Source organism: Xiphophorus couchianus, chromosome 8 (genome assembly GCF_001444195.1).
Source record: "Xiphophorus couchianus chromosome 8, X_couchianus-1.0, whole genome shotgun sequence".
NCBI classification, from domain to species: Eukaryota; Metazoa; Chordata; class Actinopteri; order Cyprinodontiformes; family Poeciliidae; genus Xiphophorus; species Xiphophorus couchianus.
The window spans coordinates 12,296,577-12,532,662 of NC_040235.1; the positions used below are offsets into that span (position 1 = coordinate 12,296,577).

The following is a 236,086-nucleotide window of genomic DNA, read 5'->3' on the forward strand; positions in this document are numbered from 1 at the left end:
CTGCAGGGAAAGTATTTGAAATGAGAAAAACTTTACAAATACCAATAGGCATGTAAACAATCAGCTAGCTTTAGTTCAGAGCAGTGATGCAGTGATATTTATAAAGACAAACAGTTGCTGGAGGAAAGGCCTAAGGCTCCTTTATGTATCTAGGGTGCACCGGTCTGTCACTGAAGGTGCTCTCCAGTTCAGCAACAGCTTCATGCATGGGGCCGGAGACAATGGAGACATTGTCCAACATTAGTGTTATTCTGTCTTCCACCACCTGCACTTGAGGGGGCATCCCATGACAAAGTTGGCCTTTATTTACTATTATTTACCTAGCCTACTACTGACAGCTTCATTTTAGTAGTTATTGTGATGTCACCTACTTTAAGAAAATATATAATAGTTCTAACTTTTCTCAGATTTTAGACTGAAGCAGTAAGTAGCAAAGTGGACAGAAAATTATGCGGTCCCCTTTTATACATAGCTGCAAACATTGCGGCGGCAGAGTCCCCTTAATAGGAATCGCAGTAGTAAGTTGAGCAACAGGAAGGCTCGAGTCTCCGTTTCTGCGTGAACCAACTACCGCGAAGGCGTATTTATTAAATCAGAAGAGGCAGCTGCGCGAGGTTACGTGTTTTTTTGTTTTGTTTTCTGGTTTTCCGCTAGTTTTTGAGCTAAAATGATGACTGACGCTGCTAAAGTTAGAATTGAATCGTCCAATTACAGGAAGTACACATGCCATTTGTTTTATCCACTTGTTGAGGTTTTGTATCACCGGCTAGAAAAGGTAAGTATAAAATAGCACATTATTTTTTAATGTTCTAATTTCAAACGCATCCTATTTTACACACAGTTTATTCAAACTAATCTATCAGTGCTGACATTTAGGATATAATTTGTTTTTTGTTGTTTTTCAGTCTTACAAGTTTTTCCCCCAAAGCCTGAAATTGTCGGAAGAGGGCGCCAGAAGCACACTAATAATTCTGAAGAATCGAATGTAAGTCTGAAATTCCTGATACTCATTTAGATCGTCTGCATAAACACTGTGGTTCTAACACGCTCAGAATAGCTGAGGTTTGCAAGGTTTTGCTCATTTTGCTACATTGTTTCCTTTTTCCTTAATTGTATAACTTTATTCAGAAGCACATGCACTCCCAACCCTGAAGCAGAATGTAGCATGAAATCAAATCTGAAATATTTATTATGTTGTGATCAATGAGAATTATTATTAGTTGCAGCAATTCTAGTTTCCATTTGTAAAGCATTTCTACTAAAGTGGATTTGCAAAACAATTTGAGCATCAAACACGTCTGGACTGTCAGAAGTATTTCAGTCTGTCTTTTTGCTGTTGCAAAAGTTCTAGCAATTGCTAAAACATAAATGTTCTAACTGTATTAAGAGGATGATTATTTCTTGCTTTTATTCTGTTTACATATGTATGGTTTTGTACATACATAGCCAGGAATTTATGCATTTATTTATTTTTAATGCGCCAGAGTGAATAGTTCAACTTGACCCACTCCATTACCAGAGTATCATCAGGCATTAGTTGATCCTCAGCCTCCTTCCATATGGTTTGGCCTTGGATTCTCTCCATTCTCGTGAGTCCTATTGCCATGTAGAGAGCAGTGAGGATTTCCCAAACAAATTAATACAGATCCTGAGTGTACCTAAACTTTCTGGAAGAGTAATATAGACTGGTAATGGGAGAGGCCATTTTTCTGTGGTGGTGGTTGTTGTTGTTGCTGCTGATGTCTTAGAACTGATTTCAAATAGATTCTTTGTAAACATGATCCAGTTAATGCTTGTAATTTTAGCAGCCTCTTAATGGACTAAAATTTTTCCAGATGCACAATTAGCATGAGCTTTCATACAGCGGCTGCAGATGCTAAATTGTTCCTCAAAACTTTCAGTTATTTAGTTATTGAGGTTGATGAATTACAGTAAACACCTCACTCAGTGTAAGTGCGAAGTTAGAACTTACAGGTATTTATGCTGCTTATTGTCTCATTCTGTCATGTTATATTTAAGTACTAGAACCCACACTTATTTGTGGAAACCTTTTTACATTTACAACAAAGAGACTGAGGTTTTCTCTTGGTTTGCTATCTGTTACTTCCTGTTGACACTGCAAGGCAGGACAGTGTGTGCTGAACCCATACTGTCATCTATCTTTAATATGACTTTTGTTTCTGACTTCTTTTGCTGGCTTTTAGTTGGCTTCTTTACATTTTTACAAACTTGACCACATAGTTTTAAACCTTAAACCAGTAGAAGAATATGAAAATGTGTATTTGTTGTCATCAGTGCATTGTGCCATGTAGATGTGTATTTAGAGTTTGCCTTTATATCCCAAAGAAATATTTATGGCCATAAGAACTGCAGAAGCATATAAGTTATGTAAACTAATTAAGACTGGTTCCTAACCTATTGCTGACCCCAGTGGTATAACAATGCACCATGTAAAAGCTTTTGTACTTCAGGCCTCTTGATCACACTAGAGTGTTGGATGTCCTGTGTGTGTGTTTTGGCTGACTGGTGGTGCAGGGCTGCCTTGATCCAGTAATTGGAGCACAAGGAGACAAGAAACGAGAGAGCAAAGAGAAAAGGGCAGCGAGAAAGCAAAGGAGAATAGAGAAGGGGTGTAAGAAAGAAAGTGGCTCTTCTGTGAAAGAAAGTAAGAGAAGTAGAAGCCTGGCCCATGTAATTAGGTTTAAATGAGTTTTCCACTGACTCAGTGGGTCATGGTAGCACTGGGACAAAGACGTGCTGAAGGTCAGGCAGTCATCGAGTCGAATCGAGCATGACTCGGTTAAAGAAAGTCACAGGCCTCGTGGCAAATGTTTCCAGCGAGCAGAGCACTGTAAATGTATAAAAAGTTTTTATATCACTAAGACTTTCTTTGAAACTCTGTTATCCATTGGGTTAAAATTTGTTAACTGGAATTGGTACAACAGCTTCAAAATGTGGGTTATGTGGGGAAGCCATGGCTACATAAGTAGATGGAACACTGTTTTCCATTGGCAAAAAGAAGGGATGGTCCATATGAGAGCAGTGTTAAGTGAAAATCCAATAATTTATTTTTTTTTTATATTGAATTTAAATTAAGGCAGCTCTTTCGGAAACTGAAACAATATATTGCTACATATGTTGCTAGGTGTTTAAACTACCGGTACACAATGGAAAGCAAAAGGATGACTAAACTTCTTTAGCTAACTGTTAAAAAATATCTATATTTTGCTACTCATAATGGTTGCTGCAAAATGTACATATTTTCTGTGTGCTGTCTCTAAGAGCAGCAGCTGTGGTTGAAGTTGATCATGTTATTTTTATGCTAGTTATGTGGACCATTTAATCTTAAAAAAAAAAAAAAGAAAAAAAAAACAGCTAAGCCCATTGTCCTCATACACACAAGACCAATTGCAAAGCTATCTTGGTTTTGTGCCCAAATAATTTAAAACTTTTTACTCCTATTGGTCATCTGTGACCTTTTGAACTGAGCTTAATTGCAGTCACAAGTATGTGGCAGTGATGTAATTTCAACCACAACATGTCTTGCTCGTTCATTTTTATGATCAATTGTTTGCTGAATCATTGATGTTATGTACAACTCACTGCAGAAATTCACAGCACACGTAAGAAAATCTGATGGAAGTAAAAAATCTGCTGACAATTCTTTGCTATCTTTAACAAAAATGGCAAGAAAAATTGCTAAAGGCATTCTATATAAGGTTTACTGCATGGCATGTAGGACATGCAGAAAACATGTTATATATATGTGTGACATGAAATAAAACACTGCATAAACATGAATGACAAACAATTGATCATAAAAATGAACGAGCAAGACATGTTGTGGTTGAAATTCCACTTGTGGATCAAAAAATTCACTCCAGCATCACCACGACATCTGGACTACTTCTTTACTTCTTTGATTGCTTTTTCTTTCTTAGCTTGCCAGTTTAGTTGAACAGACATCTTTTAGTAGGGTTGCAGTTGTGTCAGTCTTTGCAAGATCAGATGATGAATTGGATAAATGAAACAATTGTCAGTGAGTTGTTCAAAGCATAGAACACTTTTTATTAACCAAGCTGTGATTTTATAACAAACCTCTGAGGCCTTCACAGGACAGCAGTATTCATACAGAGGTTAAATTACACAAAGGTAGGCTATTATGATTTGCTATTTTTAGGACTTCTGAGGGGAATAATATTTTGCTCTTGATTGCACTGTAAGTAACTGTAGGTAAAATGAACTGAATAGTATTTGTCTTTCTTTTGAAATGCTTGCTTTGCAAAAATTGTTGAAAATCATGTTTATACCTTATGCTTTACAGTTATACACTGCTGTAACGTGATGACATACAGTAATATTCAAAGGGTGTGGATATTGTTTTATGGTACTTCAAGTTAATCCTTAATTATTTTCTAGTATATAATACTTTGATTTTTTGTTTTGCTTTAGTTTATCTATTGTTTTTTTCTTCTCAGTATTTCCATTGTGCTTTTTGATTGCATAGCGACTACCCACACCTTGTTTTCATCGTATCACATTACACTATAGCAGCGAGATGTGTTCAGACCTTTCATTTCTTATCACCCCTAACATCCCTCTTCTCCCTCCCCTACATGTGCTACATGCTGGGGTGTGTGTGGGGTTATGAAAACAGTTAGGCTTAATAATTGATGTTCTGCATTTCAATCAATTTCAACACAGTGTTAGGCTAATTAAGGTTAGCGCCATCCTCCCAGGGGCTGTCCATGTAAGAGAGTGTGAATAAAACTGTGTGTGTGCAGTAGCTGGTGTGTGTTCGTTTCCCTGCTCCTGGGGCTCCACGTTCCATTTTATATCCCAAAATACTTGGGAATTCTCTATTTCAGGAACAAGAGATGAGAGAGGATCTCTCACTGACTGTTTCTCTTCTTCCCTTTCCCTCATTCTCTCTTTCTTGCTCTCGTCCTCGCTCTCCCCCATCTTTCTCTCCCCAGGCAGGATACTAAATGCAATTAACACAGCTGCTTTACTGCCTGCTAATTATTAACACACACACACTCAAAACACTTCCTGCACTTTCCTGCACACACACAAAACGGAAGTGATTATTTTATGCTGGACTAATTTAAAGTTCATTGACAGTTGGTTTAATTAATTAAATGCAAAAAGTACCCTTAAAGAACTCCCAGACAGACACAACTTGCTCATACATTTAAAGTAAATATTTGTTTATTGTGTGCCTTCGCTCACTAACATTTTTTTATACTTCAATCCCTGTAGTGTGTCGTTCACCCAGATACCTCAAGGTGTGTGTAAGTGTGATTGTGTGTTCGTTAATGAGTCTTTAAACCCTCTGTGACAGTATTTAACATTAACAGGAATAACTAAAAAGTCCAATTAAGAAGCAAAGACAGCTTTATGTGCTGTGAAGTAGTTGCTCTCATTACATAAGCAACAGTGGGCCACACATTAGAAAGCTGGCTACTGAAAACCAGTTAGATGAATAGTATTTAATTATTTAAAATGTTTTTTTCTTCTCTATTTCCACATAATCTATAAACTTTTGCTTCTTATATTTTTTCAGCCATTTTAATTTCTTTGTGTTTTGATCCTTTCCTTTTCTTTTGACATTATTTCATAAACCTTTAATCCAGAACACTTAAATAATCACAGAATGAGAGCTGCTGATTATATTAAATACATATTTAAATTCAACAATCTACAACATTAAAATAAATCCATGCTGTTCAAGAACATTGTATTTACCCTGATTAATTCAAAACAGCTGCTCTTGTCAACTTTTTCAGGTGAAAAACGGCTGCTCTCTGCTGTTGGTTTGTGGCAAGTCATACCTAAAACAAAAGAGCTCAGTGAGGACCTGTGGCTGCTACCAACTCAGGAAAAAGAGTACAAAGCCAAAACTAAAGGTGTTCTAGTTGCAGAACCCACAGAATAATGACTTGAAAACTCGAGATGTTCCACACTGTGATAAATCTTGGAAGATGTGCTAAGAAGTGAAACGTTAGACCTGCATTGCTGGTTTTGTAAGAAGTGTAAACAATCTCTAGCTGACCACAAAGGCCATACTTAAAAATGATGCCTGTGGCAGTATTAAAAGGCAGAGTCTGCTAGACTCTGCTCTGGATTCCAGTGGTACAGACCAAGGAGGAAGTCACTTCTCAAAGAAAGCAGACTAAAAACCGCTCGCCCCTTTGCAAAAGCCCATCTGCCCAAGAAAGATTTCTGGTCTTCTATTTTGTAGTTTGATTAAACAAAAATTGACATTTTTGGCCACAATTATTGAGCCTTCTTGTGACATCTGCACCTACGCCCCCAAAAAGCATTCAACCTGGTTTGGGAGTGATGTTGTTTTTAGCCAGCGGGAAGGAAACATGATCAAAGTAATTTGCAAAGTGAAAAAAGAAAACATTAAGTTTTTCCAGAAAGATATTAGTCCTGGGGCAGCTTTGTGTGTAGCAGTTAAATTTGTTTTATTCATTTTAAATATTGCTCTGACTATAAAACTGGGGAGATTTAAAAGAATAAATATTTTCTTGTAGTCATTTCCTGACTAGTGAAAACCACATCTGCCTACTGGAATGAAAGATTTTCATACTTTCAAATGTTGAAGATTCAGTTAGTCATGTCATATTTATACTTGAGGAAAAGTTTAATCTATTGATTAAGTTTATAGAGACTGACGAAATACAACATATTTATATTTACTTTATAAAATTGTAGAATTTACATTTAATAAATTTATAATGTTTTAGTTTCATCGATGATGGTTTAAAAACAGTTTTCTCCTTTTCAAAAAATGAATGTACTTGAGCCAAAATTTGGATTTCTCATATATTTTAGTGTGAAATTACAATAAAAACTAATTTTTCAGTTCTTTGCACATTTTCAGCATGGGTGCTAATAAATGTGAAGTTGGAACTGTCCTTTTTAAATCTCTAAATCTCCCTGATTTATAAACACTGTTTCATCTCATTCATTGCTCTAAGCCTCACAGTTAGTGATTACAGTTAAAGTGGGCTCCAGCCTCTACTGAAAAAGAAGCAATAAGTTGGAGATGGAAGATCATTGGATGTGTGCTGTGAAGAATGAATCTTGCTCTGCTCTTCAAGCTCAAGAGTGAGGAGAAGCCATGCATTGCCTCAAGTAATTGGACACCAGGTGTGTTTGTTTAATAATATCAAACGAACAGGACCAAGCTAAAGGGACAAAGTCTGATACTGAAGATCAAAGAGGGCCATAAAAACAAAGATGTCATGTGGACGTGTGTGTTCTTGCTTGTGGTGGACTCAGGTGTTAAAGTACATCCCCATTACACTTAGGATTTGTCAGAACAGAAGGGTGGAAACACAACGCCACCGTCTTTCCACCTTGTGACCTCTTCTCATTTTATGTCCTCACAATAAGTTCCTTTGTTCTGGGTTTAATCCCACTTTCAATTCCTATGTTGCAGAGTCTTTCTTCTGTCCGGCATTGATAATTGTGTACCTAATGCAGAGCGTGTCATTTTAATAAGTTCTGCATCAATCAAGGCCTTTACACATTTTTATATCCAAATTATATACTCATTCTCAAATTTGTAGCATTCTTAATCATATTTAACCCTTTATGATAGTATGAGTAAAATACAATGTCACTGGAAAATATTTCTATGACGACTGGATGGACAGACAAGTGCATGGATGGAGGGACAAATGGACATGTGAATGGATGGAAAACCATGGATGGATGTAAAGACAGATGGATGGACAAATGAAATGTATGGACAAACAAACTATTGAGGAGATAGATGCATGGACAAATAGATGGCTGTACCAATGAATAGACAGAATGATAAATTAATTGATTCATGGGCAATCAATTATGTATTGGCAAATGTATGGACAAATGTTAGAAAGGACATATAAAAGATGGATGGATTCTCTGGTTAACTTATATGTGTTATACACTGCTCAAAAAAATAAAGGGAACACTCAAATAACACATCCTAGATCTGAATGAAAGAAATATTCTCATTGAATACTTTGTTCTGTACAAAGTTCCATTTGCACAACAGCAGGTGAAATTGATTGTCAATCAGTGTTGCTTCCTAAGTGGACAGTTTGATTTCACAGAAGTTTGATTTACTTGGAGTTATATTGTGTTGTTTAAGTGTTCACTTTATTTTTTTGAGCAGTATAAATACTTACATGATACTAAAAGCATCTGGAACTGCAAATATGGTTATATTTGTAAGGTACTATTAAGAAAGTATCTCAGAACCACAATTTAACATAAAGAAACAGAAACCAATATCTGTTTAAATACTCCACAATGCAAAGAGGAATTTGGTCCCAAAAATAAATCTTCCAGTATAAAATGTCATTACTACTTATGCTGCTTATGGGAAGAAAAAGGCCATCTGTACAATAGCTGCATGTCTTTAAATGTTTGATAAATAGATAACAGCATAAATAGTTGCAAGTCTAACAAGTTTTTTTCTCATCCTTGTCTCAGCAGAAAATATAAAAAAACATCCTTTCTCTTAGCAGCCATAGTAGAAAGATGAGAGGGCTGCACCAATGAATTGTTGGACATTTGTTAGTGTGGTCTTTGCAAACTACAACATTTAATCATTTACTTCACAGTTCACATTTTGTTTAGATACAGGTCCAGATCTGTAAAGCAAAAATTCAGTTAAACTGAATATCCTGCCAAACTTCCAAACTTGTGAGAATGTAAGAAATCATATTTATATATATTACGTTAGCTCTCCAGTATTATACATTTTTTAAAATGTTATCCTATTTACAAAAAGTGAGAGTTGGTATGATGAACTGTGTTAATGTAAAAGTATATTTTGACAGATGAGTAACATAATTATTCTTTAGTTTGGTCTTAATATTTTTTTGTTTGTTTTATGGATAACCATTTGAAACAACCAGTTTTAAGGCTTTTTAAGCATTTTATTTATTTTATTTAGGAGAACTAGTTTGTTACCCTAAAAATAAGAAAAATCTTATTATACTCATTTCTTATTTGTTTTACTACATCCCCATATGTTGTGTTTTTTTCTACTTGTGCAGATTCAATATTAGCAAGCACTAATCTATTCCTTTTATATATTTTGTATCAGTAAACACAGAGGAGCTGTAGTAGCACACCAAAGAACACGGGGTACTGTGTAGGGGGTAAGACCTCCGGCCTGAGGGCAGGGAACCATATTGTGTTCATGTGTGCGTGTGTGAGTCCAATGTATTCCTCTGTTATTCACCACTAACCTTACCATCTTGTGTGTGTCTGGTCTTGTGTGTGTTTGAATGCATGCATGAATATGTGAAAGTGTGACATATGGGGGTCTGCGTATGTGTGTGTGAGTGAGTGGGGGCCCCTGGCCAGGGCTTTTGTTATTGATGCTCTCGCCTCGGGGTACGTCGGGGGAAATAATGTGCGCGGGCGTGTTCTTGTGTGTGTGTGTGCGTGTGTGTACAGGGGGGTCATGCAGTGTCATCAAGCAGCGGCTGGTGAAAGATGGCCAGCACTGACATGATCAGTCATCTGTTGATCAAGATGTAATGCTGCCGCCCTGTCGCACTTTCTCTGTCTGAATTTCACTGTTAACTCAGTTTCACTTTTCTTTCTTTTTCATTGTGACCCAACTGTGTGTCTCATTTTTTTCTTTCTTCACTCACAGTTTTAACATTTAGGATTGCACTTGTTTTCCTAGCCTTTCTATGTTTCTGTTCTATTATTTAAGGCAACAACATGGCTCTCTGCTGCTGGGAATGTCAAGCTAAACTATGAATTCTCTCTATATAATATAGTTTTAATCCTTTCACTCAATACATCTCGAACACGCCTGCACACCCACAAACTGCAGTAAGAAGGTAAATTGCTTGAGCAACTGTGGTTAACAGTAAAGCACCATCTAAAGTGCTCTGTCCTGCGGTGAAAAGCTAACAGGCTTCAAAGAGTTAGTTTTTTTTTTAATGTTATGACGCGGATGTTTTTTGTGGTTAGAAGATAATGGGGTTTTACTGTGTGGTTAAGAGCTGTGTGTATCATTGTGTGTGTGCCTATGCATGCATGTTCTTCACATGCTAAGAAAGGAGCATATTGTTAACAGGAGTGTAAGTGCAGTTAATTGGTAAAGTGCCATATTATAAGAAATGCAATATTATCACTAAGACTTGTTACAATGAGGGTTGAAGTTTCTGTTAAATATATGTTTATATTCTGGCAAAAGAGAAGGAGTTCTTTATGGCAACCTCTCGTAACATTGTTAATGTTTTTGGCTTGACTTTTTTGTTTGCTTTTTTACATTTTCATATTTCAAGCAAAAACGTCTGTGTTTTGGGGACCCAAGGTTTTCAAAGTGTTTGACTAAAAATCTGAATATGTTTTCAGCTCCATTTAATCTGAAACCCCAAATAGTATTTGTCTATAGAAGTGGACTGAAATTAACTGTACAATGTAATTTCAGGCCTTAGAAGATAAGTAGGGTGCACTGGAAACAAATAGCTTAATGAACTCAAACGGAGACAAGGAACATGTCAAAAATTAGACATTTATCAGAGAGGTAGAGAGGAGAACTTTAGATGATTTTTTTCAATAGGGACAGGAACTTTGGCCAGATTTGATGGGAAGATGGACAGACCTAAAAATCTGTTGGAAGCAGTAAACGACCTGAAACTGGGAAGTAATCTTCAGCTAAGAAGAATGAGTAAAAATAATTTTTGTTCCTTCCATTTCAGTCATTTGCTTTTTTATATTTGTCACATACAATCCTAAAAAAAACTAGGTGTGAAAAAAAGTGTGTGATTGTAATGTGACAAAATCTAAAAGCTTTCTGTTAGCTGAACATATGTTACTTATGCTATTATTTTTTCAACTGAGTAAAGATGGTAAAAATAAAAATAAAAATATCTGAAAGTACTTGGTTAAAAATATTTATTCAAATTTTGAAATTGGCAAAATAAATCAGTAAAGACATTTTCAAATTTTACATGATTTTTCTGGAAAAAAAGAAACTTACTTCACCAAATCACTTAGTGGGTGTAATACATTTTAATAATTGTTCTGTGTTTATGGAGACTGCTGGGCGACTGTGTACTCTAAGAAAATTCAAACATCAGATTAAGTCTCGAGCATGACGTGTAATCCACTTTACATGACTCCGATTGATATGGAGAGGATAAAATGTTGATCAGGATATCCACACCCATTACTCTATTAGTTTTGTTTTCAGTGGAAAATAGATAATGTCTTTACAATGTGTGGTTAGACTCAAGACCAGCACAGTTCACTGTGCCCTGACCTCAACTGATGCATAATGTAAGAGCACTGACCGCACTGATGTATTAGTGGACTAAATGACTGTATTAATGGTGTTTAATGCAGGGAGGAAGAGGCTAAGAGGCCCGAGAAATGCTTTAAGTGAAGGTGTGGAACAGAGGTTGGCTAGAGTGCATGGGTGTGCATGTAAACGTGCTAGAGTCTGAAACGTCCAGAAAGATGAGGGAATTCCCCTCAAGTTAAGACCTTTATTGATATTTTTATTTAAATAAAGATACAATGCTTGAGCTAACTTTTTTTTTCCAATATGAAACTGTCAGAGGCCAACTGCATGAAAACAATGTTTACAATTCTTGTATTGTACTATCATAGACCATTCTGCACAACAAGAACAAAACTGAAGATCTCCAAGCTGGAATATCTGAGTCTATTCCACCATATAAAAGTTGTCATTTCAGATATGTTAAAACGTTTTCATTACATACTTGTAATGCTTTAGATCTTAAATATGTAATTTAATTAATTTGAGGTTTGCATACATGAATTACAATCAAGTGTTTAATTGCAGTATGAGGATGTTTTTCAATTCAAATAATTTGCTTGACAATTGAATCAATAAATGAGCATATATATCAATTTAAACTCTCAAGTTGAAGTGTTTGTGGGATAACCCTTTATGGCATGACTTTTTATTTTTGGGGGGAAAAAATATTTTCCTGCATTCTTTGGGAGCTTAGTGGTTCCCAATTACATATCAATCATAAAATCGGACCCTGACGCCTCCTGGAACCAGATTTGGGTTTGTTGCCTCAGGGCAACATTGTGCTACAAGGGGGCTAAAACACCAAGGTTTTCTACAGTGATTATGAGAAATGAAATACAAATCAAACAAAAACTATATTCATAAAAAAAAAACTTTTGTTGACAAAAATAAATCAGACATGGTTCTAACTCACCAAATATGAAATAAACAAACTTTCATTAATGAATGGTATGACATGTGGTAGACTTCAAATTGGAGTGACTATGAAAAGTAAGCAAGGAACTACAAAGATTTCCCACTAAGATAATATTGTTGAAAATCTGTATAGTTTGCAGTAATATTTTCCATTTTAAAAGTTGCTTATTTATTTTGGAAGATCAATACATAATCTCAGGGTTAGCAATGTTCTGTGAGAACAATGTTCTTTGAGAATCTTTTAAGACTTTCAACATTTTAACAAATTTTTAACACATTTCAACCACAAACGTCATTGTATTTAATTCAAATATTAGGTGACGGATCAACAAAATTGTTGATCTGTCACACTGAACCATTCATTTTATGTTGTATGTTTATGGTTGTTGTCTTTCAGGAAGTTACAACTCTATCCCAATCTCAAATCTTTTCTAACTCTTGTCCTCATATCCAACACAGCTTTTCTTTCCCTACAGAGGAAAATAATTTCCTTTACATGAGGGAGCCATCAATGTGTTTTGCCAAGTAAATGGAAGATGCACTTCAGTGTTTGCATTTAAGACTTTCAGTCTTAATTGCAGTGTTTTTGTATTCCCAAAAAATACAAAAACGTTTGTGGTTGTAACAGGAAAAAATATTTTTAAAAAGTTTTTTTGTTTGTTTTTTTTTACAAGGCTCTGTAGATAGACTTAGTAGTGATGATGGCCATGTTAATGGAAATGTATCATTATTTTAAAACCAGATTTTGCCTGCATGTCTCTCTTGTTTCATTGTAGCCTATGCATACTCTAATATTTGTCCCCTACACAAGTAACACTATCCCAACCTTTCTCCATGCAAATCTTTCCTCTTGCCACTCTCTTTCCTCTTTGGCCTTGGATTCCTCCCCTGGTTCTTTGGTGTCTTTATCATTTTGTAAACAACTGTCATATCTGGCCCTCTTAAATAGCCTTCAGAGTTTTGTTAGCACACACACATTCACACACACCCCAACATATCTCATCAATGTTTCAGACACAGGGCTGCATATCAGCTAGCTATACCCCATGTCTAGTCCTCACTTATTTACATCCGGCTGCCCCCGCACATCTGAAACCTCAACACCAACATCAATGATTCATTAGCCAATGTTTTAGCAAAATGCATACCTCCTTTGTCGATACAGAGTAGAGTGGGGGGAGCAGGGATGGGAGGGTTTGAATGGCAAGAGGACAGGGGAGACAGTTGAAGTAATGGAGATTAGAGACAAAGAAGACAGGAAAGAAATGTGAAATAAGAGATAAGTAACTGAAATAATGATGAAGAGAGTGGACAAGAAAATTTGGACAAAAGAAGGGGAAAAAGAAGAAAAGATGACTAAGGCTTTTCAGTGTTTCCAACACTTGATCCCTCTTTTACGAATGAAACATGGTCTTTTTTATTTTATTTTTGTCCGAAATCAATGACATTCAGCAGACATACAGACACAGGAGTCCAATATGTCTTTTACTCTTTAGATTTCAGTAGAACATGACCCTGCTCCCCTCCAGGGGCTTTGCAGAAGTTCATGAACATTTACACATTGATTTTGAAAATTGTCCCTGTGTTTTGAGATTGCTGTGGTTTTTGTGGTGTACTGTTACATAAGACATGAAAAAGAATGAAACCAAATAGGGAGGAAGGAATTTGCATGATCGTAGTAAGCATAAAATGTCAGTAACCACTTTTCTTGGCTTATACCCCCCTGGGTTGCTTGACATTTTTTATTTAAATTTTGAAAACTTTTGGCTGTGTTTATGAAAATTGCATTAAATTAAGCATTATGGCAATCTGAAATAGCGTTAGCATTATGTTACAGCATTAGAGATGTAATCAAGTCTAAACTTTAATTGGAGGTATTTGTTGTGCTTCTGATCATTGTCCTGCTGCTTATCTCAAAGGCTTATGATTAAAAACTGACAACTGATATTTACCTTGAGGATTTTCTTGTAGAGAGCTGATGTTTTTGTTGTTTTCAATGTTTTTTTTAATATACTGAAATAATTTTACACCAGCTGTTAGAGAACAAACACCTTCTAAGACGTTCAACTTTTGTCAGTTCAGAGTATCTTCCCAAAACTCAGCTTGCCCAGTTTTTCTTATTGTTGAATCATAAACACTGACCTTAACTGAGGCAAATGAGGGTTACCACTGTTCCACATTTCCTCCAGGAGGAGTGCGGGAAATGTCAGTGGGGGTGTTACTCAGTCAGATCGTCAGTTTTGTAAAAACGCGCAGAGCCAGTGCGACCCCGCTGGAATGTACACAGAATAAAAAAAACTTGTGAAGACAAAATTACCTTGTCTCTTTAGACTGTGAGAGGGTTGTAGAAAATTGCTAAACTCTCAGTCTTATAGAAATATAGATGGGTTTGAGAGTTTGGTGCTCATCTGTTATGTCAAGTTATGTTTTCCTGATATTTGGAATTGCTGAAAATTTATCACATAAAAGCAAAAATGGTAGACAAAACAAATCTGTAAGGCAGCAGATTATCTTCTTCTGTACAGTAGAGGTGATTATTTTAAGTTATTTTTTTTTGTTCTTACATTTTTTGTGTCTTTTACATCAGAACAGCAATACCTACTAGTATATGATAAACACAAAGATAATTGGAAATGCCCAAACTTGTAAGTAAAAATAAAGACAGAAGAATTAAAATGGGGGCGATTGGCCTTGACTTTGACAAAGACTTGTTTCAGGGTAACAAGGACAAGACACTTCTATGTTTCTGTCTCTCCCTCATCATGCTCTCCGTTTCTCTTTCTCCTTTTCTGTCATTTGGCGCCCAGGGTGAAATTATGATAATAAGAGAAAGGAAAAGCTATTACCATGGCTGCTCTCTCATTATGTAAATGATATTAAACAGGCTCACTGTGTGTGCATATGTGTGAGATTCTGTAGTGTGTATTCCTGATCAGCTGAGCAAGTTACCGCATGTAGACACATTTGTTTGTGTACACAAAGTTTGTTCGTGTGTTGCCTTACTTGGCTGCTTAGATGTGTGGAGAAGCTGTTGTCTTTTTACAGCTGTTTGTCTATGCATGTGTGTGTCCTGGGGCTGTGGGTGCTAATCTTCATACAGTGATTACAAGGTGTCAAACTCTGCCACATTGATTATGAAATGTTAATTACATGTTATGTTTCCACCTGCTTTGATAACACATACATTAAAATAAGTACAGGATAGTGCCTATAAAAACTTCGCCACATTTTGTCCCATTTAAATCAACACTAACCATATTTTACTGTTACTTTATGTGATAAGCCATTTACATAATTGTGAAGGGGAGAATTTGCATGGTTTTCACATTTTGTTTTTACTAATAAAACTCTATAAAGTTATGAATGCCTTTGTATTCTCCCCCCCTTTACTGTGACGCCCTAAATAAAGCCCAGTGCACCCAAGTGACTTAGATGAACATTGAATAGAATTTATGTCTTAATTCATTTGGAATATTAATAAAGTTATGTGAAGGGCTCAAAGTTTTGATAGAGGAAATTTGTGAATAAACATCACTGTGAAGACATCACAGAGATGAAGTCATGGGGAAGTTTTAAAGTAGGTTTAGATTATTAAACCTACTATACCCCCAGAAATGTAGTTGCTCTGGTTCACGTTCTTGGGGTCCAATAACCTGAACCATACAAATAGAGCTACCTAGTTAAAGTGCAGACCTAAATCTAGTTGAGTGTGACAGTCACTATCCATTCAATCTTACTAAAGAATGATTTGAATCAAAGGTAGAATCAGTGACTCACATTTCCTAATTGCCCTGTAAGTGACCTTAATGGCCTTATTAATCTGACTGGTTTTACTGTGGCATTAAAGTCTGTTAGCTTCAATCATGTTCAGAACTGAAGAAAACTTTTGGGTGAGAGATAAAATCTATTAAAGAATTGGGTTTTCTAAGTAAAAAATGCTCTCTGTTTTGCTGTGTATGTTGCATTTTTATATAAAAAAAATCAATGAATATTTTTGCTCAAATTTATTCACTTGCTTAATAAAAAGGCTTATGGTATAGTATGTCAGTTGAATTGATAAATATTTTTAAATGTGAAATCTTTAGCCTTACATTACTAAATGGACCAGATATACAAATATCAATGATCCAGGTTGAATTTGATGTTTGATTTTGATTTTTAATTTTGGAAATATAAAGTTATTGACTTTCATTAATTCAAAAAACATGGGTTTTTAAATGTATTTGTTTATTATAACTCTACTGGGATTATAGGGGTCAGTGGTCATCTAATCTATTTGAAAGTCTATAAGCATATTACTCTAAAGAACATTATTTAGAGACTAATTACAATATTCATTCTGATTCTGAACTTTTAAGACTTATGTTGAAAGTCTGCCAGATCTGTACCTTCAGTGGTGTGTTGTTCATTCCTCAGTATTTGTGTAACTGATGTGCACCGTAATATATTGCCGCTATTGTGTGTTTGTTTGGTGGTCTGTCTTGGTCTACTCCATTGCTTGTTTATATGCTTCATACCACAGGTCCTCAGGGATTCATAAATATTGATCGTCACAAAGGATGGATAGCTGCTTGATAGGCTGCCCAGGTCCTGGGAATAGATACACACACACACACACACACACACACCCACACACACACACACACACACACACACACACACACACACACACACACACACACACACACACACACACACACACACACACACCCACACGCCTGCACACAAACCAACACACACATTCAAGCAGCCACAGCCCAATACTCTGTCCCTGTTACTTTGATTCAGAAAGGAAAAGCAGTTTTTTTTTGTGTGTTTTATTTTTGCTCCATCCCAGCTTTAAAACAAATGAAATGCAATTTTATATTCCATTTTTCTGTACGGTGTGCAAAATCAAGAGCTCATAAAAGTCCATAGATGTTTCTGAAATTGAAAGTTTATTTTATTAGTGGTGAAAAAACCCTTCTAAAGGCCAAAAATAAAATCACTTCACAGGACTTCAGTGGCTACAGTTGGAAACACGCTCGTAATTGAAAATCTGCCATTGCAATATTTGACAAAACAGATAAAAGGCAACACTTCAATGTAGGTTTTTAGACATATTTCTTTTGAGCTTCTTGTTGAAGAAACATTATATCCCTGTAGAGCAGGGGTCTGCATCTCCAGTCTTTGAGGGCCGGTGTCCTTTAATTTTTAGATGCCTCTCTGCTTCAACTCACCAAGCAATTAGTTTATTAGCAGGACCGGAGAACTTGACTGTACGATAAAGAGGTAAGGCAACTATTTGATTCTGGTGTGTTGGACCAGGGATACATCTAAAAGTTGCAGGATGCCACCCTTGGGGGATTAGAATTGCAGACCCTTGCTCTGGAGCCTGATGTTTTCAAATGTGTTTTACACTCTAAAAAACTTGCCAATGGTGAACTCCTCAATATTTGTGAGAATTGGGAACCACAGGCATCCATAACTGGCCAAACTCCAAGAATCCTTGAAATCCCCTGAAATAACACCTATTCTTTTTAATAGCTTAAGCACCAAATAGACCACAATATGCATTAATACAGTGAAATCCCTCTTAGCAATACAGAAGCTAAAGTCTTCATTATCTTCACAATGTCACAAGCAGCATTGTGCCTAGATATTTCAGTGTCTCCCGCCACATTTTCTTTTCAGTATTTGATTAAAAAAAGTGAATATGCAAATTTTTTCTCAAATTATTTAGAGTTATGGTTCATAGAAAATTCATGATTAGGTGACTTCACAAACATTAAACTGCAAAATAGTCGGGGTCCACTCTTAGTTGCTCTGAAATTGCCCTTAGAGTGTTTGCTTGCATGATTGATTGCCCTGTGTGTCTCTGTATTGCTTTATGGATGGACAACCTATCCAGGGTTCGCCAATGACCTCTGGGGATGGGCACCAAACTGCCATCGCCCTATACTGGATGTTACTGGTATATATGAATTGGTGCTCTAGTAAGTAGGAGATCTAGGAGATCAAAAGACATTAAGAATGATGTGATAGCAGAGGATGTTTTACCATTGAGTGACAACCATTAACTAATCAGGGAGTAACAAAACCATAGAAAACCTTAGTTTCTTTAAATCCATCAAAACAGTGCTCTAAAAATACCATAAGTATGAAAACTAGGATTGCAACCATGCCCATTCATTCGTTTGTAACACGAATTAGTAGAGCTACAAATAAACATAGAAAATCCAAAATACTTTTAAGCTTTAAGCTTTCAGCTGGATGCCTTTCTATAGCATTCTCTCCAAGCATAAATACTGGAGGCCAGGTGACATAAAGAGAAACTCTGAAAATGTTTTGAGTATTACAGTCGCCTGTACAGTAATGAATAAGCTACCATGTATCTAAAGCTGCTATTTAATACAATTATTTAGCAAAACAAAACATAGTTATAAAAATTGTCTTTCCAGCAAGGACAATGAAAAGTTGACATCTTTCTTTCTGTGAGACAACATAGCATGGAGAGTTCAAAATTCTAAATATATTTAGAAAACTTTAAAAGATGCACTATAATTTATTCTTACTGAGAAGTACACTCTTTCAAATTGCAGCTCTGCTGGGCAGAACTTGGTTTTCAAATTAATCTAAAGATGAAAGCTTGTGAATAGAGTGGTTTTTATAATACAGTTCATATTGTCATGTTTTCCCCCTAGACAAAAAAAAAAATCCTTTTGTGTTTAGGATGCTTCCACTTGCTTTTCTTGCTGTCTTTATCAGTACATAGAAAACATCTAATAGTCATTCTGAAACTTCTTTAGTGACATACTGGTTCAGCCACCACAAAGGATTCTTCAGCAGATGTAATTTTATATTCTCCATTAGTGTCTATGTGTGTGTGTGTGGATGGTGCTGCATGTTCAAAGCTTGAAAGAGTGACAAGATGGCCCCCGAGAGTGCACAAAAGATTGATATGATTGCATCAAGGCTTGGCTTTAAAGTGCTGCAAGACTACTTGAAGAGGCAGAGTGTCTGAACTGGAATAATGGGAAGCTGAGATCAGACGCTGTTACCATGAGCCCATCTGCAATACCAGATACTTCTGATCACTCTGTAAACCGTCTTTCTTACACACTGTTAAAAGGTCCCCTGTGAGAATGAGAGCTCAAACGCGAGAGAATAATAAGATGGAAAGATGCGAAGAAGAGCTGTATTTCAGGACACCAAACTGGGCTGCTGGACACTTGTAAATATTCTGCAGTTCACATATATTGCTTTTCACATGTTTAATGATCTCCGGTGACTATTTGACTGAGTTTTTTACAGCAGTAGAATATTTAAAGTACCTAATTCACGTGGTCTATTCCAATATGTCGTAATATGAAATTATAATATAATACAATGCAATCATAAGATCTGTCAATAATACATATCAAATCATGTCTTTAACAGACACATGTGAAAGATTTCTTATTTTCTGCTGCATATATGTTTGTTCTCACAGGCCTGAATCACTTTCCTTTTTTGCTTTAGAGATTTCCATGTTGATTCAAACTTGCTGACAAGCTGCTACAAGCTGTGTGTGACAGGAACCATTGAAAAATGTACATACTTGAAAACCAGCCACAATTTATACCTTAAATATTGTATTTAAATCTTTTTTCCAGGATGTAAAGATTATATAACACACTTCTCTGAATTGGAAATTTAGATATTTGGATTCCCAAGATAAACATTTTGTATTTTTGTCTTTCCCACACATGCTCAAAATTGTAAATATATTGTTGATTTGCTCCAAAAATAAAATCATGTGATCAAGCTAATTGAATAAAATAAGTAAAAGAAAATCACAGGATCCAGGTGTTTAAAAATTATGGTCTTTTATTTTAAACAAGATTTTAGTATTCTATTAAACAATTTAGCTGTCATTTCAGTGCTGCCCTGTGGAAGTCTGTTAAACACAGCACTTTACTTCCAACCACACATTATTCAAGACCTATCATCCACTGCAGTTTTGATCTACCTATTCAGTTTTTAATGATGAAAACAACATAAATATTTTCTGAAGCTAATGTTATACCTGAGATATTCTCACAATTTTTTTCTCATAGCCAATTATCACACTGGAAGAATCCATCTTTCATGTCCAAGTCTTTAGTAAATAACCTGCCCTGATTATCAAAACATTGGCTTGATTGAGGCTCCCAGACTATTTGGGCGCAGCTCAGAAAATTGCTTTGGTCATTACTGAAATGAACGGGTTGTGTTTTTTCCAAATACATAAGTTGCAAAGCTGATCAGTTGCATTTATGCCTTTCTTGTATTTTATCCTCCATCCTCTTGGCCAGAATTCTAAATATTTGTATGATTTATGACGATGAACACTTAAAATGTTATTTACAAGACACATAAGGCAAGTTTCTTAATAGTAAATGTCAGTAAGACTTTTGGCTAATAGTAACTTTGCAAAAATTCATAGACCTTGACCTTCTTTACAGTAATGATAATGTTCCATTTTCACATGTTTGAATCAATGGGATCCTATGAGATTGTCCAAACATTGGGATCACATTTTACAGCCTAACCTTGCTTTACTAACATTTACTAATTATGTGACAATTGATCTTTGGATTTTTGACAATTGATCTTGAGTTTTGGGGTGTGTTGGAGTAAAGAGGGTATAATACCCTTTTTAGATTCTTTAGTTGTAAATACTTGCAACTGTAATATTTTCCATCCACTTCACAATTTTATGTTATGAGGGTTTATCACTTAAAATCCCCCCAAAAATATAATGAAGTCTGTCGTCACTTGACAAAACGTGAACAAATTCAAACTACATTAATGTTTTTTAAAGGCACTCTATATAAGGTGGAGGGAAAGAGACACATCTTTGTGATATTGTGTGTGTGGGTGTGCTGTGTATATCTCATGGTGTGTGTTAGTGTCTAATTCTCAGTGACAGATAACTGGTTGGAGGAGCAGTGTGTCAGCTCTGTTTACCCAGGACAGGCCTCCTGGAAATTAGACCTAACTCATAACCACAGGCGCCAATTGTCCTTCTTTCAACACAAACACACACAGACTCACACAAAAACTGAAACCTATATGAAGAAATTTTTGAAATACAAGCATTTGCAGTAGAGGCAATATTAAACAGAAACACATGCAAGGGAATGAAAACTCAAGGCCTTAAAGATACACATAAACACGCACACCCTCCCATGCACACACACACAGTTACCAGAAAACAACTTATTCAGTACCTGTCACCTCTGCTTAATAAATAAGAATTTGGTTTGTGTGTGTGTGTGTGTGTGTGTGCTGTTGGTGACAGATTTAAGGATTATTTGAATGTGGGCATGTGTGTGTACTAGTGTGAGAGAAATAGAGATGGGGCAAGTAGAGGAGCGAAGCTGTCTAGATTAACCATTTAGTCTGTGTGGTCAGGTGCCTTAATGAAAACCAATAGAGATTCACCCCGCTTTAATGAACAACATACACACCTCACAGCTTCAATTTGCACCTGCAATAAGACTCTGTCACTCAGTCGGCATTTGTGTGTGTATGACTCTTAACAGAGAATGAAATGCATGCAAGAGGATTTACTTTTGTCTTGCTTTTTCTCTTTCATTTTTTGTCTATCATCGTTTTTTCTTAGTGTTGGTTTTTCCATTCTCTTTCTAATTTACTTCCTATTTTCTCTTTTAAAATTTGTATTTCTGGTGTTGCATGGTCTTATGCGAGCCTTGTGAAGTCAATCTGGCATGTGACACCCCCGATCTTGAGTCTGCCACCAGTAAACAACCCTGGCAATCAGAAGCCACCAAATTAATTACTGTGTGAAAGTTACACACACACATTCAAACTCAACTCCATTGCAAATTCTAGATTTCTGGAGTCAAACAGGATGATCTGTGTGTCCGATTTTAAACTAATCCTTAGACAGGTGTTCGCAGAAAAACATAAAACTCCACTTTAACATAATCTTAGAGCTTGTCTGTGAGAACTACATCAATGTTAAGTTTTTTTTGTAATAATGACAAGTTAAGCAGTATCATGTCAAAAAGAAACTTTATTGGAAAATAAGCTATAAATCTGTGGAAAACTTCACAAATTTTAAATAATAATCAAAACAAATCAACCAAACATAACTACATTTAGATACAATCCAGCATCACTTTTCTACATATATAATACTGTCAATGGGTCTGACCTCAAGTCAAAACAACAAAACCAATGTCAATGAGACACAATATCACGCATATGCAGCTGAAGTGCAGAATTTGTAAAGCGAGCAAATCTACACAAACAACTAACCTACATAGAACAGAGGTTTTCTGTGGAGATGTCCAGTTAAAGGTGGAAATACATCAAATGAAGAATACAAAAAATACTATACAATCAGAAACATAATCAAGTTGGAAATTTTCAGGTGTGTATAACACAGCAAAATTAAAATCTTGGTTTTTGTGAAATAATTTGGTTTCAGTGTGCGAAGACAATGAATGTAAGCATCCAAAATAAAAGTAGGAAAGATTGGAAAAATTTAAAAAAACATTGATCTGTCTAACAGCACTTGGGGAATTAAAAAAAATCATGTGAAATGTCATAGGTTGGCTAATAATTTTGTTAATAATTTAATGGAATTGCTAAAAGATTCCTTCAGGTTCATTATACTTGAATGTTGTATTATTTTTAAGCTAAACACTCATTTCAAGCAGACAAAAAATGTATTATTATTACTTTGATAAATTGAACAGAAGTGGTAAAATTTACTAGCATTCTGTATATAATTTTCTTTTTTGAGCCTTTTAGAGTAATTCATATACAGTTTGTGTTTATGTCAAATGTTGCTGATCCTTTGGCTTCTGCAATTTAATAATTGTGGGGAGAATCAAAAAGGCAAAACAAATCTGAAGCAAAAACCTTTATCTGATTGTGATAAACTCAGCAGATGTTACATTTTAGTTGATCCTATTGATGCATCTATGCAATCATATTTGCACTTAACTAGTCTGGTCAGGGCAATTTTAAATGATGGATTACTGCTTAAAAGTATTATAGAAACAAGGAGGCTTTTAGATACAGCAGGCAGTGGGCAGCTTGTGTTACCTTTCTTGGTAAGCTCATGTAAAATAACAGTAACAGGTCACAGTGTGTTATCTGAACAGGTATTTGACCTGTCTGCCCTGACTGTGTAATGACTAGACTGGCAACATGATATGTGATGACTGACTAATTTAGCAGCCAGACTCACAAGGATAGAAGAAGCTGACTCCTCTCTGTATGTGGAGAGAGACAATGCCACCTTTTCCCTCAGTATCACTTTCACACACAGTGATGCTCTTGTTCTTCCTCAGTATTGTAATGCTCTTTCTGCAGCTTTAACCCTAGTTTTGCTGTCACTTTTCAAGCTACTATGGCACGACTATCTCCTAATGCACTTTTTGACATTTGTTATCAACAGAAATGAAAACGTGTTGAATTAAGACTTTATGTGACAGGCTAGCATGAAGTAGAGCATAATTTAGAAGCAACAGGAAAGTTTTCATGTTTTTTTACGAGTAGAATAAAAAGGTGATGTGCATTTGTCTTCAGATTTCCTTAATGAAATAATTTTCAGTGAAACCGCCTACCTTCAGAAGTATTGATTATGTGAAGATTTGTGTGGAGCTGATAACTTAAACTGCACTGCACCTTAATCCCTCTATGTATAGCATAAAACAAAGTGGTGGCAGTATCATGCTTTGGGGATGATTTTCTTTACTGGGGTGGCTTCCTGGAGTTAATTGGAAGATAACTATTTTCATTATAGATGCAAATCCAGCAGAGACTCTTTCCACAGTTATAGTTGCAGCAAAAGGTGATTCAGAAGTCAAAATGATTTTATAATACATGAATAAAGACAGGGAAACACAAAATTTGTTTAAATTAGTAAAAAAAAAAAAAACCCAAAAAACTGTTTGATGTATAAAATCACAAAACACTGAACACTTCAAATCTGCATTAACTTTTTAATTAAAACACTTCTTTGGTTTAAACAAGTATTAAAGATATTTCCTGTTTAAATTGACTTTACATTTATTTAAATGGATTTCTCTTTTTAACATTTAAGTGTCTTCCACAGAAAATATTTAAGCCTTTCCCCTTACACATGCTGACACATACAGGGACTGACTTTCACTTGCTTCTCAGGTACATGGCCAGACAGGTGAAACTCACACCACCATCATATCACCTGAGCCGCTGATACAAGCTGATGCCTTCCACTCTGTTACCTTACCATCACAGTGTAACATTTCTTAATAATTACCTTAGCTCAGAGAAATGCTGGGAGCTCAGATAACGATTATCTGTGCAGGAGAACACATACAACAATACTCTAAAAGGTTAGCAAAGAGACTGTTGGTGATTTACTGTAATATGATGTTTTGGGATACTTTAAATGCATCCCAATTACATCCAGCTTATTTGGAAGTAAGTTACTTAGACCAGAAAAGGAAACTATTTGTTTAGATTAAATTACACCACATACGTTGAGGTTTTTGTGTTAACCTTTGTTTTATTTCTATTCTGATGGGAATACCTAGAGGGAATAAACAAATTATCCAGCTCTAAAATGTCAGTGTCCCTTTTTAACAACTCTGGCATGTTGACTGTGACATGCCCACCAGGAAACACAACTAATGCCATCAAGGCCTAATTATGAGCCAGCTCTAACTGTGCTCCAGGCTTCATCCATCATACTCACTTTGACACTGTCTCTGCCCATATAAACACTCATAATTATGCTCTGTATCGGATGCTATTTGTCATTCTCTTGCTGGCTGTGTATGTGCTAATCACTGCTATTACAGTCATATTAATACACCAAAGCAGCCCCTATTGGCCTCACACTGGAATATATGTTAGTAGACTGGGATTTGAGTTTGACCTTGATACTGCAAAGTAAATAATAAATATTGACTTTCATACTACTGTGCTTTCTGGGTTTTTTTATTTATTCATCCAATGAAAAAACATAAAAATTGAGCCATTTGAATGGCATCCAAAGGTGGAATCATAATAAATGTAAAATACCTGATGTTACAGTGGATTTAAATATGGACATCCCTGTGTGACATAAAACTGAAAGCATTGCCTATTAAAGAAATGGGATTTGCAACATTTTTTCACTTGAATGAGGGAGCAAACTTTTAAATCTGACCAACATACAATACCTTCGAACAACTATTCACACCCCTTGAACTTTTGTATGACAAAAACCTTGAATGCCATTGTGAATGGAAATGAAAATGATACATGCTTTTCAAAATGTTTTACAAATAAAAATATGCACTCTCCCTAAAATTAATACCAATTTCAGCTGCAGATTCTCTGAACAGCAACTTCTAAGTCTTGAAACAGATTCTGAAAAGGATTCAGGTATCACTGGGCCAGAATAACAATCCCCCAGTCTCAAGTCCTTTGCAGTGTCTTAAGAGTTTTCCTCCATCTCAATCTATCTTTTCTTTAAGATACTAGCTACTCCATCCCTGCTGAAGAAGAGGATCACCACAGCATGATGCTGTTACAATTGGGATTGTATCTCTAGGTGTTAGTTTTCTGCCTTCTGGAGCTCTTTTCATGCTAGTAGACTTAGTTTTGGTCTCATCTTTCCAGAGCACCACTCCGCTTCATGAGTTGTAGCAAACCGATATCAGAACGTCTTTTGAGTTTCTGTAAATAATGACTACATACTGTATGTCTTATAGAGGCCAGATTTTTAGTGTACAACTAATAGTTGTCATGTCAACAACTTATCTCTACAAATCTCCATGTATCTTATGGCTGCTTTTCCAAACAATGTTCTCCTTTCCCAGCTATTGAGTATAGGTGAAAGGCCATGTCTTACTATATTTACAAGTTTACAACAACCATTCTTTGAACAGTGCCCTTTAAAAACCTTCAAAGCTCTGTATATTGTTATGTTGTCTCTTATGAGACTCAGCGAAACCATTTCATTTGTTTCCCTCTCCCTCAGTCTAGTCTAGCATCTTCAGCAGCCTCTAAGAGTTTCATCTAGGATTGTCCATCATTTAGCTCTATCAATTTTTACATAAACTCTAACCAGCTTCCCTGGCCCTTCTGAAAGAAAGCATGATGCTGCCACCGCCATGTGTCACTGCGTCTATAGCATGTAGGTGGACTTTGTTTAATCATTAGCTGACATCTGATGGACAATTGGTTAATCTGGATTTTATAGATTAAAGGTAGTAATATTTAGATGCATACCACACTTTTTAATTGCATAAAATTCTGACAACCATGTATCCTTTTTCTTGCCCTACAAAGTAGGGCATCATGTGGTGGTCCATTACATAAAATCTCAGTAAACTACACTGCATTTTGTGGTTGTGGCAGCACATGAATAAGTCACAGTGGTTTGAATATTTTTGTAATGAAGTGTTTATTATTCCACGCTCAATATACATGTAACAGAGTTGGCGAGGAGAACACCGTCAAATTCTTTTCCTGTCGCTTAGTAACTTCTACAGTTTTGGCTCTGTGTTCATTTCTTCAACCTTTTTATAATTTCATTCAACCTTCTTTTTTTAGGACTCGTTGTGCCTCACGCTGGTCTCTTTGGTCCGATGGCTCCCAGCAGGTATGTGAATTCAAGATGAAATTCTTCTTGGCACATTCGGCATGCTGAATATTATGATGATTGCATACAATAGCCAAGAGGAAATTGTTAACATATAAGGAGATGTGTGACTCCTGACATTTTTCCAAAAATTTATTTTAGTTGTTATGCTTTAAATATTCATCAATTGGAAAATGACTCACTCTTACATTTAGTAAAACTGTATTAAAATAAAAAAATAATCTGGTTTTTTGGATCAGCTAAGTGATTAGATAAAAGCATGGTTCTTCTTATCCTAATTATGTTTGATTATCCAAAATGTTTATTCATATTTTAAAAAGAAATTAACTAAATGGTTGTTAAATCCAAACTTTAATGCAGTGAAATAAAATCAATATCTTGTAAAATGTTACATTCTTGTAATCCCCTTTGTTTCCTTTTAAATGACTGTGATCAACAGCACAATATATATGATATGTTTAAAATAAACTTGGGCAATGTGTAATGCACTTGGCCATGTAGTCTTCTGCCCTGTGTACTTGTAAAATAGTTTTCAGTTGTTATAAATGACACCAATATAGAATGAAGAGTTGCACAAAGAGCACAGTTTATCCAATCTTTTCAGTCTGCTGTCTTGACTGAACTGCGCTGTAAAGTAATGAAGCACGACGTAGTTTTCACAGAGAGAGCTGGTAATTATGGAAGCGCTGTGATGAGAAGGTTTTCTTTAGATGGACTAGATTGGCCATTCATTACCAGCACCCCCACTACGCACAGGCAAATGCATACCAGCTTCAGAGACAATGGAGCACAGACTGATTCAATCTGGGCTTGTATTTACAGACAACAATGAGATAATCAAGTAGAGCATTACACTGAGTAGCACACGGCTGGCTGTGTGTGTGCATCTCAGTGTGCATACCTTCCTCATGGCTGCATATCCAAGTTTTCTACTAAACTCACTGTTTTGCCGATCCTGTCTTACTGTTTTTGTGTGAAATCAACTTAGAGTGATATTGTAAATGATAGCAAATACAAACTTACCCATCATCCAGCATGGACCATATATAAAACAGAGTTTCTACAATATGGAGTAGAGTACAATTTGATTTAAGCATTACCAGGTCTGGCATGAGTAAGAAAAATGAAATGGGGAGGTATAGAAAATCTTTGTATTTCTGCATTTATTTCCATCTTATTGCCTAAATGTTTCATCCACTTCCAGTGTGTGGTTTGTCCAGGTTCCATGCTTAAAACCTAACGTCTACATCAATATATGCCATGCATTCATAGTAAAGAGTTCATTATACTTTAATATACATGCACCTTCTTTCAGTGTTGTGTTTTTATAAAATAAAAAAAGAAAAAGAATTCTACGTTTAGAAACGGATGGACATTTTGCATAAAAATGTGTAGGAACCCTGTATGATGTTTTTACTAGTTGTAAAAATTGTTCTGCAGAACGTTTGGCAACAATATGTGTGAAAGATCAGAGGAAAACATGGGAGAAAAACCCCCATCTTTTTGGGGAGGGCAGCTTGTGTTTGAAAAGGCTGTTTATGTACAGTTTGAGTGATAAACATAAATTAGCAATTTCTTTCTCCACTACTTTGTTGTTTCTTGTTTCTTCCCTACACTCCTAGTTGATAAGTACTCAATTTCAAACAAGCCCCACTCCAGGGACCACTTTTAGATTTTACACTTTTTTAGACAGATCTGCTTAAATTCCCCATTTACCCATCTGACATCAGGTCACACAGGCATAGATGTGTGGAGCTACCAGTGGAGGACATGGAGGAGTGAAATGCTGAGCCGTGGTCCTCTGGGAACTGGATTTAATACAACACAATAAAAGGAGACACAAGGGAGAGGATTTTTGATGTTTTTATCATGGCATAAGACACCCCTCATTGAAGGGTGTATGTTCTAGTTGATGTGCGTCTCTGCTGGTAAGTGGCTGGAAAACACAGTCTGCAGGGGTCCTTCATCAAAGCATGCTTCCAGGAGAAATAGGCTAAAGAATAAAACATAATCTTTAATGGAATAGAAAAAAAATAATATATGAAAATAATCAAATTTTTCCTCCCGTTTGTCTTTCAGTATAATTAACAATCGCAAATGTAGGGATCAGAGCTGATTTCCAATCTTTTCTTTTGAGATCTACATTTATATCATTCCAAATATTTTTATACTTTCTTTTGTAAAGCCAGAACGTTTTTCCTGACCTGTTTCTCTATGTTGATTATTCTGTTTGTTGACAAATGTTCTTTAATAATCTTCTAAATAAAGTATGTGAAATACTTAATTTCCCATGTATGAAAAGATGTAAAATTGTGAATTACAGACATGGCAATATTTATTTTAAGGATTACCTTAAGATTGTTGTCACTCTACAAGTAGTGGTAAGAGCAACAGATCATTCTGTTAGTCCTGCTTTCAGATCAGCTGTCTTCTTATTGTAGGACACTTCATTCAATCAGGTGGCTATGGTTGTTCTCAAAGAAATGCTAAAATTTGGCTCCGTGAAATTTATTAACTCACGAAAATCCTCACCATCAACCTTGACATCATATGTTTTTCAGTCATGTTACAATTTTTCTATTTTTGGAGATGGTAATTAGCTGTTCCCAGTTGTAAAAAAAATATCTCTTTCCAAGATTATGCATCATAGCAACTGTCCAAAAGTAAGAGCAAAACTCCTTCCTGCTGCACAGTATCAAAAAAGCAAAAACATTATGACCAAAAAGCAGAATAACAGAGCTATTTCAACATGGTTTCACCTCGGGCAACACAATTCAAGAAAAATTGACTGTTTACTATTTTTGACTTTTCACGTTAGAATTTATTTAAACCAATACTGTATTTGTAAAAACATTGAAAACTGAGTTATTTCATTTCCACATGACAATCATTACAGCTCTGCTTTTTGTTTCAGATGATATGTTATGGATAATGAACTATCTGATAAGCTAAAAATGTAATGTTCATTTAACTAAGCTGCAGTCGTATTTAATTGATCATCAGTGCCCTCTTTTGAAGACTGTTTGGCCATCTGAACAAATCACTCGCCCTCTTCTTTCCCAATCCTATTGAACTTTTGACCACCATCTCTGAAGGTCAAAGATCAAGGCTGAGGATTAGATTGGTAGCACTAAGGAGTCGCACCACCCTGCTGGCTGTTCTTCTACGTTTAAGCAGGTGGAAAGAATGTGATTGTGGCGTTAGATTGATTAGTGCTGCATGCCTGAGACCTGCAGGGTCTATGGATGTGTGTGTGTTGTGCTGTTACAGAGGCAGCAATGCATTTCAATGTGTCTAATGTGAAAGCTGTCAATACTCCTGATCCAAACCACAGTGCTTCATAGGAGGTTAATGCCCTTTGGCTTGTTGGTGGGTCTGTCTGTCTTTGTGTGTTAACTGACAAATGTTTGCTCTTACACATCAGTCAGGAGGAAATGAAGGAACAAGCTTTGATCAAGCAAGCCATGACAACTGTACTATTTTAATCATGTTCATTCATTGCTTATTATTGGTGTTATTTATTTTCTATAGCTCAAAGGAATGTTTTTTTTTGTTGTTGTTTTTTTACATCAGTAGGTGCTTAACAATATATATTTGGGTTTGTTTTTCTCAAATGTGTTTAATCTTGACGGTTTTATGGGAAAAATGTCATCCAACATTAGTGCTAGCATTAACAGCTGGTCTCAGTAGACCGCCGGAATCGAGGCTAAACTTTTCTGAATGTAAATGTAGATGAAGTCTTATTTAGCCTCAATCAAGCACTCTCAGCATCAGCTTATTTGCTTTCCTTCATAGTCAGGATGGATGTGACTTTTCAGCTATTTATACTTAATGTATATGTCATTACTTTGCACCGGATACATTTGTACCTCGATAAATTGTCCTTGTTGTTTCATAGTAATGGAAGGTTGCAAGTTCCCAGTTTTATTTGAATAGAATAATTTTTATTTTAGATTACTAGGTATAACTAAATTACCACTTGGCAGTAGCTCCCTTGTTTGTATAGCACTATGAGTTTGTTGATATGTATTACCCTGTTGTTTAAATGTGTACAAGCATTTCCCATGTGGGGGAGAAATTGGTTTGCCTAAAGCTTCTCCGTACTATCCCTCTGGTGCCTCCACTCAACACGAGAGATCATACAATATAGTCCTGAAGCACCCCACACAAATCCCTGTGGTGATTATCAGATCTCCTCAGATCCTTTCAAAGCCCCAGACTGAATTGGAAGCCACTTTGTTTGTTATTTACTTGCTGTGTAATGCTGAACTGCAGCTACATAGAGACCAAATGCATGAACACACACGACCTCAAACCCCCACGCCCACACACACACACACACACACACACACACACACACACACACACACACAAAACCTGCTACTTTAATGAAAAATACACTCAATAGTCACTTTAAAAGGTACACCTTTCTTGTATCATGTTGAGTATTATTTTTCACTCACGATGTAGACAATATCAACACTCAGAAGAGAAACACGTGAAGAGATGGACATGTTCAGCAAGAATATAAATCCTAACTATAAATGAATCCAAGTGCACCAGAAAAATACGGCCCACAGTACTACACCACCATCACCAGTGATACACACCGGATGGATGCTTTCTTGTTGTTTGCAGCATATTCTTACCCTGCCATCTTGAAAATTAACCTGAAATGGAAACTCATCAGACCAAAAAAAGATTGTCGTTTTTGGTCTGTTGTCCCATTTTGATGAACCTGGGAGAATTGTTTCCCAAATTCCTGTTCTTAGCTGACACCTGATTGGGCTCCTGATTTGGTCTTAAGTGTGTATTCAGAGTTGGTATTCTACCTAACTCCTTTGCAACCCTTTCATCTATCTGAGAACTCTTAGCTTATTGCCTAGCAAAAATTATATAAAATTTTATTTGGTACAAACATTTTCCCAAGTCAACAAGACAAAAGTCACAATAAAGTCTCTGTCATATATGGTACATTAAAAAGTCCACAAGTTTTGGAATGCATCTATAATAATGAGCTCTTCAAACCTTTTAAACATTTGGAACTAATTGATATTACATATTTCTGTGTGCACACGTTTGAATATAGATGCTCGTTTGTGCCCGTTTGTGTAATCACCCAACACGAATGAAAGTCTGTCTCTGAATGTGTCTCTAAGTGATCATATTTGTCTTCTGAATGTAGCTGAATGTAAACCGGTCTATCCGACTCCCCGCAGACAGGCAGATATGGAGATATTATGGGATTTGTGCAGGCACACTCCCTTCTCGCTGTCTTAAAGTGTGTGTGCGGCGATATTATGGAGATCAGAGGCAGGCTGGGAGCCTCTGAGGCTATTAGCTCATCTGTATTGTATTGAGACGAGGGTATGTACACATCTGCTGATGACACCAGAGGATTGAGCAGTGTGTGTTTGTGTTTGATCGAAGGCACACCATTTTCTTTCCTCTTTGTGTCTGTATACATGATGTTTAAATTCGCTTGTCCATGTAAGCCTCCAATATTGTCAAAATTTAACAAGTATGCTCTTGCGGGGAAATTGCTCAGGTGTGGAAAAACAACTGATGAAAAAAACATACAAATAATAGAAACACATTGTTTCCACCTTTTTTTTCACTTTATGTTGCATAGTTTGATCTGTCAAGGGACTTATTGCTATCAAAATGTAAAACATTTCATTTTGGGAATCATGAATTCAACTGCAAATACTGTATGAGAAGAGGAAATGCTGATCAAATCACTCCAACTGTGGCCAACTTTGATTCAGCATATTTTGTAAACCGGGCGCTTTTGTATTTTATCTTATCAGTACATTCTTGGGCCTGCAAATTATCTGTAAAATGTTTTATTTGACATTTCTTTGACACAGTTTCGGCTTTGTTCAAATGCTTGCAATATTAAATGAAGTTCCATATTTGCCTTGCACTGTTGACTGCATCTTTCCAAAATCAGCTTCTATCCAGCTTTTATCTTTTTCCTCACTTTCTCTTTCTTTTCTGTTGAGACAGTAAGTCTAGGTCAATTGATGAATACAGTTGTCACTAAATGTCTTATCAACATGACTAAAAAGTTGTAGGCTAAGATGTTAGAGCAAGAAAGGTGGAATGAAAGCAGAAGACAAAATCTTGCTCTCATCTCTTTGTGCCAACGTTTGCAGCTTTATCTCACTTTGATTGATATGGCGTCAGAGGTTACTCGATTAAACAGTGCTTCACACTGCATAGATTCCTACTTAAAAGTCTCAGGACCTCTAAATTATTTATTGATGTCTGTTCCAATCTGCATCTGGCTAAGGAGGCCGGTGCACCATGTGAGGGTGAAGGAGAACAGCTCTCAGCGGTGGTGGGGGGGTTGGCTCAGCAACGCCTAGAGGAACTCGTTTTCCATGTGCACTTGTTCACCTGCCCATCTTCTCTAATGGAGCTCAGCAGGGAGGGATGAATAGGCTTGAAAGTAGCAGAGCTACAACGAAATTGCACCGCAGCAGCTCAGCGTGTGCTGTCCTCAGTTCGCACGAGTAAAATCCCTTTGCTGTCTTTTCTTTTCCAACGCAGGCTTTTACCTTTAGGAGGAGAAAAACAAGACGGGTTTGCAGGTGCATATACTGTAAATCACCAATGAACAAACTATCCAGGAAGGACTCAAGGAAGCGCATACAGACTTGTAAGTGTTCTAGTAAAATACAGAGACAAGCAAGTAAGAAGAAATTGGTTAATATCCCGGGAAAGTAGCTCAAGAATCTTTTTAAAGTTCAGTGGTAAAGGAAAAAGGCTTCTGATTTCTTTTCTTTCTTTTTTTCCCTTGAGTTCACAGTTAGTGGAAAAAGAAATTTACATGTCTGATTTAATACTAAGTTATTTGGAGACATGTGTTCCAAAGTGCAAGGTAGAATAAAGTATTGGTAGAAAAGTGGTAAAGTTATAGAAATTCTAGTAAATAAGCTCTGAATCTTAAATATCTCCAAGGAACTTTAGAAATGGGAGAGTGCTGACACTTGCATTACTTGTTGATGTTCAAACCATGTGAGCCTTCTTGATGTAAGCAGAGATTTAGTTTTTAAGTTCTGGGTCAATCAAATAAGGAAAAATGTTTCAAAATAGTTTAAATTTGTAGTTTCACATAACAAAATGTGAAACCATAAACTTTTAAGGGATATGAACACCTCTGTAAGGCCCTGGATGATGAAATGTGATGTTCTTGTCACTCTGTGTTATCATTCACACAGTCATACCTGCCCCCTCAGTGGCAGCCTTACAAATCTTTCCAAGTATAAAAGTGCATGTCAATGAAAGATGGCCAGGGCTTAAGCACTGACACAACCTTGAGGACTGAAGCATTGGATGGAGGTCTCTGCTGTTTGGTTAGATGAAGTTCAGGAAAAAGTAGTGAGCTCATTTACTTTGTATTGTGTTGAAAGCGGGATGTGAGTGTCGAAGCTTTAGCTCTGTGGGCCGACCCATGTTTCTCTCTCTGCTGTTTATTGAGGGCCTGTCTCAGGGGCCAGATATTGATTTTTGCCTGGATAAGATGGGATAGCACTGGAAGACTCCATGACGGATGGATGAGAGGAAAAGAAAAGACTAAGTGGAGGTGTAGTTCTTGTGCTTTCCCTTGACCCTCACTTATAATTTGTGAATAAAACTGCATGTTTTTCCCCTCCCCTCTGCTGCCAATTTAACCGATGGTAATAAGATAACAATGGCATTAATTTGGATGTTTTTCTCCCAGAAGCACCAAAGGACAACTTAATTGTTCAATTCATTAGCTTGCACTATCAAGGAACAAATATCAGTTCATCTAGGTACTCCTTACTGACTGAACAGTTAAGTAGATAATTCTAGATTTTAATGAAGTCAAATCATGACACTCAGACTTTAATAACTTCTAAGTTGTCACATTTATTTGTTGGCCCTTCGTTTGTATTTAGTATGTATGCCATTTAAGGTTTTTGACTCAGTTTTCTCCCCGTAGTACTTCTCTCCTATCTCATTTTGAAATTTGACAAGCACATACTCTTGACTCTATCAATGTTGCTGTTTGCAGTTTAAGTGCCAGGTTAAAATCACATGAACCAGACAGGAGCACCCACAAAAACACACACCCACACACCCCCACACTCACACACACACGCCTTCAAGGCTCTCTGTCAACTTAACGTTAGACGATCAATGGCAGTAGGTCAGCCTGGTGATTGTGAAACTTAGAGCTGCATGTTTGTATATTGTCCTCTGTGTTCATTTGTGTACTTTTGTGTGTCTGAGTGAGTGTTTACTGTGTTGTTCTATGCCTGATGGAGAGCAAGGCTTAGGACAGCCAAGTGCGTAGGGGTTTGGGGCGAGTTGGGGGAGAAAAAAATGCCCAAGATTCATTTTTTCTCATCTTCTGTAGAGGGAGAACAAGGGAGGATGGTGTGTTATTTTTCTTGGCTTTAGCCCTCACGGCTCTAAGTGGGTATTGATCAGGTGCCTTAATGCAAACCTGTCAAATTAATTTTGCAGAGAACGAAGGTTGTGACTGCTACAAGATTGCTTCAGCACTGAATAGCAGAGGGATGGATAGATGGATAGAAGGATGGATAGGTATGGCTTTGGATTGTTAGAGAATGGGAATGCATTTGTATGGTCCAAATAGGAAGCTTGTATTAATTTTTTTTTTTTTACTTTTGGTTCTTTTCATACTCTTTTTGTGATTGTTCCAATGCTTTCCCTGGCTTTTACAAAATAATAGGCGTGAACTTACACATGTAGATAATGGTACAAAAGAAGAAAGTTGAACTATATATTCTTACTTATGAATATAGGAATATATTCATCCTGTTTTAGAGCTACTCGCACCTATGGTGCGAAAAGCCTGCAGTAACATAATTTCAAAGTCAAATAAATAAAAAAAAAAAAAAGAAAACTAGAATTCACTTTGAATGCATTAATTTGATAAACCTAACCCTAACCCTAAATAAACCACGGGCTAAATGAGATTAAGCTTTTGACAACAACACTGAAGATGGGTTTAGTGTGACATAAATGATAAATACATATGAATTCATCTGATGTCTACTTTTAGGTTTGGTGGAGGATCTGTGATGCTGTGGGGCTATTTGTCTTCTAAAAGCCCTTGGAGCTTTACAGTATTTGACTGTTTGAGCCCTTTGAAATGCCAAGAGATTTTGAAAAAATATCTAGTGGCCTCTGCCAGAAAACTGAAAATGGTCGCCAGGTCTTCCAGGATGATAATTATAAGAAACATATTTCTAAATCTACAAAGGAATTGTTTTGTCCTAAAAATTTAACTTCTGTTTTCTTTGTAGTTGTTATTTTGAACAATATGCCTTCAGCCAGCTCATAACTTCATTCACACAAATTACTGATTTTTCTTAGTTAGATCAGCTTTATAATGCATTGGACAAAAACTGTGCTAACAGGAAAGGAGCACATTTCAGTAGGAAACTTTGTTCCTTAAAATATCAAAATATCTGTTTTACAGTGCAACCAGCCTAAATTAAGAAAATGTCTAATTCAGCCATTCATTCCTTTCCCATAAATGATGTATGATCTACTGGGTTTTCTCTGATTTTGAGCTTTGACATTTAGTTCATCTAAATATAAATTTCACACCAGCTACTGTGGTATCTGTCTGCTGACTGTTGGAGTTGTTTGACTGGTGTACAGACGTAGCAATCAATACTAAGCAAGAACACAAGCCATGCCATGCTTTGCCTTAAAAAATCATTGGAAGAACGTTCTCTCCGGAAAAAGAGCAATATAACAGAATTATAGCAGTAAGTTTTATAATGATTCAGAATAAGCTTTAGTGAGATTTCCAAATATTTCAAGATTTGAACACTGATGACATATTAAGTATGTTTTAAATTCATAATGTTTGTGCACATGAGGTTGCTAAGAGCAGGACTACTCATCCCTCCCTGGTCTCTCATAAACCTGTTACATTATATCGGCATAAACGTTTCCTTGAATGTATATCAGTACGATTGCAATGACGTGTAAAGTAAGAAAATAAACTACTGAAACATTTTCAATCAGCACATTTGCTCATGCGAGTCCCTGATGTTTTCTTTTTCCTTTTGCTTCAGTTTTTGTGAATTATGGTGGTTAGTTCGCTTTAGTTTCACAGTGGCTTGCAAAAGACTACATCTTTTTGTGTTCAACAGAAACATTTATGTATTTCATGAGGATTTTATATGATATTTGTGAAGTGAAAATAAGATAAATATTAAAATTTAATTTTAAAAAAGTTAAAAAGCATGGTATCCATTTGTATTTATACTACTCAACCTTATTTCTGTATAGCTGCAGCTGAAAATCTTTTCACTTTTGTCTCTACCAGTTTTGCACACCAGGAGATAGTTTTTATTCTTCTTTTCAATAAAACTTAAATTAAGTTAAACTGAGTAGAGAGTGTTTCATCCAGGCCTGCCTGTATTTCATCTTCTTTAACTCTGACCAATTTTCTTGTCCCTTCTAAAAAACATTCACAGCATGGTGCCACCGCCACCATGTTTCTCAGTTGGGACGATATGCACAGCATGACATCAAACAGTTAGAATTTGGTCTCACCTGACCAAAGCAACTTAATCTACATCTCTGCAATTCATTCGTAATGGCTTGTGGAGAGACTGCAGTTTCCTCTGTATGTATTAATATATAATAAAGTATATGTATATTGGTTTAAATTATTAAAATGGTCAGCCTTTATCATGTTTAGAGGGTTCTGAAGTATTTGTGGATTTTAGATATTTTCTGGCAGTTTTGGTCCCCAACCTCTGTGAACACCTGCAGCCCACTGTATATTTATTTTATCATTATTACATGGTCTACATTAGTATTGTGACTGTGTAGCACCAATGGCATTTATTCTACTGCCAGGAAACTTAGGTTTCTACAGGCCAGCCTCTCTAACTCTGTGGCTAAGAAAGCTATTGTAAGCTTTGACAGTCACCATATGCATTCATATGTTTGTCATTTGTTTCTGAGTCATTGTCTTTTTAAACCCTTGCTGCTGCTTTCATGCAATTTTCTGAAGTGACACAGTGCAGTTTTAATTTATAGGTGAAACATATCAAAAAAGGCTTTTTCCTCTTAATCAGCTTATTACTTTCCTCTGAACATTAAATTGACTGTCTCTCAGTTACCCCACATGGACAGTAGTCTGTGACACGTTATGTGATCGTGAGTTCAATTTAAAGGGTTTAAAATTACTTAGTTCAGTCGACATACTTTAAAGGCTAAAAATTACTTAACACATTATCTTGTAGGTTAATGTGTTTCTTTTCTTGTTCTTCCAGTCAGGCTGGCTATTTTCAATATGTTAGCAAAAGCAAAACTTATTCCGTTCACATCAGTGTGCCAAAGTAATTCTTGATTTAAACTCCCAAAATGAAAAACATTTCATGATTGCAAAATTGCTTTTGCATTTGTAGCAGTATTTGCATTTTCTTTAAGCCATTCTTTCTGCCTTTGTCTCTCTCAAGGGCTCACAAACACTGAACTTATTTAAATTGTAACTCAAATTGTCTCACTTTACATAGCAAGCTGCTGTGGCACTCTAGATGCAAATATATTTGTAGAACGTATGTGTGTATGCATGTAGTATAAGTGTGCACCTGTGATTGTGTAAAGTGTATTTGTGCTCTTTGTAAATTGGTTGGCTAGCCTGAGAGGTTCCATTACTGCTCAGTGGCTTTCATCTGGTCATAGACAGAAAGTCCTTACATCTGAAGCAAAAAGGACATAGTCTGACCTTTTTGCAAAAACACATACTACTAAAAACATGGATAGTACAATCCTAAAGTGTACATGTTCTAATACAACACAAAATATGAAGACAAGCAATTACGGAGTCCTGCTGTATCATTCTTAAAATCTCACACAGGTACACTTTTGATGCTTGAAGTATTCTTGAATATATTAAATATATAAATAAAATTTAGCATTATCCATACCAACTTAGTTCTTTTTTATAAAAATGGAGAGAAATCCAATATTGCACTCCCTTGAATAATCCCAAAGTTGGTAAAATTCTTCTGCCTTTTACAGGTATCCAGTAAAAATGTAGAGTTGAGTTTCAAAGTAACAATACTTTGCTACTTCAAACTAGTTGCTATATAAAAAAAAGTTCACACATAATCAGTGAAGATTCTTAATGTAACCAAGATATGTTTTCCCACTGTTCAGAATGATATTTGTGGTAGGAAATTAAGGCTTGTGTGGCATGTGGCAGACAAATGACATGTACCAGTATGGCAGATGCAGACTGTCACAGAGCAGGAAATCCAGACATTACTGATTGTGTTTAGTAATAACTGATGTATACACACAGAAATAAACACTAATGGAACTCTGGAAGTTTTGCATATTGCTCTTAAACCAACTCGGTACAAATTGGTTTTGGTAAAGGAAATGTGTGCCGGATATTTGAGGACTCCTAACTGCTTAGTGTATGTCTGTATGAGCAGACTTTTGGTCTTTGGAGAGAGAACTAAAGTGAAACTTTCTGAAAACTTGATTTTCATAACTGACATGAAGAAATATAAGTCTTTGAATAATGAGGCAAATGTGACAAAAATGCTCAGACCAAACAGGTGTATAAAATAGTTCTCACAAAATTTACGTTACTGACTAATAGAACAAATATGCATCAGCACAAATAATTATTAACAGTTAATAATAAGGTAAATTATGTGCAGGACTCATAATGCAGAATTGCACATGACACAGAGAAAGTGAAAGACCAGTTCTAACAGTGAGATGCTCAATTCTATGTCGATTGAAATTCAATTAATGGTGTTTTTTCTTGTAGTAAGAGCTCCCAATATAAATCTTTTGACGACTCATGTGTGAGTTGCAGACTCATGGTCTGGACCAAAGGTAACTCTACCTTTTGTCCAGACCAAAGGGTTGTTTTCTTATTTTTAAAGACAGCTTGTGCAATGCCAAGTCAAGAAATTCATGTTTGTGCATGTTGGTTTTGTGACAATTACAACTGATAATCGAAACTTCTGAAAATACCTGTAGCTAGCAAATTGTTAGTCTATGTAAGTGTGTTGTGATCTTCTGCTGTGTTTCTAATTGTTGCTAGCACTGTAATAAAGGGAATGTTTCTGAAATATCTTAAAAGTGCTTCTTATCAAGTTGGATGCATGAGATAAAACAGTTGAGGGATCCTCAGGACAGAAAAATGGAGGGAAAAAGAGTGAAAATGTGTGTGTCTGTTTGGAAGGTGGGGTGGATTTCCTGTCAGTCTTTATATGCATCAAAGGCCACATCCCATTCAAAGCAACATGACAGAGACGTAGAGCAATCTGCCTGACCAAAAGCATTTAATTTTCAAATGTCTCCCAAATAAAACGCTATTCATATGAACAAGGTGCAGCAGACATGCATATGCACGCAAATGATTTTTCCAGCACACACTCAAGTCTGGATGTATGCGTGCACAGATATGCATATCCCATTTTGCCCCTCATCTATTACCTCAACCCCCACAGACTCAGGGGAAAAGAGGAAATGTCTTTTTTTAAAGGATTGAATACAGAATGGTGAGCTTTGCCACTTTAACCTTACATATGCAAAATGTGGTGCTATGTATTCATGCAGAGAGCCACAATACGGGTATTACATTTAGATGTGTCATTTTGCTGCTAATGCCAATGCTGAGAACAAAATGCATCCTCTTTTTTCAGTATAAACTTGATTTACTAATGTTTGAAAGTTAAATGCACATGTGGCACATATTATGATTTGAATAAAAATAAAATACATTAGCGTTTCATTTAAATTATGTTCTAGAACCAGTTAAAAGTTTTAAAAGATAATAGAATGTTGTAAATAATAAACTTAAACTTATGTATTTTGGGTTATTGATATAAAAGAGGTTAAATACAAATGTGCGCAACACTTTACAGAGTGTATTTGTAACAGAAAATAAACCAATTCTTTTTCTTCCACTTCATGTTATGTTTTGTGTTGTATCGGTTCATCTACTTATAGATTGAATTTTGGCGTTCTAATTTGACATCTGAAAAAGAGAGGTTAATATTCGAGCAAGAAAGGAAACACTGTTGTATGCAAGACGTTGATTTGATTTATATTTTTCAGGCAATAAGCACACCGGCTTGATAATCAATTATAAATTCTAAAATTTACAAATAAGAAACAAACAGCTCCATAAGAGGTTCTTTGTTCTTGTAATATTACTTTTACATATTAAAAACCTTCACTGCTGGCCAGATGATGTTAGCTTTTAGCAGCATTGTGTGGCAGACAATAAGACTACAAGTGCTACCAGGATCAGGTGTGTTTGCCTGATAGCCAATACTGAGATCAAAAGGCGTATTTCAGTATATTTTAATTGAATTGAAAAACATCTGCAGCAAAACTGAGTTTCTGAATTATTAGGTGTATTAGGTGTTTGGCTAGTGATTGGATAGATGGTGTTGGATGTGTATAAAAGGGCACTTGTGTTTGCATCTTAATCGAAATAAGTGCTCTTGACCTCTTAAGAGATGTGTGTAACACAATGAAGTATACACTTGACAGGCAGTGATTCTGTGTGCAGATGCTTTGGATCATTTGATGTGAGGAATCTGAAGCAGATTCATTTCTTGTTGTGAGTTTCCTTTCTAATAGTACTTCCAAACTAAGATGGAGAGTGACGGCTTTAAAATGTTTGGTCTCAAAGGGATTTTCAGGGTGTTTTTAAAAAGAGTTGATTCCACTAAGTAGGGCTGCTAACTGTGCAATCCCACAATCCAATGTCCTAAATCCAAAAGATTTTGAACATTCATACATATGGGGCAAAGAAAAATGGGAAGCGAGGGGAAAGAACATCAAATGAAATGCTATTAAAACACTGAAGATAAGAGAGTTACACCAATTTCCCCCTTCTATCCTTGTTTTCCCTCCATCCTGCAATCCATCTTTTTCTCAATTAGGAAATGAAAACTACAGATCGTCTTAAGAGGGGAGAGATTACTCTCTGACCCTGATGTCCTGTATGTAATTCACTATACAATACTTTTTGACTTTTACTATAATTAAGAAAATTCAATTCACTCATGACTTTTAAACCATCTTATTGATCTTCAGCTTTACGCAGCAGTCTACTTTTGAAGGAAGAAAATCTCATAACTTCTGCAACTAAGACAAAGTCCCAGAGTATATTAACGTTAAAAGCTTTATAAATGTTTGAGAGTGCATTTATGGTATGATGATTTGCACGAGGGAATCAAAGTCCTGCCTTCCTTCCCATCTGCTACTGCAGCAATAAATGTAAAATGTAATATCTAGCTCTTTCATTTGAACAGATATATAGTTATCAGCATATCACAGATTCTCTTTTGTATATAGATTTGCACTGATTTTCTCTTATTTCCTCCTTCTGCTGCACATCCTCCTCTAGACATGTGATTGATTATTTAGACAGTTGCGCTGAGGAACCAAACTTTTTATTTTCCTGCTTTGAATTAATAAATTAAAATAAAGTCTTTGTGTATGTGTGTGTGTTTTGGTTGTGAAGGAAGATTGGGGGACGGGAGGCCTAGTGCTCCATATGGTGACCCCCTATAGAGCACAGAAGCACTTCATCACCCATCATTTTCTCTGTATGCACTGTGCTTGCAATGTGTATTTGTGACAGCCTCTTATGACATTCTTGTTTCTACTATTGATGCATTTATCATCTGGTAATATTAAGATGTTTTCTTTTAAGTTTGGTTCAGTGCTCAGTTTCTAAGAGTTTCTAGAGTAAGTACACTAATTTCAGCTGTTTTTTTGTCATATTATTGCCAAAAAAAATCTCTTATAGGTATTTTTTAGTGGCCTAGTTTTATAGCACTCTACCGTGGAATTAAAATGATTGTGTTATTTCTTCTATTTGATTAAAATAACAAAGCTACTTCTTACCAGCTAATGTTAATTCAAATTATTTATTACCTCCCTGATTATTGACTTCTTTGTTTGGGGAGTAATTTTTGGTGGTCTGTTCCTTCACAGAGAGTTCTTCTTGTGTTCAATAAAAAAAGCATAAAAAAACAAAACTACTTTTAGGTAGCAGGGTAAGTGGCAGTAATGACCTTACCCTGTGTAAAGTACTTAAAATAAAACAGGCCATACAGTCATTGACTTCTGTGCAAACACCCATCTAAAGTGAAGATTGGAAGTTTAAGTATTTGTAAAATAGTATTCACGTAAACCACCATGATGTTTGCCTAAGTGACAGCAGTTCAAGTTTCAGTCTAGCTCTTAATTTGGCATAAAGTTCAGAAATTTTCTCTTCCACATAGTCACGTTTCTGCATTTCAAATGCAATGCACCAGTCTCAATGGGAGCAAAAAAGCCCTTAACATGCTGGTTCCGTCTCACCCTGATTCCTCCATGCACACTTGTTATTTTGACCCAATATCGGTCTTGCATTGCCATGAAACTTTCCTTCAGTAAAATTTGTTGACTTGCCGTGTCCTTGTGGACATCTGCATGTTTTTGTCAGAAACACTGAGCCTTGGTGTTAGCTCGACTTAAATTTGGAGACAGGAAAATTCTTCCTGAAAGCCTTTCCACAGTTTGGCAAAGATAAAATCTACTATTTCTAATAGCATGAGGGTTCAAATATCCAGACAGAGTTGTAAGTTGAATCACTCCACCCTGGATAAAGAACAGATCAAATGCTTTTTTAACAACTTAAAATTCATGCAGATGAATGTAGGCAAACTTTGGACCAGAACTGCACTGCTGAGATAACAGATCCTTACTAGACAGAGTGTGTGTTTGTCTGTCGGGGTGCGTGCGCTTACATGAGAACCCACAGTAGTCAGAAGTGGTTATAGGAACACTGTCCTCTTCATCGCCCAGAGGGCTTTCTGCTGCTACTTAGCTGATAACACATAGGACCATCTTTTCACACATTCTCCCTCACCATCTCACTTTACTATCAGCACTCACTTTCTCAGTTTCTCTCTCTTCTCTATGTGTATCTGTCTCACTCTATTCATTTCCCGCGGGCCTCTCTCTGTCTCTCCCTTGCTCCTGTCTGCAGGAATGAATCAGACATAAGAGACCAAACAAGATTTTCAACCCATTGCTTTTGATTAAGTGACTTAACACAGAGGTCTGCGGCCCGGCAATATCACTAATGGTCCGAAGAAAGAGAGATAGTGTGTTTGGGGGGAAATAGAGAGAGGCAGAGAGGTAGGGCGAGAGAGAGGAAGAGAGAGAGACGCAGGCTAAATCTCTCACAAGTAGTCCCATTATCTCTGTCCAAAGGAGAAAGTGATTATGAACTTAAAAGGAGCTTTGTGCTCATAGCTTTCTCCCTAGCAAGTTTAGTTGGAGAATTACGATTAAGCCGGATTTAAATTCATGCAAAAAGCCTTTCTACACAGAGGAGATGCAAAGGCGGAAACCCTCTGTCCTTCAGTGAGAGGGTCTACGCATTCAAATAATTTTGACATTATTCTGCAAGTTTCCACATTCTGAATGTTTGTCATTTAATTGACGTGCCAGAGTGTCCTTATAGGTATTTCAAATCGAAAATCACTATGTAACCAGAACAAAAAGAACTTGAATACATGTACATGAGTATATATTTTTATTTTTTTCCTTTCTATTTATTTGTGTTGTTTGTAAGAAATCAGGGCAGAAATGACAACGGATGGATGAACTTTTTTTTTTTTAAATTCCATGTTATGGTTGGTGATTTTGCAAGCAGATAGTTAATTCTCCAAATGTTGCTTTTATGGAAATGCTAACATATGTCACTACTTATCTGATTTCCTGCAGGATATCAAAACAATTTGGCGCATGATCTCTGTGATGAAAGGATATACTTAAAACACTGAAAATACATTTTTGTAATCATTTCTTAACAGGAGATTTATTGGGGTGAATGGTTCAAAGAAGGAATGTGTTTTTCTCCGTGTGTCATAAGCACAACTAAAACGTGCTTGTTTTTGGAGGGCGGCGGCAACAATTGCCATCCAAATATTGAATTTATTATTGCGAACTTCAGTGTATTGTATTGGTATTTTACATGAAAACCATCAATGTGAAGTGGAAGAAAAATATTTTTATGAATAAAGCCCAAATAAAATGGTGTACTTTTGCATTAACCCACCCTTACTCTGATACTCCTGAATAAAATAGTGGAAGAATCTGTCCTGCACTTTAGCAACATGACTTTAATAGAAGAGTGACAAAAGGACATCATTATATATTGACTCAAATTGACTTGCAATACATCTCAATTGCACACAAAACCTTTCAGATTTTTTATAAAAGGTAATTCTTTAAAAGATGGCTAGTGCACACAACCCCAGAATCAGAACAAAGTTATGGGGGCATTGCTCAGGAGAATATCTAAAATTAACAAACAGCATTCACTTTTAATCTTTTTTTCTTGAATTGACAGCTAAAATGTGTTCACCTTGCCAGCATTAAAAAAATGAAGAAAAATTAACATTGAGTGCTTGTTTTCTGTTTGTTGTTTAAAAGTAATTTGGAAAACTCGTTTCCTCCACCTCTGCCCTACTTTGTGTTGGTATTTCACATACATTGCTCTATTCCTGCTTTGAATGGGGGGGAAATAAACACTAATATTTGAATCTGAGCTTCCCACTTCTGGACTGTTCTGAACTCAAATATTATGCCAAGCAAGGCACACAATACTATGTAGCATCTAATCATGGATTTGTAAAATTATGTAAAAAGAAATCTTAATATAGATGGACAACAGCAACAGGCAGGCTAAAGTAACATTTTGTCAAATTAAATGTTTTTTAGTGATCCAAAAGTTATGTTGGATATTGCTCAACTTATTTGCAATGACATCCAAGAACTCACAAAACTAAATGGATTTGATTGCATTTTTTATGTTTTACTGAGCCAATGACATCAGAAGTTGGATTGAATCCCTGTGGTTAAAGGGCTATTTAGTTAGGTTTTACCTAAAATAAATGTAGGCACTATAAAATCACAAATGTGTGCGAAGGTACAGACATTACTCATTGAAGTCAGCAATAGACACGAATCCGGGTTTGGAGCTCTGCTGATGTCTGAAGGGACTCCAGTGAGAAACAAAGTGACATATGAAGACCATTACACAGTTTGGCTGCTGTGAATGTCGTTGCTCAAATGAGGCAACATGGTGAAAATGAATTTGGTTTCCTAAATTTCACTGTTATTGCTTTGTGCTCTAGTCACAGTTTCCAAGAAACTAAGTATCCTCCTGGTGAGGTGTGTCTGAGTTTGTGAGCATGTGTGAGCTCAGGTGTTTGTGTATACCGCCCATCCCCATCCCCTGCTTTGATGTTTGTGTTCTTCTTAGGTTGTGTGTGAGAGTGTGTGTTATTCTCTGCACATTAGCGGTAATTATAGTCAGTAATAACCCTAACGAGAAGAGAGGGACATGCTGTGTTCAGAGCAGCAATTACAAGTTAATCAGCTACCATGTTGTTGGGAGTAATTAGGCAATGTTGTGAAGAGGATTTAAATTTCAGATATTTACTGCTGTAGTGTCAGAGAGGTTATGGTTGGAGAAATCTCAAAGCTAAGTGCAGGAATTGTTAGTCATAACATATAAATAATTTTGCTTTTTTAATTGTATATTTTATTTTGAATATTTTCTTTTAATTAATTGATAAAGTTGAGCGAAAGGGCTTAAACCAGTAGTCTCTGAAATTGGAAACCTTTCTGTGCAGCCACATTCAGGACTGACATCTAAGAATATGTTGGAATCCCATGATTATAGTAAAAAAAAAATCATTATTTTTATAAGTAGGATATTTGTCAGCAGTAGACAGAGCCTCACAAATCAGGGCAAGGGAATCTAAAACTTTCTGTCACAGTTTGGTTTATATCTCCAAAAAGCAGCTGTGAATATTTTGATCATAAAATATCAGTTCTCTTAAGCAATGTAACTGTGCTGCATTGTCCTTCGTCAAGTTAGCTAGCTGTTAATGTGCCTTGATAGTGATTGCTCGTGTGAGGCCTCTAATAGTGGAAGTAAACTGCGATTCAGCTCTATGCCAAATGCCATTTAGGTTGAAGTGTTAATAGCGAGGGTGTGACACCGATGCACACACTTTAATTGTATTTTGTGTTTAATGAGACCGAGGGGGTGAGATGAAAGAGGAGGGGAAGCGGGAAAGTGAAAAGAAATAAGCATAAAGACGGTCCGAAAGACAGACGAGGATCAGGCAATGACCTGTGTGATGCAGAGAAACTGTTCTGACAGCTCATTGCCCAGTTCTGTCAACCCTGTGCTGCCTGAGCATGTGTGTGCGTGTATCTGTCTGTGTGTGAGAACACATACTTAATGTGGAAATGAACACATTCAGAAAATACATGATTAGTTAATGACACACTTGGAAATAACATTTTTTACTGCATTTACAAGCCGTTTTTAATTTTAATATGTATAAAAATGCTATATTAAATGGATATAAAGTTTAGAAGCCCATGTTAAAAACGCAGACTTTCTTTGTTGTTCAAAGAAATATCGAGTTTAATTAGACCCATTATATATGATGTTAGCCATTTACTCAGGCGATCTGAAATAAAGTAAAAATATTCTTCAACAAAATGAGTCCATGGTGATGCAGCGAGGTAATAATTTTATTCATTTATTATTTTTATTATTTTTTTTTTCATTTAACAGATTTGTTTGTTTTTTGTAGAACTTCACAGGATAATTATCACATTATATTTGGGAAGGTTTTAAAATGATTCATAATTATTTTTTTTTACATCACAAAAACCTGGTACTTATCATAACATTAATATAGTTGCTAATGTTCAGAAAAAAAATCTGAAAAATAAGGCTAGTTTCCCTTTTCTTAACACAGAAATAAAACATTAAATTCTGAAGTCCAGACCAAGATAACAAAATTTTTAATCATGCAAAAGCAATAAAACAATGGTATTTCTGATCATAGTTATCGCCTGATGAATGTTTTTGTGTTTAACTCTATCATAATGACTAAAATTATGTTTTTGTTTTTTTGCTAAATTTTTTTATATTCATCCTGTTACTGTATGTTCATTCAAACATAACAGGATGAAAAAAGTGTGTTTGATTTAACAGCAAAGAGTTGAAATTACCTACTAGTTACTGTATCTGTGATGGGAGGAGAGACATAGGACCAGAGGTTAACAGTTGGGTTGTTTAGGCAGGAAGGTCGAGTAGAGGAAAGAAGGTTGAAGGCAGGAAAAGAGAGAAATCACTATGACTTTGATTCCAAGATGATGGAAGATTGAAAAGTGCTATCTTTGAATGTGAAAACCTTTTGAAATATAAATATTTTTGCAATATTTTTAAATGAAAAAACAGTGTGGAGAACTTGATGACAGTTAGCAAGTACTGCTCCCGTCTCGGATGCTTTCATGCTCCGTTAAAAACAAGAAAGTAAACCATGACATGGACAGAACTTCCAAATAAATAATTGTGCAACTGAAACTAAATGGGTTTTCATTGATTTGCTCTAACACTCTAATCTGAATTTATTTCCTCTACATTAAATGCATGAAAACAAAGTTTTCATGTGTTCTTTGTAATTGCATCAATCTAATCAAAACTCCTCACAAAATAATCATGGATTTAAAAGAATTATATTTATTCTGTTATAGTTAGCAATGATTTATAAAGTATCCTATAAATATGCATTTATTAGGCAAACATGATTGAGGTTACTTAATGACACTCCATGATGTTCAGCACCAGTTGGTATTTTTATTAGAGTTAGAAAAAGTGTTAAAATAACAATAAAAATGTCAGAAAGATAAACAGCAAAAAAGAACATTGGAATAATTAGCAATAAAGACTAGAGGAATTAATCAAATAACACTTGTACAAAATTAATCAAAACTAATTAAAACACTGGTTCTAAATAGTTTAAATCACTGCTTTACCTTTCTTTGTTCCTTAGGCAGGGTGCTCCAAAATAGTTTATCTTTAGAAATATAAATAAATAAAAATAACAATTATGTTTTGCCCTGGGACAACAACTAATAAAGAGATAGCAGTAATTTTACTCATGCTGTGTAAGAACATTGGAGGACGCTGTTCAAGTCTGGGCCTCCTCTCTGACACTGACGTAAGGCGAACCGCAGAGTCTGATTGTAAACATTATTGAAACGCTGATGGTGCTGTTCATGTTGGTAATTAATTACCCTGATTGATTCTGACTGCAGCTTGTTTTTGAGTGGCATTTCATCATGACGTTCTTCACTTAACACACTCACTTTGCACTAATCAGGCAACAATTAAAACAGCCATTTGCATCAAGGCAGATGTGAAAACAGACAGTTGCAGGGGTTACTGTGGATATGGAAAAGAATCTATGCTAAATTTGTGTATGCATTATTTGTGGCTGCATGCTGGTAAGGTGTGCAAGTTGCAGAAAACACAACATAGGAAACGACCACGTTGACCTGAGTAAGCAATAATTTCCCTTAAAGCTTTTCACATTCTTATATTACAGCTACATCAGAAGATGTAGCTGTAACATCTGTAACTTTGAGTAATCACATCTTCTGTGACCACTCAAATCAAATCAAATCAAATCAAATCAAAATCTGCATGCGTGGAATGCATTTATGTTTAGCTGCTCAGAGTCAACACATGATAACACCATCTTTTGGGGAATTTTTCTACCAGCTTCACTGATCTTGAGACTGATTTTTATTCCCATTTCTGTTTGCAAAACTGTCAGATTGGATTGAGAGCATCTCTGATCACTGCTTTTCAAGTCTTTCCCCAGACCTACATAAGGCCTGGACTTTGACTGGACCAGTCTAAACAATGAATCTGCTCTTGATCTAAACCACTCCACAACATTTTCTCTAGTTTCATCTGATCCGACCACCTTCTTACATGCTGCATCCACAATGACTTTTTTTTTGGTCCTACCATGACACAAATTTGTCTTGTAAATGGATTTTACCACCTAATCTTTGCAGCTTTTTCATAATAACCATGGTCTTCTGTATATCTTCTGTGATTAGTACTCTTCTTGCTCTGCTTGTCATTTTAGGTGGACAGCAATGTCTTGGTAGGTTTGCAACATAGTTTCAGACTTTTTTCATTTACAGATGATTCATTGAACAGTCAGTAATCATTTTACTTTGACGTCACAATTATGAGCTACTATGTGTTGTTATCACTTTAAAAGTCCTATTAAATACAGTGAAGTTTGTGGTTGTAAAAACAGCCACAAACTTGTTTTTACAACAAGTAAAAACAAGTTTGGGGTACAAATACTTTTCCGAGGTACTGTAAGTTTATACTCTTTGTGCTGCCTTGCTGATTTATGGGAACTGTGACTGTCAGTTCCATGACCCTGCGACGGTACTTCATGTCCGACCCGTGTGTGTGATATCCCTACACACACAGGGGCCCAGCCATCACTCGTCAGAATATGAGTTGCCACGCCAAAGCGGGTGGTGCGGTGGTGGAGTGAGGGGGTCCACAGGCTGTCCTTGGGGCTGATTGGCTGAGAGTTGTCAAACAATCACAATGGTGGTGAGCAGGGGGCCTCTCTCCCCCGTAAAATCAATTTCAATCAACGTGGAGACGCAATATTATCAAATGTCAAGTCCACCGCGGCCCTCAGCCCTATGCTGTGGCAAAAAATTATTCCTGACAGCCACTTGGCGACTTAATTAAGTGCAACAAAAAGGGGACAAGAGGAGAAAAGGAGAGGAGGCGGCGGTGAAAGAGATGTAGGGGGGGAGGCCTGGGAGAGATGAGGTGGAGGGAAGTGGGGTTGGAGGGATTACGAGTAAAAATATCTCAATTGGTCAGTTGGTGTTTTTGTCTGGTTGACTGATCATATTGACATGGCCTCAGAATGATAGCCTCACTGGGGAGCGGTCAGGCTGGAAGGAGGGAGCAATGAGATATAATAAAAAGAAAGAGAAAGTTAAGCTTGGGCCAAAAAAGGATAAGAGGGACCTGATTAAAACTATATATTCACAATTCATTTTTTTCCAATTCGAGTCTCAAATGACTGAAATAAACATTCTCTTATCTGAAGCATGGCACCTAATGTGTGGATTACATTGTATTGCTCTAGGTAATGAATTTAAATTATGTTCTATTCTTTGGCCTAATTAATACAGAAATATTTAATACATCTAAAAAAATAATTGATTTTAAGGGCTCTTACTGGTTTTTAAAACTCTTAATGATTACACTTCATCTTGTGTATTAGGTTTCCTTTCATCCAAAATGCTCTCTAGACCCTGGAGGCCTTCTGTAAGGGTCTTCTGTTGATACCTAAAATGAGAATTAAAACTCACTGGGAGGCATCACTTTCTTAAAACCCTCATTGGTGGAACAGCTTTTCTGAAGGCCTGAGGTTGGATTAAAAATAATAATAATAATAAAAAACAAATGCATTTCTCTTTAGCTTAGTTTACTTTGAAAGGCAGTTACTTCTAAGAATATTTTATTGTTTTTTTTTCAGTTTTATTTAATAACTTTCATTTTTCTGTTATGTTTCTTAATTTCTAGAGCATGTTGTTACACATCTTTGTATTAAACATGCTCTTCAAATGAAATTATGAAGTATTTAGAAAAATTAATAAGGTGTAATATTTACTCAATCAGAAATATCCTCCTGACTACCAGGGAAAAAAATATTGTCCAATCACAATTTTTTTTAAATTCCACGATCTTTGTAAGGTAAATAGAAGAAAAAAAATTTTTGGAAAAAAAGTTTTTATTTTTGAAATATCATGTGTCCACTACAGTGGACATCGGAACTCCATACATTTAAAATTGAACCTTGATGGCAACCAGTTTGTCCCAAAGAAAATATCCAAACATCAACATAAGAATGAATTTCACATTGACAAAACTGTCCATCATCACACTAACAAATATTAGTGTGAGTATCATAGCAATTCCTGTGCTTAATTGCTATGATACTTCAAAAAGCAATTCCCCTTCTTGGAAACACAAAGGAACACTTTGCACTTTGTGCACATCACATATATTTTGCTTGTGCAGCCAGATCTGCGACATCTTGACGCATGTGTTTCGTCCACCATCTCTGGAAGATGGATGGCACCGTAGTGTCTCAGAGCTGCATTTGGCTGTGGTTTCCACTTTTGACGTGGAGGAGTGTAGTCATCTTCACTGTCACTTCCAATTCCTGCTTGGGCCTGAGTAATCAACTCCTCACCAAGGAGCAGTTTGAAGTTAAGCAACTTCAGTGGTTTCTTCCCCAGAAACTGGCAGTCACTCTTATACTGAAGCCATGAGTTGGTAATTGCCAGGTCAAAAAAGTGGAAAACTGCACGCACTGTCCATTTCCGAGTGCGAGAAGCCATCCTGTAGAAACTCAACATTCGGTCAACCAAGTCCACGCCACCCATGTTGGTGTTGTACTCAGCAATTGCTAGTGGCCTTGACACCTGGACAAATCTTTTGTCTTTCTTGGACCATCTTCTGCGTGTGTCCTGAGGTTCAATGCCATAGGCAGAGGATGCCATGACAACTGGCTTGTTGTCCAACCATTTTATGACAGCAACTTCAGAAGGGCTTCGTCTGACAACCATCTCTGATTCACCTCTTCCTTTCTTTTTGAAGGTCTTGTCCTCTATGATCTTACAGTCCTTTGGAATCCTGTTACTCATGAGCGTTCCAGTTCCTGTTAACCCTTTTGTCATCAGGGTATCAAGGAGGTTGATTGTTGTAAAGAACCTGTCAAAGAACAGGTGGGTTCCTTGAGGAACAGACTCTGCCAAATGAAGAACAGCTTGTTCTCCAATGCCATTTCCTCCTGTAACTTGGAAGGTAGTCTTACCTTGGTAGACTACAAAGTCCAAGACTAGACCAGTCGGAGCAGCCAAGACAAACACTTTCAATCCAGTTGGATGTGGTTTGCCCAGTACATACTGGCGCACTGGGCATCGACCAGTAAATGGAACCATTTGTTCATCAATGCACAATTTCTCTGTTCTAGGCAGCCTCAAACATCCTTGCCTTACTTTGGTCAAGAGGGGCCTGATTCTCCACAAGAGATCACTTCTTTTTTCATCATCTGAGACATCAAGGTCATTGACGATCTTGATGGAGTTTCTAAGCTTGTAAAACCGATTTCTGGTCATAGATCCTGCCACAATTTGAACTCTGGTATTTGAGGCCCAATACATTTGAATGTTTGGGTATCCTAGACAGCCCATGTAAATAGAATTCCCAAAGAATGTCTTCAGTTCATCAGGAGTGGTATTTAATGTTGCTCCAGACACAAGGACTTCACGCTGATTTGTGCACAGGGCCATCACTTCAAACACAGAGTCATCAATGTACTGCTTAAAATAATCCATTGGGGTCCAGTTTTGGCGTGTCATGGCATCATTGCTCTGAATGATGGGAGAATCACTGTGTTGGAATTGGAATCTTAAAAAAAACAATAAAGGAAAATAAAACAAAATTAGAATGAGTCTCAATTTTTAGAGAATAAATAAGTTTTTTTAGAATACAAACTCAAGGTGTACTTCGTATTCTGGCTCCACAGAGGACGCCTACTGGACTGAGATGTGGACTGTCTTGCTTCATCTGACTCTGCATCTGCTTGCCCTGCCTGAATTTCATCCTCAGAGCTCTCTGAATCAACTTCCTCTGCTTCTGCCTGAAACATTGCATCTTCACCTTCTTCATCAGACAACTCAATATCTGAGTCTCCATCAATAATCCGCAGTAAAATTCTCTCTGCATCTGAGAACGACTCCCTTTCTTGTCATTTAAAAAAATCCACAAAAAAAACAAAAAAAACAGAGGAAATAACTACAAATGTCCACTACAGAGGACAATTTTTCAACTTTTAAATACTACGATAAAATACAGTCAAAATACTTCATAGAATGTTTTAATATGCTGCTAAGAGACTTATTTAGAATATGCCAACAAAATTTTTAACCAAAATTTGCACAATAAGAAGTATTATGGACTTACTTTTTTTCTTCCCATAAAATGTGCTTGTACTGACGGACGCCATTTTCTGAGTGAGGAAAAGTAAGGTTCAAAAGCCCCACCCCTTCACATTTGGTATCATTGAAAAGCCCTAAATGTCCTCTGTAGATAGCAAAAGGAATTAATTCAGTAGTATGCAGTGGGTGGGAGATATTCAAGTTTACAAATGTCCTCTACAGAGGACAAATTTGAACTACTGGTAGTCAGGAGGATATAACTGTGCTCTTATGTTCACAGAAAAATAGTAGAACTGGTTTGACACCTGTTGATGTCAAATTCCTGAATGAATGAAGATCATTTAAGAGGTGCTTATATTTATGAAGAATTTAGTTTTTAATAACAATAATAACTAATCATCCCTCTATTCAAACTGCCAACTAATATGACTTAAATATATGTGGCATGAGGCTGGTTTTCTTACTCTAAATATTATTTAAAAAATTCTAAATCTTAATTCAACATTTGTTGAGTACAAGGAAGGTAAATGATGCAAGACGAAATGAAGACAGGAAAAATGTAGTAAGTTATTGAAAAATATAAAATTTCTGAATCCAAGTGCTTTTGTTTTGAAAAGCTGGAAGTGTCTTTGTTCCTTAGCTAGCTGACGTAGGAACAGTGCCTTCAGACACTACTCATACAAAGTTTTTTTGTGGATTTGAATGAGTAGTCATCCATTACAGGATTCATTTTCAGAGACCAATGAATCAGATTGAGTCATTTTTGCCTACAGTCCACCAGCTTCCCAGGTTAATAAATTAAGCACTCTTTTTGATAGAATGTAAAACCAACCTGAGATTTGTCCTGTCTCTAAAACAAACAACAAAAAAACACTTTCACCCTAACTGGATCCTGCTATTGTAATTTCTAATGTAATGTTTCTAGTCTTCAAAATAAATCTCCTAAGTGATGATTGTTGTAGTTTTGTCTAATATTCTTGTAAATCCTTATGGTAAATTAAAAGTAAGGAGAAGAAAAGTCCTCAAGCCTAAAACAATATGATTTTGGAGAACAATTTCAACCCCAATCAGTGTTCAAAATAAAAGCACTTCTTATTTCATTCACAGTATTGTTTGAAAGTAAACGTGTTGTATATTTCTTAGATATTTTGATTTGTTTTTAATATAATTCGCAGCATTTAACACTTCCATAGTGAATGTTCTGAAAAGATAAAGATGTGTTCATGTGTTAGATTAAGGTTCAATATACAGATTTGAATTCATCCCAATTTGGTGTTTTAGTCAGACCAGACAGCAGGCATAGGTAAGAGAATGTTATTTTAGACAATTAAAAAAGATTTTCAAGTCTTTTTTAATTAAAAAAGATTTTCAAGTCTTTTTTAATTAAAAAAGATTTTCAAGTCTTTTTTAATTGTGAATAATTATGGGGAGAATAATTTATGACTTGATTTTGACTTGAATCTTAGATTTGAGACTTGATTTACACTTTGGTCAGAATAATTTAAACCTAACTTGGACATTTTACCCTTAAGATTTGACCTGAATTTGAGAATGAATTTTAACTACTCTTAAGCCTTTTAGAGACTCGAGACTTTGCTTTTACTTGAAGCAAAATACTTGAGACTTGTCTTTCCCCTGAAAGACTCAAGACTTTATGTAGACTTTAGGTGAGACTTTACCTGAACTTGAGCATAAGAACTAGGTACTCAACTTGGATTTTTCCTTCTAATAATTGTAAACATCAATTGAGTCACCATCTTTTATAAAAATTGCCCTAGAAAAAGGATTTCCTGTTGAGGGAAAGAGATTGTGGTGGAAAGGGCAAAACTGGAAATCCCTGGAATGCAGCGGTAGATGGTTGGACATAATATGAATTAAGGAATACAGGAAGATGAGAAGGAGTAAGTAGTAATTCAACGAGGATCTGCCTTCAAACTAACACACACAAGTGCACCCCTTCCTATCCAATGACCAGCTCTTTTCATACTGAAATAATTCCTTGGGAAATAAATCACATTTCGATTGGCTGGTAATTGCTGAGGATCGATCAACACATTCTGCTTGACTCACCCTGGGATTTTTCTCTTTTTGTCCACAGCTCGGGCATGCATACACACACCCACACACCCCCACGCACACACACACACATGCACACCTCGTCAATTGGGACCTTGAACCTCAAGGGATAACTGATGCCTGATTGAGCGAATCAGTAAACATGAGCTGCTGATTGTTCCTATGCAGATTAATATGAGGCAGTTAATTGAAATGAGGAAAGTGAAGATGGTCTTGGAGAATGAGAGAATAGAATCAAGTAAATGCGCCAGACTCGTACACTGGATAAAGTCATAAAAACAAAAAACCTAAAGATCAGCCATAGTATAAATACCACAACTTTTATCGTATCATAACCACTGTTATTTCCCCTGTGAACATTTCACCTTTTTAAAATTGCTGGGAAATTATGCTCAGCCTGCTGCAAAAAATGCTTGTCTGATTCATGAATGAGTAATTTTGATCAATTCTGCAATCAGTCAGCGGTTATAGGTCCATCTCCCTCATGTTAAAGTATGATTTATAAATGGCTAGAGGTCATTATGACACAATGGATGTTTTACCATGGTAAATGAGAATGGCCTTTCTACTCATGTCCTCGGTATGACAGCGACAAGCAGGTTGTCAATACAGAAATGACCCTGCTAGAGGGCGGAAAAGCCACATACACACCAACTTCTGCACAAAATGCCCACCGTAAAATACAGCTGCATGTTTGAACAGATTTAATATAATCTCCTGAAGGATTATACCCAAACAAATGCATGCAACCACATAGAAAATCCCTGTACAACACATTTAGAATGCGACGTTTATGAGCGCAACCGCTTGGGTACTTATTTCAAACATGCACATTCAACTATAATAATACTATATACTCACACACAGGCGATGGATCAGTCAATAAACCCATTGATCACTTTCTGATTTACAGAAACAGCAGGCACAGTGAACAGCAGCATGGATTTTAGTTTCCATGAAGCACATGCAGAATTTATTCACCTTTTATAGGCAAATCGATGAGATTCTGTGGCTGTGGAACAAATTTCTCTCTGAGCATAAAAAACAGAAAAGGTTTTTATTCAAGCATATTTTAAATCTCCACTGAGGCTGCTGCAGAGTGGTGACAGATACTTCAGAGCTTTACATAATATATTTTTAATTGAAGAAACAGTCAACCTCACTTATATCAGCAAACGTTATTCTGTAATGTTTTCTCTCTGTGCACCATATTTATGTTAATCAGTTTTAAAAATATGTTAGAGAAATGTATTTTAAGTACATTACTTTTGATGCTCATTCCATAAATATCAGAAACCTAAGACCCTTAAAGTAAACGTGGAGCCGTAGTATCAGTCAGAGTGACTCATTAAAAGTGTTAGATGAAGTAGAGTTTAGGACTTTCTAGTTTTTGCACAATAAATAATAAGAATCGTCTCGCTCTGAAAGTACATATATTTTATAGAGTTCTGCTCACTTATATAATCAAGGTTTTGTGGGGTAAAGCACACTGGCTATAAAAGATGAAATGTAATACTTTTTCTAGTGTTAATTTGAAATACACACTAATGAAACACAAATTGAAGTGCCTATTTCAGAAAATGTATGATTAATCAATATGGTCTTGTTTAGTAATTTACAACTTTACTGCATTGTACTGAAAGACTAGCATATATTAATTTTATATTTGGTCTGTTTCATTGGAAGTTTAAATGAAACATCAATACAAAGTACAAAGTAATTGAGAAGTGGAAGAAAATGTGGCATGATTTTTGAAATGCTTTGCAAAAATATCAGAAAAATCTGATGTGCAATGTTTTTCAACCCTCTTTAATCTGGCACACTTATGCACTTATAGCCATATAATCTTAAATATTTTTTTCATCTTAATTTTCTTTTCAACTTGATCCTTGAATGGCCTGCATTGTCTCTTGGTCTCCTTCCAACAGAAATGGTATTGGTATTTAAACCAAAGTTAGGTGACTTCTCATGGCAGATGGTAGTAATGGAATTTATTTAGGGTTGTTAGATTAAAGATCTCTGATTAGTAATGCTTGCCACCTTAAACATCATGCATTATTTTGTTTGTGCACCACATTGCACATGGTATAATGTGGCAAATGGGGGAAAAAGTTCAATGGGTACGAATACATTTGGAAGGCCTTGTCTTTCTCTGAAATGATATGTGTTCTGATCAAGTCCATCAGATCTGATCAAGAACATGATTAGTCTTTGGGGAAAAAAACAGTCTTTATAAAAGGCTCATTTTTGGAGGTTTGTTTCAAATCCACACAAGAATGCGCATACACTCACAGACCTTAGGGTGCTTTGTTTAAATAAGTGTACCTGGGCCCCTGTAGGGGTTCAGCACATCCATCCATCTAGCCCTGCCTTGGGTCATCATACACACGCACAGAGGCAGAATTTAACTTCTTTTGTTTTCTGTGTTCTTCTCAGACTATCACACACACATCTCTGTTCAAGCCTGCAGCCATCATTTAGTGGTTTGTGTTCAGAAAGTGTTTTGGATGTGTAACACTAGAGATGACATGGAAAGACACAGGAAGACCGAACACTGTCCTGAGGTCAGTGTGTTTGCGCATGTGTGTGTATGTGTGTGTCTGTGGTGCAGGCCAGCTGCATAGACCTGCAGAGTGCAGGTTGTAATCTTACCCCGACAAATTTTCTTTATTAATTGCAGATCAAACCCTGTTGCTTTGATTTAAGGAATTCCATCCCTTGTGTTCCTGCAGATCACCAAAACATAATATAGAGGGGGTGCTGAAGTGAAAAGATTTTTTTTTTAAATTCTTTTTTCTGGATTTCTATAATAATAAAAGATTTAGATAATTCCGAGAACATAATACTTAACAGAACCAAAGCAGCTAGATCAAACCTGCCGAACCTTACTCTCCGGTAGCCCCCACTGCATCTCCAATTGTGCTTTCACTTTTCAGCAAAATACCTGTGAAAGAAAATAGATATAAGTTGGCATGTTAGTTTCACAGTAGATTTCAATCTTTTACTCTGTGACTTAAATGTACTCTGAACAGACAAATACAGTATTGCTCCTCACTGGACGGTATCGACATTAGATCCACAAATAGTATGGCTGTTGTATTATTACCATAATTATGTAAAAGGAGAAAAGAAAGTCAGATTTTCTGGATTGAACCAAAAAAAGAGAAATAAGACTTTCCAGATTTTTTCAAAATTCATATCACTCAGTTTTAAAAATCTGGCTTGAGGTTATATCATCTGAATAAATGGAGACAACAGGAGAGCAAAGAAAATATTTGTTTCTTTCAGTTACACATTTTTTATTGAAGTGTATGTACACACACATACATACATAGATAGTGTCCAGGCTGTGCTGAGTGACTATTTAAAGCTTACTAATTCACATGATTCGTATATGTTTACATATACATCTATAACATACTTAGACATAAATCAACTCATTTTAACCACAACATAAAATAGGTATGTTGTGGTTATAGGGCATTAGCAGTTGTATTTACAATCCTGGCCATCACTTAACAGTGCTCACTTTGTTTGTGTGTGAGTGTGTGTGTGGGTTTTGTGTAGGAAAGCTTTTAGTGTGATGGAAGACGGAGCTATTCCTCTTCTCTAACTGCCAGAGAGACATCATCTTCTCTCTGATTGTTGTTCTATGGTTTCGGCAAAGAACACACAAACACACACTTCGAGAGTGCATGTCCCCTCTGGTTTGGCCTCTCTCCACACAAAGCTCCACACCCCACCCTCACACTCCTTTTATGTTCTTAAATATTGATAAGTAGCTTTGCAACATTAATATCTTAGATGGCTTACAAGAACACTTAAATAAAATCTCACTTCCCCTCGCTCCTGCTCCCCCTCCTCTTCTGAAGCCTCTCACTTGTTTTTCATTTGTGTAATGCATTTGTCTGTTTGGGAAGCTGAAGAGGGTGGTGACGGGTGGAGGGGGGTGGTTAGGAGAACAAAAGGATTAAAACAAGCCAGTAGGTCTGTATAATGAAAGTGGGTACAATATTTTTACACGTCAAACAAATTGCAGAAAAATGACAGAAAATGTCTTCTTTCTTTTAAAAATTAAAGCTTTACATAGTGATGCATTTAATTACTTGACAAAACCAATCAAAGTTAGTAAAAACTAATAAGAAAACTACTAAAAAGTAAAACGTTTCTTTGCATTACCTCTCACAGCAAGTGTAGAATAGAAACCACATTCACATCCTCTGCTTCCTTAGACTAAACTAAGCATTATTACTCTTCTAAGGATTGTTTAGACCATACACAGTCATTCATCCATCAGTTCCCCCGGGATGAACTCTGTTGAATATTGTCATATTCTCTCAAAGATTTGGATCACTATGCACATGAAGCACATTTGAACAGCACTTAGATCACCATCCGTTTTCGTAACCGCTTATTTTCAAGTTGTTTCGCCCACGCACCCTGTCATCTCATCAGACAGAAACAGGTGGTAGATGGATCGCAATGTGAGGAAGTAGAACAACTGAGCAAATATTTCACAAGATGGAAACCTGCAGAGACAAACCATCAACATAATCTAATTTAACAAGTGCCTGTAATCTATTGTCTTTTAGAGCAGCAGTGTCTTGTTAACGCTTGCTGACAATAAAAAGAGTTGCAAAAGTAGTCCCACCCCTTTTTTTCATGTTTTAACTATAAATAATATATAAATAATTTAAATAATTATAATTTTTTTTCTTGTGAAAAATCAACTCTTAGTTTGTGCAAAATTTTAAATTTCTAAAAAAATAAATAAGTCATGCATTTGTATTTAACCTTTTTTACTTTGGCACCCCTAAATAATGTACAGTAAAAGCAGTCACCATGGAAACACCATAAAAGGATAGCATTAGTCCAAGCTGGAGGAGCTGCAGAAATCCTCAGTTCAGATCTGAGAATCTGCCGATAAGACAACATAGCCATCCAGCCCTGCTTAGAAACATGGTGGTGGCAGCATCATGCTGTGAGGATGATGTTTTGAGGATGGGGTGACAATACAGGCAGATTTATAAAAATGTAATTCTTTAAATCATAGCCTATTCATGTGAAGTCGGTGTCCAGAGCTAAATCAAATAAAAAATTTGTCGCAGTACATAAGAAATGTTTCCATATATTTTTCATCTAATCTGAATGATCCTGTGGCCATTTTGTAAAGAACAGCAGGGGAAAAATGTCAGTCAACAGGCGCACAAATCTGGCAAAGGCATCCCCTAAGTAACCTGCAAAATTCTACAAAAAACTGACTCAGGTCTGGTTGCACTGGATTTTACTTAGGGGTATCAGAAGAAAGGGGATTAAAAAGAAATGCATATAAAATATTCAACACTGTTATGTGAAAACATTTCACTTTTTAGAGTTAACAGAATTGTACTTGTGTATGTGTATGTGTTTTGTGGCACGTGTCTTCATAAGATTTAACCATGTTGAGGTCCTCAGAGGCTGATAGAGAGTTTTAAAGGGATTAGAACCGGATTAGGAACCAACCGGGAGGGATTAGCCCCCTGACTCTTATGTCTGCAGTTAGCAGACCCACAAGATTTGTGCAATCTAAACACACACACACACACACACACACACACACACACACACACACACACACACACACACACACACACACACACGAGCATGTTTCTCCTGGGCAAGTTTAACATTCAAAATTGTTCTCTGTATGTCAGGAGGAACTTAATGCAGAGAAAACTAAAAGCAGACTTTGTGCATTTTTATGTTACAAAAACATACGCTCACTTTCCAGTCATCAATCACATTTTCAAACAATTTATAGAACAACTATTGAGATTTTTGTTGCAGATAAACAGAGTGATAGGAGTATCATTCATATCAAGCTCTTAGTACTTTTCACACTGAGAAAAACTTTATCTTCAAGAAACGTTACAGCCTTTTAACAAAGTCAAGTCTATCTTGAACAAATGTGTCTAAATAAATTCTCAGAAGTGCTTCTCATTCTGGATTTTATGTTACAATCGCACACATGCATACACAGACAAAGAGACCCTCGTATTTACCCGAGCGCAGCGTCTCCCTCCAACAAGACAAATACTTGGTCCAGCGTGTTCACCACTTCTGTGCATGTGCATGCTATGTGTGTGTGTGTGTGTGTGTGTGTGTGTGTGTGGGTGTGCGTTTGTGTGTGTGTCATGGGGCAGTTTTTCCAGGGGAAGCCAAATGGAGAAGAGTGATAGGCTGACGTACAGTGAAGTTCATCAAAGTCACAACGTGAGGAGGCACTCATTTTTCATTGGCTGAGGGGTCCTGCGCACCTGCAACCTGCAGCGCCGGGCCCACCTGAGAATGGGAGGTGTGATGAAGGGGGATGTGGGGGGAGGAGGCTGTAGGGGGCAGGCGGACTCTGACAGAGGAAGAGGAAGAGTCGCCAGGAGAAACAGCTAGTGTGTACTGGTGGTTGGGACAGTTTGAACGACAGCGTTCTCCCTTTTACATTTCACACCCGGGCGCTCCTCGGACCGCCGGGGGGAGGAGGCGGGAGGGGTTGTGTAGAGGAGGTGTGTGTGAGGGGATGCGGGTTGTTTTTCTCAAGGGAGAAAAAAGGAGCGATACATTCTGAAGATACTATTATTATACGTTTACCTTGTTTTGGTTTCACATTGGAACTAAGAAAAAAGACTGGAAGTACTGATACAGAACACATATATGGACAAATGTACAGCTGGACTGTTTATGGGCTTTTATGATGCAAAAAGATAAGAAGATGATTGATCATTTCAAAGCTTTTTATATGTAACATATATTTGCATATTTTATTTTTTTAAAAACTGAAAAAAGGGTAACATTTTGATCAAATTACAACTTCCATGGTGGGAGTTTATCAGCATCCGGCATCTTGACAGGACAATATCCAATCAAAGGTTTTCCAAACATATCAGATTGAGTCTTTTAGGTCATCCCACAGACATCTTTTGGAGAAATTGTATAATATACTTTTAAATTGTATGAATTGGTTCAAGTTATACAATTTAAAAGGTTTAAGGTTTGGTTATCCTTTCACAAGCAGTTTGCTGGATTTTTTGCCCGTTCCCTCTGACAGAAGTTTTGGAAATAATAACATTATTTCCAATAACATTTAGTACCAAAATAAACTGATTGATCTAATTGCAACAAAAAAACAAAGTTATTTGATTAACACTGAAATTACTTTAGTGGCTAATATTTTAGATGCCGTGGAATTTCTGTCTGACTCAGAAACTTTCCAAATGTAATTTTTGAACTATTTAACATAAGTCATTTAAGGAGGTGATTAAATACTTTCTATAGATTTACACAAACTGAATTTTTGTATATTTTTATCTTGCACAACAGTTGCAGTGTTATATTTTTATTCAAATGATTCTTTTCCCCATCACAAATTAAGGGGATTGACAACCATCACTTCTGTTTGTGTGTGTGTGTGTGTGTTAGCGGTTGACTGTCACCTGCAGCACTTTGAGGTCATCATAACCCTGTGATGTCCATCGCACCTGTCAACACACGTTTGATTGTACACACCTCTCATTGTTGCCCCTGGCACTATAAACCCAGCGTCTTGTCCGCTGTACTACACGCTGTACTGGACCCATCACTCAGCCACGGTCACACACTTACAGAGATACACACGCACGCAGGTAAAGAAACAAACGAATGTTCTCAAAGTGACGGGAACAGACTCAAAAACACACGGTCCACAAGACACATATCACACACAGCGTCCTGCTGCTTTGGTCCAGGCATGTGGACTCTCACTCACTCACAACAGACAGTTTACACTGGAAATGAAGCTAATCCATCACCAGACGTGCACACTCACGGCAGGCATCGTCACCTTCACAGCTCACCTGCTATGATTTTGACATTTCTGCCTGCTGGACACTGTAGCTGCTGTGATGGATTCGTAAATGCACTTGTATACATATTTGGGAATACATATTAATCTATTCAGTAGTGAAATTTTCAAGAGATTGTCTATAAATGTGTTTTATTATAATATATATTGTAACTATCTTATGTCAAATACACTTACAGTAAATGCCTCTTGCTATTTAAAATATAACCTTCAGTTTCTGTACGGTATCAGTAACATTTCTTGGTAACCCTTCAGTAAAAACACTAAAATAAATGTATTTTTTATTACAGCTGCATCATCAAACAAATTTCACAATTCTAACTTTGAATTTAATAAATAAAATCAGCATGCCAGAATTAAATGATCCGTTAAGTACGCCAAGTTGTGCTTTTCCTGAAGCACCAAAGAAGCCCCAAACCGTCACACTACCACCAGGTGATATAATGTTTGTGTTGTACTTTCTCTGTAAATGCGAGATGGACCTTTGTGTTTTTTTATTTTTTGGTAACATTGATTTCAGCTTACAACTATTATATCCTATGGTTGTCTATTCATCTTTTTTATTGTTAAATTACAAACATTGGAGCAAGAAAAACCTGAAGTTCTGAGGATGTTTTTCTGTGACGTTTTGCTGATTAGTCAGTTTGATCTTGAAGTATTTTTTTCAGACTTGCCATTCCTCAAGAAGTTCACCCCTTTTCCATTTTTTCTGCATTTCTGGGTATTTACTTTCAATGCCGTCAAATTGAACCCCAAAGCCTTAAAATTGAATTTCATGTTTTCTGAAGTCACCTCTAACTGACATTAAGATTGGTTTGATCTGAAAATTTGAGCTGGACAGAAAATAAGAAGTTAAAAAAAATCTGCAACTAAACACATATATCAAAGTTTGTGAATAATATGTTCCTTTAATTTTTTTCTTTCACTGCTGCATCAGAGCGTCTAGGTATGTCTATAAACTGTGCCTGTTTTGTAAAGAAGACAGCCATATTTAAATAGTAACTAATTAAAAGAAATACTCCTCAAAACAATAAGAAAACTGAATTCTTTGGAGGATCAATGGTATGCATGTGTGACAAATGCAGGCCAGCAGAACGGCAGTCCCATCCAGCAGCTTGCTGAAGGCTACAGCAGCGTTGTTTCATAGCTCTCTTGTTACTGGGCTGTAAATTCAGTGGATGGCTCCTGTCTCGAAATATTGATCCACTCCGTCACCTTGAACCTCGGTATTGACACATGGGGCGACGCTGAGCGGGGAAAAGCGGCAATTTACCGACCCTCAATTATGACATTCATAGATGATGTCACAACAGGGGCATGGGGCTTTGAGACTCACTTCCAGTTTGCCGGGGGATTGAATCCATTTGTCTGAGCCTTGTGCACCAAGACACACCCTGACACACACTCTCTGAGCAAAGACTCTCCACCCTAAACAGCATTTAAAGGCACCCAGTGTGCTTGTGTTAGATTTTTAAGCGTCTCAGCTCATACAAAGTATCCCATGCATGTGTGTGTATCACCTCTGACAGATTGTCTAATATTTGATGTCTCTTCATTCCCCAGACAGATGGTTCCAAGGACACTCTCTTTAGCAAAGTATAGTTGATCATAAGTGCAATCAAATCAAACAATCTCTCCCTTCTTAAACCATTACTTGAATCAGTCTTGTGGAATGAAAATTAACATGTTAGGAAATAATTGACTTTTACTAAATCACCATAACCACACTTATTACTAAACTTTAGTAATAATAAAATAAATACAGTTCATTTATAGCAGGGGTGGGCAATCCTGGTCCTCGAGGGCCGGTGTCCTGCAACTCTTAGATGTCTCCCTGGTCCAACACACTTGAATCCAATAGCTGAATCACCTCCTAAGTGCAGTCAAGTTCTCCAGAGTCCTGCTAATGACCTCATTATTTGACTCAGGTGTGTTGAAGTAGAGATGCATCTAAAAGTTGCAGGAGACTGGCCCTCGAGGTCTGGAGTTGCCCACCCCTGATTTATAGTATACTTTGATAAGTTTGTCAGATTTTCTACGGCATTTTAACTTGTAATCAGTCTTCTTCCTGCTTCTCTGTGATATAGCTATGTTATAGCCACTCATCAAAGTGGGAAAAACAAGAGAAATGCCATTAAAATAAGAGAAATGTGGGTTGATTTTAACACATCATAAAATGGCTGCAAGAACATAGCCTCTCATTCAAACCTCCCCATATCTACAGTCTATGCAGTAATTGAAATGACTCAAGTTAAATGGTTTAATTCATTAAAGGGGTTTGATTCTGAATATCTTGAGTCAGAATTGTGTGCTTAAACCATTACCCCTAAATCAAACCCATGTTAGAACAATATAGAGGAGAAGAAGGGGATCTGTGATGATGTGTGCCTGTTCAACCAACACTAGATATTATAGAAAATATGTGGAATGAACTGAAGTGGGCACAAAAAAAGAACCAGGACTTTGGATTTTCTGATTAAACACCCCTGTCTCTTTATGCTCCAACCTTTAGTAATCTTACAGGAACACAAAGTTGGTCTAAAGTATTTTCCTATTTTCTATTCCATAAATGTACTAAATAAACGGCTCAATGGTTGAGTTTAAGCTCCAGGGGCTTTGCACGAAGAAACTACAGGAATCTGTATGTGGGCTCACCACCTGGCAGGAAAAGCATCCAAATCAGGTGCCATATGAGTGGGGTGGTTGGCGAGGGCGGGAACCTTTGTGTGCTGGTTCCTGGTGGCATAATCTGGCTTAAAGGACAACAAATGTCACCTCACTGGTGGGTCAGGAGCCAGAGCGGCTGGAATGAGCTTCCTCCAGAGGATGGCTTGAATCAGCCTTACAGATGAGGGTGAGGAACTCTCTCATCTTGGGGGAGCTCAAAGTAGAGAGAAAGGCGCTCAACTGCTTCTTTCCATTGAAAAGGGGGTCAGTTGAGGTGGTTCAAGCATCCCCCTGTAACCCGCCTTTAGAGGTTTTCTAGGCATATCCCACTGGGAGAAGACCCTGAGGTAAACTTAGAACTTGCTGGAGGGACTGCATGTCCCGTCTGGTCAAGGAACACCTTGAAATTCTCCAGAATGAGCTGCAGGATGTTGCTGGAGAAGGAGAAGTCTGGGGTTCCCTTCTGAAACTTTTGGCTCTGTGGCCTGATCTTGGATGGGCAGAAGACAGTGGACAATGGATGGATCAGTAATCATCATCACACATAAGCTTTGGATGGCTTGTCCTCTTGCCTAAGCTAAGACGAAAAGAAATGTATTTTTTTTTTTTAGAATTTCCAAACATGATAGCTATTTAACCATTTCTGTGTGTTCTTTCTTTAATGTGTTTTACACTTGCAAAATGTTGGAGGTTTTTCTGCATTTTAGGCAATGAGACAATGTTCCAATGAAAGGAAATGTGACAGCCAATACTTGCATTGTAAATTCCAAGCTATTGAGCAGCTTACATTTAAAATGATAAAGCAAATAATCAGATTAACTTTTTTCTTGCTCTAATTTTCTAGGTTTAATTTAAAAGAGAACCTTTTCATCTATGCATGTTAGTCAGAACTGAAGCGCGTAATGTTTAAAGCCCGCCACTTATCGCTAGCTTTTCATAATTTTAAAGAGCGTAAATGGTTCTTTGAGGACATAATTATGATGTCTCATGACCCAACTTTGGGTCTTGACCTCGACATGAAACACGCTGCTATATTGCATTACAAATGGATTTCAAATTGAACCCATATCAGATGTCACATATCTGATTCAGTAAGTAGTGGCCAGGGGCCACCCAGCCATCGTTAATACTGTATTCACAATCCATTGATGAGATCATGAAAATTTGTGTGTATGTTTTTTTGTGTGTTTACCCTATTAATGTTCACCCCTGCTTGCACTGACACTCATAAATGTGTATAGAGACACGGACAGAAAAAAGATACTATCCCCCTGGGTCAGACTGCTCTTGAGTGTTGACCGCTGAGGATACGGGTCAGAATAAGAGGGTAAAGAGAGAAAGGGGCTCTTAACAGGCCACACAGATGGGCTACAGTCGTACTGACAAAACACACGCGTGCACATGCTGTGTGAGGTCAGGGTTCACCTGGAGAAGCTCTGGTCACTTTCCATTCATCAGTTTTATGACTAATGCTGAAGAAGAAACACTAGGCAAGACACAAGCTGCTTTTTTCAGTTTTTCAGATTTTGTTTGTGAATCTAATAATATCTAATAATTTTACCACTGTTGGGATTAATTTCCTGAAACTGAAATTGCCACTTTAAAAAAATCTTATTTATACAAAATGGACAATAGAATATTTCCCATTTATCACCAGTTTTGTTTATTGAAACCAACAATAGACAAAGAGAGAGATTAAGGAAATGGGTCCATAAAAGATTGAGGTTCTATAAAAGGTTAAATCCATTATTATAAATTCTTTGTCTTTTGGGGGGGTTTGTTAGGATTGCCTAACTTCATATGTCTTACTGCATGTATTGCAGAAGACAGTCTAAAGAGTGTGTGTTTCAATACGTGTATGTATCATTCTCCCTTTACTTTCTAACATTTTCCCACGGGAGAACAGCAGCCATTTTGTCCTGTCACTCCTCTGTTCTTTCTCTCCCTCTTTGCCTGTCCAATAATGACAGTTTAATTTGCCATCCAATTACACCTGAGCGGTATTTAAATGAGCCAATCAGGACTTCTGACAAGATGACTAGTTGCTCCAGTTAGCACTGTGATACAGAGGTCGATTTACTCCCTGATTCAGTGAAAGATACTGTTGGGACGCTTCATCAACACAAATCTTGTCTGTGGCCTTCTGTTATGCTAGTTTTTAATTTTCTGTCTTTTCACTTGTATTCTTTTTATGGCGCAAATCTCACAAAGGTGAGGGACAGTATGGCAAAGCAGCACCGTCGCATTCAACAGCATATTGAACTCTGTTTTAGTTGTTCATTTTTAACATTATTAGACAAGGCAAATGTAGGCATGTTTATTTGTATAGCGTCACTGTTACATAAGGCATTCCAAATTCCTTTACAGGAAAACAGAAAAAAGATATTCAATCCAGCAACACAGAATCAGAACTGAATGCTACATCACCTTGTTCAGTTCTGGTCCTTGGAACACCGAGAGGATGCTACACAAATAAACTTCAGTTGACATTACTGTATAATAGACTTTATGCAGATGCTCAAATTTAGCTACCAGTTCTTGTATATATATATATATATATATATCAAAAGCTTTTTTTTTTTTTTTTTTTTTAATTGTAGTGACTTTTTTGCTTTCCTTTTTAGTTAAGAACCCATTAAGTAGATCTGATTGAGAATACAATTAATAGGAGGGCAAGTCTGAGGGAAGGACATGGCCCAGGCAAGACTGCAGTCATATACTTAATTTATCTTCATTCATCCTGAACTGTAAGGAAGAACTGTTGATTAGGGATGGGAGAGAAATACAAATTAAATTATTCAAAGCAAACATGATGTGGTAAAACCAAAGAATAAGAGGGAGGCAGGGGTAAATCCTAATCCCCTCTTGGCCTGGGTGTAAATAATGTCTAAGCATCTTATCCTGCTCATTTCTGTAATGGCTTTGTAGCACTAGCATTTCTCTTTCAAGCTAACATGTTACAAGTATCTTAAAGCTAGTGTAAAAGTGTCTCGTGCAATTGTGTAATCTTCAAATGTATTTTAATAATGAGGGACTTTTGTGTTTGTATTTTTTACTGGCAGGTTTTGCCTCCTTGATTAAAGAGCCTCTTTAATCTCCTTGCTGCCTTCCCAGGGCCCCTCCATAAGCATAACTACCTCCAAGCTTTGCAATAACTGTAACCATGCTTTTTAATACCCGGTGATGGTAAGTAAAAATAACCTGAGCCTAATATCTTCAGATTAAATACATCTTTTAAAGTCTGGCTTTGGCCTGCTGTGTTGTACAAAGCTGTCCTCACATACACATAGACACACACTCTTCATGCATTGAGGCTCCAGCATGCTTGTGATTATAATCATACAGACAAAACCATACTTAAAAATATTAAATCTGGCACTAGGTGGTTTTGCAAATTACACTTAAATGTGTGACTTGACCTGAGTGCCTTTTTGGCGCCCAGGAAAAATTACTCTGTATGATGAGTATGCAACAACAACAGTGCATCATGCAACTCTTCAGTGTGTTGTCAAACAGAGCAGAAGAACCTAGTACAGTAATGATTCTCTGTGGGAATGGCCAAAGCAAGACATTAATGCTGCTGGAGATGTTGATTTAATTACCAGCAGGACCAGGGGCCGGATGCATAAAACTATGTAATATCATAAACACAGCAATGTACAGCGTAGGACAGATTTATTGGCACTCCTCCTGCCAATACACTATAGCCGCCTCCCCTTTGTTACCGTTTGGAGCATCTCCTTTACAGTCTGTTTCTTCCTATTTTTGGCATGAATTTGGGCAGGAACATGGATGCGCAGGAGCTGTGGTCGTTGCTCTGAGGATGTTTTCCAATAACACTCAGAGTCAGCAATGGAGAAACTCCAAGTAAAATCAAGATATTTAATTTTGTATAGAAAATTAGTGCTGGCCTTAATCAGATTATTTAATCATGTTATTATACATACAAATAGATATATTTTTGGGATATAAATCAGGACAGCGGTGGCGATGGTAGGAGTTCGACCCTCAATCACTGGATTACTAGTTCGATTCCTGCTCTGTCTGCCTGTCGCTTCACCCACCTTTCCTGCTGCTAGTGGTTAGAGGGCCAAGTGGTGCCGGTGCATGTCAGTGTGCCCCCATCAGCATGTGAATGACTGTAGTGTGAAGCACTTTGGGATCCTCTGGACTTGATAAACGCTGTACAGACCATTAATCATTACTTTATTTGAAACCTTTCAGATTTAGATAATGCAAACAAACGATGTATACAAATATGCATGTATGAATTTTATTTAAAAGAAAATGACAAAAAATAAAGTGCTTATCACAAACTATGGCTGTTTCACACTGACTGGCGAAAAGCTTGCTTCCTCTCACAGAATGTCGGCCAGAGCTGAACCGTTTCTCCCTTCTTCAGGGTCTCTAGCCTGCTCCGCATCCCCAGAACCAGAACCAAACATGGAGAAGCAGCATTCAACTTCTGTGCACTAAAAATCTGATACAAAGGTCCAGAAAATTGCAAAACAGCCAAAATCTAGACTAGAAACTCAGCTGTTTAGAGTTTCTTTTGAAACATAATCTTAAAGCATTAATCAATAATTTGATGTGTAACAACAACAAAATGTAATGTTGTTGACTGTGTGTTCTATGACTTTGTATTTCTGTGTTTTTATGAAAGCACTTTGAAATGTCCTGTTGCTGAAAGGTGCTATACTACTAAAATAAGATTTTATTTGTTTCTTTACATTCTCTTCCTTCTGAGAGGCATACTAGTTGCAGGGTTGTGAAGTCACTTTGATTCTGCTAACAAAGTTGATGCATGTGTTCTTGTCGCTGCTTGATTAAACTCATGATTGTGCTCCTCCATGCTGTGCAGTTCTCTGCTAGCAGACGGCATATCTGTTGGTACACTGCCGTGGTAGAAATTATTTTTGGAGTTTATGGTGACATAAATCAAGGACCAGTCTAGGAATGCAGTCAGATGTCAATCAAATCAATTCAAGTGTCCCTCATATGAGAAAAGAAAATGGGGAAGAGCTGTGCAGGATTTGCAAAATTACTACCAGCTGATTTTATAAACTTGAATAAAGTGTACTTTTTTAAGCTCTGTCATTCCTGAACCTGTTATTTATATAATCCAAAACCAAAAAAATTTTTTAAACATTTTTACAGTTCTAATCTTATGCTTCTTTCTCATTTCAACTTTGATCAGCAGACTTAATGCTTCATGAAAAGATATTTGCATAACCTGAGAAACGCATTACCTGCATCTACTCTCAGGAAACATTCAGTCTTTCTAATTACTCATTTTATGGAGGAAATGATACATAATACACATAAGGGTTTGCATTTGCATTGTTTATGCATCTGGCCCCAGGAGTGCTTATTATTATTATTGATAACGTGGCACAATCAGACAACAATCAGCGATGTGACAGATGAGAGAGAATTGCTTGTATTGTTATCTACCCATAATGTGTGCAAAAAATGATGAAAACGTGATAAGAAAGGATTATAGACATGGGCAAAAAAATGAAAGAGACAGTGGGGAAATCAGCTGGTTTATGTTTTATCTGTTTGTTAATTATTTCTCAAGCTAATATCCTTCTGTATTTAGATTACTGGTTGATACTGTTCATCTGAGATTTATGACAATAAAATACAGAAAGGGAAATCAAAAGAAATACAATAACTTGAGAGAAAAACAGAATTACTGCAAGAAGGAGAGGAAGAAGGTTGATTAAAACAGGATGGAAGGAAAAAAGTGGAGTTTTGACAGCCATCTAGTCATCACTCAGTGCAAATGATTTGACTCTGTGATCAAACTGAAGGTTAAGCACTTAAGTGCATGACCAATGAGGAGAATGGAGCACAGATGCAGAGTTGTTCCACAATGGCGCCTGAGGAGCCCTCACAGATAAAAACACAGTCAAACACAAAGGTGAAGCGAAGCTTTCTGGGCTTTTCTAAGAGTGAGAGCTGCCCTGCTGTGCAGCTGACACCACCCTCCATTAACTCCATCACACCCAATACACCCAGATAGAATCATGTCTATATCTTATCGTCATAGATGATAGAAAGTCCAGACAAAGGGTCCAAAGAACTAAAACTGAAACCATTAATGAAAAGAAAGGAAAATTCAGGAAGCAGTGATGAGTGATATAATTTTGTGAAGGACTGGATTATGTTCAACAATGTGCCAAAGCAGAGAAATTATAGTATTGCTTGGAGGTCACAAACTGTCCATCATATTTTAAGCATTTGCCTACATTGTTTTGTTTTGCTCATTTTCCTTCAGTTTAGAAATAACTTTGTTCTAGTAGCAATAACATTATCACTGCTTATACTGTACGTCTCTGTACTAATTTAGTTACCATTGCCATTGAAAAAATTAAAAAACCTTTAAAAACACTACTAAAAAACTTTTAAAATTTTTTGATTGAACAGCTAATGCAATATCACAAAAGTGTTGCTGCAGCTGTAACCAGAAAGTAGAAGAAAGTGCTTTGGGGTCATTCAAATCATCAAAGAGAACCAAGAGTACATTGGTATCTTGGATTTTTAAATACACAGGAAAAGCATTTATTTATCCTTAGAGGACTGAGATTCTCAGAACAGTCAAAGCAGCGTTGTTGCCATTGACCTAGGGAAATAATTCAGCATATCTGCCATCTTGCGAGTGGCAAATTCTCCATGGAAACCAATACTACTATACTTGCAAAGTGGGATTTATAAAGAAAAGAAGTGCTAAAATGCATGTTGGACTAACTTACATTTTTTTTAGTGTACAATAAAATTATTCACTTTGTTTTTTACTTTTTTTCTACTTTTTAATTATATTTTATTCATTATTTTATTGTGTACATTGGATGTTTTTACTGTAGTTTTATAGATCAGTTATGTGTCACTAATAATCTGATTCTGGGTTTGGCAGGTGAATGGTAAGGAGTGGGAAGGGAAGAGGAAATCTGTTGGTTGCATGTATTTATACTATATTTACAATTTATTTATCAATAAAAAATCTGTAAAAGAAAAATAAATAAAATCATGATCTCCTAAGAAACACTCTTTTGCTTACACACATTTTTTTTTTCTTCAAAAGTGCAGGAAAATTTTGACAAAAAAAATGTAAAGGACGAAGAGAAACGGGACAAAGGAAAGAGGAAAACATGAAAAGATAACCAGATGAAGAGGAAGAATCAACAAAATCAGATGAAATGGGAAACAAAATGTAAAAAAAACCCAGAAACATGTTGAATTTAAGTTTCAGTGCATCGTTTGCTCTTTTGTTCACCTTCTGGCAGCGGTGTGAACAAAAAGAGCACCAGCAGCTCAGTAAGTTAGTTAGTTAGCAGGGGAATCAGTAAATACTTAGGCCCCAATTATCCACTAAATCTGCCTCTCTCTCTAAATGAGATTATTGCCACACAGAAGCTGTGTCTCCCATTGGGTTCCATTAACTTTGATTACTCCTCATTATTTACTTACAGCTCTGCCGCTGTTATTGCATTCACTCATACACACATACAGAAAAAAAGAAGACGGGGGATGTAAACAGGCAGCTGCACATACCGAATTTTATAGAAATGCACATAAAAAAGAGGAAAGTGCAATTTATGTAAGCATAAAGACTGAGCAATAAAGAGTTTGAATATTGAGAAAAAGTCAGCTGCAAATGGGAATGTGTGCAAAGAACACAGGCTGCCAACTAAAAAGAAAAAAAGGCGTAGTTAGCTCAATACTTTCAATCTGACTCTGCAAAGTAATCAGATGTAGGTGAGTTTAGAGCACATTTATGGGACATTATAACTGAAAATAATCACTTTTTTAAACATTTTGTTGACTCTTGAAAAAGTAATTCTTTAAAATGAAGCTATTGCTGGCTGGAGGCAGAATACTAGTTCAATGGCAGCCATTTATGTACGAAAATGCAGACATATGACTCCAATAAATAACTTTCTTGAGTTCATAAATATGAGTCAACAGGCCTAAATGGAGACCAGAATTACAGCTCATCTTAAAGAAACCACATATTAAGTTACCCAAGATGGTTGAACATTTTTATCCATTTGTTTTCATAGTTATATTAATAAAGAACCAAGAAAAAACTTGATATGTCATGGTTGGAGTTATGTTGACATGCAAGAATCAGGCAAGGGTCCAAACACACAAACAGTCATAAACTATTCATAAACTTTTAAGTTTTAAAATACAATAAAGAAAATGTTTCTATTAAAATATTAAATTGTGCTCAGTAGTATAAAAAATGCACCACTTTGTCAATTATTGGTTGTGTTATTTTAACTGGAACCAGCACTGTCATAAGATAAGTTCATTTTTCAGTAATGATCTTGACTTCTGAAACCGTTATGGAAGATATAACATCCTGGCGTTAAGAATTGTTATGGAAGGCATTGAGAAGGCATTGTTATATCATTACAAGTGAAGGAGATGCTGGTAATAAAATGAGAATAACTGTATGATGTGCATCTTCATTTCAGATCAATCTGATCAGATTACAAGTTAAATGCACTGTTTTTGATCCCTGTGGGATAACTGAATGGAGTGCTAAATGGAGTGGAAGAGAACAGAAGATATCCACTTTTCTTATTTGTGTTATAATCGTAATAACAGCACATTGCTCTCTAATTTGATGCTCTCCTGAATCAGATTTCAGCCTGAAAAAGTATCTCTTTATTGGTCCCGTTTTTTCTTTTTTCCTGCATTAGTGGGATCCGAGGCTTGAAAGGGAAAATAAAAGAAAATAGGATGAAGGAAACATGCAGAAACTCGCTTGTCTTCAAGAAAAGCTACTAACATTTTCCACAGAAGAGCCCTCTTTTGTAATCATTTACTGTAGAAAGACAAGTTAGTTTTGTGACTGGAGAGCTTTTCAGTTTGTGTTTTGGGGCCTTGCCCAGTGCTCTCGGCTTCCACCGCTCTAATGTCACTCTCAAATCACCAGGGCACAAGAGTGTGTGTAAATGTGTTTCAGCACAGCAGGGGAAAAGTGTGTGAATGTTTGTGTGTCTGGATGTTCATCATCAAGGGATGGCAGCTGGTTTGCCTCTAAACTTTCTGATGCCAAAAACACAGAAAACGAACTCTAGAAAAGCCTAGAAGAAGGTTAAAAAAAAAGAAAAAGCAAAGGTGGAATAAAGTCAGCTTCAAGGCCTAATTTCACCAACGTTGTCCCTTGCCTAATTGCACAATCCCTCCGTCTCTCCTGACGTCTCTGCCGTGTGGCCCTGTGGCCATGCGAGGTAAAAAAGAAGTCGGGTTCTAATTTCATTTCGGTTTGTCTTAGGACAACTTTTAGATGTTTAATTCTATCCCAATTTCATGTAATCAGGCGAAAGACTTCCCCAGAGGGAGGGCAGCGCAGGCCAGGGCCAGGCATATGCTATTTGCAAATGTAATTGGTTCACCTTTATTCTGCTCCCTATGATGTTCAGGCTGTCTTTTCTCTCACTCATTTTATCTCTCATTATCTTCACATCCTTCTCACTTGCCATCTTTTCCAGTACAAGACCAACCTTTCCCGCCCGTCTCCGTATTCTTTCTCCCAACCCCCTTACCCCCTACCCCCCTGCCTCCCCTCTAGGCGAAACCGCTGTGGTTGTTATTGTGATTTCATATTTTTTTCTCTCTCATTCCTGCCTTTGCAGCCTCTGGACATTGACTACAAAATCCATTATCATTTGTATATTTTAATTATGCAAATGAGGATAGCTCAGCTGGCCTGTTGGAGGCTGCAGGGGAGAAAGCAGGAACTCCATTGCGGGTGATTACAATTCATCCGCTCGTCTCGCTTTAATTGTAACAAGCTAATTACCTTGTTTCCATTTAGTTTGAACAATGCCAAAAAGAAAAGGGAACAGTGATAGCTCTGGCTAACCCACACAGTGAATCTAGCTGACAGGTATGAAAACGCAGGGAGGAGAAGGAGGGGAAAAGATGGGGAGCAGTTTAGAAACTCAGTCAGTATTCATTGGAAGCATTTGAGGCTTTTGCAGGAAGAATTGTGATGGACCTTTTGTTGCTTTCAGTCTTTAGTATATCGACAGTATTTGATAAGCATGACGATGTGGAAAAAAGGCAGATAAATTTGTTTGAAAGGCAGATAAAGTTGTTTCAAACAATATTTTTTTTGTTATGGCGAGTTGGTAATCCCAAGATGCCACTTTTTGCTACTTGACTGCAGTGTTGTGATGTTTCACCTCTAAAACATTCTGAACTAAATTGATACTCATAACATGAAGTACTGTAGTTTATAACCCTTTCTCACTTTTTTCAATGTATATTTATTGAAATAAAATAAACAAATATTTGCATTTGTTTATTTCTTGTTCTTATTGCTCACTTGACAACAAGCAACTTTATCAAATATTTATTGATTTAGGAAGTATAAAATATCTCCGTGGTAACAGCAAATCAACAGCTTTCTCAAATGGGGCCGGCTTGTACTTGACAAAACCTATAGATTTTGTTTAATACCTAAATCTTTATTTTAATTAGTTTTATCCTATAGTTTTCCTTCCACTTAATTTTCTATTTCTAAAATAAAAAGTTGGAAGAATCACTTTGTAAGCAGCCATCTTTTTAATAGTGACCTTTTACCGTTAACTGTTTAATTTTAAGGATCAACACACATCGACTCTATTTACATCTATGACTCTATGTTCTTTGGTCTTTTCCATTTTTATGAGTGGCAAAGAGAAACGTTAAGCAACTTATTATGAAAAATACAAATAACATAAATCTTTTATTTAAACTCACCAGTAAAAAAATAAAAAATTTTAATGAATAGATGCGGTCAAATTAATGGTTGAAATATTACAATTCTAATTTTCTTTGTTAGATTATGCTGCAGTCAAATAATTTATTTTAAGACTTTTAGAAATCTTCTCCAAGACAAACAACAATCTTTTCTCTGTTAAATAAACGTTTTATTAATGTTTTTTTATTTATTTATTTATTTTGGTGTAATCTTTAACTCAAAGGCAGGATGTTTGAAAGCTGTACTCCAATAATAAAGGACAAAAGCGATCATCCTGTACTTCCTCCGGTTTATGATCCCTCTAAAAGACTAAGTTTATGTTTCTGCCGGCACTTCTTTGTCTTGTATTCACTCTGTTCAGAGGTTTCTCACTGAAATGAGTCCAGGGCTTCTGGGGATCAAGACCGGGCCTCAGCTGAACAAGATCTCATTATCTCTCCCTCTCAGACCTATGCAGACACACACACACACACATAAAACCACATGCTGTACAGAGACATTCACACACGGATGTGTATTCACTTATGAACACCCCTCGTCATGCCACAGTGAGCAAAGTGTCACAATGAGGGACCCTGAATGTGTGTCATGAACAAGACACTGCAGTACATTATGGATTTAACGGAGATTTGAAAAAAAACATTTGATTCACTTTTACAACTGCATTTAAATAAGAAAGTAAGAAAAGTATCCTCAAAAAGAACACAGGTGAATAAATGTTTCTTCTCAAACTAAATATATATGTATATTGCTTCACTGCTTAGACATAGTTGAATATAAAATTACTTGCATCATTCTCAAATCTTTACTTTCTATTTTCCGAAAGGCCAGACTGGTACACTCTTGCTAACCACCACTTTCTCCGTGCCCACCTACTTTACATCGCCATCAGGGAGATACTTGAAAGGTATTTGAAACTGTCGTCCTTAATCATTTCCCGGATCCCGGAGGACTCCCAGTGACGTGACGGAGGAAGGACGGAGAGGGAGGGATGAGCAGACAGAAAGTGATGTCAACCATCAGTCAATTATTGAGGCGTTATAAAATAAAGATTTTTATATAAAACAAAAAGCAAACAAAAAACTCACTCAATTTGTGTTTATGATAATGAACAATTTCTTTCTGTGCAGGTCCTCAGAGTACTAGCAAAAGTACTTACACCCCCTGACAAGCTTTTCTGTCCTTGCTAAAGAAAAGCATTCCAGCATGTTTGTGCAGCCACCATGTTACAAAGTGAGGATTGTCTTTTCTACGCAAGGAACAGTTCATGGTGACTACTAGCATATAATTTATACTTTTGGAAAGTAATATTTAAACTTGTTGGTGTGAGACAACAAATATCTACTGCAAATGGTGGATTTTGCTTTGCTATTAGCTTCCCATATTTAATAGATCAGCCAGTTTACTGACACAGCCTTTATTTTTCTCTTTAATCACTAATGACATCTCATTATACAACATGGTGGACCATGCAGAACACCAGCCTTTGTTACCTACCAATACTCTGGCTGTCATCGCACTACCTTGTTTAGTGAATGCGTGAAAACTGTAATCAGTTTCTAATTACCCATTGCCTACATTGGTTTTGCATATAACTTTCCAATTATAACTGCTAATAAAGAAGTGTTAAATCAGGAGTGGGTTGCTCTGTGTGTGACCACAAGCAAATATTCTTCCTGTTTATAAATTGAGGGCAAGGTTTCGTAAGAGACCAACTAATTTGTCAATTAGACCCTTCTTCAGTCCTGAAGTACACTGTTAAGCTAATAAATAATCAGGAAGTAAATTGCCGTCATTTAATTAATGTTACTTTGATGTGCTGTAGTGTGGAACTACCTGAAACATTAAAGATTGTTAAAGAAAGGAAAATCTGTCCACACTTCCATGATGTGCTCAATGTGCATATAAAGTACACCAACATGCAAATCAGAATCAGTCATTTCTAGATCTTGTGTGGAGTCTGGCTTAGGATGAACTTTGATGCAAGCATACTTAAAGGCTTAGAGAAATTTGACCTGGATCAACTCAGCGAACGAAGCTATTTTTAACTAATCCTACATTTATGTGGTGATGAACTCAAAGTCAGGAAGTCTCTTATATCACTCCTCTAACATCACATGTTATAAAATTGATGTAATTCGTCTTTCAGTCCATTTTGTCGACTTTTTTTTTTCTTTCTTTTTTTCCTAAACCAATGTGAAAGAATGGGTGTCTCAATGCTTCTTAAATTATTATGCAGCAAGAGTGAGTTTATGGGAGTCATCTTTAAGTGCCAATAATGTGTCTCATTTTTCTTTTTGGGATATTTTGAATATGCCTTCAGCATCCCCAGTGCTTTTGTTTCCTTTTTTCTTTCTGTTTAGGACCTTTATGTTTAATGCATATTCAAAGTCATGTTGTTGGATTTATGTAATCTCAGAACATCAGATTTTAATGTATAAACATGCCATGCTTGACCTTTTCCTATATTTTCTGAACATGCCAAGTAGGTTTAATAGTTTCTTTTCTTTTCTTTTACTCGACCCTTAAAAGGGGACATCTACATATATTATGTTATTATAAATGTCTGAACTGTTTCCATATTTTCAGGATTATACCAACATCTTCTCTACAAGCTGCTTACGTATTAAAGTGCTTACAGCCACACACACCAATTTGTGTAACGCTAAAACGCAAGATAAAAAAGTATTTAAAGTCACTCTTGTTGTTGGCTCCATTTGCAGCTTGAAATCTGCCAGCATAGGTCAGCTAAATAGATAAGCAGGCCAGCAGACATGGCATTTAAAGATCTACTTTCTCTATATCTTGTGGCTTCTGTTCTTCAAATACAGAGTAGAGGTTTACCAGCAGGTCATGTTTGGACGTAAGTGTAGAGACTGAAAGAGAGATTTAAATATGTAGCCTTCATTTAGAGATCAGTCACTCGACGAAGATCGGCTTATAATGGTGTTTCAGACTCATATTTCCTGCTGCACTTCTGTTAGAGAGTGTGGCGTGTTTATGTGGCCAAACCCATACAAACATCCACAGTGTAGCATATTATTCAGTGTGTCTCAGCTCAGTTGAACTAAGAACAGCACAATTTTAGGTGATTATTAATTATAATTTAAGTCAACATTGTGTTTTGTTTTTCTTTTACACATCAGCTGCCAACAGTATTTCTCACAGCTGTATCAAGAAACAAATATCTCCAGATGTAAAATAAGAAATGTTTTATCTGTGAACCAGTTAAAATTGTACCACAAACTTCTTGTGTTTTGTAAACCTTCTGGCTTAGTTTTATACTAAACAAGAAATATTTTTGCCATATTGCATCATAGTTTTTCTATCCAATCTTAAACTGGCTGATTCGGTGCCTAAACCTGACCAGGTAGTTTTGGTGATATATTCTAACCTAGTAGTTTCCTTGCCTAATGTTTAGTTGAGCATCTTGTCCTACTAAAAACAACCCAAACGATGAGAGAAAGTTGTAATGTTGAACAATTATTGACTTTCTACAATGTTTGATACATAAGAAATGTGTTTCATTTGTTGCCAGTATCAGTTTTACACAACATTGGAAACAAACATAACTTATAAACATATTTTTATATACTTATATTTGGGCTTCATTATACCATAGCTGTTAGCAGGATAGCTACAGGCTTCTTTGAATGGGCTTGGTGAGCTGCTCCTGCTCACTGCCCCTCCCCTTCCTGTTGTCTGTGAATTAGCTCGTTGCTCTCACCTGTGCTGCTGCCTTCATAGACACCTGTTCTGCAGTCACTCTGTAAAATTGTCTATTGTAACTCCTGTTAATGTTCCTGATCTGTTTCTGTCTCCTTTCTGTTCCCTGTTCCCTTTTTGTCTGTCAGTCTGTCTTTTGTCAGTCTGCTGGCTTTCAAGACTCTGCAATGTTGACTTCTGGAATCCACATCAATTGGGTAAAATATTATTTCCTGATTAAACATTAAAGCCATTCCAGCACTATCCATATTACTCATCATTCTGTAGAGTTTGGTTGCTGGTGATTTCCAGAGAAGAAGTTGCTGATTGTCTTTCAAATAATATTTGTCAATAAGTACTCTTATCTTATGTTGGGTTGCAGTCTCAGTCCCAACTCATACAAAAATAGTTACAAATACCACTGTTATGTATAAAAATTTAATAATAAATTACATTTCTGAAATCCCTCAGAGTTTTGTAAGTCTAGTTTGAGGAAATATAATCCAGTATGTTTCATGTTTCATCTTTCCAACAGCTGTGATTAAACATTTGTTCTGGTTATATTGAACATGGACTTGGACACAAAGACTGGGAAAAAAAAGATCTACATAAAATATATGAATATATATATTTTAAAACAACTTACCATTTAAATATATGGTGTTTCAGGAGCCATTTATTTAAAGCTTTTAGTTCTGTTTATTTTCTATTCTCAGCTATGTTTAAAACAAATTGTGTTTACACTGACAAAATACCCCTTTTTTCTGCTATAATTTCATCAATGTTTCTACATGATCAGTCTAAGCTACAACCAGAATATAGGGAAATTGTTTTGCATATAAAGTGTTCTGAATAAATGACCACCAGATAATTTCCAGAATGGATGTTTTCCTGATTTCATTCGGTATCAACATCTGCTAAAAATCCTAAAGATTATATTAATGTCTAAAGACAAATAATCCGTCAAAACACATGAAAAACATCTTCCTGCATAGGGTGTTTGTATTTGTACTTGCGACAGCGATCATTGGTTGTGGACGTGTTCACTTGTGCATATGCTTGTTTAGCACAAACAACAAAGGCTGACACGTCTGTCGTCATTAGTGCCGTCAGATCCTTTTCACTCATCCTGCATCTTTGTTAATCCCCCCATTCACACTCTGGTGCTGAAGTCTAGAAGGGTATTTAAAGAGCAGTGGATCAGTGAGAGATAAGGCAAAAATATGAAAAACAATAATGGCCACAAAAGCTGTTTTGATGTTGACTTTCAATGTTGGGCGGGATCAGCAGAACATAAACAATACAGATGTGAAATCCATCCGCATGTTTGGTATCTAAGCCTGGATGACAGATTGTTGTTGAGTCAAATTTTAAAAAGAAACTGTTTAGATGTCAGAAAAATCTAAATAAACTTTGAGAATTGTTCAACAAAACATATAATAAACAATACATTTACAAAATTTCTCACATTTTCGACTGTCTTGTTCCATTTTTGTCTAGGCTACACAAACAGGCCATAAGAATAAATGAAACACTTCAAGTTTTAAATTTTAATTTCTGAATTATTTCCATGTTTGAGGAAATATAATCCAGTATGTTTCATGTGTTTTTTCAATATTCTACCCATCTGTATGGCACACTCTGTGTTTTAATCTCCACTGCCTGTGTGTGTGTGTGTGTGTGTGTGTGCGTGCTTGTGTGTCTCAGCATACTCGGCTTTTCTTGTCTATCTACTGCATATGGGATTCAGCTTTAGCCACTATGTGTGGACACACACGCACTCACACACACATTGTCATCACTCTGAAAAAAGTACTGCTAATATCTGTTGTTATTTAAACACCAGAGCTGATAGGCTGCTGAACAATAATTATTTTCTGGAACAATAATTATTACCGTTTAATTCCGTTGTTTACCATTTTGCCCAGTGGCCCCTCTTTAAAAGCCAGCCTCTATTCATAATGGTAGGCCCTTAAGCAAAACCACATTTATATCAAATAATTAAAAGTGAAATAATTGAAAAATAAATGTGAGCTTTTCGCATGTGGTTGTGTGTGTGTGTTTGAAAATTAATTGCTAGAGAAAGATGCACACCAGCTGTTTCTGACAGCATGTTTTGAATTGTGCTAGATAATTATTTGTTGAAATATTTGAGCCAAAACAACACTACTTCTTCTTCTTTCTTCTTTTGTTAAAAAACCTGTTGAATCAAATGGAGCAAATATATTTTGAAATTTGCTGTTCCCTTATTTGCATAGCACTTTGTGTAACACAATATGCTTTACATGGCATAATTAAAAATCCAGGCCACTAGAAACTTATGGAGAAAACAGTTTAAATCAAAATATATTAATAAACACCAAGAAGAAGAATTTGTCAGAAGTAATACAGGCATTAGCAACTGTTGTGTTTTTGTTTTCACTTCATTTACTTTTTTTGCAATATGTCTCGTGACATTTATTGTGAGATTGTGCTTTACAAGTAAACTGAGTTTAACTGAATTGTAGAGAAACACGGCAAAAAGACACTTGAAATTTAATAAGAAATAATTTATCAAATAAATATAAATAAATACTGAAGTGCAAAAATAAAGAGAATGACATAACAAACTTGGCTAAAGAGCTAAAATCACACGTAAAACAATTCCAGAAAAAAGGTGCATTAAAAAATACAAAATAAGAGTTTCAATGTAATGTCAGAAGATTAAAACAAATCTAATACTAAGGTCCAGCTTCAATTTGTTCTGGTGTTTTTGTAATGTTAATAGTTACATTATTGGTCATTATTTAATAAGTCACTTGCAGAAAAAAATTAGTACCTCAGAATTTCTAACATACTAACAAACTGTATAAAACTAAAACAAGATTAAATACTGTATGTTCAGTTTAATCTGACACAGACCATTGATGTCTGTTTATGTGACTGTATGCAGGACATTTCCTCCCTGTACTCTTTATTTAAGGAGATTACATGCTTGATCATGCCTGGATTACACAAAATTAATGCCTTTCTGGGGTGAGAGGGACATCCTTATTGTGATGTTGTGTGTCTTCTTGGACTTTTACCCATTTATTCATGTTATTACCAAACCTCTGTGTATTTTATGTTGACTTCGTCTAATAAACCAACACAAAGTGGTGTTTTACTATGAAGAGGAGCAAAAGGAATATCTGGTTGGACAATCTCAAAACTAAAATGGAACACATCTTCAGTCGCAAACACACACTTGTTAATTAAGCTTGTGGGAAATAACAGTCAATTTCTGTTTGTACTCTTGTCATTATTCTTTCTTTTCTTTGGTTAATTTCTGAAGGAAAAAAAAAAACATCTCTGTCCACCCACTCATTTTATTGACCAGCTCCCATCCCTGTATCTCTGCATCACTTTCTATACTGCCTGGTGATTAAGCGGTAGTTTAACCTCCAGTCCTCATTAATAATGGACAAATAGAAAAAGCCTGGGTTGTTCCGCTTCCTGTCAGTAGCACTAATAGAGCCCTTAACGTCCGCATTAACGTAGCTCTTGTTTACTCAGGCGGATGTACAGACAAGTCAGAGACATCATGAAACACACAAATGCATCAGTACAATGCATGTAATATACTATACAGCCATGAGTTAGACACCTTGATAATATGCCTATTTACTGTATGTTGGATGCTGCATGAGTGTGAAGCAGAGGAAGCCGGCAGAACAAGCTCAAGATTGCAAACCACACAGCTGAATATACAGGATGCATTTTAGATGTGGTTACATTACCACCACAAACTTCTGTGTATTATTTTGAGATTGTATATGATTGGCCAACACAGAGTAGCACATAATTATGAAATGGAAGGGAAAGGATCTATGGTTTTCAAAATTGTTTACAAAAGGAAATATGCAAAATGTGGGCTGCATTTTATTCAAATTTCTTTTACTCTGATACCCCTAAATGAAATTCAATGACACCAACTGCCTTCGCAACTTGGCTTAACCTAGTAAATACTCAAACTAAATAAAATGTAATCTCAAAATAAATACGGCAGTAAACCAGCAGCACCATGAAGACCAAGGAACACAGCGGTAAAGTTGTGGAGAACATGGTTTGTGTTACACGCTTGTCACGCTGGTCGAACGGACATGGAGGTGGGACCCAAACGTTGCATACAAACATACTCAGAATGACATCAGTAGAAACTTCTTTAATTGCACAGCAATAGTGCACACAAAACCACAAACCAACAATAGGAACAATAGATAACAGACTCTTTAAATACAAGTGGATAGAAACTGGCAGAGGCCATTCCAGGGCATGAAACTACTACTACATGCTGCAAGATGGAAAATACAGCAAGGATATTTACATTAAATAAGAGCAGAAAAAAAAGTACGTTTTACAAAAAAATACAAACTGAAAACAAACTTTAAATTATTTCCAATGATTACTCCAAAGAAAGCACTATGTTACCACAATTCTCTACTTAAATCAATTTCCCGTTAAGGTGCAGTGTCAGAAATAGTAAGTTGTGGATAAACCCAGTTTTTGGGGGGGGGGTTATGTTGGTGCTCAGGCACATCAATTTAGATTGTTCTTTTAAAGTTATAATTCACTCATCTAGTGCTCCATTAGATGTGAGGCTTCTTTTCAACCTGCTCTTGTTTTCTTGTTACTTGCAATCAGCAGGTTGGTGGTTCAATTCCAGCAAAAGCCCAAATATTTCTTGTGGCTTTCCCCTTAAGCAACACCCTTAACAGCTTTAAGTGTAATTTCAAATAAATTAAGTTGTAAGCAAGTTGTAAAATAAAGGGGAAGACATTTCCATCAATGGCTCTTTGGATTTATTTTTATCATTACAGAAATGAAGGTTACACAAGAACAAGAAGACTCGTTGTTGAGCACAACACACACACACACACACACACACACACACGCAAAGGGAATTGAAAAGATTTGGTGCAGGCCTTTTGGAGTGGCACTGTGGTAATTTATTCAGCATTCATTTTAACACATTGTGCATGCCTAAGTGCCAATCTTCCTTTTTGGTGAGTTTCTATGATTTTATGTCCCATAAAAACACATGCAGTTTGCCCCACAATAGCCTATTTAAGTTACATTAGTACTGAAAATTCTCCCAGTAAAGAAAATTAAGCTATGATACTACAAGATCATCTCTGTTAGTTATCTTCTCCCTGCCGAGATGTGCCACTCTGATAGCCTGCAGAGAGCTGAATGACTCTCTTGGACGAGAGGTCTAAAACTGAGGCTTACCTCCATTTCTGTCAGTATTTTCTCCCCCGTCTAAACCATAACAATCATAGCTGTAGCGGTGTAAAATGGTTTATGCCATAAGATAAGTATTATTTGACTCTGTTTTGTGTTTGTAATTTACTGTGTATGTTATGATTAATTTGTGTCATATAAATGTTCATACTGTAAAACAAATTATGAATGCATGGAGGCTGCTCAACTTCCTGCATTTAACATGTATTCCAATTTGAAGCTATGTTACCTAGCTGCTTCAGATAAGTCCCTACCTTTGATTAAATCTAAGACACTGCAGTGCTTGTAAATTGGAGTATCCCCTCTTCAGCCCTGTGATTATCATGATAGGCAGATTCTAACACTTCCAGTCTAAATTAATAAAAAGGTTCATTTTATTGTCTGAGCCACACACTTTCTTAAAACATCAGTGCCTTGCAAATGTTTTCATTGAGCTTCCTGATTTTGTTATACTACAACCTTCAATAGATATCATTAGAATAGCGATAAACTAACATAATGGATACTTATAAAGCAGAAAGAAAATAATTGATTTTTTTCCCAATTGTTTTCCAGACTAAAAATTCAAAATGAGACAGCCGACTTTACACTCATAATCTCATGCAAATTCTATGGCTTTTATGGAAAAAAGCTGTTCTTGAAGTATAGAAAAATTAATTTATTTTTGCTGTTTGCTGCAATCTATTTGGAGGACAAAACCTTACGAAGTAAGTACTCTGATCATATGAAACTAAAATTACGCTTTTTTTCTGTACACAAAGGCTACAATGTCAGAAAATAAGCACTGCACAGCAGCTTTAAAATGCCAAACCCATGGTGAAAAATGGTGGTGGTAGCATTATGCTGAGGGAACAGGAAAGCTGACAAAAGCATTCCAGTAAATCCAATCTCCTTTGGGGAAACAGCCAAGGAAAAAAACCTAATGTGTTGTTAATTCAAAGTCTGTGCTTAAATCCATTGAGAATGTTTGACAAAACTTTTATATTGCCATTCACAGATGCTCTCCATCTAAAATGACTAGGCTTGTTCTATTTTATAATAGCACATAGGCAATACTGTCAATCTGTAGATGTGCATAGTCAAACATATTCAAAAAGACTTTCAACTGTGTTTGCAGTGAAAAGTGACTCTGCCAAGCATTGATTCTGGGAAACTGAAGACAAATGCAAGGCACACTTCTGATCTCTAATTCTAAAAATTAAATGAGAACCGTGTATCAATTTCACTCTACATTTATGTGCCATTTTGTATAATTTATTTAAAAAATCATAGTCTGTGGCATGGATACTTCTGCAAAGTTTTGCATGTTTGATTTATAAAAGATTTAAGACCTTAAAACAGCTGTTATACATGTGTAGTGCATTAGTATTCCATTAAATGTGAATGTTGGACTGAATTGTCTGGTTTTCCTTTGGTTTTCTAAAGAAGAAAATATTGCCCAGACAATCCATCATGATTCAGTGATAATGTAATTTTGACCACAGAAACAAACACAACTTTACACTCAATGGAATGGATTTCCAATTTCATTCAATTCATCTTAAAGGTTTAACAATTTGTCTTCACAGTGTTTGTTTGATGTGTTTTGATGGCTCTAATAGGGCCAAGTCAACAGATTGCTTCTTCACAAACACACACACACACACGCACACACACACACACACCCACTGTCACATGTGACCTTGCAGCCTCTCAGCTTTGCTTGCTTTAAAAGCACAGTGTAGCGCCCAGCAGTCTGTCTGCACTGCACAGCTAATTGGCTACAGCTCAGTGTTCACTGTTAACGTCTCATTACGCATTCCACTTAAAATAACTTCCACAAGTTTGCTTGTGCACAGGGATCATTAAAAGTCAAGCAAGCCTTTAATTATAAGACCTGGTTGTTTGGTAAATAAAATTATATTTCAATCTTATTGAGTCCTTTTTTAAAAAAAATTATAAATAAATAATAATAATAATAATATTCTCTTGAAATATAATCACAGAAATAAAATATGTAAGTATCTAATCACAAGTTTTATGATTGTAAGTTCTTTGCTGTGTGGAAAGTTTCTGAAATTACATAGCGCAACAAACTTCTCTTGACTTTCTTGATCTCAGTCATGAAGAGGTGTATTCTCTGCATGTAAGACAGATAGACATTCTTAATTTTAGACAATAATTTAGCACACTGTGCGGTAATTTACAAGACTGCTCCATTTTCATTTGCAGAGACTAAGGGGATCGCCAGCTTCTGTCTCAGAGGAAGATGTGTCTGAATAAGAGTGAGGTCAATGCTTTGTCAATTAATTAAAATAAAGGATGGGGTTTTTTTTCACAGTCCAAAATGGATAATTTCTTACAGACAGGAATAAGCCCTCTGAGTGAAGGTTTGTGGTTGATTTAGAGTATTTATAAACCTTGAATGTCTTCCAAGGTTTTTAAATAATTCACAAATTTAAGAGAATCTTAATTGTTGCCAGTTTAAGAGGTATTTTAGGCTATAAATCATTATACACAGTGAACTAGACTGAGAACTTAACATTGTGCGGTAGAACAAGTTTCTGTGTATTTAAGGATTGAATTCAAGCACAGAAACACTGGCACACATATGCACACTTCTGTGACAATAGCAGCATCAAAAGAAGCATTTGGACTCTTCTACACAGCTGATCTTTATTATATTAAATACTAATAACTCAAACACACCGCCAGATCCATTTCACTGAGGCACATGCCATTGATTATATCTTATTTCTGGACATACAGTGGACCCCCGCCTATTCACTGTTCACTTTTACCTTCCACTCAACTTTCCATTAATATGCTCGTGGATACAGCACTTTTCAAGCCAGCTTTTATAATGGCTTATTATGGTCATCCCCGCATCACTGGACAACTAGCAATAAGTATTTTCCATAATTGTGTAGGTGGTAAACAACATAACATTTTACTGGTCTTTTTTTTTTTTTCAAATTCTTTCTGACTGAGACGCTGAGCTTGGATTTTTGGTATAATCAATGACTGTTGAATTCGCAGCAAATACATCTTTTTTGGATAGCGAATGTATGTATGAGTGATTATGTAATATTCAAGATAAATTAAAACAAGGCGCTGCTCAATATTGCGCATAATTCCCTTTTCAAGGCATTGATTTCTAATTTTTGAAGAACTACTTCAATCGCATCAGCTGTATTTTGCGTATTTCTAAGTACTTCAGTGGGTGATGTTCCAGATCCTCCGTGAATTATGAGAACCTCTTCTGGACGGCCTGCTGAGCTAATTGGTACAAGCGCCTCGGGGTAAAAACGCCTTTAACAAACTGAGGCCATGCATGTATCGCTCAGGGGGCTAAGATAGAATTAAGAAAAAATAACATTTTAATCAGAAAACTTGACTTTGTAAACATTTGTTTTAATATACGGACTCTCTAGTGCCCCCCCAAAAAAATCTGAAATGAAAGAAACTAATTTAAACCTGAAAATCCAGAGTGTAGCCTGCTGTAGACGGCCTGTTTTTCCAGGACGGGCCATTGCTGGTACACAGTGGCTAATAATGCAGCTTAATAGGCTGTGACATGGCAAGACTAATACTGTAAATAGACCAATAATGTGTCTGCATTCTTTTATTGTGATAATGTAGTGATGCTTCCATGAAGCAGAGGAGAGTAATGACCCGCACCTGCATGTGTTGGCACAGGGGGGATGAGTGAACAGACGCGCCCGCGCACCCGCTCAAATCCAAACACCCAGGAGAGGAAACCCCTTAAAATACTGCGTATATAAAACAAAATATCAATTAGAGTATTTTTTTTTTCTAATTTGCATAAGATGCGAGTTAAATCTTTGCTGCAGATGAACAGTGAAAGGACGTGAAGCATTAAGTAAGGATTAAAACGGCGAAATGCGGGGCGATTGTACCATACTGTAGCCTACATACGCCTTTAAATCCACAAATTAATATAAGAGCCACTGTGTTGTTACAGAACCAACTGGAAGCAGTTTGGGTAATAAATTCCGATGTATTTCATAGTGAAGAACTGAACCGAACAGTCTGGACTATGATTTGTATTTGTGTTATTTTTTTTTTTCTTAGGAATTAAAAGCAATTGTGTCAGGAGACATTTCATATTAAAAATGAAATCAGTGCTGTGCTGTAATGCAGATTCGACCCAGAGCGTTTTGACAAAAGGAGGTGAAGCGTTTTAATATGGAAATCACTGGCCCGGGGCATACGTCATTTATTGACAGATTTGATGTTAAATGTCTCAAGCTCACTTAGTCTTGTAGCTCTTAATTTATTATGTTTTTTTGTTTTGTTTTTTTTGTCTCTCTCTCTTTCTCTTTCTCTTACCACTCTCCCGTTCTGACCCGCAGAGGTCACACACGCAATTCTTTTTTTAAACGCATGATTAATTCCTCAGTAGGGCAAGCGGCTAATGCATTCGGGAAAAAAAAGTTAAATGTATTCCAACGGGGCTATTAGCGCTATTGTGTTCCAATAAGGCTTTTTCCTGCTTTACGTGGTTTAGTCATGCAGTACGTTTGATAACATGTCAGACATACTTATCCCGGGACAAGAAAAGTTGTTCCATTATGCTCTTTCCAAAAGTCTCTCCAATTGTATTTTTGCCTAATATATAAGTTCATATATTTTTCCATTTATCAAATCAAATTAAAAAAAAATCTAGCTTTCTTTTTGTACTTTTTCACTTTTCCGAAGATGTACATAAAACGATCCTTTTGCTTATTTTATGTTCATTGTGCGCGCACGCCCCTCCCATCTTGGTGTCCTCCCGTGGGGTTTGTCCGCGAGACAAAAGCGCGCGCGGTGACAACCTAAATTGGTTGAAAAGAAGCAGATGGGGTCTCGTGCTTCTCTCGGTGCGTCGCTCATGCATCAGGGGCATGCGCGCACAGATTTAAAGCGGAGACTAAAAGCGACTCTGCTATCTTAATCAAGATGCTCTAATGTTAAAATATATCAGGTGACGGTTACAGATAGTTTCAAAAATAGGTACCCTGACTGATGCATTGATTTATAATTTAAAGTCCGCGAATAATGATAATAACAATACGCAAAAAACAAAGACTATATATATATATATATATATATATATATATATATATATATAGTAACATTTTAATATATATATTAAAATGTTACAAATGTTGAACGTCTAAGAAATTAAATTTTTGCTGCAAAAAAGGGAAAATGCTGGTAAAAATACTTTCATGAAAAGGTATTTATTTAATCAGACATAAAATGTTTGAAAGTTTTGCAAGATGAGACTTTCTTAAGAGTTTTTCTGCATATGTGCTGAATGATGACATTTTTTTTTTAAGAATCTTATTGATTTATCAAGACAACCCATGTTGTATGAAGCCTTAAGGTTTATTCATCTTTCAAACACGTACCTCTAGATGCACCATTTATATCGTGTTCATGTTAGAGTTTGGTATAGCTCTAAAACTTGTTGGTCCCCTGAAAACCCTCATAAAAAAAAAAAAAAAAAAATGTTTTGAGGAGCTTGTTCAGGTGCCTTTTATAGCACGGTGCGCTCCTTCTGAGCTCCTCTTACCTTCAATTACAACAGATGATAGCCCATAGGCTACAGCGTGCTTCCTGCTGCCGCGCATCCCTTGGGACCAACCTGCACATGCAGGGAGAGTCAAGTTTCCAAAAGCCTTCTCAGCGTTGAATGTGGGTATCAGCTGCTCTGACAGACATTATTCTGATCTCCCAGACTGTGTAGCCTATACCTGTCTGTCTGCTGCCTCAGCTTTTATTTCCCCCTCTCTTCTGCTCCTGCTTCTGTGGTTGGAATATTGTTTTAGTCCACACTCTGTCTGTGTTTAAAAGCCACATCTCCTTTTGCCACTCTCTGCTTCTGGCTGTCTGGTGCCAGCAGTCTGTTTTGACATCAGTTTACTGGTAATTAATTTGTAACTCAGACAGAGGCGAATCAAGACCGCATAGGGCCTTGAGCAGAATTTGATTGGGGCGCCTTCCAACTGCCATTAGGTGCTATAACTCAGTACTCCTAACTTTGAGGATGAAATCTGTATGTTCAAAGTAGAAAACGACTTTTTTTAGTTCTTGGAAATTCTGTTCTACCTAAGTGGAGGGTGGAAATTAATATAACACACACATTCCTCTATTGTGCTATTTCCTGCGGTACAAATCTATATTGTGCGGTCCAGTTGTGCTGTTGTCGTGTTAAAAAAATAAAATAATTGAAAACAATTTGACTATTTAACACATTTCTAATACAGAAATGTAACACTATGCCATGTGGAACCAGGAAGACTACTGACTTGTCAGCTGTCCAATAGATTGATTCCCTTCACAAGGAGGGAAAGTCACAAAAAATGCTAAAGATGACTGCTTATAGAGAGCTGTATCCAATCCTATTAATGGGAAGTTGAGTGGAAGGAAACGAGTTGTAGAAAAAGGTGCACAATCATCTGTGCATGTTTAAATACACACATAGACTAGAAGTCATTGTCTTTAATATAATATATATATTCCATATATATTCCATATATATATGGAATATATATGGAATTTATATATTCCATATATAAAAATATATTCCAACTTACAGTCGACACTGACATACAATTTGATCAGGAAATTTATGCTTAATGTAGAGTAAAATTGGAATGTTGATTCTTCACAAAGAAACTCAAGTAAATTAATGAACTCGTGATTAAGTCTAAGTTTTGTTGACCTAAAGAGTTTTTTACTTGGGATGAGATTTGCGTTTGCAAATTTTATTGGTTGTTGGAAAGACGTTATTTAAGCAGTTTAGTGGGACAGAGCAGCAAAGCGTGTGAAGCGGAGGGTAAGGAAAGTGACTAAAGCTGTCCTGGACGGTGGGCTGAGCTAAGGCTGCACGCCAATCAAGCTCAAGGCAGGTAGAGCGATGAAGGAAAAGCGAGAGAGAGAGAGAGGAAGGCACTCACAGGGAGAGGGAGAGGAGGAGCGCGAGATTAGGACAGCGCGTGGCAGTGCTGAAAAGAGGGATAAAGCCTGCGCGAGCGTCGCAGTTTACTCACACCTCACGAGCGGGTTCACGCCACAGTTAAAGAAAAAACTCCGGTACTTTCAGCGCGAACTTCCCGGAATTACCTGAGTGAGGAAAAAATGAAAATGTTCCTGCTGCGTGGGATAAATCGATCCAATTTGTGACGGGGTAACTTATTCTTGACGCGACTGGGAAACCCCGACAAAGTCAGAGGTAAGAATTGTTTATTTGTTTACTCCTGCTCTGAAGCTGAAAGCTAAAATATCCCCGAAGATATAGTTCTTGTATCACTTTTCTAAACCACTTTGCAAAATAATAATAATAATAATAATAATAATTATTATTATTATTATTATTATTATTATTATTATTATTTGTTCATTATAAATCAGCAGTTTACAGAGATTAGTCTTCCACGCAGGATATGGTTCAACTAACTGTTCTTCATAATCATTAGTTTGTATTTGTAGTCCGACGTATTGTTAGAAAATAATTACAATATATAAATAATAATGACAATAATCAAATAGTCTTGTAAAAATAATAATAACTAAAAAAAGTTTTATGTTCTCGTGTCCAAAACTTCCTTGGTAATAGTTATTTTTTTTCTTTCTCGCTGGAGGCCAATGGTCATTAAGTTTAACGAATTAATGTTCCAGGTTTTAAATTTAATGCACATAAATAAGGGGCTGTGCTATCGCTTTAAATTTTAAGATATTATATATATTTCTTGTTAGTTACCAGCCCTTTGCAGCTTAGGACTTTTTTTCTTTCTTTCTATAAAACCAATAGTTTTCGGGCCTCATAAAGTCACTGCAAGCAAAAATCTTTTTAAGGTGCTATCTGTTTTAAATTCAAACAACTAAATGATGATAACATTTGTTTTGTCAACCAGCGCCTGAAAATTGAGATATGATTTAAATTCAGACTGAGCTAAAACTGAAAACTGCTTTTGGCACATTGTAGCTACCCTTCAAACAAGGCATTAAACAAATAACACTGAACAGCACGTAGCCTAAATGATAAGTAATTAAAAATAAGGATAAAATAACAGAGACAAGTTTATCATCGCATGGTGTCCCTCATTAGAGACGTTCACAGATGATGGACTGAAGTACTTCATGTGTCCTTTTTAACGCAGACATTTTTCTGACTGTTTCGGCATGGTGAGCTTTTACTTTTATTACTGTCATTATCATGCATATTTTTAAAAAGTTTTTTTTTTTTTTTTTTTAACCAGCAACAAAAACGGAAGGATAAACCAGAGGACCAGATATCATGATGCAGTGAGCATTAGGGAAAAATAAAACTGACTTCAAATGTAATCAGTTGCTGTTTAATTTCTGCAAAACCATCGATTGCAAGCTGCTTAAAATTGCATCATTTTGAGGTGTTCTTGAAGCACTTTCAGAATATTTTAGTTTCTATATATTTTTCTGTCATAAAAATTACTGAGTGGAAGAAAGTACAAATTGAACTATAAAGTTTTCTTATTCACTATATTTTACATAACAGTATATTTTACATAGAGAATTAATTTTAAAAACGTTTTACATTTATTTAATTAGGTTGTTAGATGTAATAATTTTCCAAATAATTTTTAGGAATATGTTTTTCTTGCCTTCTTTCATTTTCTTCTCAATCGACAGCTAAAATACACGAGTAAAACTTCATAAAGTTGTAAAAAAATATTTTTGGATAAAGTCATTAAATTTAAATCCTGAAGATGAAGGTTTTGTAAATACAATTTTTGCACTTTTTAAAAGAACTTTGTTGTGACAATTTTTGGAATCATATGTTGCAGTTCAAAGGAAAATTAAGATAAATTAAATGGAATTTTTTTGTTTTACATATTCCAACGTTTTCTAAAACACATATTAAAAATATATATTTTACTTGACATGAGAAATCAGAAAACATTTAAATGATAATGTTATACATTGTGTCTACATTTTTATCTCCTTACCTTTTGTTTTCATGCTAATAAACTCATCAAAATCAGTGTATCTGTGGCAACAGTTATGCAGTGTGCACATAAGTTTAACAAGATGATTTATATATATTTAAATATATATAATAATGTGACAATCACGTTTCTTTATTTCCCTTTTCCAACAGGTTCAGCAGCAAAAAAAAAAAAATATTCCAAGCATGGACAACGCTCATCTTTCAAGCCCCAATGAAATAATAATGACAAACTCAACAGGCTCTTATCAACAGGAGCCTCTCACTCCACCCAGGCCTGCCCATCTGCACTCCTCATCCTCTTCATTATCCTCCCCTTCCCCTTCATCCTCCTCTCCCCTCAAACCCAACCAGGTGGGTCAGGTCATCTTGTACGGCGTTCCTATTGTGTCACTCGTCATTGACAACAATGAGAGACTTTGTCTGGCACAGATTTCAAACACTCTTTTGAAGAACTACAGTTATAACGAGATTCATAACCGCCGAGTGGCCCTAGGGATCACCTGTGTCCAGTGCACTCCAGTTCAGCTGGAGATCCTCCGTAGGGCCGGTGCCATGCCCATCTCGTCACGCCGGTGCGGCATGATCACCAAGCGTGAAGCCGAGCGCCTGTGCAAGTCCTTCCTGGGAGAAAACTCACCCCCTAAACTGCCCGACAATTTTGCCTTCGACGTGACACACGAGTGCGCCTGGGGTTGCCGGGGTAACTTCATACCAGCGCGCTACAACAGCTCCAGGGCCAAATGCATCAAGTGCTCCTTTTGCAACATGTACTTTTCTCCAAACAAGTTCATTTTCCATTCTCACCGCACACCAGACGCCAAGTACACCCAACCTGATGCTGCCAACTTCAACTCCTGGCGAAGGCACCTCAGACTGACAGACAAAATTCCACCGGATGAGTTAGTTTACGCATGGGAAGATGTCAAAGCCATGTTCAATGGAGGTAGCCGGAAGAGAGCACTGCCGTCATCTGTCCAGTGCGCTTCCATGGGTCCCATGAAGAGTCTCCCAGGTACGGTGGTACCTCATATGATAGGACCTGACCTGGGTGCACAGAAAAGAGCCCGCTTTGAGGATGAGGATGATCTGGACGGAGGCAGCCTCTCTCCTCGTAAAACACCACGCAACTACCCTGTCATCCCTGTCCCAAGCAAAGGCTTCAGCATGCTGCAGAAGTTCCCCCCTACGTCACTCTTCCCATCCCCTTACCCCTTCCCTGCGTTTGGCCTCTGCCAGCAGAAAAAGGAGGACAGTGATGTTTCAACTGTTCAGAAAGGGCCAGGGCTTTCGGGTCTTTTATGGCCTGGCCGCAAAGACGCTTTCTATCCTCCTTTCTGTATGTTTTGGCCCCCGAGAGCAGCTGGGGGGATTCCAGTACCTACCTACCTTCAGCCTCAGCCCAGCACCCTTTCCACTCTAACTGAAAATCCATCTCTCAGGCAGGCCTTTTTGGATCTGTCAGATCCTAGTGATGCTGGAACTGTAAGCAGCAATGGGAATGCTGTCAGTGCTGCTATGGCCCCCAGCAATGGGACCACCACACCAAGATCCGGGTTGTTTGACACTGAGTGCACGACAGCAACCCCAGACCTTCGCCCTGTGACGTCAGAGGGATGGCTAAAACTTCTAGAAAACCCAGCTCTCCAAACGAGGAAGCCCAGCTATGGCTCTGCCTTTCGCCCAGTTGTCAAGGATGCAGAGAGCATCACCAAGCTCCACGGCAACAGCGGAGGAGTCAACGGAGCAACAGATGAGGACTTTGCAGTCGTGGTTCCCGGATCAGACCGACACCAGCGGCTGTCGCCCACCAGCAGCTGCAGCTATGGCAGTGAAAGCGGAGGTGATGGGGAAGCAGAGGGAGCAGAGAGTGAGGAAGAGGGTGAAGTGGATGTGGAGTCTTCAAAGCAAGAGGATGAGGAGGAGGAGGGGAACTTCACAAATAGGCCGCCACAGACTCAGACCAACCTGTATCTCCCTGTTCTGAGTGACAGTGCTGGAGAGGAACGAGGGAAGGACAGGGGGAGTGGCGCAATTTTTCCCAGCACCTCCCCGGGATCCTCCTCGAATCCCATTGTACAGGAGTCCCCCAGCCTACCTGCCTCTCCACACGCCAGCTTGCCTCTCTCCAGCTCCACCCCACCCCACCGAGAGGACACAGCTTACAAAAAAGTAAATATCCCCACAGGCCACTTTAGCTAATTATTATTTAAATGGTGCCGCAGTCAGGCAGTGCTGTGATCTGCATAAGCAGATTGATAGCCTGGTTTCTCCCTGTAGAAATTGAAACAGTCACCCCACTCTGATCTCAGCTAATAGGCCTAGACGTAGATTGTTTAATGGACGCAGTGTGTTTGTTCTGCCCCCGTCACCCCAACCTGTTAGGGCAGCTCTAATCTTTAACCTTCTGACTCCCACATTAACGAAGGCCCTGACAGGATGAAGGAGAGATAGAGGGGGAGTTGTCAAGACTGGCTAATATTAATTTTGAACCAGCTAACATATTTACTGTAAATATTGCATAGCACAAACATTTCTTAAGAAAAAAAAGGTAAAATCAGCATCAGTTAAATTAATGCCAACATTTATTTTAAAGAAAACTGCCTACAAAACAGAAGAAACCTTTATAACTGCAGTAGGCCAAGAAAATTGCATTTATAAATAATAATAATAATAATAATAATTTTTTTTATCAAAGTGTAGTTCATGTAAATGAAATTCTTATCTTTTTTTTCCAGGCTCAGAAAAATCGAGATGAAGGACTGCCTGCATATGCAACCAAAGACAATTCAAGCAATTCTGGTGAGTGCAAGCATGTTGAGTATTTTTTAAAGGTTGTTTTTTACAATTCTAGAAGAAACGTATTAGTTGTTGATGTGTTTTACATGGGTTAGTTATCGACTTTTCTTCAGGAAAAATTGCGAAATGTCAAGTTCCCAATTTCAGTAGTGACAAAAAACTTTGACAAAAGTTTCAGAAATTACTATGACTTTTCAATTAGCTGACTTACTGACTGTACTTATATATAATTAATAGATTAATAAAGTGATATATGAAAATAATTTAAAAATGAAATTATATAACTATAAAATATTTTTGTATAAGAATATACATCTCCTCCTCATTCCAGAATTGACTTCTGCTGTGCTGAAGTCATAGGCTCCCACAGCTTCAAATGTTTGCCACCTTCATCAGAAAAAAAAATTCTGCACTGTTTTCATCTAATCAATTCTGATCAGATGCTGGCATCAATTGTATTAATTCCCTTTTGTTTCATTTCTTGTCTGACTCAGTTGTTACCATCCTTATGAAGTTTCATTTGTTAAACTCATCTCACAGAATGACCCTTTTTCCTGAGGAAAATATCCTCTGTGTTTTCTCAACACTGAAAACCCCACTCTGTGGGCGCACTTAGTTATCTCCATGTGTCCGGATAACCAGCTCAATCAATGGGCCTTACTGAATCTCCCATTTTCTGTCTTTCTCTCTCATTTTCTCCCAGATGAAAACAAAGAGCAGAGAAGTTTCTTTGTGCCAGAGAGTGAAACCTCAGCACCTGACTACTGGAGAGAGTGCACAGGTATGATCAAACAAGCTAAAGTGTTAAAGAGCAGCTGCTGTCAGACCAAAAAAAAATGAATAGCATTTGAAAAGGGAAAATTGGCTGTAAATTTAATTTCTGTATTTTAGTTTAATTCATATTTGGTTCCCTATATTGCACCCTAAATCATCACCCAACCCACGAGGAAACAATGACAAGGTATTTAATGAGGAAATAAAGGTATGCATAAAACTGGTAATGCTGATTAAATTTCTCACATGGTAAAACTAGGATATGATGTTCAAACATTACACTTTTTTTTCTATTTTGTTACAAATGGCACTCAGGATGCTTAACGCAGTGAGGGGAAAGCTCCTCTGTATTCAGATGTGGAGTTAAGGGATTTATATAAATACACACAGAAATGAGAAAACAGCAGAGAGCTGCTCCTGTCGCCGCTCTGCCGCGGCAGCTCTCTGTCGCCTGCAATGTTACTCTTAGGGGGGCTGTTACAGTTCAACAAGAAAACATCAGCTCAGAGATAAGCAGCGCGCCGGCAATCTCCATCCAAGGCCCATATCTTCGCCAGCATAATTGCCTTTTTTCCCCTTTCTCAGCGCAAAACAGCCCTTCCCGTTTGAAAAAGATCACAGCTTATTGCCTTTTTATATCTGTCAGGAAGACATTAAAAGTGCTTTATGACATCTGTGCCAACATTTATATCTACTCCCACCCCCCCTGCACATGCAGACATCGTAATGATCCCCGCGCATAATGTATAATGTATTTCAAAAAATTACACGAAACAAATTAAATGAGACCACCTTTCCCCTGATTGCCAAATGTCTCCCTGGGCGGTGGGAAGCTCTACGTGATTAGAAGGCCTGATTCCTCCGAGTCCCACCACCTCCCTCCCCCCTCCACTGTCTTTACACTCTCCCTCTGTTTCTAGGGAGAAAAAATAATCTAATTTTCCATTTATGTAATGCAAACCGCCTTGGCTTTGACTATTCACGGTTAATTGACTGTCAAACGAGGTTGTTATCCTCGGGCACTGTCTGCAAATTTGCTTGTCAAATGAGACAGAGAGGGGTGAGGAGAGGAGAGAAGAGAAGAGGAGTGGAGGAGAGCTCTAAATGGGAGAAAGAGGAGGAAGCATGGGGAGGCTGAAGGAGCCAGGACTCGAAATAACTGGAAGAGAATATACATGTTGAGGGGACTGGATTGCTTCATTTAAGCCAGAAAATGCCTCATTGTCACATATGCATACATGCATGACAATGCAGACAAATTCAAACACCATGTGATGGAGTTGTTTAGTACAGAGTCACAAAAAGTTCTAAAGAGTAGGTTCATTTTTTAGTACTTAGAAAACTAAATGTTGCTGTTCAAAAATAATAAAATTATTTCATTCTGGTGAACATTCAGTTTAAAATGTTCAATATTCTTTGTCTAGAGAAGGGGTCAGCAGCACTATTCTACTCGAAAACTCATTTTTCTGCATGACCTGCATGACCCTTTAACAAAAATACTGCAGTTGTATAAAAAGTGATTCTTTTATGGTGCATTTTAGGAACTATACTTTTTAGACTTTTAGATTTTTAGAGAAATAAATGTTTACTACAGAAAAGGACTGCCCATATTTCTGTAAATATTTAAGAGGCACATTGAATGCAACCCAAGGACAAAATATTAAACAGTTTAGCAAAATAATTAAAACTGATTTGTTAGTATAGGGTACCTAACATCCTATACTAATAATGCCATAATGTATTTGTTATTGACTACATGTAACAAAATTTCTCAGCTCTGTCAAATTTAGAATGCATCAATGTAGAAGGCCAAGAAAGCAGTGTTGCAGACTCCTGGGATAGAATTATTTGTTGGCTATCCTGATATGATACTGCAACAGTTGTCAGCACTTTTGCTGCTGTTTTTAGCACCATTTCCACACTCTTTTCCCATCTCTAAAATTCAGTTTACTCCAAGAAGACAAAAAGATGGACAAATTAATTTTTTGGCACCCATCATATAGAGCTCACAAATAATTGGAATAACATGATTGAATGATTTTCTTTTACTGAATTTTGTTTTCCCCAGGGTTATGAAGGGGGAGGCTTCTTTCTTAATCAACAATATGCACACTGAGCAGGATGGAAAGAGAGGTTTAAAAAAATACCCAAAATGTGCTACAGCAAAGAATAAAAACCAGTGGGTGGCCAAGTCTTCTTTCTAACTGTTAAGTATGGTAGAAAAACTGTCATGTCATGGGCATTTTTCTCTTCCAATGGCTCTGAGAACCCTCTTACAGTTCATGATGTCATATTGTCTCTTTGACACAGGACTCTGAAGAGTTTTTACAGATTGTAAATGTAAAAGATCCCGCTCTTTTTGTATGCGCCAATCTTGTGTAATGTTATGTCACATCTTGGCAGCAGGAGTAACAAGACGTTTGCCATTTGTGATTTAGTTAAAAAAATAAATACATTTTCCCAAAATGTCATTTTTTTATATATATCTATTTTTTTATGCTAGTGCCTAAAATAAGAATTTAGTTTAAGAGTGTTTATACATCTTTTGCCTGGTTACTGTCACTTTTGCACATGTCCATATGTATGATTTTTTCTTGGTCCTTTTTAGATTATTATTATTTTAAACTTACACTGGCACCCAGAGGCCAGAAGATGAATTACAGCACTTTAGAAAACGGGTGAAAAAATGGCAAGAAAGTCAAAATTACAAAAGACCTTTCATAAGATTGAAACATTTTGGAGTCTTCACAAATATTATTATATTGTTAAAAAAATAGAACTTTCTTCATGTCCTTCAAAAGCTGTTATGTTGCTGCATCTTCAAGTAAAATTTAACATCAGACTAGTTTCTCTTCCTTGGACCATCTTCTTCATTCTCTCTGTAGTGATTCATCTAGTCTAAAAATGGTCTGTGCATATGGACTGTGGTCCATTACCTCAATATCACCTATACATGTCAATAAACCAATAAAAATGTCCAATAATTGTGAGAAACGTTTCCACAAGTTTTTAATTAGTGAAAACTTGGAGTTATGTAACCTGTTTGTTGAATCAATCTTTTTTTATTTTTAGGGGATCAGAGCAGAGGCGCAACCTCTCCTGTCACACTGAAGAAGGATGTTGAAAATATGGAGAAAGGTAGATGTTCTTTGATTTATAAATATGTTGGACAACATTTTAGCAAACTAATTATGTAGGCATTCCTATCATTTCTCCCAGTTACCTTAAGAAAAGTTTCATGTCTTCCCACGTTTTTTGTCTTTATGTAGAAGAACTTCAGAAAGTTCTCCTGGAGCAGATCGACTTCAGGAGGAGACTGGAACAGGAGTTTCATGCCCTAAAAGGAACTTCCCCATTTCCTGTCTTCCGTAAGTCTTTTTTAAAATTATGATATTAATCTAAATGTTTATCTAGTTTTCATTCCAAGACTATTTTTATCATTTGTCTATTTTAGCTCCCTAAATGTCTCTTCTACTTTTTTCTTATTCATGCTATCATTTTGTTGTACCTTTTAAAATTCCATATATATATATATAATCTGATACAACCTAATTTCATTTGTTGCAATAAAGTAATTTCCTGCAAAATGATAAATGTTTTACGCCAACTTTTTCAGATAATTTTCAAGATCAGATGAAACGAGAGCTCGCCTACAGAGAAGAAATGGTCCAACAGTTACAGATGGTGAGAATCCGTAACTGCTCAGTACATTACATGCTGATGCATTAGATACTGAACACTAATAAGAAATAGACTTTGAATGACTAATAAATCATTGAGTTAAAAACACACTGAATACTTTTAAAAATATTAAGATGAATTTCCAGGAAAGTTTCAATACACTCCAGTACAGAAGGGAAATCTAAAGTCACGGTGAAACCGAATCAGAACTCAAACTATAATAAATCAGGATTCAAATCAACACTAGTTTTGTTGTTTATTTGTCCAGCAAAAGACAAAACCAATCATGCAGTTCGTCTTTCATGGGTGAGAAGTTCCTCTGCAGTCGTCTGATTGTTTCCATTGACATCAATCACAGGAGCAGCTGGCAGATCGGCTGACAGATGCTGTTTGTCTTTGTTTTCTGACACACGACTCAACTGTGTTCGCTCATACGCCTGTGATGGCGAACCGTGCATGCACACCATAGCCCTCAAACATGTGCACACACACACACATGAGCAAGCTACATCTGTGTGACTATAAAAGCAGAAAACACAAACACAGACAACAGATTTTTTGCTCATTTGCGAGGGCTTGTGTGGGCTAAAGTGCACGTCTGCACAGTAACTGACAAATGTCTCTAGAAGCAGCAGATGGATCAGTCTGAGAGTAATGACACATTAATTTCACACAGACATTTAAATGAACTTCAGAAATGTATAATCTATGTAGTGTATGTTGAAATTCAAAACCCTTTCTTGTTTTGGCCTTAATTGCCAATTTAAATTTTTTGTCAGTGAAACTATATTAATGTCAGAATGAGATAAAGCATAAATTTACAGACATTGTGCCGGGTTTAAAGTAAATGCATTTTATTAATTGATTCTTTATTTGTCGTTTAGATTCCCTACACCAACATCATCAGAAAAGAAAAGATCAGCCCTCATCTTGGCAAGTAGCTGAAAAGGTAACTTTATTGAATTAACTTGATGAATTGGATAAAATGGTTAGCATAGACTAACCTCCAATTTTTGTTAAACTCAGTCAAACATTACCAATTATTTATTTGAAAAAGTGTGTAAGCCGAACTAACGTTTTCACATAACAACAATCCCAGTGTATTTTACTGAAAGTGTTTGTGATGGACAGGCAAGGAATATTGCAGAATTGTGAAGTCAAAGGAAAATGACAAGCGGTTTTGAAAAATTCTTTATAAAATCTTGTGAAAATGTGGCTTCTGTTATAGTTTAGCACTTCTGATTCTAATATTTTGTAGCTTTTTGCTGCAGTTATATTTCTTATTATTTTGTGTTAATATCCCTACCAAGTTTGAACAACAATACACTAAAATTCCCATATGGATTTTCTATTTGAATTAGGTTTAAATTCTGACTTGGCCATTCTAATTCATAAATGTGATTTCATCTGAACCATTACATTGTAGTGCTGATTGTATGTATGACTTGATAGTATTTTGCAGCAAACTGTTTATTTTTTTTTTCAGTCTTGCCCTGTGTTTACCTTCATCCATGTAAGCCATGGAAACATCTCATTAACTATGCACAAGCAACATAATCAAATATTTCTGAAACCCTATGCTTTTTCTTCCACTTCACAATCATTAGCTACTTTGTGTTAATCTATCACACAAAATCCCAACACAGTTTGAAAAGTTAAATGGTTATAAATATCAATGCAACATACTATAAGGTTTTACATTTAGCTTCAAAATGGTGGTTTTTCCACATCAGCATTTGAAAATATAGAACTAATGTATAAATCTATATTGAATTTGATAATTAATTAAATTATAAATTGCTTCATTCACAGGGTGAATCATTACGATCAACAGGACGAAGCTGCTTGGACTTGTGAAAGTCGCATATTTTTTTCATAAAAGGCACATACTGTACTGACATAAAAGGAGGTATACTGTAAATGAACAAAACACCAACATTAAGGAATTCCAATGCAATTATATATATTTACACATTTTTGGGATTTCCAAGGACAGTAACTGTTTGACTCATTCCTTCAGTTCTTCTGAACTCATTTGGATGACTTCATGCTGCTTTTGTACCAGCATGTTGGTAAACGTTTACCAACTGTTTCATCTTCTCTTGGTCAACTTTCCCCCCTCACACTCCCAAATTAACTGAACTGAAAACATCTGGATCAACGGGACCATTCTTGGTATTTTGCTATTGCAAGATTTCAAGCTTCCTTCAACCAGGACCAAAGCAAGCACCTGGATGAAGAACGTCAAAAAGGTGGAGACAAAATGCTGAAAGACAGGGGTCACTTGTGACTCTCATTGCTGTTGGTCGAATGCACTGGACTGCTGTAGCATTGGCATCACCAACCAGAGAGCCTGAAGAAAAGTTCCCCTTATTAAGTATCAGCATTTGGGCCCAAAGAGATTCTTCTTGGCATGTTGATCTGGGACCAGTCCTTTTGTACACAGATCATCATTGTTACCAATTATCAGCAAACACATGTGATACAAGCTCTGACTGATGTCTAAGTAAGGTGCAGAGCCAACAAAAGAACAAAAAATTTTACATTTTGAATCCCCAAAAAGGGTTCACATGCTGAAAATGTACAGTCACCATCATTTCTGTAATGTACAAATAATGAATCACTGCCGATGTAACGCCCTTGTCAATATTCAATGTATCACATTTGTTAGTACATATTTTATTTATACATGCAAAGTTACCCTAAAAAATGTATTTCATTCACTATCATATTTATTCTGTATGTGTTTATAGAAGCTGAAAGGCACCGATTCAGATTTTTACCACCTCAAGAACTTTAAGTAAAAGTATTATGTTACCATCAGCTAATAGATGCTGATCAGGTAGTTGTAAGGCCATCTCCAAGCACCTGGTTAATGTATGGCCAGCAAGGAGAAGACTGCAGTTCATTCTTGTTGTGTATTTGTAAATTACTTCACCTAACTGTATAAATCATCACACATGAGAGTATTGAATCTTACAGTCTTTTTATGTGTTTATTTATTTATAATTTGAAAATAAAATCCTGAGACCCTTGTTGTGAAAATATTATTATAGATTTTAAAGAAGTTGTAAGAGACTCAATAACAATGATTATTAAGATGGTGTGTTTAAGTGTATGTAAAAAAAAAAAAAGTACAAATGACATCTCTCCCACCTGGTTTATAGAATGAATGGATGAAGTTGTCATTTACTGATATGTTATTATTATAACCTGTTAATGCAGATGTATTTCAAAATGTTCCAGTAGTTTCTCTACTATGTGTAAATAAAAAAATATATACAATAAAAAAACACAAGAAACTGTTGAAGTGTGAAATTTGCAGTAAAAAAAAAGTTAAGAAGAACTTATTTTTGCAATTTATGAAGACATCTAATCTCCATGACCAACAAAATCAATTACAATGAACAGTGTCCATCTTATTAGCTAGGAGCTCAGTGAACAGTCTTCTGCAAAGATCCATCAAAACAGTTTTGTTGTCAAAAATCACCTCTTGACACGATTCTTAATCTTACTGGAGAACGTCAATATTATTTTTAGCTTTTAAATTTGGTCCATACATTTTCAGTAAAGGTGAAGTTGGATTAATCATTTTAATGTTGGCCTACATTTTAGTTCCATAACCAGTTTGCATAGTTTTGGGATTATTTTGTTGGAAAACCCGGTAATGTTGAAGTCTGAACTGTCTAAAGGTTTTTGGTTAAATTCGGGCTCAAATCAGTGATGCTTTAGCAGAAAGAAGGAGATAAACTGGCTGTTAATTGAACACGATCACTTTGTAACAGCATTACAGCGAGACATTGAACTACAACTATAAACTACAACTTGCGCCATTTGCACGACGTTCGCCGCTTTTTTACGGCTGTTATTCTTCTGGTTGTGGAGGACGACGACAGCAATGAGGGAGGAGATAAAACATCTTTTGCCAGCATGGCGTTTACTCTGTACACCCTCATCCAGACCGCTATTCTGTGCACCAATGCTATCGCCGTGTTACACGAAGAGAGATTTCTCAGCAAAAGTAAGTAGCTGCTTGTAGTAAAGCGAATACACTTATTAGTGTGTGTAAGCAGTCTGGTGGTCATCATCATCATTATCATCACACAAACTGTAAATAAATGAATGAGCTGGAATTCTAACATTTGGAATCTGGCTTTATACATTTATTTGCTTAATTATGCTTCCTGACTTGTACTCTTTCTGCTTCTGTGTGTGTGTTTGCAGTCGGTTGGGGTGTTGATCAGGGAGTTGGAGGCTTTGGGGATGACCCAGGAGTCAAAGCTCAGATACTGAATCTCATTCGTTCAGTTCGGACCGTCATGAGAGGTGAGACATAAGCAGCGTGAAGCAAACATTTTAGGTCAATACAAAATAAGGGCATCTCAGCAATTAGGAAAGCTTCGGAAATATGTAATTTATTCAAAAAGAAGTGTATAATGTTTTTTTTTAAATTATCAGTCTTTGGAAAAAAAAAACACGACAAGAAAATCTTGTTTTACTTATAAAACAAAAATAGTGCAGCAAAAAAAAATATATTTTATTTTTTAGGAAAAAAGTTCGGATTACTACAATAAACAGTTACACCTTCGGTTGAAGTATATGGAGTTCCAGATGTGCCAAAATTATTTTTCTGTTTATGCATTTGCTAAGTATTACATGTCCATTGAACATGTGACTTAGCATTGTGCCTATGCAACTGGCAGCTGTGCTTTCTTGGTTACAGAATTAGTTGTAGCTACTACAATATTCATGTAAATGACTAATCTGAGAAAACTATTAATATTGACATTTTATTTAATTTTGTATTGGTGAAGTCTTGCTTCACCAATACCAGACTGTATATGCCCTACTATCAAAAATATGCCACAGAGAACACTGATTGAAATGCCTGTGTGAAATAAAAAAAAAAAAAAACTCTTATAATTTTTTATGAGCTGAAGTTTGATACTCGGCTTCAATTAAATATTAGCTAATGGCTTGTAGTGATGTGAGATTAATCATTTTCTCCTAACTTTTTTTTTCTTTCCTTTTTTTTTTTTACAGTGCCACTGATAATTGTGAACTCAGCGTGCATCGTCCTGTTGTTGCTGTTTGGTTGACAACCAAGCACTGATGTGTCAATGTAACAAGTTTGCACAGGTTATAAGGAACGGCTGCAAAAATACACCCTCACACACTGAACAGTTTGCACATTCGTCAAGGATTTCTGTTGTCCGCCAACAGCAGCATGGAAAAGCCATGGGCTGCAAAAAATCTCTGCCAAAGAAAAGAGGATTCAAACCATCACCTAGTCAAAAATAATTGGAGAACGCTTCCTCACCTGCTGTATGTTTTGTGAAAGCTTTAACTGGTGCTTAAATAACATCCCCCAATAAGGGAATAAAAATTACTATTGCTATCTATTCAAAGTAATGTCCTTTATTTTTGATCAACAGTTCAAGTCTTTCGTTCAGTTAATTCACTGTTGTGTAAAATGTAAGGAGTTTTAATCATCTAAGTTTTTTTTTTAACTAAACAAAAACGAATGTGCTGTTTACACACCGATCTTAACAGCAGTTAAGTATTTTATCAGATTGCAATAGAAAGCTTTGAAGCAGACTGGTTTCACTGGTTTTGTGTTTCCTCTCCTCAATATCCTCATGTCAGCACACTCATAAACCAGAAATATGAAATGTGAAGATGCTGGCTGGGAGTGATGTTTGTTTCAGCTTCCTCAGAAAGTGCTCAGTAAGTTTAAGAGATTCTAATATTTTACCTTATCAACTCCAATGATATATTTTACACCACATGTTTGTACATCTTCCATGGCCCACTGTCTTATTATTTCTCCTGACTTGTTATGAAATGTAACTATTTTCATTCTATGTTACAAAAAATATCTGTTTTTCATGTTAGTTTTGTACCTAAATTTAAAGGATTTATCGGGAGAGGGCCTGCTGGAATTAGAACATATGTTTAAGGGGGATTGTTACGTTAAAGCCACTTTGATATGTGATTAGTACAGGTTTAGCAGGGGGAAAGCTGTAAGCGATCACAGAATGAGTTGCAGCTTTCAGAGATTTGGATGGTTTTTTTTTTTTGCAATATGTATATGTATATATATATATATATTTTTTTTTTGATTCATAAAAGGAGACATTGTGAAATTTATCTCCAAACTAAATGCCAGTCTCTGTTTTGTTTAATAAAATAGTTTAAACTTAAAACAAGTAGAACATTTTGTAAAATAAATTAAAAGGAAACTGAAAAAACATTACTAATTGATCAGAGAAATAATTAATGCAGTGGAAAAAAAACAGGTGGGGGTCAGAAACAATAAATCAGAAGCAAAACAGTACACTAAAATAATAAAGGCATTTCTTTTTGTATATTTTTCCATAATAAAATAATGTTAGATAAGGTTCCTGGTGTCTTGTTTACAGAAATTAATATAAAAAAAGAAAAAACTGTATGAAAAAAGTAAATGTTGAAAACAACTGTGTTATTCACTCTGGATGTAAGATAAAAAGAGGATCAGTACTGTCTGGCATCATGCAGGGAATATTTTTTATCTCTCTGATAATACCCCCATCTATGTTAAATCTAAAAGACCTACTAATGCGATACATCTGTTGGTTGTTAGTTTGATGGGGCACATATGTTCTTTATTATTCCTCTGGGTGATTATGTGGTTAAGGCTAACCCTCTTAACTGATTAAAAGCTCCGAATTTGAAGGAAAATAAAAATAATAATAACAATACGATATCAAAATTGAAGCAGTTGTAATAAAATGTGCGTGAAGTGCAAAATAGTTTTCAGTTGAGCAAGCTGCATAATGTAGAAAATGTGAAATAATTCTACCGTAGGAAGCGACATCTTATAGCTGTAGGGGGCAGCAGCGAGCACTAAATAGCAAAATAGCCGAAAAAGAAGAGACGTCAACAGGAAGAACCGCTGCTGCAGAAAGGTTAAGATTGCTTTTGTGTGGCTTTTTGTCATTATGGTTGTGCTGTCAGTTTTGGGACTTCTTGATTTATTAAAACTGAAGCATTGTGTGGTTAAACTGATATCATAAGAAAGATTTCAGGCACTGCCATACAAATCTCCTACCTCTGCAAGTCAATAGGAGTAAACCAGCACCATGTTTTTCGTGTAGGTAGAAGACACAAACACAGGAGTTGAATACAGAATAAGAGACTCTTTTATTATAAATTTCTTCACAAATTACTGCGAAGATCTGACAAGAGTTGGGTACTTAAATTCTGCATTCTTCATGTGCACTATATTGTTTCAATAGTTACTGTATGGTGACAAATTTAAACTAAACAACATAGAAACATGAACCCTGTCATTCTTGAATATTATAGAAACACTGCAGAGCTATATCTCCTGTCTATGCAGTCCTTTTCTTTTTAATTTGTTTGCAATACCTGAAGCTTGGGCTTGTTCCTTTTATTAGAATATTTCCAGTAAATTTCCCTCTTGGAAAGGGATTTGAACACATGCAGTCTCACGACAACATATAGATGCCTTTGCAATTTTACCATATTTTGTCCCATTACAACAGTTGTGATGGAACAGCTTATAAAGTAGTGGTGTAGTGGTACAATGTCTTTTTCTTTTTTTACAAATAGAAATAAGAAAAGTGTGATATTCACATAGATTCAGACTTGTTTCCTCTTCTAGTTAAAAATAAAACCAGTGTTACCACCTCTCCTCAGAAATCACTTTATTAAAGTTTACAAATTATGCATGTGTTCTGTGATGGACTCAGATGTTTGTTGGACAATATTAGCGAAAGAAAGCAGCATCATAAAAACAAAAGAACGCAGCAGACAGGTGTGGAAACCGGAGATAAAAGACCATTTTTTTATAGTACATTTCAACTTAAAGGCAGTTCAAAGAAAAATCCTAATAACATTTTAAATTAATAATGTTCCAGTTATTAATTAAAGACATCTCTAAACAGATACATTTATATTTGTAATTTAAATGAACTTAGTGTTTAAACGCCTTTACATGAGCATAAACTTAGTTTAGATTAAAACATTGCTGTGTATTGGTCTGCTACATACAGTTCCAGTAAAGCACATGGATGTTTGTTGTTGTATGATGAAAACTTTTAAAAAGGTCAAGAAACGCAAATACTTTTAAAATAAACTAAATGTCCGCAAATATTCTGGAATCAGGAGAAGAAGAAAAATTACTTAAGGGGTTATAAGATTACCTTTACAGCTGTGATTCTGTTTACTATTAAGGTTCTGATTTAATTAAATATCCAAAAATTAAACCTACATCAGGTTTTTATGTTTTACAAACATAAAAAGTACAAAAAATACTGAAGAGTACAATATTGCAAACAGAATAAGAAAGAAACATTATTTTTTTCAGTGAAACTGCACAAACACACCCACATATACACACAAACGATAAACCTATCGTCAGCTTGGCGTTTCCATGACAGTTCAGTTGATCAGTTGAGATAAATATAGATCTTAGTGGCTGGGCCTTATCAAGCATCTACTGTATGTGCTTGTGGTCTTTGGTTAGGTATTAAGAGCATTAATTGCAGCATCAAACTGATAACTACACGACAGAAATCCAAACATGTCTAAATAATAACGGATCACAGTTTAAATTCAAATACCAAAAAATACCACAAATCTGGAATCCAGGCAGGAGCCCCACACATGAAACGGTTCGGTAATCCTCTCAGTTTGTGCCAATGTGGGTTTTGATCAACTCTATAATCTGATAAATTCTGCCATTACCGATGAGAATTATGATTATGACCAAAAAAAAATTAATCTCTGAAATAATAAATTATTATGGAAGAATAAGCTTTTTTAAACAGAGTCCAACCTGCTCTTATGTGTTATCTAAAATGTTCCAAGCTTCTGTTGGTGACTATATTGGATTGTCATTTACTGTTGTTTTAAAAAGTCTGACTTCCACATTCCCTGTACATTTTTTGGACTTGCGCAAAAGAAGACAATATAACAAAAATATGCAATTCTTCTGCTGAAGCACTCATCTCAGACATTATATTTTTCCCTTTCAGACCTGCAGCATGGCAGGGCGACGGGCTCTGAAGGCTGTCCTCATAGACCTCAGTGGGACTCTGCACGTAGAGGACACTGCAGTGCCCGGGGCGCAGGACGCCCTCAACCGGTAGGAGACACGCCACAAACCAAAAGAAAAGTCTCTACTTACACTTTACAAAGGCAGACTTTTAAATGTGCTTTTGATTGTGCCTTTTTTTCTTGTGTTCTGGGGCTGCCAGGTTACGGCAGGCATCAGTAGCTGTGAAGTTTGTGACCAACACAACAAAGGAAAGTAAGAAGAACTTACTGGAGCGACTGCAACGACTTAACTTTGACCTCCAGGTGAAATATCAAAAGTTGATTGTGGGTAATAAAGTGCAGTTTTAGAAAGTTAAGAAATATCAGTTCATCCCAATAAATTTGAATGTTATTGAAAAGCCTCCTAATGGTAGTAAATCTATTTAATTAATAAATGTAACCCTTTTTTATTTACTAGAATAAAAAGTTCTCCAGACTGCTTGTCTGGACAAGCGTTCAAAATCATTACATAAAGTGAATCTGGAGCACTTTCATTCTCTGAATCTGCAGGAAAAAGAAATCTTCACGTCTCTGAGTGCTGCAAGGAGTTTGTTGGAACAAAAACAACACAAGCCGCTGCTGCTGGTGGAGGACAGCGCACTGGAAGACTTCACTGGTACAGTAGAAAAAATTCTCTGTGTTACAAATTCATCTTCACTTTATAAAGTTGTGTTCCTCATCCGTCCATAACAGTTTGAACAAATAAATGAGCTGATTGAGATAACTCCAGACTGCTGTCCTTCCGTCTGCAGGTATCGACACTTTGGAGCCAAACGCCGTCGTCATTGGACTCGCTCCTGATCATTTCAACTACCAAACTCTCAATAAGGCTTTCAGGTGAGGAAACTGTTTGTAGATTTACTTCTTGATCATTTCAAAAACAGATTCTAATGTACCTCAGTGCAGGTTTTGGTATGTTTTTTTTTTTTTTTTGAAGATAAGACATTTTAAAACTTAAAGTCAATTAACACTTCACACAGATCAAGAAATTGTTGATATGTTGACACATCTTGACTTCTATTTTCAAAACTCTTTTATACATATTTGTCATGTATGTTTCTTTCTAGAATGATTTTGGATGGAGCTCCTCTTATTGCCATTCATAAGGCTCGTTACTACAAACGTAAGGACGGCTTGGCCCTTGGCCCTGGACCCTTTGTGACAGGCTTGGAGTATGCCACCGACTGTAAAGCTACAGTAGTGGGAAAGCCCGAAAAGACATTTTTCACACAGGTAAAGATTTTTAGAAGTACATATAGGGTTAGTACAGCTAATAATGTTATAATGTTATATTTTCAGATCTGGTTAGTTTTGGAAATTCTCTACATGATCTATATCTGAAAGAGTATTTGGTAGTCTGCCCTTCAATCTCTGCATGCCATTATCCATCAGCCAGTTTAGCTATTGACCCATGAATCCATCTATCCACAATTCTTAGTGAACTAAGAAATCTGGAATTTTTAAATAAAAGTTCCAGATTTTTTATTTTAGAGTTTATTCATCCTCTGCATAAATTCTGCTTATTTTTTCCTCTATATAGGCCTTGTCTGATTTAGGATGTAGCCCCAGTGAAGCCGTCATGATAGGAGATGTAAGTATATTTCTATCTGTTTTACTGATAATCATCTACATCGAAAAGAAGCTCAATGTCATTTTAGATGGTCATAAAGCTCTTAATGGGACTCAAATTGAAATGTTTTCACCTACATTTCTTCAGTAATTCCACTCCAAATATTTTAAACATCTAATAAGTTTAGGTAAAAACTGATATCATCCCATTGAAACATATTTCTATTGGAAGCCACTTACACAACGCAGTTGTAACCCTTATGTCTCATTTTCTGCAGGATGCCAGAGACGATGTAGGTGGGGCTCAGAACGCAGGAATGCTGGGTATTCTTGTTAGAACAGGTGAGTTCAGTCCTCCTGATTACTCATACCCCTTGGAATGATTCTTGTTACAACCACTAACTTTAAATTAAACTTAACATTTTTACTTATATATTCAGTTTTTAAGAGGTGTGCAAGCAACATAAAGTTGAAACAAAGCTGAAAGCAGTTTGAAACACGGCTTGCAAACAGAGCAAACATGGAAGGAGGAGCTCTGGACACAATAGACACATTTTTAACTTTTTTTTCAGTTTTTCTGATAACATTCCATCTTCTCACGCTGCAGGTAAATACAGAGACGGAGATGAAAGGAAAATTGACCCACCTCCTTACCTCACATGTGACAGTTTCTCTGATGCCGTCGAACACATCCTACAGAATCTGCTATAAGCTCCAATCGACTGCTACGAGAATGAAACATTTTGCACTATCAAGCTGTTTAAAATAAATATCGTAAATGTAAGCGTATGTACTGTGAAAAACATCTTGTAAAACAATAATGTTGGCTCTGAAAAGCAATATTCAGATGTTTGTTAAGAAGGTTCAAATTTATTTGATTATTGCAATATGCATCTGTAACCCTCAGAATCTGTGCAAAAGTAATTACAGAATGGTACTGAAAAAATATCCAAATGATGTAAAAAAAAAAACACAAAAAAAAGAATTTGGATTAATATTTTCTGCCTGGACATCAAACTGACTTGTGCTTTTTCTCCCAGATTGTGTATCTGTCCATCAGGTTTTGGGTTGATGGTTTAGTGTGCACCAGAACCTCCATGAAATCCTCTGTTGTTACAGTTTCCAGCTCAATGACGGGCATGCCCACGTCTCCTGTGGAGGAGAAACACAGAAGAGCCTGAAGTATTGTAGGGGATCGATCTCCAGTTACGAATGTGTGTTGTTTTTATTTACCACCATGATGCGACTCCAGAGCATCAAAGATCTTGCGAACTGGTCTCATGGCAGCTTCCTTGCATGTTAGTCTGATGTCACAGCCAGAGTATCCTTCCATCTCCTGTGTCAGCACACAAGAAAGATTCACTTTACAGAAGTAACAGAAATGAATGCAAGAACAAATATAATTCCAAAATCACATTTATGTTGCTGATATTGGCCATGACAAACCTCTGCTAGCATTTTGTAGTCTAGGCTAGTCTGTAGCTTCACGCCACCAAGGAAGCTGAGAGGAGGCAGCCAATGAGAAATCATGGCTTGGCGAGCAGGTGACGAGGGAAGACCTACTAGAATCCTCTTCTCTAACCTCCTTAGCATCCCGTGGTCCAGCTCCCTGAAACAACAGCTGCTTTTCTCACAAATGCATAGGACTAAAAAAAAAAGAGCAGCCATCTCAAATGTTACAATACTGTTACAATCTCAGACTTTATTTTGTAGGGTTTTTATGAGATAGACTGACATAAAATAGTGCAGAATTAGAAAATGAAAGAAAAATATAACCAAACAGTGCTTTAAACTTCTCCCCAACTTTATGTCTGAGGTGGCTGAATGTATATTATGGTTTTACCAAGGCAGGTTGGAAGCAGCGAGAACAAACACGAGGTCTTCTGATGTTGCAAGCCCGTCCATCTGAATCAACAGCTCTGTCTTCATCCGCCGACTCCCCTCATGCTCGTTCCTGGACACAGACATCTGGTTTCCGTTAAACTGATCTCTATTCTCTGCTTTGCTCGCTCAGGCGAGTGTTTTCAGCCCTAAACCGATGGCAGCAGAGTTGATGACTTATAGTGGCAAAGCTCACGTTGAACTGGTTCCTCTTTGGCCCATCACTGACTCCAGCTCATCCAGGAAGATGGTGGATGGGGCGTGGTATCTCGCCAGCTCAAAAAGAACCTGCAGCACAGAAAATGCGTTTACCATAGTAAATAATCTGGTTCAGCTTATGTTTGGTGTGTCACGTGCATCTCAATAAATAAAAAAGTGAATTCATTTGAATAATGTAAAAAGGAGTCATTAAATATATATATATATATTTATTTATTTTTTTGTTCATTTTGATGATTTTTGAATCCAGAGAAAACTGTTTACCCGTAAACTCTCAAGGAAATCAAGAAGGTTTAAACCTCAAAAGGCTGGCTATTAACAAGGCTGTATCTTAGCATCTTGTTAGAAAGTTGGCATAATGTTTTTTTTTTTTATTATTACAGGCATGAGCATTTCTTTTTAAATAGAGCTACTTCATCAAATTAACGTTTTGATGAAATTCAAATTCATTGAGATGCGTGCTGAGTGACAACCTACCCGGACGAGTTTCTCAGAGTCGCCTCTCCATTTGCTGACGATGCTAGAGGCTGAGATGTTGAAGAAGGTTGTCTTACACTCTGTAGCCACAGCCTTGGCCAGCATAGTCTTACCTGTGCCTTTGTGTACAGGAGACACAGCGATGAGGTTTTGAATCAAGTCCATAATCGATAAAAAAATTATTATTAAATAAGGTTCCTAAAGAGTCTGGAAAAGTATGGAAGATGAGTAAGGTATTTTCCAGGTTTGAATAAGTAAGGACATAAATAAGAGAGTATGGAAGAAGATTTGCACTTCCATATTTTAGTCCCTATCTCATTCATATATACATCCATCAACACCTCAGTCTCTCCTAACAATTCATCCATCTATTCTCTAATCCTTTTGTCCATCTTTTGATCTATTGACCAAACAATCCATCTGTCCGTCCATCCATTGTCTAGAAGTCTGTCCATTGTCCTTTTCTTTACAGACTGGTCTTTGCAAGCTAGAGCTAGGCTTGGCACTTAAGAAATGTTGCATCTACCTTGCATTTATAGTCAAATTTTGTATAAATATTTTAATGTTAACTAACAAGACATTGAGACCTTTGGAAAAGTGAGTTTGGAACAGAGTGGGATTTTGACATAAAAACTGTGTGGGAGCCATGTGAATGTAAGCAGTGTGTTACCTGGGGGACCATAAAGCAGCAAGCCCTTCCATGGAGATAAGATGCCGGTAAACAGCTGAGGGTACTGTGAAGAGGAGGAATTAAAGAAAGCAAGAATCAAAAGAGGGTAAGGTGATTAATCCAAGTATGAGCAAGCTATGAATAATACTGCACAAGTCTTCTATAAATCAACCTATTGTTCAATATCTATTCTAACTACACCGTTCTGGCAGACCCATTAGAAACTGAGCTATGTGCAAGTGAAGCTGTTGAGCCAGATGAAAAGCTGAGTCAGGGCTCCAAATGCCACGGGGTGCAAATTAGTCTGAATTTTAGGTGGTGAAGAGACTCGAATCAAATCCGCCTGACCTTATAAGACTGAGAATGAATAATAATGGAAACAGAAGTTAGGGGCAACAGAGAGGTGGTTTTATTCAATAAAAGAGTCCAGCACTGTATACGTAAGAAGATGGACACATCAGTCCTCATCTTCATCTGGAAATGTCAAGAGGATGCAGACAGCCTGATTCGTTGTCACAAGAAAGGTCTGTATGATGATGATAAAAATGTGTGTGCGTGTGTGTGTGTGGCGGTTATCTATACGCAGCAGCAAAATTGTGTGAACGTGCATGGCTATGGCAAATTTTTACATGACCTTCGGTGTTTGTGCATTCCCGCCTCCCTCTCTGTCTATCCATCTGTGTATATGTGTTGCCATAAGATCCCAGATATAGATTTAATGTCAGTCTAATAGAGCGACCTGACCCCGATGGCCTCCTTCTCTTTAAGCCCCTAAAGGAGATGTATTCAGAATCGAAATACCAGGCGCGGGTGTGTGCCGGCCTCACCTTAATGGGATAAACGACGGCCTCTTTGACTAATCGCTTGGCATCCTCCAGACCAATGATGTCCTCCCACCTCACATTTGGGCTGTGCAAATAGATGTCCTTTAGGGGTGAACACACACACAGAGAGAGAGGGATGCATTAGGAAGAAGACACCGAGGGTCAATTAGGTTTGGGTAAGTAGGTGTCCTTTAGGATGAAGCATCATTTAAGTAATATAGATAGAACAGTAGACCTTCATTAATACAGCAGATCCGTCAATTTACAGCAAAGCTCTTTACTGCTCTCTGGTGGACAGAATCAGAATCATTCATTTATATAAGCTACTGCATTTAACAGTTTGCAGGTGCATAAAATATATAGATTATTTAAATGAATGACAAAAAATATGTAACTTTTTCACAGTATTCCAATTTGTAAGACGTACTTTTCTATGTTATTGCAAAATTTACTACTTCAGTGATTATTATGACAAAGAATTAGGTACACATGTTTGACTTTATTTTAGATTTTACTAATCCACTTGGTGAAAATACATGCTCAAATATTTACATATACTCCTACTAATATTTTGATAAATATTCACTAGCAGGTTAAAGAGAAACCACAAACTCTTCACTTCTATGAACACGGTTCTGGGATAATACCGTCTGTGTATTTGACCACTTACAGGTGAAATGCTAGAGCTTGTTGATATTCATTGGTTTTTTGGCATGTATTTATATTTAAAATATGTGAATATTCAGAGTGAAGTGGAACCAAAGTCAAATTCCTTGTTTGTTTGCATAAACTTGGCCAGTGATAAAAGTATGAAAGCAGCTTGTTAATGGCTACAGAATGTGTGTAAACCAGATGGAAAGTGGGGCATTTCTGTAAATATTAGTAGAATCTGTGTATATATCTGAGACTGTATGTATAATTTTGACCCTGTGTCTGTGTGTTTGTACCTCACTGATGATTGCAGCAAGTTCCCTCATCTCACCACTAATCCCAGAAAAGCCACTGAGGGGCTTCAGCAACCGCTCCTGCAACATAAAAAACCATATAACTGCATTTCCTTATAAAAATATTATATAGTATCTAACCAAAATTAAACTGCAGTTTTATGGTGATGTGACTGACTCTTCCTTTGGTTTTTCTGTGGTGTGTAATTACCATGTGGTCTGAGTGGATAACTGATCCGCTGAAGACATCGTGGATTGTTGATTTCCCATCAGCCATCTGATGACAAAGGCAGTATTAATTAAAATGGATACTTGTAGAACATTTATGAATTCTTTAATAAAATCCTATGTAAAATAACATTTTATTGACAGAATTTCACCTGGGAATTTTCAAACATTTATCAGAAAGGCTGAATGTGTTGTTAAAGTTGATTGGTCTCAAAACTAGTTCTCTGATTCAGACATCAGATATTTCTTATTTCATGTTTACTATGACACAACCAATGCTGCCTGAATCAGCCCTGTTCAATTTAAAAATGGAAGGTATATCAACAACAAAGCTGATGTAATGTCAATCCCTGAAGAATCTTTTGAGTTATGACTTCCTCTTTACCTTTTTGCTTGAAGCAGCTTCGCCAGCAGCCCCATTTTTGATGGAGAATGTGTTGAACCCTAAATCCAATGACTCTGGTGTTACAGGGCTGCCATTTTCCTATGAAAGATTTTACATAAGTTATTTTTTATCTATTTATTTAATTATCTGAGTTGTTTGAATAAAGTGTCCTATGTTTTTACATTAGCAGCTGTTTTCTTTACTGAATTTCCGGTTTGGGGGATGGAGGATGAGGCGATTTTGGGAAGAAGTTTCTGTCTCCTGTGACCAAAACAGACATTTTAACTTGTTAGGACATGAAGACAATTTAAACATCTATGTCATAAATTCATAAGGATGAGTTTTCAAGACTCACTTCTTAACAGCAGCACCTTTTGTCTGGCTGTTTTCACCTTTACACACAAAAAAAAACACTTTAGGAAAAAAACTCATTAATGCTGAAGCAATCTAACATTTTATTAATCTCAATGTTCGTCAACGATAACTTCAGCGCACAGAGGCTTACTTTCACCTGGTTCTGTTTTCCTGATGAGTTTGGGATACTTCTGGAATTTGACATAGTGATAATTCTCGTACTCCATGAGCACTATCTCCAGATCGACGTTGTCACAAACCTCAAATTTTTTCACACCTCCATTTGTCTCCTGATCCAAAGTTACCGCTGCGGATGCATACCTGGTGGGCAAATCCCAATGCATATGTTAGATTTCAAATTGACAGACAACATCAACCGTCCCTGTCTTGTAGCATTCACAGATGCAGACAAATTAGTTTGGGACCCGTAGTAAAGGATTTTTAAAGCCAACTCAAATAATATAAATACATTGATTCGGTGGGGGGGTTGCCTGTTAAGAAGCAGTAACTTCATAAGAAAATCAGTAAAAAAAAATTTAACTTGATCTTTTAACTTTCTGTAATCTTCTAATTTGTAATTATGCCAAAAAAAAAATCATACTGACCCTTGCCCAAGTAAATGTTGATAAATGAGAACAAGAATGCTCTTCTTCCTCAACTCGGTCCTCAGCTTATCCTGCAGAAGAGCAACAATGAACAGGATCAGGAATACAAGACTCCAGTCTATATAACAGGAATATTTGTCCTTATCCTTGTTTTTCATGGAGAAAAACAAAGATCATACGTAGATAACATTGCTTTAGTTCAGTATGAGTTAGCTATTCATTCAATATGCTTAATATTTTATATGTAAGACAAAGACAAGCACCAGAATTTAGGTATAGGATGGCAAAAGGTGCCACCATGGAATACCTCAGGAGTAAATATTTAGATATGTGATAAATGATATATTAAAAAAAAAGAATATGTTTGATAAATAAATGTACGAATCATTATCTACATTTTTAATTATTTAAACAAAAAATTCAAAATTATTTAATTAGAATCAAATACTTTTAATTTGATTTAAATAAATATTTCTAATATTTATTTAGGAATAATGTATGTACGTGCATACATTATTATACAGTGCACATTGTTTGTGCATATGTTAAAAGTATGTGTTATACTTTATGAATTTATTTCATTTGATTTGTTTCATTTTATAGTCAGCCTCATATAGTATGATTATATTTATATTTAAATTCACACCTTGACAATTATTCAAGTAATTTATTTTTGTTTAGATTACGACATTTCCAGCCTTCTACACACACATATATAACATATGTTGAATGCTAGATTTCAATATATAACATACTCAAAATAAATTCACCCAACACAGCTAAACTATTGATTCAATTTAAATTTGCAAATAAAAAGGCAGGGCTACATTGCCAGCAGGGGGAGACATATAACCAAAACTATACTTCACGGTATCTAGGCAACCAGACAACGCCGATTCATGTGGCTTTTATAATTAGCTTAACGGCTACCTGCCAAACTTTAAAATGTTTACTTTTTCATGCATCTGTAAAGTATACCTATATTCAAATACTTAGCCAATGAAACAAACTGTAATTTCAAACTTCTATGCGTGTTGCCCTACCCTAAGTTTATAAGTGTTACTGTTATGTAGCTAGCTAAAAGATGTTTTAGCTAAAGGACGTTCTCCGTGTTGTTTTCCTGACGCTACAACAAACAAGAGCATAATATCAACTCACAGCTTCCCGAGCTTCGTGGGCAATTTTCATGGATTGATAAGAAAGCTCCATCATATTTCTGTAAACTGAAAGCTGCCACGCAAAACAGTGCTACTGGTTACCAGACGCTGTAGTGGTCACACGCCCTGTTGACATCATAGCAACCAAATCTATTAGTAAGCAATGTGCGACGTCATCTGTTGTCGCCAAAGTCCGCGTACGTTTCCAAAAAAGACGCAGGGAAATAATTTGTAATTCAAGTTCATCAGTAAAATGTATTGTTTTGCTCTATAAAAACACATACAGGAACATTTTATTATTAACACAAATTATCTCAAATTACTTTATCCAAGTTGTAACTATTGAAAAAGAAAATAATCTTGTTGACCTTTCACCAAGATGGTGTACACTTACTTTTTAAGGCTTGTGTGGAAAATTATTTGCCATGTATTATTATTATTTTTTTTTATAAAAAACGACTAAGCAGATAGGCGATTTGGAATGAGGTGCTTTTATACATTAGCTTCTGTCTACAGATGGTCAGCCAGGGCCTTTCTTACTGTAATTATTTTATAATTTCAAAGAAATTTCTTCAAACCAATGAGAGGCCTAAGTTGAACTCAGTTTGTTAAACTGGAAATGAAAGAAGAAAAAATGTATGCAACAGTAATACATTATATACTGTTGCTGTGATTACATTTCATGTAAAAGTCAACTCTTTCTAATTAAATTCTTACATAAAAATACAGCACTGATTTTCCTCAGAAATTATAGATTTATTCTTCAACCATGTGGGTTAATATGTGATCAGTAAAGTGCCCATAATATATTGATACAGCAAGAAGTTAACACGCTAATGTATGTAAAATGTTTCAGCACAGTACTGTCAATGGTTCTTTATTAAGTCAATAGTTCAACATTAAGACAGCACAAGTTTATTTTTTTAAAGAAGTGATGCAAAATAACACTTGAGCCTTGTAATTTTATCTTATTGTCTTCAGTATGTTACACTCCTAAAAGTTTTACATGTTTTTTTGAAAACATTCAGCAGAAAAATTAAACAGTAAGAGCACAGGATTACAGTGCAAAGTTTGCTGGGACAGATATGACCTGCACATATTTCAAATAGTTTCTATAACAAAAAATTGTCAGATGAACTATTTGACAGACTTCAAGAACATGAGGGGACATAGAAAACTGAACTTTTCTGTTGAAGACAAAAATAAACATTTTAACCATTGTACATAAAAATAAATGTAGTGTGGAAGGAAATTGCATTGTTATTTTGCAAAAAGTCTGAACAAAAATAGTTACAACAATATCCTGCCAGCTTTTAAATATTTTCAAGAAGGCCGGATACAAATGAAAGAATCAAGTCTGATAAAAATTGCTCGCAGTAAGAGAAAACATGTTTTTTCAGTCCCTGGTGCTGGTTCGTGTGGGTGATTGTTGCTATGATCCTCCTTCTAGAGCTTCAATGTGCATAGAAACAAAACATTTATATATGTTTATGTGGGCTGGTCACTGGTATCATGGTACATTGAAGTTTCTAAAGATAAATGTTTTGAAATCAGCTAAAATTGATATGTTACCATTCCTGCAGTTTAATGGTCCTTTAATGTAAAACTTCAAGAGCGATCAGGATTTTCTCCCCACCCGTCTTTTGACACATGAGGAAAAGCAGTCCTCCACATCTCCCACCCGTTACTGCACACAGATGATCAGATGGCTGAAAGAATGTCAGCTTTTCCCTGCACTTTCAAAAAAGTACAAGTTGAAAAATTTCGAAATATTTATGATCATGAAAAGCAGACAGTCATAGTGTAGAAACTAAAGCTGGATACCCTAGCAAATATCAGCTGGATAAGCTCGACAATTCCAGGACGATCAGCGTGACAAAATTTTGCCCAACTGGTTCTTGAATTATAAAAGTAATGTGTGCTTTTGTTCAAGTCTATGTGAGAAAATGTTGCACTGTAGATGACAAGATTACTACTGGTATCTTAGCAGCAATATGATTATTTGTTGTTTTCCTGTTTTATTGTGTCAATCGTGTTAAGAACTTTGTTTCTGTGAAAATAATCACAATACTGTTTCTCAAGATATTTAGATGTGGTAAATCTACCACATCTAAATATCAGTATATTTTGTATTTGTGGATTTCAGGACATTTTTGGACAATGAATTATAAATAATCTAAAATTTGGCATCAGAAACTGTAAGGCCTCAAAATCAATAAACCAGACATCCAGATAACTGCTACACTTGAGCAGTCTGACCTGTCACAGGGAATTATTTAGCGTGGGGTGTCAACCGTTTTGCAGATTTCCAAGATCTTATGTAGTGTAACTGTGTTTGTGAAATTCATTTATATATTTAGCAGGATTTTAAAAAGAATAACTGTAAACTGGATTGTCATAAATTACATGTTACAGTTTTGCTCCCGAGAACTTTCTGCATAAAAACTCCAGCTCCTCATAACAGATTTAAACTGTGGACAGCGTTTTGATGTCCCAAGTCAATCTGGAAGTATGTGATCTTCTTCCATTGCTTAGAAGATTCCGGCCTCAGTAAGTAGCGTGCCGGTCTCCAGCATCAGAGCCTTTAGGTAGACACAGACGGTGTAGTACATGGTGACAAAGTCCTGGGTGCTGAAAAGGGTGTCTGCCAGAGCAAAGCCAAGCGTGGAGGGGATGAAGCCTCGGCCGTACTCCACCATCCACGTCCCAGCGCTCCACTGGACCGACGTGGCTTCACCCACTTCATGAACAATAGTGTCGCCTGAGGGGATACAGCATGGACGTAGAAAAAGATTCAATAACTGATATTTAGGCACATAAAGTGGGAATCAGAAGAGCGTGTACCAGCAAAACAATTAGCTGAAGAATACAGTTGCTCAGTAGACAGACCGTCTCTCCACTGTTTTGGATTCCTTGTATTTGGTATAAAACTCTTATGCCATTGTGATGGAGGAGCCGTCATGAGTCGGGACTTGGTTATGAGTCCGTGTCAACATGCGGGCACACCTCTACACGTAAATATATACACAATTGCTAACTTACTTTTTGTTGCAGCTTAAACTGATGCTGTTCATCGTGGGTGCACAAGCAGCTAACATCCATCCTAACCTGTTATTTTCAGCTTCAAACATTTTCCCGGTTCTATTTTCAAGCAGGGCTATTTCGGGATTGTGTTGCGCCGGAAGGGAGTCATACGATGACGTAGTGATGTCATCAGTACGTACTGAGTGTTTTCTAATAAATTGAGTATTGTATTTTTGACCACAAGTTTATTTATTTATATTCCCCCCCTTTGGTATTTATTACTTTATACTTTAAGAGTTTACTTGAGTTAGAAGTAATTGTGTAGTTGTTTTTGCTTGTTTGGTCTTTCTGTGGGCGGAGCTTGTGGCTTTAAAAGCAGGGCTCTGCACCACAGGGAGTCAGTCTGTGGTTAGACTCCTGAGAAGTCACACTGAAGGTGATGGACTCTTGCATTGAAGGTACTGTGGTTTGCCTGATTTTAACCTGCCTTGGACGTCCTTTGTATATATTCTGCACTTCTCCTCTTTGATCACCTGAAGATAAGCACAATAAATTCCACTAAAGTGATCTCCGGCTTTGGCCAGTCATTTTTGTTTGTCCAAGTCATAATCAACCCCGTCACAGCCATCTGCATGTTGATACTGCCAACTTTGACTCCACACAGAACCCCAAATTAAAGTTTTAATTTGACCTTTTCATGAGTTTTTGACTCATATCATGTAGATGGTATAAAATAAACTTGACAGTCATTTCCGCCAAACAGTACTTGGCATTTTTTTCCCCACAATATTCTGACCCAAAGCTTAAGCATTTGCTTTGCCAGTCCATTACACACTTCTACACTGATTTAAAAAAAAAAATCTATTTTAAATTTCAGAATATATGTGTCATTGCAGTTGGAAAAAGCTTTAGAACTATTTATAATGTGCTCATTTTATTAAATTGCAAAAGCATTTCATCATGGGAGTGTACACATTTGAGATCTACTGAACAGTTATCATAGCTACAAATCCATTACAGATATGTGGATTTAAATCTCCTACTTCGTTACCTGGATAGTACATTTCACTCTTGGTGGTCCCCTCCTTCCATTGCCTGAAAGTACCTGAGATGATGGTGTCGGAGATCTCCGCCCAGTATCGACCTGACCCAAACAGGAAACGTAAAAAAAATGAAGACTTTGCTAGTTTGAAAACTAGCAAAGTCTTAACAATTCAGAAAAAAAAGAAGAAAAATAGGGAGATTAATGTAACCTCATGGTTTCTTACCCGAGTGTCCTCCAGTGTCCACTGCAGTACCAAACAGCAACAAGTACTCTGTGAAGGAGGCATGGAGGAGACACATGGAGCCCATCCAGCCTCCAGCATTCACAAACACCCACTGCAAGTCCTCATCTGGTAGGATGTGACCCGGATACCTGGTTTAGACACACGCAGCCTTACAAAAATGCTATAGTAAAATAAAACTACAGAATCTCACAAAACTATTCAGATCCCTTGATATTTTTCAGATCTGGTTTAACAAATGTAAGTGAGGTGTGTATATTTGTTTTGCCCCCAGATGTGGCAAAAACCACGCATTCACTTCAACTCACAATCTTAACAATGACTTATGCTGGTAGCAGCATCATGCTACGTGGATGAAGAAATTTATCAATTTTATTGTAAAGATATTTTTCAAGTGTTTACATCCCTCCTGCTATTTGGACAGTATCCATTCTCTGTAAATAGTCTTCTGTTGTTTTTATATGCACAGATATACATGTAAATATTTTTTAATTACTTACTTGCTTAACTCTCTGAATATGAATAAGGTATTTCTAACACGATATTTACTGTGCAGTCTCCAATTATTACTTTTGGTCTTTTTAGCTCTAACTGCCTATTATTTTCTATTGATTTATGTTGGTCCTCAGCTTGGAGCCTGCAGCATTAGTTTTTGAAAGCAATCAACAAGTAAAATATTTTCCTATTCTTAGTTTAATACACATTTCTTGGCTCCTTCCTCTCACAGAGTAAAAGCTTTTTTAGACTTTAAGATGTCAGAATGTAATCCATTTACGCAACCTCAAAATATAGAGATAGGATGGTGATGACCCTACTGAAAACAGTGTGCACAATTTGTGATTTATTTTATGGTATGTTGGAAAAATAAATAGGTGATAAAAAAGAGCGCCTTTTTAAAAACTCTTTTTGATTTTAAATAGACAATAAAATACATGCTTAACATTTACAGTACAAATAATATAATTTGTAGAGGAAAACTGATACAAATTTGTTTCTATTATGGATTTGGAACACCTTTATTTAGTGCAATCTGAAAGCACAATTTGCCTAATATTAGACTTAAAGCGGAGGGATATTTGAAGGCAAATGTCCCAATTTAACAATCTAGATTCACTCTCTGACATAGCAGTACCATGTGGACTGGAAGTATTCTCAAACATCGCATTGTTACCTCTTTCTGAGTTCCACCACCACTTTGGCGAAAGCTTGCTCATGGTCCTGCCCTGAAGAGTCCCAGCAAAAATAGATGCAATTTAGACCCTTTGGACCTCAACTTCTACTCACCCAAATAAAACTCAGCAGAACTCAACTTTCATTTACACTTAAAACGCAACTTACCTGCATACTGCTTGGCCAACATAGCGACCTCTTCGTTACTAAAAACGTACGTCTTTGAGGCCATCCAGTGCCGCAGTAGCAGCACAACCACGACAATGACTGCACAGAACGCTAACAGTTTAGAACATTTTCTAGCAAAAGACATTGTCACAAACAAAACTCACAGGCAAAAAGAATGCAGCAGGTTAGACTACATGCGTGCAGACAGGTTGCTAACTGGTTGCTTCTTCCTTATCACGTGAGTGCGAGAGATTGCGACTCGGCCAATCACAAATCTTATTATGTCGCATGCGCAATAGGATGGGACTTCTTACTGTTCTCGAGGATTCGGTTCATCTGGCTGAGATCTTTCAGTTCTCGATCAGCTCCTTGCTTGGAACGACTTCTGATTTTGAGAAACTTTATCCGTAAGAGTATATAAAGTGCTCTCACAAGTTCTTTTATTTTTAAATTTTTTTTAAACTAGTCATGCTAAGCTATACCTATAAAATGTTAGACTATTGTTCCAATACATCTGGACTTTCCACTGCCTTTTAATGTGATCATATGGATCTTGGCATTTTTTAAATGTATTTTATAATATAACAAGACAAGATCTAAAGGCAATTTAGAACAGTACCAGTTAGAAGTTAGGAACTGAATGAGTTCAAAATTGGCCTGCATTTGCATACTGTTGAAATATCCAGATCATACCTCACTAAAATCGGTTTAATCCCTGCATTTCATCTAACCTCATGCTTACTAAAACGTCCTCCAGACCACCACTTGAAGAAGGCACATCTTAATTTTTGCTGTAATTTACAAGGTTGCTGTTATAATGCTGTAATGTTAGAATTGGTTGTCAAAGATGAAGAAGATTCAGGGACAGGGATTGGAAGCAGAAACTGTCATGGCTTGATCAACCCCATATTAGCTAAACTTTGATTGATAGTAAATGTCATAATGACTTAATGACTATGTCATAGTTAAGTTATTAGGTACACATTTTTCACATTTTCAATCATAACTGAAATTTAACACAGAGGCAACCAGTTTGTACCGGACCAATCGTTCACTTAAACGAGTCGGTACATTTAGTCGGCTCAACCGCGACCGACCCATAGATAGTGGGCGGGTCCCTTCAAGGTTGCCAGAACACAGTCGAAACCTTAAAAAGGTCTTAAATTTATGTTTATATTTTAAGAATAGGGACATAACAACTACATGTTATATTTTCTACATTGTTTGTTCTGTTCTGTACTTGTAGTCTCACAGTTACGCTTATTTTTACTGAAACCCTAAGCTGTTTCATGGTAATGATCCGTCCCGAACGGAACGCCTTTTCGCCGTTCCTGTTCCTCCATAGGCTAAAAGGATAGTGGTGGACAGTGTGGGACCATGCTAAAGTTCACAACTAGTTTATGATTCATTTGTTCAACACCGAGTTGAGAGTTATCAAAGAGAACGAAGATCATGAGCGGGAATCGAGATCTCAGTTTCGATCCCAAAGGTATGTACGGACTTTAGCACCGATTCATTCAGGATATCATTCTGAGGATTTTGTTTACAACAGACTATATGACTGCTGTTCCAGTTTATTCAAACGTGAATGTTTGTTTTTCCTGTTCAGTGGGTAAAACACTGAAGCAAACGTGTCACAATGCTTAGTATGCAGCATGGTTTTACAATAAACACGCAGTCAGCTTGGCTTTCATGTGACTTGAGTTCCTATTGTTTTTTATATCTGCAAGTTGCGATATCAGCAGCTTTGCTCCTGAATGGCTGTTTGATGCGTTTCTTATAGTAATGTAAATTTTGAACGTCGCTTACATTTAATCTGTTTTCAGGAAGGTGCGAGTCTTCTTTATTGGCTAAAAATCTAATTAGTTCATCTGAAACTGTGGTCGAAAGAGAGCCAAGTCCCTTTAAAGTTTACTACAAGCTGTGTTGTTGAAACAGGAAACTCATGCAAGAACATACTCTGTCTGGTCAGAGGGGAATCAAAGTAGACACAGTGAAGCATGGGGTGGAGGCATTGTGATGATGGAATGTATTTTTATGGAGTTATGGAGTTAAAAACAAGATATGTATGGTATGTTATATGAAATGGCTTCCAACAAGATGACAAGCTAGAACTTAAGGGGGGTGAAGTACATCAAGATGAAGATGTGTATAAATGTGTCAACACACATTGAGTTACAGGGTTGCGATGTGACAAAATAGTATAGTATTATACAGACGATAAATTCTGCCCTTGTCATTCCTTTATATTGTTTTTTATCTGTTCTGCTTTTACCACCAGAGCATCAGCATCTGCGTTACAACCCGCTGAAGGATAGCTGGGTCTTGGTTTCGGCCCACCGCATGAAAAGACCCTGGGCTGGGCAGGTAGAAAAACCACCTGAGGAGCTCATACCTAGATATGATCCCCGCAACCCACTCTGCCCCGGCAACACGAGAGCCAATGGAGAGGTAGGAAGACTACCTTAAATAAGAATAGGTTTCAAAACAAATTAAAATTTGTTTTAATTTGTTGACTGCCGGGTTCCTAAGAGGAATGTTTAGTTCTCTAAAATGATATTGTCAAAAATAGCGCAGCTTATCATGCTCCCTTCTTCAGATACAAGGACCTACATGACTTATTGTAAGCCCTGGTACGACTGATTTCTTACATTTAAGTGTTCATCGTTTTCCAGGTAAATCCAAGCTACGACAGCACTTTTGTGTTTGAAAATGACTTCCCCGCTCTTCAGCCTGATGCTCCAGATCCTGGTGAGTGTTTGTGTTGAAGCAATATGTTACCCAGTATTAGAAATTGCAGAAGCAAGAATTCTGCTCTTATTTATTGTTGTAATGTCTTCATGTCCTAAAAAGATGTTTTTCTGGTCTTTAGGTTCAGATCAGCATCCGCTATTCCAGTCAAAAGCCGCCAGAGGTGTTTGGTAAGACAACAGCTTTTAGCCTGACAGGGGTAGTACACAAATAGTTGTATTACTTTACCTTCTTAAGACTAAGCCAAGTTATTTACATTTTAAAGCAACATTTCAGTTCTGTTCGAAAGAAATTTGTTTTTTACCAGGCTATTAAAGTAGTAACAAATAGTATAATTTTGTAAAATGTGAAAAACTTGTTTGCAAGTCTCTGTTATACTCTGAATTAGTTCCCTTCATTCTCTGCACACACACTCTATGTAGATTCAGATGTGGATCTTAAAACCACCAGCAGATGGGGATCTTTCCCCACATCTTGCCTTTTCAATTGGTGTTCACTAAATTAACTTTTTGTCATATTTTCTTTTTCTATGAATAATAACTAATTCCACCGTCATATAAAGTTTACGGTGACAGTATCCCTGTAGAGAGCTAAAAACTTTTTTTTTTTTTTGTAGAAATAATGTTTTCTTTTTCCTGCCATCCTGACCTCCCAGAACTTTTGTAGTCTTCTACAAATCATTTTTGAAGAAGTGACAAACTCAGCTTGCATTTTTTTTCTTTTTTATCTTGTCACAATGTGATTGTCTGTTTGTTGATAAAGCTCAAGAGCAATTCCCTGTTTTTGTGGGTCTACGCGGATGATTGTGGCTGACAACAGAGTTGCATAACAACTGAATAATAGATTAAATCAAACGTCTTCAGTGAGTGTGCTGGTGAAAAACTGAACTATGGGTTTAATTCCCTAGTGTTGGCAGATGTAGAGGCTGTCAGGTATTCGTACTGTGAAAAGCACTTGATTGACGTGTTGTGCTTTCTCTGTGTTGATTTTTTAAATATCAGAAGTTATTTTTTTCTGTGTTTTGGAGTCTGAGTGAGTCGAGGTTTTGTCTGTGTCGGATTTTTTTCCTCATGCAGTATCTGCGTGCATCTTCCTGTTGTGTTTGTCATGCAGTTTGTGTCTTTATTGAGGGTGAAAAAAAAAGGAAACTTTGAAAATAAGCTATAGCTTGTTGCCCTGGAGCAACTTTCACAGAGCCAATTAGTGAGGAAAACAGTACGGAAAACAGGATTTAAAGGATCTGGGTCATGGGAGACAAAGAAAAATGGGTTAAGGGGAGCGATAAGACAGACACTAATGATTTATTGTATTTTATTTTTTTTTCCAGTTATATGCTCCCAATTAACACCGCTGTGACAAAAAATGTGGTCACACTTTGTTTTGCTTTCTCATTTTAATTATCAGGTTCTTTAAAATTTCCTTGAAAGGTCAACTTATGCTGCAGGAATTAATTAAAGCTTTTGCTTAGACGGAGCTTGACCAATTTAATCAGTATGTAAAACAAATCTAAGTATAAAAGTAATGTTTCCTATATTTATTTAGACTTCTCAATTCCCAGTTTACTTCTCAGTTTGTTCTCATAAGTGTCAGTTTAATCAATACTCACCTGCTTCTGAAGCCGGAGTACCTGGAGAGATGCACAGAGAGAATATTCGATCTCCATGCAGAAAGGCTGGGACTCAAACTCAGGCCTTCTCACTGTGCTACCAACTGCACTGCTACTTCTCTATAAAAAGCATATATTCAATGTTCATAAAGCTCATTGCCTTAGATGTCTTCACACAAAGAATGTGAAGAGGGCATGCTAAATTTAGCTTTGTTTTTGGACATAAAGCTGTGCACAAAGAGGATGTAGAAGATGTTTTTTTTCTTTAATACATCCAGAATGAACAACACATTCATTCTGGATGTGTTGTTCTCTACTTCCAGCATCCTAGCAATAAACTACGGTAACATTTTGCAGACTTTATAATGGTCAGATACGTCTCTTTACCATGCTGCAAACTTGACAGATTTCTTGGACTGCCATTGTAGTAGTGTAGTATTCTAAAGAAGAAGCTGTTGCATAGCAGTCAATATATGTTGGTAGTTAGGTGTTTCCAATGAACTCTGTTCATAATTCACACACATATATATTTTTAAAATGATTTTCTGAAGAGTTCATGCCCCTGTTTTCATTCATCTGATGCCCATATAGACCAGTTAAATTATAAAATACAAAAGCTGCTCAAGCCAAATAATTTAATAACTTCCAGTTGATAGTTATGATTTTTGAAGTTAAAAAGTCAGATATGAAATGAATCCGTCTGCTGTGTGCAACTTCATTTGAATAATCCATCAATTCGTAACTGCCAGCTTGACATTTTGTACCTGATTTAAAGTAACTTTCTACCTATTGTCTACTTTAAGGGAAAGAGATTACTGGACTATAATTTATACCAACCTGTAAGAAATTGCTTCTTGTTTGGTGTGATCAGACATCATAGGGGATCAGAAACCAAATAAATGGAAATTGGGCTCCATGCAGTGTTTTCAGAAAATATAGAACTGAGTTATATTATACATACATTTTGAGCATTGGAGCTTTTGCAACAATTTATAATTTCATTAAAACTAAATGGCAGCAGATTTATATGTAATAGGGCATATGAATGGCCAAAGGAGACGAGACAACGAAATTGAAAAAACAAATACATTTCTGTGATAAAGAAATTTCAGTTTTCACACCCCTTTCATGTAGCAATAGTACATTTTACCTGGGTTGTGTTGTTTAAGTTTTAAATAAAACACATTTTTGATTAAGGGAAAATGGTTTGAGAGAGTTTACTTTAGGTCTTCAATATGTTAATCATATCAATAAATGCTTACTGTATACAGATTTTGACAAAATGAACAAAAAAAATGTCTGATAAAAAATATGTTTTGAACTGTTCTCTGGTCAAAATACTCTTATCTTTCTTTTTTTAATTGCTACTAAATATTTGTACATTGTGGTATTAGGATACAATTACAAAATGATTTTTGCCATATTGTCCACCCAGAGATTTGCTATACATTCACAGTAACTAGCAACACTTTTTTTTTTTTTGCTTTTAGAGTTCAACTGGATTTAAAAACACAAATGCTCAGAGCTCTCAGCTCTTGTAAGTCTTCTCATGAACCATTCATAAATACAGACCATTCATTTTTGCTTTGAGCATAAACACCAAAGTCGTATTCAATTATTGATCTCACACTAGCTGCTTTTCGTCCCAGAAGACTGCAACTGTCAATAGAAATGTAATATCTTTTTTACTCCGACATTCACGTTTGTTTGCCTGGGCGCTGTTTGCAAGCCTGATAACAAACAGTTGCATTAACAGTGAACTTTTCTTTTTTTTTTTCCCCCAAGCCCACAGAGACATTTAGGTGGTATGTTCAATTCATACTCAAATAATCTTTTTCTACAATACTACTATTACAAATACATTTTATTTAGAAGTGCCTTTCAGAATACTCAAGGACACCATACAGATCACACAGCGCAAGAAGAAACAACACAATTACATATGGTTTCAGATGGCTGAACTTACAGCATGGTTTTATTTAAACCCAGAATTGTAGATATGACTTCATATCAAGTTCAAATTATGTCGTTTTTTCTCTCTTAAAGTGTCTGTCAAAAATCTCATCCCATTTCTTCAATTTTAGAATTATAATAATAAAAATAAAAGCTTTGTGTTTCTCCATGAGAGTTTTGATAGAAAATTTGGTTGCACCAGCAATGTCACATTTTTGAGTACAGCCAGGTGGTTGCAGGTAAATATTGGAAAACCATTATATGATTATTAATTTATTAGGCATTTGTTTTCAGTTATATATTCTCAGCCAAGAAAGAGAGAGCGAGAGGGGAAATAAAAGCCTTGGGAAATTTTTTTAATAAAACTTATAAAACGTTTTCTCTCTAATCAGTTTGACTACCAGGCCAACCAGACACTATGGTCTACAAAACCCTGCACACATTGCAAACTCTTTGGAAATGTTAAAAATATTGTTTAGTGTACAGGTAAATTTGGCCACAAAGTGCACTTAATATTTGACACATAGGGTTTGTCCTACTGATTCCTTGTCCAATCTGGTTCTTTTAATAGGTTTCACTTCTGCACAAAAAGGTTTTCTCACAGTCTCGCAATTTTTGACATAAATAGGGAAGTTTCAGCACTGCCTGAAACCGTCAGTTTCAGGCAGTGCTGAGATTGAGATTGAGAATATATAAATGTGCAAGAAACTTTTTTTTTCCTCTTCTTGAAGATAGCTGCCTGTTTGTGAGGCTTGAAGAATGATCCATCATATGTTTAATAAAGGATTAATTTAAGTTTGTGATCCAAACATAGTCATGTTTTCAGTTTACCATTTTAGCCAACAGCCTGAGCTTCAGCAATGCAATATGAAAAACATCTCAAAGTAGGCATGCAGTAGTATCCAGAGCAGTGATCTCACTTCACAACAGAGATGCAAACAGCACTCCTGCAGATTATCAATTTAACCAGGCCAAGTAGATCAGTGATAGCACTGGCATGTTTTTTACTTATTAATATCTACCAGAACCACAGCAGAAAACTCAGGATAAATAATAGACGCACCAAGAGGAACAGAGAGAGCGAGAGGGAATAGATTCTGATGAGGTGCGTGAGCTTGAACAGAATTGTTAGACATGCACCTTCAATAGTGATGGATTAAAGAAAGGAAACACTGACTCACCTGACAAAGACAGAAAAGGCCTTAAAATACGCACATTTTATTTCAGCCGTTAATATTACATCCAAAAGTGATGCAGCTTACCAGTTTAACATTGCACAAGGCTGGAGATAATCCTGAGGTATAGGCTGCTCCCATCTTGTGTTTTATAGTCTTCTGCGGTGCAGCAACAGGTTTTCTACAGGACTCGAGGGCTCTGAAAGCCATGGCAGAAGCTTGTGCACCTAGTGTCTGATAAACCATTTTGGGGTAGATTTAAAGAGCTCATGATGCTTTATGTAACAATCAGAGTATCAGGGGCACCTGGAAAAGAAACAACCAACCTATAGCCATCATCTGGTGGGAATGAGGTTTTTTGAGGTAGGTTCATTTCTAAAAAGCTCAATCTTGGTCTTAGTGACCAAAGCACATTGTCCCAGCAACAGCAGAAAATAACATTTTCTGTCATGCCCACCAAAAAAGAACAATTGGCTTTTAGATGGCAGGATAAATTTGGTTTCTCACCCAACCTTATTTGTCACAATCCCAAAAGTTTTGTTCTCCTGACACAAGGAGATTAGTTGTCTCTGTGAAAAAATTGTCAAGCTTTATATTCAGACAGAATGGGCATTTAGAGTCCTGCTTACTGATTTTTATCCTTATATGTTGTTACATGATTACTATTTCTTCCCTATTCTCTGTGTCATGTTTAGTAAGGTCATGTGCTTCCACCCCTGGTCTGATGTCACCCTCCCTCTGATGAAAAAAGAAGAGATTATCAAGGTGATTGATAAATGGGCTGAAATTGTAGAGGAACTCGGTGCTACGTATCCATGGGTTCAGGTGCATAAAACACACACTTCTTTCACTGCTATTTATTTTCACTCACCTCATCTAACTTTCTCTGACATTGCAGAGCTGTAAAAAGTTCACATCACAAATTTCACAACATTTTCCATTCAGTTATTTTGTATTTTAAAGGCGTTTCCATTGAACTCGGTGAAACTTTAATGGTGCTTCTGTGCAAACTCACTTATTCAGAAAGACAGATGTACGAAAACATGGATTAAGGTGCATAACTACCTGAAAATCACTTCCTGTGGGAACAGAAAAAAATCTTTTGTGTGAAAACAGTTTTGTTTTTTCAAACTTCAGGTGCTGCTATGTTCCAAGAGAATAAATTACTTTCATAAATAATTCGCTTTACCATAGGTGTTGAATTTAAACCAGATCCCAAACTGTTTTCACTCACATTCGCATGTCAGCCAACACCATAAAGAAAAAAATCTTCTCAGAAATATCCAAAATGCTCTTGGGTATGGTAATTTAACTTGACAAAAAAGCACATTGTATCATCTACACCTGAAATATACATGGACTCCCACCTTCTGTCTGCAGATTTTTGAAAATAAGGGAGCAATGATGGGTTGTTCGAATCCACATCCTCACTGTCAGGTAAGGCGAGCACCTGAACACCACATTCTCACACTGAGTGAATTCTACACACATATTTACCATTCTATTCTATTTATTGTGTGTGATGGTATTCTAAACTGTGTCGCCTACTTAGCCTGTCACATTTCAGCTATTTTATGTTTTTTAAAAACACTTGAATACATGTTCAAGTTTACGCTAGTAGCAGTGTTTGTTGGCACCCATGTCTAAAAGTTATAAAGTTAAAAACCCATCTGTTTCACTTAAATGGCTGAGAGAAATGTACTAAGTATGCCCATACACTGAAACACATGAAAATATAATTTGTGAATTATAGTTTTTAGGTCACATTTCAATTATTAGTATGGATGCAAGCCATTCTTTTTGGTTTTGCTTATTTTTCTTTATGTGGCATAATTGCTGGAATTAATAATTGTACATACATCAGAGATTGGACTTTGCCAAAAAGTATGAAATTTGGCTGCTGCAACAAAAGCTAAACTTATTTTAAAACTTTTTATACATCTTTCACAGAGTTTCTCTAAACTTGGATTACTTTACACTTTAATAACTATTAGAAGAAAATAAGGCTACTGATTTTACAATATCTTTGAAATTGTAGAGTGTTGTAGAATAAGTTAATCCCCCTGGTATTGTGCCAGTTACAAAAAGTATTGTCAGGTCTTAATTACTGCTCAATATCTACACCATATGCAAAAATTGAGGGTCTACTCTAGGCTTATAGATACTTTGTAGACATAATAACATTATTCCTTTTATTTAGTATGTCTTTATATAGAAAAATTCTGTGTTCAAGTTTAGAAATTCATGAGGGGCCGCTGCTTTCAAAATGCAGAATGAGTTTAAAAATGACATAAAACAACACTTATCACATACACACCTTTATCTACAAGGGCCCTAATTTGCAGCTCCTTCACACACCACTGAAGAATTACAAATGTGTAAGAAAAACACGTCCAGGTTTTGAAGTCAGAAATGTCGCAGCGTCGGAGCTGTTAATTGAGTCCTCATCCAGAAATCAGATGCAGCTGTGCAGCATTGCCACATTATGCGTAAGGGGGTATGCATAGTCACACCTATATTACAGCTTGGATGCTTTGCTCGTCTTCATGTTTTTCTTTCTGGCACGGTAATTTAGAAAACTCAATTCGGGGACAGAGACATTTCTTGTCAAACTGTTTCTTAAAAGTATGACGCAGAAAAGGTGCAAAAAGATGCATGGAGGCAAAGGATTTAATTTAATATGTTACGTTATTCACAAAAAAGACTGATAAATTAAAGCTGCCTACAAGTCTACTATAGATCATTTGTGAGGATAGTCTTACCTGTTGAACTTTTTGCTTTTTTATCACATTACATCCCCAAACTTCAGTGTATTTTTTTGGAGATTTTATGTAATAGATAAACACAAAGTTGGGAGTAATTATGAAGTAGAAAGAAAATGATGAATGGTTTCCTGACGACGAACTTGGCATGGAGTGCATTAATCAGAGAAGTAACCAAAAAACCCATGGGAACACTGAATCAGCTACAAAGATCCACAGCTGAGGGTAGAACAATCTGTCAACAGTTATCCACGCCACATGTCTGGTCTTTGGGGAAGAGCTGCCTGAAGAAAGCCATTAGAGGTCCTGTTTCCAGTTTGTCACAACCCACAACCTTGAAGAAGGTGCCCTGGTCCTGTTGCGACCAAATTTGACAGCAACCCTAATTAGTGGACCTTGAGACAGGATGGCTGTCAAGCCATCTGTCACAGCCTATCTATTTGATCTGTTGTTTGTTGTTATCCTTTGCTCTTTATAAAGATGGTGGTGCTTTATTTCTTTATGATCTTGAAACACCTCTAAATGTTGCAACAAATGAAGGACTCCTGTTAAGATATTCTCTGTGTGGTGAAACACTATTATCCCTTCCTGCTTGGTAGCTGGTATCTCAGCTGAGATTTGTTATGTCCCATGTACATCTTCCCTTTAAAAGCACCCAAGAAAAGGGGTGTGTGTGCGTGTGCAGGCGTGTGCGGGGGTGTGTGTGTGTGTGTTTGGTGGTTTAGACTAGTCACTCCTTGCAATTCCTAGAACTAGAAAACACAAACATGTAACAGCTATGCTGGGTTCCTGTTCAAAACAGGATTGTTCCACCATATTTAAAGGTCTTTTAAATTATTAAACATCTACAAAAACACAAAGCTCAAACAAGCAGAAGTTTTGAGGTCTTCTAAGGTTCAAACTAAAAATTAAAGGTGGTTATTTCTTTTCTGTTTCTGTTGTCCCAAATCTACCAAATAATTTACCAGTCCGCATGAGAGCTGCTTATTGTCTAGAAGCTTTTAAGGTGCAAAAGTTCAATTTTACCCTTTAGGCCTTGAATGAAAAAAACCCAAAACTTTGAGATCTTTATTTTTAGTAATGCAATCTTTATATTGTAAAACCTTTATTTTAAAATGCTAAGTTTCTTATTGCACCTGCCATGCAGCATTTTGGTGCAATATTGAATAGTTTAGATCAGTGGCATCCAAAATCAGTCCTCAAGGGCTGGTATCCTGCATGCATGGACACCCATTTAGATTAAAGCTTATTAATGTGGTAGAATGGTCCAGTCAAAGTACAGGCTTAGACCCATTTGAGAATCGGTGAAAAGACTTGCACTTTTCTGTTGACATATGCTGTGCTCAACCTCAGCTATTTTGCAAAGAAGACATGAGATGTGGAAAGCTTGTAGAGATGCACACCAAAGTACTTGCAGCTGTAATTTCAGAGAACCATGCTTCCTTAAAGTATTGATTCAGGGGCTGGAATACAAATGCATTCTACACATTTCCGGTTTTAATGAACATTTCTGACAACCTTCTATCTTCTTTTTTCCTTTAGCTTCACACTAATGCACTGCTTTATGTTAACCTTTTACTTTAAAAGTTTGAAAAATACAAATTTATAGAATACCAAGTATCAAACATAAGTTGAAAAATGCATACTTAAACTCGTAAATGTACGTTAGAGTTTCTATAGCAATTAAGTAAATCTACACAATGACAAAAAACAGGTCTTCAGTGATCAATAATTAAAAAGTTGTCTTCTCATTCCTCATCCTAAAATATCTATTTTCTTCCCAACTTCTGAATGATTCCTATAAATGTACACTGCTCAAAAAAATAAAGGGAACACTTAAACAGGTGTTTAACACTTAAAGTGTTCCCTTTATTTTTTTGAGCAGTATAGTTAGATGTGGATGACGAAGACAAACCCAGAGCCTAACTGAGTCTGTTCTGTTGTTTTGACAAGATTGTAGAAATTACCACCAGATGGCAGTATGTCACTGGAGAAAAATATGGTTAAATAGATTACAAAGTATAGCTGTAAGGTGAAAATCCTGTCTAATTTTAAATTATGATGTATACATATCTTTTCATATCAATATTTCATTTTGCCTGGTTTAGTTGTAAGGAATCAATAGCTTCAATTTTTGTCCACCTGGAATACAATTTGGGTCCAGTCTGTGAGAGAACTTTGAATACATTTATGTAGTTTGGTTTCTCTTTTAAAAGAATTTTACTTCCTTATTATATTTGTCAGCGCATTAAAATCCATGTGTTTGCACAGTCACGTCCCTCCCACCCGCACCCCCATGGTGAAAACCTTAGAAGCATTGATGTAAAACTTTGACTAACAAGAAACAAAAAAATCTTAATCCTGTTTTGTAGGCGGCATGGCTTCTGATAACTTTGGTCTCACAGGATCAGAGAGGAAGAAGGAAAACATATGCTTCTTGAATAGTAATAGCCCTTTTTAACTCCAGTAGCCATCAGTGGATATGCGGTTCTCTGTGTAGTGTTGCATTTGCTTACATGAGCAGCAACATTGAAGTTAACAGACTTATGGAATTGAAATATCTATCAAAAGAAATACCTTTCTCAGAAGTTGTATCTTCTAGTAAAGGATTATATTTTGGTTTCTCTTGGATGTGTTATCTGGACTTTGCATGATGAAACAACTGTTGTCGGGTAGATATATTATTGCATGTAAAGACAGAGGTGAACCAATAGCCTAAGGACCAGTTTTAAGAGCCCAATATTCAAATAGTCCTTGTTACACATGCCTGTAGTCTTTTAGCTGGTCAGTGTTTGTGCATTCTATTTACATCATCTATAGCTGTTTTGTTTTTGCCTCTGCATAATTTGGTTCCAAAATCCACCTTTTGCTAGAACACATTACTTTACACATCCATCCATCCATCCATCCATCCATTTTCTGTTCACCCTTGTCCCTAATGGGGTCGGGAGGGTTGCTGGTGCCCATCTCCAGCTACGTTCCGGGCGAGAGGCGGGGTACACCCTGGACAGGTCGCCAGTCTGTCGCAGGGCAACACAGAGACATACAGGACAAACAACCATGCACACACACACTCACACCTAGGGAGAATTTAGAGAAACCAATTGACCTGACAGTCATGTTTTTGGACTGTGGGAGGAAGCCGGAGTACCCGGAGAGAACCCACGCATGCACAGGGAGAACATGCAAACTCCATGCAGAAAGACCCCGGCCGGGAATCGAACCCAGGACCTTCTTGCTGCAAGGCAACAGTGCTACCAACTGCGCCACTGTGCAGCCCTACTTTACACATGTCAACAGTAATTATAAGAAGAATGGAAAGATAGCTGGGATAAATAAAAATAATACAAAATTAATATTTTCTGACTTATAATGAATGAGACCATATATAGGTGTGGTGTGGTTGAAGTGAACTCTGGCGAGGTTCAAATGCATGTGTGGATGGCAAGCAAGACGGAGACAGCTCCTAAAGCAGGAAGCCAACTATAGGGCATTCTGGGTAACTACAGCCAAAACAAACGTGCAAGTTTAGCACCCATGGGAGAAATGGCTCAAAGTCTTTTGCCAAAGACAAAAGGAAAATCCTTAAACCATTAAAATCTCACGCCACTCCATATTGGTTTACATTTTGTGAGGAAGGAAGTTGCGCTCAGTTGTTTCCTTTAGTGGTCATTGGTGCAGCGCCACCACTAGCCAGGGGGTAAACCGGTTTTGCTAAGGGTTTAGTTTGTTTGACACAGTACAGTGCAAAAGTGAACTGCATCAGCTGAAAATGTAAAGAAAATGCAAATTTGGTACCCATTCAAACCATGTCTACTGAACTATCATTTCTGAAAACACCCCAAATGTATTTCACAATTTGATGATGGTAATCCCCCCACAAAGTAGATTACTACTTCATCTTTGCTCAGAGAGAGCCTATATAGTTTTCTGCGTGTGTCTGCTGTTTGCCGTTTTGCATAAGTATGAGTAGATAAGAGTGGATTTTAATTTTATGAACCCCGAATACCTCTTGTTCAAAATTTCATTTTTTTCATGTTCTAAATTATCTTGCAGCCCAGAGTCTGTAGTTGAATCGTGGGGTTGTTTTGTACTGCTTGTCTGCTTTAATGCCCATTAAAATGCTATAAAGCTAAAACCCGAATTGTGCAAATGTCTTCTGTTATGTTTATTGTTGCCCATAAAAAGCTTTCTGAAATGTGATAGAAATGTGTTATGAGGGCCAAAGAATGTAGGGATATAGTACAGCCACACCAAAATGCAAAGCAGTGTTCCTGTCTGTAAAGCGAATAGAGCTGAATATTTCTTTTCAGATATGTGTTATCTTGTGCTTTGAAGCATCGTGCATAATTTTCTCCAGGGATGCTAAATTGGAGAAATTGCCAGCATCTCATTTAAGGTGAATGCAGTCTGATAAGGAGCACCAGTTGGTGGCTGATGAGAGCAATGCTGGAACAATGTGTTTGTTTCAGTTAGCAATCAGTGTGGCTGATTTAAATGTGTCTTTTGTTTTAGTGTTATCATAACAGATAGAGGCGCAACTTTGCGTGTGCATGCGTGTGTGCGTGTTTCTTTGAATGCGAATGAATATGCAATAATATGCTGATGCTTAAGAGATCAGCTTTAAAGAATTAGCTCATTTAGTGATGTGGTTGGTTTTCTCTTTACATGTACAAGTGAACTAAAAACATGTGTAACATATTAGATGCATATCATATTTCCACATTTAAGTTGTCTTATATAATTGAAATAGAACGTCCGGACCGAATGCGCAAAGGAGAATACAGAGCTTAATAACAAAGCCTACAGTGTGACAAGAGGTGGGCAGGCAGTCAATACTAATCTGGGAGGAGAGATTCAGAAGCGTCTTCAAAAAGACATTCTGGTTGAGGAAATGGGAAGGGAATGGAACAGGGAGGAGCATAATCAGGAGATGTGAAAAAGGTGGCAGACAGGGGGCATTTGAAGGTGGATAAAATGAAGGTGCCATTGGAGGGTATATGTGTTGGAATTCTAATGAGGAACAAAGACCCAGATAACTTTTTTTCCCCCCTGTGACTTCTAATGCAGGGTTTGTAGTAATCTTCAGAACTGTAAGCATTCAGTTTGTTTGTTGTTCAGTGAGACACAGTTACTGTTTTTGCTCATTTTGAACATAAAAAAAGTTTTTGAAATGCTCTCCGGCATCTTCATAAGGTTCTTGAGTTCAGTACAGTCCTTATTTTTTTTATGGCAAAGATTCAGCAAGATGTCTTTCTTAGTAGTTTTTGGTCATTTTTTGAAAAAGTTATACCTCTAAGTTGCTTCTGCTTTGTTGACTGCACAGACTCACCACAAACTTTAGAAAGTAGCAGACTTTTGATAAAAAATTTGGGGCCTTTACCAGAAAATTGAAAATGGGATCCAACACAGATCAACTCAAAACCATCCATTTCCCAGAGAATCAACTATATCCTATAAAAAACCGTGAGGTAAGCTGAAAAGAAGAGTTTATAAGAAAAGATCGACAATTTTGGGCACCCTGGAACGATTGTGGAAAGTTTAACAAACTATTCTCTGTCTGGATTTGCATTTGCAAACTGACAGATTTAGTTATTCAAACATTCCTGGGTGTTGATTCATTAAAGTTTGTTTTTTCTCACAAGAAACGACACAGCATATAACCTCCAAATGCTAATACACATATTAGTGTTTAAAGGAAACTGGTCATCAAGAAGCTCATGTTTCCTCCATGTTTTATGAATATTTGTTGCACTCATAAATTAGTTTGAGTCAATGCAGTCTCTTTGTTTTCTTTTCCTTTCTGCTAAAGGTGTGGGCTAGCAGCTTCCTGCCCAATGAGCCTGCTGTGTCTGACCGCTGCCAAAGAGCATACTATCAGAAAAACGGAGAGCCGCTGCTGGTGCAGTATGCCAAACAAGAAGCAGAGAAAAAGGTACATGTAAGATAATAAGTGGACATCTTATGTTCTTTCATACTTGGATTGAGTTGCAGTGTCACAAATGAATCTAAGCCTTTCAGCCTAAACAGTTTCACAAATAATTTTTTTTTCTTTTTACATCTAATAGCTCCTAAAGTACATAAAATCCTCACAATCCAAATGGTAGAACAAGAAGAGTGCGCAGGTCACACAGCAGCAGCAATATTCATTCCACCTTAAGTCAAACATTATTCTGAAAAAGCATCATGTTTCCTTCAGGGCAATTTCTGAACGACCTTTAAAGGTTTACAAAGATGGAAGTGTTGCTATGGCAATGGTATTTTTCATTTCATTTAAATCAAAATCTTTGCCTCAAAAACATGGATTTTATCTGTATCTTTCAACATTCAATGTAAAGGGGTGTGAGGGGTAAGATAAAGAAAAATAAGGCTGGATTTGGTTTGAATATTTTTGGGAATCTAACCCTGTAAAAGAGTGTGATGTGCAAAGTAAAGCCATCTAATGTTTGCTTACCTGTTTTGTTAAATTAGGGGGTAAATGATGCTGATAATTTCCCCATGCAAATTATTCTAAAAGTGCTTTACTGTATAAAATTGTGATTAAAAGATCCCATTTAAATAATGGTACCACATTTCACTTTTCTCACAAGTCTCCCTTCATCCATTTACTTCCACCCTTTTCCTCCTCACCCCCTTTTTTTCCTATTCCATCATTCTCTTGATTTTCCTTCCTTTGCCTGTCTCCCAGTCAGTGAAGCGTGTGATTGGACGGCATTGATGCTCATTAGCATAATACTGCAGCGTCCGTCTTCATCCCACCTGAACATTAGGGAAGCTGTGTGAGTACATTTAGGGTGCTCACACAGATTTTAGCGTGTTGCCAAATGTCATTAGTGAACACTAGCAAAAACCTTCTGCATTGAAATTAGACTTGACAATTTGAGAAATATTTTCTCTAACTGTTGGGGAAAGGCTTTTCATTTCATTTTAGCATAACTAATGTTGATTTTTGGTGATGTTGTTCTTGTCGTGGTGTTTTAAAATGTGTCGGCTCTGTAGTAGGATTTGCTTTAGCCCTCACAATTTATCATTGAGCTAAAATTAGACGTTAGGTCATACAAACTAAACAAAAATGTACTTTCTTTGTAAACATGGGTCAGTTTCTGGTATAAAAGGTATACCAAGGTTTTATAAAGTTCTGATTTCAAAACCACTAAAATGTTGACTCAAACTTCTTTGACTTTTTAAGTGCTTTTATAGAGATGTGAGAAAAAGTACTATACCACAGAGTATCACAACATTGCACCGACCCGAGCTGTTAGTGCACACTACCAACCAGCTCTCTGAATAAACGGCTCCTATGTTTTCCCCAGACATACAAAAAATACAAATTTAACTTTGGACACAATAAAGACTAATATTGATGGCATTGGAACTAAAAGTGAGGCTTCAGTTCTTATTAAAGTAATGCCATTTTGATGTAAAGTTGGCAAGCTTCAAGCAGGATTTTCGTTCAAATGCAGATTGCAATTTTTCTTTTTTTTTTATCCAGACATAAAACATAAACTAATCAACCTGTCAATATCAGCTCCCTACTCTGTTCTCACAAACTTGGACTCACTTCTTGCTTTCACAACTACTTGTTCTTCTGTTCTTTGTGGCATAAATTCATCACTGTGTTTGAAACATTCCACAGAGATATCAATCCATACTGACATGATGGAATCACACAGTTGCCGCAAATTGTTTCACATTCATGATGTGAGTTTCCTGTTCACTGCATTCCAAAGTGCTCTATTAGGTTGGGACCTCATGAGGATGGAGTACAGTTAAGTCATTGTTTGAGATCATTTAAATACTCAGCTCTACCCGTCTGACTTCAACACCTGTGGAGTTTTGAAGCCAGAGTTTTGAGTTTTGTGTTTATAAAATTCTATTAAAATGATATGAAATTGTAGCTGCAACATTAAAAAAATATTGAAAAGCCATCAAGGGATATGAATGCCTTTGAAAGATGCCGTCACCTCCTCAATATTCTAAGTATAAGGTAAAATACAATCATTGCTAGTAAAGTCTAAACTGAACTAAAACGATTTTAGACCCAAAGAAAAGCAAAAGCATGAAAGTTAGGACAGAATAAAGAAGAGCACTGAGCTGTAAACACACAAGTCAGAAAGAGAGATACAAGATGTGGGTGTCAGAAGAAAAAAAGCCAACAATTTGTTCAGGGGAAAAGCTGACCTGTTCTACTGGGACTGTGGGGACACTCCTGTTTGCTTATGTGTGTGTGTTTGTGCGATATGGAAGGTAGCATTAAGGCTTTGAGAAAAACAGACTAGACACTTGAATCTCCTTGGGAGCTAGTATTGGGCACCAACCTTTATAAAATCAGAGCGAAAGCCGTAAGCACAGTGTTTGTGTGTGAGCGAGTAGCCAAGAATGATTTGTCAATAGCTGGGTAGTGCGTTTGTGTTTGTGTGTGTATTTGTCTCTCTTTCTTTGCTCTTGTCTCCCTGACCCAAGGTTAGGGACCCTAAATTGGCACATCGGAGTGTTTGGAAGACACTGAATTGGGCTTTGGTTCCCCGGTGACACTCAACTTTGAAACAAAAACTTTCTTAGCTAATTGAATAAAACTCCTTGAGATTGGCCGTGTTAGAGGTTTCTTTTAGGACATCATCTGCTTCCTCTCCTTGTCCTCAATTCTTCCATCTTGAGCTTGCCCCTTAATAATCTTGCAAAAGGTATAGCAGGGAAACGGTGAACACAGGCAAGTGCAACTAAGGTCAAGAAGATGAGCAGGAGAGAAAAAATGAAATATTGGTCAGAAAAGAAAATCAAATGAGCTGATAAAAGTAAAAAGTAAATCTAATATTACCGCCATGAACCTCAATGAATTCCATAAGGATTTTATGTGATAGACCAACACAGTGTAGCACTGTTGAGGCAGTTTGTTTCAAGCCAAGTAAGGTAAACAGCAAACATGTGCATGAAGGAGCTCTGGTCAATTGAAACTTTTTAGTTTGCCCACAAAAGGCTATGTGTAAACGAAAACCAAGTCCCATCTTTGTTGCTAAGACTAAAGAAAAAAAAAGAAGAAATCAACCCAAAAAATATCTTAAACTGTAGGACTGTCTTATAATAATGTCAAGTTAAGATTATTACATAACACATTACAGCAAACACAATAAAAATGTAGCACAATAACCAATTATGAAACAAGTAAATATGACATTTGTCAAGTGTCATCATTAATTACAATCATGCAAGATATTTTATGATGTTTTGATATGATCTGTTTTCTACATAAAGCTGAATATTTTGTGTATTTCATTAAATGTTTCATCTTTGGAATATTTTAATGAAACAGTGTTGAGCAGATAAATAAAAGATAAAAGCAGCGTAGAGCAGTTAAGTTAAAATAAGAAGACACAAGAAAATTACTTAGAATATACAAAGATATATATACATATATATTGTGCCCATGCTCCCCTACTCTTATCCTACCAAACCTAAATCTTGATAAAATACAATAAAGTTTAAAATCTTGACAGCAAAGTAGTAATAACAGTTTTTATTATTATTATTATTCACTAAGTAGAGTCCATTAATGGTTCACTTCCATTAAAAAGCCAAGCAATTTGTGGTAAATTACTGGTTCCTCTACAGTTATTATAACACTCCTGTTTTCTCTCTGAATCCATTAATTATTTACTGATGCCTTGCTGTGAAAAGGTTGATTTCAAATTATTTTGACATTTGCTTAAAACGTTCCACCATCATCCTTGTCCATAAGAAACGCTCTGTCACAAGGTTAAGTGACTGCAGACTCTTACATCTGTGATCATGAAATACAGTGACTGCTGTTGAAGCATCTGAAGGTCATCATAGGCTGTCTCCTGACCCCCTGCAGTGGCAAGCAGGTTTGCAGATGATGCAGTCAGTCTAGAACTTTACATCATCCTGCACTGTTTGGAAGAAGGCCCAGCAGAGACCATACTACTGACAGCAACTCAAGGAGTAAAACCTTTCAAAGGAGCTGTTTATCATCATCTTCACAGCCATTTTTTCAGTCTGTCCTAAGTAGTCAGCTACTCCACTTTGAAACAAAATAAGCTTATTTGCACTACCACAATCTGCCTGCTGGCTGCACAAGCAGACATCCTTTTGTGCACATATTGTTTTTATAGTTTATGTTATAAATTAATACTTAATGTTTGCATACTGTGAGCGAGTGTGTGAAGCTGCTGTCAAATTTCTTGTTTGTATGCACAGTCTTGGTCAATAAATCTGATTCTAATTCATAATTAAAAAAAATAAACTAAGAAAATCATCAATTTACAATGCTTGAACAAGTTTGAACAGGAAATAAAACACAAAAAAATCAATCACCAAATGATAAAATAAGTAATGAATTCACTATTAACGTCACAACAAACTTTGATACTTTTCGTCCTGCTCTCAAATCTTTATAAAACATAATACGCCATATCTTGCTTGTGGTCTATAAAATGCACTGAAGTATATATACTGGTCAAATCTTTTTTGTTCAATTTCAGTTCCTCACAACACTGATGGTAAATAGCGAATGAAATCAAACATCCTACAACCCCATGTGTTCTATTTGAATAAAGCAGCTCCTAACAGTGACTGACTCATGGAAATATCTGGACTGCTGCAGTGCTTTTCAGCCAGTGGTAGCTCATTATTTTTTGTTTTCTCTTGCATTTGCTTAACAGCTTAGTCTTAATCGACTTGGAGCTGGTGTTTTCTTCAACAGCAGGATGCTCTTTTGCACAAATAACCATAATCAGTTGCATGCTATCTCCTCACAACCAAAGAGCAGAGCGATTTTGGACGGAACAGCTCAAAAAAGCCTTGAATTTGTCTTAGATGAAATCCAACTCTGCATGTATATTTTGGGCTGTGGAGAGAAGCAGAAGAAAGAAAATCCATGGTTAGCCAGAGTGAATTGGGGGATGAATGGTGAATAACTGGTTAATAGAAAAGTGGAAAGATTGATGGAAGGATAGATGGATAATCAGATGACTGATGGCTGGATATTTGGAAGTATATAAGGATGGGTTTGTTGGATTAAAACAGTGTGAAAATAATAAAGTCAAAATTAATTGATTCCTGTGAAACATGCATGTGTTTGAAATAATCCCCCCCCCCCAAAAAAACATACAAAAAAACCAATAACCAATAATGCTGTACAAACTGCTTACTGTTAACACACAGGACCGAATTTACAAAGATGTCAGTTTTGGTGCCCTACCTATGAAGGAAAAATTATTTTACCAATTCAGATTTATGACTATTCATTTTCAAATACTTGTTTATATTCATTGAAAATCCTAAGATGGGCGTGCCGTGGTGGCGTAGGGCGTAGCGCGACCCGTATTTGGAGGCCTTGAGTCCTCGACGCGGCCGTCGCGGGTTCGACTCCCGGACCCGACGATATTTGCCGCATGTCTTCCCCCCTCTCCTTCCCTGTTTCCTGTCAGCCAACTGTCATATAAGGGACACTAGAGCCCACAAAAAAGACCCCTGGAGGGCTAAAAAAAAAAAAAGAAAATCCTAAGATAATACAACTTGAATGATTTGGTTTTGTATAGAGTTCAATGTTTCTAAAAGGTGCATTCATTAAAGTAAAAGTCTTTGCACCCACTCCCCCAAAGAAAATAAGATCAAAACATTGGGACTGCAAGCCCTTTCTAAAGTCTGACCCAACTAGCACACCATCATCTGGCCAGTCTGGAAAAAAATTGTCAGGGTTGCTCAGATCTGATAAGCGATATTACAATAATAGTGGTACCACAGAGCAGTATTTCTTTCTCTCTCTCCGTCTCTCTTGCATTATCATCACCACACACACAGACACATATGCATGCACACGCACACATGCAAACAGCAGGCTAATCTATGTCTGATGGATTCTGAGAGCAAGGTCAGGTTGTGTTTGTGCTTACTCATCATCTGGTTACACATTTTGCCCTGGACACATTCTGCATTCAACATTTTATGGTAATTACACTGTTTTCCCTACTGACCAGTTTAATTATCATTTCAAATTCACTTTGAGCTGACTTATGTTTTTTTAATTACACCAAGTGGTAGTTTGTACTTACTATTCCCCTTTTTTTAATAGATGTAATAAAATCTGATAAAAACTTAAGTATCTGAGCTCTTCCATATGATTACAGCAGCATGGAAGAAAACAATACAGATATTATTATAATTACCAAGATTTAACTACAGTTGAATGAGCCAAAAAAAGAAAAAAAGTGATGTTGGGTGGTAAGACTTAAGACTTATGCATTCATGTTTTATTTATTATGGGTTCTAACACTGTAGGCAGACCGAATACACCCCCTGTAGTATCACAATGGATGGAGAACTGTTTCTGGATATGCTGCTTTGCATCCCAAGTAGGCCAAGAATTTGATTAGTAGATTCAACCGTCCAATACTCTTAAACATGAATACAACTTATTGTTCTCAGAAGTCATCTGAATTAATCTTACTGTTACTGCAGTTGCTAAGTGAAGCTCTTGGAGATTTATTCGAGAACATCACTGAACAAACAGACTCATGAATATCAACAAAGACAGCAGACATGTCACAGATAAAGCTGTGGCTGGGTTTGGGTTGTAAAACAATATTCTTAGCTCTGTCTATCTTACAAAGACACAATTTCAAACCTATCACAGTCCAACTAAAGTGAGCGAGTGGGTAATGAAAACATAGTCAGAGAAGCAACCACGAGAGCTCTCAACATGCATCAGCTTGACAGAGCTGCAAAAATTCAAAAAATTAATGTTTCCATTAACACTAACCCCATAGTGAATGACAGTGGTGACAGTATCATGCTGTGGGACAAGGTTTTATATTTAGCTTTTTTTCCAACAGAGACTAGAAAGCTGATTAAAGTTTATTGGAAGATGGAAGGAGCTGAGTACAGGGCTATCCTGGAAGAAAATTGGGTCAGAGGTTAATCTTCCTGCATGATTGGCATGGTAACTCCATAGCAATGGAAATGTTTTAAACAATTAATGTGTAAGAATGGCCCAGTAAACAGCCAGACCTAAATCAAAGAATATCTGGCAAGACTTTAAAAGTTGATGTTCACAGACAAACTTAATCCACGGTGATGTAATTTAATTTATTGTGTCACCAATAAGCTAAATGGTTCATTGGTGTTTTAAAGACTATAAGTATGGAAGGATGGAGTTCTGTGCATGTGTATAAGGTACAACAAATTTTCAGTTTATGAATTTTGATAGAAAATCTAATCTACTTTAAAATGTTCTTCTAAAAGCCAAAAGCAATGTTGAAGTGTCATTACTATACTGTTTTTAAGAATGAATTATGCTGTTTTTTCTTTTTACATTTGGCATTTAAGTATCTATTTTAGATAACACTTTGCTCTATGTTCTTAAAATGTAGATAACTTGCGTAAAAATCTGTTGTTCCCTTAGGAACGTGTGGTGGTAGAGAATTCTGATTGGCTGGTGGTGGTCCCATATTGGGCAACGTGGCCCTACCAGACGTTGCTGTTACCACGACGACACATCCTCAGGATCAATGAACTGACAGCAGAGGAGAGAGACAGTAAGTGTGTGTGTTTGTGAGTGTGTGAAAGTACCGACAGTGAGTGACTGAGAGAGCAGGGAGGTGATTAAGATCTGTCTAAGGTGACTGAGTGACTCAGTGAAGAACCTGTAGGTTTTACTGATGGTCATTCATGTCACATTCAAGCTTCTCAGAAACCAAAGTGTAATTTGTAATTTTTTTACATGACGACTTAACCTCATAAAGAGTTGTTTTTATGGAAAAGCTTTACTTATATCAAAACAAATTGAAAGGATCATTTTGACATTGTGATTTCATAACTATTTGATCCTCATATCTGCCTGATAATATCACTAAATGTCCATGCGTTGATTTTAAGACTGGGTAACTTTTATGTATTTGCTGAAAGTTTCACTTTTTCAGAGCATGACTAAACCACCACCGGGCTTAGCAAGTTTTCTGGGGGAAACATTGGACAGAGTTCTATGCAATCAATAATTTATCTTCAATTAAAACTATTTTCTGGTGATTCAATTAAGTCAGGGGTGTCCAAAGTCGGTCCTGGAGGGCCGCCATCCTGTGTGTTTTAGTTCTCTCCCTGGTTTAACGCACCTGGATCCAATGATGGCTCATTAGAGGCCTTAGGAGAACATTGACAAGCTGAGAAGGTTGTTACTACAACCAGGGAGAGAACAAAAACATGCAGGATGCCGGCCCTTGAGGACCGACTTTGGACACGCCTGAATTAAGTAAAGCTAAAGAAAAACAGAAACAAGCATACTGACACTGATTTTCCACAAATTAATTAAAGATAAAAGGAGAAGTATTATGAATTTGGAATAAAACATTTAAAATATTGACTCAGATTATTGAAAATGTAATCTAATCAAATGATTACCACCCTTTAAGGAGTTCCACGGCCCAGAATTAGAGTTCCACTATCTGGTATTAATTCGAGGAGCAAAATTTGGGAGAAACAGAAAGGATTTCAAATTCACTCATTCCAAATATATAAAATATATCATGTATATTTTGTTGTCTCGACTGCCTCTTTCCCTCATTCCTTTCTTTCTTCCTTGTGTCCATGCTACTTGACTTCCTTATTTTTTCCTCCTTCTGACCTTTTATACTGGTCTTTTTGTTGTGTTTCTTTTCTACTTTGTGTCTGTCTTGCCTCCCTGCCTGCCTTCCGTCCATCCGTCCATAAATAAAAGTGTGGGATTTTTACAAAAACAATGTGTAAAAATCAATCTAGGAATCGTTTCTCTGCTCAAGGGTTTCAACATGTGATTCATCAATCAATATCTTACTAATAATTGAGGACTATTTCCAAGCTTGCTGAATTTCCAAATCACTTAGATAATATTAGGTTTTTAAGAGCTGTAACACAAATTGACAAGCATTTTCTCTTGATTTCATTACACTTTGATATCATTAAAACAAATTATATCTTGGAGTTTTCCCGGCGTGGTCTGCATGGATTACGAGGCTGTGAAGACAATGAAATTTTAACGCGACCTAGAGAAAAGCAGTTTTTGTAAGTCCCTGTTTTTGTGGTAACTACAGATTTATTAAGATTATTATCATCATCACAAATAAATAGAAACTTTAAAAGCTTGTGCTGTCAAATAAGTGTGAGGTTTTATAACACACATTATTAACACGAGTTGGTGACATTTTGTCAAATTTACAGCACTGAGTGATATTTTTTGTCCATTTTTAGAATTTTACTTCCATAGTTAGACATGTATGATAATACAAAAGTTTATTCCATATTACTTTGTGCATTAGTATGTTCTAATTAAAATCAAATTCCCTATTGCTTTTTTACTTTTTCTGTACTTGTATTGTTGTTCATCAGGTCTGGCAGCTATCATGAAGCAACTGTTGACCAAGTACGATAACCTCTTTGAAGTTTCGTTCCCGTACTCGATGGGCTGGCACGGTAAGACAATTAGACAAATGTTTTTTGGTGGTTTTAAACATAACCTCTTGTGTTACAAATCAGATGGGTTCTTTTTTTGTTTTTTTGGATGGATTAGTGGATCTGAATACAGATTTGTAGCAACAAATAGGCTGGCTTTAAGTACTTTCTCTTGAAACTTAAAAGGTGAATTCACCTAAGAATCCTTAGAGAGGATGTTCATCTGTGACTGTAATCAATAGTGTGATGAGGAGGAGTTTTTGCAGTTACAACTGTAATGTACTTCCAATGCCACATCAAATTAACCAGCAGTAAGAGGATCAAAGGAAAAAGTGCTTTAGAATTGTGGCAGTCACACCCTGCAGGTTTTCAGCTTAAAATTCTCTTTAGCTCCACTTCTTTATACTCTTCATACAGAAGCACCAGAACTGACTTCTTTATAACCTCCTTAGTCTTGTTTCACCATCACCTTGCTTTTTATTATTATATTCCATCGCTTCTGTTTTTGTTATTTTATGTTCATTAGCTTTACTATTCTCTCTTCATTTATCTAAAGATTTGCACCAACAAAGTCAGATCAATATAATTTTACATGGTATTTCTCTCTACATCTTCATGTTTCATCAGTCTTCACTCAAAACTGATTTTGCAAAAGCAGCCATCATGCAACACAAGCATCACATATGAATATGTATTTACCCGTCAGATGTCATGGAAAGATATCAGTTGGGGTGCAGCGTACATCTTTCGGAGGTTAGATAACCATTGTTGCATTTCAATCACTGCCGCCTTAATAAATTATATGAGAACCCTCTCATCTTTGATGTCACCCTCATACTCGCCGTATTACCACTTCAATGCACACCCAGACACACTGGAATATTTAATGAATTAAGAAAGCTCTCTCTTATGTAAAGCAGGAGGTCTCACACCTAAAGGGCACTCACTTGTGGTGTAATTCCAGACTTTTAAAGCAGATCAAGCAACAGTGCAGAGACTGAAACTGCTACATATTCTTTTGCATATTTGAATAATAAAGTGTCCAAAAATTGGACAGCTGCTTTGACCTTTTTCTGTTTTATGTTAGGAAGCACATTACCATCGAAATTACCTATCTACTTGAATATGTGCTGAAGTTTCATTAGCCAAGATTCATTGTTTGTTTGCTGTTTGATTTCATAGAGCAAAGTTAAAGATGCAATAAACAGCTTTTCACTGGCCAGTTTATTTGCAGTTTTCTTTAAAGTTTGACCATCTGATTAAGATTTTCTTTATAAGATCCTTAATGAATAGAATATAATAGAACAGAACAGAACATTATCATGCAGGAAGACACACAGGTTTGACTGAATTGTGTTGTGGAACTGTTAAATGTTGTAATGTTGTAATTTTCAGAAAAACCTAAATTAGTTTTTATTTACTATGAGGCATACATAAAGATGACCTAAGATTAGCTCTCAACATGTATCACTTGCTGATGCGCAGATTCTTTCTGATATTACATTATTTTACCCTTCCATTTCTGAATTATTTCTTTTTAACTTTCAGTAACAGGCTGGTCAGAAATTGTGCGTGGCCATTATGTGACTAAAAACTAATCCGTAAGATTGGAAAGAATCCTGCTTGATTTAGTGAGCAGGCTCACAGACTAGCATTAACTCACACGAATTTAAATCCCCTCATAGAAGTATTCTTTTAAAGCTGTGATCATGTCATTCTATATCAGTTTGAGAAAATAAAGCCGTACCTTCTTTTAAATCTCACTGCCTGGGTGGATATTGTACAGTTTTTAAAACCTTCTTTCGTATTTCTTCTTTTTTTTTTTTTTAAAGAAAGTTGCTCTCTGCGAACTAGTCAAAATGTAAGATAGTTGGTAAAGAGAAAGATGATACAGTACTTTGCTGTATGTGGTTTGGCTGAGAGGGCAGAGGGCATGAGAGGACACAAGCCTAGCTCCACTTTATTCCCTTTTTTCCAATCACATATCAAATATTTACAGAAAATCTTGGTTTAAACTTGCCTCAGGTGGTCTTTGGATGCGTTTTGGCTTTAATCTCATATTCTGTTTCGCTGTTCAAGACTCAAAGGTACAATTCATGTCAGAGGGATTACAGTGATTTGCTGAAAGTTATGTGTTAGAGGACTGGAGAGGCATTCTTATCGTGGTTGGATCTTATCCCACCTCCACACATAGCAGCTGCAGTCATTATGGTCTTTCCATGTGCAACTCATACCAAAACTACTTTTGAATCAGCTGCACCACACGGTCTTTTTTATGATTAGCTTTTTTTTTTTTCAGATTAGCAGTATCCTTGCCAGCTATTTGGTTCAGAAGGTACATCTGACCCACTGCTTCGTTTAGCTGTTTTTCTTCTTTTGGAAGTGTCATCAACAAGGCTATTGATTCTCGATACGGTCTGATTTTTTCTCTCTCCATTCTTATTGTAGATCTTGCTGCCATTAATTGTATTCTCTTAATTTTTTTATTTTTATTTTTTTACCTCTCCAATAGAAAGCACTCTTGTGCCATTGTTTTAGTGTGTAGCTACAGCTTTTGTTCTGGACAAAGTCATTAGCTGAGATATTAATCCCATTAACTTTGTGTATTCTTTGTTTGATTTCTCAATGCAAATACTCCAGACTGTAGTTTAGTTTTTCTCTTATTTCTGTGCCAAACGCACCTCAGAGAAATATAGCCTGTAAGTTTTAGATTGGTTTTACCGAACAATAGCACATTCTCCTACATACGTTTGAGAGATTTTAGCTTGTTTGGAGTTTTCTTTAGAACAAATTACTTCTTTTTTCAACCTTACTCCTTAGTCCAAGGAGATATAAAATACCAGACATTGTTGTCAAATATAGAACACAAGTATTTCTCTGAAATTCCTGAATCTCCTTCAGGACTGGCCCCCTCTCTTTGCCAGCTTCCCTGACAAGTTTCAGTCTCGTTATTCATTAGTTTTAGAGAAACGTCGATGACACAGTAATCACTGTGAAAAGCATAGGATAAAATGTATTAATTGTAATAAGAATACTTCTCCATAAGCTGAACTTCATCTCAGGTTTATCAGCTTCTCTACAATTGATAGCAGGTGTTAATTCAAGAAGGCTAAATGCCACGACTGAATGAAAAGGTGCTTCAAGAAAGTATTAGCGCACTTATGCAGCAAAGTTATTGTACCTTCTTCTTTACATGATTTCTCCTACTAATTTGTTTTCCACTTGAAAAGCAGATGATATATGTCACATTATGTGTGGAAAAGGTTTTGTAAGAATGTATCCAAGTCTAATTGCTAAAATCTGGCCTTTTAACAGAGGTCTGTACACTTTATAAAGTAATAGGCTATTCCATATCACACATTTATGTTTCAACACTTTTTCTTTGGAGGTGAGACAACACCTACGCATATGTGGTATGTCAGTTTGGTTCATTAGCACCCTCATTTTTCTTGTACTTAGAGGAATTTATGTGTGTGAAAAAGCTGACGAACACAAGGCAGAAATTGGGACAAATTATCAACTAAGAAAGTAAATGAGAAAACTTTTGACTGATTATAACTTTATGAAATTATAATAAAATGGACAATGTATTCTTATGTTATTGTTGTATCATAACTGAGGACACAGATAGGGTATAATAAGATGATTCTTTTTCAGACAGCACGTGAATATTTTAAACAGAAACTGCAGCTTGTTCACACACTTAACTTGTCATATTAGTCCTCCTCTAAAAGTATATAATTGATGAGGGGATTGTTGAAATTCCTTCTGTGTGCATTCTGACTAATTGCTTACTGGTTTCTGGGAACAGTTTCCTGAAATCATTGGGGGTTTTTAAGACCAGGGATTCTGAAAACCTCCATTATTTAGTAGTAGAGCCATAAAATAACATCCTTTTGTATTTTGAATTATCATCTTTCGTAAAAGGTCAACACCCAATTCATCTTAAACCTTTGGACAGATAAGCCTTACATAATCTTTTGAACTTTTTAAATGATGCTGAGTTAAATGTCCCATCAATGACATTTGGCCTTTGAGGCAGTAAACTTTATTATTCAAAAGAGCAGGTTCTCCCTCAGAATGTTAATTTTAGAAACTGGACTTTTGTTCAGATGTTGTTTCTGGACAGGGAAAGCTATTTCCTGACATTGTTTGCATGAAGGGAGTTTGTTCCTGTCACACTGGTTACTGCTGTAATTGATGGCCCACTGTCTAGGGAAACACGCTCATACATTAATACGTGTGCATCTACAAATAAACCTGGAGACCATTTAAAACTGGGTAATTGTCTTCTAATAGGAGTGCCCATCTGTGTTCATTCTTTATCTGTGTGCTTCAGGCTCGTCTTTGTTCCTTATTTCTTTATCAATTAGTTTCCTTTATATTGCTCCTCTGCCTCCTTTATCTGTGTTTGATTAGTCCCCATTGTCAGTAAATGGACTCAAGAGAAAACACTTTCTTTAATCTCTCCAGGGATTTTCTTTTACTTCCAGTGTGTTTTAAGAGAGCTATACTGCTGTTTCTATTCTACTGATTATTTTCATTAAGTTAATGTAGGGCAAAAAAAAGATATTTAAATGCTATTGTTGCACATTAATGAACATGTATCTTATTTCATAACCATCTGAAATGGGCCTTTAGTGTAATTTTAGTGATGAAGAGTTAACTTAACACAATTGTTGAAGAGCCACCTTGTGTTTAATCAGATGGCTTCTTATCACAAAAGGTTGTCATAGTGAAAGGTCTGAAAAGATTGAGGTCATTGACTTTTTCCTGTCAGATCAGACATCCTGATAAAGACAGAAGCCAAATCTTCTACCTATTCCCTACAAATCTTCAGTTTTTCTAAGAATTTTTTGAAAATCACAAACTGTTCCAGAGTTTTATTTTCAAAGTTACTGTATACAACTACCAGTTTGGCTTAACCTCCAATTTCTTTTTTTTTCTTTTTAAAATGAATGTGTAAGCTGGTTTTTTACATAATGACCTGAGCAACAGCTGAAGACTACAGTTGGCAATTATAACATGACATTTTTATTATGCAGTCCAAACCTCACTCTAGGTGGTTTGGGATTTTAGAAGCTGTCTACATGCAGAAAACAAACCTTCATGTATACATGAAAAGATTTGATGAGAAATTTCAGATGCTTTTGGAAATTGAAGTGTTTTATGGCAACCTCGGTCCATCTTAATAAGCTGAAGAGTCAGCAGTTGGTATGAACAAAGCCTTCTAACCAACAGAAGGGCTGGTCTCCAGTCTTATGTTACTTTTTTTCCCCTCTGTTATCTTTATTCTTCAGGAGCCCCAACTGGCCCTCATTTAAAAGAAGACAACTCCCACTGGCAGCTTCATGCTCATTACTACCCCCCTCTGCTACGTTCAGCCACAGTGAAAAAGTTCATGGTGGGGTACGAGATGCTCGCCCAGGAGCAAAGGGATCTAACTCCAGAACAGGTAACACACTTTGCATTGTACAGCAGTCTGCTCCTACTTTGTGTTCTGCAATACAGAATGCATAAGGATGACTTCAGTGCTTTGCAAAAGTATCCGCACTTCTTGAACATCTCCACATTCTGCCGCATTGCAGGAGAGCTCCCCTATTTATAATTTAATCTCAGAATAAAGACACTTATGTCAGTGAGAGAACCCGTCACATAACAGTGAACACACTGCATTAAGTAGGCAAAGTAACACGGTGGAAAGATCAGGAATTAAGTTGTAGAGACATTTAGGTCAAGATTCGATTTTGAAACAATGTCCCAAACTTTGAACATCTCATGGACCTCTGTTCAATCCAATATACAAAAATGCAAAGAGTACTGTTTTGCTGTTAAAATTTCCAGGTTTAGCAGTTCTACTACTTGGCATAAAAAATAGGCTGTTTCTTTCTTCATTCACAATAATCTTAAAATCAACCTTTGCTTTTCTTTTTGTCTCAGGCTGCTGAGAAGCTAAGAAACCTTCCAGAGGAGCACTATAAAACGAGAGAACCGTGAAAAGGAAGCACAATGGAAATGAAACAATCCCATCAATTCTTGGAAGAGCTCTGTTTAGAGGCCTACCAACCAAAATATGCCTTTAAGAAAACAGAGAACAATTGATGGTGTATTCCGGTACAAATTGCATCCCTGACAGCTTTAAATGCAAGTGTTGCATTGTATGTCATTGCTTAGGTACAGATTTTGGACAGAAGTCTAGACGTAAACAATGACACTAAATGCATGCAAGAACTGAAAAAGACTTTAATCAGTTCAAATCTGAGTCTTCTCACCACACAGCAACTTTCATGATAAATCAATTGATACATCTTGTGGCTGAAGGATGGTGTGGAGAGAACATGTTTAGCAAGTTTTATGTATTGTTAAGGGAATAATTTTAATTGGATGTTTTTTAATGCATTTTTTTTCTTGCTGCGATTATTGATTTGAAATAAAATGCAACTTGAAACCCACACTATAAAATATTATATTATAAAATAAAATGAGAAAATGTTCTACTTTTCTCTCATCTCTTCTGTAAAATGTTTTAGCGAAACCTGTGGCAACTTGCTACTGTTTAGCAAAAGAATTAATTGTAGTTCAAGGAAAACCAAAACATTCATTTAAAAATAAGAGTATATATGCAAGAGAAATTAGAAAAAGATGACATTTGAATTGATTCAGGCCTTGACAAAGTGGTTAATGTGTATTTTGCTACTATTATTGATTTGCTTTTACCAGAGAGCAACGTCTAAGCACCCATAATACTCACTGAGCATTTTCCCTCCAGCTTTCACTGAACAAAAAAGTTTTACCGAGATCCAGGTTGGAAGCACAGCTGCTCTCTGTGGGATTTGCCAAAGACTTGGACGGGAAAAATAGGCAAGTACGGTCGGAAAGTTGCGCCAACAAGGACTTCATGCTTCACCCACGTCAATGCACCTGGCAAACGTTCGCTCTCTGGCAGACAAAACGGATGATCTCTCTCAGCATAAGAAACTCCGACTTCCACTGCAAATCCACTGGAATCTTAGTTTCTTGTGCTGAAAAAGAGCTGCGAGAAAAAATTTAGACATGAAAGGGCAACAAAAGACTAGAACTCAAAACGTGAAAATCTTTTTATTCTAATATTGACCACAAATGTCAACCGAGACGCTCCCATTCCAACACCCATCCCAAAGGTTCTTTTGAGTTTTGGTGACTGGGGAGACCATTGGTAAGACTGTTCTTATGTTAAAGAAACTAGCTGGTAACTAAAGCTTTTTTACATGGTTTTTTAACCTTCTGGAAGCTCCTTGGAGAATCCATGATTTTATGTTGTTTATGCTAAGAATGTGGCAACTGAAATTGTGACTTATTGGACCAGGAAATATTTTCCAATGTTGGTGAGCCTGTGCAAACTGTAGCTTTAGTTTCCCATCACTAGCTGACCAATGTGGCACCCGGTTTTGGCTAACTTCTGCAATAGCTCATCTATAGTAAAGTCCAAATTGGTGGATAGTTGAGATGGTACAAACGATGCAACAATCAAAGTGGTATAAATCTCTGTTGCTCTCTATATTGATGCTAACTGTAGTTTTAGGAAGACACTTTCACTCCATCAAGATGGCTAAAACCATTGCTACCTAAATGAATGATTTGCCAATTGTAACAAAAAATAAACAAGTGTACTAAAGACAGTGGCGGGAGAGTGAACATGCTTGAATTTGTATCTTCTGCAGTTTAAAAAGACAGTGGTCTCAGCTGCCTATCAGTGCATAGCCATCCTGGCTAGACATAAAGGGGAAACACTCTGATTCTGGAAACCTTATTCCACTTACACTGAAACATTTTTGTTCTGCAACCGTCAGGAAAAGGGATCTTATCAGCTTTTTTCCATTTTCGATTTAATGATACACCAACTACTTCCCTTCAGGCCAGCTGAAAAGAAGTGCAATACTTTATCCTTTTGGGATTTTGTCTAGGAAGGTGTTGAAATTCAGCTGTGCAGCTAATGAAAAAAGTTGCCATAACCACACTTGCACTCTTATATAGACAATGACACAAATCATTAAAACACACACTCACCACCTTCATTATTCATACTCCTTTCCTTGGAGCAAAGTCTCAGGTTTTCGTTAAAATATTGATTCCTCATTTTGTTAAAATGTGCAGTTGAGCAGTAGAAGGTGTGGGTGAAGTTTACAGGCTGAGAGGTTTTTGGAGGGCATGGATGTTGGCGTGTGTGTGTATGTGTAAACCCTTTTTATGTACTATGACAGACTTCATTCTTTCAGGTCAATATTTATCCAGTCCTTCAGGCTCACTGTGGATCCCCTTCTCATCTATTTCATCACTCTTCAGGGACTGTCCTGTGCACGTATGTCTCTGTGTTGCAGATATATGCCTCTATTCCCTCACAGCAGGGAATATGCGAGCTTCTCTCTGTGTGTAACTACTTTTTGACTCCGTTCTGGCAGAAGAATGAGCAGAGTTTGGTAATCCTGTGCCAGATTCCTTTGGCTTGTCTTTTTCAGTCAGCTCTGGTGATGAATTGTATTCCCAGCTTTGCTTATTAAGCCAAATTGGCCTTATGAAGCCTAATTAGTATCATCATGTCTCCATTGCAGCATCATGTCATGGAATACTAGAGGATTCAGAAAAGAAAAATATTTTGAATCTTTTTAAATGATTTCAGATAGTGGGGATTTCTAATTTTTGCACGTTTTTTTTTTTAATGTACTACTAATACACTTGAACCTAAAACTGTTGATTCAGTTGTTGGTTCACTTCTGCTTGCGTTGCTGTCAGTAATCATTTATGACATTTAAGAGGGATTAATGTTATTAACTTCCTTTTTAATGATGGTTTCATACTGCAAAGTTTCAAGGCTGTTTCCTTTATGACTGGGATACTGTAAAGTTGATCAAATTTGGCTAGCAGAGAAAATATACCCTATCCAAATCTAGAGGACAAAAGAGAGTTTGGCATTTTGGAGTTGGTGAAGGACAGCGTTAATCAGAGATGCACCCAAGAGGCTCGTGGCACTTCTGGAAGAGTGGCAGACATCCAGAGCTCAGGTTGGGGAATCTGTCAACAGGACAAATATTTGTTTTGGACTCGACTGATATGAGCTTCATGGAAGAGTGACTGGTGAACCTGTGTGATGGGAGCCTGCAGGTGTGGGAATATAAAAGACAGTCAGAGGTTATTGGAAGATGATGCTAAGTACAATGCAGTCCCAAAGAAGGCAGCACAACATTGCCTTCTGGTCTTCTTATGCCCTACTATGTACGGTATGTTTAGGGTTGGAATTGCTTAGATCAAATTACCTCCACATGTTATTAGACTGGGCATAAATCCAAATTAGATTTTGTGGCAACATCTGAAAATATATTCACAGCTCTACATCAAATCAGACTGAGCTTGAACTATTTGGTAATATGCAATGTTTGAACAGCTGTACCCCATCAATCTTGCAGCTGCAAATGCAGTGGTTCTACTAAACATGTTACCAGTGGGTTTAACCCTCCTGTTATGTTCGTTTCTAGGGTACAGCAAAAATGTTTGTGGGTCAATTTGACCCGGGGAGTGTTTAATCATGCTATAGTGTCAGAAACCAAAAAATTCATCCAAAGCATTTTTGTGTCTGATTATTAACTCCAATACTGACCATTTCAATCAATATTTGTGCAATGATGTTTTTTTTTATTTCTGCTGAGTGTCCACTCAGTGTGGGTGGAGTTTGTCCACAGGAACAGAAAAGATTCCCGTCAAAAGTTGTGTGAACACCTGCTTTCTCGCAGTTTCCTAGTGAAGTAAAGATAGTAGTGAGAAAGTGGGCTTGTGTGTGTCTTTGTGTGCATGTATGGGTGCGGTGTGTTGTGTTTGTTTGTGTGTGGTGAAATATGGTTCATAGCTGCAAGGAAACATATAGAATTGGACATTTTTTAATCTTTTTTTGCACTTTAACCTGACTGCCAGGTCAAATTGACCCCAACAGTATCTATGTAAAAAGTAGATCTAGGGGTTGGTTAATACAAATGCACCCCAAATGATTGGGATATTTGTATGAAATCCTTACATTTATGTATGATACTACTTTGTATTGGTCCATCACAGACAATCCCAATGGAATGCAATGAAGTTTGTGAATGGAACATAACATGGAAAGTTTTAGGGAGAATAAACATTGGCGCAAGGTTCTGCTAGTTTTATTTGGCAGTAAAAATTTCTATATATATTTTTTTTATTTAGGTAGTCATTTCTTTTATTTTTTTTTAGCCATTCCTGATCTCACTTTGCTTAGTGCTCCACTCTGACAGAAACCAGCAGCAGCAGACTACAAAGTAAAGCTGAAAACTCTCACAGTTGGTTCTTAGAGCCATGTAGAGCTGTGTAATGACAATAGAGAAGGATTGATGGGTTTCATTGCGTGTGGAGACTGTGGCTACAAAAGTGGTGAAAAACTCCCCAAAAACTTTGAAAACAAGATGCACATCACAGTCAGTGCTGGCATGTAGACTGAGCAAACGACATTAAAAACGGTGTATCTGCTTTGTGTACTGGTGTCTGCTCAGAATGTAAATGAACAATAGAGGGCAGTAGGAGACTTACAAACCACCTCAATGATGTACTAGACAGATGAAATTCAATATTAATGTAAAATAATCTCAAACCATTTCTCTGATTTTTTTTTCTTTCAAAAAGTGTTTATACCCCCTGGTCCCTCTCCAGCAAAAGAAATATCAGTTGTCACGTTGCATCCACAATTTATATTAGGAGTTTATATTAGTAACAGACTAATATGAAGTAGCACATTGTGAATTGTGAGGAAAATACATGGTTTTTTAAAGAAATGTTTACATGTAAAAAATCTAAATTGAATGGCCTGCGCTTTTTTTGACCCCCGTGGGTCAATGCTTTGTTCAACCACCTTTTATTGCAGTTAAAGCTGCAAATCCTTTGGATACGTATCCATCAACTTTGCATATCCAGAGACGGAACTATCTGCCCATTCCTCCCAAATCAAATACTGACAGACACGATTAAGAATGTCTGAACATCAAATTTCAACTTCTGTCACAAATAAGCAGTTGTATTCATGTCTGTACTTTGGCTCATTCATACACATGAATATGCAACCATTGCATTTGCAGCATCTTGCAGGAATGTCCTGTATTGATTTCTGCCCACCATCTCACCGACTGACTAACGTCCAGCTTTTCTGTCCCTACTCTAGATATCAATATGATGCTGCAATCACCACGTTCAATCTATTATGACAGTAAAAGTGAAAAGTATTGTATTCCTAATATATAAACTCTCTTATCGTTACACATTAGCATATCTGAATGTAGAGCAGCGAACATCCATTGATAGTATGTGAATAACATGAAGTGCTTGTGGCACTTCATGTTAGCAATATTTTGTTATAGGATTCAGCTCATGTACCAAGTGTCTCTTTCTTTATCAACAAAATTGTCACTGTCCTTAAGCTATTAAGATAATTCTGTAGTTTTGGTTTTGTGTAATATTTTTTGTTTATTTTGTTTTCTTAACTGAAAATCTTTAAGCATGAGTCACACGTTGAGTTTCGAATAAATTATGGATTATGGATTAAGGGGCAGCACAGTGAAGCAGCAGTTAGCGCTTCGCCTCACAGCTGGAAGGTTTAATCCTGCTGGTTAGCTGTAGCTCTTGTGTGTCTTCCAGTTCTGCCCTTCTCTGCTTATCTTCTCTTCCCTCCAGTCTAAAAAGACGAATAGGTTAATTGGTGGACCTGATTTGAATGCTGCCAGCCCAATAACTAGCTGTTATGATGATTTGGTCAGTGTGTGCACTGCTCTGTGTATACTCTAAATTGGCTCATTATATGAGCAGCTGAAGACAGTTTGTCTCTGGACCCCCACAGTAAGTCGGGTAGTAGCAGTGCAATAAACAAATCGAGCTGTCCTGTTTGCACTGTCCACTATGAAGCAGAATGACATAGTAAAACGTTGCTGTGATTTAGCTGACTTGACAAAATACAGACAGAAACCGAGATTCTGTCTGTAGTTTTGCATTTCAAAAGAAGACAGGTAGACATTCAACAGTGATGTCTACCATCACTGTTGTAGAGTGATGGCAAGTTCTGCCATAGTCTTATATGCAGAACTTGGATAGATGTATGATAAATAGCTTGATTTTCTGCTTCACTTTATTTTCTTGTACTCTTCCAGACCTGGGAAATGTTTTCATCACATTCTAGACTGTTCCAGATTGGGTAGCAAACCGTCAACTGCTCATCTCTATCTCTATTAACCAATTATAACATTTAATAAACTAGCAGACGGATAGCTGTGCTGAATATTCTATAATGTTTCTGTTAAAGATGAGAACTCGAGGTGTTGCATTGTATCAAATTTTTCCTAACACATGCAAAATAAGCTACCAAGCTCTTTACTTTGTTTATGGTAACTATTTTTACAGGTAGGTACAATTACCAACTATAGGTTCATCCTTGTGTTCCAGTTTTTCCGTCTGTCTGTTCTTCCCAATTCTCTCCTGCATCATTTCCTCCCTCACCCTTAGGGGTAATTAATCTGCATGGAAGCTGACTAAGCAACTGTTCGAGGTTATGCCTCTTTTTTTTCCTGTACTTTTTTGCATTGACAAGTGAAACGGATACAATCGATGAAATACATCAGAGTTTCGAAGCTTTCATGAGAACTGCCAAGCAGATGGATTTCAGGAAATAAACATTAACTGCCATAGCCGAGATGAAACTCCTTTAACTCTATGTCAAAGAACTGCAGTGAACTGTTAGATTTCATTATCTATCAGTAATGTGTGGAGTTTCTGCAGCTGCTGTAAATCGCAAAAAAAAAAAAAAAAAGATCACACAGTTGCATTGAAAAGGGAAGACTGCTGTTTCAATACCCTAGTACAGCTTACTCTGACAGTTGAAAGCTGATCTTTTATTCCAAGTATCTAAAATTCAAAATAAAGATAGCAAAATTCCAGTGCTCTGGATAATGAAACATACACACAGACGCCCACCCCCACTCACGGAGAAACTGTGGAAGATAACCTCAGCTCTGGTCAAATCAAGATAAGAGGGACTGAACACTAAATAATCACTAGTTGTATCAGCTTCACTGAGCAGAAGGAAATAATAAAAAAGACATTTTATTATGTTTGTCATTGCACTGTTTAACAGTGTTTATCTGTGGAGCTGGTGTGTGGATGTTATCACCAAGACTGCTCTGTTTTGTTTACTGTTCCGTTTATTATCTTGTCTTATTTATTTTTTCACCAAGGCAAGTAGATTATTGATTCCCAAGGTTGTTTTTTTTTTCCTTTTTTCATGGAAAGCCAACATAGGTCAAACACTTTGACCTGCTGTCTTGTGTAGAAAGTGACAAGCTGACTACTTCATGTGATGATATATATATATATACAGATATATATCTATCGATATATAGATCGATCAAACCTTTTGATCTATCAATCGATAGAACGATAGATAGATGATAGATAGGATTGATCATATATATATATATATATATATATATATATATGCATATATATATGATATGATACAGAAAACCAACATTCCCCCTATCAGTGATGCAGTTACAACAGCAGCTCTATAAACACTAAGAGTAAAGAATACAGATGCACACTGTAATATTTATTCTTTAAACAGCTATGATATTTTATTTTCTTCACATTAAATTAATTTTGGGAATAATTCAAGTTTTTTCCTTGAATTACATAAAATAGATTGAAATGCATAATCGCTGGACGCTATAATGTGACAACATGTGAAAAAGGCAAATGAAGGCTTTTAGAATGTACTCTATGTACCAGTGTACAAAAGCACACTAGAGTGACAAAGAAGCATAGTAACAATACTTGCTATTTATGAAAACAACAGTTTCTGTCCCCTTTTACAACAGCAAAAATAGTGATGCTATGTCAGCCCCTTATAAAATTATGCAAATGCTCTACAGGCTGTGAGAAGTTTATGAAAAAAGGCAAAGACAGCTTTATAGCAGAATTTCTTCTTTTTAGTTGTGGAGTGGGTAGAATGTTTTTAAAAATTTATGATGACCAACAATATTAGAAAGATAAATATTTAGGGATATATCTTTACACCTATTAGCAAATATCCAGGCAGCATTAATAGATGACATTAAAGGACCAGAAGCACACATCATGTAAGTTAATATATTGGCAAAGATGACCCAATCTAAGCTGCAGTTGGAAAAGACAAAAAGAGAATTAAACGCATTATCAAAGCTATTTTTGTATTTTTTTAAAACAACTGCTAGAACCGTAATTAGTTTAATCAAACATGAAATGTCCAAGTTTCACAAGGGGTTTCAGAATTCTGTCTAGACTTGCATAAAAGAAATGATGCTCTTCCTAGATGCCAAGCGAAACATCACACTGAGGCTTTTTTTTTTTAAGAACAGAAGAAAGAAAAGAAGCACAGACTGTACCAAAGGCAAAGAGGCACAGACAACAAAAGAGTGCCACGGGCTTTATATTATCATATAAGGGCGCCAGGGTGAAAATTGCAAAGTGACAACCATAAACATAAAAACAAAACTAGAGAGGAATGAGATAAAAGGAAATATACCCAGAGGACAAGAAGAATTCGACAAAGAAACAATGGAATTCATCTTTTTATCTGGTCATAATGTTAATATTGATAAATATTCATTTTAACAAGAATAGAAATATCATGGGACTAATGATTGTTTTTCCTCAGTCATGAGTGTTACTTATAAATGGGAACCTTTTGCTTGCCATTTTAAAGCCAAATAACCTTTCTTCTAGTTCGTTTTCACTCTGAACCATCCTCACTTAAGCAAATGTCAACTGCAGACTACATCACTGACTGCTGAGGGTCTGCTAGACTCTGTACCTGCCTTACAATTAAGATTACTTTGAGTGTGCAGGTTGTCCTCAGTCACACAGTGATTTCCCTTGGCAGGAGACAAGGTTAGTAGCCGCACACACCAACTCTGGAGTTTCCAGCGATCCATCCAGTCTGGTGCTCATGTTGCTATGGATGCTGCAGCTGGCGAAGCAGGGTTATGCCACATCTCTCTGTCACATTTCTCTGTCTTGTTTGTTTTTCTTATCTCCCTGCCCATGTCTGTGTACAGTCTCTGCATGAGCGCATCATTATTCTTGGCTTGTTTTCTTTTTTTTTTTCGTTTCCTGTTGTCACATTCTCCTTATTGCAGAAAAAACAAGAATTTCTGTTGTTTTTTTTACTACTCTCCTTCACAAGGACATAGTTAGCGCTTTGTCAGAGTGTTGATTAATAATAGTAAACCAATATCTGTTGAATCAATTGAATGGCTGACAGAGGGAGGCCAACCACACACAGAGGTATTGACAGGGAGTAATTGTTTCTTAAACACCACATCTCGAGATAGATGGGTTGGCAACACCTGTGATTAATGGGGATGAATAACAAAGGGCTCCAGAAATATGTCAAACGTGACATATGAATTGAACTTAGATAGATGTCCACGTGTGCACAAACTGCTAATCTACAGAAAAACTAATGTTATAAAGAAATGTTAAAAAAAGAATTGTAAGCAAAAGTGAACAAGCTGTTGATTTTTTTTTTTTTTTTTATCACAGCACCCAAGGAACCATAGTGCCATCCTGTAGGGATCTTATTCACCTGGTTTCAAAAATGGTTTGGTTTGTTTGGAAGGATTTGTACTTGTGCACAAAAGACCCTCAAAAAAAAAAAAAAAATGTGGGTAAAAATTTGTAATGAAAAAAACTTTTTGTTTTTTTACATTTTTATTTTACATGTAAGCATTTTTAGTACTTAAGATATAGTGTTGATCAAGTGGCTAAGACACAAAGGAGAGAGAAAACAGCCTCTTACATCAGTGTTCGAGGTTCACTATCAAAGGATTTTTCTGTGGAATATAACTGAGTTATTTACATAAAATCTGCAGATTCACATATTTTTATTAACAACATATCTAAACTCTTTGAAAAGAAATTGAACTTCTAATGTAAAATGTGTGCAATGCTACCTGAGAAGCTATTGGCTGGCAATTGGAAAGCAACCAATCCAGGAGTGACATTTATATTCCTTGACTCTGATTGGCTCTACTCCCAAGAGGGAATATAAGGAAGACTTTGGGTGTTAGCTCCTGCAGTCGTGCCAAGACAGCTTCCACTATGTGCATAATAAGGGATGGTGGTAGTGTTTGAACTCCCAAAATAGGCAGCGTGTTTAGAGGGTGACTCAACTTGATGCACAGCCCCTGCGAATACTGGAAGTCCCCTATTTATGAGTTCTATTGTCATTGAATCATAACCTTTGTTAATTAAATGAGATAAATGTCAGTAAAAGAGGGCACACTACAAAAAATAATTATTGTTATCCATAATATTCTAAGTAAATGTTTATTGTTGAACTCTACAATCTTATTGCTGCTTACTATGTGGTAGTTTGATGAATAAAAAGTAGGTCTTCATTTCCATCTCTTCTTTCAAAATAAACACTGCAGAAAAGCTTTCAATGTCAGCCATGACATGTTTTTGAGAGTCACAGACCGATTTAAATTTGCCCAGCCAAGGAGTTGTCTACAGTGTCAAGCAACACACAGCTTTTCAGACCAGTGGAGTAAAAGCCACCCAGCATTTGACTGCCATTCAGCCAAATAGCCATCAGCCAGTTAGGGGCCATCTGGCCAGCCGGCAGCCAGTGACCAGTCACTGTAGCAGCCAAGCAAGTGTCAGCCAGTTACCAGTCTGTGAGCCAGGAGGCGATCATGAATCCATCCTTTTATGGTTGCAACAAGACAGACCTCACCAAGTATGAGACAAAGAAGCTGAAGTTGCAAAATTCTGCTTTTTAAACCATTCCTAAATCATTTATGCTCAATGCATTACTGACAGAAAAAGGGTGCAGCCATCAAGAAATACAATCAATTAAAAGGTGTTCATGGTCTGCTGCAACAATGATTAGGTAGGTGGTATCAAAGCGACTTTTACAAGGAGGGAAGGGCCCATGGTTTCCCAGAAGAACATTGTCAAAAACATCCTGCTTCTACGAGCTCACCTTTTTCCTAAAGTACTTCCTAGCGCCATGTGTTTTACTCGCCTGGCTTTTTCCTTCATGAAAAAGAAAATCTGATGCATTAGAAGGTCACCTTTATCCACTGATTCCACTTCTAACACTTTCTGTAGGTGGTTTGAGCAGCGAACATGGAGTACCGAGACTAATTTCCAAATATGCAGGCCCATAAGCAACAGTGCACTGTGGATTCTGACACCGTTTTATATCAGAAGCAGCATAAACGTCTTAAGCAATTTAGCTACAGAAGCGCATCTGTTAAATCGGACCACCTGGACCAGCCTTTGCTCCAAATGTGCATCACTGTTCATGCTTTCAGGCACTTTTAATACATCCTGACCGCTGCAGACCTTGAATACCCTAGTACAGCTTACTCTGACAGTTGTTTAGTCGTAACATATTGGCCCCTTGGCATAAGAACTCAAATCCTTGAGCCGATTTTTCTTCTTTTAATACATCAACTTTGTGGACGATTCCGTAAGAAAAAGATAAGAAAAGTGGATCATAAATGTCACAAATGAAGATTCTTTACAAAAGGAAACCTATATTGACATTTAATTAGACGTCTGTTTAAATTGATTTCACCATACACAACAAGTAGTGTTTGTGTTATGATACAAAAATATATGATAATATGAAAATAAGTTATAAACCCAAACAACAAACAAACTGTTGACTTTTGATGATATCCATTGCATCATATGAAACTGAAACATTCAGCCAGCATTTTGTGATTGCCTGAGGCAGCTGAACATCAGTGTTGGCAGTAGATGTATTTTTTCATGTTTGCTCCAAGTGCATGAACCCTTGGTTCCCGAGTGCTTATGTTCTTTATTGGAGATTTATAACAAGACAGGTCCACTGGAACATATTCACAGATCACAGATACACTCCAGTCGTACTGGTAATACTGACAGAGAGCAAAGTCAGGGTAATGCTACCTGTCAAAGCTCACCAGTACTAAAAATCTTGCTTTGTGTCTGCTTCCAAGGATCTAAATCCTTTCCTTGACATTCAGGTTTAGCCAGGCGTCTTCTAAGATCTGACAAAGTGTGAGGTTTAATTTGATAATTTTCAGTACTTCTATAATTACAAAAACACCTGTCATGAATAACAGGAAGCATAGTTTTCTCTGTTTGCAGTCAGATGGCTGGTAAAAAATATCTCAGTGAGGCACAGACCTGTTTTTAATCAAAATTCTTTTAGACATTTGTTCAAAGTTTTCAGGATCTTCAAAAATCCAGTATTGACTTCTTGCCTTGATTTTGCTTTTAGGGAAACAAAAATTCCCTTTCCTAATTTGCGTAGAGTCAAGGTTCTCAAACTGCGGTACTTGGGGAGCTTTTAGTGGTACTGTGGGTGGGGGTTGGAAAATTGGAATCATTGGAACAAGCTAAATAAAAGCCAAAAGAAGGGTTGTTTTAAATGATTGAAGGATCTAACTCTTCTTTAACACTTGTTCTTTATTCCTAACTTTAATTGCTCATTATCTGCATAATTAGATAAATGCTTTTAATCCACTTATTGTACATTCATCCTATTAGCAACATTTCACCAAATAGAAAAAAAAGGCAGCATCCAAAAGTCCAAATGCATTTATTTACTGACATAGTTGCTGTGATCAACCTCACTGAATCACTTATTTTCTGACTAAAATGCTTGGGAACAGAAACAGACACACTTGGTTTTGATAAAGTCAAAACCAATTTTCAAATTGATGTCATGAATTTGAAAAAAAAAAAATGCATGCAAAGAATGGAGTTGTATTGTTTACACAAATCTGGAAACCTATTTGGCCCTATTAAAATTCAGAATAATATGCTTTTCATCCAGTTTCAGAGGATTTAAGGCTGAATTCCAGAAATCAATTTTTATTCTTTAGAAAATGATTTGTAATTTTCAGTGACCACTTCTAATGCAGCCCATGCAGTGATGTCAGATCAAATGTTTATACTGCCAAGCTCGACAGTTGGTGGGCAGCAGCAGACAAAGCAGAAACGGAAAACAGGATATAATCCACACAGGCTCCCAAAGATTGGAAAGGAACAGATTAGAAACACAATAAAAAATAAACAAGACCCAAATTCAGCTGTAGCATTCAGATGGTAGAATCAGCATTACATGCAACACTATAAAGCTCATAATTTTAAACTGGACTTTTGAACATGAAAATAAGCTCAATGCATGTAGGGGACTCCACACTCACCAGATGTTGAGTGAGATCTTTAAATTTGGGCTGTGCAGCTGGCAAATCTGCTTTAATGCTGTGATGCCATTATGTCAGGAATGTACCAACACTGTGATGGACTAGTGACCGCTCCTTTGTGTACTCCACATCTTGCCCAATGTTTACTGGAGATGGCTCCTTTCTCATACATATAAGTATGAATAAACTATGGATGGATTTCAACATCTTGTTAAATTAAAGCACAACTCATTAACAATAGCATCTCCCACAAGAAGGTTAAAACTACCCAACTTCTTTCCAAAAAGCAAAAAACCCAGCTGTTGAGTTAAAAATAATATTCACCTTTTCTTCTTTCTATACGAAACAATTTCTTTTGTTTTCGGTGTAAAATGTTGGCAGAAGCAGTTTTATGTAAGAAATAATAAAATAAGCATTAATGGTGGCAGTGGTCTCAAACTGCTTTGCTCAAAGTTTGGTGTCCTGCAACTTTTAGATGTCTTTCTGCTTCAGCACACCTAGCTCCAATATTAGCTCATTAGCAGAGCTCTATCTCTATAGAGCTTGACTGCATGCTAGTGAGGCATTTTCACCATTTAATTCAAGTGTGTAGGACAAGGGACATATCTCAATTTTCAGGACCCTGCCCTTGTGGACTGCAGATTGAAACCACTGTGGTACAGGAAGCAATCTGCTGTTACTACTTCAACAAAGTCCTTCAGATGCAAATTAAATGCAAGCTTCTCAAAGATGTCAGCTTTTGGTTTGCTTCAATCCACGTAGCTCTGGACTGTTTGGATAATTATGAAGATTTTTGTGGCAAATTTCGTCCTTTAAGCTGGATCAAAACAAGGCAATGAGGTAACAACAGCAAAAACGATTTTGCACTTCAACTCCTGTGCATGTAAATATTAAACAATTGATATATTTTAGACTACAATGGCTTTGTTGAAAGAACTGAGGTGTTAGAGTAAGCGCTGTAACTCTTGATTTATCTTGTGAGCAGTTCATATACATTCATTCTGTTACCAAAAATAAAACCCCAAGCTCAAAAAAGAATACAGTCAAGGATGATTGAATCAGAAAAAAAAACTGAATTAAAGACAGTCAGATAAACTTGCAACTGTTTTTGGCAGTACGTAGGTCATTTTGCAGCTAGGCTAAACAGACCCTCCAAAAAAGAAAAATAACAGTTTCTTAAATTAGAAAAAATGCAGCTATTGAGCAAGAGCTCCTCAGAGAAGGGAGCTCATGGCCATCCATAGTTGCTCTTAATAAACAGACATGGGACGATATGAGGTTCAGATAAACAAAAAAAAAAAGAGGGGGATAGTATGAAAAAAAATGTCAAGAGGGAAATACCAGAATGGAGAGGCAAACAGAGAGCAGAGGGGAAAAGAGAAATAAAACTTCTGCTTGTATTCACTGGAACAACACACTATTTACCCTGAGTGACCAATTTCTGTTGGGTGATGTTGCAGTAGGGAAAGTGTATATTTAAGTAATGAAATTTAAAAATTGATGAGTGCATCAACTTGTATAACTGCAGTGTGTGCGTACATATGCGTGTGTGCGAGGAGGCGTGCGTGTGCATGTGTGATGATTTTCATAAGATGCCTCAGAGTGGTTTTTGAAAGTTTAAAAGTTATGTTCTTAGATAGTTTTTCTTTGTGCACTATTAGAGTGGGTCTGTCTGTTTTTGGTAAAAGACAATAAATGACATCTGGCAAGAAATGTGTTTACTTCTAAATGTAATAAAAAACTGAGATAGAGCTCCTTTGACATGTGATCCAATTATTTCTCTGGCTTCATTTCAAATTCGTCTTATTAGACCTGATCAGTACAAGTTTTAAAAAATTATACTATTCTACTTTTCTTCCAATACTCAATAATATTGTACCCTTAGTACATTCACAATCCCCCCTATGACGCATGCTACTGAGTTTCCATCTTCATCTCAGTCCTCTCATATTGAGCAACTGACATTTTTCTGCATTGTTTATCTCCATTATTTATAAAAATAATTAATTATGAAGAAAACATTTGTTTCATGTTGGTTGAATGTTGTTGAACAGGCAAGCTGACCTGGGGTTAAAAGCAAGATGTCCTAACTGCTGCCATTGCACCCATTACAGTATTTATAGAGTTTGGGGTTTTATTGAGTCAAGTTACAAAATTTTCTTTGACGTTTATGTCATGTTAAAAGTGAGTAAATAAAATGGGTGAAAGCACATTTCACAACAGACGGTGATGTAATATCCTAGGCACAGAAAGAAAAAAAAAAATATATATATATATATGCAAAAATAGAGCACTTCTCTTTCAATTTCTACATTGGAGCAGAAAGAATACAATTATGGGAATTTTTTTATACATTGCGTCAGCATTTCAGTTGTGTAATCATTAATGACATTAAAAAAGCTGTTTTTATTTGCCTGATGCTACTTTAACCTACTTTTAAGACATTTGAATGATTTTCTTGCAATATCTTGCAACATTATTTTTGTCATTTTTATTCTGTGTATTCTCTAAAATAATGAAAGGAGGCTTAAATTAAAGTGATTTTCAATCTAAACACCTATGTGAGTAATTTGGCGATTAGGAAATGCCCAGATTTGGGGAAGCACAGATACAATGAACACATGATTACAAACAGCAGCATGTAAGATTGGGAACAAAAAAAGCTGAATGTAGACCAACTTGATAACTGTAAATGACATTACAACTAACCTGCTGTTTAACAACTGTGTCTAGCTGTGTTACCTTTTGTTGAATGCTGTTATTTATAATTTTTTAATCACCATTTTATTCACATTGAATGAATGTGTTAGAGGATTTAAGACATTGCCAGCTACATTCACAGCAGAATCCCTCCACAGCACTTTCTCTTGTCAGGCTGCACTTTATCAAGGCTGTAGGCTTTTTGTGTTCCATCTATTTTGAATAATGGGTGGTAGATTAGAAACTCCTAAAGCTTATCCAAAATGTAAGAACATTTGAAAACAAGTTCTAAATCACAGTTATAACTTCAAACCCAATATTCACAGTAAGAGTAATAGCAGTTAGCTGCAATATTGTTGCTGCTTAAATACACTTTAGAGCTATCACATATTTAGCATACAAGAATCATTAAACAAAGGAAATATTTTATGAGGTATGTCATTCTTTTTCCACATTTTGTCCCTTTACAATCACAAACCTAAATGTACTTTATCATGTTTCAATATGGCAGACAACCACAAAATAGTGCATTATTTCTGTATGTCTCTGGCCATTTACCTGCTGGAAGGTGAACCACCACCCCTAATATAACAGTTCTATTTGTAAGGAGAATAATTCACACTCTGGTGAATTCTGTCAGATGGCTTCTGAAGGTTATTAGGTGTATTGAATTTTGTTTAGCAGTGTCAGAGTAAATGTTGCATAATAATTAGAAAATATTGAAAACAATCTACTCTTTCCCTTCCACTTCACTGCTTTAAGTTAGTCTATCAAAGACTCTTAGAGGAATACATGCACATTTTAGGGTTGTAACATCCCTAAACACAACTAAAAACATCATAGAGGTATTAAATATTGTTCAAGCCACTGTAGCTTGATGGTTTTGTCTTTTCATGCATGCACATCACTGTTGATTGTGACATGCAGAAGAAACGTCAAACATTGTCTGTAGCTCAACCCTAGAGGTCCTCTATCTTTTTGCCTGTCCATCACCTATCCGTAACAAACCTCATCTTCATTTCACTGTTTTTAACCGCCAACTCCATTCTTTCATCTTGGCAGTGGGTCTCTCTGGTATCTCAGACTGTCCAGAAGTTATCTTCTTCTAGCTTGCTGCCAAGAGTTTGACAGATTGGCCCGTAGCAAAAATGTTAGATTTTACTGTCAACTCCAAATTGCCATAGGGTAAATTCTTCAGCAGTCACAAGATAAATTATACATAAAACATTCCTCTTTCACATATATGTGGTTGAAAGGTCATTCTGTGATTCATTTACAGGAGAACTGAAAAGTGGTAAAGAGGTAGTTCTTCTAAAGGTGGACTTTAAAATAATAAAGGATTTCATAATTTATGCAGTCCATGTCATTTTGAACCAAACTATAACAGTTTGTTAAATGAATAGAAATAAGATCAAATTTAAGGTAGCCAAAGTCTAATCGTGCCTGTTAGTGCAAGCCTCCAAGAACATTGAATTTATGTGTATAATAGACATCAAAATGAACAGGAAAGGACAGAGATTAAGTGGATTTGACCACAAATTGGGTTTGTGACGATCCATCAATATCCTTGAAGGACCCAGTCTCCCCTTCACTCTGGCTGCATATTGGTCTCACAACTGTTAAACTCAAATAGATCCCAGGTGCCACTTTTTGTTGAAGATATGACAAATAAATAAATAAATAAATAAATAAATAAATAAAAATAAGTATAATGTAATGTATTATGCTTATTTTTAAATTGGATTATGTTTCTATGGTGAGAATGTTTGCTAGTACAAAAAACAAGAGAAAGAATTTAAGTATATCTCACTTATTGTATGGTGAGCCTCATACCACAAAGTTTTTTGGGGGTTGGGTGACAGTTACAACAAGTGTGGGAAGAAGTACTTTACTGTGTCCCTTTACCACTTTGCTTCTCATTATCTCCAACCAATCTTCTCATCTTTATGGAGATATTGTGTGAATAGAAGCTTGGTCTATTTTGACTTGTGGTGGATTTTTTGTTTATTCAGTCCAATAGCTTTCCTGTGGATGTCCCCAGGGTAGCTGTGAACCTCAGTGGTCTTAGCCTTGCAGCCTCCTTACTATTCTAACTATTCTGCATCTCCACATAACAAATTCAAATTCATGCACACATGTACCAGGGTCATGGAAACAGATATTTTTGTGATGTAATTCAATCAAGCATCTGTATTTCCTCAGGAAGTCTATTAAATGTGTTTGTTGCTGCCCCACCCGACACAGGCTTTCTCATAAAACAAAGTTAATTATACAGCAGGGGAAGTATCTCGAATCATATAAATCTAAAGCAAAACTCAAATGACAGAACAACTTGCTTCTTCAAATGCATGTCTGAGGCGAAAGACATTGTGTTCAGTGTGAGATTTTCTTCTTTACATTAAATATACGTACCTATTTGAAAAGCATTGTACTTACATTGGAAATGTATGCAACATACAACAAAACTCCAACTAAAATAATAAAAGAAAAAAGATTTGTAATTACATATTTTTAAAGGAAAATAATTTTTAAAAGTTTCTTGCACATATAGAACCGATTGTTTTCATAGAAAAAAATGAAAAACAACTTTTTGGAAGATAAGAGTTAGAGGAATCTGTATCTACAAATTAATGACTGTAAGAAGCATAGTCAGTTTTGTAACTACAAATCAAGGAATAGATTGAACAGATTTAAAATGATTTGAATAACATTGATTTATCAAGAAATGCCAAGCTCATGGAAAATGCTAATCTTATCTGACAAATTAAACAAAATCACTACAACTATTTATCCTTTCACATAAAACTTTGAAAAAAGCTGCATAATGCTGAGAGAAGGCCTTCAAGGAAGAACTTCATTGAATGTCTTTGTTTCTCATCATTTTGTGGGAAGACTTCTAACAAAGAGATCTGAACCGACCAGCGCTAATTAACACAACACTGTAATATAAATATTTTTAGGATCTCTTTACGTATTAAGATTTAGAGGCAATTGTAGTTATTGCATAAACAATTTCTTTCTTTGCTTAGCCTTTTCTTTAACAAATTGCTTTCTTATCTACTGTAGATGTTCTTCTGCTAAAAATTACGTACATCAACAACCCCAAACAGTGCTGCCAAGTGAATGAAACAAATGAAACCAGGCCAAGATTTTGTTTTCCCATTTCTATTCATCTTGTCTGCCAGCTTTTGCACTGGCATTGTTACAGCACTGAAATAAAGTGAGACAGGATGTCAGAGCACAACCCCAATAAGGGATTAAGAACTCAGGACAGACATTATTAAAAGGAAAGGCGTAATTTAATTCCACAGATCTTAAATTCAGGGGCACTTCTGTGAGGCGCCCATAAAGCATACAGCTGTTCTCGCAACAGCTAAAGTAGAATTTATTCTGCAAACATCTTGATATCCACTTTATGCATTGATGAAGTGTGGGTGGGTAAATTAAGATTTGTATTTTACTGGGCACCAAGGTGCACATAAGCATATGTACCAACTGGAAGGTATTTACACACTTCCCTTGGTATTTCAAACATTTGTCCTAAAGAGCTCATATCCAATGTCCTCACTGATTTTCATATTATCTGCTGAGCAGGGGATCTTTAAAGAACAAGTTGTGGACTGCATACAGCCAGTTCCATCTCTACTGATCTGTCAAGTGGAACCTCTTCTTCACATTCATTATCTATATGTCTACAAGTACATGTTGCATTATGTATTAGTAATACTACAACATCAATTATTGCTACATCTGGTAAAGATGTACATAAAGTAATATCTACATTTATTGCACAGCAGAATTGGATGCAGAAACTTAGGCTGCACTCCTTTAACAGTGAACTTTGAGGGAAACGCAGGTTCTCACCCAAACTCGTTTGTCACAGTTCTAATTGTTTTACACTTATAGATGTCACTGTAGATATGGGCAGGTTTAGATCAATAGGTATTTTTAAGCCATTCTCATTTCCTGATGCATCAGATCAACAATCAACTTCCGCTGTGAATAATGCTGTTTGTTCCCCCATTTTGAAGAGTGCCGATTACCATAACATTATATTTTTACCCCTATAAGGTAGCAAAAAGTAAATAACTGAGGAAATACACTCAAAGATGAAATTGTTTTTAGAATTGTTACACATTTTTAAAAAGACTACAAAGAAATGTGGTTGGTGATCTATAACTAAATATTTACAAGCTATTTGTTGTTTTTAAAGTCTAGTAATATTTAGTTTGTGTCCTATATTTTTATTTACATTTGAGTAACATTTCATTTGAATAACAATAACTCAGTGGTACAATGAGTTCACCAGACTTTCAACTTGCTAGAACTGGGTTGACAGATTCAAAATGGTGTTGCAAAGATTCCTCATGCTGCCTACATTATTGTCAGCAGCCAAACTCTGCTGACAATAATGTTATTACTGCTAACAGTAATGTTAGCAGTAATATTACTGTTAGCAGTAACATTACTGTCTGTATTCTGTTGTTCTGTGTATCGTGCATGCGAGGGTGCGTATGTGTTTCAGTTATGCTCAGTTGCTACTAAAGGGCCCAAAAGTGTTGTATACCACCATCAGCAGAGTGAACCACTGACAGCGAAATGGATCAATATTTTTCATATTTACCACATCGAATTCTCTCCCTTGCAACAGAAACAATAACTCATCTAACTAGGGAACATTTTTCCAATCTTTTATTGTTTAGGTTTAGTGAACCTGTGCTAATGCTGGCCTCCATTTACTCTTCTTAGCGGACCTGGTACCTGCTGATGTCGCCCATTTGCCTTACAGTTCGATGTGTCACAGAATGTCTGTATATCAGTCCTCGACCCATTATCCTTGTGAGCTGATCTCGTATATGTGGAAGAGTGAGGGAAGGAGTTGGATGTTCCTTAGAGATACTTAAACCTAATCTAATCTAAGAATAATACTCACCAAAAGGTGCAAGCAGTTAACCTTCCAAAGTGGAAAAAAAATCCCATACAATGATGCAAAATAGTACAAAAAATACTCAGCTCAAAACATCTGCCATATATATAAAAAACACTGCTTAAGTGGTTTGTATCTTAGGTAGCAGGTGATAAAGAAACCCTCCCTATAGACTGAATGAACATTTCTCCTTGATGCTTGTCAGATAGCTGTACATAATTAAATAACAATAAAAGGAATTACGCAAGGGTTACACTAAATCATTATTTGTGGATATTTTTTCAGAGGCTAAATCCTTTGTTTCCCAACCACCTGTGACTGCCTATTTCGCTTCAAACCACCAAACATGTCACAGTCACTGAAAATCATTTACCAAGCAGCTGCCCCAAGGAATTCAGACACTGAGACTTCACAAACAAACACATGCTGAGCATTGTCCCGCTGACAGAGATAGAAACGAAGCACCGAGGGGGAGAATTCTCAAATCGACCTGCAGTGAAACTTTTAATAAACACATTAAATCCTTATGGATCCTCCCACTGAGCTGCCACTACATGGTGCTCATGAGGAATTAGCACTAAACAAAATTAATTGGCTGCCTGGAGGGGTAAGAAAGAGGTGCTGGGTGAGAGCTGATCAGAGAAATCACAGAGAACAAGTGGGAATAAAACGGCAAGACAAATTGAATAGAGTATCTGTGAAACTGAAAATAACTGAAAGCGGACATTACCGACTGAGAGGTAATGAAAGATAAGGGAAAAGGAAAAACTACAGACTAAACCAAGTTGGGGAGTGGAAACAAAGGAAGCCTGATGAAAGTTGTAAAAAGCATGCAGAAATGGCCGTTTCTGAGTGACTCCAAAAAAATATGATGGAAAATTCATAGCAAAATGTCAAGCAGATCATTAAAGATGGATTAGAAAATTATAACAAGCGAGTCATTCATTAGCCTACTGCTTCTCACTGTGATGTGTTGATATCTAAATAAGTTGCACTTACAATTACTTTAAAAGCTCCCAGTGCTAAGACAGGTCTAAAAAAAATTCAAACACATGTTTGGATCATAGTCACATTATTTTAGAATTAAATTTTCATTGGAATAGACTTTGCAAAATGTGATACATAACTTCTTCAGTGCTGAAGACAAAATATGCTTCATTCTTCCCACCTGGATGGAAGGTGGCCTCCATCCAGCAAAATTAGAACTAATCCTATTTTGCCAAACACCAGAGTATGTGTAGCCTGATAAAAAAAACAACAACCCCTTGTTCTAGGCTTAGCTCAATACTTTGAGTCTGGTTTTAATTCTTCCAGAGAAATTCATGTCAATGGGAGAAAGTCAGATGGAGCACTGAAGGGAAATTAGAATCAAGCAGAATTGGGTTGGAAAGCAATAGCCAGGACACAACAAGCAAGGAGTAAATCTACAAAAATCACATTGCATCAACAGAAAAAGGAACGAGCACAATATCCATATTCTCAAAATAATTCACCACTGACAGACCACATGCTCTCGAAATATTTATACATATGCTGTTAAAATGTATAATTTATGGCTATGCATAAATTGAATACAAACATGTAGATTTAATTTTGCTTAATGGGTGGAGAGAAGTGATCTCGGAAAACCAACTCATCAATATCAGACTGAGACAGCATTGAAAGCTCACACAGGTGTTCCTACAGGAAAGGATTACCATGAGGCTACGACTGAAAACGAATCGCCTTACTGAATCTCAGTTCAGAACATGACCATAGCGTCACTCAACCGAAAGACCATGTAAGGATAAATTAAAAGATGACGACCTGATGCCTTCTGTTGCATATTTCTGTTGGTTGAAACATGCTATTTGAAATGTGGAAACTAAAGCCTGGAAAAATGTCAAGTGTCTGAGGAAAACTTTTCTGAATTCCATACATCACACCCAGCTTGGCTCGTCTTTTCTCTTGTTACCTTCAGGCTAGGTTTTGCATGTCAAACGTGACAGTAATGCTTTTGCTCAGTTGACTTTGATGTTCATTTGGCTTCTTATGGAATGTTTCCTCTAACCTGTCTTTATATCTCACACTCCCACCCATGAGACTTACACCCAGCAAAGTGACAAACATCCTTCTTTCCTGGTTGAAGCTGCTAAGTGTCACTGTGATTATCTAAGGCTTCTCTTTAACTCCGATTTGATTGCTGACTAATAGTTTGGAGTTTTTGTATGCCTGCTTTATTGATTTCTGAATGAAAGAAAATCACTCAGCAGGAAAAACGTTAATTCAGCTGTTTTAAAGATTACACAAATTTGTGCATCAGTGTGGGTTCTGGTTTGATTCAAACAACTTTAGTGCAGCTTGGCTAGATCAGATGGAGGTTGATTAAATTTTTTGTGGGGAAAGGAGGAAGGTACACTATATGCACAGGTACACTGGATTCCATAACTTTTAAATTATATCTATGCCACTTTTGCTTCCCATTAGAGTCCTTTAATTCTACGTAAATGTTGCACAGCATTCCAGGTTGAAGTTAATCAATGATATTTACTCTTGTAAGTGTTAAGTAGGGTGATCAGATGGCTTCGTCACAGGTGACTGAACTGCTCTGTTGACTGAAACTCATTTACGTAACACACATGCTGCCCCAAAACAGGAAGACCAGATGGCAACACTTGATACAAACATAAACAGTTATTCTAAACTCTTCCAAAAGCTCATATCTTGCTGGGTCGCCTATAAAAAACATGGTGAATTCTCATTTGGTGATCATGTAGACAAATACATACACAAGCACCCAGTGTAAAATAAAACTTGTGGTGACAGCTGTGAGTCTGTGTCCTCTGAGCTTTTTCGGTGTGTGTCTTCAGTTTACAGCAGTCAGCATGTGTTTAGCAATTAGTTTCATCAACAGATGGCTAATTGCTTTATCAATTAGCCATGAAAATTGCAACGGAGTCTCATTATCAATTGTTTAATATAATATACAAGTTATTAATTTAACACAGTAAGTTACTAATGAAATGAGAACATCTTTTTGTTTTAAAGAAAAAAAATTTCTGGTGGTTTCAATAAGATTCAGATATTTAACTCAAGATCTTTGGCTCTGGCTTACCAAAATGTTTAAAATTACAAAAGTCTGCCTGGGTAGTTCTTACCTAGGCCCCATTAAATACTGGAGGGCCACAGAGTTTTTTACTTGGGTCACTGCTAATGGGAAAACAGTTTTTGACCTTGAAAGTTTTAAACACAATTCCTTGCTTCAGGTGAATGCAGTAATTAATAAATGATTTTTAAAAAAGACAACAATGCTCAAGGTAGTGTAGCCAAGCACATAATAATACATTTAGATAATATTCTTTTCCTTTTAAAGTCGCATAAAGTCGATTTTGAATAATTCCTCCCTTTTAAATGAAAAAATTGACTTCCTCTGTAGAATGCATTCCTCTTTCACTTCCTCTGATAAACGTATAAGCATCAATGTTGTCAGATGTGTGTCAAAAATGTTTTTCTTCAATAAAGACCACTAGTGCCTCAAAAAATAAAAAGGCAAGCAGTTATGAACAGGTGTGCCCTCACAGTTCCCTGTAACCATTTTTCCTCTTGTAGATCTTGTAAAATCATTCAAAGCAAAGTACGGAGCAAGGATGGATTTTGATATGATAACCTAGTCCTTATAAGAAAAATGGTCAAGTGTTATTCCTGCCATCTTTCATTGATTCACTGCCTAACTCTCTCTATTGGGAAGTTTTATTTTGCTTTATGTGAAATCAAATGGGTAAAATAGGACTTGCTCTAAAACATGTGGTGTGCTTCCACATGATACTTTCCTTGAGACATTACATTTTATTTAGACATTTTTCTGTCAGACTCGACTGAAGCTTTCTGCTCTTTCTATTGGATTCCATGTAAAGGAAAGTCAGTCTTTTCAGTTGTGGCTGTTGAATAGACCATTTAGTGTGTGCCATTGTTTACCGTGAACTAGCTCCAACAACAATCTTGTCTTAGATGTCAACAAGACTGAGACCATGATTATACCTCTGCCCGAATTGCATTGAAGAATCAGTCAGCCTCTTACTCCTTTTGACTCTGCAGCTAACTCTAGGTTTTCTAATTGCAGAATATCCAATGGTCTGGTGTGTTTTAGTTCATCTTATAAATGTAACTTTGTTAATATTTCCCAATTATTAGATATAGTCTCTTATTAAAATTTAGTTATTTTTGCATTTATGACATCATGCTCGAATTTTTACAATTTATTCTATACCAGATATAATAAATCATCTTTTTTCATGTAGCCAAGCTATTCAAAATACTATCACCCCTCTGATAAAGTGTTGTAAGTATCCTATTTTCTGCTATGTGCTATAGTTCCCATGTATAGTATCACTTTGTCTTTTACTCAACTACAGAGCTCTGAACAACCAAGTTCTATAATATATACCGTAATTTCTTAACAAAAACACTTATGTTTAGTCTTCAATCATACTCTGCGTGAAGAATTTACATATTTTCTGAAAAAAGATAAAAAGTCTAGGGCAGACATCACCTTTCAATCTGTGGCATGAAGGCTTTGGAACATTTTGCTATTACACCTTTGCTTAGCCGACTCTGAAATAGCTAAAAACATTTCGGTTTAACCAAATTTGTCTTGGACTCTCTCGTCTTTGGAGTCTAAGAATGTTGTGAATAAGTTTAGTCTTTGCTCTTTTCATGCATAGCACATGTGGTCACAATTTGATATTGGACGTACTATTTTGCAGAGTCTCTGGTTAAGAATGTTGTTTTTTTCCCCCCTTTCTTTGCTTCCTGCTTTTGGCCTCATCCAGGCTGTCCCCTGTGTAGAAAAAATATCTCTATTTGTACAGCAAAGAGAAATAAACCATCAATTTGCCCACATTTGAGATGGAGTAGGGGGAACAGATTGTTTTTCAGTGTTATCTTGGCAAAATATTAGGGATTTATATGATTATTTGCTTCAAAGGTCCACTCTTTAATTACCATAGGGAGCCAATTACTGGCTTTTTCTCCGCAGTGATTTATCACTATCTCTCCAAAATGATGTCAACCATGTTAATGAGGTTGATATACCACACTATCAAAATCCCATGAATTTCAATCTTTTTATTTCAGCTTCCCTGGCACAGCAGTGTGGTAATACATAAAAGGGGCACATCAGGCTTCTGAATTAATTTTGAGTCACAATCATGTTACTCAAAACAAAACTGAACAATTTGAAAATGAATTGGTTTTTACTGGCATTAAGATGAGTTATTTTTGTATTCCTTGTTACTTTACAAGTTAGATTAGTCAATATAAATGACCAAACCATTCAGTAAAAATTTAATGTTTAACTGGACTCTGGCATCATTTAGCAATTACAGCTTGGCAAGTTTGGAAAGCATATTTTTGAAATATGCCTCTATGGCTGTAAATGTGTGTATAATATATAGAAACATGATTATTACAAAGTCATTTGGTGAGTCATTTAATGAAGCCACTGCAGGGAAAGATAAGAAGAGATAAAGGGGTCAATAGCTGATTATACCCCAATATTTAATCACTACATTGCTAAGAGCCCATCCTGTATTCTTCATCATTATTCAACATTAATATTTTATCTTAGAGCTCTACAAAATACTATAATACAGAGCTTATTGTTTTCATTTGTTATTATTTTATCTAGACCAGTAAATACATTAAGCATTTTTCTCCTATGACATCTGTTTTACAAAAACCATTTACGATAATGGTAAGGATTCTGATAACTTTGGCAAAACAATACATACTTCTGCAAAACAAATACTGGATAAAAATCGAACTAAAGGCAAAAGACTGAAATGTGTTTTCATCACCTTGTCTCTGAATCTTTGGCTCTGATGTCTTTGCCCCAAGACATGGCTCCAAACAAAAGAGATAATCTGTTGCAGATGTATTCTTTTTTTTTCCCAAATACAGATAGAGCTGGGCTTCATTCACAATTCCTCTGTCTTCATGTACACAGAGATGTTACACTTCTACTATGCAGTCCATTTAAAGACCCAGATATGGTACATTTACTTTTCTACAACTACATTCTTTCCATGTTTCCTCCAGGGTTCCATTTGTTCCTAAAACCTTACCTCTTGTGATCAATAAAGTCGTCCATCCATCTAACTGTCTGTCTACACGGTGGTCAACAGAATTCTCATTTGCTGTGTTCAACCCTCTAGATAACAGGAAGTCAGAACAATACACAGACTGCACCTTTCAAACATGTTCACACTCCTTTTGTCACATTACAACCACAGACTTCAACAAATGTTATGTGATGAACCAACAAAATGGTGTCATGTCATGGTGAAGTAAAAACAAAAATATATATACTGTATATTTTAAACCTTTCTACAAAAAAAATAAACCTGAAATATATCCTTTTGCACAAAACATTTCATGTACTTTATTAACTAACGTGGTGACCCCAGAAGACAATTGGTTGTACTGGATCATATTTTCAGAGTTACTAATTAAATGCCAATATTCAGAGTTTTTTGGTACAACATATTGCATACCAAGAATTGTTTTCTTCTGCTTCGCTGCTGCTGTTCACTTTGTGCGAATCTATCACATAAAGTCTTAAAGAGGTTTGTAATTATAACATGACAAAACACGAAAAAGCTCAGGAGGTGGGAACAATTGTAGTTCTCTACCTTACCAATCAGGACAAGAGCTTTATTGTTTCCAACTGTGTTTTCAGACTGGAGAGTTTTCATATGTGATTAGTGGTGTGATCATGATTAGGACATTCCTGTAAAACACAGGTTGCCTCTTAGTTAAATAACCCTGCATAAATAAAGATTAAAAACTAAATTCAGCCCACCGACCTCTGGGATATTATTCAACAATATGTTCTATGAAGCACTCTTTCTCCTATATACACCTTCCGAACGACTGTACTATCAAGCACACTACAAAAGGCTAATTAAGAATATGCATGGCCTGGACTTAACAAGCTCATTTGTCTCCAGCCATCCGCATGGTGCTAACGAGGCCCTCTGCTCATTAAAGCTGTTCAGCTGCGGGCCAGTCAACCTACTGTCAGGTAGCTAACAAGGTAAATGAAGAAGGCAGCCAGTGTTGACTTTGCATGGGAAGCTGGAGGTGGGAGATTAGGCTGCTTGACTGTGCACCAAGACAAGAGGGCAAGGTTTGTTTGACCCGAGAAGAGCTGCCCAGCATTTGCACTCAAAAGACAGCAATCATGCTGATGAGATGCATGACTGTTTGGGTGCGTGCATGTGCGTGTGTGTAGGTGGGAGGTTAATTAGCCTCCTTGACTTATTGCTGTGATGGTGGGAATGAGCCAAAAAGAGACGAGGTCAAACACAAAAACGATACACTGATCATGCAAGGTAGAATTGGAGATGAGCAAATATACTTTGTCTAAGAGCATTTAAACAGCAGGTTTGCAAGCTGTAAACAAAGGAACATCAAAGCAGGTTTTAAATGAGAATCTCAATGCATGTTTCTCTTCCAGCAGAAAATAAATTCCACAAGTATCACTGGAAAAAATATTTACATTGTAAAATTATGTCACTTTTACACACTAAACTTCTTAATACTTTAAGAATTGTGTATTTGTGACTGAATCCAGTTGATGTTACTCAAATTACACAGCATTGACTCAATAATGATGTAATCTAATATCATGTTATGCTATGCAGATTCTTTGTCTATGCTAATGAAGTTTGACCAGTCCTGTTCTGAGGAATGCTTGCAGCAATAGACTTATAAACAGCTTATACAAAATAGGGTGCATAATAAGCAATGCACATATTTTACATATTTGTCAGAAGTGATTCTTGACCCTCAAGGTTCCCTTACATCATTAAGCATAAAAACAGAATCAATAGTATAAGACACAGTAAAAGTAATACAAAAGTAGAATTTAAATGAGACAGCGTAGCTGTGGTCAGAGGGTGTAAGCTAGTTTAAACTGAGGTGTTTGGATCTGAAATGTGGGGATGTGTGTGTGTGTGAGTGTATTACGGGAGATCAGGTGGGAGTGAATTCCAGGGCTGGGGAGCAGAGCGGCTCACTGCTCTGCGCCTTTTGGTAACAAGGTGGTCCGGGGGGACAGTGAGATGAACAGAATAAGAGGATCTGAGTGTAGCAATGTGAAGGCTCTAGAAGGGTTCAGTTTTGAAGGTGAGGAGTATTTTATAGCTGGTCTGATGTGATATGTAATGGGAAGCCAATTGAGCTGTTGTAGAATTGAAGTGATATGATGGATTAAAGGGCAGCTGAATTTTACGCCAGTTGTAATTTATGACTGGTTTTATGTGGAAAGCCAAACATAAGTGAGTTACAGTAATCCAAACAGGAACTGACCAGTGTGAACAAGAACAGCAGTAGAGTGAGGAATGAGAGAAGATCACATCCAGACTCTTGACCTAACCTTAAGCACAGTGCTACTGCCCAACCTGAAAGGAAGTGAAAGGCAAGGAACACAAACATCACAAGAATAACTTTATGCCTTTGGATACATTACTAGGGCCTATGCCACAGCATTAAGGTTTTCAAAATAAAATACTTGACTGGGTTCACTAAAGCCGAAAAGAAGTGGAAGAAAATTGTCCTTCCATTTCTACCTGTGACATCTGAGAAAGTAAGAAGGATTTTTCTTCAAGCATATTATTATAGTGCATTTTAAACCTGACAACACTCAGGCAGAGAAAGATTCTTCCCAGTGAGAAAAAACACCCGAAAACAAGCTGTGTTGTGAGTGCAGTCCATTGCAGCTAGGAATGTTAAGACCTCAACACTGGATAAATTTAACAGCTACACAAACGGAGCTGCTGCCCCAACAAAGAAGAGCAAACTTTTCAGTTCAAGAATCAATAGTTCATTCACATCTTAAGGACAAGGAGCATGGCTTTGAAGGCGGCAATGTGCACATTTTGGATGAGGAAAAGATAGTTTTGACCTTAAAATAAAATTCAAGGTTTGAGCAGCGGTGCTTTGTCCTCTTTTTTTGAAAGCATAATTTGCATAGAAACAGAAAAAAGCTTGGTATCTTTCTTGTACTCAAACAGGAATAGACTTGTGACAACGAAACACACACTGTCAGAGTGAATAAATTTTTTCTCATCAGTGATTGCTGTCTGCTACCAGTCAGTAGAGGAGACGCCCCACTTTGCAGCATGCACTGGGAAAACTAATGGCTTCGGAAAAATGTACTTACAAGTTATTGGTGCATCTGGCATGATTTTCAAATCAAGAGTTACACTGTATATAAAACAGAACTGCCACCACCAAATTTAAGGCTCTAGCCTCATTTATCAGTTCTGGGCCAACATTTATCCAGCCACCATGTGGCAAAAGTTTCAGCTTGTCTTAATGAGGCTGGGATCCAAGTCAAGATAAGGTAAGGCAACATGAGATTAACTTTATTGATCCCGGAGGGCAAGGAATGCTACCAGGGAAATTGAGTCATTACAGGAGCCAACAGACGAGGTGCAGGACGGAGGGCAAAATGGAAAGAAAAACAAGGAGCTGCACTGTGCCAGGAGAAGTCTAAGCAATCATCATTCCTAGTTTGAAGCCTCCAGCAAATGAGGGGGGGTTAGTGGAACCTTCAGCGTAATGCTGCCCAAGGTTACAAAGTGCAAGGATTTCTTATGTTGAGCGGCAGTATTTTTACTCCACATTTTTCCTCACCCAATTTCTCCAAAGATTCCTGAACCAGTGCATATGACAGTGATTTCCAGACATTTTCAAACAAAATTCAAATGAATACATTTAGGCTAATGTCATCCTTAAATAAACACATGTAAATAGAAGAAAATTAGGGGTCATCATTCTTCCATCATTGACATGTTTCTAGTTAATCAGGACTATAAGATTTTATTTCCACAGTTAAATAATTTTGTATTGCTTATTGGTCATGTGTTTTTTAAAAGTGTTGTGTAGATGGCATTGTGGACATTGAGTCTCAGTTTGAACTGTGATGATCTATGACATTATTATTACTTGGTCTACTTAAGTGGTGGGTGTAGCTGCATCTACAGCACAGGTTGGACATACATTTCAAATTCACTGTCACACTAAGGACACAGGAGCCTTATGCACATGAGTTTATTCATGAGATTGCTTTCTAGACAATCTAACACTGGAAATAAAGTGATAAATGCATAGAGTCCCTCCGCATTGCAATCTGAAATGAGTTAGGCGAGGACTGATGAATTTCATTACTGATCAGTAACATTTCAAGATACCGCTTTTGAATAAAATGAGAATGTGTTTACAGAAAGGATTTATTTAAATGGGAGGCAAAGGTGAAAACAAAAAAAAGTAAAGTAGTAAACATAAAAAGGATACTTAAACGGATAAAAGTATGAAAGAGAAACTGATAAGGCGTGGGGGGAAATGGATGAGGTGCTGGTAGTCTCGATAGCCCCAGGCGGCGATAAATGAGATCCAGTCAAAAATCTCATGCAAAGAAACAGAAGTAGTGGGATGCAACCGGCGTGTGTTGTGAAAGAGAATCTGTTTCTACATACGTGTCGGAGCTTTTCAGGGCATAACGCACCTTCTTGACTAAGGGCAGCTCCTGGGACACAAACTCGTATGGCTGCAGCACATAGAAACCTTTTGCACAGATATGGGATGAACTCTATGAACTAATGTCTTCAGTATTTCTTTCACACTGTTTAAAAAAACTGAAATATGGGATGTTTGGTGCATTCAGGCACACACAAAGGGGAGTAGCCTTGCAATCTCTCATTTAATGGACCTATTTTTGCAGAAAAAGGGACATCCTGGTGAGTACAATAGGAAAGAAATTGCAATATTTTCTACAGCATGATAATGTGGACGGTAATTAACCGTTACCTCACCTTTACACTTCACAAAGATGAAAATGGCTCATCCAAATCAAGCTATAATCACATCGGCTATTCACAGTGGAGGAAAGCAATTTCCACATTATTAGTTTCCACTAAACACAGAGTAGTTGTGGAAACTACGAATCAAAGACTCACTCTGGAATAAAAGACTATAATTTTCCTCTAAATATTGTGTTCTTCAGGCTTTTTAAGCTATTTAACCTAAAGTCATATTGTCCCACAATTATTGTTTTCATGAATAGTATATTTGCTTGCTCCAATTAAATTGGAGAATGGTGTTCTTGATGGTATTATTATTACATTTCCCATGCTTTTGTGACCTGCTTTTTTTCCTTCAAACTCTTCAGATGAATAATTATGTTATGATGTTATATTTTGGATTTCCCTATCATATGTAGACTATTATAATATGTATTTTCTTAGCCCCAAATTCCATTAGCGCACATTATATGCCATTTGGAAATGAGAAATGCAAAGTTGAAAAACAATTTCCACTATGTCCCAATCAAACAAATGGAATATGCTATATCAAACAGGGAACTCGAGCATTGTAATCAGATAACAAAAACATAAAATACAGTATGTAAATATCTTTGCAGCTCGTTAGAAATAGTTAGAGCACTAACCTCAGCATATAGGTAGTAATAAAATCTATAAATACTTTTGTCGTAGTAGAGGTCCTCTGACATTGACAGTAACATTGATGCCAAAATGTACTACACATTTGACATTGGGGCACTCTGTGTGGCCCACCTCCATCAGAAGACAAAATATAATATTCTTGGTCCACTGTTTTAATATGAAATGGTGTTTAGCAAGCCACGGCATGGAAGTGTGTTGCAAATAAAAAGCTTTGCATTAATCTGAAAAAGCTTTTTCCAGGGAAAATATTTTTGTTGACCGTCAAATATGAACTTTTTGAATGTTTTGCTTAAAATGTTTCCAGTCCAAAAATGTTTCCATCAAATTCGGGACAATTTTCTTATAATGACCCCTTTGACATAAGATGTCAAAAAAATATCTGTGTTTCTCCCGGTCTTCCAAACATATTTTGATTCAGCTTGGGATACTTCCTTTAGCTGCGCACAGGGAAATCAGTTTTGACCAAGCATTCTCATCTTGTAGCAGCAATTCAGACTTAAACAACTTGTTTGAAAACGACTTAAGACTCTTTTTCTACAAACAACCGAGGCTGTATTTTACATGCCCTTTCTAAACTGATATTTCAATTTAATAATATACTTTTTTGTGAACTTGTCTAATATTTTGTAGAGAAAAAAACCCAGTTATTTTTCCTAAAGGGAAAAAAAATACAAACTTTTTTTGGTGCCGTCAGGGCAGCACAGTTCAAATTGAGTTCAAAATTTCATAAAGCATTGCTTCCATCTGAAAAAACGCATTCATTTTTTCAAACCTAATCAGTTGAAGTTTTCATAACAAGTACACTGTCCTTAACCTCATTGCAGAAAACAGAACAGACGAAAGGCTATTTCAATGAATTATGTGAGAAATTATATTAAACTAAACAGATTTTTTTTCTTAGAATATAAAATTATGAGTTGCAATTTTTTTCTCCCAAGTTACAGCTCTTGTACTTCACATGCATAGACTTGGGTTCAAATCTAACAATCTATGCTTCATTTGAACCTGACAGATCGTTACCTTATATCAGGCCTCAATTTCCTTTTAGACTCATTAGCTGAAAAGTTAATTAGCTGGTTTGTCAACACTGCAGTCTGTGCTCTCAGTTAACGTTGCACACAAAACTGACTCTACACCCTCGACCAAAACAAGGTGATTCCTCCATATCGCTGAGTAAATAAATGCTTGTGACATACTGTAATGCATATTATTACAGTCTGACCAACAATGTTTGAATAATTTATGAAGGTGCACAGTTTCATTAAATTCATTTGAAATGTAAGAATTTGTGTTAAAGGATGACTTCATTACTTTGAACTAATTTTAGATTCAGAATAAGATTTATTGGCCAAGTTTGTGTGCACAAACAGTAAATTTGACTGGTTTTGCATGCTCACAGTGTTATATTAACTGTAAATATATGTATTATGGAGGATATAAAATATTAAAAAGAACACAAAGAGCATGTGTGTGTAAACACAATCAATTTTACTTAAAAGTTACAATACTTCTTATTTTACTTTATCTTAGTAAAATCAAAGGAGAAAGCAGAAGACATCACAAAGAATTTCAGACCGTCACAAGTCTAGTGGTTCATGGAAATGATTCAATGTTCTGGAGTGGCCATCACAAACTCCTCATCGCTGGCCCATAGACAATTTGTGAAATGATCCAAACAGGCGTGTGCGAGAAAATCAGTTCACAAATCTGACTTATTTAAAATCAGTCCAGTTAGGATGAAAGGCACACATGTCCAGTAAATTTTGGAGAGGTTTGACTTCAGAATTATGCATTGCTTTGTGTGGGTCTATTACATGAAATCTCCCAGAACAAGGTAGTGTTTTTAATTGTAAGAAGACAATCTATAGGGAAAAGTTTGAGAACCTGAATTCTTTAGTAAGGTATTGTTTGATGTGTATGGCATCAAACAGTTGATTTCCAAATAAAAAGGTTGTATAAATTTTCAAAGTTGTGTTAGCTTATAGTGATTTCTACTCTTATCTTTTATTGAAATAACGATTAAAATGTTCCTTTCAGTCAGGCGTTGAGTTACTGCTTCGTCTGTAAACACTAACTGCTAATTGTTACCAATTGCTGCTTTGTCTGCAGCAGACCACACCTGCAGACTCTCTGAGGCGAACCTTTGGTTCATGTTCTGTGCTTGCTGAGATCCTGTGGGGGCTCTTGTTGAGATCAGGAATTAAACCAAACCTCCCGCACACACTGCACTGCTGGAAGTAAATTAAATACAGGGTGCTTACAATAATGAATTGCACAAGTCTCAGCTTGGAATCTCAAAGGCATGGTGAAGAACAAGTTAATGCAGTATTGTTGGTATGAAAAGTGATGGCTCTGAGAGTGACAGATAGTTAGAGATCCTAAGTTACATTTCAAATACTTAATCTCACCATAATGAAAGATATACAAACTAAAAGGTCAAGTTAAACACCTGACTTTAATAAATACCTTAGTTGGAGATATTTTTAGTACTAAAGTAATTTCAACTTTAATCTATGTTGTACAATGCCTTTGCAGTTTAAAAATATTTGCCCTCTCATAGATGTGGTTTATGTATGCTAAACCATTTTCCCCTTCTTTTGATCTGTTCATTGGCAATATTAAATATGTTATGCTTTTCTGATGTTCTTACACAAGTCACAAAGGTTAAACTCCACTTGGATTGAAAAAAAAAAATTGTACAAAGATGCATTCATTATTTTCATCTCAATAAGTGTCTCTCTGGATGACAACTTAGTGAGCTGTGAAAAACTCCTTATTTCAAGTAAGTGAGACGCTCACACTATTTAAAATGTGACTAAGCTGACAGAGCAGCCGGGGGTTTACAGCAATATACTATAGTTGATAATATTGTCTACATTTGTGCGTGTTGCCTACCGGATTGTCAGAAACCCAACTGGTACCAAACGACACAGACGGTGGCATCAAGCTGTGAGGTTGCCTTTCTTCAGTAGGGACTGGAAGACATCTTCGCTCTGGTATTATAAGACATGAATAAATAGAAATACATTAAAACTTGCAACTCCAGCATTTGCTTTTACTTTAGACTGCAATATACTTAAAGTTTTCCATAGTGGTAGGCAAATATCCCGTTAAATTTGGAAAATACCAAATGATTAATCAAGGAATACAAGATGCACCGCAATCTGCTGAGGAGCCAGGAATGTGAGCTGACCAAGACACGAATAAGATCTAGGCATTCATGGAAATGGAGTTAGAGTCAATCTGCATGAATTATGTTGATTACTGCTTTTTCCTGCTAGTGTTCTTTCCTAACATAGCCTGATAGATTACTTACAGTTTTGTTTAAATATGCAGCTTTATTTTTGTTTATTGGTATACTATTATGAGGGCTGCAACGAAGCATTAGCCAGTGTAGGTTTTGGCTATCATGTAGATTGAATACTGCTAGCAGCAGGCATTGCTGATAATGGAGTCACACTGATGTCTTTGGAAAGTTCTACATTTGAAGGGGAGCTCTACTACTTTTTTCTTTCTCTCTGAAGAAAGAAAGAAAGAAAGAAAGAAAGAAAGAAAGAAAGAAAGAGCAAGTTCCTTTTAGTTATAGCTTATTTTTGACATTCATGAAATGACCATAAACTACTTGTTACTGCATAACTTTGACATTTATGAAATAATATTCAAGACCAGAAAATACAGGTCCTATTATGTTCTTTTATTACCAATCCATTCAGAGGCTACTTGATTAGGTGTACATTGTTGATATTGGGTTGGACCACATTTTATTTTCAGAGCAAACTATATTCATATTTGCATAGTTTTATCAGTCTTCAGATTTAGTTCATCCTGACATGACATGAATTATGCAACTCTGCTATTGCACCATATCCTAATACAGTAGGTGCTCTTTTGGACTAATATATGGTGACATGGAGCCCATTGAATACAGTGAAATTATTGTTTTATTCAAAAAAACTGGTGTTAGATTACTTAAGGTTTGTATTGGAGCAATATCCTAGTTGCTGTAGCCAATCAGAGGATGAGTACACTCATGTTACAAAACGGATAGATGTAGTCAGCAACAATATGCAATTTTGAGTCCAAGGAGCCTTAAGTGTGCCAGGACAATATCTACCACACCACCTCCTCACTACCACCAGCCTGAAGGGTGGATAAAATCCCGGATGGATTCATGCTCTCATGAAATTCTGACTTGATTATGTGAATGCTGCAGCTGAAATTGAGACTCTTCAGACCATGTAACATTTTTTCCAGTCTGCCATCTTTCAATTTTTGTTAGGCTGTGTGAATTATAGCCTCAGTGTCCTGCTGTTATCTGACAGGAGTAGCACCTGGTGTGGTGTTTTGCCACAAGAGTCGGTCTGCTTCAAGATTCAACCTGCTTTCAAAGATAGAATGTCAAACCTTGACTGTAATACGTAGACTAGCTATTTGAACTACTGCTTCCTTTCTATCATATCAAACTAGTCTTACCAGTATACTCCAACCTCTAATATAAACAAGATATTTTTGTCCCAACTTTGGCTTACTGATTTTTTTTTTTCTTTTACAGTCCATTTTCTGTAAATCAGAGATGGTTGTGTGTGAAAATCCCAGCAGATCAACAGTTTCTGAAGTACTCAGATGTGCCTGTCTGGTATCAGTAACTGTCATGTTCAAATTGCCTTAAATTTAATTTCCTTCTCACTGAAACGCTCAGGTTGAACTTTACCAAGTTGTCTTCAAAATTTTGAAATAACTAAATGCACTGTGCCGTTGCAAGGTGATTGGTTGATTAGCTATTTCTGTTAACAAGCACTAAGTGGTCAGTAAGTATATGTGCCCTCTACTCTGTAAACCTCCTTATCGCAGCTGTAAAGTATAATTTATTTCTAATCAATTTTTGGATGCGAGTGTGTTTGATTTTCTTTCATCTTTCTCTGGGGCTGGAGTAGAACGACTTGAATTCTAAGTCCTTTCAAACTGAGCCATGTATAGCTGTGCCAACATACCTGCTTGCCAGGCTTTTATAGATAAAACCTACTTCTACTCTTGTCCTATTTTTTGACATGTAAATTTTCCCTTGCATTGATGGATATTCTCTTCCACAAAATGTGCTTTCCTTTATCAGGACATTGTAGTGTAACAAGAAAATGAGCATAAACAGTGATAATAAAAGTACAAACTGTCAACTCTCTTTGACAAACATATGGATTTGCACTTTCTGGATATGCACCAATTGGTTATTTTTTCATATTTTCACATTGTGTGGAACCCACTTGAGTTGACTAAATACAACCCTGATTTATTTATCCATTCCATAACAAAACTATATGGACTCCATAATTAAATGTTAGCTAAATATCAGAACAAATTAATGAATTTGGTCTACCAAAACTGCAAAATTGTAACTTTAATAAACATTGATAAGGTGTATTAAATCAATCTACAAAGTGCCAGTCCATAGCAAAAAACCCAGATCTGATTTAAATACACCCATCCATCCATCCATCCATCTTCTTCCGCTTATCCGAGGTCGGGTCGCGGGGGTAGCAGCTTCAGAAGGGAGGCCCAGACTTCCCTCTCCCCAGCCACTTCTTCCAGCTCCTCCGGGGGAATCCCGAGGCGTTCCCAGGCCAGCCGAGAGACATAGTCCCTCCAGCGTGTCCTGGGTCTTCCCCGGGGCCTCCTCCCGGTGGGACGTGCCCGGAACACCTCACCAGGGAGGCGTCCAGGAGGCATCCTGACCCGATGCCCAAGCCACCTCAACTGGCTCCTCTCGATGTGAAGGAGCAGCGGCTCTACTCTGAGTCCCTCCCGGATGACTGAGCTTCTCACCCTATCTCTAAGGGAGAGCCCAGCCACCCTACGGAGAAAACCCATTTCGGCCACTTGTATCCGCGATCTCGTTCTTTCGGTCATGACCCAAAGCTCATGACCATAGATGAGGGTGGGAACGTAGATCGACCGGTAAATCGAGAGCTTCGCTTTTTGGCTCAGCTCTCTCTTCACCACGACGGACCGGTACAGCGCCCGCTTGACAGCAGACGCTGCGCCAATCCGCCTGTCGATCTCCCGCTCCCTTCTTCCCCCATTCGTGAACAAGATCCCGAGATACTTAAACTCCTCCACTTGGGGCAGGACACCCCCCCTGACCCGGAGAAGGCACTCTACCCTTTTCCGGCTCAAGACCATGGCCTCGGATTTGGAGGCACTGATCCCCATCCCGGCCGCTTCACACTCGGCTGCGAACCGATCCAGCGAGAGCTGCAGATCACGATCTGATGAAGCCAAAAGGACCACATCGTCTGCGAAAAGCAGAGATGAGATCCTGAGGCCACCAAATCGGATCCCCTCAACACCTTGGCTGCGCCTAGAAATTCTGTCCATGAAAGTGATGAACAGAATCGGTGACAAAGGGCAGCCCTGGCGGAGTCCAACTCTCACCGGAAACGAGCCCGACTTACTGCCGGCAATGCGGACCAGACTCTGACACCGGTCATACAGGGACCTGACAGCCCGTATCAAAGGGCCCGGTACCCCATACTCCCGGAGAACCCCCCACAGGGCTCCCCGAGGGACACGGTCGAACGCCTTCTCCAAGTCCACAAAACACATGTAGACTGGTTGGGCGAACTCCCATGCACCCTCCAGGACCCTGCTGAGGGTGTAGAGCTGGTCCAGTGTTCCACGACCAGGACGAAAACCACACTGCTCTTCCTGAATCCGAGGTTCGACTATCCGACGGACCCTCCTCTCCAGGACCCCTGAATAGACCTTGCCAGGGAGGCTTAAGAGTGTGACCCCTCTATAATTGGAGCACACCCTCCGGTCCCCCTTTTTGAACAGGGGGACCACCACCCCAGTCTGCCAATCCAGGGGAACTGCCCCCGATGTCCATGCGATATTGCAGAGTCGCGTCAACCAACACAACCCTACAACATCCAGAGCCTTAAGGAACTCCGGGCGGATCTCATCCACCCCCGGGGCCTTGCCACCGCGGAGCTTTTTAACCACCTCGGCGACCTCGCCCCCAGAGATTGGAGAGCCCAACCCAGAGTCCCCAGGCTCCGCTTCCTCAGTGGAAGGCATGTTGGTGGGATTGAGGAGGTCTTCGAAGTACTCTGCCCACCGGCCCACAACGTCCCGAGTAGAGGTCAGCAGCACACCATCCCCACTATAAACAGTGTTGGTGCTGCACCGCTTCCCCCCCCTGAGACGCCGGATGGTGGACCAGAATCGCCTCGAAGCCGTTTATACACGCAAAAAATAATCCAATTGAATTTCAAATTAAAATTCTAAAAAAATATATGTTGACAAGACAACATAAGTCAACAACTGCACAGTTTCATCCTCTGAGTAAGAGGAGCAAGAGAAAGACCCATTGTTGGGTTCAGTTCCCTTTGAATGAAAGCTTACATTACATGTTTCTATTTTCGTTTCAACTCCATTCAGCAGTTGAAATGTGCACAAAGCAAATTGACACAATTTTGGTTTTGTTTGTCTACTTGTGTGCTCATATAACCCAGGTACAATACTGCTTGCCAAGAGCGTGAATAAGAATTACTGTAATCCATTGGGGTCTAACCTCATGAGTTAAAAGGTGCCGCCTTAGTACATATGGTTTATACACAAGTTTACTAAGTCAATTTGCCTGAAACTAACCTGTCAATAAAACACTCTCTTGAAAACCAGTGTAGAGAGTTTCAGCCCGTTTCTCATCTCATGAACTGTATTGGTTTTACTTAAAAGTAGAAAGAAATGGGAGTAGGTGCCGACAGGATGCCAACAGCAGGCCAAGCGTGAAAGCAGATTGAATTTCAGAAATCCACAAGTATTTTGAAAGCCCCACAAATTACAACGTAATTCTGTGAAAGTAGATTCTAGCTTTGATCTAATCTTGAAAATTCTCTTTATTCCTTTTTATTCTCGCTTGTGCTGCCCATCCAGTATGGATGTTTGTCATTGTTTTTCTTCTCCACTGATCTATTCCTGAAATGACTGCACTCCCCTGTGGGCCTTGGTAGGGGGTCCCGTCAAATCTGAAACTGTGTATCTGTCCTTTTCTCATTCTTCCCATTTTTGTCCCCTTTTCTATTCTCTTCACCATTTGTTCAACTCACTCTCCCCTTTTTTTGCCCCTAAGGACATTATTTGCTGTAAATATGTGTCTGTTTGTCAGCTTTTCACCACCCAGTTTTCACCAGCTCTCTTATCTCATCACTGCCCCCTTCAGCTGCTGACAAGAGCTTCTGTTTGTAAGGCTCTCAACTCCATTCCAAAGCAAAGCAATGTTTTCTGTCATGAACAGACATCAACCCATAGCTTTAAACATTTTACATTTTGTGTTTCTGTGCAAAGCAAGTAGCTACTGCACTGGTGCTACTTTTTTAATGGGATGTGAAAATCTGAAGCCTGTACGGATTCTGTTGGGGATGTATCCTGGTCACATCAGATGTTAGAGTTTCCAAACGTGTTTATTAAAATGTAAATAAGTAATATGTATTATAAGGTTTGCTGTTAATAACAATGATGTTGAGTTTCTTTTATCCATGTTCCTTGACAGCAGCAAAAACTTGTACAGGTCATAGTTTTTGAAGAACAGCTTAATGTGTTGCTCCTAGATGAGGTTAACCGGGTCAAGAAAGCTATAACGTTCTGACTATAATGTTCTGTGGGTAAGCCATACAGGTAATGATCAGCATTTTTATACTTACTTCTTAATGAACTGATTATTCATTTTTTTTGTGTAAACTTTCTCTCACTGACTGACAGACTAAGCTCCTGTCCACTGCAGCTCTGAGCCAACACAGTTTTTCTCAATATTATTCAACACTTATGTACTGAAGGACCCAATTTTCCCATACAAAAATAAATCCAAGTGACCTTCTAGATCTAGATCACCTCCCTTATGGTGAAGATCCTAAAAACGCACAGTGTATTGATCTTGATAGAATAGAACATTCCCAATGAGTTGCAAGCAGCGGATAATTAACCTGCTTCTGGACATAAAAATGTTTTCGAGTTCTAACAAAAATGGCAAGAATCTTCTTAAGGGGAAAATCATCAATCACTTATAAACTGAATAAAGAGAATAAAGAGTTACAGGACACCTTTCCACTCAAGTCCAGTTTTTAATGAAATGCTCCCTAAGCACAATTTGTCATCTAATACTTCTTTCCACCTGTATTCATCTCTTTTCCTTATTAAAAGTTTCCATCGCTCAGCTTTCCCAAAGACCTCATTAGCTGCTTATGTCAATGTGCTGTTCTGATGATGAATAGCTGCTTTGTCACCAGGTCAATGCTGCAAAGTATTGCACTGCTTACGTCGCCAAGCAAAACTGATGGCCCCCGGGGTGAAAAATAACTCTAGCACACACTTCCCTTCAATAAAATATCTGGATGATGGAGTTAGAAACCTCTTTTTAAAAATGCCATTTTAGTTTCTGCTTGTGTAAAACTTACATTCTTCGTACATAAAAACTGAAAATGCAGATTGTTGTTGGAAAAATTATCACAAGGTCTGTATCAGCAACAAACTTATTAAAATGTTATCTTTGAAGGCAAGTAGCATTTATTAAATCCCACACACCATGGTAGTATACTTTTTAACCAGAGTATCCATAAAAAAACTAACTTTTTTGTAGTGAGATGACTTAATGTTCATAGAAGACTTCTATATCTAAAGGCTGGCACAAGACGAGGTTGATACTGTTAGCTTTGTTGTGCATCTGGCTAACTAATAAAAATGGAGTTAGATGGAAAATTAAGTATCAATTTTTTTTATAACATTCTGTAAATAAGTTGCTGGTTTGTGTTCTTTATATAGAAGTTAAATACTTTTAATGAGTTATTATGAACCAGTTTGCTGGTTTGAAGAAAATTCATAGTATTTAGTAACAATTTATGAGCTAAAAAGTTTTTGGTTAATTTGTTGTTTATGAATTCTGTCAGTATGCATGATGTCCTGATTATCTAACATATGGCCACACAATAACAGGAAAGCAATAACAGCATTCTGTAATAATTTTATGAGGTCAAAGCTACTCCTCTGGCAGTCTTAAACAGCCTCTCCCCCCTGTTATTTTAGTAGCAAATATCCCATTATTGCAGAGGTGCTAATCAGGGTAGTTTTATGAAAAATCAGGGTCATGGAGGAGATATTTAGAGTTACAAATAATGGAAAACATCCACCCAGTACCGGGTTACCAAAATAACAGTATGTTTTTGACCTAGCAGTTTTTTGAGTGTATACATGCACTGAAGGACTATACAAACTGCTTGAAACAAAAACCCTTTAAAGCTGGGTCACACACTAGCAATACAATACTGATTCAGTTTGGACCTTTTTTCACATAGCCCATGTTTTTACCTGGGTACTTGATCCCTCATCTTTATTATGTTATCTGTCTGGCAGCACAAGCCTGACTTTTTGCAGAATCACAGTAGGTCTCTGTAGTGCCAACTGTGCTGGCAGTTTTCTATAAAGCCATCTGACATGCACTGTTGAATTATCAATCGAATCTCAGCAGTAAATCAGTTTGCTCAAGAGCAAAGCTATAAATGTTAGCTTTTTTTGTCACAACCATTGTTACTATGGATCAAAAAACATATGGAGTATGTTAACACACCCATTGTGATGTTCCTTTCCATTTCTGAGTGTGTGTATTTGTGGAAAAATTCCTAGGAGACCCAACCACTGCAATTCTCCAGAATAATATAACACACTAAATGAATGGATCTTTAAACCAAACATGTTTTTCATACCAAAAAAGAAAGAAAGAAAAAGATCATTATTGTTTACTGTGACTTTTCTGCCAATCTCTTCTGTTTCCCAGTACCGTTTTGTCTGTCAAGACATTATTTTACTTTAGTGACATAACTGATTAGGTGTCATGCATAACACAGCAAAGAAAAATTTATAATTTTACATTGAAAATAATGTAGGTACTGGGCTAGCCTACTTGCTCTTAATGCAAAAATACGTTATGAATTTGCTATGAATGGTTGGCTTGTTTTCTCAATGGAAAAGACTGGAAATGAAGACCTCTGCTCAAAAATTTAACATTACTCAAAAGAACTCACAAAACCAATGCTGCAAGAGTATTAATAAACAATATTTTTCTATTGCAGTGATTTGATTTAGGATTAGCAAACATGATCAAATGCAGGCAAATTTAGCCACTTATGGTCTTAATGTTTATTGCATGAAAAGGAAATATTACAATAATTTCAACAAAAAATATACCCTCAAGATTTAAGCTGCATCAAGGTTAATTATAAAAACTGTCATGGTCCTAATTTAGTCAGTATTTTCTTGCCAAAAACATTTTGTGTGTCCTCTGCAGATGGTACCAGGTTCACCAACTGGTAAGTAAATGCAGATGAAGATTATTTTTCTTTAAGAAAATAACTACTAGGCTACCTTAATTATCTTCAGTAGTGGAGAAAGAGCGGCTTGTGAAAATGCTGACTCTGCATTTTGCTGTTCTGTGTCTGGATTCCATTTGAAAACTGTTTATTTGGTCAGCTGAAATAATCTATTAATTTGATTTTCATTTTTCTATCTGCCTCATTCTCTGTGCTCTTTAGGAGCATATTCATGTGGCTGTCTCCTTGCCCAGCTACTTAAACTGTCCATCAAAGAATGTTTATGCTTCGCTCTGCAGTTTGACTTTTTATATGCACTGACTTCATAGCACATATAAGAAACAGTTGATGTGCTTATGGACCATCCATCCATCATAAGTCTATTACATATTCAAGGCTCCAGCTTGATCTGTAAAGCCTCTCTTTCATTTTCCTCATCTGCTCTTTTCTGCCCACCCCATCTGTCTCTTGATCCTTTACTGTCTCCAGCAATACATTCACACATCTCTGTACCTTGTCTGTCATCTTTATAATATTCAGGTCCTTCTTAACCTTGGTCTTATGCAGTGTGGTAGATAAATAAAAATACAATTTATCACTCCAAGTCTTACCTGCTTGTAAAGTGTCTTATTAATGTGAAGGCTTTAGATTTGATCTCACAAGTACCTGCAAGCCATAGAACATCTGCCTCTCAAAAGGCAAATTATGAGACAGGGGAATGTTGAGCAATTTTCATCTTGTGTGGTTGCGTCCTAAAAAGTGTGATGCAATGCCAATTTACTGAGAACTTTAAAGAAAACATCAAACAAAAAAGCAGAAAGAATATAAAAAATCTTCAGCTTGAGTAGCTACTGAAGTCACAAGATTCCCTTTTTAGCATAACTGTCTACTTACACAATTTGTACATGTCTTAGTGTATTGCCACATGCTCGTTGATGCACAGCTAAAAAGGTCCTTCCCTGTCACCAGCGGCCATAGATTCTGCAGTTAATTCAGCACTTTATCAACAAAGAACCAAATGTCTCTTTCTCACATTCTGCAATGTATTTTCCACCCATTTCATGGGAGTGGAGAGGATGAACAGGAGTTTATTCAATAAATAAGTGCCTCTGAGGGCTATCATATAAATATTTTTTTTATTTGTGACTCAATACATCTTGAGTGTCAAGTCACTTGAAGATTTATGAGAAAGCTTTTTTTTTACAGCGGCAACAGAATTTGGATTTAGATTTAATATATTAGACACAGTTAACCTGCTTTACGGAGATATTTTGAAATAAACAAGTGGGGAACTAGCAGCGTTAAAAAGAGCTGCATTTCACTTTTCCGTAAGTTCATGCTGGTTGCCCCGTTCAAGCCGACTTTGGTCTCCAGGACCAAAGACTTTCAACCTTTCATTGCACTCTGGACTCATGCATGCAGAATCCTAGATTTTTCTTTTTCTTCTCATAGCTACTCTGAAAAAGACACAGGCCAATTTTAAGGTGTCAGATTTGGCTATATGATGTGAAGTCAAATTCTTTTAAAGTTGATTTTAACATAAATATACACACAATACTTTCACATAAAATAAAGGTAACAATTAGTTGATTGTGCTTTAAAATTACACTATGTCCCTGGGAAATTCATAATACCCCCCCTTTAAAAAGTATATCGATTTAAGTTTGACTGGATATAAGCCTGAGGTAATTTGTCAACAACAATTTTGACATCATTAACCATTTGTTCTAATGTGCATGGTAAATGTTTCAGCAATTTGGATTTCTTTTTGTTTGTTTTATATTATTTTATAGTCACAAGATGACCAATTACATTTGATATAGTGCATAATATAATCTGATTGGATCGTTGGACTCAGGCCATTTCATCTTCTCATCACCATGGTCTTTATCCTCATCCCTCTTTTGTGTTCTCTCTGTTATCTTCACTGCATAATTGAAACTCACAAAGCATCCGCTCATAATTACTCACAGGTTTTAATAAATTCCTATGGCTACAGTGATGCATATTTATTTGCACGCGTGTTTGTGGCCTTGTGTTTAAGGACCATTTTCCTAACAAATACTACATTGTGGGGACCGACTGCTCCTAATGGGGCCCAAAGCCCAAGCGCCGCAAGAAGAAGTGTTATTTTTTTTAGGTTAGGGTCAAGTTGAGGATCAAGGTGTGAACTGAGTTTGAAAAATTAAAATGAGATTGAAAAATGAATGAAAAATGAATGGAAGTCCATGCAAAGTCCTTGTGAATTAAATATATACTGTGTGTGAGTGAGCGAGCAGAGAGGGTGTATTTACAGTTATGCTGATAAAGAGAGTGAATGAGTAACATTAGCTCATTGAGCTTTCTCATTAGCAGTATCCATTTGGCGAATAACAAGGTGGTCTCTGACAAAGTTCAGTCAGACTTAATGGATAATTAAGGTTCAATTCTGAGCCAGCACAAATTGTATGAAAGAGCCTCCCTCTGATCCTCTTTACCTACAAGGCAATTAAGCTCTTTCCAGAGAAATAATTTATTTCCATTAAATTGTGTTCTTTTGCCTGCACAAAGCATGTAAGTGCACTTTAAAAATCGATCAATTATTATTATTATTCCTCTATTTCTTTCTAAATTATTTGACCTCAGACAGCAAATCATCATTACGAGAGGCTTGCAGTTGTCCCATCAGTTCAATGAGAGTACATTTAGATATGCTAAGTATTAAGCTTCCTAAGCAAAATTAAAATTAGTAATGAGTAGACTAAAATTGAAGCAATTTCAATGTTTGACTTAGCCTACAGAGGAATTGGAAAAATTTGATATTAGTTTTTATTAAAACCCATGATACCAACTTTGAATCATTAATTTCAGGTATGATGGATGATTTCCTCACCTATATGATATCAGGCTCAAGAACATCGTTTATAGCAGGAGTCCTCAAATCCAGGCCTCCAGGGCCGGTGCGTCCTGCAACTTTTAGATGCATCTCTGGTGCAACACACCTCAATTAAATGATGAATTACCTTCTCAATGTGCAGCCATAATCTCAGAGTCCTGTTAATGACCTCATTATTTGACTAGGTGTGTTGAAGAAGAGAAACTTCTACAGCCTGTAGGTTACCGGCCATTAAGGCCTGGATTTGATGATCACAGCTCTAAAGTACAGAATGGCTCCTGTACTTTAGAGCTGTACTTTTCGCATGATTTTAGCAATTCTTAAAGATATTTTTTACATTTTAGGTATAAATGAAAGAAAGTACTCCATTTAAGGAAAGTCTAAATAAAATGACAAAGTATCTCTGTTTCCAGCAACTGTCTACAGAGAAAATCCAAAAAGATGGGCGGAAATTAAACATATATTGTTTAAATGATGTATAAACATATATTGTTCAGTTGTTTTGTTAAAATTTTGACATAAAAAAAGTAAGGATTTTGTCAAATTGTAAAATCTGAGTGTTGTATTCAATGTGTCACTTATTTTGTTGGATTTCTACAAAGTTTGGAGCATAAATAAAACAATATCTTGTGAAAATATTCAAGATATTTTCTATATATCGATTGGCAAGGAGTCGATCACAAAGACATTTAAGAGGCCCATAGTAACTGAAGAAGCTGTGGAGCTCCCCTGCTCAAGTGGAAGAATATGTTGACAACAACTATTAGATGTGAGCATTTACATCTTACCATCAACCACATGGGCACCAGAATGAACACACGGAAAACGTTGCTCTGGGTAGACAATACCTAAACTGAACTTTTTGTCATACATACAAAATGTGTTTAGCAAAACTAGCACTGCAAATTCCAATGACAAAAACCCATCTCCTCTGTAAAACATATTAGTGATGTTATATGGAAAGCTGGTAGAGAGACACTCCATAGTAAAATCAGCTTGGATTGCAGTGAAAAGTGGTCTTGCAAATTATTGATTGTCAAATAGGTTTCTATGTATCAAAACATTTTTAGAACCATGTACTTTCTTTCTTACACTTCACAATTATACATCCCCTCTATTGGTCTATCACAACGTATATAGAAGTTTCCGTTTGTAAAACTTGCAATATCAACGCGACTCTGTCATTATGTCTGGTGCTCCTGCATTTGGCATTGGCCCGTGATTAGAAGAACATTGACAGTTTTCTGTTAAACTGAATAAAGGTAGAGCACCCAGGTGTGTCATCACTGTGTTGAATGCTTGCCAACACAGAATCCCTGCTTAACCTGTAATGACTGCACTGTATTTGCATCTCATCCTGATGTAACAGTCACTTCCATCGCTTTTGTCCCCTGCCTGCCCCCTCTGTGCTGTCTGACTCGGAGAATCCCTGCCATCTGGAGGAGATGGATCTTTTCTTCATCTTCCCACCAGGTGGAGAAAATCCAACTGCACCCTGTCCCATCTGCACGTCAATGCCTTACTGAGGGAGGAATCGAATATCCACACTGCCTGGACCTTTTCCAACATAGAGACATGACAAACAACCTGGGGGGCTGATTTGTATTCAGCTTGGGAGGATAACCCTCTTCGAAACCATCTGAATGATGAAAATCTTTTACTAAACTCATTCAACTGTAGTTCATCATTTAACTTATTTCCAACACCATCTTCCAGACTTCGGATTACAGGTAAGAAAAAAGAATCAAATCAACAGTTTAGTATCCTCAGCAGTATTTCGTGTCCTTCGTTTAAGGAAAGTTGCATTTATCCCTGACAAACCCAAAGCTAACCTATTTATTAATAGTAAAAACTTTTGTTGCAGAGAGAATTCCAAGCCTGAATGAATACCAATGAGTTGTAACCCCTACCAAGCCAATTTGCTTTGCTCTTGAATATTGTAGGAGTCCAGTGCCACGCCACCAGATGTGTGATAGCTCTGGCTGTTTGAGGGGTTGCAGCAGTGAATTCAAGTGGAATCTTCACATAGTAGTTGACTGAATGAAAACAGTATTGTTGTGAATTTTCTACACCTGATCATTTTATTACTTCAAATTTACTTTTTTTTTTTTGCTTACTGCTAAGTAAATGTCTTGTTCTCCTTCGGTAATGCTATTTTTTTTGCATACAATTAGCAACTGCTACTTTGTACATGTAGCCATGAGATATTGTAGATATGATTTCTTTTTAACCATTCAGTAGTTTCTAGAATTAGATGTTCATTTACTTAGCTCGCTTTATTGAAAAGATATCACTCTAAGGTCGCAACCTTGCAGCTACATAGAAGTACTTTGGGCCTTGAGGAAAGAAAAATGAACCAAAACAAAATGCTGTTGACATTCACAAGCAGAAGATAAAAGCTTCTCTGGGAATATGTGGGAAATGATTTTTTTTTGAAGAGCCTTCTGCTTGAGCCAAATGTTTCATATTATGATGCATCACTTCAAAACATCTGTCAGCACTTGCTGAATCCCAGTTTTTACATTTTCGTGCATAGCTGAAGTGCATGCACTTCTGTGTTTCCATAGGAATGGGAACATAGACATAGATGTCTGCATGTCATAGACATGCATGTCATAGCAGATGAGTATTCCCGGGTCTTTCCAAGTATCTGCTAACTCTTGACTAATGGCAGATCAACACAATTTCATTCATGGAATAAAATTCCATGAATAAAAACGCAATGTGCTTGTCATCTGCCATTTTAATTTATGTACTGCCTCATCTACAACTTAACATTGCATTTTAACTTTATGCATTTAAAAGGCAAATGCATGCTGAAAAACATTCACCTGCTTTGAAATTTACCGCTTGTAGAGACAGGGATGTTGTATGGACCAAGTTCATATGACTATGGAAAGAGTCTAAACCAGCTTTAAATCTCCAACTGAGCTCTTAATGACAGCTTAACACCACAAATAAAACTGATGATCTTAGGGGGTTTGGACAAACAGACTTAGGGAGCTTTCAAACTCAATATTAAAGTTGTTTTATTATGCCTAATTAACTTGACTGACTGGAAACAATAGGCAGAAAAGAGAAAGCAATAGTATGGCTAACTCACCTGAATGTTCTTTTTCAAGGCAGCAGCTTTTTATCTTGTTGTCCATAGAGTTCCACTCAGTGACCCACAGAGCAGTAAGCCTAGCCTAATCCTTTTTAATAAAAGCAATATATATTTGCACTTGTGACCAAAGTGCACAACAATGGGTAAACAAAATAAAATTCTGTATCATTAAAAGGTGAGCATTACTCAAAATAAACTCTTAGTGGTTTGGCTGAAATAGTTTTCATCAAAACATTGTCTCTCTTCTATAGCATTTCTCTCTATTCTTATTCTTTGTTTCCACATACCACATCCAAACCCCACAGGTGAGGCTCATAAACCTGATGAAGACACTGCCTGCACTTTCCCAGATGGTGCATTTGCTGTTTCTGAGCTAAAACCAGTCCAAAAAGGCAGTTAGACCATTATGCTGAATAAACATTGGCAAACTTTGCAAAAAAGAAATGAAAAAATAATATAAACTGCATTTAGATGCAAAAAGAAAAAAAAAATCAACAAAACATAACATTTATCTCATGCCTTTATTGCCAGCCAAATTGCCAGAATTTAAACCCCTTAAATTCTTCTAACAGTTTTTTTTATGTGTTAAAACCACATAAAAAATACTTTAAACACCTAAATTAAAATACTTTAGAATTTAATGTGACAAACACAGGGAGTGTTTTATTTTAATATGGACAGTAAAAATCTGAAAAATGTGTTGTCCATTTAGATTCAGTGACTCTAAACAGTATGTAAAAAATACCTTTCACTGCAATAATGGCTCCTGGTCTTTTGAGGGGAGTTTCCACCTACTGCCCAAAGCTGCATCATCTCAGATTTAAATCATTCCGTTGTAGATTTGACTACAATAAAATGCTCTGTGTTAAGCTGCATTCATCTGAAACTCCATGGTGAGTAGGGGTGTATGTTCGTGTGTAGCATTATTTCCCCTTCACACATAACATTGTACGTCTTTATGGAAGAAACCCCAAACCTTTCTTTCATCAGGATGAATTTGGTCCATGGCATGTCGTCCTTTCAACAGATTTTCCAGCCTCTCAGCAGCATCTACAATTGCTTCATAGCTGCTTCTTTGATAAATGCTACCTTTGCTTGCCAATTAAGGTGGATAATCATGTAATCACTTGGGGTTTACTCCTTCCATTTTGTCCATTGGTCTCAGGTATTCAAAGACTAGTTGCATTTATATTTTGATTTAATTACACATGGGTATATTCTGTTTACAGATAAGGAGGCTGAACTGAACTGTATTTAGGGAAATGAGAGTAAAGAGAGCTTAATTCAAATGCCTATCATACTTTCCAGTTTTCTATCAGTAAAAAATAAATTAATTAAAAAGCAATTTCTTTCAATTCACTCCTATGCAATTCTTTATTTTGGACGTTTGTAATTTGTAAAGTCTTAAGTGGCAAGAATACAAAATATGCGTGAATACTTTTAGTAAAATAAAAAAAGACATCTACCTGGAGGGATTTATTTCTATTATTTCTATTTGCAGTTACATTGTGGTTATATTGTGGTTACATGTGCAGCAATCACCAACAGCTTAACTTAAAGTAAATAAATAAATAAACCTAACCCTATTCCCCAGCCCACTCTCTTTAACATATGATAACTATAAATGAACTACCTGCTTAACATAACAGCTTTGTCTCCATCAGCAGGAAGATGACAGCATCATTTCTACAAAATGAACCCATGGACGATTTACAACCACATTAAATTTTGCCCTTGAAGAGAATGGTAGGTAATCTCACCAGATCACCACGTCACACCTAAGTGAGCTCATTCCCCAACAACAACAACATCTGCCAGAATCGTTAAAACATCATAATGCTGAGGATGAGGGGGATGAACACAAACAGTCCATGTAAATGCACACAAACAAGACAAAATGCATAGGCTGAAATTAAACAGCTTTGCAACAGCTTTAAAGCAATATTGCTGATTTACACAATGCTAAACTGAAGCAAACTAAAGCATGTTATGTCATAAAGCATAATGAACTTGGAACTTATTGCTAGGTTATGCTGAGAATAAATAGATCTTAGGAAAGGACTAAGGAACACATTATTTCTTTTAGGCAATTCATTTTTACAGGAGGAATGTTAAACAATTAGATTTTAACTTACCTTAGTTCACGTCTTGACTGTAGTTTATTTTTTAGTAAGTTAACCAAGACAACAAGCAGATACTTAAAGCTTTGTGGTATTTTTCTTATTTTATAAAATCAAATAGTATGGGGATTAGCTTTGGATCCCAAACTTTGATATACTTAATTGTACTGTAAAGTTTTGATAAATAAGAGACAAGAACCTTAAACATATTCAAACACAAACAAAAGAGTCCTTATTATTATGGCAATTTTAATATAAATTAAACCTAAAATATTTTCACTGCAACACACATATATATCTAAAATAAGCTCATTGTGCTAAATAGCCTCTTTGTCAAAATTATGCTTATACCACAAAACTTGGCGATGGAGGCTTTTTACAGGTGAGAAAGCATTTCAAGTCAAATCAATCAATTCATCAAATTTTATTTGTATAGCACATTTCAGCAGCAAGGCATTTCAAAGTGCCTTACATCATATTAAACACAGAAACAAGATGCAACATAGAATCAACAGTCAAAACATGACATTAAGTAAAGTTCCATCAATAAATTTGTAATTGATTACATTTCAAATACAATCCTAAATAGGTGGGTTTTTAGTCGAGTTTGCATCCATAAAAGATTTACCGGTTACACTCCTACTGTGTTATATGGAACAAAATACCTATTGCTATTTTTATTCCCACTCACGCTCACAATCACACAGTTTAAAACAATGTAGACAGCATTTTAATGGGCTTCTGGCTCAAGGCTCCATACACCTCTTTCACGGAATTTCGAGCTGGGACTCCACCGTCTCTCACGGATTTTTTTGTGCAATTCTATGGTACCTGTTTGGTGGAAGAAGTCATTACCTTCTTCCACCAAACAATTGTACTAAATAGTGGACAATGAGAAGTCCCTTTATAAACCATAAATCACCAGAGTTGTTTTCAAAAGGTACATTTAATCTGACAAATGAGCCTCATCAGAACACATTATCTGATTTATTGATATTAATATGATTGGATATAACTGTGCTGGCTGAGAGATTTCATACTTGTGTTTTCCCACAAGTTTAAAATCCCTCAGTTAACTCAAGCACATATGTGTTTTGGTATAACTATTTAAAGCTCAACATCTGATTGGCTCACCAGATCAGAAACTGCATTTTAACCAGCAGAAACCAGGAAGTCTCTCATTTAGACCATTTAATATTAAGGATCCTGCATTCTTGACAACTAATGATGCACTCAGGGAAAAATATTCAGATATTTATTCTCCCTCTCCACCTCCACGTCTTTTTCCAAGGAAATTGGACATTGTGTTTGACGGATTTGTTTTTCCCAAAATCTGCAGTCATCTACAGTCAGTTTAAGATAAATGTTCCCATATGAATGACTTGGTGAAAATATGACTTTGAGAAATAAACCCCCATTTTTTTTTTCTCATATGACATGCTATGCAAATATCCCAATTCATTGTTCTTAATTTTTGATGGTATTATCACCTGGTCAGAAACACAACCTTTCATTTGAACAAACTGTGGGCTCCTTTTGGCAGTCATCAATCCAAACAATTCCGGGGGAATTGACCTGTGTCATCTGGACTTTCTAACTTAGCAAAACAAGCTGAATTGTATTAAATACACTGGAGAATTCAAAGAACATAATCTTCACAGTGTTGCAACCTGCGGTGAACGCTGAGAGGTGCTTGTTTGCTTATGCAAGTAGGCCAGCGGGGGTCTTTCTAGAACCTTTATGCTAGGGAATGTCAGGCCAACAGGTCCATTGATGGTATTGACTGAAAGGTGGGCTTTCTTAGGTAATGGAACAAGGTGGGATGTCTTCCACAACACTGTAACCTTCCTTCTGGTAAGGCTAAAGAGGTGCTGCAGAATCCCATGTAGTCAGCACAGGCCTCTGCTTAGCACAAAACATCCTGCAAGTAAAATCCTGATTTACTCTTTCATATTTAGCAGTAGCAGAAAAGGCTAAAGGAAGAACAAAGTCTGACCCACTAAGTGTTTCTTCTAAGCTTTTTTGAAGTACATGAACTGTTCTTTTAGTTTGGCAGAGGGTGTGAGGGTAAAAATGAACTTGCTTTCTTCCTTCTGTTCTGCTCTTATTTTGTGCATGACAGCCAGGCAAACATTGAGGTGTGCATGATTGGCTAAAACAAAAGAAAAATGTCCATGTGTCTTATTGCTCTATAACATAAGTCTTGTGAATCTGGCTGTTCTACCCTGCTTATCTTTTGCCAGTTTATAAATTATCATAAGACCTAATTCTTTAACTAAAAAAATATGTTGTTTTATATAGTGTTTTATTCAGTAGTCTTGTCTTAACCTCTTCGATATTTTCCTTTTTTCCAAACTTGTTTTACCCGGCTGTTATTTAAGAGGAGCCTACCAAAGAACACATTTAGTGTGACATATCCTCCTTGTTTTCACTAAAGAGAGTTCAAAATGATAATAATTCAGGGCATTCAGGATTGGTTATTTGCTGCACGAAGCGCAATTATCATAAAGCATTTAATGCTGAATGTATTCCAGGGAGAGATTTAACAAGCTGATGAGAAGACCCGGACATAACCTGACAATCCATCAAAAAAAGATTAGCTCACTCTGTGTGTGCTTGTGTGTGTTTTAATCAGATGCAGTCTTGAAGAGGAGCAACAAGAATTTGCTTTAAGTCACCCAGAAAAAAAGAAGCAAAAAAGAACAGCTCAAAAGACCGAGACCAAATTCTGCTTGAACTCCATCTTTATCAGGCTTCTTTATTCCTTTTCACACAGATATGCTGCCACACCAGAATAAAAAACGATGACCTCGTTCTTGGTTGCTGTTCACCAGTGTTAATTCATTCTGGCCATTCATGACCTTGTGCTGAATCCGAGTGAAAGTTCAAATATTTTACCATAGTTGCGTAATGGGAAGAGTGACAACAGTGTCAGGTATCACACCAAAATCCTCTATCCATCTTTCTTTCACAAACATATCAATTTGACTGTGTGCATTCCTCCACTGTCTGCCAGGGCCAGAACAAATAAGATCCTTGATTCATCCTCCTCACCTTAAAAACAGGTTCTATTCTTGAATATGTACTTGTGTCTTTTGTTGCATTGAGTTAATGCTGCATTCTTTCTTCTGGCACTTTCAGTAGAGGTTTGATCATTTTAAACTTCGGCAGGTTGACAGATAAACCCACATATGAAGACCAGTTTAAACCAATTAACCACCATATTAGGTTTGAAAGCTTCAAATAAACAATTCAAATATATTTAGTTTATGTAAATATTGTAGTTGCTCTAGAAAGATCATTTTTATTTCAGTCATTTTTTTAATGAATTAAAATCATATGTCTTTGCATATTTTGTCACAATTATTTTCTACTTTGGTTTTTGCTTTTTTTGTCACTGAAAACAAACTGACAGATAAGTGTGTTCTTTATTCACCTTAATTCAATAAACTTGCACAAGTTATGTGTATGATATTTACATCTACAATAATTTGAAATCTAAAGTTCCTTAATGCTGAAACTATTGCATTCCCCAAGCACCGACTTAGATAAATAAATATTGCACTGACTTCCCACTGGAATTCCTGCATTACTTATAAATAATAAGAGTATTTACCTTATATCAGGTGCAGTTCTAAAAGTCAAGATTGTTAAAAAATAGTTACCAAATCCTGACAACTAAATGTATTTAATTTAGAGTGTCTTAACAGATTGTTAGCAATTATTTGAGAAAAACTAAAAATCCCACAATAATAAGAGCCCAAATGTGTGTGATTGGATGACTGGATGAAACTGTCAACATTTCAAGTTTTATCTGACAGCTTCAAAATATGTTCATAAAAAATCACAATAAATTGACATATTATAAAATGCTTATTCAGATGCACCAGGGATTGTGATTGAACAGTCATCATTTTCTGAAAACTGTCAAGCTTTTACATTAAACTGCAGTTGCTCCTATTATGACATATTCTTTTTGTTAACCCACCCTGCAGAGTAGTAGCATAAAATATTATCTAATTTTATAAATCAAAGCACAAGGTTTCTGTAAAACAATATCAATTTGATAATTTCAAACTAGTCAGTTTTTAATGCAAATTATAGCTTTCAACTTTGTGCATACTTAAGTCCTGGTTGTAATTGTCCAATTGTTTTTCATTGGATTGGAAATTCTGGGTAAAAGGTTGATTAGCCAGACGGGAGTGCTGAAGCTTTTCTCAGAATTTCCAGAGCACAAGGTGGAAAAGAGAAATTGCTCCAATGGTTAGGTAACCCATCAGTTTTTAATTGCTTTGTAGATTATATTCATGGGTATAAAAGCCTACATTTGTAAAAGTGTTTATTGTTGTATCTGTGACTGCACAACCTAAGTGTTCATAACTTCTTGTTTTGAAAAACCACAGAACGTCATGATCACCAAAAACAAATTTTTTTGATCTAACATGCAAAACGTTTTATCTCAAATATCAAACTTATATCTAGAAAGTTGAAACACTAAAATATTGCTTGATATCAACTTTTAAAAATGTGATATGTACATACTTATTTTTTAAAAACAATTTTGATTTTGTTTTCAAAGGTATTTTTATTATGCTAAATATCATGTTGCATCCATTGTCTTTAAAAGTAATTGAGTGTTACTGATCTGAGCTCTATATTACAAGTTAAATTCAAAGAAGTCTTTATTAATCCATAGGTTTTAGTATGTTTTGAACCTGGATATCAACTTAATCCATTAATAAGTTGTTATGGATTTAGTCTGATTTAAAGTCACAACAGGGTTAGAAAAGCCACTTTAACTTAAACTACATTATGCAAAGGACAATGGATGGATGGATGGATGGATAGATCATATTTTCATAACTTTTTTTTTCTAAGTATGTTTAAACTAAGTCCAGGCTAGGGTTATTAAAGGTTAAAGCCCCTGAGCCATTGTTTTAGCTTCTTGTTCTCAAACTCTGAATAATATTCCTTTTTTGATTATTATCTCTCTTATGCTTTCTCTCACTGTCGCAAACACAAACATCTGTGTCTGGCTCTTAGGAATACTTATTATTGCAAAAACAGTCTTACATATAGTCAGATATACAGTCTGTACCAATTTTGTACATCAAAAGACTGACATTTTTGGCCATTCTTCTTTGCAACATAGCGGAAGTTCAGCCAGATTGGATGAGAACATCTGTGAATATCAAGTTTCAAGCCTGCTTCAGATCCTCCTTTGGATGAATCTCTTGACTTTGTCGTTTGTTATTTTTCTGCTGGAAGCTGAACTTGGCTTGTCAATCTTTTGATGTACAAAGCTCATAAATATGGAGGACCATTAAGATCCAAAAACAACTGAATCTTTGCACAACCAAATCCAACTTATTAAAGACAGACCATCCCTCACAGGTACAAGAAAAACACTGATGTGTAATTCAGTTGGCCAACTACGTATCTTCAGTGCATGTAACGTATGTGTGAGTTGTTTTTGTTAATCCCAAAATATATTTTTCTGCTGGTAATGCTTCTGTAGCACAGAAGCTTTTATTTATGATTAGCATGCAAAATTAAATATTATTGGGCAAAAAGACACTGCATTATATCAACAGGAGTGAACTTATCAAATAAGATGTAATCACAACTTTTTAAAATACTGAAATGGATTGTCACAATTCAAACAAAGCGTAAAAGAAACTCTAGCTTAGTCTCAGGATATAATCCTCATAAAATTAATTAATTTGCATCTAGAAAATGCTTAAACCCTTTTTAATATGACAATTTACCACAAAATATCCAGCTTTGTCTACTTAAAACTGATAATGCTCCGTCAAAACAGATCCTACCAGAGGCATTGCAGCCATTAAGGGCTGAGTGATTTGTGTGCTGGAAACTAAAATCAATGATTCAAATAAAACTCTCCAATTTACCTCGTTATCCTTCACATTTCACAGACTGAGGCTCGAGCGCTGGCCTGATTGCTTGAGTCACAATTAATTCTCAACAGTTAGCAAGTCCATGCCATCTTCAGGTGCCCGTTGAAAATATCAAAATTAAAATTTTAAATGAGACATTTCACACGTCCTTGCCTTAGTGAATGAAAAGCATTGTTCTAGCGCATGTTGCAGGGGAAGCTATTCTGCACAGTGCAAATTAAATCTGTTCTTTAATAACTCAAGATCCTCTCAATATGCAAATGAGTTGTAAGGATGTCAAACTGAATTTACTTTTGACTTCATAAGGCATATCATGTCATTCCAGCCAGAGTTCAAATTCCACTAAACTGCAAGTCTCAAATAAGCAAGCTTATATAATAAAATAATATAAAGTCATTTAGACCTTTTAAAAAATACCAAGACTATATTCTTAGATATTTTATGTAAATTCTCAGCCGTGCTTGTATTGCTTGTGTCACTAAGGGTTTTTCTTACTGATCATAATTTAATTTCCAATCAAAAAAGTGTGACTTTGACTTTTATACAGCCCAGCTGCTGACAAGTAATTTGGCAATGCCTATATTGTAAAGAAAATGAATAATCACATAATTATATTCTGATGATTAAATCCTGGTAATTCTAGCCAAATCTGGCCACATATTATTAAAATTCAAATTCATATTACTCTAAATTAGATTTAGATCCTGACCAAACTTAATTTTGAATCAATATTATTCCAATTGAAGCTGAGCGATAATAGGCATTTTAAATCAGTCAACTGAGTATACATACATGTGGTTGGTTTTCTCTCTTATCCTCGTTAAATTTTACCAGTCCTCTCAAATTTCCATATTGCATTGCCAGACTGAATCCAAGATTGTAAAAGAAACAGAATGAGGGATTTTAACTGTGATCTGAGAAGGTCTCCCTGCTGAGCTGGAGAACATTTACCTGGAAGGCGAATTTACTAATAGGCTGCCTGTCGCTGATCCAGACATGACTCAGATTCGAAGTACACCTGTCAAGTTTTAGGGGCCTGTGCAGGGGGATATAGACTGAGACCAAGCAGGAATGAAAACATTATTGATGGAAGCGAAAATACAGAAGAGATTGCTGCAAGGAGAAAACCTGCATATCGATGTCCTGTGTGGGTGACTGCTCATCACTTTAAACAAATTAAAACTTGAGCTGTGTTGTCACAAGCATTGCAATTATTTAAGTTGTCCCACCGTGCTCTTTTTTCACTTGTTTGTTTACATCTCAGCTTTCAACAACATTTAATTTTTATTCACATGGACTTTAAAAATGACAATGTATTATGGATGAGTTTGGTTTAAACAGCTTGACCTTACTCAAACAGGTTTTTTATGTAATCTATATGTCCCTGTATGTTCTTTTTAAGATAAATATCAGATTTAAATTATATGTAAATTATTTAATTGTTATTTATTTAAATATTTGCCATTCCACGTACTGTGCACTGGAATTTTTTTTTGCATAATATTCTTTGGTGTGTTTTTGTCAAACTTCCATGTTCCAAATAAATACAGTTTAATATTAGACACAGATGCCTTTTTAAAAGACTAATTTATTAAGGGAAGAAAAAAAAGAACTTGGCTCTATTTGGAAAAAAAAGTAAAAAAAAAAAAAAGTCTCCCTTAACCTTACACTCTTGGTAGCAACAAGCATTTGCGATGTAGAATGGCATCCTTTGCAGAAGGTTAAATATGTGGTAAAACTGTATTGAAAAGAATATAAAAGTGGATGTTAGGATTTCTTCTGTCTCTTTGAAGGTTTAGTAAAACATTAGTATAGCAATTTTATTGGCACAATAACTTTAGACTTTTAGAGAAATATTGTGTAGACAAATGTGGCAAAAATGTCCTCAGCAAGTCTGTGCAAGACAACTAGAAGTGATTTACGTTTTGCTAAGCAGTACAAGCAGAACATACAGCTGGAGTAGAGAGACAATTTGATGTTTTTAATGTAACATTTTGCAGTTGATGCAGTTCATCACAATATCACCACCATAATTTTACATTGGACATGAAACACACCTTTTAGAAAGTTCCACTTTTGTCCCGTTTATCCAAAGGCCATTTCCTGAAAGTCTTGTAGGTGATGAATGTTTTATTTATTTTTATTTTTTGGCACATGTGACACATGTCTTTATGTTGGTTTTGACTGGTACTGGTTCCCTCCCCCCCATGAATATAATTATAACCCAGTGTCTTTAATATTTTGAATAATGAATCCTGATCTTATGGTTTGTGAGGTCTGCAGGCTTTAAATGTTTTTCTGGGTTCTTTTCTGACCTCCTGGATAAGTTGTCAGATGACCTCTCTAAGTAAGGTTCACACTTTGTCATACTTTCTTCATGTGAGTATAATGCTCCTATAGTTGCTGCACTCTCAAAGCCTTAAAAATGACTTTGCAACCCCATTTTAAAATTGGTTAAAACTGAAAATTAAACAACAAGCCTCTATCAACAGACAAAAACACATTTATTAGCGTTACATCAGTAAGATTCCTCTTAAAGTTATGGGTCAGCTTGTTGCCCGTGGACAGTTATATGTTTTATAATATATCTTTGGGTAACTATCTGGGTCAGGATCCTGGCAGAGCCACTCCCTAATAGTATTATTAATCACAGCTAGATATTTGGTGAAATTGAAAGACTGAAATGAAATTTAACTCAGTTTTCCAAAAAAAAAAAAAATTGTAAACCACAGTAAATTCATGATTTAATGATTAGGTGGTTAATTTTAATAGTTAGTGTAGACCTATATAACCCATAGATAAAATCATCCTTGACAAAAAGCATAAACAACGTTGAGAAGGAGAGAGAGGATTGTTTTTTTTCCTTAAAATTTCCATAATTCTCCTCTTTTTGACAATTGTTTTGATTTTGCTTGTCTGTGTTATTGGTTTTACTTTGATACATATATCTTTTACTTCTTTTATTTTTCCTAGGTTCTTTTCTTTGTGCACCACCATTCATCCTATCAAGATGAAGTCAACACATGATTTAATCCTCCAGCTCAACACAACACTCTGTTTAATTTAATTACATCAAAGCCGTTATAAAAGTTTTATTGACATTTCCTGTTTTCAGTTTTTATTTGTTTTCCAATTTCAATCTACCAAACATCTAGCTTTTGTCAGATGGTTGGAATGATGTTGTTTAAAAAAAAAAAAAAAAAAAAGAACCACTAAAAAAACCACAGAGTAAATATTACATGTGAAAGAAATACTTTATTTTTATTTTTATTGGGAGAGCAATTTTCCAATAGCAAATCAGAGCAGCCTCATAGCCATGCTCAGTGAGGAAAAGAATCCATTAATCATTTCATCAAATGTTTGCCTCAAGCTTGAGCTTCATGTCTGGCTGCTTCATAAATAATCTGAATGTAAACAGAAAGAGTTGAAGATAAGTCTATTAATCAGGGGAAAACAAGCAAACAGGCAGTAACTAAAAGCATCACCTCCAGCCTTGTCAAAGCACGATAATGAGTTTTGAGAAAAATAACATTTTAATCAAATCAGAAAAAGTTATTTATGATAATACTGTATATCTACATGCTCCTTTATTTTATTTGTTTATACATTTTTATTCTATTGTTCTATTGTTTTGGATTTCAGATGTGAATTTTTTTTTTCCTTGTTTTAGTACAATCTTGATAAATAAAGCCAATTCTGATTTTGATGAAGAATAACGTGACATTTTTATTTTTGTTTTGTTTCTTTCACTAGTGATACTCAACATGGGAAAAACACCAATGGTAATTTGTTCATACTGCATATCTGAATACATAGACAAATATTGTTTTGAATTAAATTTTTTTTTTTTTTTTTATTGAAATAAAAAATGTGTTTTTTTGTTGTTTTTTTTTTAATTTGGGGGTTTTATAAAACTCAGTAAAACCCCAGAAAACATGCATCCTTATTTCACATTATCTAACTCGTAGAAACTATTCTGTCACGTCACGTCACGTTATGTTATGTTATGCTATGGCTAACCATTGGTAACATGAAACCTGAGATACTTCGTCTTATGAAGTAAAATTAACTCAAGGTTGGGTAGATGAAAGGAAGTCATTAATTGTTGTTGGGCAAAGTGTGATTTGAAAATTCAAACTGGACATAAGTTTTCTATTCAAAAACTAATCAGCTGCTCCTTGGACTCTGAGCAACACTAAAGATGAGATCCTAGACTTCTAATTTGAGGTAATGCTTCTTAAATTGGATATCTTTTATTTTAACTGGCCAAAAACTGATTAGAAGAAGAATAGGATGAGGTTGTAGCAACTTAGCTTGATTCTATTTAGAACAGTAACTTTGTGTTTTGCTTGATTCAGGTTAGCTTACGCCTTCCATTTATCATTCAGTGTTATTTTTTGCACACAAGATGGCAGTGTGGTGCCAGAAACAATAGGTGTGGTTACCTTGTCTTCAGGTAAAGACTGAGGTTTAATTCGTTGATTAGATTAAATATTTCTTGCAATAAGATGGATTTAAAAACATGTACAATTAAAGTATTTGCTTAATGTAAGAAATTAATAACTTTTATTAAGAATATCAAATGTGTCCAATTTGATATATTTGTATATGTAAGGTTATAACTTGAGAAACTGGCTGGCTAAGTTGGTAGAGCAGGAGCCTCGTGTGTAGAGTCTATAGTACTCAACACGCTTATTTTGGGGTCCCAATCTCAGAGCATTTGCTGCATGTCTTTCTCTTCTTTTTCCTGTCAAACTACTGTTTAAAACAGGTCACTGGTGCCACAGAAATCTATAAATCATCAACCAACCAAATAAAAAGGACAGACTGTGGATCCTAGGTTGATTAGTATCAGTGGTGTGTTTCTGTAGAGGCCACAGTTGAGTTTCCCAGATGTGTTTATAAGGGTTAGCCTCCAGTATTGTGTGTGTTCAAGGTTCAAGATAGGTTGCAGACACACAAATACAGGGAGTGAATAAAAATGTTAAAACAGCAACAATCCAACCAAGATGGCTATATTGCCGCAGTCAGACATTCTGGTGCTGCAAGAGAGTCTTGTTAGTCTTCATTTTCTGTAGACTCCTGATGTAAAATAGTAGCACATCACAAAAAAAGCATTTTTGGGAGTATTTGATGTTTCAATTCAATTCAAAAATACTTTGTGAATCCCAGAGGGATGTTAAATTTTGTTGTCTTGCACTGTGCAATTTTATTCAAAGAGTTGTTGGAGATGCTGATACATGTGGCCAGTATGGATCTCCTGTAGGAGTTTGTGTTACAATGGAGCTGAAGAAGAATCTGACTGAAGACACTGTTGTTGTATGACAGTCTGTTTAGCCTTTTTAAGTCCCTGGCTCTGACACTGCTTCCCCAAACAATAATTGAAGAAGAGATTTCTCTCTTCATGCATGTCTTCTGACAGGCTTACAGAAGACATGCAACATCTTGCTGCAAATACTGAAGGATCAAAGAATCTTCAAAAAGACTGCTCTGTTCCTACTTTTAGATGACTTTACTTTTGCCTACCAGTCAAATAAGTTGTCCAGGTGAACATCGATGTATGCTCCTCCCAACACCTCCACTTCTTCTCCCCAAGATGCAAATAGTGTTTGACCTAACCCTGTTTATCTTGAAATATACAAACATCCCTTTAGTTTTGTTTACACTCAAGATAAGGAGATTGTTTCCACACCATGACACACAACGTTCCGCTCTCAGCCCTTTTATGGCTCATAAATTCGCTGCAGTCATGCCTCAATGCCAAATGCTAATTGTAACCTTGACTTCAAAACCTTACCTTCCTTTCCCTTTCCTATACTTTGACCTGAAAAAAAGTTGGGCATGCAGGGGCTTAAGCTGTGGTGATGAGAGAATGTAGCTGTATAATACTGGTAGAAGCAGCAGCCCAAGGAGGGAGGGATACAGGGGAGGAGAAACAAACCCAGAAAACCGTAACTGCCTAGGAGAATGACAGTGCCTCCTTTCTCTGTATTGAATGTTTTTCATTTTTTAGGACTGAATCTAATTTTTTCTCTGGCCAGAAAATTGGGCAACCCTGTCATAACATGTAACAGTAGGAGTTCTCAGTGGTGTGACTTGACTTTGCAAGTAAATCAGCCTCCTGCTTGTCACTCCTGAATAGCTTGTCAGTCACGCCCCCGACATCCCAGGCATGCTAGTCAATCTAGTCATACCCCCTGCTTTATAGCTCTCAAAAATCCATTTTATCATGGATTTATTTGACCAACAACAACCAGTGCTCATATCATGAGGGGGTATTTAGCTAATGACAACATAATTGCTGATGAAAAAGGGTTTACTTTTCAATATTTCATACAAGACCTTGACAGTTTTTCAAAGGCAGGAGAATTTTCTTTGAGTTGGTTTGAACTATATCATTGGCTTCATTTTCTAGACCAGATGGTAAGACTCATTTTACATATGATATTGTAGAGCTATTGCAGGTTGAACATGATTCTTTTTACAGAAATATGTTTTTGCTTGTTTGAATGCAGAATTCACTTTACATATTATTGTAAACCTAAAAATAAACCATTTTATCTTTATTTTTTTATTTTCTTTTTCACACATAAGACATTATTTTTATTCATTCCTATCATTAGTATTAGAGAAGTTCAAAAGAGTCAGCCTGAAGTAAAGCACTACTTAGTTACACTGGAACAGGGTGCACAGCATGGAAAGTTTACACTAAAGGGTAAAATGAATAGATAGAAGTAATTAAACATTGAAAGTGTCTAAAACTGTTGCTCATTAATTAGCCCCTTTTAGTCATCGTATGCCTGTATTTTACATTACATGAAAGAATCACAGAAATCACAGAAATATTCTATGCATTTAGGCTCTCTAGAAACCCTTCAACGAGAACATGATGGTGGGCATTAATTTCCCATTCCAACTTGGTATTCTTCACCACATGCCTGGCAGTTTTAAATGAGCAAACTTAAACATTGCCCTTAACTGCTACTTCATATTTTTTAAATGTTTTTTAGACTTCATTTCTGTTTGTATCATGCATTTTTTCGTTGCAAATGCAGTTAAACTGTATCAGCTGCCATGTAAGGAAAGTACAGAAAAGTACAGGAAACATCTTTCAAATAAATAAATAAATAAATAAAATGGACACAGAGAAGTTGCCAGTACCAGAACAATAAAACATGTTTGAAATTCAGATGACCTGCTGCTCTCAGTCAGTCTAACTGATAATGGAAACTGCACTGTGGAGACCAAAAATATGGATGGATATTTTGCCCTACACATTTCTTCTTCGCCATTTGTTCCTCCACGTCTTCCACTTACATTTGTTTTTGTCATGCACTTGTATTTATATTTTGTGAATTCACACATATGATGAACTATTGAAGCAGCTACATGTAAGGTATGTACATAACAAACTTGGCTACATCTATTTCATATATCATTTTATTATCATTCTCCATTTCCCCTTCCTCTATAGTCACTTTTCTGTGTTATTTTTTTAACAAAATAAATTAAAACTTTACATCCATGCATCCAGTATATTATCTAACAATATATAAAGAAATACAAAATCTTGTAAAGTCCATGGATTTGAATGAGTACTTTCATTAGTCTCGTGCTCTAGGCTCAAAAGTCTGACCTCAATAGCAAAGAAATTATCTTTGGACGTGAATGGAGGAATGGTTCGTCACTAAATGATTGGGACATGGACTCAAAACTCCTCTGATAGCAATTTCTCATTTGCAAGTGATTTAGGAGTATTTTATAAATAATCTAGGGTACTTGCATGAATGTGGTTAATTTACTCTAGATTATGCTAAAACAATTTTCCTGTCAAATTTTATGTCCAATCCATGAATTCCTACTCATTTCCAGATAAATTTTCCGGTTTTAACAACCTTGACAAAAAAAAATAATCTAAGAATGTTAGGATTCTAAAATGTTTGTCTGACATAACCTTCTGAATGTTGAATGTATTTAGAAATTCCCCCAGATGTATCTTGTAGCTCGATATGCATTTGTCTGAGATAAAAATCTTAACAAGACATTGGTTACATGCTTCAACAGATTGCTGATCCCAAATGTAGTGTGGTTGATCTGACATTGCAGAGCAGGACAATGAATGGGATTTTTCTCTTGTAAACTAAGCATTTTTCTACATATTGATGCTTCACGTTGTATTGAGATAGAACCAGAGAACTCCACAAATGTCTTTTAATTCAATTCTGCTTCTTTCCCTGGAAAAAACACATAACCAAGTGTGCCAACACTGCTTCAGACTCCCAACATGGCTTCAAAAAATTGATCTATCATAACCATTTATGTATGACATATTTGAGGTCTAGCTACTCAAAGCTAAAATCATGTAGATGTATTCAAATGGCACATCAGAGATCAAAAGCATTTCAGGAACCAAACTTTAACATTTTTTTAGATCCAATAGTTACTTCTGCATTACACATGGGTGGTATGTGACACTCATAACTCACAGGAAACCAAGATGCACAAATATCAGTAAACATACATTTTTAATTCATAAAGATGCAGAATAGGGGTAAAATGAGCAGTATGCAAAAAAAAAATGGAATATGTAATGGGGGTTATATCTCAAACTACATAGTTTATTGTTCTTATTTTTACAGTTTTTAATTTTGTGTCAATCTTCATATTCCCTCTTACCGTAACATGTGAATTTCCCCACTGTGGGACAATAAAGGATATTTCTATTCTGTTCTTTTAATTCTAGTAACAAACAATATTTTTGAGATGATATATGAAAAAAAAGCATGATATACAACTATGCCACAATAAAACTCTTATCCATTATGATGACATACCCAGCTTACAAGTACTTTTCAATCTGTGCAGTTGTTTCAAGGATTCCAGGGAAGCCAGTGTTGTTTGAAAGACTATCCTTCAAGCTCATAATCCACAGCAAGCTCTGTTGGCATGAAAGTGTCCTGCTGTGCTGCTGATGGCTTCAAACAGTGTGTGACAGCCTAAGTCAGATATAGGCTGAGTAACATTATGTTTGGCCTCTATAGTGCTGCCTAAAGTTGGCAACAGAGGACCTCACAAGAGAAAAATAACTTTCCTTCAAAAATATATTATCATTTCATATTTTAAAGGCCTATTAAATCTCCTCAAGGCTGTGCTATTACAAATAGAGTAAGTGTGCTATGCATTACAGAATTTGAAGTAAATGTTTTCTGCATGTGATAATAGTCAGTGAAAGGCTTTTTGCAATAGCTACTTCCAAGGTTGATGGTCAAATGTAATGTACCGACACTTGTTAAACCTTCATATCTATAGGGGTGAAATGACAGTAATAGGCAATAATATCAGTAGAACACAATTTGTAACAGTGCAATAAACTGCAATGAGATGCCATACTACAAGATTTTGTGATCTAAAAATCACACAAATTTTCCGTCTCACAAATTTATTTGTAGCAATAAAATAAAGAATTTCAAATATTCCTATCATTTTCTCTTTAGCCCAATATTGTTTTTTTTTTGTCTTGTTTCGTTTTGTCTTATTGTCTCATCTCATTAGTTGGTTATATTAATTGACAATAAAGTTAAAGACTTTGCCAACAGTCCATCATCTGCAGGGCATACACTAGACAAAAAGTTAAATTTATGAACAGATTTAAAAGATTTATTGTATTTTGAGATTTTAAATAGAAGGGCACATGGACTTGGAAGAATTTGCAGAGGAACATTCAATGAATCTATGGTCAAGAGGATAAGAACATATACTGTACATCAGTATTGCATTTAAGATATGTCAAAAATATGTAGTGGTGAGATTTTATTTTTCTATTAAAAATCCAAGATCCAATTCTGAAACCTAACATGAGGATGTAAACATAATGTCACAGAATTGCTCAAGTTTTTTCTCTTACAATGACCATGTCCTGACTGATCAAGCTGGCCACAATCTCAAAATCAATATCTCAAATGATCTGCTTGTCTTTTAGAAAAATTTAAGAGACACATGTATTACCATGATCTAGCTGGCAATTTGAATTTTGGTGTTAATAAGCAGCTCTAAACTTGTTTTAATTGTGGAAGAAGAAGAAGAACAGAAACCACCTCGACATTATAACGTGGAACAATGACAGCAAATATCCAGATGCGTTAATGAACCTGTTTGAACCCTCAAGAACTGATTATTCAGTTAGTTCTTTGGGTGCCAATCATGAGCAAAATAGTCCGTCTTTTTCACACAAAATTATATATTCAGTTTGTAAACAACTGTTCTAAAGTTTGACAACTGTTTATTCTACAGATGCAAAGTAAAGTAAGGAAAACTCTAAATTATTTCAGTTTTGTTGTTACACTTCAGTTCCTCCAAACTTTCCAACACCATTAATCAGAGATAGCAGCAAATATAGATATAGCAAAGGGAAGACTTTCAAGTCTGGAAGTAAAAACAAATTAGTTTTCTCAAATGTTTTTACTGTGATGACAACAATTCCATTAGAGCATAGACTTTTATGCTGAACTTAATAATACTGAACAGGAGAGACAGGAGTGATGCTGAGGAATTTAAATGACTGCATAACAAACATTCTTATACTATTCTCTTTGTCAGTGTATTCAAATGGTTTAATCTTTTTTATCATTTCATTTTATTTATCTTTGTACATTGGAAATCACTATGTATAACTCGGTACAAGAGTTGTCCACAATGTTTAACAATTTTAAGTTTTCTATGTTGAGGTTGTCATGATTAGCTTAAACACATTGTTAAATAGGAGTTTTTTTGGCTCTTGTAAACTTAAAGAAATGAAAAATTGGTGTGGCAAAGGCTATTCATACTTACATCAGTAGCATTTTTATCATCTTCTGAAAAGAGGCTGTATCCTGCAATAGCATGGGAAGCTATGGTGAAACAAATTCAATGACCCATCTGTATCAAAATAAGTAACATACATTGCATTGTTTCTGATCTTATTTAAGTTTCTTAAGGATGTTTTGCATCCCAAGCATGAAGAAACAAAACACGTGGTTTCAAACATCAGGTTCAATCACAGATAAAATATGTGTGACTTATGATGTGTCTACATTTTTTATTTTGCATGTATATCAGAATGAATGGTGTATGTTTTCAATGTGCTACTACAAAAGGGCAGAGGTTAGGTTACTTTTTGTCATAACACTATGTCTAATCTTTCCTTTTATTCCATACTTAATGATTGCTTCACCATCTTTGGTTTAACGTCAATGCTACAGTCTGATTGCTTTCAAGTGGTCAAATAATTATAAAACCAAGTCCGCTGCCACTACAATCATTCTGCAATAATGACTAATGTTAACAGGTCACTGCTGCAACATTTAACTTACATTTATAGGAGTATTGTTGCTTATTTGCAGTGTTGATGGCATTGCAGAAAAAGCAAAGAGGTCAGACAAGGCCATAAAAACTTTCTGTAGGGGAAACACAGGAGGTGACATGAGTCTACCAGGAATGGATAGTAGTAATCATCAGGCACCAAAGTGTTGTCTGCCGGCTCCTTAAATGCCACGCTCGGTAATCAGCTGAATAATCCACAGGTGTGCCAGAAATGGCAAAGCAAAGATCCCGTAATACTGGAGCTCACACATGCACACAGAAACCACAGCTACTCACCTACAGATCCTAACACTAACAGTCCCAAAGAAAGGCTTAGGAGAGACAAACAAAAAAATCGAAGGCTGCTACAAATGTTCTCAATGATCTACAAGTCTCCGAGTGAAACTAAAATTAATGTTATAGATGCAGCTGCTGAATAGATATGAATGTCAAGTGGAATTATTTTGACCCCGGATCTGTGACATGTTCACAATGAATTTCAAATACAACTGAAAGTCGCATCAGTGTTGAACATTGAACAACAACTGGGGAATCTTCTGTCTGATGTAGTAAATTGCTTTAGCAGAAGGTTAATCTTAGCAGTTAATTACACTCAAAATGTAATAGTGGCGAGGTCAGTGTAGTTAAGTAACCCCACCAAACTTTAATAACAGAAGATAACATGTAATCATGCTTTGTTTGAAATATGATTACCTCCCAAAAGGTTATGAGATAAATAGAGACTATTTGATATTGTGGAACAACAGTCCTCATGAGTTTTTGAAATTCTGATGAAACGTTATGATTTCTGCAAATTATTGCTTTTTTGTTGTGACCCAATGTAAATACCCAATATATCTATATATTACGCTGGTTTTAAATAATATTTCTGTTTTCCATCAATGATGCATAAATGTTTATCAAACAAAAATATGCATAACTCTGTTCACTTAAGAGGGAATGCATTTTACTGTCAAACTTCTAGTGTAGTAGAGAAAATGGGATTGACTGACTTTAGTGCCATCCTGCATTCATACTAATGTGAAACAGTACTAAAGAAATCAATAATGATCTCATTGGAAAGAACTCAGACAGTGATAAATACCGTAAGAGAAGCTTAAATGGAATACAGCCCACAGATATGTAGCATGTAATACTCAGATCTTTTGTAACCCAAAGATAGTTTTCAAAAATTTCAGTAAAATGCATCTGAATATATTATTACAGACTTGCATCGTCAACTTCAGTGGTCTATCAAAATTTAAAAAAGCAGACATGATTTTACTATAAGCCTTTGCTGTAATATGGAAAAAAAAACTTACTGCATTGTGATAAAATCTGACACAAATTAGGAATTTATGACAGCTCTAAAAAGTAGGACTTTCCTGAGATTGAAAACTGCTAAATGTCACAATACAAGTGAGTCAAAATAGGGTCTGTGAAGACTTTATGGTGTCTTACAAAATATTGATTAACCTTAAACATTTTTAATACATATTTTGATATACAATAACCACAAACTGTAGTGGGTTTTATTGGGATGTTTTATGTACAATACACTTATGAGTAATTGAATTACAGTAAACTATTCTGTAAAGATTCTAGGAAGCCTTCTCATCACGAAAACTAAAGAACACTGTAAACAGGTCAGGGGTACATTTATAAATATTTTTAAAGTTAATATTATACAACATTTTCCCAAGCTTGTAATAACACAAAGCTTCGATCAATCTATCATCTGAAAATCCAAAGAGTATGACACAAGTACAAACCTACCAAGACATGGCCATTCACCTAGGCTGACAGGCTGGGCAAGGAGAGCATTAATCACAGAAGCGGCAGGCCAGTGATAACTCTGCTGGTGCTGCAGAGACCCACAACTCACAGAATCTGTTAATACGACAAATCTGGCCTTGATGAGAAGTCTTGAATTAATGGAAGAAATAAAAGACGACCAGAGCTACAACAGAATGGTTCAGATTAAATTATGTTATTGTGATATGATGGACTGAACTTAAATCAGATTTCAAATCTGTGGAAATCCTTGAAAATCTCACAGATATTCTCCTTCCAGTTTGGATAAATTTGAACAATTTAGCAAGGAACGATGAGCAAATATTGAAAAGCATGCATCTCTTTTCTTACACTTCACATGCACTGCCGTGTGTTGGTTTCTTCACAAACAATAATGAATTGAGATTGAAGCAATGTTGATACTTGCTGTATTTTGGACTGAATAACGTGCCACCATGATATTAAAGCCACAGGGCAGCTATTTACTATTTCCCATTTCATCTTGGAATTATTAATGCCTGATTTAAAAACACCAGTCTGCTCCTTGGGGTAAAGATAAGTTTGTATTTAAGCTTCAAGAGCCAAAATTGCAAACATTCATCTGTTCAGATTGATGGTTATGACCTAAATCCAATATTACATTATTTATTTATGAAACTAAATGCAGCAAATTATTAGGTAAAGCAGAAGTCTAATTTATAAATAGCAACTACCTGTACTTATTTTATAGCAAAAGAGATAAATTAGCATTAAGTGAATCAGAAAATAATTGTTAGTTACACTTTTACATACAACATTTTCTGTTTTTCATGCTTCTTGTCCATTTGCTGCTTGTCCAAAAATCTCCATTTTCCCATTTTTACAAAAATAACACTACTGAATTACAAATTACAAAACTAAATCAAATCCAGCTTAAAAAACAGAAGCTTATTTTGCTAGTAAAGTTAGAGAAGCAGAAGGAGCAAAAAATGCTACATTTTACTGCTCAAGGGCACTCAGCATGCATTGCTATTACATTCAAAGACACTCATGTGATGCTGAGGTATTTAATGAAATTAGCATGCTAACAAATGAGGTCACATACTGTATATATGCATAATACCTTGTATGCGGCTTCACCTTGGAACATGATCTTATTTTTTTCTGCATGTTTTTTTTTTAATGTGTCTACCAGAAAAAAATTAAAAAAGCTAAAATTCAAGTATTTAACACATCACAATGGTGCTACTGATATGAAATTTAAGCCTGGTGCTAGTGACAACACCTACATACATTGTGTATGTACATCATGAAATGTGCATGATGAAACGGAATCAGAAGAAACAATATAAACAAAATGATTTAAACATAGTCTGACCAACTCAGACGACCTCAAAGGAAAGGCCTGAACATCTATTTAAGATCGTCACCATGTTACAGCATACTCGCATGGGAACTTTAATTTCCTTTTACAGCCACCTTTCACTCTTTAATAAATGCAATTTCCATCTCCAACCACCTGCTGCCTTTGCTCCAATATCACCAGGGACCCCGGAAAATTCTGTTTAATCTCTTATATAGTCAAAGTGGCTTTCAGCAGAAAAAGTCTCATTGCCAATGTTATTTAATTTTGGTAGAGGAAAATAGGTATAAGTTCTAAAAATCGGTCTCCCCTTGCTACACTGTGCCTTAGCTAAATGAAAGCACTTATCTCTGCAGTATCACCTGTTTTTCATTTCTTTTTTTTTCTTCTTTTTTTTGGCAAACAGTCAGGCAGTACGACAGAATGATTTGGTGTTTTAGTCTGGGTGCATAGAAATGTATTATTTCTATATTTAGAAGGTGCATCATTGGGAAACCAGTGTTCAGCTGACTTGCAATAACAAAAGTAAGTAAGGTCAAAATTTACCTTCAAAATCTAAGAGAAAAATAGGTGGTGGGTGCACATTCTAGGACATTTCTCTGTCTAGAAAATCATTGACAATGAACCCCTCCCCCAAACTTTCCCAATTAGCTCCACAGACTTTGCAGACAAAATTAGCAGACACCTGGTGACTCTGCAAGGCTGCTGAGTTCATCATACAAAGTACTTCTCAGTCTAACTCTACCAATAACTGCTGTAATGGAAATATATTGTAGCAACATGGTGAAAAGAGGAGGAGCTTCTCAAAGAGACAGAGGCCAATTTTAAGGAGTCAAATTGCAAAGCCAAATTTCTCTTAAGTTATGTTTGTTATACAGCACATATCAACTGATGGTAAAGTTACTTGATTGCTATAAAATGGCACCATGTGCCTGGAAAATATACAATACCACCCCTTTAATTACTGAGGTCTTTAATTAGTGAGGTCTTTGCTGCAATGTATCTACAAAAAAGTGTGTATTTTGTGGGAGAGCTTGTAGTGCTGCCTTTGCTGCAATACCAAAACCAACATTTTTACTGTTATCCCCTATATTTTACTTATTTTATTTCCCCACTCAATTTTGTTTATTCAAACTAAATTCTTACCATTATTCTGGTGTTCTTCCCAACACTTATTTTTATTGATAAAGTATACCTGCCATACTCTTTTAAATAGGTCCACATCAGGCTTTTTATGTATTGCATTTGCTCACAGCCCCTGAAGTTCCGAACTCTGCTGAACTCCCTGAGGCCATGAGGAGGAAAGCAATATTTCTTCCTCTCCCCTGCTTCCATTCGCTTTCCCTCCCACGTTATTATTGATGCTGAAACTCTTCTCAGCAGGGTATCTGCTGGCCACTGTGTAGGAGAAAGAAGAAAGAGCGGGACAATGATTGGTCAGAGGGGAGGAAGAAAGATAAAGAATACGACTGAAAGTATCTGCTATTACACGCTTAGTTGGTTTTCACAGACACTGTAATCCACACAGTAACACTTTAACCCCCAGTTTTAGGAACTGAATGAGGAGGCTACCATCTTCCATCATGGTACAGTGTCTCTTACCTCCTCTTACCTTTTCAAATCAATCTCCTCCCTTAACCATTATTTTCATACTTGTTCTGCACTTTCAATTTTCTTATGCTATTCACCTATATGTCTTACAATTCTGCTACCTATCTCTCTACTATAATTCTTCTCCGTCTCGCCTCCTCTGTGGAAATGATTTTTTTTCAGTAATGGCACAAATCACTGTCATTTTCCTATTACACGGTCTGCTCTCTCACCAACATTTCTTTATACTAAGACCACACTAAGACTAACAGACTGACGTCCAAATTCATAAAGCTATTTGCACCCGAACCAGGGGCTGCATGTTCTCAGTCTGAAATTAGATGCAAAGCCAGATCTGCTCTTAAAATAGCCTCACCAATCAAAATCAAACAGCATGTCTCCAACAACGTTCAAAAAGCATTTTGACCATCGAATGTCTTTGAGAGACACATCCAAATCACATCTCAAGGCTTTATCCCCAACAAAAAGTCAAGTCTTTAGAGGAGGAAATTATGTACAATTGACTGTTTTTGAGTTTTATATCATATTATAATGTTATCTCGTCATAATGCATACATACATGGAGTGCTGCTTTGATTCTGTTAAGGAAATATGAATATTGTTGAGTGTTTAATATGGCTAATCTCATGCCATGTGCGTTTAAGAGATAAACATTCCTATTTGGACAAATGTTAAGCAGAGATAAACATTCTCCTGGCAGGGCTGTAACTTAGAGCAGCCACAAAACACTATTCTCTTGAAAGGCTTTAAATTAGCAGGCCATAAATAATATCTTCCCCTGCCGAGAGGTCGAAGGTTGGGGGTTTCCCAGGGGCTCTGAGCTGCATCTGGAGTTGAGCACAGATTTCGAATCTGGGAAACATCTATGTTTAATTTCGGATATACCTTTTAAATATTGTTCGTGATAAGGCAAAGATTCAAATCTTGGGAGATGCTGAGTCCAAAAGAGTAAAATAGGTTTTGTGAAAATTAACTTATAACTTTAACAACTAAAATGACTCTTGAGTTTGGTCATTAAAACTTAGGGGAAGGTTGACGTTTTTCCAAGGTGGTTCTCTGATTGGTTGAACAACAGAACGCCTTCTTTGCATATATTAAAGTGAGGAAACGCCTACTCACTATAAAGTACATGTAACGCTAATATACAGAGAGTTTTTGCCATCTTTTTTCTCTCCACGTTGGGCGCCTTTGTCTGTCTGTGTGTTTCGTGTTTGTTTTTGTCTCTCCTTGTGTGTTGTTATTTTATGAGAAATGCATATCTCTGTATCTCTGCAGCTTTGTTGTTCATTGCTTTGTATGAATTAAACTCTGTGATCTGTGACGTCAGCACGCTTTGTTTAGTTTCGTTTTACAGCTGGCCGCCGCTCGCCGAGAAGAACCCGGCTGTGTTGAGGAAGAGACGAGCCAAACGTTTTGTTCAAAGTTTTAATACATTCTTCCTCAATAATTTGGGGGCTCGTCCGGTTGCGGATTCTGAGCGGGCGGCTCTGTCACGCGCTGGCCCGGTTCGGCTCAGACGCTACAGTCGGGTAAGACTCTTTGATTTGTTTCCGTGTCTACGACACGTGGGCGATCGGTGCTGACTGTTTTGGTGTGTGACTACAGGGATGGAAAACTGCGGATGTATGAAGGTACTTCTAAAAGACTTTGTTGTTAATAGATTTGAATAGACACGGGAACAGAGGACCGTGGCAGGTCCAAGCAGTCGGATTAACGTTACCGCTGTTATAAGGCTAGGTTTTAAGTGAATTTTTCCTGAAGGCTTAATTCTGTCCCTTCGAAAAAATTGGGAAAGTTTGTGTCTGGGTTGTATCACCCTTCTGTGGTAGATTAAGGACTCAAAGCGGGTTGTATCACCCTTCTGTGGTAGATTAAGGACTAAAAGCGGGTTGTATCACCCTTCTGTGGTAGATTAAGGACTCAAAGCGGGTTGTATCACCCTTCTGTGGTAGATTAAGGACTAAAAGCGGGTTGTATCACCCTTCTGTGGTAGATTAAGGACTAAAAGCGGGTTGTATCACCCTTCTGTGGTAGATTAAGGACTGAGAGTGCACCCGGGTAAAAATATGCATCTTATATTTTTGTAACCGGCGCCGGGTTTATATTTTCTATTTTATCCCCCCCCTGTTTTTCTCAAAAACTGTGTTGTGTGTCTATGTGTTTCTCTGTGTGGCGATCTGTGCTTCTTGCCGCCACGAGGCTCTGCGTGTGTCTGCGTGTGTATCTGTGTGGCCGTGTGTGTGCGGGTGCGAGTTCGGGCTGGCTGTGTGTTTAAGCGGAGTGTTAAGTGGTGTGAATAGCGCTGTTTGTGTGAATTCGCATTGATTTTGCTGCGTGGTGTTTTGAAAAGTGAAGTACAGAAAACACGTGGTGTGTTGGTTTTAAATTAAGGGTTGAGTGTAATACTGGTACCAGATAGCGGGAAATGACTGATTGCTGAACAATTTTGACATGTCTCTTTGTGAACGTGCACGATATTTAATACAGGTTCCTGACAACTAGAGTTGAAATTAATTAAATTAAATCTTGAAACATGTTGACAAAACATTGGCAAATTCCTGAAGCTTCACTACAATTTAAAATTAGACTGCAATTTGATAAAATAATGGGGACGGACTGACACTTGGACTGACTATAAAACTGGCCAGATGTGTTGTGTTTGTGTTGTATGTCTTCGTTTGTGGTGTAATTCATGTTGGTGTGAAAGATTGTATGATTGGAGATAGGATACCACTTGGTATTTTATGTCATTTAAATACAACGGGAATGTAAACAGCACCTCTGTCAGCAGATGCCATAGGCAAGAATTTCTCACTTGGGACACCAAGTTGAAGTAGAAATTACTCTACAGAGTATATTTTTTTAGTGCTGTCTCGTGGTGTAACAATTTCCAGTTTTTAGAACACCCTATGTGTTAAACTGGACTAAATTATTAAAATTAGGCAATAACAGCAGTTAGTGTGACCTGCAGTGTAAAGATTGGAAGGTTATTGAAAGATAGAATCCTGATACAATAAAACATCTGAACAAATTGAAAATAAATTATGGGTTCTAAGGTTAAATAAATAAATAAAGAAAGAAAGAATAAGCCAGGATTGTGGAAATGATGTATTGGCAAATTAATAGATAAATACATAAATGATTAGGTAGAGCAATAAAATAAATTAAATAAAAATTTCTATAGACTTGAGAACTAACATAGTGGATAAAAATGTTAATCATTCCTTCTCAGGCTGTGACGGTAGTAGGGACATTGAATAAAATACAGTGAGTTACAATAGGACCTTTTGAATGAGTTGAGGATAAAGGAGAAACAGGAAAGATCTTTAGGGAAACAGGCTCTAACTGTAAGAGGGATTGATCAGATAACAACAAACTGTAGCATTCAGCTGATTCTAGATATTTTCACAATCATCTTTTATACTGACCAAACCTTTAAGATAGATAAATATCATTAAATCTACAGGACTTATTGAGGATTTAACACAGAATAAATCAGAAGTACCTCTCTTGTTAAATAGAAATTGATTAAATATGGAAATGTTTGCTAAGATTTACAAGATTTGTTGTTAAAGGATAACATTACGTTCGACATAACTTATTGGTTAATGAAAAAGAAAGGATCATATGGACCTATTGTAGAGAATCAATATTAAACTGTAATGAGAGATGATTAAATAGTGCCTACAGAAAGACGAGAGGGCTGCAAATAAAATAAGAAAATAAAGAAAAATACATAAATAGAACAAAACAGGAAAAAGCGACAAGTATGTCTAAGCCCAGGGAGGAGTTACAACTCCCACTCACAGCAGCCCACCAGGGGAGCTTCAGAGCTGTGCTGTAACTTCTACCCCCACTAGATTCAACTAATTAACATGTGAAGCCTCTTTGCATACCACTAATTTCAAGTGCGAAGTAACCTCTGCTCACAGCAGCTCAGCAGACAAGTACAAGCAACTGTAAGGCAAAACATTGTCTCTCCCGTCGTTTAAAGTACCTCCTGACAAAATATCAGTATATAAGTTACAATTTTAGTGGTGGAACGCCGGAAGGTACCCCAAACAGGTTTTAAGTTCAAATTAAACTTAGATGAAACCAGAACATGTCTGAT

General features: G+C 36.5%; 6 protein-coding genes and 2 long non-coding RNA genes across 12 annotated transcripts; 4 read left to right on the forward strand and 4 right to left on the reverse strand.

Moving 5' to 3' along the window:
* Positions 1-95,099: 95,099 nt before the first annotated feature.
* On the forward strand, positions 95,100-105,626 carry skor2 (SKI family transcriptional corepressor 2). Its single transcript, XM_028024663.1, has 8 exons — positions 95,100-97,286; positions 97,853-97,916; positions 98,617-98,694; positions 101,760-101,825; positions 101,957-102,055; positions 102,304-102,371; positions 103,253-103,317; positions 104,181-105,626. Exons 1-7 carry the CDS (start codon positions 95,301-95,303, stop codon positions 103,307-103,309), a joined length of 2,418 nt encoding a protein of 805 aa, XP_027880464.1. The 5' UTR covers positions 95,100-95,300; the 3' UTR covers positions 103,310-103,317; positions 104,181-105,626.
* A 612-nt stretch (positions 105,627-106,238) lies between these two features.
* On the forward strand, positions 106,239-108,531 carry ier3ip1 (immediate early response 3 interacting protein 1). Its single transcript, XM_028025164.1, has 3 exons — positions 106,239-106,389; positions 106,593-106,694; positions 107,412-108,531. The coding sequence occupies exons 1-3, from the start codon at positions 106,299-106,301 to the stop codon at positions 107,465-107,467; spliced, it is 249 nt and encodes an 82-aa protein (XP_027880965.1). The 5' UTR covers positions 106,239-106,298; the 3' UTR covers positions 107,468-108,531.
* Positions 108,532-109,228: 697 nt separating this feature from the next.
* On the forward strand, positions 109,229-114,010 carry hdhd2 (haloacid dehalogenase-like hydrolase domain containing 2). Of its 3 annotated transcripts, none has more exons than XM_028025160.1 (9): positions 109,229-109,315; positions 111,410-111,519; positions 111,632-111,734; positions 111,981-112,086; positions 112,223-112,307; positions 112,538-112,703; positions 113,011-113,061; positions 113,318-113,381; positions 113,647-114,010. In XM_028025160.1, exons 2-9 carry the CDS (start codon positions 111,419-111,421, stop codon positions 113,748-113,750), a joined length of 780 nt encoding a protein of 259 aa, XP_027880961.1. In that variant the 5' UTR covers positions 109,229-109,315; positions 111,410-111,418; the 3' UTR covers positions 113,751-114,010. The 3 variants fall into 3 exon arrangements, with proteins under 3 accessions (XP_027880961.1, XP_027880962.1, XP_027880963.1); XM_028025161.1 differs by having other exon boundaries at positions 109,232-109,310; XM_028025162.1 differs by lacking the exon at positions 109,229-109,315 and adding an exon at positions 109,376-109,500.
* katnal2 (katanin p60 subunit A-like 2) lies at positions 113,890-122,486 on the reverse strand. 3 transcript variants are annotated; one of them, XM_028025157.1, is made up of 16 exons: positions 122,356-122,486; positions 119,627-119,697; positions 119,173-119,342; positions 119,023-119,059; positions 118,850-118,928; positions 118,668-118,766; positions 118,266-118,331; positions 118,058-118,135; positions 117,114-117,212; positions 116,287-116,350; positions 115,617-115,735; positions 115,117-115,208; positions 114,883-114,993; positions 114,486-114,648; positions 114,273-114,375; positions 113,890-114,191 (listed from the first exon to the last, which is right to left on the reverse strand). In XM_028025157.1, the coding sequence occupies exons 1-16, from the start codon at positions 122,356-122,358 to the stop codon at positions 114,052-114,054; spliced, it is 1,494 nt and encodes a 497-aa protein (XP_027880958.1). In that variant the 5' UTR covers positions 122,359-122,486; the 3' UTR covers positions 113,890-114,051. The 3 variants fall into 3 exon arrangements, with proteins under 3 accessions (XP_027880958.1, XP_027880957.1, XP_027880956.1); XM_028025156.1 differs by lacking the exon at positions 122,356-122,486 and adding an exon at positions 120,785-120,963; XM_028025155.1 differs by lacking the exon at positions 122,356-122,486 and adding an exon at positions 120,785-120,859 and having other exon boundaries at positions 119,179-119,342.
* Positions 121,621-126,684, reverse strand: sigmar1 (sigma non-opioid intracellular receptor 1). The gene is made up of 5 exons (XM_028025163.1): positions 126,432-126,684; positions 126,265-126,316; positions 125,076-125,224; positions 124,859-124,951; positions 121,621-123,544 (listed from the first exon to the last, which is right to left on the reverse strand). Exons 1-5 carry the CDS (start codon positions 126,574-126,576, stop codon positions 123,315-123,317), a joined length of 669 nt encoding a protein of 222 aa, XP_027880964.1. The 5' UTR covers positions 126,577-126,684; the 3' UTR covers positions 121,621-123,314.
* Positions 126,685-127,525: 841 nt separating this feature from the next.
* Positions 127,526-158,465, forward strand: galt (galactose-1-phosphate uridylyltransferase). The gene is made up of 11 exons (XM_028025159.1): positions 127,526-127,920; positions 128,713-128,882; positions 129,107-129,182; positions 129,304-129,352; positions 134,612-134,741; positions 135,297-135,353; positions 142,491-142,613; positions 150,099-150,231; positions 152,054-152,137; positions 157,417-157,571; positions 158,057-158,465. The coding sequence occupies exons 1-11, from the start codon at positions 127,884-127,886 to the stop codon at positions 158,111-158,113; spliced, it is 1,071 nt and encodes a 356-aa protein (XP_027880960.1). The 5' UTR covers positions 127,526-127,883; the 3' UTR covers positions 158,114-158,465.
* LOC114149360 (uncharacterized) lies at positions 145,512-208,129 on the reverse strand. Its single transcript, XR_003596487.1, has 3 exons — positions 207,851-208,129; positions 193,417-193,514; positions 145,512-147,542 (listed from the first exon to the last, which is right to left on the reverse strand). It is a non-coding gene; the product is annotated as an uncharacterized LOC114149360 (long non-coding RNA).
* A 7,776-nt stretch (positions 208,130-215,905) lies between these two features.
* Positions 215,906-235,317, reverse strand: LOC114149361 (uncharacterized). The gene is made up of 3 exons (XR_003596488.1): positions 234,599-235,317; positions 229,132-229,135; positions 215,906-215,916 (listed from the first exon to the last, which is right to left on the reverse strand). It is a non-coding gene; the product is annotated as an uncharacterized LOC114149361 (long non-coding RNA).
* Between the last annotated feature and the right edge of the window lie 769 nt (positions 235,318-236,086).

Bases quoted from the DNA above. Each gene is read 5' to 3' on its own strand.
- sigmar1 (XM_028025163.1), bottom strand. From the start codon at position 126,576: ATGTCTTTTGCTAGAAAATGTTCTAAACTGTTAGCGTTCTGTGCAGTC. The intron at 125,225-126,264 runs GTAACAATGCGA...TGTCTAAACCAG, and splicing joins GTGGTGGAACTCAGAAAGAG to GTATCCGGGTCACATCCTAC. The intron at 123,545-124,858 runs GTAACGAAGTAG...GTATCCCCTCAG, and splicing joins GAGTGAAATGTACTATCCAG to GCGACACTATTGTTCATGAA.
- skor2 (XM_028024663.1), top strand. From the start codon at position 95,301: ATGGACAACGCTCATCTTTCAAGCCCCAATGAAATAATAATGACAAAC. The intron at 97,287-97,852 runs GTAAATATCCCC...TTTTTTTTCCAG, and splicing joins AGGACACAGCTTACAAAAAA to GCTCAGAAAAATCGAGATGA. The intron at 98,695-101,759 runs GTATGATCAAAC...TTTTATTTTTAG, and splicing joins CTACTGGAGAGAGTGCACAG to GGGATCAGAGCAGAGGCGCA.
- ier3ip1 (XM_028025164.1), top strand. From the start codon at position 106,299: ATGGCGTTTACTCTGTACACCCTCATCCAGACCGCTATTCTGTGCACC. The intron at 106,390-106,592 runs GTAAGTAGCTGC...GTGTGTTTGCAG, and splicing joins AGAGAGATTTCTCAGCAAAA to TCGGTTGGGGTGTTGATCAG. The intron at 106,695-107,411 runs GTGAGACATAAG...TTTTTTTTACAG, and splicing joins AGTTCGGACCGTCATGAGAG to TGCCACTGATAATTGTGAAC.
- katnal2 (XM_028025156.1), bottom strand. From the start codon at position 120,838: ATGATGGAGCTTTCTTATCAATCCATGAAAATTGCCCACGAAGCTCGG. The intron at 119,343-119,626 runs GTCAGTATGATT...TTTGCCCACCAG, and splicing joins CAACATTTACTTGGGCAAGG to GTATGCATCCGCAGCGGTAA. The intron at 118,332-118,667 runs GTAAAGAGGAAG...CTTTGTCATCAG, and splicing joins AAGCTGCTTCAAGCAAAAAG to ATGGCTGATGGGAAATCAAC.
- hdhd2 (XM_028025160.1), top strand. From the start codon at position 111,419: ATGGCAGGGCGACGGGCTCTGAAGGCTGTCCTCATAGACCTCAGTGGG. The intron at 111,735-111,980 runs GTGAAATATCAA...CTGAATCTGCAG, and splicing joins GACTTAACTTTGACCTCCAG to GAAAAAGAAATCTTCACGTC. The intron at 112,087-112,222 runs GTACAGTAGAAA...TTCCGTCTGCAG, and splicing joins CGCACTGGAAGACTTCACTG to GTATCGACACTTTGGAGCCA.
- galt (XM_028025159.1), top strand. From the start codon at position 127,884: ATGAGCGGGAATCGAGATCTCAGTTTCGATCCCAAAG. The intron at 129,353-134,611 runs GTAAGACAACAG...TGTCATGTTTAG, and splicing joins AAAGCCGCCAGAGGTGTTTG to TAAGGTCATGTGCTTCCACC. The intron at 152,138-157,416 runs GTAAGACAATTA...TTTATTCTTCAG, and splicing joins GTACTCGATGGGCTGGCACG to GAGCCCCAACTGGCCCTCAT.